This window comes from Hyla sarda, chromosome 3 (assembly GCF_029499605.1).
Source record: "Hyla sarda isolate aHylSar1 chromosome 3, aHylSar1.hap1, whole genome shotgun sequence".
Lineage (NCBI taxonomy): Eukaryota > Metazoa > Chordata > Amphibia > Anura > Hylidae > Hyla > Hyla sarda.
In genome coordinates this window covers 175,575,246-175,861,668 of record NC_079191.1, presented here as the reverse complement: position 1 = coordinate 175,861,668, position 286,423 = coordinate 175,575,246, and the positions used below count along the sequence as shown (strand labels likewise).

The 286,423-nt window shown below is 43.8% G+C and overlaps 1 protein-coding gene and 1 long non-coding RNA gene across 5 annotated transcripts; both read right to left on the bottom strand.

Moving 5' to 3' along the window:
* Positions 1–55,918: 55,918 nt before the first annotated feature.
* PTMA (prothymosin alpha) lies at positions 55,919–63,894 on the bottom strand. Of its 3 annotated transcripts, none has more exons than XM_056565543.1 (5): positions 63,569–63,894; positions 59,132–59,206; positions 58,705–58,795; positions 57,694–57,767; positions 55,919–56,941 (listed from the first exon to the last, which is right to left on the bottom strand). In XM_056565543.1, the coding sequence occupies exons 1-5, from the start codon at positions 63,707–63,709 to the stop codon at positions 56,891–56,893; spliced, it is 432 nt and encodes a 143-aa protein (XP_056421518.1). In that variant the 5' UTR covers positions 63,710–63,894; the 3' UTR covers positions 55,919–56,890. The 3 variants fall into 3 exon arrangements, with proteins under 3 accessions (XP_056421518.1, XP_056421519.1, XP_056421521.1); XM_056565544.1 differs by lacking the exon at positions 63,569–63,894 and adding an exon at positions 62,062–62,541; XM_056565546.1 differs by lacking the exon at positions 63,569–63,894 and adding an exon at positions 59,822–60,341.
* Positions 63,895–85,802: 21,908 nt separating this feature from the next.
* On the bottom strand, positions 85,803–170,845 carry LOC130361897 (uncharacterized). Of its 2 annotated transcripts, none has more exons than XR_008891194.1 (3): positions 170,758–170,845; positions 111,288–111,379; positions 85,803–85,850 (listed from the first exon to the last, which is right to left on the bottom strand). It is a non-coding gene; the product is annotated as an uncharacterized LOC130361897 (long non-coding RNA). The 2 variants fall into 2 exon arrangements; XR_008891193.1 differs by lacking the exon at positions 170,758–170,845 and adding an exon at positions 129,970–130,052.
* Positions 170,846–286,423: the final 115,578 nt, after the last annotated feature.

Here is a 286,423-nt window from a genome sequence, read left to right as displayed (position 1 = left end):
GCCCTCTGCGCGACCTTTAAAAAAGGCCTATCCAGCAACATTAAAGATGTTCTGGCCGCACGAGAAATTCCTGCTAATCTACATGAACTCATTCACCTAGCCACTCGCATTGACATGCGTTTTTCCGAAAGGCGTCAGGAGCTCCGCCAAGATATGGACTCTGTTCGCACGAGGCGTTTCTTCTCCTCGGCTCCTCTCTCCTCTGGTCCCCTGCAATCCGTTCCTGTGCCTCCCGCCGTGGAGGCTATGCAGGTCGACCGGTCTCGCCTGACACCTCAAGAGAGGACACGACGCCGCATGGAGAACCTCTGCCTGTACTGTGCTAGTACCGAACACTTCCTGAGGGATTGTCCTATCCGTCCTCCCCGCCTGGAAAGACGTACGCTGACTCCGCACAAAGGTGAGACAGTCCTTGATGTCTACTCTGCTTCTCCACGTCTTACTGTGCCTGTGCGGATGTCTGCCTCTGCCTTCTCCTTCTCTACTGTGGCCTTCTTGGACTCTGGATCTGCAGGAAATTTTATTTTGGCCTCTCTCGTCAACAGGTTCAACATCCCAGTGACCAGTCTCGCCAGACCCCTTTACATCAATTGTGTAAACAATGAAAGATTGGACTGTACCATACGTTTCCGCACGGAGCCCCTTCTAATGAGCATCGGATCTCATCACGAGAGGATTGAACTTTTGGTCCTCCCCAATTGCACTTCGGAAATTCTCCTTGGACTTCCCTGGCTTCAACTTCATTCCCCAACCCTGGATTGGTCCACTGGGGAGATCAAGAGTTGGGGGCCCTCTTGTTCCAAGGACTGTCTAAAACCGGTTCCCAGTAACCCTTGCCGTGACTCTGTGGTTCCTCCAGTAACCGGTCTCCCTAAGGCCTATATGGACTTCGCGGATGTTTTCTGCAAAAAACAAGCTGAGACTCTACCTCCTCACAGGCCTTATGATTGCCCTATCGACCTCCTCCCGGGCACTACTCCACCCCGGGGCAGAATTTATCCTCTCTCTGCCCCAGAGACTCTTGCCATGTCTGAATACGTCCAGGAAAATTTAAAAAAGGGCTTTATCCGTAAATCCTCCTCTCCTGCCGGAGCCGGATTTTTCTTTGTGTCCAAAAAAGATGGCTCCCTACGTCCTTGCATTGACTACCGCGGTCTTAATAAAATCACGGTTAAGAACCGCTACCCCCTACCCCTCATCTCTGAACTCTTTGATCGCCTCCAAGGTGCCCACATCTTTACTAAACTGGACTTAAGAGGTGCTTATAACCTCATCCGCATCAGAGAGGGGGATGAGTGGAAAACGGCATTTAACACCAGAGATGGACACTTTGAGTATCTGGTCATGCCCTTTGGCCTGTGCAACGCCCCTGCTGTCTTCCAAGACTTTGTTAATGAAATTTTTCGTGATCTTTTATACTCCTGTGTTGTTGTATATCTGGACGATATCCTAATTTTTTCTGCCAATCTAGAAGAACACCGCCAGCATGTCCGTATGGTTCTTCAGAGACTTCGTGACAATCAACTCTATGCCAAAATTGAGAAATGTCTGTTTGAATGCCAATCTCTTCCTTTTCTAGGATACTTGGTCTCTGGCCAGGGACTACAAATGGATCCAGACAAACTCTCTGCCGTCTTAGATTGGCCACGCCCCTCCGGACTCCGTGCTATCCAACGCTTTTTGGGGTTCGCCAATTATTACAGGCAATTTATTCCACATTTTTCTACCGTTGTGGCTCCTATCGTGGCTTTAACCAAAAAAAATGCCGATCCCAAGTCTTGGCCTCCTCAAGCGGAAGACGCCTTTAAACGACTCAAGTCTGCCTTTTCTTCGGCTCCCGTGCTCTCCAGACCTGACCCTTCCAAACCCTTCCTATAGGAGGTTGATGCCTCCTCAGTGGGAGCTGGAGCTGTTCTTCTACAAAAAAATTCTTCCGGGCATGCTGTCACTTGTGGTTTTTTTTCTAGGACCTTCTCTCCGGCGGAGAGGAACTACTCCATCGGGGATCGAGAGCTTCTAGCCATCAAATTAGCACTTGAGGAATGGAGGCATCTGCTGGAGGGATCAAGATTTCCAGTTATTATTTACACCGATCACAAGAACCTCTCCTACCTCCAGTCTGCCCAACGGCTGAATCCTCGCCAGGCCCGGTGGTCTCTGTTCTTTGCCCGATTTAATTTTGAAATTCACTTTCGGCCTGCCGATAAGAACATTAGGGCCGATGCTCTCTCTCGTTCCTCGGATGCCTCAGAAGTTGAACTCTCTCCGCAACACATCATTCCACCTGACTGCCTGATCTCCACTTCTCCAGCCTCCATCAGGCAAACTCCTCCAGGAAAGACCTTTGTTTCTCCACGCCAACGCCTCGGAATCCTCAAATGGGGTCACTCCTCCCATCTCGCAGGTCATGTGGGCATCAAGAAACCTGTGCAACTCATCTCCCGCTTCTATTGGTGGCCGACTCTGGAGACAGATGTTGTGGACTTTGTGCGAGCCTGCACTATCTGTGCCCGGGATAAGACTCCTCGCCAGAAGCCCGCTGGTTTTCTTCATCCCCTGCCTGTCCCCGAACAGCCTTGGTCTCTGATTGGCATGGATTTTATTACTGATTTACCCCCTTCCCGTGGCAACACTGTTATTTGGGTGGTCGTTGATCGATTCTCCAAAATGGCACATTTCATCCCTCTTCCTGGTCTTCCTTCAGCGCCTCAGTTGGCTAAACAATTTTTTGTACACATTTTTCGTCTTCACGGGTTGCCTACGCAGATCGTCTCGGATAGAGGCGTCCAATTCGTGTCTAAATTCTGGAGGGCTCTCTGTAAACAACTCAAGATTAAATTAAATTTTTCTTCTGCTTATCATCCCCAATCCAATGGACAAGTAGAAAGAATTAACCAGGTCTTGGGTGATTATATACGACATTTTGTTTCCTCCCGCCAGGATGACTGGGCAGATCTCCTTCCATGGGCCGAATTCTCGTATAACTTCAGAGTCTCTGAATCTTCCTCCAAATCCCCATTTTTCGTGGTGTACGGCCGTCACCCTCTTCCCCCCCTCCCTACCCCCTTGCCCTCTGGTCTGCCCGCTGTGGATGAAGTTTCTCGTGACCTTTCCATCATATGGAGAGAGACCCAAAATTCTCTCTTACAGGCTTCATCACGCATGAAGAAATTCGCGGATAAGAAAAGAAGAGCTCCTCCCATTTTTTCCCCTGGAGACAAGGTATGGCTCTCCGCTAAATATGTCCGCTTCCGTGTCCCTAGCTACAAATTGGGACCACGCTATCTTGGTCCTTTCAAAGTTTTGTGTCAGATTAATCCTGTCTCTTACAAACTTCTTCTTCCTCCTTCTCTTCGTATCCCTAATGCCTTTCACGTTTCTCTTCTTAAACCACTCATCATCAACCGTTTCTCTCCCAAATCTGTTCCTCCCACTCCTGTTTCCGGCTCCTCGGACATCTTCTCCGTCAAAGAGATCCTAGCTTCTAAAAAGGTCAGAGGGAAAACCTTTTTTTTAGTGGATTGGGAGGGTTGTGGTCCAGAAGAGAGATCCTGGGAACCTGAGGACAACATCCTAGACAAAAGTCTGCTCCTCAGGTTCTCAGGCTCTAAGAAGAGGGGGAGACCCAAGGGGGGGGTACTGTTACGCCGAGCGCTCCGGGTCCCCGCTCCTCCCCGGAGCGCTCGCTACACTCTCCCCACTGCAGCGCTCCGGTCAGATCCACTGACCCGGGGCGCTGCGATTCCGCTTCCAGCCGGGATGCGATTCGCGATGCGGGTAGCGTCCGCTCGCGATGCGCACCCCGGCTCCCGTACCTGACTCGCTCTCCCTCGGTCCTGTCCCGGCGCGCGCGGCCCCGCTCCCTAGGGCGCGCGCGCGCCGGGTCTTTGCGATTTAAAGGGCCACTGCGCCGCTGATTGGCGCAGTGATTCCAATTAGTGTGTTCACCTGTGCACTTCCTTTATCACCTCACTTCCCCTGCACTCCCTTGCCGGATCTTGTTGCCATCGTGCCAGTGAAAGCGTTTCCTTGTGTGTTCCTAGCCTGTGTTCCAGACCTCCTGCCGTTGCCCCTGACTACGATCCTTGCTGCCTGCCCCGACCTTCTGCTACGTCCGACCCTGCTTCTGTCTACTCCCTTGTACCGCGCCTATCTTCAGCAGCCAGAGAGGTGAGCCGTTGCTAGTGGATACGACCTGGTCACTACCGCCGCAGCAAGACCATCCCGCTTTGCGGCGGGCTCTGGTGAAAACCAGTAGTGACTTAGAACCGATCCACTAGCACGGTCCACGCCAATCCCTCCCTGGCACAGAGGATCCACTACCTGCCAGCCGGCATCGTGACACACACACACATACATATATATATATATATATATATACACACACACATACATAGCACTTGCTCACATATATAGGAATAAACATAGAGATAGAGAGACACACACACATACATATATATATATATATATATATATATATATACACACACATACATACACACATACATAGCACTTGCTCACATATATAGGCATATACATAGAGATAGACACACACACACATATATATATGTATATACATACACACACACATACATACATAGCACTTGCTCACATATATAGGCATATACATAGAGATAGAGAGACACACACATACATATATATATATATATATATATATATACATACATACACAGACATACAATCACTCACATATATTTACAGTTACTTACAGTAAGTCCCCAGCCATCCCTCTCTGCACATAGAGATAGACACACACACACACACATATATATATATACACACACACATATATACATACACACACACTGACATGCAATCAGTCACATATATACATACACACACACACACATATACACACATATATACACACACTGACATACAATCACTCACATATATTTACAGTCACTTACAGTAAGGGCTGCACAGGCTGGAGTTTGTGGCCGGGACATGCTGTGGGCAGGGCTTCTCTCTGCCTCCGCTGCTCCTGTCTCCTCCATGTGGAGAAAAGAAAAGAAATGGCAGATAATGACAGGGTGAGTGGCGCCCCCTTGCTGCAGGGAGGGCACAGCACCCTCCATTAAACCCCATACAACTCCCCATCAACGGATTCTTTTTACTTCACCTGTCACCGAGTCTGCACCTCCTTTTGTGAGGGCACTAGAGGGGCAGGTGAGGAAAAGGGCAGGGGCTCCAGCCCCCTTTCACTCCTATGTGTGCACGTCCCTGATTGCACAGGTGAAGATCCTCCACTTACTACTCATGATCCCGAAGGTGCACTCCACGAAGCGTCGTGCCCGGCTCAGCCTTGCGTTGAAAACCTTCTTTCGGGCATTCAGTCCCCTCTGTGGGTATGGCCGCAGCAGGTTAGTCATCAGAGGAAAAGCCTCATCCGATACCATGACGAAGGGGACTGGATGCGTGGTACCCGGAAGAGGTTTTGGTGGAGGCAGAGTCACCTGATCTTGCAAAACTTGCCGCCCAAATTCAGATGTCCTCAGCACCCGTGAGTCCCCAGTACTACCATAGGCGCCGACGTCGAAGGCAATGTACTTATAATTGGCATCAGCTACCGCCATCAGGACCACAGAAAAGTACCTCTTATAATTGAAGTACTGGGATCCTGATCCCGGTGGCTTCTGCACTCGTACATGCTTCCCGTCGACGGCGCCTATGCAGTTTGGGAATTGTGCTGCAGACTGAAAGCCTGCTGCTGCCTGTAGCCACGTCTCCTGGGTTGGACTGGGCATTGAAATGGGCTGCAAGTGTTGACAGATCACGTGGCATGTTGACTTCACAATTCCAGAGATGGTTGATTTACCAACCCGGAATTGGAGGTGCAACGATGCAAAACTCTCCCCTGTTGCAAGAAATCTGAAAGAGAAAAAACAAAAACATTAGTACAGTATCCATAAAAACATGGTAAAAAAATGATAATTACAGTGTTCCCTCAACATACGATGGTAATTTGATCCAAATGAACGATCGTTAGTTGAAACCATCGTATGTTGAGGGATACGTGCAATGTAAAGTATAGCACAGTGGTCTCCAACGTGCGGACCCCCAGATGTTGAATAAACTACAACTCACAGCATGCCCTGTCAAACAACTAATGGCTGTCTGGAACATCTGGAAAGCCACAGGTTGAAGAACAACCTCTAAGAGGCCATCTCACGTTTAAATTATCGTATGTCGGGGCCATCATAGGTCGGGGGTTCACTGTACAGCGTACACCAAAAGTCAAAATCAAAGGCTGTTGCAACAGTACATTTTATATGGTGCGACATGCTGGGATTTGTAGTTTTGGGTCAGCTGCAGAGGTGTAGGTTGCATCTGGGCATGCAGAGTGTTGCATGTACCAAAAATATTTGAAACAACCTATGGCTTTGCATCTGTCCCCAAACTACAACACCATGCAAGAAACATTATCCCCTTTTTGTAATATAATATACAATCATTTGAAACAGAAAAAATAAAAATAAAAACTTACCGCAACGTGATCATCAAACGTTCTCTGGGACTGATGGCTTGACGCATTCTTGTATCCTGAAGCTGGAGGTGAGGATCAAGAATGTCCAGCAATTTGTCAAAGGCCTCCATAGGCATCCTCACAAAGTTTAAGAACTTTTTGGGATACCTATAAGTACATTAAAATAAAGGAATTATGATTTCATTTAGAATAATAAAAAAAAGACTAGTGGGGTGTGTAAATTCATAGAAACTTACCTTCTAAGCTCATCATATAGTTTTCCGATGTGGCCACGGGAATCTCTGAGTATGTTGATAGGATGCATCCAGTATCTTCTGCGCCTTCTCTGAGTCTAAATACAAAACATTTGAAATATTTTTTAAAATCATTTGAAACATATAACAAAAATATAAAGGTCGGCATATTAATTAAAAATGCAAAACTTGCTTACCATACGTTGCCGGCGACGACGGATGACATTCACCATGATGGTCAATAATAGTCGCAGTTCGGGGGGGTGAAGTCTGATGCGACGTTCCTCCATTCTGCTTGGTTGGGACATTACAGGGAGATGGAAGCACAAGCTTTGTCTGTAATGTGTGCGGATACACAAAATGGCTGCCGAGTCAAAAATGGGTGGAGAAATGGGTGTTGAATGGGTGTAATTTTTTATCCAAGGGCTGGATTTGTAAAAAAATTCAGCCCGAATTTCACACTAATTACGCGTGAATTCCGCTCGCATTACGCTCGAATTCTGTGTGAATTAAGCGCGAAAATGTTGTCGGGCGGAAAAACATATTTCTATTGATTTCAATGGGATTCTGCTAGCGGATTCCGCTTGAAGAATGAACATGCTCTATCTTCACGCAGAGATGAATTCCGCCGCGGAATTCCGTGACCGGAATTTCCGCAGTGTGAATGGAAAAGCGGAAAATTCATTAAAGTCAATGCCAGATGACATGTTCAATGTGTGGAAGCGGAAGATTCAGGCGGAATTACTAGAGTAAATTCCGCGCGAATTACTCTGTGTGAACGGGGCCGTATGAGAAAGACGTCTCCTCTCCAAATATAAGGAGGAAAACGTCTATGAACCTTCCATACCACTGAATGTGCATTGCAAAAGGATTACTGGCAAAAATACATTTCTCCTTCCAGCACAAGTTAAATTAGCTAGTGTGCGAAGCGTTGTCCCCTATCGAAACTTCACTTTTTTTACAAAAAGAAAATTAAAATAAATTGTGTGACCTGAGAAACCAAGCAATTCTTCTGCATACCTTCTAACCCTCCTGGATCCTGTGGGGCACTCCCAAATTTCTGGTGGTGCCTGCTGCTAGCACCACCCTGTCACAGCAATAGATATCTAGTAAAGACTGCATGGAGTGCAGGGGCAGAGGGGATGGGTCTTGTTTCCTCTGGCTACCTCGTCTCCTTCAAATTGATATACCCTATTCTGTGCAGAGACCAGGACACTGGAAGTAAGGCAGCCTGGCAGGTACAGACCATCGGTCGCTGCAGCACGAGGAGTGCAGCCAGCCTGGTGCCTTACTGGAGGTTATTGGAAAGATTTGACAGCAGCAGTTTACATAATAGTAATATATATGCATGGAAGATTTTAACAACCATTTTGACTTGTAAAACTGCATTTCAGCCACCCAGTGGCTATAACGTGACCATGCCATAACCAAAGTTAAAGGGGTTGTGCAGCGAAATACAACTTATCTCCTATCCACAGGACCCCCTGCGATCTCCAGAGGGCCCCTTGGCTCTCTGAGAGGACGCACGCCATTCATTTTGTGCAGACGACAGGCACTCTATTTATTTCCATGGGAGTGCTGGGGATGCCGAGTGCTGTACTCCCAGTGGACAGAAACCTCCCACCACAATCAGACACTTATTTCCTATCCTGTGGCCAGCCCCTTTAAAGTGACTCCAAACTGGTGCTTTACTTGTGCAACCGGTATACAAAAACTTTAAACTTTGCAACAATCCTACACTCAGCAACAAAGATACAGTTTGTGAACTGCAAAACATGGTGTTACACCAGATAAGGACCATTTGATCCTCCCAGATGCTCAGTCTTATCTACAGTCATAGAGCTGGTCTTCATATTGAATGTTAGAAACACAGAATGTGTCGGCAGATAAGAACCATTTGGCTCATCTAGTCTGCCCAATAATCTGGATACTATCAGTAGTCCCTGGCCCTATCTTATATGAAGGATAGCCTTATGCTTATCCCATGCATGTTTAAACTCCTTCACTGTATTTGCAGCCACCACTTCTGCAGGAAGGCTATTCCATGCATCCACTACTCTCTCAGTAAAGTAATACTTCCTTTTAAACCTTTGCCCCTCTAATTTTAAACTATGTCCTCTTGTGGTAGTTTTTCTTCTTTTAAATATTCTCTCCTCCTTTACCGTGTTGATTCCCTTTATGTATTTACAAGTTTCTATCATATCCCCTCTGTCTCTTCTTTCTTCCAAGCTATACATGTTAAAGGGGTATTCTGGGCAAAAACATCTTATCCCCTATCGAAAGGATAGGGGATAAGATGTCTGATCGCGGGTGGACCGCCGCTGGGACCCCCCGCGATCTCCCTGCAGCAGCCCGCATTCTATGCATAGCTGCGTCTGAAGTTTTGGAAACCCCGGGCTTCCGAGACGGGGACGTGACGTCACGCCACGCCCCCTCCATTCATGTCTATAGCCCGGAATACCCCTTTAAGGTCCTTTAACCTTTCCTGGTAAGTTTTATCCTGCAATCCATGTACTAGTTTAGTAGCTCTTCTCTGAACTCTCTCTAGAGCAGTGGTCTTCAACCTGCGGACCTCCAGATGTTGCAAAACTACAACTCTCAGCATGCCCGGACAGCCAACGGCTGTCCGGGCATGCTGGGAGTTGTAGTTTTGCAACATCTGGAGGTCCGTAGGTTGGAGATCACTGCTCTAGAGTATCTATATCCTTCAGGAGATACGGCCTCCAGTACTGTGCACAATACTCCATGTTGACTTTCAGTCCTCTTACATTACATTAAAATCCCTAGTCAGAAAGTATTAGGCATTTGGATTTCAACATCCCAATCTTTTTGTTCTTATAGAGGCAAACCACCACTAGATCAGATATTAGCCATATATTAACCATAAATACATTCTTTTCAGTTTGCATTTGTCACACAGTGTTTATTAAAAGTTACAATATTTAGCTGAGATTGCTATAGCTGTCAACTAAATCCCAGCATGCAGTTAGTGTAGTATAGTGGCATTTTACTCAATAACTATGAGAGAAGATGCTAAATTAAAAATTCCCAACCAAATAAGAATTGTATTGCAAACTCGGATCCAAACCACATCACTATTTTTGGTGATAAATAAACCCATACTGCTATGCTAAGAATTAAATGTAATTCCTCTGATGGGCACTAGATGGGGACAATAGGTAAGTATAGATAAAAAGTGTAATTTATTGCAATAATGTAATCTACATTGATCATCATTTGAAGGATTTCTGTAAGGGGTACACCATGTCATTACAACAGTGTTTAACAAAATAACCAAAGTATATCAACATTCACACAAAAAAAAGTGAAGATCATAATCCAACAACAGTAATGACTGTAGCACAGAGAAAGATTCTAAATTTTCTGACGGTAACAACAGTCACCAATCAGTAAGAAGTGTACAGGCCTTTGCTTTGAATGACTTCAGCACATCTGCGCCCCCCACAGGACATCCCTAGTCTCACACTATTCTGGTGGGATTTTGGTCCACTCTTCTTCCAGTCTCTTCCACAGTTCTGTGACTGTTGTGGGTTTCTTGGCCATACCTTTGTCACCAATGATTTTCCAGAGGTATTCTATTGGGTTTAGATCAGGACTCTGGGCAGTCATTTCATTGTTTCAATGTTTTCAGTTTCAAGGAACTGCTTTACCCGTTTTGCTGTGTGACAGGGGGCATTGTCCTGCATGAAAATTGCTGCTGATTGAGTGATGAACGCAAGGAAGGAACCATGTGCTGTTGAAGAAGGTTCTGATATACACTTGCATTCAATCTGCCATGTAGCTGTATGAGCGGTCCAACTCCTACTGCAAAAAAACATTCCCCAAACCATGACACTTCCTCCTCCACCTTTAACTGACTTCTTTACACACTTTGGGTTCACTCTTTCCCCAGTTTGTCGACGAAGATAATGTTTCCCATCAGACCCAAATAAATTAAACTTGCTTTTATTACTAAAATGAACTCTGGACTACTTTGCCTCTGTCCACACAACATGCTCAAGAGCTAAGATGAGTCTAGTCTTTTGATTCTTTCTGCAGAGAGGTTTGGTCACTGCAGAGTGGGCTTTCAGTCCAAATGCTCTTAAACATTGAGACACTGTATGACAAGACAGATCCTTACCCTGTTCAGTGCTGAACTGGAGAGCAATTCCAGCTGCAGTGTTTAAACGATTACCATGGAGATTCTCCACATTATCCTGTCCTCTCTTGCATTTGTCTTTTGAGGGTGACCAGCCTTCTCTGGGGACTTGAATGAGTTTGTGATGTTATAGAGATGCAATATTCTAGATATCACAGACTTGGAACGACCAACTCCTCTTGCTATGGCTGATAGGGTCACCCCTTTGGCCTTCATCCGGACAACCTGCTTTCAAAGGGTTTCCGTCACTTTGGAACGGTACACCATTTTGAAAAGTCAGTGAAAACTGGAAAGTTAGGCTGCCATTTAAATAGGGTTTTTCAGTTCATTAAGAAAATTACCACCAGTTGCCAGATTAACACAAAAAAATTGCAGGTATCTGAAAGTGTTTTCTAATTTTGATCAGTGTTCTTTTTCAATGATCTCATTTACATTGTTGTTCTGAGCTTTAGAATAAATACGATTTATGAAATAAGCTTAAAATACTGCTATTTTGCTCATGTTAGGATATCTTCACATAGGACTAAACTATGACCTTGACATTTAGGAAATTGTGTGTTGTTCACTAATTTTGATCTCCAGTGTATGCGACTGTAGATATATTAGCAGCAGGGATGTGATAGCATTACCAGAATTTGCACTACTTTCAGTACCATATCACTGGTAGTTAACACTAGGGTAAGAAAAATATTATTTCATCATAAATTCATAGATAAATGGAAAAATTTACCTTAAAGTGTACAATGCAATCTGCAAATAATTGAAAAGCGATGTAAAAAAAAAAAACACAATAAGGGTACGTTCACACACGCGGATTTACAGCGTATTTTACGCTGCAGATCCGCTGGTGAAGGTCTGCTCTATGCTGGCTTTACATGTGCCTGCTCGTAGTGGCAATACGCTGCTACCAGCAGACACACTGCGATGTGAGAGTCGCAGCATACCCGCACATCGCGGGAGCTCTCTGCCTAGCCCAGAGCAGGGAGAGCGGCCGCGATGTGCGAGTACGCCACAAACATTGCTGCAGTGTGTTTGCTCGTAGTGGCGTATTGCCGCTACCAGCAGGCACATATAAAGCCAGCATAGAGCGGGGCCTTCACTAGCGGATCTGCAGCTAAATACGCAGCAAAAATCCGCCCGTGAGAACGTACCCTAAGGCTAAAACTGCCACTGCAGTTTTTGAGCTGAAGCCAGAAATGTATTTAAAAGGAATAGGACATATAAAGGAAGGACTTACACTTCTCCTCCCTTATGGATCCACTTCTGACTTTGGCTCAAAAACTGCAGTGGCAGATATCCAAAAACTGCCAGAAAAAAAGCAAGTGGAAACTTAGCCTAAATAGGGCATAATGCAGATCTAAAATCCACTGCGCACCTAGAATCATCTAAATGTTTTTTTATGTTGTTAGTTATGTCCCAAAAACTTCTGTTATATGTAAGGGTATATTAAGACTTACAACATTTTTTGGACCTTTGCTCAACAGAGTAATAAGAGATTCCAACATATTCAGGCTATCCTTCTGAAAAGTGTAGGGGCTCGGTAGCATATGCCAGTAGGGCCCTCTGAATAATGAACCCTGTCTGTGCCTTTAAGTAAGGGGTTTCTCATCCCCCCTTTCCCTGCCCTAGCAGGGCTGGTGCAAGGATTTTTGCCACCCTAGGCAAAAGCAAATTTACCCGCCCCCTTGACTCTGCTCATTGGCTACGCCTTTAACACCTTACTACTGGGGTGACACACTGTAACAAACCTCCTCCTCATGTAATCTCCTTACTGCTGGGGTGACACACTGTAACAAACCCTCTCTTCATGTAATTACCTTACTAGTGGGGTTACACACTGTAAAAAAACTAAAACATACTCATGTAATCATCTTACTGCTGGGGTGACACACTGTAACAAACCCCCTCCTCATGTAATTACTTTACCACTGGGGGTGACATAATGTAACAAACCCCCTCATTATGTAATCTCATTAGTACTGGGGTGACACACTATAACGAACGCCCTCCCAGTGTAATCTCATTACTACTGGGGTGACACACTGTAACAAATTCCCTTCTCATGTAATTACCTTTCTACTAGGGTGACACACTGTAACAAACCTCCTCCTCCTCCATAATTACTTTACTACTGGGGTGACACACTCTAACAAACCTTACTACTGTGGTGACATGTGACCTCCACTCCAGCTCAGACCCGCCTCCGCCACAGCATCATCACAGGACATTATTTCTCCTATCCTGCCCGGCTTAGCTCCGCCCCAAACATATTACTGCTCACATGATGACATCATGACAGGTCCCATACCACCAGCATCTAGAAGGCTTGTTGGGGGAGAAGGCAGAGGGAAGGGGTGAGCATAATTCCGGGGGGACCTGTGTGGAGACAGTGTGCAGCAACATTCTTGCAGTGGGTGGCGCTATAGGTGGCTACCTATCTTGCCCATAGGTGGAGCCGGCCCTGTGCCCTAGTAGAGGTCTGGTACTGGTTTCCTCCTCCACACCCGGCCAGGCCTGACAGGGTATGTCCTATCCCTGTGGGGCTAGCTGTTCCCGAACTTTTTCATGCCTCCCTCATACCTTTTTAGGCTCCCATGCAGTTTTGCGTCACCAATTCCCCCAGCAGGGTCCCAGAGGTTGTCCCATCATATTGCCAATGTTGTTCTCTGTTTTTGCATTCATTTTGTCTGTTTATTTTGCAGCGTCTGCTTCTGGTTCCAAGTCACAGTGGGCGGTCATTAAAGAATATTTTGCACAAGTGACGAGTTTAAGAGCGTATGTATGCGTATATAGAAAAAATGAGACAGAAAATAGCGCAGCTATGTGCGGTTATTCCTTATAGATGAGTTAAGTTAAGAGTTGTGCTGTAGTTATTTGGGGAAGGGGAAACCAGGAGAAAAAGGGGGTCCTATGAGGTCTTATCAGTCTGTCACCGACAAAAATATCACTTATAGCAGTATAACTGCATTGTAAGTGTCCGGCAACAATATGACAAAACCATAACAATTTCTGGTTAAAACTCATACAGTTTTACCACACAGTAGATAGCTGTATGTAACAGAACCATTATCTGTGAACATAGTCTAAGGCCATGTCTACCTGCAGTTAATCAGAATCACGACTGCTTTTTTTGATTTGTATTATTTATTTTTTATTCATTGAAAGCAATGTTGTCAATACATGTAAATGGTTATAGTCAGGTTTTATACACGTTTGTTATGTAATTGGTATAATAATGTAGCATGTTTCAATCGACCCATATTGGTGCCATATTAGACCATAGAAGTCAATATGTTGAATTTATAAATGTATTCGAAAAACAGCAAAAAAAAACTTTTAAACAAAAAGAAAGAAAAAAAATCCATATTACTCATCTGTATTTGTTCCATATTTCAATATTTTCATACAGAATTATGACGAGGCCTAAACGAATACACTACATGCTGCATATGATACAGTAGTGAACATGTGTATCATTGTCCACCAGGTGGCGATGTACAACCATTTATGAATAAGACAAAGTAGTGTAGTGAAGTAGTGAAATATAGAAGTAATTGCTATATGGCTATTGTACAGTCTTGAGAGTTTCAAGCAGATATCTAATGGAATAAAACTTATCCCTTATCCACATGATAGGGGATAAGTTTTAGATTGCAGGGGATCCGAGCACTGGAGCCCCCCACGATTTCCTGTATGGAGTCCCAGCTCTCCCTAGGGCCACTACACCCCCTCCATATAGCTCTATGGGAGAGCAGTTCAGCTATCAGGTGCTCCGGTGGGCTGGAAAAGGTGGATACAGTCCTAGGAAAGAGTCTCCTAGGACTGTATCCACCTTTTCCATCCCACGGGAGCACCTGAAACCTGAACTAATTTATGGAGGACAAGTCATCAACTGCCGAGCCGAGAAGTTCGTGACGAATCGAATTTACTGTAAATTCGCTCATCTCTATTTGTGATCACCAAGCATCTGTATCTTTAAGAGAAGCAATAAAAAGCAATTTCTTGTCTGTGCATAAATTCTGCAGCATGTATTTAAAGGGAAAATCATTTTCTGTTCCTTCCCCAATTGAGTTTTGGGAACAAGAGTTGAATAAATACCCACCACCAGAAGTGGTCATGACAAATGCTCAAATATTAGTACATTCTATGCTGTAAGGCTACATTCACATCACAATTTTGCAATACGGTTTTGTATCAGTTCCCCTCCCCCCTCCCAAAACCGAAAACAAAAAACTATCAAAACCATATGTAAAATTGGGTATTATGAAAACCGTATACTGTTTTTATAATCATGAAAAACCCATTCCACTGCCGCCTGCAGACTCCCGCAACCGAGGGGTACTACTACTCCCACCATGGAACAGATTCTGTGACATGATGGGAGTAATGGTTCCCCCAGCTGCAGGAGTCTGTAGGCTGCTGTTTAGACTCAGTTCCATGATGGGAGTAGTAGTACAGCTGCCCACAGACTCCCGCAGCCAGGGGATGTGCAGAAGCTGTCCCTCAGCACTGCAGTATTACTACTCCCATCATGGAACAGAGTTTGTCCAAAGAATCTTGTTTTGAAGTCATAAAAGCTGTGTATTTGTCCTGCATAGTACAGTCTAATAGTCATGTCTTTTGCTCTAGCTTACTGCCAAAACTCCTAGCGCTTTACAACTAACAATAGATAGGAAGACAGACATAGGCAGCCAGTTCAAGTTTTTAATTTAAGATAAGTGAACAAATCAATATTTTATCTCAATTCAAAGAGATATATTAAAGTAATTACACCCTCTCTACCTGACAATGTACCTTTTCGGGGTATACCATCTATACCTGGCATTGCCCTTTTTTTTGCTGAACCAAAACCAGCAGGTAGGTTATAGCCATCCACCAATGTCTGAAACTACAGTGGGGGATCCATATTACTCATCTGTATTTGTTCCATATTTCAATATTTTCATACAGAATTATGACGAGGCCTAAACGAATACACTACATGCTGCATATGATACAGTAGTGAACATGTGTATCATTGTCCACCAGGTGGCGATGTACAACCATTTATGAATAAGACAAAGTAGTGTAGTGAAGTAGTGAAATATAGAAGTAATTGCTATATGGCTATTGTACAGTCTTGAGAGTTTCAAGCAGATATCTAATGGAATAAAACTTATCCCTTATCCACATGATAGGGGATAAGTTTTAGATTGCAGGGGATCCGAGCACTGGAGCCCCCCACGATTTCCTGTATGGAGTCCCAGCTCTCCCTAGGGCCACTACACCCCCTCCATATAGCTCTATGGGAGAGCAGTTCAGCTATCTTCGGCTTTCCCATAGAGATATATGGATGGAGCGTGGCGGCCCTCCCCCGTGGCGGCCCTCCCCAGGCCCGTCGGGGGTCGTAGTGCGTGGCTCCAGGAGAGAGCCAGTGCTCCATACAGGAGATGGTGGGGGGCCCCAGCGCTCACACTCCAAGCAATCTAAAACTTATCCCCTATCCTATGGAGATGGTTCTCCTCCCTGTGAAAATGAGCGTTTAGACTGCTGGGCACAGCACAACTTTTGTGAACAATCTGGGTGTTTAAACCCACAAAAGGCCATATTAGACTTAGATCCTATTTTAAAGGTGAACTGTACTAAAGGGAAATCTGGCAGAACCCATTAATCCAACCAATGTATGTCGACACTGTTGAAAAGAATATTACATGTTTGCTTTGTGATTAGAGATGAGCGAATTTACAGTAAATTCGATTCGTCACAAACTTCTCGGCTTGGCAGTTGATGAGTTATCCTGCATAAATTAGTTCAGCCTTCAGGTGCTCCGGTGGGCTGGAAAAGGTGGATACAGTCCTAGGAAAGAGTCTCCTAGGACTGTATCCACCTTTTCCATCCCACGGGAGCACCTGAAACCTGAACTAATTTATGGAGGACAAGTCATCAACTGCCGAGCCGAGAAGTTCGTGACGAATCGAATTTACTGTAAATTCGCTCATCTCTATTTGTGATCACCAAGCATCTGTATCTTTAAGAGAAGCAATAAAAAGCAATTTCTTGTCTGTGCATAAATTCTGCAGCATGTATTTAAAGGGAAAATCATTTTCTGTTCCTTCCCCAATTGAGTTTTGGGAACAAGAGTTGAATAAATACCCACCACCAGAAGTGGTCATGACAAATGCTCAAATATTAGTACATTCTATGCTGTAAGGCTACATTCACATCACAATTTTGCAATACGGTTTTGTATCAGTTCCCCTCCCCCCTCCCAAAACCGAAAACAAAAAACTATCAAAACCATATGTAAAATTGGGTATTATGAAAACCGTATACTGTTTTTATAATCATGAAAAACCCATTCCACTGCCGCCTGCAGACTCCCGCAACCGAGGGGTACTACTACTCCCACCATGGAACAGATTCTGTGACATGATGGGAGTAATGGTTCCCCCAGCTGCAGGAGTCTGTAGGCTGCTGTTTAGACTCAGTTCCACGATGGGAGTAGTAGTACAGCCGCCCACAGACTCCCGCAGCCAGGGGATGTGCAGAAGCTGTCCCTCAGCACTGCAGTATTACTACTCCCATCATGGAACAGAGTTTGTCCAAAGAATCTTGTTTTGAAGTCATAAAAGCTGTGTATTTGTCCTGCATAGTACAGTCTAATAGTCATGTCTTTTGCTCTAGCTTACTGCCAAAACTCCTAGCGCTTTACAAATAACAATAGATAGGAAGACAGACATAGGCAGCCAGTTCAAGTTTTTAATTTAAGATAAGTGAACAAATCAATATTTTATCTCAATTCAAAGAGATATATTAAAGTAATTACACCCTCTCTACCTGACAATGTACCTTTTCGGGGTATACCATCTATACCTGGCATTGCCCTTTTTTTTGCTGAACCAAAACCAGCAGGTAGGTTATAGCCATCCACCAATGTCTGAAACTACAGTGGGGGATCAAAAGTTTGGGCACCCCAGGTAAAAATTTGTATTAATGTGCATAAAGAAGCCAAGGAAAGATGGAAAAATCTCCAAAAGGCATCAAATTACACAGATTAGACATTCTTATAATATGTCAACAAAAGTTAGATTTTATTTCCATCATTTACACTTTCAAAATAACAGAAAACAAAAAAAATGGTGTCTGCAAAAGTTTGGGCACCCTGCAGCAGGGCTGCCATCAGAAATTTCGGGGCCCCTCACACAGCTCAAGGCCTGGGACCCCCCCCCCGTTCCGTGTAGAGATACATGGAGGAGGTGTGCCGGCCGCAGCTTCCTGCGGGGTACAGACGTCAGCTTCCACCAAACCACCGGGGCCTATGCAGGAGATCAATCACGGGGGGGTTGGGTCCCAGACTACTCCTTTTAAAGAGGGGCCTACCCAAACTATATGGAAGCAACTATTAACTGAGGGGCCTAACCAAACTTTATAGGGGGCTCCATCTAATTTGGGTAGGCCCCTCTGTTAATAGTTGCCCCCATAGTTGTGGTAGGCCTGGGCCCCTCTCAGAGAGGCCTACAACTATATTGGGGGAAAACTATTAGCAAAGAGGGGCCTACAACAACTATATGGGCCGGGGCACAATTTGCCACTGTATAGTTGTTGTACGCCCCTTTTTGCTGTTAACCGTTGCTCCCAATGCTGTATCAATGCACAGCGGTCGTGCGCAGGGGTGTAGCTAGAAACCACAGGGCCCCAATGCAAAAAAATTACCTCGGTGCTCCCTACCCCTTCCCCCTCCCCCCTCCCCCTCCCCCCCCTGGTTCTCCAGCTGTTGGAAAGCTAAAACTCCCAGTTTTGTAACAGCTGGAGAGACACAGATTGGACACAGTTTTACCCATCATCACTGCAGAACTTACAAGTTACTACAGCTCTGATGGGACAGTCAGGAGAATACACAATGATATCAGTGACCTGAGTGACGTCTTCTAACCTGAGTGATATCTTCCCTGTTATCTTTTCTTCTTCATCTGGTCCAGAGACCAGGTCTTCCTCCAGCTCCATCTTCTCTGCAGAGTCTGACACCCAGACATCATTGGCTCCTCACTCTCAGCAGATCCTCATCCTCTGCATGAAGACAGTAATCATTATAACCTTGCCAGAAAGTGTACCCCAAATAAAATACTGCCCACACTGTACCCTAAATAAAATACTGCCCCACACTGTATCCTAAATATAATACTGCCATACAATGTACCCTGAATATAATACTTCCACACACTGTACCCACTAAATATAATCCTGCCCCACACTGTATCCTGAATATAATACTGCTAAACACTGTACCCACTAAATATAATCCTGCCACTCACTGTATCCTGAATATAATACTGCTAAACACTGTACCCACTAAATATAATCCTGCCACACACTGTACCCTGAATATAATGCTGCTCCACGCTGTATCCACTAAATATAATCCTGCCACACACTGTACCTCCTGAATATAATACTGCCACACACTGTACCCACTAAATATAATCCTGCCACACACTGCACCCTGAATATAATACTGCCACACACTGTACCCACTAAATATAATCCTGCCACACACTGTACCCCTGAATACAATACTGCCATACACTGTACCCACTAAATATAATACTGCCACACACTGTACCCTGAATATAATACTGCCACACATGCATACACATCATATATACATATACACCCCCTCTTATCCTCTGTGTCCGCATCACTCCTCATCACCCCCATAACCCCCTCTGCACCTCTCATCCTCCCCATAACCCCCTCTGCACCTCTTATCACCCCCATAACTCCCCTGCACCTCTCATCCCCCCCATAACCCCCCTGCACCTCTTATCACCCCCATAACCCCCCTGCACCTCTTATCACCCCCATAACCCCCCCCCCCCCGCACCTCTTATCACCCCCATAACCCCCCACACCTCTTATCACCCCCATAACCCCCTCGCACCTCTTATTACCCCCATAACCCCCCTGCACCTCTCAGCACCCCGCCTGCACCTCTTATCACCCCTATAACCCCCCTGCACCTCTTATCACCCCATAACCCTCTGCACCTCTTATCACCCCCCTGCACCTCTTATAACCCCCCATAACCCCCGCTGCACCTCTTATCACCCCCATAACCCCCCCTGCACCTCTCATCACACCATAACCCCCCTGCACCTCTCATCACCTCCATAACCCCCCCTGCACCTCTCCTCACCCCCCCCCTGCACCCCTCATCAACCCCATAACCCCCCCCTGCACCTCTCATCACCCCCATAACCCCCCCTGCACCTCTCATCACCCCCATAACCCCCCTGCACCTCTTATCACCCCCATAATCCCCCCTGCACCTCTCATCACCCCCCCCCTGCACCACTCATCACCTCCATAACCCCCCACCACCTCTCGTCACCCCCATAACCCCCCTTCACCTTTCATCACCTCCCCTGCACCACTCATCACCTCCATAACCCCCCCCACCACCACCTCTCATCAACCCCATAACCCCCCCTGCACTTCTCATAAACCCCCAGGACCTCTCATCAGCCCCATAACCCCCCTGCACCTCTCATCACCCCCCTGCTCCTCTTATCACCCCCCACTACCACCACTCATCACCCCCCCTGCACCACTCATCACCCCCTCCCTGCACCACTCATCACCAACCCCCTGCCCCCCCTGCACCACTCATCACTCCCCCCCCGCACCACTCATCACTCCCCCCCCGCACCACTCATCACTCCCCCCCCGCACCACTCATCACCCCCTCCGCACCACTCATCACCTCCCCCTGCACCACTCATCACCCCCCCCCCCCCCCGCACCACTCATCACCTCTTATCACTCCCATAACACCCCCCCCCCCCCCACAAGTTCACTTACCCTGCCGGGATTGGAGAATCCACATGAGGCTTCTGCTGCTCCTGGTGCTGGACGGGGAGGATGAAGGAGATCGCACAGGGACGTGGACAGGTCAGGTGATTGGGGTAGACGTGCGTGCCTGCGCGGAGCACGTGACCTCTCTACTCCAATCAGACCTTGGCCTGTCCGGCTTTGCCATCATTCTTAAGGGGCCCGCGCCCTAAAAATAAATGTGCGGGCCCGCAAGGACTATGAGGCCCGGTCATAGTCCTTGCGGGCACCCAGCGGTCAGTGAGTGACAGTCGCAGTCACTCACTGACAAGCAGGGCCACCATCAGGGGGGTGACAAGCAATAAAAAAAAAATTAAAAAAGGTCCTGGGACGTCCGGGCCCCATACAGGTGTAGGGGTTGTACCCCCCTGATGGCGGCCCTGCCCTGCAGAGTAAGTATCTTGTACTGCCCCCTTTGGCAAGTATCACAGCTTGTAAACGCTTTTTGTAGCCAGCCAAGATTCTTTCAATTCTTGTTTGAGGTATCTTTGCCCATTCTTCCTTACAAAAGTCTTCCAGTTCTTTGAGATTTCTGGGCTGTCTGTCACGCACTGCTCTTTTAAGGTCTATCCATAGATTTTTAATTATGTTGAGGTCAGGAGATTGTGAAGGCCATGGCAAAACCTTCAGTTTACTCCTCTTGATGTAATCCCCCGTGGATTTCGAGGTGTGTTTAGGATCATTATCCTTTTGTAGAAGCCATCCTCTTTAACTTCAGCTTTTTCACAGATGGCATCAAGTTAGCATCCAAAATTTGCTGAAATTTTATTGAATCCATTTTTCTTTCTACACATGAGATGTGCCACTGGCTGCAATACAACCCCAAAGCATGATTGATCCACCCCCATGCTTAACAGTTGGACAGAGGTTCTTTTCATTAAATTCTGTTCCCCTTCTTCTCCAAACGTACCTTTGCTCATTCCGGTCAAAAAGTTCAATTTTAACCTCATCGGTCCACAGAACTTGTATCCAAAATGCATCAGGCTTGTCTATATGTTCATTTGTAAAGTTCAAATGCTGATTTTTGTGGTGAGGATGTAGAAGAGGTTTTCTTCTGATGACTTCCATGAAGACCATATTTGTACAAGTATCTCTTTATAGTGGAATAGTGTACAACAACTCCAGTGTCTGACAGATCTTTCTGGAGGGATTGTGCAGTCAAACGTGGGTTTTGAATTGTTTTTCTCACAATCCTGCGAGCTGTTCTGTCTGATATTTTTCTTGGCCTTCCAGATCTTGCTTTAACTTCAACTATTCCTGATGACTGCCATTTCTTAATTACATTCCGAACAGAGGATATTGACATCTGAAAAACGTTTTGCTATCTTCTTATAGCCTTCTCCAGCTTTCTGAGCGTCAACTATTTTCAGTTTCAGATTTCTAGACAACTGCTTAGAAGAACCCATGGTGCTGATTGTTGGGGCAAGGTCACATGAGTCAGGGCATTTAAAACCTTTGAGATTGACATCCCCTGGTCTTCCCAGATGATGATTGAGAACAATCCATGACACTGGCAGGTCTCAGCTTTGCAAAGGGGGCAGTGCATGCTATAATTTCTGCAGGGTGCCCAAACTTTTGCAGACGGCATTTTTTTGTTTTCTGTTATTTTGAAAGTGTAAATGATGGAAATAAAATCTAACTTTTATAAAACTGCATAAGACAACCTCGGCACTGCAGACACACCTGAGGGCTCAAATACCACGCAGCTGATTCCTACACCGGCTGAACAGTCCGCACAGGAGCGGTGCAACACAGGTCCACAAGATAAAATCTGAATATGTTCCAAGAAGAAGAAAAGAAGACCGTGGCACTCTCCAGGATGCTTCAAACTACTTTATTCACCAGGTGACACTGCAGGGAGACAACGGATAAACGAGCAGGGGTGCTTCTGGACAACGGAACCGTTTCACATGCGTCAGAGCACGCGAAACTGTTCCGTTGTCCAGAAGCACCCCTGCTCGTTTATCCGTTGTCTCCCTGCAGTGTCACCCGGTGAATAAAGTCGTTTGAAGCATCCTGGTGAGTGCCACGGTCTTCTTTTCTTCTTCTTGGAACATATTAAAATCTAACTTTTGTTGACATATTATAAGAACGCCTAATCTGTAATTTGATGCCTTTTGGAGATTTTTCCATCTTTCCTTGGCTTTGTTATGCACATTAATACAAATTTATACCTGGGGTGCCCAAACTTTTGATCCCCACTGTAAATGTGATAGATTGTCATTTACTTCTCAATGTTTTTCATTTTAAGGTTTTCTTGCATTAAATGCACTTTTCAGAGAAACTTGATGGGATTTAGATCCAGACTTGACCATTCATGAACCCTTCTTTTATTTTACCTATTCTCTTTTGGATTTATTGCTATGATTAGGAAGGGTCACTTATAGGGTTAGGGTTTTATAACATACCAGGCTTAAATACAGAGCCTCAGCTCCATGGGGGAGATTTATCAAAACCTGTCTAGAGGAAGAGTGGTGCAGTTGCCCATAGCAACCAAACAGATCACTTCTTTCATTTTTCACAGGCCTCTTTAAAAATGAAAAAAGCTATCTGATTGGTTGCTATGGGCAACTGCACCACTCTTCCTCTCTACACAGTTTGTGTCTCCCCCATGTACGGTACTATGTTTATATGTGAAGAAGTCACCAAATAATGTCAGATACCAGATACAATGATACATCCACATAACCCCCAGAAGGGTAACTGATCTGACGGACAAATCACAGAACTCAAAACAAAGTGAAGCATCTTTATTGGTCAAAAATGATCTTTAGTAATACATAAGTGCAACCATGACATACATTTAAAATACTTTAAAACACACTCACTGCCTGTATAATAAAGGCAGGGAGTACACAGAGATACCAAGATGAAACAGACTAATGGTGGGGCTCACAATACCAAGAGGGTACTAAAAGTGCTATGTGCGAGAGGAGTGGATATCACTTCTAATTGGCTGCTACAGCCCAGATAGAGCAAGGATAATAGCAGGCAACATTGCATAAGGCCATGTTCACATGTAAGAATTTCCGTGCCGGATTCCGCATTGGAATTCGACATGTAGATTCCGCTGCAGCCAATCTATGAAATGGCGCATTCCTGTGCAGTCTTAGCATCGGCACATCATGCCGGCACTCCGCAATTTGCAGAATGTCCGCACAAAGATTTTCCATGCGAACATTCCGTCCTGTGAACGTAGCCTAATGGTTAGACCTGTGGTAACATAGCAAATAATAAAGAGGGACATTTATCAATGTTTGCTTATGTATTCCTTTTTTTAGTACTTTTTTCTTTACTTTTTTTTGCGTATGTGTGACTTATTTATCAACTGGTTTCAGCCTGTTGATAATTTTCTTTCACGTAATCATTTTTTTTCTTTTTTACTTTGGTAGTAGCTTTATCTGCTCCATGTTTGAGCTGGAGTAAATTTAGTCAATTTTTAACCTTGTTGCGACTTTTTTTTGCACAGTTGCAACTACCCGTAGTCCATTTTAAAATTATTACTACGTAGTTAAGTTTTGGAAAACTTGCTTTTCTCACTTTCCAGTCAAAATGTCGCACAAAAAATCGCATAGTCGCAGGTGCGACATGTGTGCGACATGGTAAATCATGTACAGTGTGTCTGCTCGTAGCGGCGTATTGCCACTATGAGCAGGCACATGTAAAGACAGCATAGAGCGGGCCTTCACCAGCTGATCCGCAGTGAAATACGCTGTGAAAATCCGCTTGTGTGAACGTACCCTTAGGCAGTTTTTTCACTGTCTTCAGGTACCACTCTGTGGGTCGGATGCTGAGCTCCCGGTCCACAGAGTGTAATGAGATGAGGATTGATGTATAGCATCACTACTCACCTCCCCTGGTCGTATAGTATACAGGGGTGCATAGTGTACCCATGTATACTATACAGGAGCCGGGAATCGTGTCACTATACTGACAGGACTGCTCCTATAGCCCCTTTGGGCGGTATACACTATATACAGCTATCTATAGATACCTGTATATAGTGTATACAAAAGACGAGGTCCACTTACTTCCCTCAGTCCCTGTCCCCGCTTGGTCAGTGTAGCTCCGCCCACTAGTGATACCATCATTGGGGCGGAGCTACAGATGGGAGCCAGGCTGGTAAGGGTGTGAGGCTCTGTTCACATTGTCCGTTTTGTATAATTTGAACAGATCCTTCTGGCAGTGTCTACCCAGACAGGGAGACTCCAGCTATTGCAAAACTATAACTCTCAGCATGCCCAGCATGCTGGGAGTTGTAGTTTTGAAACAATTAGAGGCTCCCTGTTTAGGAAGACATTGCATTATGGGCGCTCTCTCCAGCGGAAAGCGCCAAAAATGTCCTAACTAATTTTTTGTGTTTCTTTTTTCTTCTTGTTTCAGATCCATGTATGCAGAGGATTACAGCGGATATGGAGGACTACTGCAGATGAACTGGATTTTTTTTCCCTTTTAAAAAAAATGGTTAACGAGGGCTGTGTGGGAGTGTTTTTTAAAATAAAATAATTTTTCCAATGTGTCATCTTAGTAGTGGAAGCTGTCTAATAGACGGAATCCATTACTAAGCCGGGGCTTAGCGTTAGCCCCAAAAACAGCTAGCCTACCCCTGAGGAAGTTTCTTGCGACGGAATGCGTGGGGTTCTTTGACGCCGTCCTCTGTTGTAGCACCTGTGTCGCTGGTCTCTGTGGATTGTAGCTGTGCTATTGTGGTATTGTATAAGACAGCATTGCTCCAGAATAGTATTGTTGCATTATTGTTGTGATATAGGACTACATTGTTATCATAGGAGTGCTTGCTCTGTCTATGTATGTACCTTCATGTATATAGCCACATTGAGTCGACACGGATTGTCATTTGATTACCAGTAGGACGGGTCATTTACTCAGAGCAGGAGGTCATGGCCCTGCTCTGAGGCTGTGTTGTGGCTCTTCAGAGAGCCTTTTAATGGTTTTAAACTTGTAACTTGACTGTTTTTGTAATAAAGCTATTGCATTAGATATTATGGTGTGCATTCTATTTTCAGTGTGATCTTTTTTTCTCTTTTAAAGTATTGTTTATTACACTGAATAGCACCCATCTTTACACAATATATTATAGTGAGCCCCCCGTATGTTTCTATTGTTAATATTAAAGATATTCACATGTATACCTTTGTTTTCTTTATTATTTATGCTGATGACGTTTTCACATTCATGAAAACATCATAAAGTCCCAGTCCAAATGACAGAAGTCCCCTGATTCAAAGCAGCAGAGTGTATATAGCAATGTCACTCTACTGTTATACCCTGCTACAACTGCATTACCTATCAAGTACTAAGGGGAAACAAGCTATGTCATGTCCCTACCATACATGCTTCACATTCCTGCTAAATGATTGTACAATAGGGGAAGGTTCCTTTCAACAGGGCATTTTCGAAGTTAGATCAATAGTCAATAAATGAAATGTTCTTATATGAGGTATAATACAAAATATTAATAGTAACAACAGACACTCATGCTATTCAAATTTTTCTGACCCTAGTGCCAAGTTTGATATCCTTTCATCACTGGTGCAACCAAAAACACTGTTTTACAGAGACACTTAAATGGAGACAGAAAGACCCTTTACTTTTTTGTTCTGCACACATTAAAAGAACTCTGCGTGTTCATCTGTTCTTATATATAACAGTAAAATAATAAGACAGTAGTGGTAGTGAGTTACACCCTTCAGCACTGAGATCAATTGGCGCAGTAATGACAGTTGTCACAAAATGACCAATCACAGTATTTCATATACATTAAAAACAAACCTAGAAAACATCCACTGATTCTTATCTTAACATTACCCTTCAATGTAAAAAGAAAAATAAATAAGTGATCCTAATATATCCCCAGGCTTACTGTATGTCTATTAGAAACCAAACCAGCTTGGCTGGACTTGTTAGATCATTTGAGGAGAGGGAGTTCAAATTTAAGTTCTAAGATAGCAACATCTGAGTCATCTAAGACACACTTAGGGGTCGTCAAACTGTGGACATTTATCACTTTATCATATAATATAATATTATAAACCCTATAGACACTGAAGAGCACATGCTTCACCACCATTTTATTCTCACTGCATCATTGCACTCCTGGAGCCCCTACCTCATTCAACAATCCAGGCTCTAAACTGCTATTCCACCCTTCCCCACTCCAACCCCCCACACACACGAGGCCAACCCACACGAAGAACAATCGCAAGATCATCTGATAATATAAATAACCACACATAAGATCCAATCAGCTGACAAACAACCATTTGCTGGTTCGTTGAATAATCGCTGGCCTTTGTACACCGGCCTATCATCAGGAACAAGCATGTTTAGGAACTCTCATTTACCCGATAATCAGTTGTATAAAGGGCCTTTACAGTCTTTCTTATTGTTATTTGCTTTTGTTAAAATGTAAAAAAAATAAAAACTCATCCTCCTCCTGTCATCATGGGGTACCTTTTGCTAGTAGTAATCAGATAAGGTCTGAGCAGCAGGGCTCCCAGTCCTATACCTCAAGTTGAAATCTACATTAGCTTGGAGCTGGTACAGATTTAAGCCCAAATTTTTGCCTAATTTCAGTAAGGCTAGAATTTCACAGAGGTTTTTGCCCTGCGTTTTTTTTAATTTTTTTTAATATTTTTTTATTTTGCTTAAAAACGGCAGAAAAAACGCCCGAAAAACTGCCACTGTTTTTCCCTACGTTTTGGCGTTTTTTCTGGTGTTTTTTCCTGTGTGTGGAATTTGCCTTTTTTGGCCCCTTTGGCAGTTTTTATACAAAATTAGTTGGGTACCAAAAAAAAAAAAAAAAAAAGGATGCAGTATTAATGTAAAAATTTTTATTTAAATAAATGTTTTTTTTTATAACGAAATTTTAATAAATTTTTTTATAAAGTGTGTGTGTGTGTGTGTGTGTTTAACTTATTTAAAAAAAATTTTTTTTAGTAGTACTACTACTCCCAGCATGGAACACACTGTTCCATGATGGGAGTAGTAGTACCAGTACTAATAGAAATATTGCCCGATACGATCGTCCATAATATAGCAGAGATGCGGAGTGGCTCTATATATCACTCACATCTCCGCACTGTACTCCGGCCAGTGATGTGAATAGAAAATCACTCATTCCTATTTTCCGCCCAGAGTGGGGATGGTTGCAGCCAATCACAGCTCTCAGAGGGAAATATGAATGAGTGATGTTCTATTCACATCACTGGCCGGAGTACAGAGCAGAGATGCGAGCGCAGGAGAAAGCCGCTCCATCTCTGCAATATACAGGACAATCGCATCTGCAATAGATACCCGCTGTGATCTGTTCTTACCTACAGGTATTACTACTCCCAACATGGAGCACACTCTGCTCCATGCTGGGAGCTGTAGTACCTTCATTAATAGATAGATCGCAGCGAGTGTAATTTCTGACACCTGATGTGATCTGTCTATTAATGCAGGTACTACAGCTCCCAGCATGGAGCAGAGTGTGCTTCATGTTGGGAGTAGTAGTTCTTGTAGTTAAGAACAGATCACAGTGGGCATCACTCCTGACACCCGTTGTGACCCTCCTGTATAATGTATAGATGTGGCCGGCCGCTCTTCTATGGTCCCCTGCACTGACGTATATATACACATATTCCTATTTCCCACAGAGAGCTGTGATTGGCTTGAACCATCTGGCCATTCACAGCTCTCTGCGGGAAATATGAATAGGTGTCTATATACGTCAGTGCAGGGGACCATAGAAGAGCGGCCGGCCACATCTATACATTGTACAGGAGGATCGCAACGGGCGATCTGTCAATTTGTACAGGTACTACTACTCCCATCATGGAACAGTGTGTTCCATGCTGGGAGTAGTAGTACTACCTAAAAAATGTTGGGGGGAAAAGTGGAAAACACACACACACACACACACACTACATTTTTATTATTGTTGGCTACATTTTTAGTGCTTCACCCACCCACATAAATTGATCCCTGTTTAAAAATTAATAAAAATGTCATAATAAAAAGATAAATTTTGTTAAATACTATTTTTTCCATCACTACTGTATCTGTCTCCATCACTTTTTTGGATCGCTAAAGTCCAAAAAAGATTAAAAACCACCTGAAAAAACGCCAAACTAGGATTTGTCGGGCGTTTTGAAAAACCAGCCTCTGAGACCAAAATTGCTGAAAAACGCCAAAAGGATTAAAAAAAACTCAAACTGAAAAAAGTGGATCTGGCATTTAGCAGTTTACTATTGACTTGCAGCTAACATCTGGATGCAGCTTTTTTCCTCTGAAAAAACGCTGTGCGGGAAAATTTGAGTTTTTTACGGCGTTTTTGAAAGAAAAACCACTGTGAAATTCCAGCCTAAATCCAGAGGGGGGGGGGGGAAGCCACAGCCCCTTTTGCTAACCCCAACCTCTTAATTCTAAGCCCCACCCACTTGTTGTCAGTACTGTTTTGCTGTGAGATCTATGAAAAGTATAAATGTGAGGAAGAAAGGTTCCACTACTGTAACTTCATTCATTAAGCATCTTGAATCATACAACATTCTTGTGTCAGGGATCTCACAGCAGAAGGCTCCGCCATTACACAGTGTTCAGAAATGAAGCATCTTTTTGGAGAATGTTTATAGAGCAAAATTAAAACAACTTACCCTACAGTATTATTGGTGTAAAAATAAACTTCATTTTCTTTTCTTCTAACATAAAACTTTAAAACTTAAGATATATAGAACAACAAGATCAATAACGCATTCTGTGCATTTGAAATATTAACCCTTGTAGTATATCCAAATAAAAAATGTGGGACCACTAAAGCTTCTAGTTTGGAAACCATAGTGTTATGGTAATGCTTTCTCAGTAAATTTCTTAAGCTTTTTGCGATACATGGCAGATACATTAGATGTACAATGATAGTGAAAGTGAAAGGGATGTAAATCTAATCATCATGCAACTTAAAAGGTCAACCCATTAACTACTAACAGAAACTGAGATTAGAAAACTTTTATTTTATTTTTTTTGGTAGCAAATATGTTGAACAGAAGAGTTATTGAGTTTTGAGCTCTAGAAACCAAGGGTCTTTATCCAAATTCTTACTAGGCTGAGGATTCGTTAGGACTCTTCCCAATCACCAGGGTTTCTAATAGAGCACATAAACCTTACACTAAAGTCGAGTTCAGTAACTGTCTACTGTGTATGATGGCCTCCCACCTTTCCACCATCAGATGATGTCAGTGAAGAGAAGGGTTAGGCTTTTTGACGCCTGACCCTATTGTTCTGTCAGGGATAAGCTGATGCCAGAGCTTTCTAGCTGTGGCTTATCCTTTGCCTCTGCATACAGGAAACATAAACATTTGGCTTTGCTAAATATTCATGCGTATTGGGAAGTCTAAAGATTACTGTTGGCGAAATAAACATACACAGTTCGTAGATAGCCAGCACGGCACTACTTCCCTATTTGAGTGTAGAACAATGATGAAATGGCAGACTTGGACTAGGAATGCTGGAGGTGGTGCTCTGATTGACAATAGTGCATGAAGACATTTAAAAGAAGCAGGAAAATAATCGGCAACTCACCGCAACCAGCTGAATAAATCTTCTTTTATTTCATACTCACAAATATGTTACATGGGAAGAGGGTAGTGGGGGGACACAGGATGGCGACCAAGCTCCGTTTCGCACGGTGATCGTGCTTCCTCCTACAAGAACATGTGAGTGTAAAAAATGAAGATTGTGAATTTTCGCCTTCACTTTGCTGCTATTTCTGTGAAACCCCTAAAGGGTTAAAACGCTGACTGAATGTCATTTTGAATACTTTGGGGGTGCAGTTTTTATAATGGGGTAATTTATGGGGTATTTCTAATATGAAGACCCTTCAAATCCACTTCAAACCTGAACTTGTCCCTGAAAAAAAGTTTCAAAATTTTGTGAAAAATTGAAAAATTGCTGCTGAACTTTGAAGCCCTCTGATGTCTTCCAAAAGTAAAAACATGTCAATTTTATGATGCAAACATAAAGTAGACATATTGTATATGTGAATAAAAGAAAAATTATTTGGAATATCCATTTTCCTTACAAGCAGAGAGCTTCAAAGTTAGAAAAATGCTAAATTTTCAAATTTTTCATCAAATTTTGGGATTTTTCACCAAGAAAGGATGCAAGTTACCACAAAATTTTACCACTATGTTAAAGTAGAATATGTCACGAAAAAACAATATCGGAATCAGAATGATAACTAAAAGCATTCCAGAGTTATTAATGTTTAAAGTGACAGTGGTCAGAGTCCTTAAGGTGAAAAAGGGCTCAGTCCTTAAGGGGTTAAAAACATACTATAGAGGGAACTGTGGTCTGCATTGCAGCAGAAAATGCTGGTGCATTCAGGCGCTCTCCTCGCAAGTGTAGATCAACAGGAGATGGACTTCAAATCCTCGCCAATCCCTCTTCATGCGCCGTCCTTTCAGTTCCCGCTCTTTTCACAGCGCTTGCCTCAAGCTTGATTTCAGAAATGTGCTTTAGAATAAGCAAAAATCTAAAAGTCGCAGCATGTATAGAAAGTTTTTTACGCAAAAAAAATTATTCTACGGAGCTTGATGAATCTTCTTCTATGGGGAAGATTTATCAAAACCTGTCCAGAGGAAAAGTTGTCCAGTTGCCCATAGCAACCAATCAGATTGCTTCTTTCCTTTTTAACAAGGCCTCTGCAAAATGAAATAAGTGATCTGATTGGTTGCTATGGGCAACTCAGCAACTTATCCTCTAGACAGGTTTTGGTAAATCTCCCCCTATAAACATACCTGATTTCCTTAAAGGGGTACTCCGGCGCTAAGACATCTTATCCCCTATCCAAAGGATAGGGGATAAGATGCCTGATCGCAGGGGTCTTGCCGCTGGGGACCCCCGTGATCTTGCACGCAGCACTTCGTTACAATTAGTCCCCGGAGCATGTTCGCTCCGGGTCTGATTACTGGCGATCATGGGGCCGGAGCATTGTGATGTCATGGCCCCGCCCCCATGTGATGTCACGCTCCGCCCCCTCATTGCAAGCCTATGGGAGGCCCCAATCCCAGCTGTGCTAAAGGGCTCGTAGTTTGTTGTCATGTCTCTGACTGGGCAGGTTTAAAAATTCTTTAGTCTCAGGTACCAGGGTTCTAGTCTTAGTTTTTACCAGAGGTGGCTATACACATGCATGGCCCTAAAAAGGCATACCCCTATGAAACTGCTTTGAGCCCACTTGGGTAAATGAGCTTTAACCCCTTAAGGACTGAGCCCTTTTTCCCCTTAAGGACTCGGCCATTTTTTGCAATTCTGACCACTGTCACTTTAAACATTAATAACTCTGGAATGCTTTTAGTTATCATTCTGATTCTGAGATAGTTTTTTCGTGACATATTCTACTTTAACATAGTGGTAAAAATTTGTGGTAACTTGCATCCTTTCTTGGTGAAAAATCCCAAAATTTGATGAAAAATTTGAAAATTTGGCATTTTTCTAACTTTGAAGCTCTCTACTTGTAAGGAAAATGGATATTCCCAAAAAAAAATTTTTAATTCACATATACAATATGTCTACTTTATGTTTGCATCATAAAATTTATGAGTTTTTACTTTTGGAAGACACCAGAGGGCTTCAAAGTTCAGCAGCAATTTTCCAATTTTTCACAAAATTTTCAAACTCGCTTTTTTTCAGGGACCAGTTCAGGTTTGAAGTGGATTTGAAGGGTCTTCATATTAGAAATACCCCATAAATTACCCCATTAAAAAAACTGCACCCCCCAAAGTATTCAAAATGACATTAAGTCAGTGTTTTAACCCTTTAGGTGTTTCCCAGGAATAGCAGCAAATTGAAAGAGAAAATTCACAATCTTCATTTTTTACACTCGCATTTTCTTGTAGACTCAATTTTTAAATTTTTGCAAGGGGTAAAAAGGAGAAAAATTTTACTTGTATTTGAAACCCAATTTTTCTCGAGTAAGCACATACGTCATATGTCTATGTTTATTGTTCGGCGGGCGCAGTAGAGGGCTCAGAAGGGAAGGAGCGACAAATGGTTTTTGGGGGGCATGTCCCATTTAGGAAGCCCCTATGGTGCCAGAACAGAAAAAAAAACACATGGCATCCCCTTTTGGAAACTAGACCCCTCGGGGAACATAACAAGGGGTAAAGTGAACCTTAATACCCCACAGGTGATTCACGACTTTTGCATATGTAAAAAAAAAAAAATTTTTTTTCGCCAAAAATACTTGGTTTCCCAAAAGTTTTACATTTTTACAAAGGGTAATAGCAGAAAATACCCCCCAAAATTTAAAGCCCAATTTCTCCCAATTCAGAAAACACTCCATATGGGGGTGAAAAGTGCTCTGCTGGCGCACTACAGGTCTCAGAAGAGAAGGAGTCACATTTGGCTTTTTTGAAGGAAATTTTGCTCTGGGGGCATGCCGCATTTAGGAAGCCCCTATGGTGTCAGGAGAGCAAAAAAAAAAAACACATGGCATACCATTTTGGAAACTAGACCCCTCGGGGAATGTAACAAGGGGTAAAGTGAACCTTAATACCCCACAGGTGTTTCCCGAATTTTTTTTTTACCTAAAATGCTTCTTTTCCCAAAAATTTGACATTTTTAAAAAGGATAAAAGCAGAAAATACCCCCCCAAAATTTGTAACACAATTTCTCCCGAGTATGGCGATACCCCATATGTGACCCTAAACTGTTGCCTTGAAATACGACAGGGCTCCAAAGTGAAAGCGCCATGCGCATTTGAGGCCTAAATTAGGGATTGCATAGGGGTGGACATAGGGGTATTCTACGCCAGTGATTCCCAAACAGGGGGCCTCCAGCTGTTGTAAAACTCCCAGCATGCCTGGACAGTCAGTGGCTGTCTGGTAATACTGGGAGTAGTTGTTTTGCAACAGCTGGAGGCTCCGTTTTGGAAACCGTGGCGTACCAGACGTTTTTCATTTTTATTGGGGAGGGGAGGGGGGCTGTGTAGGGGTATGTGTATATGTAGTGTTTTTTACTTTTTATTTTTTGTTAGTGTAGTGTAGTGTTTTTAGGGTACAGTCACACAGGCGGGGGTTCACAGTAGTTTCTCGCTGGCAGTTTGAGCTGCGGCAAAAAATTTGCCGCAGCTCAAACTTGCAGCCGGATACTTACTGTAAACCTCCGCCCATATGAGTGTACCCTGTACATTCACTTTGGGGGGGGGGGGACATCCAGCTGTTGCAAAACTACAACTCCCAGCATGTACGGTCTATCAGTGCATGCTGGGAGTTGTAGTTTTGCAACAGCTGGAGACACACCTGCTTGGCCGGTGCTCTCCTTCGACGTCATCATGTCGTCGCGCACGCCGTCCCGTCATCCAATAGGAGCGGTGTGTGTAGCGACGTGATGACGGCGACGGAGAGCGTGGATCCCGGGGAATGTCCGGAGTTTCAGGGACACCACGGGGACGCGGCGACAGCGATGGAGCGACATCCAGGGCAGCGGTGACAGGTCCGGAGCGGCAGGAACACGTGAATATTACCTCCTATACCAGTGGTCTTCAACCTGCGGACCTCCAGATGTTGCAAAACTACAACTCCCAGCATGCCCGGACAGCCAACGGCTGTCCGGGCATGCTGGGAGTTGTAGTTTTGCAACATCTGGAGGTCCACAGGTTGAAGATCACTGTGGGGTTCAGAATCTTTTTTTTCTAGATTTTGCACCTTTAAAATTGGGTGCGTCTTATATGCCGGTGCGTCCTATAGGGCGAAAAATACAGTACTTATAAACAAGTCCAGTTAGAATAAAATAAAAAATCTTTCTCCTGATGGATCCACTCCATAAGAATTCTCCTATTAGATAAAGCAAATAGGCACTTATATTTTATTGTGATTCAGCATGAAACAGTCTTGTAGAAACCTTGCAAAGAACACAATGGTTAATCTCCTGCTGATCTGTTCCATTTTTGGCTGGGGATCGTCTGAGGGGACAAGGCTTAGCCAAAGGGGGCTGGCTTAACATCATTGTATCCTACTGCAGACAAGGCAGAGGGTGGAGGCTCCTGTTCCAACCAGTCATCAGGGACAGAATTATTTATATATTTCTTAGGGGGGAGATTTATCAAAACCTGTCCAGAGGAAAAGTTGCTGAGTTGTCCATAGTGATCAGATCACTTGTTTCATTTTTTTTTTTTTAAAGGCCTCTGAAAAACTGAAAAAAGCGATCTGATTGGTTGCTATGGGCAACTCAGCAACTTTTCCTCTGGACAGATTTTGATAAATCTCCCACTTAGTTTTTATTATGTGAGACATAAGATCAGAGAGAATCAGATTAATGAAAGAATTTATGGCATATGTTAGTGTTGCTTTAACCCCTTAAGGACCGGGCCATTTTACACCTTAGGACCGGAGCGTTTTTTGCAATTCTGACCACTGTCACTTTAAACATTAATAACTCTGGAATGGTTTTAGTTATCATTCTGATTCCGAGATAGTTTTTTCGTGACATATTCTAATTTAACTTAGTGGTAAAATTTTACGGTAACTTGCATCCTTTCATGGTGAAAAATCCCCAAATTTGATGAAAAAAATGAAAATTTTGCATTTTTCTAACTTTGAAGCTCTCTGCTTGTAAGGAAAATGGATATTCAAAATAAAAAAAATTTGGATCACATATACAATATGTCTACTTTATGTTTGCATCATAAAATTGATGAGTTTTTACTTTTGGAAGACACCAGAGGGCTTCAAAGTTCAGCAGCAATTTTAAAATTTTTCAAAAAATTTTCAAACACACTTTTTTTCAGTGACCAGTTCAGTTTTGAAGTGGATTTGAACGGTCTTCATATTAGAAATACCCCACAAATGACCCCATTATAAAAACTACACCCCCCAAAGTATTCAAAATGACATTCAGTAAATGTTTTAACCCTTTAGGTGTTTCACAGGAATAGCAGTAAAGTGAAGGAGAAAATTTAAAATCTTCATTTTTTACACTCGCATTTTCTTGCAGACCCAATTTTTGAATTTTTGCAAGGGGTAAAAGGAGAAAATTTTTACTGGTTTTTGTAGCCCAATTTCTCTCGAGTAAGCACATACCTCCTATGTCTATGTAAAGTGTTCGGCGGGCGCAGTAGAGGGCTCAGAAGGAAAGGAGCGACAAGGGGATTTTGGAGAGAACATTTTTCTGAAATGGTTTTTGGGGGGCATGTCACCTTTAGGAAGCCCCTAGGGTGCCAGGACAGCAAAAAAAAAAACCACATGGCATTATATTTTGGAAACTAGACCCCTTGGGGAACGTAACAAGGGGTAAAGTGAACCTTAATACCCCACAGGGGTTTCACAACTTTTGCATATGTAAAAAAAATATATATATTTTTACCTAAAATGCTTGTTTTCGCAAAAAAATTAAACATTTTTACAAAGGGTTAAAGCAGAAAATACCCCCCAAAATTTGAAGCCCAATTTCTCCTGATTCAGAAAACACCCCATATGGGGGTGAAAAGTGCTCTGCTGGCGCACTACAGGTCTCAGAAGAGGAATAGTCACATTTGGCTTTTTGGAAGCAAATTTTGCTCTGGGGGCATGCCGCATTTAGGAAGCCCCTATTGTGCCAGAAAAGCAAAAAAAAAAAACACATGGCATTATATTTTTGAAACTAGACCCCTTGTGGAACATAACAAGGGGTAAAGTGAACCTTAATACCCCACAGGGTTTTCACAACTTTTGCATATGTAAAAAAAAACTAAAGAATTTTACCTAAAATGCTTGTTTTTGCAAAAAGTTTACATTTTTACAAAGGGTTAAAGCAGAAAATACCCCCCAAAATTTGAAGCCCAATTTCTCCCGATTCAGAAAACATCCCATATGGGGGTGAAAAGTGCTCTGTTGGCACACTACAGGTCTCAGAAGAGGAGTAGTCACATTTGGCTTTTTGGAAGCAAATTTTGCTCTGGGGGCATGCCGCATTTAGGAAGCCCTATGGTGCCAGAAAAAAAACACATGGCATTATATTTTTGAAACTAGACCCCTTGGGGAACATAACAAGGGGTAAAGTGAACCTTAATACCCCACAGGGATTTCACGACTTTTGCATATATAAAAAATTTTTTTTTTTTTTCACTAAAATGTGGGTTTCCCCACAAATTTCCCATTTTTTTGGGCAATTTAGTGATTTATGGGGTAAAATTTTGGAATGTACTCTGGACTTGGTACATTGGTCAAATTATGGAAAATTAAACAGAAAAGGGAAAATTTAGGGCTCCATGGAAGTGTGATACTCCCTGAAGCGGCCTATGCAGAGGCCCGGATTATCTGGGCAAGTGTCACACTGAATGGTGGTGTCCCTCCGTCTCCCCTTCCTGTAACACACTCTGCATTTTTTCTGGGATCGTCCCTTCTTTCCACTGGGGGGGGGGGACCTCACCTGGAAAGTGTTGGCCTGGGACGATCCTGGCGCCTATAACTCCAGACCCTTGGGAAGTCCGGCCTGATCTTTCCCAGTCAGCAAAGATCAGGAACCTTAGGACTTCTTCTTGGTACTGAAGGTATGTCCCCGTGTTGCCAGCGTACTGGGATAGTACAAAAGCGTTGTACATGGCAACCTGTACAATGTAGACCACAACTTTTTTGTACCATGCCCGTGTTTTCCGCATGGCATTTTATGGCTTGAGGACTTGATCTGAGAAATCAACTCCCCCCATATACCGATTGTAGTCCAGAATACAATCGGGCTTGAGGACCGGTCCCACGGTACCTCGCACAGGGACAGGGGTGCTGCTGTTCCCATGAATAGTGGTGAGTATAAGGACATCCCTCTTATCCTTATACTTCACCAACAACAGGTTATCATGGGTGAGGGCACAGGACTCACCCTTGGGGATAGGCGTCTTGACCAAATTTAGAGGGAGGCCTCTCTGGTTTTTCCGCACGGTCCCACAAGCGGACGTCGATCTGGCGGAAAGGGATGTGAAGAGAGGGATGCTGGTATAAAAGTTGTCCACGTACACGTGGTAACCCTTATCCAGCAATGGGTACATAAGGTCGCAAACGATTTTCCCACTAACACCCAGAGTGGGGGAACAATCTGGGGGTTCAATACGGGAATCTCGTCCCTCATACACTCTAAACTTGAGAGTGTACCCGGAGGCACTCTCGCAAAGTTTATAGAGCTTCACGCCATATCGCGCCCGCATCGAGGGAATATACTGGCGGAAGATGAGTCTCCCCTTAAAACTGATGAGAGACTCATCTACCGAGAGGTCCCTGAGCGGTATATAGGCCTCCAAAAATTTGGCCCCAAAGTGATCGATGACCGGCCTCACTTTGTAAAGCCGGTCATGGGCGGGATCACCTTGGGGCGGACATGCCGCATTATCTGCATAATGCAGGCATTTCCGAATGGCCTCATACCGGTTCCGTGTCATCGCCATACTGTAAAGCAGGGTCTGGTAGAGGACGTCCCCGCTCCAGTAATGACGAGCACTTGGTTTTTTGACCAGGCCCATATGCAGCGTGAGGCCCCAAAATGTCCTAATTTCCGCTGCATCAATGGCGCGCCATTCATTGTGCCTGGTCAAAAACGAATTGGGGTGGTGGGCAATGAACTGCTGGGCGTACAAGTTTGTTTGCTCCACCATTAGATTGACCAGGCTGTCACTGAAAAAAAACTTTAAAAAGTCCAGATCAGTGAACCCAGCCGTGTCAATCCGGATTCCTGAGTCGCCAACAAACTCAGGAATCCGTGGCTGATAATCCTCTGGGGGGCTCCAGACAGGGTCATCGGAAGGGGGCTCCGATGCACTTGTCTGGGGGGCCGGACTCCTATTACGAGCGGCATTGCCACCCGTACTAGTGTCGGCCACTGGGTCACTCTCATGGGGGGTGCGTGGCCTCGCCTGGCGGCGTCTCCGCCGCCGTACAGGGGACTCATCATCACTACTAGATGATGAGGAGGGCGATGAAGAACACAAAAATGTTGGATCTTCATCGTCCTCACTGGCAGATTCGGAGTCGGAGGCTAAAAAAGCGTAAGCCTCCACTGCCGAAAATGCCCGGCGGGCCATCGCCTTTTTTGTATGGTGGTGGGGGGGGGGGGGGGAGTATGTAGTGTGTGGTGCTTGGTGAACAAAGTGTAGAAAAGTAATAGAAAGAGAAAAAAAAAGCTGTGGCCCAAAAAAAAAAAAGGGGTGGCAAACGCAGCTCCCTGAACCCCTAATAGGACCCTGGGTAACGGATCAGACCCTGATAGGACCCTGGGGGACCTATTAGGGGGTCAGGGGGGGGATTTTTTTTTTAATAAAAAAATTAAAATAAAAAAAGCTGCGCCGAAAAAAAAAAAGGCACACGCAGCTCCCTGAACCCCAATAGGACCCTATTAGGGGGTCAGGGGGGGGGTACTTTTTTTGTGACTTTTTTTGTGTTATTTAACTTTTTAACTATTTATACTCCTACCTGTCCCTAAAATGATCTCACCCTATTCTAAGGCTCCTGACGGGGCTCCGGAGCTCTGAGGGAGGATCAACGGTCCTCTTCCTGCTGCTGCACCCGCTGACTGAACCAAAACAGCGTGTCCAGCAGCGGGAAGGAGCCGTTAACCCCTCCTCTGCCGCTCTGCTATTGGCTGGACGATCGCCAGCCAATAGCAGCGTTGCTGGGGCGGTGACAGTATTGTCACTGCTCCCCAGCAATGGTAGGTGATTGGCGGTGTAATTGTACACCGCCGATCACCATTTATTTCCAGGTCATCGGGTCACAAGTGACCCGAATGACCTGAATCGCTGAAGATCGCTTGCGTGATTTCGCAAGCGATCTCCGGCGATCGCCGACATGCGGGGGTCCCGGGACCCCCCTCGGCATTTGCACGGCATGCCTGCTGAAAGATTTCAGCAGACATGCCGTTCCGATCTCTGCCCGGCGAGCGGCAGAGACCGGAAATACAACAGGACGTTCTCTAACGTCCTTGGGCATTAAAGCCCAGGTAGCGGGGACGTTAGAGAACGTCCTATGTCCTTAACAGGTTAAAGGGGTATTCCAGGAAAAACTTTTTTTTTTTTAGATCAACTGGCTGCAGAAAGTTAAACAGATTTGTAAATGACTTCTATTAAAAAATCTTAATCCTTCCAATAATTATCAGCTACTGAAGTTGAATTATTCTTATCTGTCTGGAAACAGTGCTCTCTGCTGACATCTCAGTTTGTCTCAGGAACTGCAGAGTGTAGAAGAGGTTTGCTATGAGAATTTACTTCTACTCTGGACAGTTCCCAAGACAGGTGTCATCAGAGAGCACTTAGACAAAAAAAGAAAGAAAAACTCAACTTCAGCAGCTCATAAGTACTGAAAGGATTAAGATTTTTTAATAGAAGTCATTTACAAATCTGTTTAACTTTCTGGAGCCAGTTGATATATTAAAAAAAAGTTTTTTCCTAGATAACCCCTTTAAGGAATTTGGGGCCAGTAGAAACAGCATGGGCCTCAGGTAGCTAATATTCAGTAGTAAGACTACCAGGCCAGTGACAGTAAACAGGGCTGAGCACGGCAGATACAACTGTTAAGAAGTGATCAACATAGTTCTTTTTTTGGGGGCCAAGCTAATTCATAAATGGAGCTTTCTACACATTTATGTGATTTTTCCCTTGCCACCCTGTGTGCCCTATGCAGATCTGAGGACAGATATACAGTACAGTATACTGTAATGATTGTCAGTGTTGATAAGACACTTCACTGTGTAAAGTGAGCACAGCCTTGTCACTCAAATTTAAACCCTTAGGCCAGGTTCCCACTGCGTAATCTAAAGACGGAATTTTCGCAGACTGCATTGCTGTCCCCATAGACGCAATGCATTTCTGAGTGGATCTTCCTCGGGATCTCCAGCTGAAATTCCGTCCGGAGATTCTGCAGTGTAAACCCGGCCTTACTTTCAGGGAAATGTATCAGATAATCTATTACTATTTTGTGATTATATATGCCACTACTGCTTCCCCCCTTCCAAATTATCAATAGCTTTCCCAAAACCCCAGTAGTAAACTCCCTAACTCATATACCCCCCCCCCCCCCCTCTCCACCCCCTATTGCATAACAAGGAGACCTGGACTCTATGGAAGATGTGTTTGAAGCCATGACTGATGTTTTTCGGTTTTAGATACAAATGTATTATTCTTGCAAAGCAAAACACACATAGGAGTCTTTAAGGGTATGGTCCCACGTAGCATATATGCAGCGAATTTTGCTGCGTATCTGCTGCTGCATATTTTCCTACCTATTGAGATCAATGGGAAGCAAAGTCAGCTGCAAAAAATATGCAGCAAAATATGCAGCATGTACGCTACATGGGACCGTACCCTTAATATGCAAACCGATGTTTACTTAATAGTTTGATTAAATCTATTTAAAGGTACATTGGTCTAATGATTCATATTTGTTTTTAACCAAAATGTATAGTTGTCACAACTATTTTCTATAAGTTTCAAAGCCCCTGAAATTGCGTGTAATTTCCACTAGAGGGAGCTTCCTGCATAAGCAGAGTTTAAAGGTGTACTCCACTGTAAAACATTTTTTTTTCTAGATCAACTGGTGCCAGAAAGTTAAACATATTTGTGAATTACTTCTATTAAAAAAAAATCTTAATCCTTCCAGTTCTTATCAGCTCTGTAAGATCCACAGGAAGTTCTTTTCTTTTTGAATTTCCTTTCTGTCTGACCACAGTGCTCTCTGCTGACACTCTTTTTATTCGAAAAATACAAAACTTCTCAAATACAAAACACAAAGCAAGCTTAACCAGCTATAACATAAATAAGAAATACTCTAGAACCAAAAACAAAACCCAAAAACAAAACCCTGCCTAACCGGTCAGCCAAGCTTTACTAAGATACTAAAATATTAAAATATGCCCAAAATAGCTAATCAAACACTGACACGCTTACCGAAAATGAACATTAACCCCTTAAGGACTCAGCCCATTTTGGCCTTAAGGACTCAGACAATTTAATTTTTACGTTTTCATTTTTTCCTCCTCGCCTTCTAAAAATCATAACTCTTTTATATTTTCATCCACAGACTAGTATGAGGGCTTGTTTTTTGCGCGACCAGTTGTCCTTTGTAATGACATCACTCATTATATCATAAAATGTATGGCGCAACCAAAAAACACTATTTTTGTGGGGAAATTAAAACGAAAAACGCAATTTTGCTAATTTTGGAAGGTTTCGTTTTCACGCCGTACAATTTATGGTAAAAATGACGTGTGTTCTTTATTCTGAGGGTCAATACGATTAAAATGATACCCATTATTATATACTTTTATATTATTGTTGCGCTTAAAAAAAATCACAAACTTTTTAACCAAATTAGTACGTTTATAATCCCTTTATTTTGATGACCTATAACTTTTTTATTTTTCCGTATAAGCAGCGGTATGGGGGCTCATTTTTTGCGCCATGATCTGTACTTTTTTTTGATACCACACTTGCATATAAAAAACTTTTAATACATTTTTTATAATTTTTTTTTTAATAAAATGTATTAAAAAAGTAGGAATTTTGGACTTTTAAAAATTTTTTTCGTTCACGCCGTTCACCGTACGGGATCATTAACATTTTATTTTAATAGTTCGGACATTTACGCACGCGGCGATACCAAATATGTCTATAAAAAATGTTTTTTACGCTTTTTGGGGGTAAAATAGGAAAAACGGACGTTTTACTTTTTTATTGGGGGAGGGGATTTTTCACTTTTTTTTTACTTTTACTTTTACATTTTTTTACATTTTTTTTTACACTTGAATAGTCCCCATAGGGGACTATTCATAGCAATACCATGATTGCTAATACTGATCTGTTCTATGTATAGGACATAGAACAGATCAGTATTATCGGTCATCTCCTGCTCTGGTCTGCTCGATCACAGACCAGAGCAGGAGACGCCGGGAGCCGCACGGAGGAAGGTGAGGGGACCTCCGTGCGGCGTTATGAATGATCGGATCCCCGCAGCAGCGCTGCGGGCGATCCGATCGTTCATTTTAATCGCGAACTGCCGCAGATGCCGGGATCTGTATTGATCCCGGCACCTGAGGGGTTAATGGCGGACGCCCGCGAGATCGCGGGCGTCGGCCATTGCCGGCGGGTCCCTGGCTGCGATCAGCAGCCGGGATCAGCCGCGCATGACACGGACATCGCTCCGATGCCCGCGGTTATGCTTAGGACGTAAATGTACGTCCTGGTGCGTTAAGTACCACCTCACCAGGACGTACATTTACGTCCTGCATCCTTAAGGGGTTAAACAAAAAAAAAAAAATAGCACAACTTGGGTTATCAAAATATAAACATAAAAGTTATCATTACCCGGCTATAACTCAAAACCATCCATACTTGGGAACACACAACAAGAAAACTAAACAGAAACGTAGCAAGCACACCTAAAAAAAAAAAAAAAAAATTTGTATATATATTATTTCTTTTTTTTAATCTATTTTTATATATATATTTTTTTTTTATATAATTAAAAATAATAATAATAGTAATAATAATAATCAAAATAATCATATCACACATGTATTCACTTACAAAACGACCAAATTAACTGAATCCTCTATCTGGGACTAATGAAAATACCAAAGAAAACAACAAAACAGACCAAATAACTGAAATAAACTAAATAAACCACATATCAACACAACAACTGGTCCGGCTATCATAACGCTAAAACATGAAACAATATGAAACAATATAGATATAACACAATATAGGTACAAAATCACTAAATATACTATATAAATAAAATATAATATAAACAAAATATATGCACTACAGAAAACACCTACAAAATCAATAGAAAACCCTAGGAAAAACCCTACACTAAAACTGTACCCTCACCCACACACCCCCTCCTGTACATGGGTCAGAGTCCATACCGCTCTTACACTTCACAAAGTCCAGTCCTTATCTGACCCATGTCAGGTCCCCCAAAGATGAACACCACCACCCACAAGCACACCCTCCCCACCTAGCACTCATCCCAACCAACTTATACACAAATTTATCCACACTGAACCACAACCCACTTTAGGCCCAAGTTTGGTCGCCTGTAAGCCCTTCATACCATATCAGCTTAAAAACAAAACAAAAAGCTAGCGTGCACATGCATTAGCCCACCACCAGGAAGAAGGATGGCAGACTTGATACATTCAAAATAATTTTACACTCTTTCCCTAACTCCCCCTACAATTCTCCCTAATCCTATCCCTCCATTCAAACTAACCCTGTCCTCATCCTATCTCTATCCCTATAACACTGTCCCTAACCAAAATAAAAGGTACTCTATCCAAAAGGTCTAGTACCTAGGACACATCAAAAGAAAACCCCCTCCATAGGAGAGAATCCCTACTGTTACCAAGACTGCCATACTCCAAAGACCTGATCTTCCCGAGGTCACCGGTGATATTCCTACAGACCTCCACCTCGAAGAGGATTTTCTGTTGGGTCAACACTAAACACCGTGCATTCCACGTGTAGTACATAACCACTAAACTAACTAAGAATAAAGTGCCCCGGTCTCGGCCACCCAGGGTCCTGAATGCCCCATAAGCCCACTCCGGATAGGTAAGGGCGGCAAGCTGACTCCAACCGATGGAAGCACCCACCCTATTGTAAACCCCTATATTAAAGGGACAGTGAAGCAGGAAATGGTCCATGCTTTCCAGCGTGTCCCCGCACTCTTCTCGGGGACATCTCCGGTCATCAGAGTTCCTACACTTTAAATTGTCCCTCACATATAGCTTCCCCTGAAAGCAGCGTCAAGCCAAGTCCCAAAATTTCTGGGGGATCCTTTTCATGTTTAAAAGGTACAACCCCACCCTCAGATCCCAACCTGGGCAGTCCCTGAGCGCCAGAGGCTTCTGGAAGTGGGTTAACAGAACCAGTTTGTCAAGGAACTGCCTTGACTGGGTCCTGATCTCCCAAACTCCCAGACCCCACCGACGTATCGCTTTCAGAGTCGGGGTAGCATAAGCCGGAAGATACCCATGGGGCGTACGGAGGTCCTTCACTTGCCCTCCTGTCTCCCATTCCTGGAAGAAAGGCCGAAACCATTCCCTGCAGGAGAGTACCCACGGAGAAGCCCTCTCTGACCAGAGGTTTGAGATGTTAGCTTTCAAGAAGGTGTTCGTTAAGAACACCCCAGGGTTTACCATAGATAAACTCCCTAGTCTCCTCATGCGGTACGTAACCTCCCTCTTGAATAGGTTCATCCTGTTTCCCCATAACAGTTGAAAAAACAGGCTGTAGATACTAGTGTAGTAGGCCTCTGGCAAGATATATAGGCTGCCCAGATAGATAAACAAGGGGAGCAGGTACGATTTGATCAGGTATACCCTTTCCCTGAGGGTCATAGACCAACCCTTCCACTGGTCCACCTTCTGAGCGGTATCCTGGAGCTTACTATCCCAGTTTTTGGTGGGATAATCATCCTGGCCGAATGTGATGCCCAAAACTTTTGCTGACTCTTGGGGCCCTGGAAGGGTGTCCAGGAGATCAAACGTGGGATCTCCCCCTCCCAGCCAGAGACTCTTACACTTATCCCGGTTGATCTTAGACCCGGATGCCTCCGAGTAGCGGTCCACTTCCGACATCACCACATCGACCTCCTCTCGCGAGGACACAAAAATGGTGACATCGTCAGCGTACGCCACCACTCTCTGGGCGACATCCGACTCCCGCCAACGGCCCACAATCTACCCTCTGGACGAAGGGATCGATTGCAAACACGTATAAAAGCGGGCTCAAAGGACAACCCTGACGGACTCCGGACCCCACGACAAAAGAGCTGCCAGACCAACCGTTCACCAGCGGGAAACTCTCTGCCCTTGCATACAAGATCTTAAGCCAATTAACAAAAGTAGTCGGTAAGCCATATCTCAGGAGGACGGACCAGAGGTACTCATGGTTCACCCGATCAAACGCTTTGGCCTGATGCAGGGACAGCAAGTACCCCTTCCAGAAACCCGCACTACTCCGTTCCACTACATCCCTGACACTAAGGACCGCACTTAAGGTGCTTTGGCCTGGAACAGAGCAGTGCTGAGCCCCCGAAAGGAGCCGGGGTGCAAACTTCACCAGCCGATTAAACAGTATCTTAGCCAGAAGCTTCCTGTCCATATTGAGAAGAGCTATGGGCCTCCAATTCTCAATACGGCTCGGATCTTTACCCTTTGACAGAAGAATCAGGGCTGACCTCCTCATTGAATTCGGCAGAGTGCCCGAGGAGAGACACTCATTGAATACCTCAGTCAAGAGGGGAGCTAAAGACTCCTTAAAGGTCCTGTTAAGCCATCCGGACCTGGCGACTTCCCTGATTTCTTCTGCCAAAATATCAAGAGAGGGGTCTATCCCTGGCTCAGGAATGGTTTCAGCCAGGAAAGCCGACATCTTGTCTCGATCTAGATCCTTCCTCCCCAAGAGGTGCGAGTAGAAGGATCTGATGACCTCCAAGATCCCTGATCTGGACCGATTCAGAGATCCTGTACTATCAATCAGTCCTGAAATGACTTTACTACTCACTGACATCTTACAGTTTCTGTAAGGGTCGGGCGAGCGGTACTTCCCGAAATCCCTCTCAAAAACCAAAGATGCGTGCCTATCGTACTGACACCCCATCAGCAAGGATTTCACTCTGGAGATATCCTCTCGGCTACCTCCAGTCGAGACGAGAAGCCCGAGTTTCCTCCTCAGACCCTGATACAAGCGATACCTGTTCAAGGACCTGAGGCTCGAGAGCTGGCAGAAGAACCCCGCAACCCGCTTCTTCTCCCACCACTCTGACTTACTACTACATAGGCCCAGTAAAGGTACCTGACTCTGAAGAAAATCCTCAAAGGACTGTCTTATCTCTGCTTCCTCGAGGAGGGACGAATTCAGCTTCCAATAACCTTTTCCCATCCGGGGGGTCTCTGAAACATTCAGGGAAAACAAAATCATACAGTGATCGGAGAACTCCACCTCAACCACGGACACTGCGGAAGAGACGGCTTCCTCCTTTAAATAAAACCTATCTATCCTAGACCTGTGACTACCTTGATGATAGGTGAAACCCGCGTGGCCTGAGGGGCTCCGGATGTGGGCGTCCTCTAGGCGAGCTTCTCTAGCTGTGCTAATCAGTGCCACACTATCGCAAGTCAGCGGACCATTGGAGCCTCTCCTATCTTGGGACCTCGTGACATTATTGAAGTCCCCTCCAAAGATCACTTGCCGACTCGTAAAAAGAAAGGGCTTAATCCTCATAAAGAGATCTTTACGGCCCCGCTTAGTTTGAGGGGCGTAGATGTTAATGAGCCGGAGCTCTTGTCCCTTCATGAAGACATCTAAGATGAGGCACCTCCCCATTTCTAACTCAATAACCTGTCTGCATTCAACAGGAGCGGTAAAAAGGACCGCCACCCCACTATACGGCTCAGCCGCAAGAGACCAGTGGGACGGACCACACCTCCACTCTCTCCTGGCTTTTACAAGGGAGGCTAGATCTGACAACCTGGTCTCTTGTAAAAAGAAAATGTCGGCTTCAACACAGCCCGAGAAAATCAAAGGCTGCAAATCTAGCTGTATCTGATTTTATGCTGGCACAGTTAATGGATGCCAACGTCAGTGGGGTGAGTGCCGCCATCCTGGGTGATTGAGTTAGATGGCCTCACTCCTTAAACCTTCTTCCTCTCCTTCCCTCCATCCCCATCTGAATCGGAGGAAGACCCTTTGCCTCTTTTTAAACTCAGGGATATATCCATACCAGGATCTTTACCTCCGGCATCTGGTGTTACCTCCGCCCCTGAGGAAACTACCCCAGAGGAAGGAGGCTCGGCACCTCCTGCAGTCCGCACTTCCTCCTGACCCTCGAGAAGAGGAGGGGAGATAGTATCCCCAAGGGCCTCATATCGATTTGAAAGGACGATCAGAGGGTCGGAGACTGAGTTGTTCCTTCTATGGTCTGAGGCTACAACTGAAGAGGAGGACGGCGGCGCCTTACTCTTACCCTTCCTCCTCCTCTTCTTCTTTTTCTGGCCATCATTTACTGTCTGCCCCTCCTTCTCCTCCTCATCCACAGTTTCGGATTCAGAGGCATGACTGGAGGAAGGAGCATCTTGACCTTCTTCCCTACGCAGTCTCCCTATCTCGTCATCCAGTTCAGCCCCACCCAAAACATCAGAGTTATTCTGACCTCCTTCTGAGCCAGTGTCTGGAGTGGGACCCCGAGCTACCCCTGGCACCTGGGCATTCTCAAGGGCCCTCTCCAACCTGCCCTTTCCTCTCGCCTCTGCATAGAGGGGGTTTTTATGTTTCTCCTTCACTGGCTTCGGTGCCCTCTCTCTTCCACTAGTCCCCTCCCCCGCCGGGGCAACCGTTAGGCTCTCCCCAGCTGGGGCAGTCACAGTGTTAGAGAACGAGCATGGACACCGGCTGAACGATGACCTAAGTCACCACACAAGTTACACCGAATCTGCCCACAGGTGGCCGCCAGGTGACCCACCCCATACATATCTGCTGAGTGGAGTAGGCACTAAAGTGGTTTGGGTCACCACCCCTGTGACACAGATTCGGCTGCCCCTGGTAGAAGATCTGAATCCTGTTGCGTCTTAGAAAGGCGGCCGAAGGGATGTGGGTGACCGTGTTCCCTGAACGCCTGGGACGAACGGAAAACGTCCAGGCCCCAGACCATATATTGTGCTCGTCAAAGTTCTTCCGGGGGACATCCGTCACCTCCCCGTACCTGCCCAGCCAGGTCATAATGTCATAACAAGAAAGTGACTCGTTACGGGTCAAAACGTTCACTTTCTTTACCATACTCTGGCGAGATACCGCTTTTACAGTGAAATCTCACCATCCAGGCTCGTTTTTCATCAGCTCATAATTAGACCAAAAGAGATCTAGTCCCTCCGGCCTAACAAAGCTGACATCAAACTCGGAGGAGCCGAAGGGGTGAATCAGGGCAAAGATGTCCCCAGCCCTGAAACCCATCTGGAAAAGAAGCTCCACCACCTTGCCCCTTTGGGGGCATGCATCTTTGCCTTTCCAGACCAAACAGGCCACATTCCTGCAACCTACCTACTGCCCGGGTGTCTGGAGGGACCATACAGTCTCTCCATTCCTCTCTCGGAACCCTCCCAGACCATGTCTTTCCACCCAAAAAGACAGGTCCATCTCCTTTCCCTCTACCTGGAGAGTCCTTTCTTAAGTGCCTCCAGGAGGCGCCGTTGCAACTGACCGTCACCAGATGCAGGAGGTAAAGATCCTACTGAACCCCCAGCCGCCACACTTGCATAACTCCTGGCGACCGGGGGGGCAGCCGGACCAGACACCGTCCCTACATCCCCGCCTAGGCCACCTGTACTGCCACAAAAGCCACTCTTATTCCTATCATCCACACCACTACTACTACTCTCATTCACACCACTACTCCTCCCATTTGCACCACTACCACTCCTCTCATTCACACCACTACCACCCCTCCTATTCACTCCACTATCACCACTCTTATTCACTTCACTGCCACTCCTCCCGATCACTCCACTACCACTCCTCTCATTCACTCCACTACCACTCCTCCCATTTGCACCACTACCACTCCTCCCATCTACACCACTGCCACATACACCCCTCTCATCCACAGCACTACCACTCCCATCTTTCACACACCTTGTATTAACATTGCTTTCATTGACAGTATTATTGGGATCAGCAGCTGCTTCACCCACTACCTCTGGGCTGGCCTGGACATGCTTTAGCTTGGTCTTCTTGTACATTCTCAGGTCACCGGCGGCTGCCATTGTCGGCGACGCTTACTCCTCCTCCATTCGAGATGTCACCGCCGACATCACCTCCCGAAGCTGCCCCTCCGGGCGCACCTTCACCCCTCCTCCTGCCACTGATGTGCAGGGACTCCCCTCTCTCACAGGGGAGATCCCTGCAGTGCCCGCGCCACACACTGCGCCCAACCGCACGGGCTAAGCAGCAGGTTCCTGCACCTGGATGCCCCCCCCCCCCTGCTCTTCCCTACCAGCAGGACACGTGACTGTAGCACCCGCGGCCATGTTGGATGCAGCACTGTACCCCCCGTTCTGGTCCCGTTCCACAGCAGAAGCGGGATCTGGCAGGGTGGGGGTCCCAGCAGCCTGAACCAACTTTTCAGGTGGCCCAGACTGCTGGATAGGAGAAAAAACAAACTTTATCTGCTTCTCAGCCTTTTTCTTCTTCTTCTTCCTCTCCTCAGGGCCCAGGTCCTGGCCAAAACTGAAATTTTCCAGACAGGTGGGTGACTCCTGCATCACTATGGCCCGCAGGAGCCCCCCGCCGACCGGGCCCTGTCACCGCCATCACTACTGTCACTTTCCTCAGAGGTGGCTGGTAAGGCGACTTGGGCAGGGTTGATGTTATCCGCACTCGGGGCGACAGAGGTCTTAGGGGTACACGGGGTATCACACACATCCCCCTCACTCTCATCACCCTCACTGCCGCCATTTCCCTCACCACCTTCCTCCATCTTCTTCTCCGTGACACACAAGCACTCTTCCTCCCCCTGACTATCCTCTTCCTCCTTCACAGGGGTCAGCATGGTTTTATAGCGGTCTTCATTCTTTAATTTTTCTTTAAACATGCCTGCTCCCTCTACAATCAGCATTCGGCCTCTCACCACCTCCTGCTCCTTTGCCTTCAGCTCACACACCCTGGCAGCAAACCTTGCCCTCATGGCCTTGGCAGAGTTATCCGTTTGGTAGCGGGCAAACTTCAGGTCTTCCCTTATGATTTTCAGCTTTTTTCCCAGCTGCTCATATTCTACTAGCTTTACCTGCGTGCGGGAACCGAAAGTAGCTAGCGACTCCCTGGGTCCCTTCACTCCCCATTGCTGGGATTCCATAATATCAGACACAGTCCCTGAAGACATAACCGTAAGCTTCTTACCGGACGCCTTGCGGTTTCCAGTGACGGACGGGGGAGTGGGCTCCACATTACTGCGGAGCCTGATGGATCTTCTCACCCCGTCCTGGGAATCGGCCGTAGCTCTCTCACTCCCACCCCCCGCCGGCCTAGTTCGAGGGGTGGAAGTCTGGGGCTCCATAGCAGGAGGCTCTCCCAAGGAAGCTGCCACCCTCCTGGGGAAAAGGCAGTAGAAAACACTGCTTCAATCCTCTCTCTCTCTGGAAAACTCTGGAAGTAAGACACACCCAACAGCTGCTGTGTTCCACAGGAAGTGCTCTCTGCTGACACCTCTGTCCATGTCAGGAACTGTCCAGAGAAGGAGAGGTTTGCTATGGGGAATTATTTCTACTCTGGACAGTTCCTAAAATGGACAGAGGTGTCAGCAGAGAACACTGTGGTCAGACAGAAAAGAAATTCAAAAAGAAAAGAACTTCCTGTGGACCATGTAACAGCTCATAAGTACTGAAAGGATTAAGATTTTTAAATAGAACTAAGTTATAAATATGTTTAACTTTCTGGCACCAGTTGATCCAGAAATTTTTTTTTTACAGTCGAGTACCCCATTAAGGCACACAGCTAGTTTAAGTTAAGGAAACACAATTCTGCATGTGTATTAAAGGGTATTTCAATATCAGAATATTATACTTAAAGAAATCTATTACCCAAAATATAGAACTAATATAGTGGTATCACAAAAACATGTACAGCATGTTTTTGTTTCAAATACCTGACAATTTATGTATTTTATTTTCAGTCTGGTATTGTTTTCAGCATTCTACCTCTCTTGAGGCAATAATTCATCCTCTCCTGAATCAGATGGCTTGGATGGATCTGATCAGACCACCTATAACTAGCCCCTACCTCAACATTACTTGTCATAAACACATCTTTATTGGGAAATTTTGTGAAGAATGGGGTGTGCTTAGAGCATGCTGCCTTGTGATAAATAATGCCACAGCTGGAGGAGCAGCCAAGGAATGTTTGCAGGTACAGCAGAGCAAGGCTACGGTTTACTGAAATGTTGTGCTGCAGCTATGAGCAGGGAAGTAAAGTAGCAGGAGTGCTGTGATAGGGGAGTAGGCAGGGCCGGACTGTGTTGAACAGCTGAGTGAAAGTGATGCATTCTGGAATTTGTAGTACTTGTACTTCAATCAGGAAGTAGTGAGAGGATAATATATTCTAGACATCTTTTGAAAGTGTGCTTTAAAGGAGATCTGTAGTGTGAAGGATAGGGGATAAGTTATAGATCGCGGGGGGTCTGAGCGCTGGGGCCACCCGCTATCTCCTGTGCGGGGCCACGGCAATGTACAGGAAAGGGGGCGTTCCGTCCCCGCATGACACGGCAGCCAGCACACCGCATCATGCAGGGACGGGACGGAACGCCCCCTTTCCTGTACATAAGTTCAGAGCACTAGAGATCTCCTTTAAAGTCACTTATTTTTGCTTACATGCCAAATTTTTATTACACCATTGCGGGGTGGCGGGTAGATAAATTTCACAAACGTAAGCAAAAAAAAAAAAAATCACTTCAGAAAACCATTTTGTATGGTTCCTCCTCTGTGACTTTTCTGCACCAAGAGTTGCAGATGTGCAAAATGTGTGACTTTCAGGGTACATTCCCACACGGCGTATTTGCTGCTGCGTATTTTATTTTCTCTGTTGAAGTCAATGGGTAGGAAAATACGCAGCACCAAATACGCAGCAAAATACGCCACATGGGAATGCACCCTAAGTGTGCTTTCCAAAGGTATTTTTATAAGCCAGGTCAGGTGTAGATTTGCATCGTTTTAGAGGGATTGAGTCTTTTTGTGCAACCTTCACACTTGATCAATCCATTACCACTGAAAGCTGAATTTGACTTTGAAATTGTTTGTAGCTTTTTTTTTTTTTTGCTTACTGTGTAGGTAATGAGCACAAAAGCTGAAGCCTGTGTCCAAATCGTTGGGATGCTGGACTGAAGAGATCGCAGAGGGGGGGATCCCAGCGGCCAGACCCCCCGCATTTAGACATCTTGGTCCCTTTGGATAGGGGATAAGATGCCTAAGGCAGAGTACTTCTTTTGGCTGTCAGGCAGCAGGTGGAGACTGCATGTCTAAAGTGAGTTATCCAGGAATAGGAAACTAGACCCAGTTTCATTCAAAAACAGCACCACACCCAGCATGTGGCATTACACATATCAATTTATTTAAATGGAACTAAGCTGCAATACAATACAACCTAAGGGCAGGGGTTGTACTGTTTTTTTTTATGGGAAGAAAACAGCTGTTTAATTTTGGAGAACTCATTTAATTTTTTTTTAATTTGAAATAACTAAACTAGGTTAGTGGTTATCATGTACAGCAAGTATTCTAATCTCATTCATTTTGTGTTTAGGCACAGGGCAAAAGCATGTCCTCTGCTTGACACAAAACTGTGGCCTTTCCAGAACCTATGTGGGTGAGATTCATCAAAACCCATTTGCTGTATAAATCTGTGTATGGTGGATACAGTTATAAGTCACCAGTATAGGGCCAAATCAAATGCTTGAACCAAGGAATACTGATCAAAACCTGTGCAGAGGAAAAGCGGAGCAGTTGCCCATAGCAACCAGCTAGCTATTTTTTATAAATAAGAAAAAACACACAAAAAAAAGGAATTTGCACCCCTAGTGAAGGCCATATTACGATTGAAAAAGATGGTAGATAGAAATACACTCACCAAGTAGGATTGCGCTGAGAGCACAACACCTAATGTAGCAAAATATCCTGATTAGAGATGAGTGAAGTTACAGTGATTCGATTCGTCACAAACTTCTCGCCTTGGCAGTTGCTGACTTTAGCCTGTATAAATTAGTTCAGCTTTCAGGTGCTCCGGTGGGCTGGAAAAGGTGGATACAGTCCTAGGAGAGAGTCTCCCACCGGAGCACCTGAAAGCTGAACTAATTTATGCAGGCTAAAGTCAGACACTGCCAAGCCAAGAAGTTCGTGACAAATCGAATTACTGTAACTTTGCTTATCTCTTATCCAGACCCGCAGGCAAGGTCCTCTGGTAGCAGCCTCGCTGTCCCAGTTCAAGGCAATGGAGTGAAAAATTGGCCGTTTCTAACCCAGGTGTTTCTGGATGGTGAAGGATAGGAACTCAGATATATTCCTTTAAAACTAGTTTATTCGACACACGGGCAACGCATTTCTGGTCCGTACCAGACCCTTCATCAGGCAAGGTGTATACAACAGAACAACTAAGTGAAGTTAAAATACATTCAGTACGTATGTAAAAGGTTATGTTCATTAGGATATTCTGAAGCATCAAAACTGACCAGATGGGAATTTAAGCACAGGTTAAATGCCAGTAACCAAATAAATCAGTAATATAAAAGTTTTTAAAAAAATTACCATATATATATGATAATAATAGATGAGCAATGACGGAATGCCTTATGCTTAGATGTGTGGACCAAACAGTTGTATGTATGGTGTATATAACGTCACAAGCACTAATGGAGATTAGCTTAATGTAGATACGGACTCAGCATTAAGGTGTTATTGAATCAAATATGGATGTTGTACAGTGTGATTGATAGATTGCTAGGCGGTGTGAGAGATTGATATGATGACTGGAGCAATGTTCAAAAGGGGTGGGACTTGTACACACACTATAGACTTCATAAAATCAATGAGTGCTTTGCTGGGTACTATACACACACTGAGGCAGTGTTCAAAAGGGTCGGACCTCATATCAATTGATAGAAACACAGAATGTGTCGGCAGATAAGAACCATTTGGCCCATCTAGTCTGCCCAATAATCTGAATCCTATCAATAGTCCCTGGCCCTATCTTCTATGAAGGATAGCCTTATGCCTATCCCATGCATGTTTAAACTCCACTATATTTGCAGCGACCACTTCTGCAGGAAGGCTATTCCATGCATCCACTACTCTCTCAGTAAAATAATACTTCCTGATATTACTTTTAAACCTTTGCCCCTCTAATTTAAGACTATGTCCTTTTGTGGTAGTTTTTCTTCTTTTAAATATGCTCTCCTCCTTTACCATGTTGATTCCCTTTATGTATTTAAAAGTCTATCATATCCCCTCTGTCTCTTCTTTCTTCCAAGCTATACATGTTAAGGTCCTTTAACCTTTCCTGGTAAGTTTTATCCTGCAATCCATGTACTAGTTTAGTAGCTCTTCTTTGAACTCTCTCAAGAGTATCTATATCCTTCTGGAGATACGGCCTCCAGTACTGCGCACAATACTGCAATTGAGGTCTCACCAGTGTTCTGTACAGCGGCATGAGCACTTCTCTCTTTCTACTGCTTATACCTCTCCCTATACATCCAAGCATTTTGCTAGCGTTTCCTGCTGCTCTATTACATTGTCTTCCTACCTTTAAGTCTTCTGAAATAATTACTCCTAAATCCCTTTCCTCAGATACTGAGGCCAGGACTGTGTCAAATAATCTATATTCTGTAGAGTATTGAGAAGTTGTCCAGTAGGTAAGAATGAGGCTCGGGGTTGAAATGGTGCAAACTATTTTATATCTTATAACCTGTGCTTCGATTTTCGGCTTGCCAGCTGTGTAATCATACTAGCTGCAGAAACGACGTATGATGTTTCAGAATATCCGAAAGAACGTAACCTTTTACATACGTACTGAATGTATTTTGACTTCACTTGGTTGTCCTGTTGCATACACCTTGCCAGACGAAGGGTCCGCTACGGACCAGAAATGCATTGCCTGCGTTTTAAAGGAATATATCCAAGTTCCTATCCTTCACCATCCAGAAGCACCAGCCAATTTTTCACTCTCTCTCCAATATTTTTCTAAATGCTTTTATGAAAACAATAACTGGTTGGCATGGGCAACTGCTCCACTTATGTTAAATCTCCCCAATAGAATGGAATTAATTGCTCACTGACTTTTCTATGCTTACCTGTTCCTAACGTTGTATTGATTGATCACTAAAGCTTTTTTGCCTCTTCTTCCTATATTCATTTGGCAATTATGTGTAAGAGAACTTATTACAACCTTTGACTCTCTTAAAGAACAACCTCACTGCAAGTACCTGAATATACCCAAAAATCTCTAGTGATTCTCTAAGGAAGAGAAAAAAAATAATCCGAAACCAGCCAGACCATCATTTTGCTTTGAAATATGTTGTACGTACATATAATTTTTTCTGACCTAAAATTTTGTGAACTGAAGTCTTAAATGAATAGACACAAGACTCAAACACCACACGGTTAGAACAAAAAGAAAGCCTGCAAATTAAAATTGCAGTTTTATTGACAATACTGCCGCACACATCCAGCCAGGCCAAGAAATGACAAAGTAAACAGCAACTTCAGACAGAGAAAAAAAAAAAAAAAAAAGTATCTTTGGCCATTTTACTCATCCAAACCCATCTAAAGTACAGCTAAAAATATGCTCAAAGAAAAAAAAAAAAAAAGTTACTGGAATGATCAGAATATTTTTTTCTTATATGGGAATTTTGTCTTATTTATTTAGGTTTTTTTTGTAACAACTTTTTTTTTCATTTTTTTTGTAAAGATTTCTCCATTTGCTCCCCTTGGAGAAGAAACAGCCCTGGTCTTACTCCACCCTGCCTGCCACCCCGCCCAGAAAAAGAACAAAATACATCAGGGTTGAATTGGCAGAAATCTACAGGTGCAATTTAAAAAAAAATTAAAATTACAGGTGTAATTTAAAAGCCCCACACCCTGTCAGCCGGATTCCCGGTACAGAAAAAAGGACCGCTGTATACCAATATGTACAAAAATATAAAATGTAAATAAAAAATACAAACATAGGAACCCCATACAAGGGTGTTTTAGTTTCCCCATTTCAGAATTTTAAAAAGGAAAAAGCTAAACTTTTTTGTTTTGCTGCCTCACCACCCCCACCCCCCCTTTTTCCCCCTCTCAGGACTGGAGAGGACAGCAGGTGAATGCAACCCAAACTGGCAGTGAAAGGGTTGGCCCACTCTACTTAAGAGGACCAGGGGCTGCTTTAAAAAGAATGCACCAAGGGCACATTATTGCGTCTGTGGCGCAAGTCAATGTGCAAGGACGGAAAAAAAGGGCCATGGGAGCCTGCGTGAAGGGTGGGACGGATGAATCACTTTAAGTGACCATATTCTGAGCGTGATAAGGGTGGGGAGGCGGTGGAGAAGGATAATATATAGAATTTATTTTGAGACAGGGAATAGTGCCCCTCTAGTCATCTTCATCTGTTTTCTGCTTCTTTGTGTCAACGTCATCTTCGTCCTGGAAAGAAGATACAAGAAACGTTGATAGATTAAGAAAGCTGAATATCAACACTGAATACTGCACTGACAAATAGTTCAAAGACCGCTACACCATTTGTTGGTTAAGTTTTGGGATTTTTTTTATAGAGTAGTTTACATGAGAACTACAAAATGTTTAAAATACCATTGTACTCTAAGTTGAAGATGTTTAGGGCACAGCCTTGTTTCAATGTGCCTTCTTGACTGACATCACTTCTCTGTTAACAGGTTCCCTTTAAAATAATTCCCATCAGAGCTTCAGATACACAAAATGTAATGCCCATCTTAAAGTCACAGCCTACATGTCTATTATGTTTTACTGAATGCAAACAGAGAAAACTATCCTTTACATAAACAAAAAATCCTGCAACACAAAAAGCTGTTGTCATTAGGGAAGCAACAACTAAGTTTGGCCATGCATTTCTCCTAAATCTGGACACTACTGCTACTCACTGTAAGGAACTATATCACTCCTTAATAAATAAATAAAAAATCCATATGAAATGTTTCTAATTGCTCCTTTGCCAAACACCCCCCCCCCCCCCCCCACACACACATACACGTCCTATTAGGGCATATTGACACCATAATGTGATCTCTCACATGGAAGACCCCTGTATGACCTAGCACAGAAGCAGGCAGGAAGTATTACCAGGTAAAGGTATTACACCTTGTTGCCATGGATATATGTGCACAAGTATTCTGAGATCTTTAATTTCCCCCCACACTTACATCGTCATCATCAGCTGCCCGTTTCCCAGTGGGTCCTTCTGCTTCATCCTCTTCATCATCTTCATCTCCATCTCCTAACAAGAAAAGCCTTATTTTAATACCTAACCAGTATATATTATGTAACAACATTTACCAAACAAAATTTTATGTTTTAAACTGAAGTCTTCGGTGGAATGCACCAAGTTACACATTACTACATGCCACTGTCCAACACTTTTGCCAATGTACTGCACTATTAACACAGATGGCATGTGGAACCTGGGTCATTTAAAGGGGTACTCCGCCCCTAGACATCTTATCCCCTATCCTCATCCCCTATCCTTTGTGCCGCTGCGGCACTGCGCTATCATTACAGCATAGAGCGAGTTCGCTCTGCACGTAATGACGCGCAATACAGGGGCCGGAGCATCGTTACGTCACGGCTCCGCCCCTCATGACATCACGGCCCGCCCCTTTCATTACAAGTCTTTGGGAGGGGGTGCGGCGGTCATCACGCCCCCTGCCATAGACTTGCATTAAGGGGACGGGCCGTGATGTCACAAGGGGCGGAGCCATGACGTCACGCGGCTCCATCCCCTGTATCGCCCGTCATTACGCACAGAGCGAACTCGCTCTGTGCTGTAATGATAGCGCAGTGCCGCAGCGGGGATCCCGGGGCTCCCTAGCAGCGGCACCGCAGCGATCTGACATCTTATCCCCTATCCAGCAACTCTGGTAAAGAAAAACTAGCTAGCTGTGTGTTTTCTTTCATACAGAACTTTTCTAAGAAATTGTTACTCCTCAAAAAACTTTAAAAAGTAAATTTGAAAAGAATGCTAAAACCAATTTGATCATGCCAATCTTTCTCCAAATGGTGATTTCAAGGCATCAAAGCTATACAAAATAAAGGTTAAAACTGTTATTTTGTCTTGAGAATTATTATGCTACTTCATGGTTTCTAAGTACCCAATTAGTGAAATATGTTCCCTCGCAAAATAAGCATCTTAAAGGTTTTAAATAACTCTGTAGTACCTTCTACTTCATCCTCTTCATCTTCTTCATCAACCTCTTCCTCTTCATCTCCATCATTGTCTGCTCCATCATCTCCATTCTCTTCATTCTCCTTAAATAAGGTGTTAAATTATTAATACATTAAGAAAAGCCAACAAGTCTTCAGTATTTGCTGCAAATGTGATCAATTGTAAAAGGTGCTGTATATGTCCATAAATGTACAAGTGACCAGTGTAAGGCTATGAAGCTATTGCAAGTAAATATGAAAGACATTTTTTTAAGTTGGAGGATTCTATGAAAACTTAGCTTTTAGTAATTACACCACATAAAGCTTTAAAATAATTGGAGAAAATGATGTGTAAAATACACTAAAGAGACTTCTAGAGGTGTATGAAGGCACTACAGCTACAGAGGATTACAAGAACACAGCATATTCATGAACACTTACTGCATTTCCATTGGCTGGCTTCTCCTTTCCATTTTCTGTTTCTTCGACTAGTTCCTTTTCTTTTGTCTTTAAGTCCTGTACAGAAAAACAAATAAATTAGAATTTGAACTACCAAATTCAAGGCTGCTAAAAACTGGCAAACATGTCATAAGAGGAAGCATGCTAAAGCACAATATAAATGTACTGTTTCACCGGGCTAACCGGATCCCAGATGTACTTTAGGGAATGTAGACATAAGCTATTGGTCACCAAACAGAGCAATCTTTAAGATGACCAGACAGTATGTGTAAACTCTGCATCAGGATACAGCATAGACTGTTAATCTGACATTCTCCCTGTAACTCTTTAATATGATCAATCTGTACAGAAATCTCCCCTCTGTGGGGAAGGGGGTTGTGAGGTGTAGATAAATACAAACTGGTAAACTAGAGGGACAGCTAATGTATACAGAAACAAGTAGGTTTCTGAAGATAATCTAAAGTGCACATTATAGCTTTGTGATGGGCACAAAGCAGGACATCTGCAAAATGTATCCCACACTGTAAAAACTAAATGAGTTATAAGAACCAGTCATGAGTGGCACTCTGCACAGGTACCCAGTACTAGAAGCCATACACCAGACTGGCATATATAGCTAATGTACATTACATGGACAGTCTTTGTGTTGGCAAGAATTCATGCTTTAAATACCATTTCAAATTTGGAGCGCCTAATGGCTGGCCGCTATTGGTCCGCTGAGCACTTCTGTCCCCGCCCATGTCCTTATCCTGCCTTCCGGAGCCGCTGATTGGCTTCTGCCTCCTAGGCTCGGCCCACATCGAGTGCATTGGCTCACGGGATTTGTAGAGCGTTCACGCTAGACTCTCCTTTCTCCCTTATGCGGACACGCCCGGAGAGAAAAGGCGGAGAAACTACAACTCCCAGTAGGCTGTTCAAAGCAAGTTATGGCGAGTGACGCACAGGCATCACGCTGGGGGTGAACAATGATGTAGAGAATAAACGAGGTAACATGGTAATTGACGAGCCGCACTCGCTGTAAATTATAGCCGTTCTCATGAATAAGAGGTGCTGTGCCCGATCGCCACCGTCTCCTCGTATTCACACAGCGCGTCACTACAAGGGTTAAAAAGACGACGATCCTATTTACCACTGCCCTTGTATGATACTACAGCGCGATGCCTCTCAGGTAGACAGCGTGCCGGGAGCGGAGCTGGTAATTAACCCTCCCCCACCTCTAATTAAAGGCTCTGCCTCTAAAGTCTTAATCCGGTTACCATCTGTCCCCCCCCTCCCCGTACTCCCTTTAGATTCATCGTCTCCCCCGGGACTGAGCCGGTGGACGTGGTGGAGTACTGTGCACAACACAAACAAGTGGCAGAGCCCATCCCCCCCAATCATAACTCATCCGCGCAGCTGGGACCTCATTAACCCCTGCACTGCAACAAAGGCTTTACACTGGGGAATCGCAGCGATTCCTTATTGTGCTGGATGAGATCCGAGCTGATGCGTCTCGGCGCACACTAAGGTGCTGATCGCTACCGTGCCCAGAATACACACACAAGTCCTTCTATCGGCTCCCTACAAGACTGAGCCGCCAGCAGGAGGTGGCAGGACTCGCCTGGCACAAGCGGCTACAGCTGGCAGAGCCCTCTGATCATCAAAATGACAAGAGCGCGGAGTAGACAGCGCTGTGATCCACAGTACATCACTATAGAACACCACACAGTTAACTAGGTACACTGATGACCCATGCACCGGCATACAGGGGGTGTATACACTGCCCATCACACAGGTCACCCCAATACACCCGCAATGGGGGCGCACGTCCTAGAAAGGTTATGAAAGGGCGCATCACACTGTATACCCCCGCTGTCGCGATCAGGATATATTACCACACAGCAGATCTGTCATGATATTCTACAAAATACCGGTACAAGTCTATTCTTCCATAACAACGCTTCTTCTATGGCGGGGGATGGCGGTCCACCCACCCTGTGCGTGGGCACCGGCCGGGAACACGACGCTCCTAAACAGCACAGCACACGGATAGGACGAGACATTCGAAACTTTACCCAGGAAAGTCCGGAATCCCCGCTCATGTAGGCATGTCTGATAGTGAAGACATCTGGTACCCAGCTAAGAGGCTGCTCCCCACAGATAACCCCTAACAGGTAGAGTCTTCATCTTATCTGACTGACACCTAGACGGGTAATGATTAACGGGCTCACCGCTGCCAACCCGGCTACCGATCACCCTACAGCACAGTGCCCCCCGACCACCCTGCCCCGAGGAGGGAACCCAAAAGCCTACTGATCACCCTACAGCACAGTGCCCCCCGACCACCCTGCCCCGAGGAGGGAACCCAAAAGCCTACTGATCACCCTACAGCACAGTGCCCCCCGACCACCCTGCCCCGAGGAGGGAACCCAAAAGCCTACTGATCAACCTACAGCACAGTGCCCCCCGACCACCCTGCCCCGAGGAGGCAACCCCAGCAGCCTACTGATCACCCTACAGCACAGTGCCCCCCAGGCTGCTGATCACCCTGAACCCACCACCAATCATCTTGCCCTCTAACACCGTACTCCTCCAGCTGCTTCTCATCCTGCCCTAAAGCACGGTGCCCACCAGGATACCATCATCCAACACCATATAATCCATCGATCGTCCTGTCTAGACCACGGTGCCTACCGGGCTACTGATTCCCCAACAGCACTGTGCCCACCATCCAGCACGGTGACTGCCAGGGTAGCGATCATAATATCATTCTGCACGATGCCCACCACAAGCCCAAAGTTCTCGCCAGCCCCGCGTAGACTATTCGTAGGCAGGTGCAGCGCCCGGCTGTGTACATCAACAATAGGGACGGCGCCGCCGGACACCCCATCCTACACAAAGCTAACACTGTGCAGCCCCAAAAGCCCGCTTACCTTGGTTGTCTTCTCTACACTGGCGTCCACTGCTGTGTCTGACATGGTTAATGGAATAAAATATAATCTAGCCTATAGATGGAGAAAATAAAAAAGTGCAGGTAGATCCCGTGGACTTGGAGGAGCGGGGAGGCTGGTGCGGGAACAATGCAAAAATTGCTTTTTTATTTTTTATAGTAACTGCCAGTGAAGGACTCACGCGGCGCCAGGGACTTTAATATAGATTAGTGGGAGGAGCAACGCACCGGCTCCTCGCCATCCTATTGGCTACTGACCACAGCGAGGGGGGGTTGAGACAGATCCGACCACTGATTGGTTCGAGCCAAAACAATGGGGGAGGGTGGCTTTTAGCCTTTCCTCTCTACACTGCAGTACCGACAGTGACCGCTACACCTCCCTACCCCTTCCACGGCGCATGCGCATGCTTAGCATCAGCAGCTCTTAGCTTTGGCAATCCAATGCAAATTAACATTATTTTTTTTCCTTCTTCTGGAGGGAGGAGGGGGAGCGGCGTGTGCAAAATTACACACACAAAAAAAAAAAAATAAATAAACCGAGCGCCTAGGATAAGAGCAACCCCTTTACATTGTGAAACATGCCCCCAGGGCATTTACTTGCCCTCTGCGCAGACTGCTGTGTATTGTCGTAGTGTGGATGAAAGGCGGGAACAATATCGACATTTATTCATGTTGTACATTACACTAGTAGCGATACCATGCTGTACAATTAACATTCTCCAGTATGGGGCACTACATCGTACGATCAAGTCGCACAGTGCGGTGGTAACAAAAGGGCAATTTGTATCAATGCGATTTCTGCTGGGAGCTGTGTGAGGGGACCGCAGGGAAGAAGCATCCACCTCACTATCGGTTCCTCAGGAGGGCATTGTATTACCCCGCCGTGTGTGGTATCCGTCACGTATCGTACCCCCCGATCGGGCACATAACCTTGCCGCACGAGGCTCCGTTTTGCGAGGGAATTTTTTTTTTTCTCTTTTAACTCTTTAAGTGAAGGGCAGACGGAGTGGAAAATTTCCATTCGCCATTAACCCTCCCCCTCAAACTGTCATCTCTCCGGACCACACCGCCCTCCCTTTCTCTGTCAAGCGCTGCAGTACCGCGCTCCGCCGCCAGGATCGCCCGATACTCGTCACGATCTCACAGATGAGCCTATGGACATATTCGCCGATGCTCGACGTTTTTTTAATCGATCTAGCGAAATGCCGACCGCTGCGGGGACCAGAAGTACACCATTCGGTGTATATATCTTTAAAGCATTATTGTAATTGTTCTTGGAATAAGACTGAGAATATGATATGAGCTACTACACACGTACACCTCACCCCTCCCTTTGTTGTCCATTAGATATTGGCTCTGAGCGGGAAAATCCTCGGTACCATAGATGGTGTCAGTATATGCAGCCAAGGAGTTTTTTTTTTTTTTATAGTCACTACATCGGTGTTTAAACGCGTTAAATGCTTTCAGTGAGAACAGTCTCTAGCAGTCACCTGCACGGATTTATATAGGGCTCTCCGCTGACATGTATCACTATTATTAACCGAGCCGCTGAGGTAAATAACATAGCCCCTCCCTTCATACTGCCGAATCACGAACCCGCCAAAATAATGAAACATACTTATATTACTCATAGCGGTTAACGCATACTTCCCTATCTAACAATGCCAAATAGTACGAGCGCGAAAATCATCCATATTATTATAATGTTCACGAAGAGAAGAGGGACCCGTTTGTGGGTAAAAAAAAAAAAAAAAGGTTGCCACAACCAATATGGCGCCTCATCAGCCAGTGTCACACATTTCTTAAAATAAGCAACAAACTTCCAGCTAGAAGTACCGCTTTTTACCCACAATGCCTTTAAAAGGCCCAGTCAAAACGAAAGCCGCAGAGAAACCAGCCCCAATAGATTTCGGTCTGGTAAAAACGTCGACGAATGCTTCTGAAAAACACCGACGTTTGTGCCACGCACAATATGGCGCTCAAAATATGTCGAGAAGCGTGAGGCGCCAAGGTTCTGCCCAGTGATTGGCGGCTGTAGAGGCGCTTGTGGATAACCACGCCCACGTGCTCCACGATTGGTTAGAGTATTACAACGAACACAAAACTGACGCTTTGCGACTGTTTATTGGTGCTTAGAAGTGTCTGTCATATGTCATGTCTGGTGTGTGGCGAACGGAAAACCCGGAGCGCGGATGAGGAGCGCGGAGCTCAGCTAATGTGAGTCAGGAAACTGCTAGGAAAGTATTAGGTCAGGGCGAGGATTTGTCTACCTGCTGGATTAGTAATGTGCCGGGCTGTGGTCACTATGCACAACTGAGGAAAATATTACTCCACCATAGTAACTAGTCTACCTGCAAGCAAGTGACTTCTGTGGCCCTAGACGGATTCTGTGGTTCTATCCATAGGGTTGGTTCTATAACAGCTGGACAAAATCCAGGTCCTAGAACAGTGTTTCCCAACCAGGGTGCCTCCAGATGTTGCAAAACTACAACTCCCAGCATGCCTGGACAGCCGAAGGCTGTCCAGGCATGCTGGGAGTTGTAGTTTTGCAACATCTGGAGGCACCCTGGTTGGGAAACACTAAAAATGCAATGAAGCAAAAGAAAAGTTTCCAATATTACAGCTGTTTTTAAATCCTACGGCAAAACAGCAACATGTGAACCAACAATATTATGTGCCCATCTGTGCAAAATTTGTTTGTTACCACAGTCAAAATGCACAAAGAATTTCCTTCAAAAACCTGCAGTTACCAACTTTCATTGATTTCAATAGGGAAGGTTAAAAACAAACGTGGTTGCTTAAAATCAGCCCTCGCAAAAAAAGGTGAAGCTGCTTTTTTGTCTGTTTCCGTTACAGTTCATTTAATTTTACTGTACAGTGGTCCCTCAAGTTACAATATTAATCGGTTCCAGGACGACCATTGTATGTTGAAACCATTGTATGTTGAGACCAGAACTCTATGGAAATCTGGTAATTGGTTCTGAAGCCCCAAAATGTCATCCAAAAATAGGAAAAGGTGAGGATTAAAGAAAAATAAATAACTAATATAGATAAAGCAAATCCTTACATACAAAAGTAATAAAAATCTGCTGGGAGCTGTAAATCACTGTCAGTGTTTCCCAACCAGAGTGCCTCCAGCTGTTGCAAAGCTACAACTCCCAGTATGCCCGACAGCCAACGGCTGTCCGGGCATGCTGGGAGTTGTAGTTTTGCAACAGCTGGAGGCACCCTGGTTTGGAAACAATGGTTTATGTAGAGGACAGAAGCTTCTTCAGGGTCGTATACAGTACACAGTGTCCCAAATGGAGCCGCCCTTACTTGGTGTCCAAAGGAGCAGCTAACCCTGGCACAGGTAAGGCGTATTACAGAACTTTTAGTTCCTCCCTGTACTGTAGGGGGCGCTACCAGACACCAGTCAGTGTATACACTTCAGTAATACAGGTAAAGAGTAGTAGAGAACATGTAATACCTCCCTGTACTGTAGGGGGAGCTACCTGACACCAGTCAGTGCATACACTTCAGTAATACAGGTGATTTACTAGTAAAATGGCTAATTCTGATTGGTCAGTTCCTCCAGTTGTGACAAGTTTTACAGATCTGGACTGTCTGTAGTATTGTATGTTGAGTCTGGTTTCAAGTTACAATGGTCCGGAAAAGACCATTGTATGTTGAAACTATTGTATGTTGAGGCCATTGAAAGTTGAGGGATCACTGTATATAGAAACATAGTCAACTACAATTTTGTGTTTTTAGAATTTGCTAACTTTTATGTTTATTTCTCTTTAATTGTATAAAATATAGTGTGAACCTAGCCTGATGTGACCTGAAAAGTTATTTGGAAAAAAAAAAAAAAAAAAACACCTAAAAAAAAAAAAGTGCTGAAATGAGAAGTGTGTTTTTTTTTTCTTTATGTACTTTTGTGGGTGAATTTTAGGAGCATGTTCACATGGACATAACGTGCTTGGTTTTTGGCATAGAAACTTGAGCCATTTAGGGTGCGTTCACACTGATCAAATCAAGAGGAATTGACGCTGAAAAATTTACGTGCCGAAAAAAGAATTTTCTTTTCGCACGGAAATGGGGGAGAAAGAAGTGAAGGGTTTTTCAGCCATTTTCGCGCAAATTCCGTGCAAAAATGATGTCGGGCAGAATAGTTTTTTTACCATTGACTTTTATTGATTTCTGCTAGCGGATTCCGCTTGAAGAATGAACATGTTCTTTCTTCAAGCGGAACGGAATTCAGCGTCGGAATTCTGCTAGCAGAATTTCCGCAGTGTGAACAGGACAGCAGAAAAAACATTAAAGTCAATGGGCAGAGGAGATGTGCATTAATTTGGAGCAGAGAATTCAAGAGGAATTACTTGAGTAAATTCCTCTTGAATTACTCAGTGTGAACGCACCCTTATGCTCCAATGCCCATAAGGTGTCAGCTTGAAAAACCCTACTTTAAATTCAATAGGAGATAAGGAATCATGCGGAAAATGAGGGACATGTCACTTATTTTCTGCTTGGTAATGCACTGAAGGTCCCACTGAATAAGTAAAATGCTCAGGACTGCCCCCTCTTATGCTGTCCACAGTTTATGCCCATGTACACATTACATAAGAAGCTTCCCTTTACCATGTGAACATACCCTAACAGGGTTCACATGTCTTTTGGTCAGTATGTTCTAGTGCTGGGCGGTACGGTATGGACGGTATTTTTTTTTTATTATCGTGGTATCACGGTATTACTGCCTGTCCCCTCTCCACTAGCCCACTAGAGGTGTCAAATGTGCCCCCCGCGAGCGCTACTATCACCGCTAGCGGGGTCCCTGTGCGCACTAGTGGTGTCACAAAAATGCAGAGCGCGGCTCTGTTCCCCGTCCCTGTCAGCTCTCAGGGTACGGGAACAGATTTAAAAGCCTCGCGCGCAGCTAACGTAGTACAGCGCATGCGCAGTACTACGCAAATAGCGTAGGGCTAACGCTAGGCTCCTAGCGATGCTTACGTTAGCCCTACGCTATTTGCGTAGTGCTGCGTGTGAGGCTTTTAAATCTGTTCCCGTACCCTGAGAGCTGACAGGGACGGGGAACAGAGCCGCGCTCGGCATTCTTGTGATACCGCTAGTTGGCACAGGGACCCCACTAGCGGTGATGGTAGCGAACGCGCTCGTGGGAGGCATTCTTGTGACCCCGCTAGTGGGCACATGGATCCCACTAGCAGTGGGGATTGATCGTGCTCGCGGGGACACTGGCTGACAGGTGCAGCGGGGGGACACAGTAAATGGATTAGCTTCAAGTGAGGGCGCAGCGCTGGGTTCTACAATTCATCCGGAGGGTGGGGGAGGGGCCCAACCGGTATAGCGGTATGGGCAGAAATCCATACCGTGGAAGAAAGAAAAAAAACGGTATCCGGTTCATACCGGTATACCGCCCAGCACTAGTATGTTCTGGAATAAGGGTAGACTCACACTATGTCAGAGCCATCGGCATCCTGCACAAAGGCCAAAAGAAGAGTCAGAACAAGACCACCTCCCATTCATGCAGGTGACCTGTCAACACACTACGCCAGAGGTCCGGTTTTCCAAAAGCAGGCTTCAACTTTTATTTGCAAAGTGAAGTGAACATTTGCACTGTTTCAGCAAAGTGCTTGAGAAAGGCACTTTGCCAAAAACGTTGAACATGTTCACGTTGTGGTGCAAATAAAAGTTGAAGTCTGCCTCTGGAAAACCGAACCTCTGGCGTTTTGCTGTGACCACATACACTTTGTGACATCCTGCACAAAACGCTGCTGCTAACAGGAAAAGCAGACCTTAGTGATTTCTGTGGCTGAACAGTCATCTAGTGACTCTGTTCAGGATATACTGACAGTGACCCCCCGACCTACGATGGCCCCAACATACGATCATTTCAAGACACGATGGCCTCTCAGAGGCCATCGAATGTTGAAGGCAGCATCAACATACGATGCATTTATATGTCGGGGCCATCGCATAAACGGCTATCAGGCGGCGCAGACTGCTTCAGCTGCCACCGTATAGCCGTTTAAGGTGCCCCGTGTGGTCTTCTGAAGATCACTTACCTGTCCTCAGGGCTCCGGCGCATCGTCTTTGGGATTCTCTGCATCGTCGGCACTCTCCATCGTCGTCATCACGTCGCTGCGCACGCCGTCCCGTCATCCAATAAGAGCGACGTGATGGCGGCGACGGAGAGCGAGGATGCCGGGGAAGCAGAGGCCTTGCCGGAGTGTCGGGGACAACCCGGGGACGCGGCGACATCCAGGGCAGCGGTGACGAGCGGTGACGGTCCGGAGCAGCGGGGACACGTGAGTACAACCTTTAATACCAGTGGTCTTCAACCTGCAGACCTCCAGATGTTGCAAAACTACAACTCCCAGCATGCCCGGACAGCCGTTGGCTGTCCGGGCATGCTGGGTGTTGTAGTTTTGCAACATCTGGAGGTGCGCAGGTTGTAGACCACTGTCCTATACTTTACATTGCACAGATCCCTCAACATACGATGGTTTCAACAAATAATGGTCCATTTGGAACGGATTACCATCGTATGTTGAGGGACCACTGTAATGTTTTTTATGGATTTCGTATGCCAAAAGAAAATAATGGTGTCTGCTGCTCCTGTTTACAGAATCGGTCCATTTTCGGCAGGATTCCAACGGATACGACTAACGGAAGCAGTAACACAGTTTGAACCTAACCTACTTGAGGACCACATGGAAGGAGATTTATCAAGGGATTTAGAGAGGGGTTTTTTTGCTTACAAAAGTCACACAAAAAGTTGTATGTGCGCGTAAGCAACTTTTTGTGCGACTTTTGTGGGTAAGCAAAAAATACCGTTCAGCTCTACCTAAGCAATTTTCAGTTTTCACTTTGCAGTGGTCGGGAAGTTATCAAGTGCGAAAGACGCACATAAGCAAAAAAAATTGCAAACCCCCTTTAAAAAGTCGCAAGTGTAAGCCAGGTCAGACCTGGCATTTGACAGCATTATGAAAAAGTCCCACAAACAGTTCTAGGTGCAATTTTTTGTGCAACTTTTTGCACCAGGGAGCGGAGCACAAGCTGCCTGCTTTCCTGGCTTCCTTGTCACCTGCCTGTGCCGCACTACTACAACTCCCAGCATGCCCTTACAGGAAGGACATGCTGCGAGTTGTAGTGGTGCAGGGCAGGCAGAAGATGTTCAGGCGGGTGACAAGCTTGTCACCCGCCCGCATATCTCCCGCCCGCCCACGCTGCACCACTACAACTCCCAGCATATCCTTATTGTAAGGGCATGCTGGTAGTTGTAGTCCTGTGGTGCAAGCAGGTGACAAGCTTGTCACCCGCCTGCACATCTTCCGCCTGCCAGCGCTGCACCACTACAACTCCCAGCATGTCCTTACTGTAATGGCATGCTGGGAGTTGTAGTAGTGCGGCGTGTGGGCAGGTGATAAGCACATCTCCTGCCCGTGCAACACGACTACAACTTCCAGCATGCCCTTACAGTAAGGACATGCTGAGAGTTGTAGTCATGCGGCAGGGTGGGTGACAAGCACATCGCTCACCTGCCTGTGTCACGAGACTACAGCTCCCAGCATGTCCTTACTGCAAGGGCATGCTTGGAGTTGTAGTCGTGTGGCACGAGATGTGCGAGCGGGTGACAAGCTTCCCTGACTTGCTTGTCACCCGCCTGCACATCTCCCACCAGCCTACCGTCTTTTGACTACAACTCCCAGCTTGCCCTTACAGTGAGGACATGCTGGAAGTTGTAGTCGTGCGGCCCGGGCGGGTGACTATTAATGGCTAACCTATTTTCCGTGGTTTTTTTCTTCAAATTTCAGATCCGTATATCCTGTGGACTACTTCGAATTCGGTGGACTACTACGATGACCAGCGTTTTTATTTTTTTTTCCGTTTAACCCGTTAATGACCATGGACGTCTATGCTCGTCCATGTGCCGATAACGGGTATGACGCGGGCTCCCGACTCGAGCCCTCGTTATACCGGCCAGCCCCCAGCTGATTCTTGTAGCTGGGGGCCGGCGTTAATAGCTGAAATGCGGCGATCGCCACGGCCAGCTATTAACCCTTTAGATTGCCGCTGTCAAAGCTGACAGCAGAGTCTAAAGTTGCCTTTATCCCATCCCTGGTGGTCCAGTGGGGTGGATCGCCCCCCCGCAGGGCGATCGCGGGGGGGGGGGGGACGGGTCGATTCACTGCTGAGGTAGCCTCAGGGCTTAACTCTCCTGTAGTGCCTGCTCCTGCGCTCAGACTGATAAAGCCTGGCAGTACCAGACTTTATCAATCGAGCGCAGAGCACACAGATCAATGTGGTTCTATGGAACCACATTGATCTGTATGAGGAAAGTGTAAAAAAACAAAACACACACATTAACCCCTTCCTTATTAAAAGTTTAAACCACCCCCCTTTTCCAAAATTCCATATAAAAAATGTATAAATATAATAAAAGTAATTAAACCAACACGGTAAATGGCATACGCGCCAAAAATTCCGTATTTTTGGTCACTTTTTATACCATAAATAAAGGAATAAAAAGTGATCAAAAAGTCCGATCAAAACAAAAATCGTACCAATTAAAACTTCAGATCACGGTGCAAAAACTGAGCCCTCATACCACCCCGTACATGGAAAAATAAAAAAGTTATAGGGGTCAGAAGAGGACAATTTTAAATGTATAAATTTTCGTGCATGTAGTTATGATTTTTTCCAAAAGTACGGAAAAAGGAAATTTCTATAAGTAGGGTATCATTTTAACCATATGGACCTACAGAATAAAGAGAATGTGTCATTTTTACCAAAAATGTACAGCGTAGAACGGAAGCCCCCAAAATTTACAAAATTGTGTTTTTTCTTCAATTTTGGCGCACAATGATTTTTTTTTTTCCCGTTTCGCCGTAAATGTTTGGGTAAAATGACTGATGTCATTACAAAGTAGAATTGGTGGTGCAAAAAATAAGCCATCATATGGATTTTAAGTGCAAAATTAAAAGGGTTATGATTTTTAAAAGGTAAGGAGGAAAAAACGAAAGTGCAAAAACAGAAAAACGCTTGGTCTTTAAGGGGTTAATGTTAATAAAGTGGTTAACAAGGGCTTGTTGGGGAATGTTTTTACTTTAAAATATAAGTTGTTTTAAACGTGTTGTGTTTTTGTTTTTTTTTTAGCCCCAAAAACAGCTAGCGCTAACCCCCAGTTATTTACCACGGTACCCACCACCACAGGGGTACGGGGAAGAGCTGGTATCAACAGGCCTGGAGCATAAAAAATTGCGCTCTTGTGCCTATGTGGTAACAGGCTGGCGTTATTTAGACTGGGGAGGGCCAGCAACAATGGTCCTTGCCCACCCTGGTAACGTCAGGCTGTTGCTGCTTTGTTGGTATCTGTCTGAGAATGAAAATAGGGGGAACCCCACACATTTTTCATAAATAAATATAAACAGAAAAAAAAAACGCATAGGATACCAACCAAGCAGCAAGAGCCTGACGTTACCAGGGTGGGCGAGGACCATTGTTACTGGCCCTCCCCAGCATAAATAACGCCATCCTGTTACCGCCTAAGCACAGAAGCGCCATTTTTGACACTCCAACCCTGTTGGTACCGTTGCCCCTGTGGCGGTGGGTAATAATTGGGGGTTAGAGCTAGTTGTTAGAGCTAGTTCCACTACTAAACCTGTAAAGTAAATAAAATAAAACACAACACGTTTATAAAACTGTTATTTTAACCACATAGGGACCCAGGGCATACATGTATGCCTTTGGTCCTTGGTACTTAAGGACCCAGGGCGTACCTGTACTCCCATGGGAATTTCGGGCGGGACCGGAGTGACTGCCACAGTTTGGAGATCACTGTGCAGTGGTCTCTAAACTGTAGCGCTCCACATGTTGCAAAATTGCAAATCCCAGCATGCTGGGAGTTGTAGTTGCGTACCTCCAGCTATTGCATAACTACATCTCCCAGCATGCCCTTCGGCGATCAGTACATGCTGGGAATTGTAGTTTTGCAACAGCTGGAGGCACACTGGTTGAAAAATACTGGGTTAGGTAACAAAACCTAACTGAAGGTTGTGCAACCAGTGTGCCTCCAGCTGTTGCAAAAGTACAACTCCCAGCATGCACGGTCTGTCAGTGCATGCTAGGAGTTGTAGTTTTGAAACAACTGGAGGTTTGCCCCCCCCCCCCATTCACCCGGGCGAGTTTACAGTGAGTTTTCTGCTTTAAGTTTGGGCTGCGGCAAATTTTTCGCCGCAGCGCAAGCTCCTAGCGAGAAACTCACCGTAAACGCCCGCCAGTGCGAATGTACCCTAAAAAAAACTACACTACACTAACACATAATAAAGGGTAAAACACCACATATACACCCCCTTACACTGTCCCGCCCAATGAAAATAAAAAACGTATCGTACGGCAGTGTTTCCAAAACGGAGCCTCCAGCTGTTGCAAAACAACAACTCCCAGACAGCCACTGACTGTCCAGGCATGCTGGGAGTTTAGCAACAGCTGGAGGCACCCTGTTTGGGAATCACTGGCGTATAATACCCCTATGCAATCTCTATGTAGTCCTCAAATACGCAGGGCGCTCTCTCACTTCGGAGCCCTGTCGTATTTCAAGGAAACAGTTTAGGGCCACATATGGGGTATTTCCGTACTCGGGAGAAATTGTACTACAAATTTTGGGGGGCTTTTTCTTTTTTTACCCCTTATGAAAAGGAAAAGTTGGGGGTTACACCAGCCTGTTAGTGTAAAAAAAAATTAAATTTTTTACACTAACATGCTGGTGTTGCCCCATACTTTTTATTTTCAAAAGCAGTAAAAGCAAAAAAAGACCCAAATTTTGTAACGCAATTTCTCTTGAGTACGGAAATATCCATATGTGGACGTAAAATATTCTGCGGACGCACAACAAGGCTCAGGAGTGAGAGCGCACTATGTCCCACATTTATCATTGTCTTTAGACTGTTTTTTGTGTCTAAAAAAGGCGCAAGCAGGGTTTTTTGCGCCCTTTTTTTCCCCTTTTTGTTTACACATTTCTGCTGATTTTGAGTTGCAATCCACTGATTTTGGCAATACACATGATATAGAAGGGATTTATCATTGCGCCTTTTTGTAAAAAGGAGCAAAAAAAGGCGCAAAGCCACTGAAAAGTCTCTAAAACTACACAAGCCCAGACATGGTGTAGCTTTTTGGTGTATTTGTAGACAGAGATTTCAGAAAATGTGACCTGCACAAAATTTATCAAAGCTCTTTTACCTTTTAATAAATTTGGTGCTCTTACACATTACCAGCGCACAAAAAAAAAGGTGTAAAAAAATGCTTCACTTGCACTGCAATGATAAATGTGGGCCAATGTACATTTGAGGCCTAAATTGGTGATTTGCACAGGGGTGGCGGATTTTACAGCGGTTCTGACATAAACCCAAAAAAATAAATACCCACATGTGACCCCACAGGAAATTCTATCGCCCGACGCCCGGGACAAGTAGTTTTGGGCGCGGGGCAGGTGAATTGTTTATAGATTTAGCCCTGTATCGGGCAGGGACAGACAGACTTCCCCCTTATTTTTCTTTACTGCCGGTGTGAGGCGCAGGAGCCGATGGAAGTCTACACCTCACACCGGCGCTCAGAGTGTATGGAGGGGGCGGCGGCCTCCAGCTGACCGTAGAGTCCCCTTATCTCCCCTCCCGGAGGACGCAGCTCAGAAGACACAGCAGGGTGAGAGAAAGGATGTAGACAGCTCCATCCCCCGCACTCAGCTCTATCACTCCCCCTGCTCTGTCTCCCCCGGACCTAATCCACTACGGGGAGGTTGCTAGTTTGCACAGGGAAAACACAGAGGAGGGGGGTGAGGGGGAGGACGGAAATCTCACCTCACATGGGCCGGGACTACAGCTCTGATGTCCACTCATGGCGGCTCAGGTGAGGAGGCCGAGAATGCAAACGGCGGCAGGAAGGGTGGTTGTATATGAATAGTGTGAGTGTATGTGATGTATGATGGGGGGGGGGGGCAGCGGCAGGTATATGTATGATGTGTGCATATGTATGGTGTATTTCAGTGTTTCCCAACCAGGGTGCCTCCAGCTGTTGCAAAACTACAACTCCCAGCATGCCCTGAATGTTTTGTATGTGTGATGTGTGTATAATGTCTGCCTGTGTGTGATGTGTATTTAATGTATGATGTGTGTATGATGTCTCTCTGTGTGTGATTTGTATGTAATGTATGTGTGTATGATGTCTGTCTATGTGTGATGTGTATGTAATGTATAATCTGTGTATGATGTCTGCCTGTGTGTGATGTGTATGTAATGTGTGATGTGTGTATGTATGTGATGTATGATGTGTGGGGGGGCAGCGGTGGGTGTATGTATGATGTGTGCATATGTATGGTGTATATGTATGGTGTGAGTGTATGTGTATATGTAATGTATGATGTGGGGGGGCAGTAGCGGGTGTGTGTGTATGTATGATATGGGGGCAGTGGCCAGTGTATGTATGATATGTGTATGCATGAATGTTTTGTATAGGAGCGGACTGTCACGTCGGGCATTAGGGCAGTTGTGCCATCTAATTTTATTTATTTTTAGTGGCACCCGCACTAAATTGCACTGCCAGAATCCCACCCCCCTCATACTCACCCACCAACCTAGAGCCCCTCATATGCACACAAACACGCCCGAACCAAAACTACAACTCCCAGCATGTTGCACCATAACTTAAACTGTAGAACTATAAAGTGTAACATGCTGGGAGTTGTAGTTTTGGTTCGGGTCAGCTGCAGAGCTATAGGCTGCATCAGGGCATGCTGGGTGTTGTAGTTACTAACTGCAATTCCCTGTATTCCTTGACACATCCTATGGCTCTTCAGCTGACACAAACCAAAACTACAACTCCCAGCATGTTACACAATAACCTTAACTGTACTACTACACAGTGCAACATACTGCAACACCCACACAACCATAGGCTGTATCAGGGCATGCTGGGAGTTGTAGTTATCTAGTAACTAAATGCAACTTCCAGCATTTTCTGACACAAAATGCAGCACATAAACTGGAGAAGCAGAACCCCCCCCGAGTAACATATAAGTCCCTATTGAGACGGAAAAATTGTGATTAAAATATTTTAAAAAGTGCCTATATGTGAATAAGCCCCTTTCCTAATAAAAGTTTCCAATTTTCTTTAACCCCTTCCCGCTATTGGACGTATGCATACGTCCAGGCGAATTACACGTTCGCGCAAATGGACGTATGCATACGTCCAAGCGATCTCCTGCTCGGCCGCGGGCAGCGCAGGAGATCGCGGGTGGGACTCAGCTGTCAATCACAGCCGGAGTCCCACCGCAGCTGCCGGGGCCGCGATCGCGCCGGTCCTGGCAGCATTAACCCCATAGATGCCGTGATCAGTTCTGATCACGGCATCTACGGTGTTTGCAGGGGGAGCGCTCTCCCCCTGCCCATCAACGGCGGCGCCGCAATAAAATAAGGGGGCTCGGGGGTGTCCAAGACACCCTCGATCCCCCTTGAAGAGATAGGAGTGAGGTGGCAGGGTTGCCACCCCTCCTATCCCTGCTATTGATCGGCGGAGCGGCCGACCAATAGCAGACTGGGGGCGGGGGGGTTAAAGTTCGGTTCCCCCCGCTATGCCCACCCATCGGTGTCCGGGCACAGCGGGGGGAACCGTGTAGTAGCGGAGGCAGCGGCGGTCACTTACCCGGCGGCGGCTGTGATCATGGCGGCGGTGGAGGAGAGTATGACGCGGCGTGTCCAGGAGTCTGTTGCCTAGCAACATCTGCAGGGCGACAGTTTAGAGAGTGGTCTCTAAACTGTCGCCCTCCAGATGTTGCAAAACTACAACTCCCACCATGCCTTGACAGCTGTTTGCTGTGTTGGCATGCTGGGAGTTGTAGTTTTGCAAGATTTAGAGGGGTTCAGGCTGGAGATCACTGACAGTGGTCTCTAAACTGTAGCCCTCCAGATATTACAAAACTACAACTCCCAGCATGCCCAGACAGCAGTTTGCTGTCTTAGCATGCTGAGATTTGTAGTTTTGCAACATCTGGAGGGCCACAGTTTAGAGACCACTGTCAGTGATCTCCAGCCTGAACCCCTCTAAATCTTGCAAAACTACAACTCCCAGCATTCAGGAACAGCAAATGGCTGTCTCGGCATGCTGGGAGTTGTACTTGCGTGCCTCCAGGTTTGCATAACTACATCTCCCAGCATTCCCTTTGGCAATCAGTACATGCTGAGAGTTGTAGTTCTGCAACAGCTGGAGGCACACTGGTTGGGAAATACCGAGTTAGGTAATAGGTTCTATTACCTAACTCAGTATTTTCCAACCAGTGTGCCTCCAGCTGTTGCAAAACTACAACTCCCAGCATGCACGTTCTGTCAGTGCATGCTGGGAGTTGTAGTTTCCCCCCCCCCCCCTCCCATGTGAATGTACAGGTTACATTCACACTGGCGACGGATTACAGTGAGTTCCCTGCTTCAAGTTTGAGCTGCAGCCGCAGCTCAAACTCCTAGCGGGAGACTCAGTGTAATCCGCCGTCAGTGTGAATGTAACCTAAAAACACTACACTAACATAAAATAAAGAGTAAAACACTACATATACACACGTACACTGCCCCCCCCCTTCCCCCCCCCCCCCAATAAAAATGAAAAACGTATCCTACAGCAGTGTCTCCAAAACGGAGCCTCCAGCTGTTGCAAAACAAAAACTCCCAGCATTTCCGGACAGCCATTGACTGTCCAAGCATGCTGGGAGTTTAGCAACAGCTGGAGGCACCCTGTTTGAGAATCACTGGTGTAGAATACCCCTATGTCCACCCCTATGCAAATCCCTAATTTGGGCCTCAAATGCGCATGGCGCTCTCACTTTGGAGCCCTGTCGTATTTTAAGGCAACAGTTTAGGGCCACATATGGGGTATCGCCGTACTCGGGAGAAATTGCCTAACAAATTTTGGGGGGCTTTTTCTCCTTTTACCCCTTATGAAAAGGTAAAGTTGGGGTCTACACCAGCATGTTAGTGTAAAAAAAAAAACATTTTTGTACACTAACATACTGGTGTTGCCCCAATACTTTAAAATTGCACAAGCGGTAAAAGAAAAAAAGCCTCCAAAATTTGTAACGCAATTTCTCCTGAGGACGGAGATACCCCATATGTGGGCGCAAAGTGTTCTGGGGACGCACAACAAGGCTCAGAAGGGAGAGTGCACCATGTAAATTTGAGGTCTAAATTGGTGATTTGCACAGGGGTGGCTGATTTTACAGCGGTTCTGACATAAGTGCAAAACAATAAATACCCACATGTGACCCCATTTTGGAAACTACACCCCTCACGGAATGTAACAAGGGGTACAGTGAGCATTTACACCCCACAGGTGTCTGACAGATCTTTGAAACAGGGGTCTGTGAAAATGAAAAATAACATTTTTAATTTGCACAGCCCACTGTTCCAAAGATCCGTCAAATGCCAGTGGGGTGTAAATTCTCCCTGCACCCCTTATTACCTTCCGTGAGGGGTGTAGTTTTAAAAATGGGGTCACATGTGGGGGGGTCCACTGTTCTGGCACCACGGGGGGGCTTTGGAAATGCACATGGCCAAATTCTCTCTCCAAAAGCTCAATGATGCTCCTTCTCTTCTGAGCATTGTAGTTCGCCCCCAGTGCACTTCACGTCCACTTATTGGGTATTTCCATACTCAGAAGAGATGGTGTTACAAATTTTGGGGGGTATTTTCTGCTATTATCCTTTGTAAAAATGTAAAATTTGGGGGAAAACAAGCATTTTAGTGTAAAAAAAATTTTTTTTTTTTACATATGCAAAAGTCGTGAAACACCTGTGGAGTATTAAGGTTCACTTTACCCCTTGTTACGTTCCCCAAGGGGTCTAGTTTCCAAAATGGTATGCCATGTGTTTTTTTTTTTCTTTCTGTCCTGGCACCATAGGTGCTTCCTAAATGCAGCATGCCCCCAGAACAAAATTTGCTTCCAAAAAGCCAAATGTGACTCCTTCTCTTCTGAGACCTGTAGTGCGCCAGCAGAGCACTTTTCATCCCCATACTGGGTGTTTTCTGAATCGGGAGAAATTGGGCTTCAAATTTAGGGGGGATTTTCTGCTATTACCTTTTTTAAAAATGTAAAATTTTTGCTAAACCAAGCATTTTTGGTAAAAAAAAATATATTTTTTTACATATGCAAAAGTCGTGAAACACATGTGGGGTATTAAGGTTCACTTTATCCCTTGTTACGTTCCTCAAGGAGTCTAGTTTCCAAAATGGTATGCCATGTCGTTTTTTTTTTGCTGTCCTGGCACCATAGGGGCTTCCTAAATGCGACATGCTCCCCGAGCAAAATTTGCTCTCAAAAAGCCAAATATGACTCCTTCTCTTCTGAGCATTGTAGTTCGCCCGTAATGCACTTCAGGTCAACTTATGGGGTACCTCCATACTCAGAAGAGATGGGGTTACAAATTTTGGGGGGTATTTTCTGCTATTAACCCTTGCAAAAATGTGAAATTTGGGGGGAAACACACATTTTAGTGACATTTTTTTTTTTTACATATGCAAAAGTCATGAAACACCTGTGGGGTATTAAGGCTCACTTAATTCCTTGTTACGTTCCTCAAGGAGTCTAGTTTCCAAAATGGTATGCCATGTTTTTTTTTTTCTTTGCTGTTTTGGCACCATAGGGGCTTCCTAAATGCAACATGCCCCCAAAAAACCATTTCAGAAAAACGTACTCTCCAAAATCCCCTTGTCGCTCCTTCGCTTCTGAGCCCTCTACTGCGCCCGCCGAACACTTTACATAGACATATGAGGTATGTGCTTACTCGAGAGAAATTGGGCTACAAATTCAAGTATAAATTTTATCCTTTTACCCCTTGTAAAAATTCAAAAATTGGGTCTACAAGAACATGCAAGTGTAAAAAATGAAGATTTTGAATTTTCTCCTTCACTTTGCTGCTTTTCCTGTGAAACACCTAAAAGGTTAAAACACTTACTGAATGTCATTTTGAATACTTTGGGGGGTGCAGTTTTTGTAATGGGGTCATTTATGGGGTATTTCTAATATGAAGACCCTTCAAATCCACTTCAAACCTGAACTGGTCCATGAAAAATAGCGAGTTTGAAAATTTTGTGAAAAATTGTAAAATTGCTGCTGAACTTTGAAGCCCTCTGGTGTCTTCCAAAAGTAAAAACTCATAAATTTTATGATGAAAATATAAAGTAGACATATTGTATATGTGAATCCAAAAAAAAAATATTTGGAATATCCATTTTCCTTACAAACAGAGAGCTTCAAAGTTAGAAAAATGCAAAATTTTCAATTTTTTCATCAAATTTTGGGATTTTTCACCAAGAAAGGATGCAAGTTAACACAAAAATTTACCACTATGTTAAAGTAGAATATGTCACGAAAAAACAATCTCAGAATCAGAATGATAACTAAAAGCATTCCAGAGTTATTAATGTTTAAAGTGACAGTGGTCAGATGTGCAAAAAAGGGCTGCGTCCTAGAGGTGAAAATGGGCTGTGTCCTTAAGGGGTTAAATAAAAATAATGTACAAAAATAAACATAAGTGGTATCGCTACATGTGGAAATGTCCAGACTATTAAAATATAATGTTAATTAAACCGTACGGTGAACGGTGTAAATGTAAAAAATAGTCCAGAATTGTTGATTTTTGGTCACTTCTAGGGATCGACCGATATCGTTTTTTTAGGGCCGATACCGATAATCGGTGCAGGTTAGGGCCGATAGCCGATAACTTATACCGCTATTCCGGTTTAATTATCGGCTATTTAACCCCCTGCGACACCGCTGCAGATCATTGATTTAAAGCGGGCGCTTTACATCAATGATCTGCAGTGGCTTTTGCGGGGCCATAGGCCGCCGCCGCCACCACCCGCTTCTCTCCCCTTACCTGTCAGGGTGGTCCGGGCCATCCATCCATCGTTCCTGTAGTGTCCGAGGGCGTTCCGGATGGAGGGTGGTCCGGTCCGGGCTGTCCTTCTTCTCCGGCGGTCATCTTCTTCACTCCGGGCAGGCTCCGGCCTAGTACGCTGCATAGACGCCGCTGCGCAGTGACGCCCTTGCGCAGCGACGCACCTGACGTCACGGCGTCTATGCAGCGTACTAGGCCGGAGCCTGCCCAGAGTGGAGAAGAAGACCGTGGGAGAAGGACAGCCCGGACCGGACCACCCTCCACCCGGAACGCCCCTGGACGCTACAGGAACGATGGATGGCCGGACCACCCCCATTACGGGTAAGTTTAATTTTTTTATTGACTGGGAGGGTGGGGGAGGGGCCCGACCGGTATAGCGGTAGCATCACGGTGGGGGGTGCGACGCGGTGCGGTGGGTGGGCGGTGCGGCGGGTCGAGGGGGTGGCGCTCTTGGTGCAGGGGGCGGGGCATTATCGGCAAGATAATTGCCGATACCGATAATGCCCAAAATCGTGATTATCGGCCATACCGATAATCGGTCGATCCCTAGTCACTTCATATGAGAAATTTTTTATAAGGTGATCAAAAAGTTACATCTAGACTTTTCTGGGCTTGGCTCAGGCGTAAGAGGAGCTACAGCTCTCCCGCCGCTAATAGCCCGGCATGCTGCGATCACCTATTAAACCATTAGATCACCGCTGTCAGCAGTGTCTAAAGGAATCATATCCATCCCTGGTGGTCTAGTGGGGGGATCAGACTATTTTGGTTGAAATTATTTAATCTACCAGGACAAGTGGATTTTCTTGAGGGACAAGTAGATTGTGTTCAGCTCTAGTCCCTTGGACAAGTAGTTTTTTTTTTTAATTTCCACACCCCTGCCCCATTTTGGAAACTACACCCCTCACAGAATGTAACAAGGGGTATAGTGAGCCTTAACACCCCACAGGTGTTTGACGAATTTTTTTGGATCTGAAAAAAAAATAATAATAATTTCACTAAAATGCTGGTGTTGAAAATTGGAAAAAAAAAGCCCCCCAAAATCTGTAACCCCATTTCTTCTGAGTAAGAAAGTACCCCATATGTGTATGTAAATTGCTCCACGGGCAAAACTACAATGCTCAGAAGAGAAGGAGCACCATTGGGATTTTGAAGAGACAATTGGTGTTCTAAAGTCATTTATTGTTTTTTTTTGTTTTTTGCTTATGTGTGCCAAATGTATCAACCCCCTGTGATAGTTTCATAAATATGTCACACATAAGCAAAACCAAAGCAAGAAAAATATGCCTTCAGAACTCGATTACCAAAGCAACAATGGTGAATTTTCTTCATGGTAATTAAAATTCTACATACGAACCCATCCTATAATTTTTTGCAACAGTGGAAAGATTTTTCTACAGCAACCAATAACAGCTCTTTTACCAAAGCTTGTTAACCCCTTGGGGACTGAGCCCATTTTGACCATAAGGACCAGAGCATTTTTTGCAATTCTGACCACTGTCGCTTTAAGCATAAATAACTCTGGTATGCTTGTACTTATGAATTTGATTCCGAAATTGTTTTTCGTGATATATTCTACTTTATGAAAACTGCACCCCTCAACATATTCAAAATGACATTCAGATAGTTTGTTAACCCTTTAGGTGTTTCACAAGAATATCAGCAAAGAGGAAGCGAAAATTCAAAAATCTTAATTTTTTTTACACTAACATTTTCTTGTAGACCCATATTTTTTATTTTTTACAAGGGGTAAAAGGAGAAAAAGCCCCCGAAAATATGTAACCCAATTTCTCTTGAGTAATGTAATACCTCATATGTGGATGTAAAATGCTTTGTTGGGCGCACTAGAGTGCTCAGAAGGGAAGGAGCGACAATTGGATTTTGGACAGCGAATTTTGCTGAAATGGTTTTTGGGGGGCATGTTGCATTTAGGAAGCCCCTATGGTGCCAGAACAGCGAAAAACACCCCACATGCTATACTATTTGGGAAACTACACCCCTTATGGAACGTAACAAGTGGTACAGTGAGCCTTAACAGCCCACAGGTGTTTGACAAATTTTCAATAAAGTTGGATGTGAAAATGAAAAAATTTATTTTTTTCAATAAAATGCTGATGTTAGCCCAAATTTTTCATTTTCACAAGGGGCAAAAGGTGAAAATATCCCCCAAAATTTGAAACACCATTTCTCTCAAGTAAGGAAATACCTCATATGTGGATGTAAAGTGATTTGCGGGTGCACTAGAGGGCTCAAAAGGGAGGGTGCGACATTGGGCTTTTGGAAAGCGAATTTTGCTGAAATTGTTTTTGCGGGGCATGTCTCATTTAGGAAGCCCTCGTTGTGCCAGAAAAGCGAAAAACACCCCACATGGCACACTATTTGGGAAACTACACCCCTCAAGGAACGTAACAAGGGGTACAGTGAGCATTTACACCCCACTGGCGTTTGACAGATCTTTGTAATAGTGGGCTGTGCAAATGAAAAATTACATTTTTCATTTTCACGGATTACTGTTCCAAAAATCTGTCAGTCACCTGTGGGGTGTTAAGGCTCACTATACCCCTTGTTACGTTCCGTGAGGGGTGTAGTTCCCAAAATGGGGTCACATGTGGGTATTTATTTTTTTGCGTTTATGTCAGAACTAGGGATCGACCGATATCGATTTTTTTAGGGTCGATACCGATAATCAGTGGCCTTTCAGGCCAATAACCGATAACTTATACCGATATTCCGGTATAAGTTATAGGCTATGATTTAAAGCGGGCGCTTTAAATCAATGAACTGCAGCGGCTTTTGCGGGGCCAGAGACCGCAGCCCCCGCCACCCGCTTCTCTCCCCCTTCCTGTCCTGGGGTCCCCCTGAGTACAATATATGAATAAAACTGGGGATGGGGGAGGCAAAGGGGCAGCGGCGGTCTCTGGTCCAGGGGGGGGGGCGGGCGGGGCATTATCGGATTATCGGCAAGGTAATTGCCCATACCGATAACGTCCAAAATCGTGAATATCGGCCAAACCGATAATCGGTCGATCCCTAGTCAGATCCGCTGTAAAATCACCAATTTAGGCCTCAAACGTACATAGTGCGCTCTCACTCTTGAGTCTTGTTGTACTCATGCAGAGCACAATGCGTCCACATGTGGGTTATTTCCGTACTCAGGAAAAATTGTGTTACAAATTTATTTTAATTTTTTTCCTTTTACCGCTTGTGAAAATTAAAAGTATGTGGCAACAGCAGCATGTTAGTGTAAAAAATAAAAGAAAAATTACACTAACATGCTGGTGTAGACCCCAACTTTACCTTTTCATAAGGGGTAAAAGAAGAAAAAGCCCCCCAAAATGTATAGCGCAATTTATCCCTAAACTGTTGCCTTGAAATACGACATGGCTCTGAAGTGAGAGAGTGCCATGCACATTTGAGGTCTAAATTAGGGATTTTCATAGGGGTTTATCCGGATGCAAGCGTTTCACTTGCCTCCTCCACCAAAAATACTGTATGTTAGTTTTCCCCAAACAGAGTGTCTCCAGCTGTTGCAAAACTCCCAACATGCCTGGACAGTCAATGGCAATACTGGGAGATGTTATTTTGCAACAGCTGGAGGCTCTGTTTTTGAGGGGGGGTGACAGTGTCAGGGTGTAGTGTATATGTAGTGTTTTACTCTTTATTTAGGGTTAGTGTAGTGTTTTTAGGGTACGTTCACACGGGATTTACAGTGAGTTTCCCGCTGCAGTGGAAAATATGCCGCATCAAACTTGAAGCAGGAAACTTGCTGTAAACCCCCACCCATGTGAATGTACCCTGTACATTCACGTGTGTGTGTGTGGGGGGGGGGGGGGGGCGTGGCAAAACTACAACTCCCAGCATGCACTGACACACCGTGCATGCTGGGAGTTGTAGTTATGCAACAGCTAGAGGCACACTGGCTGGGATTGGGAAACACTGAGTTAGGTAGGTAACAGACTACCGCAGTTTTTCCACTGTCTGTTTCCTAACTCAGTGTTTCCCAACCCATGTTCCTCCAGCTGTTGCAAAACTACAACTCCCAACATGCATGGTCTGTCAGTGAATGCTGGGAGTTATAGTTCTGCAACAGCAATAGGACCACAGGTTGGTAGACACTGAGTTAGGTAACCAGTGTGCCTCCAGTTGTTAAAATACTACAACTCCCAGCATACCCAGACTGCCCAGGCAACATCTGAAGGGCCAGATGTTGCTGAACTACAGCTCCCAGCATTCCTGGACAGTCTCGGCATGCTTTGAATTGACATCTGGAGCGCTACAGCTTGGACACCATTGTATAGTGGTCCCCAAACAATGCCCTTCCAGATGTTTAAAAAATACAACTCCCAGCATGCTGAGACGGTCCAGGCATGCTGGGAGTTGTAGTTCTGCAACATCTGAAGGGCCAGATGTTACAGAACTACATCTACCAGCATGTCCTTCCAGTTTTTGCAACATCCGGAAGGACAGTGGTCTCCAAACTGTGGCCCTCCTGATGTTGCAAAACTACAACTCCCAGCATGCCCAGACAGCCAAAGGCTGTCTGGGCATGCTGGGAGTTGTAGTTTTGAAACCCCTAGAAGCAGCAGTGAAGATCACTTTACAGCAATCTTCACTGCTGCTTCTGGGACACCGCTGCCGCTCCCTCCACTTGCCTGCCTCCTCCTGTCAGCTGCAGGTCCCTGATCCCTGGTCGCCGCGTGAACACAGGTAACTGGCGCCGCTGGTCCCCGCCGCATCCACGGCCCCCCGCACATTGCCGCCATCTTTCCCCCCCACTCTGCCCGACATCCAGGGGTGGGCAGAGCGGGGAAAATGAACGTTCCCCCCCCCCTCCCTGCGATTCACCAATCAGTCCTGATCGGCCAATCGCAGGGGATAGGAGGAGGTGGTAATTCTGCCACCTCGCTCCCATCCTTTAGGATAATCGGTGCTGAATTGATCGTCGATATGGGGGTGGGTCTCAGGACCCCCCCAGGCATTTGCACGGGATGCCTGCTGAATGATTTCAGCAGGCATCCCATTCTGATCCCTGTCCGGCTAGTGACGGGGATCGAAATTCCCACGGGCGTACGTACTTCTGCCACCTCGCTCCCATCCTTTAGGATAATCGGGGCTGAATTGATCGGCGATTTGGGGTGATCGTCAACATGGGGGTGGGTCTGAGGACCCCCCAGGCATTTGCACGGGATGCCTGCTGAATGATTTCTAGCCTGCTGAACCGGCTAGTGACGGGGATCGAAATTCCCACGGGCGTACAGGTATGCCCTTGGTCCTTATGTACCAGGATGCAAGGGCGTATCCATACGCCCGTGGTCCCCAACAGGTTAAGATAGGACAGCTGAGTTGTGATTATATGCTAACTACAACTACATTGGACCTCCATAGCCCCCATTTTCAGCTTTGAAAATTCAGGTACTTCCTGGTTTGCACAGGGAGCTGACCGCTGCAGAAAACTACACAGACCATCACCCCCTGAACTTGTTTCCTGTGTGAGCTGCCAGGAGGAGATTCCTTCAGAGAGATGAGCAGGTCACATGGTTAGAGAAGTGAATATAGATGAGGGAGGTGTGTGCTGCCTCAACCAATCACAGCCTATTACACACTGAAGCACTCTGAGAGATGAGGAGAAGGGAATGTGACTTTGCAAAGATTACACTTGCTAGTACCCTCTAAAACATAACATTTATTAGCTATCCATTAAAAACCAAGAGTAACCAGCAAGGGATAGCATACCATGAGGCATGTGACATACACAGAAAAAAAGGGGTGAGTGCAATTTAGATATAAACTCACGTTTTTGAAGGAGTGACGGACATGTGTCTTCCTTTTGATGTATGGAGCTGAAGTGGGGATAAATAGATTATAACATCATGTGATATTGATTCTATCCCTAGTATTAACTCCTACAGGCAAGCCTATCCCTGCCTAACAGTGGAGGAGACGCCCCCCACTTCAAGACGACGGCTGTCCACTCCCTGAACTCTTATAACCCTAAACCGGTATATACATAGAACCCCTATGATGATACATCATCACACCTCATTACTAATATTGTATGCATATACCAGATAGCAAACATTAGAATGAATCACCACTGTGAGACAAGAAATTCAATATATAGTCCTATAGCCTCATGTTAGGAATATACATTATACACATGAGGTTCACAAAATCTCCAATCTCATCCGTGGGTGCATACATATACAGTAGATAACAAAACATGAATAATCATTAAAATAACAAGAGATGCATAGTCTCATAACCTCATACAATGAATATGAGGTTCACAAAACCTCTAACCTCTACGCATTTCCCCCCAGATTTGAATGGTTAACCGGGTTCCTCAGTAGGTTTTGTGAAGTCATAGCCGATAGGAACAAGCCATATGGAGGTGGACATCAAACGTTACATGATACACCTAGTTGTTCCACAATTCCCATATGTAGGGGTACATGTGTATCAAATGCATGAAATTTTCATGGACCACTGTTCCATTGTAGTTCGCCAGCAGAGCACTTTACATCCATATATGGGGTATGTTCTTACTAAGAAGAAATGGGATTACAAATTTTGGGGGCTTTTTTTCCTATTTTCCCTTGTGAAAATGAAAAATTTAGGGTAACACCAGCATTTTAGTAATTTTTTTTTTTTTTTCATTTTCCCATTCAACTTTAACGAAAATTTGTCAAACACCTGTGGGGTGTTAAGGCTCACTGTACCCCTTGTTACGTTCCGTGAGGGGTGTAGTTTCCAAAATCACATGTGGGTATTTATTTTATTGCGTATATGTCAGAACCGCTGTAAAATCATCCACCCCTGTGCAAATCACCAATTTAGGCCTCAAATGTACATGGTGTGCTCTCACTCCTGATCCTTGTGCGTCCGCAGAGCATTTTACACCAACATATGGGGTATTTCTGTACCATGAGCTGCCAGGAGGAGTTTCATTCAGAGGGATGAGCAGGTTACATGGTTAGAGAAGAAGTGAATATAAAAGAGGGAGGTATGTGCGACCTCAACCAATCACAGCCCATTACACACTAAAGCACTCAGTGAGATGAGAAGGGAGTGTGAGGGTGCATGCACACCATGTTTTTGCTATACAGTTCCTGTATACAGCTTCAACTTAACATTGTAAACCGTATGTGAAACGCATCATCCGGTTTAGTCCGTTTTGCGTCTTATACGGTTTTGTCCGTACCCAAAACCATAGTCTACCAAGTTTTTTGGTCTGGGTGAAAAACCGTATTAAACCTTATACGTTTTTTGTTTTTTTAACATGGGAGTCAATGGGAATGGTTCATACGGTTCCATACAGTTTTCACCAATGGTTTTTGACTTTGCACAGTTTTTTTTTTTCTTGGAATTTCAATCAAACAAGTGAAACTTTATTCAAAATGGAGTGAAAAGTTAAAAACGTATGTTTTCTTCTTAAAAAACGGATGCAACCGGACATCATTTTTCAAACCGTATAACCATATACGGGTTGAAACTTTTGATACATGTTTTGATACAGTTAAGTCAGGTTTTGAGGAATCCGTTTTTCATCAAAAACCTGATATGGGAACTGTATTGCAAAAACGTGGCGTGCATGCACCCTGACTTTGCAAAGATTACACTTGTACATTACAAAATTATTTAACTTTAGCATTTGCAGCTATATAAAGGTAATTTCATTTGGCTGGTGTTCTCCTTTAATATCCTGTGGCTGGGGGCAGGCACACTGAGTCCTTAACCCCTTCAGGACGAAGCCCATTTTGGCCTTAAGGACCAGAGCGTTTTTTGCATATCTGACCACTGTCACTTTAAACATTAATAACTCTGGAATGCTTTTAGTTATCATTCTGATTCCGAGATTGTTTTTTCGTGACATATTCTACTTTAACATGGTGGTAAATTTTTGTGGTAACTTGCATCCTTTCCTTGTGAAAATCCTAAAATTTGATGAAAAATGTGAAAATTTTGCATTTTTCTAACTTTGAAGCTCTCTGCTTGTAAGGAAAATGTATATTACAAATAAAAAAATGTTTTATTCACATTTACAATATGTCTACTTTATGTTTGCATCATAAAAGTGACGAGTTTTTACTTTTGGAAGACACCAGAGGGCTTCAAAGTTCAGCAGCAATTTTCCAATTTTTCACAAAATTTTCAAACTCACTCAACCAGTTCAGGTTTGAAGTGGATTTGAAGGGTCTTCATATTAGAAATACCCCACAAAAGACCCCATTATAAAAACTGCACCCCCCAAAGTATTCAAAATGACATTCAGTCAGCATTTTAACCCTTTAGGTGTTTCACAGGAATAGAAGCAAAGTGAAGGAGAAAATTCACAATCTTCATTTTTTACACTCACATGTTCTTGTAGACCCAATTTTTGAATTTTTACAAGGGGTAAAAGGAGAAAATGCATACTTATATTTGTAGCCCAATTTCTCTTGAGTAAGCACATACCTCATATGTCTATGTAAATTGTTCGGCGGGCTCAGTAGAGGGCTCAGAAGGGAAAGAACGACAAGGGGATTTTGGAGATTACGTTTTTCTGAAATGGTTTTTGGGGGGCATGTTGCATTTAAGAAGCCCCTATGGTGCCAGAACAGCAAAAAACCCTCACATGGCATACCATTTTGGAAACTAGACCCCTTGAGGAACGTAACAAGGAATAAAGTGAGCCTTAATACCCCACAGGTGTTTCACGACTTTTGCATATGTAAAAAAAAAAATTATTATTTTTTCACTAAAATGTGTGTTTCCCCCCAAATTTCAAATTTTTGCAAGGGTTAATAGCAGAAAATACCCCCCAAAATTTGTAACCCCATATCTTCTGAGTATGGAGGTACCCCATAAGTTGACCTGAAGTGCACTATGGGCGAACTACAATGCTCAGAAGAGAAGGAGTCATATTTGGCTTTTTCAGAGCAAATTTTGCTCGGGGGGCATGTCGCATTTAGGAAGCCCCTAAGGTGCCAGAACAGCAAAAAAAAAAAAACACATGGCATACTATTTTGGAAACTAGACCCCTTGAGGAATGTAACAAGGGGTACAGTGAGCATTTGCCCCCGACTGGTGTCTGACAGATCTTTGGAACAGTGGGCTGTACAAGTTTTCATTTTCACGGATCACTGTTCCAAAGATCCGTCATACACCTGTGGGGGGGTAAATTCTCACTGCACCCCTCATTACATTACATTTAGTTTCCTAAATGGGGTCACATGTGTTTTTTTTTTTTTTTTTGCGTTTGTCAAAACCGCTGTAACAATCAGCCACCCCTGTGCAAATCACCTCAAATGTACATGGTGCACTCTCCCTTCTTGGCCTTGTTGTGCGCCCCCAGAGCACTTTGCGTCCACATAAGGGGTATCTCCGTAGTCGGGAGAAATTGCGTTACAAATTTTGGGGGGCTTTTTTCCCTTTTACCTCTTATGAAAATGTAAAGTATAGGGCAACATCAGCATGTTAGTGTAAAAAATTAAATTTTTTTACACTAACATTCTGGTGTAGACCCCAACATTTCCTTTTCATGAAGGGTTAAAGAAGAAAAAGCCCCCCAAACCTTGTAACGCAATTTCTCCCGAGTACGGCGATACCCCATATGTGGCCCTAAACTGTTGTCCTGAAATACGACAGGGCTCCAAAGTGAGAGCGCTATGTGCATTTGAGGCCTAAATTAGGGATTTGCATAGGGGTGGACATAGGGGTATTCTACGCCAGTGATTCCCAAACAGGGTGCCTCCAGCTGTTGCAAAACTCCCAGCATGCGTGGACAGTCAACGGCTGTCCGGCAATACTGGGAGTTGTTGTTTTTCAACAGCTGGAGGCTCTGCTTTGGAAACAGTGGTGTACCGGACGTTCTTATTGGGGGAGGGGAGGGGGGCTGTGTAGGGGTATGTGTATATGTAGTGTTTTTAACTTTTTATTTTATTTTGTGTTAGTGTAGTGTAGTGTAGTGTTTTTAGGGTACAGTCACACGGGCGGGGGATTACAACGAGTTTCCCAGTGCAAAATTTGCTGCATCTCAAACTTGCAGCGAGAAACCCACTGTAAAACCCTCGCCCATGTGAATGTACCCTGTACATTCACAGGGGGGGCACACCAGCTGTTGCAAAACCACAACTCCCAGCATGCATAGTCTGTTAGTGCATGCTGGGAGTTATAGTTTTGCAACAGCTGGAGGCACACAGGTTAGGAAACACTGAGTTAGAAACAGACAATGTTTCCCAACCAGTGTGTCTCCAGTTGTTGCAAAACTACAACTCCCAGCATGCCCAGACAGCTGAAGGGCATGCTGGGAGTTGTAGTTCAGCAACATCTGAAGGGCCAGATGTTGCTGAACTAAAACTCCCAGCATGCCTGGACAGTCAGTGCATGCTGGGAGTTGTAGTTTTGCAACAGCTGGAAGAGCACAGATTGGAGACCATTATACAATGGTCTCCAAACTGGGGCCCTCCAGATGTTGCAAAACTACAACTCCCAGCATGCATGGTCTGTTAGTGCATGCTGGGAGTTATAGTTTTGCAACAGCTGGAGGCACACAGGTTAGGAAACACTGAGTTAGAAACAGACAATGTTTCCCAACCAGTGTGTCTCCAGTTGTTGCAAAAATACAACTCCCAGCATGCCCAGACAGCTGAAGGGCATGCTGGGAGTTGTAGTTCGGAAACATCTGAAGGGCCAGATGTTGCTGAACTAAAACTCCCAGCATGCCTGGACAGTCAGTGCATGCTGGGAGTTGTAGTTTTGCAACAGCTGGAAGAGCACAGATTGGAGACCATTGTGGCCCTCCAGATGTTGCTAAACTACAACTCCCAGCATGCCTAGACAGCCAAAGGCTGTCTAGGCATGCTGGGAGTTGTAGTTTTCAGACTCCTAGAAGCAGCAGTGAAGATCTTCACTGCTGCCTCTGAGGACCATAAACTTACCTGCCGGTCCCGTCGCTGCTCGTCCACGTGGCCGGTCCTGCGCTGCTCCTCGGTCCCGCCGCTGGTTCGGGTAAGGCCGCCGGTCCCTGCGTGTTCCTCTCCTATGCTGCAGGTCCCCGCGAGCCCCCGCAGCCATCGTCCCCCGTTTTGCCCGACTTCCAGGGGCGAGCAGTGCGGGGGATCTGAACTTTCACCCCAGGTCACTGTGATTGGTCCACAGGGACCAATCACAGTGATCGCTGACCAGGACAATCAATGGATGGTCCTGGGGGGTGAAGCAGAAGTTGTCCCCTGCTGGAAACAGCGGGACTTCTGCCAGTTAACCCGTGCGATGCTGCGCATCGCCGGGTTAACTGAATGTCATTTATAAACGTCGGGATGCGCGAACGCACTGCACAACCCGGCGTTTATATATGACATTCTGTGGGAAGGGGTTAAAGGGGTAGTCCAGTTTTGAAAAAAGTATCCCCTATCCTAAGCATAGGGGATAAGTTTGAGATCGTGGGGGGTCCGACCGCTGGGGCCCCCTGCGATCTCTCTGTACGGGGGCCCGGCTCTCCGGCCAGATAGCGGGTGTCAACCTCCGCACGAAGCGGCGGCCGACACGCCCCCTCAATACATCTCTATGGCAGAGCCGGAGATTGCCGAAGGCAGCGCTTCGGCTCTGCCATAGAGTTGTATTGAGGGGGCGTGTCAGCCGCCGCTTCGTGCGGAGGTCGACACGCCCCCTTCCTGCGGGCTGTCGGGGCTCCGTACAGGAGATCGCAGGGGGCCCCAGCGGTCGGACCCCCCGCGATCTCAAACTTATCCCCTATCCTTAGGATAGGGGATAAGTTGTTCACCACTGGGTCACCACTGGACTACTCCTTTAACCCCTTACAGACCCAGCCAATTTTCACCTTAGGACCCAGGCATTTTTTGCACATCTGACCACTGTTAATTTAAAGGAGTTCTCTAAGCTAAAACTTTTAACCCCTGCTGTGCCCGGACTGTAAAACTATGCATAATAACCTTTCACTTACCTGCCTACGATCCCCCGTTGTTCCGATATCGCCGTCCCAGTCTCTTCCACTTCCTGGGGGTTGGTGACTTCACTCTGCGCTCAGCCTATCAGCGGCCGCAGCAATGTACCGTCGCGGCCGCTGATAGGCTGAGCGCAGAGTGAAATCACCGACCCGCAGGAAGTGGAAGAGACCGGGACCGGAGAATGGGACGGCGATATCTGAACAACGGGGGATCGTAGGCAGGTAAGTGAAAGGTTATTATGTATAGTTTTACAGCCCGGGCACAGCAGGGGATAAAAGATTTCAGTTTGAGAACTCCTTTAACCCCTTAAGGATTGAGCGATTTAACGTTTTTGCATTTTCGTTTTTCCTCCTTGCCTTTTAAAAAATCATAACCTTTTCAATTTTGCACATAAAAATCTGTATTATGTCTTATTTTTTGCACCACCAATTCTACTTTTACAGTGACATTAGTCATTTTACCGAAAAATCCACGGCGAATCGGAAAAAAAATTCATTGTGCGACAAACTTGAAGAAAAAAATGCCATTTTGTAAATGTTGGGGGCTTCCGTTTCTACGCAGTACATTTCTTGGTAAAAATTACACCTTATCTTTATTCTATAGGTCCATACGGTAGGGGTGTGAATCGCCAAGAATTTGGCGATTCGATTCGAATCGCGATACCAGTGTGGCGATTCGATATATCGCGATATATCGCGATACCGTCTAGGTGACGATACATCGCGATATATCGCCCACCTGGGAGCATTCATAGATCCCAATAGACGCCGCTGTCAGCTTCTTCACGCTCACTTAACGTGTTCGTTTTGCGGTTACGTGAGGCACTGCATGCATTGGTCTTTATTCTTACAGTAGAGAAGTCATTAAAGGAGTACTCCGGTGCACACTTTTTTCATTTTATCCCGTCCGGGCTGCAAAATAAAATAAAACGCACTTTATCTTACCTGCCAACGAGCCCGCGGAGCTCCGGTACAGGTGTTCGGTCCCCGGGCTGTATTCTTCTTACTTCCTGTTAGTCCGGCACGTCACATGGAGCTTCAGCCTATCACCAGCGGAGGCGGGACATCGCTGTGGCCAGTGATAGGCTGAAGCTCCATGTGACATGCCGGACTAACAGGAAGTAAGAAGAATACAGCCCGGGGACCGAACACCTGTACCGGAGCTCCGCGGGCTCGTTGGCAGGTAAGATAAAGTGCGTTTTATTAAAAATTCCACATCCCTAAAAGAATCGATTCAAAAATATTTTGAATCGATTCTGTATCGGCAAATGAAAAATCGCGATTATCGCGAGAATCGATTTTTTCTTACATCCCTACCATACGGTTAAAATGATACCCTACTTATATAGGTTTGATTTTGTATTACTTCCGAAAAAAATCATAAATACATGCAGGAAAATGTATTCGTTTAAAATTGTCATGTTCTGAGCCCTATAACTTTTTTATTTTTCTGTGTTCAGAGAGCTATGAGGGCTCATTTTTTGCACCGTGATCTGAAGTTTTTAGTGGTACTTTTTGATCACTTTTTATTCACTTTTTTGTGGTATACAAAGTGATCAAAAATGCGCTATTTTGGACTTTGTAATTTTTTGCGTGTATGCCATTGAACGTGCGGTTTTAAAAGTGGTATATTTTTATAATTCGGACATTTTCGTACACGGTGGTTTTATTTTGTTACTAGGAAATGCGGGGTGATTTAAACTTTTAATTCAGAAGGGAATACCTGAAAGGGTTAACTTTTTTTTTTACACTTTTTTTTTTGTGAGCTCATAGCTCCTATAGGGACCTATGAGCTTGCAATGGCTGATTGCATACACAGATTGTTGCCTTGCCGTTGCATGGCAACAAGCTGTGTAATCGGCGGTTGATTGCTCCAGCCTGTAACTCAGGCATGGAGCAATCAATCAGAGCTGGGACGCCGACGGAAGAAGGTAGGGACCTTCTTCTCTCCGGGTAGCTGATCGGGGCATCGCAATTTTATTGCGATGACCCCGATCAGCCCGACTGAGCAGCCAGGAAGCATTTACTTCCACTTTCAAAGCTGAGCGCCGCATCGGAAGGGTTAATAGCGCGTGGCCGAACAATCGCAGCCGCGCACTATTAGACACGGGTCCCGGCTGTGAATAGGCTCCGAAGTGAGAGAGCACCATGCGCATTTGAGGGCTTAATTAGGAGTTGCATAGGGGTGGACATTGGGGCATTCTACGCTAGTGATTCCCAAACAGGGTGCCTCCAGCTGTTGCTAAACTCCCAGCATGCCTGGACAATCAGTGGCTGTCCAGAAATGCTGGGAGTTGTTGCTTTGCAACAGCTGGAGGCTCCGTTTTGGAAACACTGCCGTACGATACGTTTTCATTTTTATTGGGGGGGACAGTGTAAGGGGGTGTATATGTAGTGTTTTTACCCTTTATTATGTCTTAGTGTAGTGTAGTGTTTTAAGGGTACATTCGCACTGGCGGACGGTTACAGTGAAAATTTGCCGCAGCTCAAACCTGAAGTAGGAAACTCACTGTAAACCTGTCCATGTGAATGTACCCTGTATATTCACATTGGGGGGCAAACCTCCAGCTGTTGCAAAACTACAACTCCCAGCATGCACTGACAGACCGTGCATGCTGTGAGTTGTACTTTTGCAACAGCTGGAGGCACACTGGTTGGAAAACCTTCAGTTAGGTTCTGTTACCTAACTCCGTATTTTCCAACCAGTGTGCCTCCAGTTGTTGCAAAACTACAACACCCAGCATGTGCTGATCACCGAAGGGCATGCTGGGAGATGTAGTTATGCAACAGCTGGAGGTACGCAACTACAACTCCCAGCATGGTGAGAAAGCCGTTTTCTGTTTGTGCGTGCTGGCAGTTGTAGTTTTGCAAGATTTAGGGCCACAGTTTAGAGACCACTGCACTGTAATCTCCAAAGGTAGCCCTCCAGCTGTTGCAAAACTACAAATCGCAGCATTCCCACACAGCAAACAGCTGTCTGGGCATGCTGGGAGTTGTATTTTTGCAACATCTGGAGGGCTACAGTTTAGAGACCAGTGTACAGAGGTCTCCAAACTGTAGCCCTCCAGATGTTGCTAGGCAACAACTCACTGGCTTCCGTAGTTAGCAGAATTACCGCATGCGGCACTAGGGAGAGGATCGCAGCCGGTAAGGGACCTCCACCGCTGTCACCGTGGCTTTGTATGCATCCCATTGAACTAAGGGGTCAGGATGAGAAGCATTATTCTCCCAATACTCAGCATGGGCAATCCCCAGGGCCTCCACAACTGCCTCACCCTGCAGCCAGCCAGGGTGCATGCGCCAGATACGGGAAAGGGAACTAGGACCTAAGTGTAGGACTACCAGTACAGCAGAGTGGTCTGAGATCCCCCTACTGGTGTAGGAAATATCTCTTACCGCCTCAAGGAGGTCCTCGGAAACCAGAGCAAGATCAATTCGAAAGAATGACCTATGGGCCACAGAATAAAAGGAAGAAGAAGTTGGGTACTTCCACCTCCAGAGGTCGTTCAGGCCCAACACCAAGCGCCAGGTATTAAACGAGGAGGAGCCAGGGTCAGCCGCAGTGGTGCTGTGGAGCATCGGATCAGGAGCCACATTGAAATCATCTATGAAGAGGACGTGATCAGTGTGAAAAGATAACACTCCGTTAGTAATGAGCTCCTGCAAAGGAGGCGGCACATAGAGACAAGAGCAAAGGAAAAAGAACCCAGAGAACAATGTAAAATTACAAATCTCCCAAAGTGGTCACAGGCTGCCTGTGAAACCACTAACGGCAGGGACTTGGTGATTAACGCAGATTAACGCAGGGCAAGAACTTTCTGGCCTGTGATATGAGTCTCCTGTAGACAAATAATGGGAGGAGACTGGCGATTCACAAAATCTAGACATAAGGCCCTTTTAAACTTAGAATTAAGCCCCCAAACATTACAACTAACCACCTTCAGGGTCCCCATCATGAAAGATAACACTGCGTAGGACAGAGGGGGGCAGAGCACCGGGACCACACATACCACACACAACCAACATAAAGACAAACGGCACAGACAAAACATATATACGAAGGCATCAAAGCAGAACCAAAACATTCCCAAAAACACCCTGTCTAAAACGGGACAAAGTAAACATCTAGTCCTTAATGCAGTGTAGACCTTGACCTTAAATACAACTGCTCTGGGGTGTTAAAAGAACACCAGGTAAGTCTAAACTACTAGTGCATCCACCCGGTGTAGAGCGTCAGGCGGAGAAGTAAAGAACTTATTAGAGGCCCCATCCACCACTCTCAGGATACAACGATGAGTAGCAGTAGCCCTTGGCACACCACTTCGCCCAGACCTCCGTGAATTGCACCTGCTGCTTGCGTAGCTCCAAAAAGAAATAAGGATAAAAGGGCACTCTACTTCCATCACAAACTACCTCGTCCTTGATCCGCACTGCCCGTAGAATAGCATCTCTGTCCCTGAAGTGGAGAAGTTTGGCCAGGAAGTGATGTGGAGGGCCACCAGGAGGAGGAGGCCGAGCTGGAACTTGGTGGGCCCGCTCTACGGAGAAATAAGGAGAGAATGTGTCCGCAAGAAGAATCTCCTTCAGCCATGTTTCCAGGAACAGCACAGGGTCATTCCCTTCCACCTTCTCAGGGAGGCCCACTAAGTGTATGTTGTTGCTCCCTAGGCGGTTCTCCCATGTCATCCATGCGACTAAGAACTCCCGTAACCTGACACTGCAGGGAATCAACCCGCTCTGGCAGAGGGTGTAAAGTATCTTCTACAGCAGAGACCCTAAGCTCCACTTCCTCAGTTTGCTCACATATCTTTTGGGTCTCATGTCGCAAAATAACAAATTCCTGATGCAGTTCATCAACTTTAGTCACCATAACAGATTGACAGGAGGTAAAGGCAGCCAAGAGTTCCGAGAACCGATGGTCCATAGCTGTAGCGTCATAGACAGGCCTTTCAGGGGACTGTTGCTGCTGGGGAGTTGGAGACCCTTCAAACAGTGACAGAGGCGGATCAGGAGAATCACCCCCAGGACGGTCCTGAGGTCTGGAGAACTGGTTCAGCGCCTTCGCCTTCTGCTCGGATACTTTGGTAGCAAACGGGGGCTGAGCACCAGGATCTCGATGAGAAGGGCCACATGAATGGGTGGACCTGTCATCAGAGGAAGCTTCCTCATCAGAGTTCGGCCGCAAGACTTCATCATATTGTTTGGACATCTTACTCCTGTGACTACCATGGGGGCCACCCATGATTGACAGGGCCACACACAGAGCAGGCAGAAAGGCACCAGAAACACAGTCCAATGAGTGCAGGTCACCGCTATAAAGATGTCAGGCTGGAAGCACCACAAGTCCCAGCAGTCCAGGGCAAGACAGAGAGCAGGTAGAAAGGCACTAGATAGATAGATCAGGCTGGAGGGGGACCCCAGCGAATGAGGCAGTCCACAGAAGGCAGCGGAAGCACCACAAGTCCCAGCAAACACGGGCCACACAGAGAGCAGGCAGAGAGGCACTAGGTTGATATTGCAGGCAAGAGCTGGCATTCCAGCAGAAGAGGCAGTCCACAGGAGATTGCAGAAGCACTGCAAGTCCCAGCAGGCCAGGGCCTCATAAAAAGCAGGCAGAGAGGCTCTAGGTGTATATGGCCAACAGGGGCTCAACAGAGGACCAGGCAGTCCACATAAATCAGAAAGAGAACCACAAGTCTCAGTAAACCAGGGCCCACAGAGAGCAGGTAGAAAGTCACTAGGCGATATTGCAGGCAATGAAGGGTATTGTAGGGAGTAGGCAGACCCCATAGGCCAGTGCAGGCACCACAAGTCCCAGAAAGCACTCAGCCAGGGCCCAGATGTACTCACTCAGCAACAAATAGCAACCAGGAGCAGAGAAGTGAATCAGGCTCTAGCCCGGTCTCACAGCGTGACGTCAGCAGCTGCACTTTCCCTCCGGCAGGAGCTGCTATGGCCAGCAGGAAAGAAGGCTGAAGATGGCGCCCTGTCTTCAGGATGGCCGACGGTCCAGAAGGGTAAAAGATCCAGGGGAGCCCCCCACAGCTCAACACCCGGCCACAGAGGATCACCCACTCCAGCCGGCTCCGGACCTCCGCCTCACTCCTCCATCCAGCACCGTAGGCCACAGTCACTGGAAGCCACCGGAGCCGGATCATCATCAGCACCCTGTGCTCCTGCACCTGAAGGAACTAAAGGCAAGAAGATCGACAGGGAAAGATGTCAGGGGTATATAATAACAGGGCAGCGTGAGCTCCTAGAGCGCACGTCCGCTCACTCCAGCATCCAGGCCACGCCTCTCCCATTTTTTGCGCCTTTATGTGTACTTTTTATTGATACTACATTTCCATATATGAAACTTTTAAATCCCTTTTTTATAAATTTTTTGGGGAATAAAATGTGACAAAAAAGCTGAAATTTTGGACTTTATTTTTTATGTTCACGCCGTTCACCATATGGGATCATTAACATTATATTTTGATAGTTTGGACATTTACGCATGCGGCAATACCATATATGTTTAGAAAATAAAACATTTTACGCTATTTGGGGGTAAAATGGGAAAAGGGACAATTTTTATTGGGGATTTTTTTTAACTTTTTATTTTTACATTTTTTCACTTTTGTTTTACAATTTTTATGTCCCCATAGGGGACTATTTAAAGCAATCACTTGATTGCTAATACTGTTCAGTGCTATGCATAGGGCATAGCACTGATCAGTGTTATCGGCTATCTTCTCCTCTGGTCTGCTCGATCTCAATGCCGCGGGCTATCCAATCATCTATTTAAATGTGCGCCTTGCCGCAGATCTAGATTGAGGGGTTAATGGCGGACATCAGCGTGATCGCTGATTATCGGCGGGGACCTGCAGTGCATGACGCGAGCACTGCTCCGATGCTCAAGGTCATGTGCAGGACGTAAATGTACGTCCTGGTACCTCCGCACCAGGACGTACATTTACGTCTGTGGTTGTTAAGGGGTTAATGTACCACGTTTGAACTCAGTGGGGAGATTTATTAACCCATTAAGGACGCAGGGTTTTTCAGTTTTTTGCATTTTCATTTTTTCCTCATCACCTTCTAAAAATCATAACGCTTTAAATTTTGCACATAAAATTCCATATGATGGCTTATTTTTTGCGCCACCAATTCTACTTTGTAGTTTTTTTTTACAAGAAAAATCCACGGCGAAAAGGAAAAAAAAATTCATTGTGCGACAAAATTGTAAGAAAAAATTTCATTTTGTAAATTTGGGGGCTTCCGTTTCTACGCAGTACATTTTTCGGTAAAAATTACACCTTATCTTTATTCTGTAGGTTCATGCGGTTAAAATGATACCCTACTTATATAGGTTGGATTTTGTCGTACTTCTGAAAAAAATCATACCGTATATACTCGAGTATAAGCCTCGGCTTATACTCGGGTGAACTCTCCACCCGCAGTGGTCTTCAACCTGCGGACCTCCAGAGGTTTCAAAACTACAACTCCCAGCAAGCCCGGGCAGCCATCGGCTGTCCGGGCTTGCTGGGAGTTGTAGTTTTGAAACCTCCGGAGGTCCGCAGGTTGAAGACCACTGCGGCCTTCGACATCATCCAGCCCCCTCTCACCCCCCTTTAGTTCTGTACAGTACTCACCTCCGCTCGGCACTGGTCCGGTGCTGCAGGGCTGTCCGGTGAGGAGGTCGTCCGGTGGGATAGTGGTTCCGGGCTGCTATCTTCACCGGGGAGGCCTCTTCTAAGCGCTTCAGGCCCGGCCCCAGAATAGTCACGTTGCCTTGACAACGACGCAGAGGTACGTTCATTGCCAACGTACTTCTGCGTCATTGTCAAGGCAACGCCTCTATTCCGGGCCGGAAGCGCGGAGAAGAGGTGCCCCCGGTGAAGATGGCAGCCCGGAACCACTATCCCACCGGACCACCTCCTCTCCGGACAGCCCTGCAGCACCGGACCAGCGCCGGGGGGAGGTGAGTACTGTACAGAACTAAAGGGGAGCGAGAGGGGGCTGGATGATGTCGAAGGCCGCAGTGGTCTTCAACCTGCGGACCTCCGGAGGTTTCAAAACTACAACTCCCAGCAAGCCCGGACAGCCGATGGCTGCCCGGGCTTGCTGGGAGTTGTAGTTTTGAAACCTCTGGAGGTCCGCAGGTTGAAGACCACTGAGGGCGGATGATGAGAAGAGGATGATGAAGGGGGGGGGTGGGATGATGACAAGAGGATGATGAAGGGGGGTGGGGATGATGACAAGGGGATGATGAAGGAGGGGGTGTGGGATGATGACAAGGGGATGATGACAAGGGGATGATGAAGGGGGGTGGGGATGATGACAAGGGGATGATGAAGGGGGGATGTGTGGGATGATAACAAGGGGATGATGATGAGGGTCTGGATGATGACAGGCGGTGATGATGATGAGGATGTTAATGACGGGTCTGGATGATGACAGGGGGGGATGATGTATTTCCCACCCTAGGCTTATACTCGAGTCAATAACTCTTCCTGGGATTTTGGGTTGAAATTAGGGGTCTCGGCTTATACTCTGGTCGGCTTATACTCGAGTATATACGGTAACTACATGCAGGAAAATTTATACGTAAAAAATTCTCATCTTCTAACCCCTATAACTTTTTTATTTTTCCACGTACTGGCCGGTAGGAGGGCTCATTTTTTGCGACGTGTTCTGAAGTTTTTATCGGTTCCATTTTTGTATTGTTTGGACTTTTTGATCGCCTTTTCATGATATAAAAAGTGACCAAAAATACGCTATGTTGGACTTTGGAATTTTTTTGCGCGTACGCAATTGACCGTGCGGTTTAATTAACGATATATATTTTTATAGTTCAGACATTTCCGCACGCGGCGATACCACATATATTTATTTTCTTTTTATTTACACAGGTTTTTTTTTTTTATGGGAAAAGGGGGGTGATTCAAACTTTTATTAGGGAAGGGGTTAAATGACCTTTGTTAACTTTTTTTTTCAACTTTTTTTTTTTGCAGTGCTATAGCTCCCATAGGGACCTATAACACTGCACACACTGATATTTTACCCTGATCCCTGCAAAGCCATAGCTTTGCATGGATCAGCGAGATAGGGGCTCGATTGCTCAAGCCTGTAGCTCAGGCTTGGGGCAATAAAACGCCGATCGGAAGCGACGGAGCAAGGTAAGAGGGTCTCCGCTCGCGTCCTAGCTGATCGGGACATTGCGATTTTATCGCGATGTCCCGATCAGCCCGACTGAGCTGCCGGGAAGCGTTTACTTTCACTTTCAGATGCGGAAGTCAACTTTGATCGCAGCATCTGAAGGGTTAATAGCGCGGCACAACTATCGGTGCCGCGCGCTATTAACCCAGGGTCCCGTCTAATATTAGCAGCTGGGACCGACCCGGTGTGATGCGGGGTCATGGTGTGACCCGGTTTTAAACACCGGGCGTAGGGCGTACAGGTACGCCCTACGTCCTTAACAGGTTAAAACCTGTGTAGCGAAGAATGGTACATTTGCCTATAGCAGCCTATCAGATTGCTTTCATGTTTCAGAGGTGTGTGTTTTTTGTTTTTTTTTTATTAAAAAGCAATCTAGTTGGTTGCTATTGGCAATTGCACCACTCTCCTCTACACAGGTTTTGATAAATCTCCCCCCCCATTACACTCTGTAGAATTACCCATTCTTTCACAGATGTTTGTAAAGGCAAACTGCAATGGTAGATTCTGGATTTTATATGCTTGTGGCAACGGGACTGAATCAGATATTTATATTCAGTGATTAAGAGCCATGTCCCAAAACACTTGCCTATATAGTTTATGTTTGTTTCTGGAACCAGTTAACCAGTTGCCCATAGCAACCAACAGATTGCTTATTTTATTTTTCAGAGGCCTTTTTTAAATTAAACAGGCAATCTGTTTGGTTGCCGTGTGTAACTGGTCAACATTTCCTCTGCACATGTTTTGATAAATTTTCCACAATGACTCCTCAATTAGAGTTAGTGCTATCCTTTCTCAGCAGACAATAAAAAAATTTTTTTGTCCCCCTTTGTTTCTTCTCTAGAAACATTTTCTGTACCTGAGAAAAAAATACTCAATTTGTGATTGTGATTATGTCTTCTTGGTCGTCAAGTTCTCCTATGAAATATAAGGCTAGGTTCAGACTATGAAATTTCCGACCAAATATCCGCTTAGGAGTTACAATTGAAAATTCATGTGCAGCAAAATCCTATTGCTTGCAATGGGATCCCACTGCACAGTGCACACTATGGAATTTCAGTGGCGGATGTTAATTCTTTAGACGGAATTTGCTCAGTCGGTGCTGGCCACACTCGGAAGCACTGGGCGGAATTTTTCCATTCGGAGCTTCTTAACGGCTCGTTCACACAGACGGATCCACAGCATTTTTTATGCTGCGGATCTGCTGACGACAGACCCCTAAAGTGTGCCTCAGGATGTGCCTGCTCGGAGCGGCAATCCACCGCTATGAGTAGACACACTGCTGCAATATGCGTGTCGCTACATGCATGCATGGTGTACTCGCACACATTGCGGCCGCTCTCCCTACTCCCTGAGCTAGGCAGAGAGCAGCAGAGATGTGGGCGAGTATACTGCGCATGCGTGTGGCAACTCACACATCGCAGTGTGTCTGCTCGTAGCCGCTCAATTGCTGCTCCGAGCAGGCACATCTGAGGCACATTGTCTGAGTCCATTGTCGGCGGATCCAAAGCATAAAATCCACCCATGTAAATGAGCCCTTAGAGTGAACCTAGCCTAACAACATCTTTTAGATGGCTAAGCTCCCTGTGGCCATTTACACCTACCATTGAAATATCATCTACCCCTTAAATTATCTCCTCCAGCATCTCAAATTCATTTTGTGGAGCAGCCCTGAAAAGGGGGTACTGTAAGGACCGCACGGAAATGTGCCATCTCATAGATGACATGACTATTCTTTCTGTGGATGCCGGAAACTGAATTTCTGTGCCAGAAACATGCCATGTGAACAGTTCTGCCATGTGAACAGTGCAGCAGAATTCCATTGAAATCAATGGGACTCTGCTGCTGCGAAATGTCCATACGGAATTTCGCATGGAAATTCCATTGTGTGAACATAGCCTATCTCTCCCAGTTTAAAGGGATTATCAAGGAATAGAAAGACAGAGCTACCTTCTTTTTAGAAAACCCTCCCCGTCTGTCTCTAGGTTGGTAGTGGTTCTGCAGCTCAGTTACATTGAAATGAATAAAACAAAGTTGTAAAACCACATCCAACTTGGAGACAGATGTGGAGCTGTTTTTGAAAGAAATTAGCTATGTTTTTCTATTCCTGGATAACCCCTTTAAGCACTGTATCCCAGCAAGCAGCTGTGGCTCCTGACGATGTCTGCATCTAGTTGCTTGGTAGTTTGTGAAATTGATACTGATCCTAACCTTGCCCTTGATTCTTACTGTACTCCTGTGTTTAAAGGGGTACTCCGGTGAAAACCTTTTTTCTTTTAAATTAACTGGTGGCAGAAAGTTAAACATATTTGTAAATTACTTCTATTAAAAAATCTTGATCCTTCCAGTACTTATTAGCTGCTGAATGCTACAGAGGAAATTCCTTTCTTTTTGGAACACTGATGACATCACGAGCACAGTGCTCTCTGCTGACATCTCTGACCATTTTAGCAACCATGCATAGCAGATGTATGCTAAGGGCAGCATGGTGGCTCAGTGGTTAGCACTGCTGCCTTGCAGTGCTGAGGACTTGGGTTCAAATCCCACTAAGGACAACAATAAATAAAACATTATTATTATAATAACGTCAGCAGAGAGAACTGTGCTCGTGATGTCATCAGAGAGCATTCCAAAAAGAAAAGAATTTCCTCTGTAGTATTCAGCAGCTAATAAGTACAGGAAGGATTAAGATTTTTTAATAGAAGTAATTTACAAATATGTTTAACTTTCTGCCACCAGTTGATTAAAAAGAAAAAAGGTTTTCACCGGAGTACCCCTTTAACCCCTTAACCCCTTAAGGACCGAGCCATTTTATACCTTAAGGACCGGAGCGTTTTTTGCAATTCTGACCACTGTCACTTTAAACATTAATAACTCTGGGATGGTTTTAGTTATCATTCTGATTCCGAGATTGTTTTTTCGTGACATATTCTACTTTAACTTAGTGGTAAAATTTTATGGTAACTTGCATCCTTTCTTGGTGAAAAATCCCAAAATTTGATGAAAAAAATGAAAATTTTGCATTTTTCTAACTTTGAAGCTCTCTGCTTGTAAGGAAAATGGATATTCAAAATATATTTTTTTTGGGTTCACATATACAATATGTCTACTTTATGTTTGCATCATAAAATTCATGAGTTTTTACTTTTGGAAGACACCAGAGGGCTTCAAAGTTCAGCAGCAATTTTGAAATTTTTCACAAAATTTTCAAACTCACTATTTTTCAGGGACCAGTTCAGTTTTGAAGTGGATTTGAAGGGTCTTCATATTAGAAATACCCCATAAATGACCCCATTATAAAAACTACACCCCCTAAAGTATTCAAAAAAACATTCAGTAAGTGTATTAACCCTTTAGGTGTTTCACAGGAATAGTAGCAAAGTGAAGGAGAAAATTCAAAATCTTCATTTTTTACACTCGCATGTTCTTGTAGACCCAATTTTTGAATTTTTGCAAGGGATAAAAAGGAGAAAATTTTTACTTGTATTTGAAACCCAATTTCTCTCGAGTAAGCACATACCTCATATGTCTATGTAAAGTGTTCGGCGGGCGCAGTAGAGGGCTCAGAAGGGAAGGAGCGACAAATGGTTTTTGGGGGGCATGCCGCATTTAGGAAGCCCCTATGGTGCCAGGACAGCAAAAAAAAACACATGGCATACCATTTTGGAAACTAGACCCCTCAGGGAACGTAACAAGGGGTAAAGTGAACCTTAATACCCTACAGGTGATTCACGACTTTTGCATATGTAAAAAAAATATATATTTTTTTTACCTAAAATGCTTGGTTTCCCAAAAATTTTACATTTTTAAAAAGGGTAATAGCAGAAAATACCCCCCAAAATTTGAAGCCCAATTTCTCCCGATACAGAAAACACCTTGCATGGGGGTGAAAAGTTCTCTGCTGGCGCACTACAGGTCTCAGAAGAGAAGGAGTCACATTTGGCTTTTTGAAAGCAAATTTTGCTCTGGGGGCATGCCGCATTTAGGAAGCCCCTATGGTGCCAGAACAGCAAAAAAAAAACACATGGCATACCATTTTGGAAACTAGACCCCTCGGGGAACGTAACAAGGGGTAACATGAACCTTAATGCCCTACAGGTGTTTCACAACTTTTGCATATGTAAAAAAAAAAAATTTTTTTTTACCTAAAATGCTTGTTTTCCCAAAATGTTTACATTTTTAAAAAGGGTAATAGCGGAAAATACCCCCCAAAATTTGAAGCCCAATTTCTCCCGATTCAGAAAACACCCCATATGGGGGTGAAAAGTGCTCTGCTGGCGCACTACAGGTCTCAGAAGAGAAGGAGTAACATTTGGCTTTTTGAAAGCAAATTTTGCTCTGGGGGCATGCCGCATTTAGGAAGCCCCTATGGTGCCAGGACAGCAAAAAAAAAACACATGGCGTACCATTTTGGAAACTAGACCCCTCGGGGAACGTAACAAGGGGTAATGTGAACCTTAATACCCTACAGGTGTTTCACGACTTTTGCATATGTAAAAAAATATATATTTTTTTTACCTAAAATGCTTGGTTTCCCAAAATTTTTACAATTTTAAAAAGGGTAATAGCAGAAAATACCCCCCAAAATTTGAAGCCCAATTTCTCCCGATTCAGAAAACACCCCATATGGGTGTGAAAAGTGCTCTGCTGGCGCACTACATGTCTCAGAAGAGAAGGAGTCACATTTGGCTTTTTGAAAGCGAATTTTGCTCTGGGGGCATGCCGCATTTAGGAAGCCCCTATGGTGCCAGGACAGCAAAAAAAAAAACACATGGCATACCATTTTAGAAACTAGACCCCTCGGGGAACGTAACAAGGGGTAATTTGAACCTTAATACCCTACAGGTGTTTCACGACTTTTGCATATGTAAAAAAAATATTTTTTTTTTACCTAAAATGCTTGTTTTCCCAAAAATTTTACATTTTTTAAAAGGGTAATAGCAGAAAATACCCCCCAAAATTTGAAGCCCAATTTCTCCCGAGTACGGCGATACCCCATATGTGGCCCTAAACTGTTGCCTTGAAATACGACAGGGCTCCAAAGTGAGAGCGCCATGCGCATTTGAGGCCTAAATTAGGGACTTGCATAGGGGTGGACATAGGGGTATTCTACGCCAGTGATTCCCAAACAGGGTGCCTCCAGCTGTTGTAAAACTCCCAGCATGCCTGGACAGTCAACGGCTATCTGGCAATACTGGGAGTAGTTGTTTTGCAACAGCTGGAGGCTCCGTTTTGGAAACAGTGGCGTACCAGACGTTTTTCATTTTTATTGGGGAGGGGGGTTGTATAGGGGTATGTGTATATGTAGTGTTTTTTACTTTTTATTTTATTTTGTGGTAGTGTAGTGTAGTGTTTTTAGGGTACAGTCACACGGGCGGGGGGTTCACAGTAGTTTCTCGCTGGCAGTTTGAGCTACGGCAGAAAATTTGACGCAGCTCAAACTTGCAGCCGGATACTTACTGTAATCCTCCGCCCATGTGAGTGTACCCTGTACGTTCACATTGGGGGGGGGGGGGGAACATCCAGCTGTTGCAAAACTACAACTCCCAGCATGTACGGTCTATCAGTGCATGCTGGGAGTTGTAGTTTTGCAACCGCTGGAGGCTCCGTTTTGGAAACAGTGGCGTACCAGACGTTTTTCATTTTTATTGGGGAGGGGGGCTGTGTAGGGGTATGTGTATATGTAGTGTTTTTTACTTTTTATTTTATTGTGTGTTAGTGTAGTGTAGTGTTTTTAGGGTACAGTCACACGGGCGGGGGGTTCACAGTAGTTTCTCGCTGGCAGTTTGAGCTGCGGCAGAAATTTTGCCGCACCTCAAACTTGCAGCCGGATACTTACTGTAATCCTCCGCCCATGTGAGTGTACCCTGTACATTCACATTGGGGGGGGGGGGGACATCCAGCTGTTGCAAAACTACAACTCCCAGCATGTACGGTCTATCAGTGCATGCTGGGAGTTGTAGTTTTGCAACAGCTGGAGGCACACTGGTTGTGAAACACCGAGTTTGGTAACAAACTCAGTGTTTTGCAACCAGTGTGCCTTCAGCTGTTGCAAAAGCTACAACCCCCAGCATGTACGGACAGCGGAAGGGCATGCTGGGTGTTGTAGTTATGCAACAGCTGGAGGCATACTACTTTGGCTGGGGATTGTAGTTATGCAACAGCTGGAGACACACTGGTTTGCTACTTAACTCAGTGTGCCTTCAGCTGTTGCAAAACTACAACTCTCAGCAGTCACCGACAGCCAACGGGCATGCTGGGAGTTGTAGTTATGCAACCACCAGATGCACCACTACAACTCCCAGCATGCACTTTAGCTGATTGTGCAAGCTGGGAGTTGTAGTTACACAACAGCTGAAGGTACACTTTTCCATAGAAAGAATGTGCCTCCAGCTGTTGCAAAACTACAAGTCCCAGCATGCCCATAAGGGCATGCTGGGAGTTGTGGTGGTCTGCCTCCTGCTGTTGCATAACTACAGCTCCCAGCATGCCCTTTTTGCATGCTGGGAGCTGTTGCTAAGCAACAGCAGGAGGCTGTCACTCACCTCCAACGTTCCAGCCGCATCAGGTCAGTCCCTCGTCGTCTCCGCCGCCGCCGCTGCTCCTGGGGCCCCGATCCCAACAGGGGCGCCGGGGATCGGGGTCCCCAGCACCCGGGGTGCACGTCCCGCACCCGCTCACGTCCTCCGGAAGAGGGGCGGAGCGGGTTGCGGGAGTGACACCCGCAGCAGGCGCCCCGATTGGTCGGCCGGTAATCCGGCCGACGAATCAGGGCGATCGTGAGGTGGCACCAGTGCCACCTCACCCCTGCTGGCTCTGGCTGATCGGGGCCGTCTCTGACGGCCCCGATCAGCCAATAATTCCGGGTCACTGGAGACCCGATTGACCCGGAATCCGCCGCAGATCGCTGGACTGAATTGTCCAGCGATCTGCGGCCATCGCCGACATGGGGGGTCATAATGACCCCCCTGGGCGATATGCCCCGATGCCTGCTGAACGATTTCAGCAGGCATCGGGGACCGGCTCCGCTCCAGATGGTTGCGGGGGGCCGGTAAAACACATGACGTTCTCATACGTCATGTGTCCTTAAGGACTCGGAAATGGAGACGTATGAGAACGTCATGTGTCCTTAAGGGGTTAAGGACGCAGGACGTAAATGTACGTCCTGGTGAGGTGGTACTTAACGCACCAGGACGTACATTTACGTCCTAAGCATAACCGCGGGCATCGGAGCGATGCCCGTGTCATGCGCGGCTGATCCCGGCTGCTGATAGCAGCCAGGGACCCGCCGGCAATGGCCGACGCCCGCGATCTCGCGGGCGTCCGCCATTAACCCCTCAGGTGCCGGGATCAATACAGATCCCGGCATCTGCGGCAGTTCGCGATTTAAATGAACGATCGGATCGCCCGCAGCGCTGCTGCGGGGATCCGATCATTCATAACGCCGCACGGAGGTCCCCTCTCCTTCCTCTGTGCGGCTCCCGGCGTCTTCTGCTCTGGTCTGTGATCGAGCAGACCAGAGCAGAAGATCACCGAAAACACTGATCTGTTCTATGTCCTATACATAGAACAGATCAGTATTAGCAATCATGGTATTGCTATGAATAGTCCCCTATGGGGACTATTCAAGTGTAAAAAAAAATGTAAAAGTAAAAGTAAAAAAAAAGTGAAAAATCCCCTCCCCCAATAAAAAAGTAAAACGTCCGTTTTTTCCTATTTTACCCCCAAAAAGCGTAAAAAACATTTTTTATAGACATATTTGGTATCGCCGCGTGCGTAAATGTCCGAACTATTAAAATAAAATGTTAATGATCCCGTACGGTGAACGGCGTGAACGAAAAAAAATAAAAAATGTCCAAAATTCCTACTTTTTTAATACATTTTATTAAAAAAAAAATTATAAAAAATATATTAAAAGTTTTTTATATGCAAATGTGGTATCAAAAAAAAGTACAGATCATGGCGCAAAAAATGAGCCCTCATACCGCCACTTATACGGAAAAATAAAAAAGTTAGAGGTCATCAAAATAAAGGGATTATAAACGTACTAATTTGGTTAAAAAGTTTGTGATTTTTTTTAAGCGCAACAATAATATAAAAGTATATAATAATGGGTATCATTTTAATCGTATTGACCCTCAGAATAAAGAACACACGTCATTTTTACCATAAATTGTATGGCGTGAAAACAAAACCTTCCAAAATTAGCAAAATTGCGTTTTTCGTTTTAATTTCCCCACAAAAATAGTGTTTTTTGGTTGCGCCATACATTTTATGATATAATGAGGGTTGTCATTACAAAGGACAACTGGTCGCGCAAAAAACAAGCCCTCATACTAGTCTGTGGATGAAAATATAAAAGAGTTATGATTTTTAGAAGGCGAGGAGGAAAAAATGAAAACGTAAAAATTAAATTGTCTGAGTCCTTAAGGCCAAAATGGTCTGAGTCCTTAAGGGGTTAAAGAAGTACTACGGCAATAGTTATTTTTATTTTTTATTATTTTTTTAATCGCTATTTGTCCAGGCTGTCACAAAAAAAAACAAAAGAAACTCTTCCCTAGTGACGGTGATATCACTCTCCTGTCCTGCAGCCCCAGTCTTCTTCCTGCTTCTGGGGCCCTACATGTTACACTGTACTCAGCTAATCGGAGTTCACTCCGTGGTGCCGCGCCAGTGATCGAGGGGGGCCCAGTGGCCGGACCCCCGCAATCGGACATCTTATCCTTTGTCTTTGAATAGGGGGATAATAAGTCTAGGGGTGCAGTACCCCTTTAACATTAGTTAAGAACTATAGGAATACCAAAACTTAAAAAGCGCAAACTAATAATATAAATATGTTACTGAGGAAGTTGTGTAGTTTTTTCCAGTCTGACCACAGTGCTCTCTGCTGACACCTCTGTCTGTGTCAGGAACTGTCCAGAGCAGGAGCAAATCCCCATAGCATACCTCTTCTGCTCTATACAGTTCATGACACAGACAGAGGTGTCAGTAAATAGCACAGTTGTCAGACTGGAAAGAACTAAACACATTCCTCTGGAGCATTCAGCAGTTACTGGAAGGCTTAAAGGGGTACTCCGGTGGAAAACTTTATTTTTATTTTTAAATCAACTGGTGCCAGAAAGTTAAGCAGATTTGTAAATTTGTAATATAGTGATCCGCCCAGCGGATAAAGGTGGAAGTGTAGTGATATTAAATTACGATATGTACCATCAAGAATGTAAACGCCTTTTGGGCGACACACAGACATATCAAGAACTAAAGAGTGACCCAACCACTAAATACCAGAAAGAACTCATATTACTATTAGATAGGGGAACACAAATGGGCATTATTACTAAAGAAGAAAAGGATTTTATAAACACTAAAGACCCCAGGATCCCCATATTGTATCAAATCCCGAAGGTCCACAAGAATCTAGACAATCCACCGGGGAGACCTATTATTTCAGGTATAGGTTGTCTTACGTCTAACCTGTCAAGATATATAGATACCCACCTCCAACCATGTGTCACACAACTACCAGCCTATCTGAAAGATACAGCGCATATTTTGCAATTACTTAAAGATGTCACATGGAAAGAGGAGTATATTATAGGAACTCTGGACATCACATCCCTGTATACGGTGATAGAAAACAAACAAGGCCAGTATGCAGCGGAATATTTTTTAAACAAACAACAAAATATGCCATTGACCCAAACTAATTTTATTGGTGAATGTATTAATTTTATACTCACCCATAATTATTTTAAATATGAAAATAAGTTTTTTAATCAGAAGTGGGGAACCGCTATGGGGACAAGGTTTGCGCCAAGTTACTCAAATCTGTACGTTGGACTCTGGGAGGAAGAAACCATCTACCCAGGAGGAGTCTTGTGCGCAAACCTCGTCCTCTGGTGTAGATTTATTGATGACATTTTATTCATTTGGAAAGGGGGGCCTGATAGTCTGGCTTCATTTTTAATAGATATTAATAAAAATCCGTACTTTTTAAATTTTACTGCGTCTTTTAGCCAGACTTCAGTGCATTTTTTAGATCTCACTATAAATATTCTTAACAACCAGGTAACAACGAACACATATTCTAAACCAACCAACAGCAATTCTTTTATCCAGAGAGAAAGTTGCCACTTACCAATTTGGCTGAAGAACATCCCTAGAAGTCAATTTCTTAGGCTAAGAAGAAACTGCACAGAGGCAGCAAAATACAGTCAGGAATCTGAGGACCTAAAGAAAAAATTTATCAGTAAGGGATACAAAGAGGAAGATTTAAATCTAATCCAACAACAGGTATTTGAAGCGGACAGAGATAAACTACTAATACCAAAAGATAAAACAACTGGAAAGAATGAGGACACAAATTGTAATACAAAAATCCCAATAATAATTCAATACAATAAACATAGTCTGCTATTTCAAAAAATAATGAAGAAACATTGGGACATTCTACTGGAAGACAAAATCTTGGGGGGCACTATACCAAAAGTACCGACTTTTGTCTATAAGAAGGCCCAAAACATCGGAACCTTCATAGGACCCTCAATACAGAATAAAACAACAAAAAATAAGAATAAAGAAGACACCAGTAATAATTTCTTGCCCCTAAAAAATGGCTTCTATCCTTGCAAAATGTGTAATGCATGCAAAGCTATGGATAATAAACATCTTACAACAATTGTGAAAAACAGCAAAGAACAAACAGAATATAAAATTAGAAGCCACATACATTGTAAGACACAGGGAGTCTTATATGCAATTAGATGTCCCTGTGATAAAATATATGTGGGCAGAACCAAGAGGCAATTAGGTGTGCGTATTAAAGAACATGTGTATAATATACAACGGGGTTTTGAGGGTCACCCGTTATCTGAACACTATAAAACTATGCACAAACAATCAGTTAGAATGTCCCAATTTTTTGGATTGGAAAAAATTACCCCCCACTGGAGGGGAGGTAATTTTATTGCACAACTATCCAGAAGCGAAACCAAATGGATATTTAATCTCAATTCTTTAGCCCCTCACGGTTTAAATGCTGAATTAGAACTGTTTGCATATATGTAACCATTAGTAACGACAAACTGATAATCCGGTTTGTAAGGGGTTAACATCGGAGACACGCCGCTTTAAGAATGGACCATCAAACCACCAGCTCTATCCAGACGAAGGAAGCTGATAGTCTTCCGAAACACGTCGATAGGTTTGTGGACCACAGAGGATACCGCAGTGACATCACTCAGATCCAAATCACCTCCACCTTAATCATCTAACAGCGAGCGTGCAGGTAGGTTGAGGCGCCACCGGCCGGGGCGCATTCCCACTGCCGCCAAACGCTCCTTTCAACCAACCGGATTACAAACAACCATTCCCGGACAGAACTTCAATTCCACACCCGTTTACCAATCCAGGAGCACCCCCATTGAGGGCCCGTAATAGCGCTAATCGCGCAACAGACACCAGCGGCAGCCACTCAGATACGCCATGCTATAATAGCAAACAGCTATTTATGAAAATACGTATATGCTTTGCGGACATTACTCAGCTGTGACAACATTATTATTACTAATTATACAGAGTTGAACTGTAGAAAGGGACTTTTCTCGCACTTTCAACCTCTGGAGCACCCTCAGGGAGAGCCCATGCAGGCATACAGCATCAAGCATTCTCCTCTATAATACCCATACGGATTCAGCAATACAGCTCTTTAACAGGTATTAATAGGAACGACTCTGACGAAATTATTTATCACTCCTTTCATTATAACCAGATTGTTTAACCCATTTTATACCACAGGAACATCATCCTCTCAGCTTACCACACCAACCGTTCGAACTTCCATCGCTCGCACCAGCGCGACTGATCTTTTAAAGGTAGACCACGCTATATAGACAGAGTTCAAATCTATTGACACGCATATCATTTTACATAATTAAGTCACTGTGTATTCATTTTTAGTCATCAGGAGAGCCCTCCCTCACACCACTCACAGTTCCATCCATATCACCAGGATCTCTCCCTCCTTCTACAGCATTTACAGGTTAGTTCTTACTACATAGTTTTAGATCGATATGTGTCTGATTCAGCGCTTGCCAATTCAATAAGATTTGTAAATTACTTCTATTAAAAAATCTTAATCCTTCCAGTACTTATTAGCTTCTGAATACTACAGAAGACATTATTTTCTTTTTGGAACACACAGCTCTCTGCTGACATCACGAGCACAGTGCTCTCTGCTGACATCTCTGTCCATTTTAGGAACTGACCAGAGCAGCATGTTTGCTATGGGGATTTTCTCCTACTCTGGACAGTTCCTAAAATGGACAGAGATGTCAGCAGAGAGCACTGTGCTCGTGATTCAGCAGAGAGCTCTGTGTTCCAAAAAGAAAATAATTTCTTCTGTAGTATTCAGCAGCTAATAAGTACTGGAAGGATTAAGATTTTTTAATAGAAGTAATTTACAAATCTGTTTAGTTTTCTTTCACCATTTGATTAAAAAAAAAAAAAAAGTTTTCCACCGGAGTACCCCTTAGGTTTTTAACCCCTTCAGGACCAAGCCCATTTTGGCCTTAAGGACCAGAGCGTTTTTTGCACATCTGACCACTGTCACTTTAAACATTAATAACTCTGGAATGCTTTTAGTTATCATTCTGATTCAGAGATTGTTTTTTCGTGACATATTCTACTTTACATAGTGGTAAAATTTTATGGTAACTTTCATCCTTTCTTGGTGAAAAATCCGTAAATTTGATGAAAAATTTGAAAATTTTGCATTTTTCTAACTTTGAAGCTTTCTGCTTGTAAGGAAAATGTATATTACGAATAAAAAAAAATTTTCATTCACATATACAATATGTCTTCTTTATGTTTGCATCATAAAATTGACAAGTTTTTACTTTTGGAAGACACCAGAGGGCTTCAAAGTTCAGCAGCAATTTTCCAATTTTTCACAAAATTTTCAAACTCGATATTTTTCAGGGACCAGTTCAGTTTTGAAGTGGATTTGAAGGGTCTTCATATTAGAAATACCCCATAAATGACCCCATTGTAAAAACTACACCCCCAAAGTATTCAAAATGACATTCAGTAAGTGTTTTAACCCTTTAGGTGTTTCACAGGAATATCAGCAAAGTGAAGGAGAAAATTCAAAATCTTCATTTTTTACACTCACATGTTTTTGTAGACCCAATTTTTGAATTTTTGCAAGTGGTAAAAGGAGAAAATGTTTACTTGTATTTGTAGCCCAATTTCTCTCGAGTAAGCACATACCTCATATGTCTATGTAAAGAGTCGGCGGGGCAGTAGAGGGCTCAGAAGGGAAGGAGCGACAAGGGGATTTTGGAGAGTACGTTTTTCTGAAATGATTTTTGGGGGGCATGTTGCATTTAGGAAGCCCCTATGGTGCCAGAACAGCAAAAAAAAAAAAACACATGGCATACCATTTTGGAAACTAGACCCCTCGGGGAACGTAACATGGGATAAAGTGAGCCTTAATACCCCACAGGTGTTTCATGACTTTTGCAAATGTAAAAAAAAAAAAAAAAAAATTTTACCTAAAATGCTTGTTTTCCCAAAAATTTAACATTTTTAAAAAAGGTAATAGCAGAAAATACCCCTCAAAATTTGAAGCCCAATTTCTCCCGATTCAGAAAACACCCCATATGGGGGTGAAAAGTGCTCTGCTGGCGCACTACAGGTCTCAGAAGAGGAGTAGTCACATTTGGCTTTTTGGAAGCAAATTTTGCTCTGGGGGCATCCCGCATTTTGGAAGCCCCTATGGTGCCAGGACAGCAAAAAAAAAAAAACATGGCATGCCATTTTGGAAACTAGACCCCTCGGGGAATGTAACAAGGGGTTAAGTGAACCTTTATACCCCACAGGTGCTTCACGACTTTTGCATATGTAAAAAATAAAAAAAAAATTTTACCTAAAATGCTTGTTTTCCCAAAAATTTTACATTTTTAAAAAGGGTAAAAGCAGAAAATACCCGCCAAAATTTGTAAGGCAATTTCTCCCGAGTACGGCGATACCCCATATGTGACCCTAAACTGTTGCCTTGAAATACGACAGGGCTCCAAAGTGAGAGCGCCATGCACATTTGAGGCCTAAATTAGAGACTTGCATAGGGGTGGACATAGGGGAATTCTACGCCAGTGATTCCCAAACGGGGTGCTTCCAGCTGTTGCAAAACTCCCAGCATGCCTGTACAGTCAACGGCTGTCCGACAATACTGGGAGTTGTTGTTTTGCAACAGCTGGAGGCTCCGTTTTGGAAACAGTGGCGTACCAGACGTTTGTCATTTTTATTGGGGAGGGGGGCTGTGTAGGGGTATGTGTATATGTAGTGTTTTTTACTTTTTATTTTATTTTGTGTTAGTGTAGTGTAGTGTTTTTAGGGTACAGTCACACGGGCGGGGGTTCACAGTAGTTTCTCGCTGGCAGTTTGAGCTGCGGCAGAAAATTTGCCGCAGCTCAAACTTGCAGCCGGATACTTACTGTAAACCTCCGCCCATGCGAATGTACCCTGTACGTTCACATTGGGGGGGGGGGGACATCCAGCTGTTGCAAAACTACAACTCCTAGCATGTGCTGACAGACTGTACATGCTGAGAGTTGTAGTTTTGCAACAGCTGTAGGCACACTAGTTATGTATCACTGAGTTTGTAAACTAACTCAGTGTTTCACAACCATTGTGCCTTCAGCTGTTGCAAAACTACAACTCTCAGCAGTCACCGACAGCCAACGGGCATGTTGGGAGTTGTAGTTATGCAACCAGCAGATGCACCACTACAACTCCCAGCATGCTTTAGCTGTTTGTGCAAGCTGGGAGTTGTAGTTATACAACAGCTGAAGGTACACTTTTCCATAGAAAAATGTGCCTCCAGCTGTTGCAAAACTACAAGTCCCAGCATACCCATAAGGGAATGCTGGGAGTTGTGGTTGTCTGCCTCCTGCTGTTGCTTAACTACAGCTCCCAGCATGCCCTTTTTGCATGCTGGGAGCTGTTGCTAAGCAACAGCAGGAGGCTGTCACTCACCCAACTCCTGATCCACGCTGCAGGTCAGTCCCTCGCCGCTGCCGCCGCTGCTCCTAGGGCCCCGATCCCAACATTGACGCCGGGTCCCCAGCTCCCGGGGTCCACGAACCGCACCCGCTCACGTCCTCCGGAAGATGGGCGGAGCGGGTTGCGGGAGTGACACCCGCAGCAGGTGCCCTGATTGGTCGGCCGGTAAACCGGCCGACGAATCAGAGCGATCGTGAGGTGGCACCAGTGCCACCTCACCCCTGCTGGCTATGGCTGTTCGGGGCCGTCAGAGACGGCCCGATCAGCCAGTAATTTCGGGTCACCGGGTCACTGGAGACCCGATTGACCTGGAATCCGCCGCAGATCGCTGGACTGAATTGTCCAGCGGTCTGCGCCCATCGCCGACATGGGGGGTCATCATGACCCCCCCCCCCTGGGCGATATGCCCCGATGCTTGCTGAACGATTTCAGCAGGCATCGGGCACCGGCTCCGCTCCAGATGGCTGCGGGGGGCCGGAAAAGCACATGACGTTCTCATACGTCATGTGTCCTTAAGTACTCGGAAATGGAGACGTATGAGAACGTCATGTGTCCTTAAGGGGTTAAATATATGCAAGTTACAAATCTGTATAACTTTCTGGCACCAGTTGATTTGAAAAATGTGTCTTCCACCAGAGTACCCCTTTAACCCCTTAATGACCCAGCTAGTTTTGGCCTTTATGACCCAGTCCATTTTTTTCAAATCTGACATGTGTCTCTTTAACCCCTTAAGGACCCAGCCAATTTTCACTGTAGGACCCGGCCATTTTTTGAACATCTGACCACTTTCACTTTAAGCATTAATAACTCTGGGATGCTTTTACCTTTCATTCTGATTCCGAGAATGTTTTTTCGTGACATATTCTACTTTATGTTAGTGGTAAAATTTTGTCGATACTTGCATCGTTTCTTGGTGAAAAATTCCAAAATTTGATGAAAACATTTAAAATGTTGCATTTTTTTACTTTGAAGCTCTCTGCTTATAAGGAAAATGAATATTCCAAATAAATTATATATTGATTCACATAAACAACATGTCTACTTTATGATTGCATCATAAAGTTGACATGTTTTTTTACTTTTGGAAGACATCAGAGGGCTTCAAAGTATAGCAGCAATTTTCCAATTTTTCACAAAATTTTCAAAAGCAAAATTTTTCAGGGACCAGTTCTGTTTTGAAGTGGATTTGAAGGGTCTTCATATTAGAAATACCCCACAAATGACCCCATTATAAAAACTGTACCCCTCAAAGTATTCAAAACGACATTCAAAAGGTTTGTTAACCATTTAGGTGTTTCACAGGAATAGCAGCAAATTGATAAGTGATATTGCAGACCCAGTTTTTGAATTTTTACAAGGGGTAAAAGGAGAGAAATCTTCCTAAAATGTGTAACCCAATTTCTCTTGAGTAAGGAAATACCTCATATGTGTATGTCAAGTGTTCGGCGGGTGCACTAGAGGGCTCAGAAGGAAAGGAGCGACAGTGGGATTTTGGAGAGTGAGTTTTTCTGAAATGGTTTTTGTGGGGCATGTCACATTTAGGAAGCCCCTATGGTGGCAGAACAGCAAAAAAAAAAAAAACCTCACATTGCATACTATTTTGGAAACTACACCCCTCAAGACACGTTACAAGGGGTCCAGTGAGCCTTAACACCCCACAGGTGTTTCACAACTTTTCATTAAAGTTGGATATGTAAATGATTATTTTTTTTTCAATAAAATGCTAGTTTTCCCCAAAATTTTTAATTTTTACAAGGGATAATAGGACAAAATGCCCACCAAAATTTGTAACCCCATCTCTTCTGAGCATGGAAATACCCCATGTGTGGACGTCAAGTGCTCTGCTGGCGCACTACAATGCTCAGAAGAGAAGGAGTCACATTTGGCTTTTGAAAAGCAAATTTTGCTGAAATGGTTTTTGGAGGGCATGTCGCATTTAGGAAGCCCCTATGCTGCCAGAACAGCAAAAAAAAAAACACATGGCATACTATTTTGGAAACTAAACCCCTCAAGGAACGCAACAAGGGGTACAGTGAGCCATAACACCTCACAGGTGTTTGACGACTTTTTGATAAAGTCTGATGTGTAAATGAAAAAAAAAAAATTTTTCACTAAAATGCTGGTTTTCCCCCAAATTTTAAATTTTTACAAGGGATAATAGGAGAAAATGACCCCCAAAATTTGTAACCCCATTTCTTCTGAGTATGGAAATACCCAATGTGTGGATGTCAAGTGCTCTGCTGGCGCACTACAATGCTCAGAAGAGGAGGAGCGCCATTGAGCTTTTGGAGACAGAATTTGGTTGTAATAGAAGTCGGGGGCCATGTGCGTTTACAAAGCCCCAGTTGTGCCAGAACAGTGGACCCCCCCCCCACATGTGACCCCATTTTGGTAACTACACCCCTCACAGAATTTAATAAGGGGTGGAGTGAGTATTTACACCCCACTGGCGTTTTTCATTTTCACGGACCACTGTTCCAAAAATCTGTCAGACACCTGTGGGGCATAAATGCTCACTGTACCCCTTATTACATTACATAAGGGGTGTAGTTTCCAAAATGGGGTCACATGTTGGGGAGGTCCATTGTTCTGGCACTATGGGGGCTTTGTAAACACACGTGGCCTTCAATTCCGGACACATTTTCTCTTCAAAATCCCAATGGCGCTCCTTCTCTTCTGAGCATTGTAGTGCGCCAGCAGAGCACTTTACATGCGCATATGGGGTATGTTCTTACTCAGAAGAAATGGGGTTACAAATTTTGTGGGGCTTTTTTCCTATTTTCCTTGTGAAAATGAAAAATTTTGGGTAACAGCATTTTAGTGATTTTTTTTTTTTCATTTTTCCATCCAACTTTGAAGAATTTTCATTAAACACCTGTGGGGTGTTCAGGCTCACTATACCCCTTGTTACGTTCCGTGAGGGGTGTAGTTTCCAAAATAGAGTCACATGTGGGTATTTCTTTTTTTTGCGTTTATGGCAGAACCGCTGTAAAATCAGCCACCCCTGTGCAAATCACCAATTTAGTCTTCAAATGTACATAGTGCGCTCTCACTCCTGAGCCTTGTTGTGCGCCCACAGAGCATTTTACGCCCACATCTGGGGTATTTCCGTACTCAGGAGAAATTGCGTTTTTCCTTTTAACACTTGTGAAAATAAAAAGTATAGGGCAACACCAGCATGTCAGTAAATATTTTAATTTTTTTACACTAACAGCCTGGTGTAGCCCCCAACTTTTCCTTTTCATAAGGGGTAAAAGGAGAAAAAGCCCCCCAAAATGTGTAGTGCAATTTCTCCAGAGTACGGAAATACCCCATATGTGGCCCTAAACTGTTTCCTTGAAATACGACAGGGCTCCGAAGTGAGAGAGCGCCATGCGCATTTGAGGACTAAATTAGGGATTGCATGGGGTGGACATAGGGGTATTCTATGCCAGTGATTCCCATACAGGGTGTCTCCAGCTGTTTATAAACTCCCAGCATGCCTGGATAGTCAGTGGCTGTCCGGAAATGCTGGGAGTTGTTGTTTTGCAACTGCTGGAGGCTCCGTTTTGGAAACACTGCCGTACAATAAGCATCCCGGCATATCGCCCAGGGGGGTCATTATGTCCCCCCATGACGTCGATTGCCGCAGATCGCTGGACAATTCAGTCCAGCGATCTGCGGCGGATTCCGGGTCAATCGGGTCTCCAGTGACCCGGAATTACTGGCTGATCGGGCATTGCCATTGCACAGCCATTGCCAGCAGGGGTGAGGTGGCACTGGTGCCACCTCACGATCGCCATGATTCGTCGACTGGTTTCCCGGCCGACCAATCAGGGCGCCTGCTGCGGGTGCCACTCCCGCAACCCGCTCCGCCCCTCTTCCGGAGAACGTGAGCGGGTGCGGGACGTGCACCCCGGGTGCTGGGGACCCCGATACCCGGCGTCCCTGTTGGGATCGGGGCCCCAGGAGCGACGGCGGCGGGACTGACCTGCGCGGCGGCGGCGGCGTGGAGCAGCAGCGGGAGGTGAGTGATAGCCTCCTGCTGTTGCTTAGCAACAGCTCCCAGCATGCAAAAAGGGCATGCTGGGAGCTGTAGTTATGCAACAGCAGGAGGCAGACCACCACAACTCCCATCATTCCCTTATGGGCATGCTGGGACTTGTAGTTTTGCAACAGCTGGAGGCACATTTTTCTATGGAAAAGTGTACCTTCAGCTGTTGTATAACTACAACTCCCAGCTTGCACAATCAGCTAAAGTGCATGCTGGTAGTTGTAGTGGTGCATCTGGTGGTTGCATAACTACAACTCCCAGCATGCCCGTTGGCTGTCGGTGACTGCTGAGAGTTGTAGTTTTGCAACAGCTGAAGGCACACTGAGTTAAGTAGCAAACCAGTGTGTCTCCAGCTGTTGCATAACTACAAGACCCAGCATGCCCTTCCGCTGTCCGTACATGCTGGGGGTTGTAGCTTTTGCAACAGCTGAAGGCACACTGGTTGCAAAACACTGAGTTTGTTACCAAACTCGTGTTTCACAACCAGTGTGCCTCCAGCTGTTGCAAAACTACAACGCCCAGCATGCACTGATAGACCGTACATGCTGGGAGTTGTAGATTTGCAACAGCTGGATGTCCCCCCCCCCCAATGTGAATGTACAGGGTACACTCACATGGGCGGAGGATTACAGTAAGTATCCGGCTGCAAGTTTGAGCTGCGGCAAATTTTCTGCCAAAATGCCAGCGAGAAACTACTGTGAACCCCCGTCCGTGCGACTGTACCCTAAAAACACTACACTAACAAAAAATGTAATAAAAAGTAAAAAACACTGCATATACACATACCCCTACACAGCCCCCCTCCCCAATAAAAATGAAAAACGTCTGGTACGCCACTGCTTCCAAAACGGACCCTCCAGCTGTTGCAAAACAACTACTCCCAGTATTGCCAGATAGCCACTGACTGTCCAGGCATGCTGGGAGTTTTACAACAGCTGGAGGTACCCTGTTTGGGAATCACTGGCGTAGAATACCCCTATGTCCACCCCTATGCAAGTCCCTAATTTAGGCCTCAAATGCGCATGGCGCTCTCACTTTGGAGCCCTGTCGTATTTCAAGGCAACAGTTAAGGGTCACATATGGGGTATCGCCGTACTCGGGAGAAATTGTGTTACAAATTTTGGGGGGTATTTTCTGCTATTACCCTTATTAAAAATGTAAATTTTTTGGGAAAACAAGTATATTTTTTTTTTACATATACAAAAGTCATGAAACACCTGTGGGGTATTAAGGTTCACTTTACCCCTTGTTACGTTCCCTGAGGGGTCTAGTTTCCAAAATGTTATGCCATGTGTTATTTTTTTGCTGTCCTGGCACCATAGGGGCTTCCTAAAGGTGACATGCCCCCCAAAAACCATTTGTCGCTCCTTCCCTTCTGAGCCCTCTACTGCGCCTGCCGAACAATTAACATAGACATATGAGGTATGTGCTTACTCGAGAGAAATTGGGTTTCAAATACAAGTAAAAATTTTCTCCTTTTTACCCCTTGCAAAAATTAAAAAATTGGGTCTACAAAAACATGCGAGTGTAAAAAATGAAGATTGTGAATTTTCTCCTTCACTTTGCTGCTGTTCCTGTGAAACACCTAAAGGGTTAATACACTTACTGAATGTAATTTTGAATACTTTGGGGGTGTAGTTTTTATAATGGGGTCTTTTATGGGGTATTTATAATATGAAGACCCTTCAAATCCACTTCAAAACTGAACTGGTCCCTGAAAAATAGTGAGTTTGAATATTTTGTGAAAAATTTCAAAATTGCTGCTGAACTTTGAAGCCCTCTGGTGTCTTCCAAAGGTAAAAACTCATAAATTTTATGATGCAAACATAAAGTAGACATATTGTATATGTGAACTCAAAAAAAATTTTTTTTGAATATCCATTTTCCTTACAAGCAGTGAGCTTCAAAGTTAGAAAAAAGCTAAATTTTCTTTTTTTTTCATCAAATTTGGGGATTTTTCACCAAGAAAGGATGCAAGATACCACAAAATTTTACCACTTATTTAAAAGTAGAATATGTCACGAAAAAACAATCTCGGAATCAGAATGATAAGTAAAGCATTCCAGAGTTATAAATGTTTAAAGTGACAGTGGTCAGATTTGCAAAAAACGCTCTGGTCCTTAAGGTGTAAAATGGCCTGGTCCTTAAGGGGTTAAGTATCATCATACTGTGCTTTTTAAAACAACCACACAGTCTTTTTCCAGAGCAGCCTGTACTTGTCTACCTGATTATGGCTTTGTATCAAGAGGTCCCTGAATGTTCCGCTTCTTAAAGGGGTACTCCGGTGGAAAACCTTTTTCTTAAATCAACTGTTACCAGAAAGTTAAACAGATTTGTAAATTATGAAGCAAAGAGGAATGGTAGAAAAAGTCGGCAAACTCACCAAAGACTTCTTTTCCAGGGTAATTTCTTTATTTCATACTCATATATAAAAGGTAGATACAAAAGGTGGGAGAGGGATCACAGTGGGGGGCATTCACTGTCTGGCGAGCGAAACAGAGCGAAACAGAGTCTGTCGCCAGACAGTGAATGCCCCCCACTGTGATCCCTCTCCCACCTTTTGTATCTACCTTTTATATGTGAGTATGAAATAAAGAAATTACCCTGGAAAAGAAGTCTTTGGTGAGTTTGCCAACTTTTTCTACCATTCCTCTTTGCTTCAAGATTTGTGATTCACTACTCATAGTCAGAGCACCACCAATACTTCGGGGAACACTCCTACACGTCCCATAGTCCAGTAACGTGAGAATATCAGCAGCAGTGCCGGACATTACACTCTTCGTTTGAAGATTTGTAAATTACTTCTATTAAAAAGTCCTAATCCTTCCAGTACTTATTAGCTGCTGAATACTACAGAGGAAATTCTTTTCTTTTTGGAACACACAGCACTGAATCATTAGCACAGGAGAAATCCCCATACAAATCATATGCTGCTCTGGACAGTTCCTAAAATGGACAGAGATGTCAGCAGAGAGCACTGTGCTCGTGATGTCAGCAGAGAGCTCTGTGTTCCAAAAAGAAAAGAATTTCCTCTGTAGTATTCAGCAGCTAATAAGTACTAGAAGGATTAAGATTTTTTAATAGAAGTCATTTACAAATCTTTTTAACTTTCTGGTGCCAGTTGATTTAAAAAAAAAAGTTTTTCACCGGATTGAACAGCACACATTTGTTAAGCTTTGGATATCTCTATAACATTCCATCCCAAAATATCCAATTACCTTGTTACTAAGCAGGTCTTTTGACAGTTCTTTTCTGCTCCTCATGGCTCAGTATTCTTCCTGCTGAGTGCATCCATGTGAGAGCTAACAAACTTATTGACTAATGTACCAAAGTATTTTTGGTACAGTAGTCCAAAAATGGACTCGTGTACCAAAAATACTTTGGAACCTATTTTAACACCAGCTTAGCTGGTGTAGATTAGCTTATTTAGTTTTTGCACGTTTTGGTTTATTATCACTGGTGGTGTCTGGATAGCTGCGAATCGCTGAGCATACTGTCTATCCTTATCTGCATTGTTTTTTTTTTTTATCCCTCACTTATCTAAGTTAGGGAACGTCACCGTGGTTGAGGCCACCCTGTTAAGGAGGTGGGTCCCTCAAAAGGCAGGGACAGAGGGAGGGGCTACTTAGCCTAGTGTGCACTTACCCTTTATTTCCATCGGTTGCTGAGTATATAGCCACTACATCTAATAGTGACTATTGGATATCTATCTTCAACCTTATGGGGCACCACATCTAACCTTATACCTCCCTATTCTCTCCCCATTAACCATTCATCTATCCTATATGCTCTGCGATCCGTGACTACTACCAGACATCCACGCACATTGTATATATCATTTTTGTAGAAGAATTAGGACTTATTTTTAAGTGTAGACATTAAAGTTTATATTTACAAAAGAGGTATGTGTCTGTAACAAGGCCAACTATTAAAGGGTATGTAAGGTGCCTTAAATACACACTTTCAGATTCAAAAACTTTTTATGTGTTGTACATCTTGACAAAACATTAACCTTTGTATGAAAATTCTATTTCCTTTTTTTTATTTATTTTTATTTTTTTATAGATATCATAGCTTATTAAAAAAAAAAATAAAAATAAATAAACACCACTAGGGGTCCTCATACCACCCAAAACACAATCCTGTCCAGCTGCAGCATCTTTGTCAAGATGGGAAAGACATTGAGCAGCTGTAATATACTATTTTTTGTAAAATATGGGTGATAGAGACATAAAAATTATATGTACATGATCAGGATGAGGTACTGAGTAACAACAGTTTTTTTTTTGTTTGTTTTCTTGTGGGATCTGACAGGTACGCTTAGTCACACAATTCTTTATGCGGCAATACCAAATATGTTTTACTTTTTTATTGGAAAAAAGGAGTGATTCGATTTTTTCATGAGGTAGGGACTTATTTATATTTTAATTTACATTTTTTTAACACTTAAGTCCCTCTAGCTGAATGTTTTAACTCCTTGTGGACAGAGCCCATTATAACCCTAAGGACGGGAGCATTTTTTGCAATTCTGACCACTGTCACTTTAAGCATTAATAACTCCGGGATGCTTTTATTTTTCATTCTGATTCCGAGATTGTTTTTTCGTGACATATTCTACTTTGTTAGTGGTAAATTTTTGTCGAACCTTGCATAATTTCTTGGTGAAAAATTCCAAAATTTTATGAAAAAATAGAAAATTTTGCATTTTTCTAACATTGAAGCTCTCTGCTTGTAAGGAAAACAGACATTCCAAATAAATTATATATTGATTTACAAATACAATATGTCTACTTTATGTTTGCATCATAAAGTTGACATGTTTTTACTTTTGGAAGACACCAGAGGGCTTAAAAGTTCAGAAGCAATTTTCCAATTTTTCACAAAATTTTCAAAATCGGAATTTTTCAGGGGCCAGTTCAGTTTTGAAGTGGATTTGAAGGGCCTTCATATTAGAAATACCCCATAAATGACCCCATTATAAAAACTGCACCCCTCAAAGTATTCAAAATGACATTCAGTAAGTTTGTTAACCCTTTAGGTGTTTCACAGGAATAGCAGCAAAGTGAAGGAGAAAATTCAAAATCTTCATTTTTTACACTCGCATGTTCTTGTAGACCCAGTTTTTGAAATTTTACAAGGGGTAATAGGAAAAAAAGCCCCCCAAAATTTGTAACCCAATTTCTCTCGAGCATGGAAATACCTCATATGTGTATGTCAAGTGTTCGGCAGGCGCAGTAGAGGGCTCAGAAGGGAAGGAGCGACAATGGGATTTTGGAGAGTGAATTTTGCTGAAATGGTTTTTGGGGGTATGTCACATTTAGGAAGCCTCTATGGTGCCAGAACAGCAAAAAAAACAAACACATGGCATACTATTTTGGAAACTACACCCCTCAAGGCACGTAACAAGGGGTCCGGTGAGCCTTAACACCCCACAGGTGTTTGACGACTTTTCGTTAAATTCGGATGTGTAAATTAAAAAAAAAAAAAAATTTCACTAAAGTGCAGGTTTTTTCCCCCAAATTTACCATTTCTACAAAGGGTAATGGGAGAAAAATCCCCCCAAAATTTGTAACGCAATTTCTCCCGAGTACGGAGATACCCCATATGTGGCCCTAAACTGTTGCCTTGAAATACGACAAGACTCTGAAGTAAGAGAGCTCCATGCGCATTTGAGGCCTGAATAAGAAATTTGCAATAGTGGTGGACCCGGTTACAAGGATGGGGCTTGTCTCCACCAAAACCCTACAGCAGTGTTTCCCAAACAGGGTGCCTCCAGCTGTTGCAAGACTCCCAGCCTGCCAGGACAGTCTATGGCTGTCCGGCAACACTGGGAGTTGTGGTTTTGCAACAGCTGGAGGCGCCATTTAGGAAACACTGCCGTATGAGATGTTTTTCATTTTTATTGGGGGACGGGCGATGTGTAACTTTCTATTATTTGTTAGTGTAGTGTTTTTAGGGTACATTCACACAGGCAGGGGTTCACAGTAAGTTTCCTTGAAGGAAACCCACTGTAAACCTGCCCGTGTGAATGTACCCTGTACATTCACATGGGGGGGGGGGGGGGCGCCCCAAACCTTCAGCTGTGGCAAAATGACAACTCCCAGAATTCACTGAAAGACCGTACATGCTGGGAGTTGTAGTTTTACAACAGCTGTAGGCACACTGGTGGGGAACCACTGAGTTAGAAAACAGACTCTAGCTCAGTGATTCCAACCCATGTGCCTCCAGCTGTTGCAAGACTACAACTCCAAGCATGTACGGTCTGTCAGTGCACTCTGGGAGTTGTAGTTTTGCAACAGCTGGAGGCACACGGGTTGGAATCACTGAGTTAGGAAACAGACTCTAGCTCAGTGTTTCCCAACCAGTGTGCCTACAGCTGTTGCAAAACTACAATTCCCAGCACGGCCAGACAGTCAGGGATGCTGGGCGTGTAGTTCTGCAATATCTGGCCCTTCAGATGTTGCAGAACTACAACTCCTAGCATGCCTGTACAGTCTGGGCATGCTAGGAGTTGTAGTTATGCAACAACTGGGGAAGAACAGTGGCCTCCAAACTATAGCCCTCCAGATGTTGCAAAACTACAACTCCAAGCATGCCCAGACTGTCCAGGCATGCTGGGAGTTGTAGTTCTGCAACATCTGAAGGGCCAGATATTTAAGAACTACACGCCCAGCATCCCTGACTGTCTGGGCATGCTGGGAGTTGTAGTTTTGCAACATCTGGAGGGCTACAGTTTGGAGACCACCATATAGTGGTCTCCAAACTGTGCCACTTCAGATGTTGCAAAACTACAACTCCCAGCATGCCCAGACAGTCAGTGCATGCTGAAAGTTGTAATTTTGCAACATCTGAAGGACCACAGTTTAGAGACCAATATACAGTGGTCTCCAAACTGTGACCCTCCAGATGTTGCAAAACTACAACTCCCAGCATGCCCAGACAGTCAGTGCATGCTGAAAGTTGTAATTTTGCAACATCTGAAGGACCACAGTTTAGAGACCAATATACAGTGGTCTCCAAACTGTGACCCTCCAGATGTTGCAAAACTACAACTCCCAGCATGCCCAGACAGCCTTTGGCTGTCTGGGCATGCTGGGAGTTGTAGTTTTGCAGCTTTTAGAAGGCCACAGTGAAGATCACTTATCGCGATCTTCACTGCAGCCTTCTCAGCCGCACTTTCTGGGCGCCGCTCCTCCTGCTTGCGCCGCTGCTCCGGGATGCCGCCTCCGCCGCCTCTAAAGGTCCGGGTAAGCCGGGCCATGCTCCCCCCTCTCCGCCTGTGTTCCCCCGCTCTGTACCAACTTCCGATCGGTGGCCAGAGCGGGGGAAATGAACTCTAACCCCCCCCCCCCGCACCCTCCTGCCATTGGTGGTCAGCCTGACCGACCAATGGCAGGGGATAGGAGGGGATGGCAACACTGCCACCTCGCTCCTATCCTTTAGGCTGGTCGGAGCTCTGACAGCTCCGATCAGTCTTATCTTCCTGGAGATCGGGTCACCAGACCTGCAATTTGCTGCGATCGCCGATATGGGGGGGGTCTCATGACCCCCTAGGCATTGCCACGGGATGCCTGCTGATAGATATCAGCAGTCATCCCGGTCCGATCACCGCCCGGCGAGCGGCAGTGATCGGAAATCTCAAGGGCGTATGGATACGCCCTCCGTCCTTAAGTGATGGGACGCGAGAGCGTATGCATACGCCTTTCGTCCCCAAGTAGTTAAGCAATGCTTGGATTGCTTATTCTGATCTTCTGATCAATGCTATTGCATTGATTATTTAGAGCTGCACTCTACTAGTGGAGACTGCTGGAAGCAGACTCTGTTAGTAGAATGCACTGGGGCAGGCAGGTTTGTGCTGTCATAGAAACCGATCGACGCCCCGTATATCGTGGAGGTGCTGATCAACAGTATCTGCAGCTGTCATTTACTCATTTAAATGCCACACTCGCTAATGATTGCAGCTCAATGCTATTGTGCATGATCTACATGTAAGACATGGTGTGTTAACCCCTTAAAGCACAATTGCCACCAGTGTTTTACCCCCCCAGACAACCTACATGAGCTTGCTGTTGTGAACACATGTAATGCAGCCATACCTTTGGCTGCGCTTCTTGTTGTTTTATCCGGGCGAAAATCATGTTTGGATGCCAGTCAGCAACAGTCGGATAGGCGTTGCTGGACTATCCTCCCTACGTCCCTGCTTGGACCACTGCAGTGAGACAGAGGTCTCCTCAGCACATGCGCCCTGGATGTGCTGGACGTGCGCGTTGCCCGGCGTGACTTACCAGAGCAAGCGCTGGCTCCTGTCGGTTGAAACCTCTGTGCACCTGTGCTATGCTAGAGGCAGAGAGCTGGCTCGCTCCCTTCCTCTAGCACAGCGCAGGCGCATGGAGGTTTCCGCTGGCAGGAGCCAGCGCTCACTTTGGTAAGTCACACCAGGCCACACGCGTGTCCAGGACGTCAGGGGCGCATGTGCTGAGGAGACCTCTGTCTCTCTGGCAGTGGTCCAACCGGTGACAGAGGGAGGATCAGTGGGGGGGGGGGGGGGGGGGGCATTGCGAAGCCCAGTCACGCCTATCCGTCTGTTGCTGACCGGCATCCAAACCGGATTTTCGCCCAGATAAAGCAGCCAGAAGTGCAGCCAAAGGTATGGCTGCATTACATGTGTTCACAACAGTAAGCTCATGGTGGTAGTTTGGGGAGTAAAACACTGGTGACATTTGCGCTTTAAGGACATCTGTTTTATTTTATTTTTTTGCACTTTCGTTTTTTCCGTCCTCGTCTTCTAAAAGCCATAACACTTTTTCAATTTTCGACCTACAGACCCATATGAGGGCTTATTTTTGTACCACCATTTTACCACCAAATTGTTTGCAAAAAAAATAAATTTTAAAAACGTGGAGCAAAATTGAAATTTTTTTTAAACTTATTTTTCTACGCAGTGCACTGTTCGGTAAAAATCACATGTGATATAAATTCTGTGGGTCCATACAATTAAAATGATACCCATTTTATATAGATAGGCGCTTCATACAATGGGAGCTGGAGTAATTCATAGAGGTACACCCGATGTCCTTAAGAGGTTAAAGGAGATCTGTAGTGCTCTGAAGTTTTAGATCGCGCGGGGTCCAAGCACTGGGGCCCCCGCGATCTCCTGTACGGGGGCCGTGGCAATGTACAGGAAAGGGGGCGTTCCGTCCCCGCATGACGCTGCAGCCGGCACGCCCCTCCATGTATCTCTGTGGGATCGGAACGCCCCCTTTCCTGAACATTGCTGCGGCCCCGTACAGGAGATCGCGATCTAAAACTTATCCCCTATCCGATAAAGTTCAGAGCACTACAGATCCCCTTTAAGTACCAGGTGGCCATGCCATACATGTACATCCAGTGTCGTCAAGCAGCTAAAAAGGAGCCAAACGACTACAGTATGTGATAACTAGTTTCATATGACACTTAAATAAAAAGATAGTGATTATATTTTCTGAATAAATGCTAAAATTTCACAATTTCTGCCAAGGTATTCAAACTTTTAAGCACCACTGTACATCTGTTATTCCACTTTTTGTCAACAAGACCTTAAAAGCAGCCATAGATATTGGTAAATACAGAACAGTCCATGTCCATATTTATCTCACTTTTCAGCTGTTTCCAAAAGGGGTTCTCCATTTAAATGTAAAATAAACTAGGGCCTGCTAGGGATGTGAAATAGTAAATTAGAGCATACTCATCATGAGTACAGCTCTGGTGCTTCTGTCCACACTGATGTCTCCGTTTACTTCCCCTTATGACGACTCTGCTGGCTGTCTAATGATGATATGATTACATTGAAGCCTTAGGCTGAAAAACCTGAAAATTGGCCGTTAAACAGCCGTTACGAAATCCCATACGGCCGTTAGAAAATCCCATTATAGTCTATGGGATTTTTACATTATCTGTTTTAACCCGTTATAGCCCATTATTCATAACTGACTTATTTTGTGACAGGAGAAAGAACGGAAGAAATAGTGTTAACCTCTTAAGGACCCATGACGTACCGATACATCATGAGTCCGCTCCCGATCTATAACGCGGGGCCGCGCCGCGTCTAAAGTGAAAGTAAAACCATGCCGGTTAGCTCAGGGAGCTGTTTGGGGTTGCCGCAGCGAAATTGCGGCATCCCGAACAGCTTACATGACAGCCGGAGGGTTCCTACCTGCCTCCATGCTGTCCGATCACCGAATGACTGCTCAGTGCCTGAGATCCAGACATGAGCAGTCAAGCAGCAGAATCATCGATTAGTGGTTTCTTATGAGAAACCACTGATCAATGTAAAAGATCAGTGTGTGCAGTGTTATAGCTCCCTATGGGAGCTATAACATTGCAAAAAAAAAAGGGGAAAAAATAAATAAGTGAATAAAGATCATTTAACACCTTCCCTAATAAAAGTTTGAATCACCCCTCTTTTCCCATAAAAAAAAAAACTGTGTAAACTAAAATAAACGTGGTCTTGGCTTTCTTCTCTCCCCTAATTCCTCTCTCTCTCTTTCTTCGTTGTGCATGTGTATTGTCTTTGTTTCTGTTGTTCATAACTCTCAGACCCTCCTTCTCGTTTCTCCTTGGCCCCATTGTTATCCATGTTCCCTTTATGATTTTTTTTTTTTTTTTGCTCCTCTGTATTGTTCAGTTCACCCATTTCCCTCCCTCTTTCCTTTAGCTCATTTGTTCTTTTTATTTGTATTTTCTCCCTTCAAATTTGATTCCATTACGTTGTATGCTTATTACGTTTGAGCAATTTTCTGTTCTTTGGACCTACAAGGTCGATTTGTTCTAACCAAATACTTTGCATAACATGCTCTGAGTTCTTATTGCCTGTTAAAACTTCAATAAAGCTTTGTTGAATTAGAAAAAAAATTAATAAACATGTGGTATCGCAGCGTGCGGAAATGCCCGAATTAGAAAAATTTATAGTTAATTAAAAAGCACGGTCAATGGCGTACGATCAATAAGTCCTATCAATGCAAAAATTGGACCGCTAAAAACTTCAGATCACGGTGCAAAAAATTAGCCCTCATACCGCCCCATACGTGGAAAAATAAAAAGTTATAGGGGTCAGAAGATGACATTTAAGATGACATTTAAGATTTTAAACGCATACATTTTCCTGCATGTATTTATGATTTTTTCCAGAAGTACGACAAAATCAAGCCTACATAAGTAGGGTTTCATTTTAATCGTATGGACCTACAGAATAAAGAGATGGTGTCATTTTTACCAAAAAATGTACTGTGTAGAAACGGAATCCCCCAAAATTACAAAATGGCGTTTTTTTTTCAATTTTGTTTCACAATGATTTTTTTTCCCTTTTGCCATAGATTTTGGGTAAAATGACTGACATCATTACAAAGTAGAATTGGTGGCGCAAAATACAAGCCATCATATGGATTTTTAGGTGCAAAATTGAAAGAGTTATGATTTTTTAAAGGTAAGGAGGAAAAACCCCGGGTCCTTATATATGCTCCTCTGGACAGTTCCTAAAATTAACAGAGGTGTCAGCAGAGGGCACTGTGGTCGTGACAGAAAAGAAATTCAAAAAGAAAAGAATTTCCTATATGTAGTATACAGCCACTAAGAAGTAGTGTAAGGATTAAGATTTTTTTTTTATAGAAGTTATTTACAAATCTGTTTAACTTTCTGGCATCAGTTGATTTAAAAAGAAAAAGTTTTCCACCGGAGTACCCCTTTAAGTGCAAGCGTAAACAACAGCAAAAAACTAAGCATTAACCCTGTATAAGGGGCGGTATGAGAACTCATTTTTTGCACCGTGATCTGAAGTTTTGATCGGTACCATTTTTGTTTTGATTGAACTTTGGAATTTTTTTTTTGCATGTACGCCATTGGCCATGCGGTTTAATTAACAATATATTTTTATAGTTTGGACATTTACGCACGCGGCGATACCACATGTGTTTATTTTTATTTACAGGGTTTTTTTTTAAATGGGAAAAGGGGGGTGATTCAAACTTTTATTAGGAAAGGGGTTAAATAATTTATTATCCCTTTATTTTCATTTTTTGCAATGTTATAGCCCCCATAGGGGACTATAACATTGCACACACTGATTTCCTACACTGATCACTGCCATGCAATAGCATGGCATTGATCAGTGTTATTGCCACTCCCATGCTCCTGCCTGGATCTTGGGCACGGAGAAGTCATTCGGCGATCGGACAGCGAGGAGGCAGGTAGGGATCCTTCTCTGGTCCTACAAGCTGTTCGGGACACCGCGATTCCACCGTGGCAGTCCCGAACAGCACCATTGAGCTAACCGTCAATGTTTACTTAAGTTTTATACGCGGCGATGTCCGGCATTAGCCATTGGTCCTGGTTGCCTATAGCAACCGGGATCCACCGGGTATGATGCGTGCTCACCTGCTGAGCGCACGTCATAATTCGGGAGCCCCAGATGGGCGTTAATGAAAGTCCATTTGTGGCAAGGGGTTAAAGGGTTGGTTATCATGGTATCTGGGTTTACAGCCCGGTCCTTTAGATAGGTAGATAGATGTTAAGGGATGGAGTATCCTTTTAAGTCTATGCAGAGATTCTGCTGGCCAGTCACGGAGTCGAGTACAATACTACCCGCTCCCTTGGCTTATAACTAGCGATTGCATTGGGTCTCAGGAGTAAGGCCCAGTGCAATAAAAACTATAAACATGTATGAGCAACATGTCAGGAGTTTTTTTTTTTTTTTTTAATGATAGTAACTCTTTAATTGGATCAACAGACCCCCTATATAACCTCTCTACAATTAAAGGCTGGGTTCTTTACAACTCTACCATCCCCTGGAGTCTGAGTCCTTTAGGATTAGCCAAGTCTTCTCTTAACTGCGCTCGAAATAGCATTTTATGTTTCAATAGGAGGGCGATTTTGGACTTACAATGGCCCTACCTAGAATGTAGAACCGCTGTGAGATGTTAAAGGGGCACTCCGCCCCTGGCATCTTAACCCCCATCCAAAGGATAGGGGATAAGATGTTAGATCGCCGCGGTCCCACTGTTGGGGACCCCGGGGATCGCCACTGCAGCACCCTGCCATCATTACTGCACAGAGCGAGTTCGCTCTGTGCGTAATGACGGGCGATACAGGGGCCGGAGCACGTGACGTCATGGCTCCGCCCCTCATGACATCACGGCCCGTCCCCTTAATGCAAGTCTATGGCAGGGGGCGTGACGACCACCACGCCCCCTCCCATAGACTTGTATTGACGGGGGCGGGCCGTGACATCACGAGGGGTGGAGCCGTGATGTAAAGATGCTCCGGCCCCTGTATTGCCCGTCATTACGTGCAGAGCGATCTCGCTCTGCGCAGTAATGATAGCGGGATGCTGCAGGAGCGATCCCCGGGGTCCCCAGCAGCGGGACCCCGGCGATCTGACATCTTATCCCCTATCCTTTGGATAGGGGATAAGATGTCTAGGGGCAGAGTACCCCTTTAAAAAAGGGGAGTTGGCAGGACTACCTTATGGAGACATCTTTGAAGGTATTGCACAGAGCGTATTATGTTCCATCCCGACTAAACAATATGTTTCCCTCCTCCTATCCTTATTGTTTTTGGGGCTGCTCCTAAATAGGAAATATGCACCATGGTGGAGCTGCCCAATAGTTCACGGTTTTTGGAACAGGGTTGTAGAGCTCATACAGGAGCTCAACGTCTTCTCCTGCCCTTTCATCTCATCTTTCTGTCTCTTAAGTGATAAGCCCTCTCAAATGCCTTTTAGATTGTTTAAACTTTCTAAGTATGTGCTGTTGGTGGCCTGTATTTACATAGGCCCTGATTTATCAACTTGCGTGAGAGAAAAAAAATAGTGATTTTCCCACAACAACCAATCACATCTTAGATAGTGAGCTCTGGTAAAGTGAAAGATGAGCTGTGATTGGTTGCTGTGGGTTGCTGCTCTTTCACACAGTTTGATAAATCTGTGCCATGGTGTCTAAATGGAAACAGTCTGACCTTTCCTTTTGAGGCCTTAAAGGGGTACTCCGGCGCTAAGACATCTTATCCCCTATCCAAAAGATAGGGAATAAGATGCCTGATCCCGGGGGTCCCGCCTCTGCATTGAGGGGGCGGAGCGTGACATCACTATGCTCCGTCTTCGTGGTCGAGATGGACTCAGCCTGAGGACCTCCAGCGTTACCGTAAGCCGCTAAAGGTGGGTGCTGCATGGTAGATCCCGGGGGTCACCAGCGGTGGGACCCCCGCAATCTGACATCTTCTCCCCTATCCTTTGGATAGAGGATAAGATGTCTAGGGGCGGAGTACCCCTTAAAAACCCTGTTTCCCCGAAAATAAGACATACCCATAAAATAAGCCATAGCAGAATTTCTAAGCATTGGCGTAATATAAGCCATACCCCGAAAATAAGACATAGTGGTAGGCGTGGCTAAGCGTACCGGCGCAGAGCAGTAAAGAAGACGGGCAGCCCTTCTCATCTGCCCCATCGTGACAGCTGCTCGTTCTCGGAGGTGACTGGGGAGGTGCCGGCAGCCCCGTCAACACGGTCGGCTCCTCCTGTCAGATCCCGGTCCTTCTGTTTGTGCTGCCAGCCACGGCATAGAGGGAGACAGAAAGTGAAAGTAGAAGTCTCCTCAGTGAAGTGAGGAGCAGTAAGTTCTGCTTTGTGGGTCCTCAGGGCGAAGAATAAAGCTGTGGCTGCCATTTTTCTCTGCACTTTGGGTCTCTCTCACCCAGCAGTGGGTCTCTGTATTGTTGTACCTTACTTAACCCCTTAAGGACCAAAACAATTAGGTCTTTACACCCTAAAAGACCAGGCCTGCTTTTTCAAATCTGGATGTCTGACTTTATTAGAGTATAACTCTGGTAACGTTTTGCCAATCACGATAATTCTGACATTGTTTTTTTGTCACAAGTTGTCCTTTATGTACATAGTAAAAGTAAGCCAATATCATTTGTAGTTTTTTTTTTACAATGCAAAAAATCATGAAATTTGAAGAAAAATATTTTTTTTTGCTATAGGTTGCATATATTTGTACTTTCTGACCAAATAGTTTATGAAACTTATACTTTCAGATGTCTACTTTTTTTTTAAGTGTTTTTTTTATTTTTTATTAACATTGTAAATGAAATAGAAGCCTAACAATTGCACTTGAAATTTTCAGTATTTTAAAAATTTGAAAAGAACATCTTTTTTTATGTGCTATGCAAGGTTTGCAGAAATTCAAAGGTGGTAGAACATAGGACCCCCCCCCCCTAAATGACCCCATTTTAAAAACTTGACCCCTCAAGGTATTCACTAGGGGATACAGTGAGTATTTTAATGCCATAGTTTTTTGGCAGGAATTATTACAAAGTCAGTGCTAAAAATTCGAAATTTGCTTTTTTCCACAAATGCATCATTTGTGGGACATATTTTCTGATATTGAAAAAAAGCACCCTATATTTTATTAAGCTGCCCCTCCCGTGTTCAGAAATACCCCCGCTTAGGACATATTTGGTTCCTTGGCTGCGTGGTGGGACCCAGAAGGAGAGGAGTGCCATTTGGCTTTCAGGGCATAATTTTAGGCCGAATGGCTTATAGGCTGTACTTCATGCCTGCAAAGGGTTTTAGCTGCCAGAACCATACAGAACCCCCACAAGTGACCCCATTTTGGAAACTACACCCCCTATAGTATTCCTATAGACCAAAAGGGTCAGACAGAGCGCATCCGCAGAGTATTTCACACCGCGGATGCGAGATCACTGCTGCAGCTGGGTAGCTCAGTATGTCCGCTTGTGACTGCTGGCGGGAAATCCGCCGCAATGAGTGGACGCACAAAGCTACCTAGCCGCAGCAGGGAGCTCATTGTTGTGATCCTACACAAAAATGCATAATATGTAGGATCATACAGCGGACAACTGCAGCATATTACATGCTGCGGATGTCTGCTGTGTGATCCCACACACAACGCATTTTTTTAAATTATATTTATTTAATAAACATGTTTTTTATTTTATTTTTTTACACTTTTTTCCTTTTTTTTTTACACTTTAAAAAAAATGTTTTACTTTTTTTATTTTATTTTTACCCATTTTTTTTAACACTTTTTTATTAATTAATTAATTTATTTATTTATTTTTACACTTTTTTTTTTTTTTAATGCTTTGGAATGGGGAAGTTAACAAACAAAACCACCGCTATTGGTCTGACACTAACCCACATTGGATAGATCCCTCCAAGACTGTTGGAACACAAAATTTATGGTATGGGGTGGTATATGGGGTACAAAGATAGTGGGGCCATTCTTCATCAATGGAAACCTCAAAGCCACTGGAAATGCAAAATTGCTACATGATGATGTGTTTCCCTCTTTATGCACTGAAGCTGGCACATTCCCTGAGTTTTTCCAGCAAGATGGTGCACCACCACATTATGGGTGTCGGGTCCAAGCATTCCTAGATAAACAGTTTCCTGGAAAGTGGAATGGTCATCGTGGGCCAGTTTAATGGCCCCCAAGATCTCCCGATCTGACCCCCTTAAACTTTTATCTTTGGGGTCATCTGAAGGCAATTGTCTATGCTGTGAAGATACGAGATGTGCAGCACCTGAAACTATGGATACTGGAAGCCTGTGCTAGCATTTCTCCTGCGGTGTTGCTATCAGTGTGTGAAGAGTGGGAGAAGAGGGTTGCATTGACAATCCAACACAATTGGCAGCACATTGAACACATTTTATAAGTGGTCAGAAACTTGTAAATAACTCATGAAAGAATAAAGTTACGTTAAAACCAAGCACATCATTGTTTTTTCCTTGTGAAATTCCGAATAAGTTTGATGTGTCACATGACCCTGTTCCTATTGAAAAAACAAAAGTTGGATTCAAAATGGCCACCATGGTCACCACCCATCTTGAAAAGTTTCCCCCCCCTCACATATACGAATGTGCCACAAACAGGAAGTTAATATCACAAACCATTCCCATTTTATTAAGGTGTATCCATATAAATGGCCCACCCTGTAGTTACATACTCACAGGGCCGTCTTTTCTGATCAGAGTCGTTCACTTTCTTCTCCATCTGTCCTGGGTCATCATGAAGATTTCTCTCGATCACAATTCGTCTTTACGAATTCTGACTGATTGACTGACTGTATGTAGTCAGTTAATCAGTCAGCACAGTGTACAGTGGCGGGCCCCCAGCGGTCAGTGAGTGACAGACACAGTCACCCAATGACAAGCTTAAAATAAAAGAAAAAGACAGGGCCGGCCGGGACCTCCTGAAACTCCGGGCCCCTTACAGATGTATGGGTTATACCCCCCTGATGGCGGACTTGTACCCCTTTAACCCCTTAAGGACCACGGTCATATGGGTACGCCCTTGCTCGCTGGTACTCAAGGGCGTACCTCTACGCCCGTGGGAATTTTGGTTCCCCCCACGCGTCGGGCGATATCTATCAGCAGACACCCCGTGCAAAGGGCCAGGGGGGTCCTGAGACCCCCCCCATGTCGGCGATTTGTGGCGATTCTGGATCATACGGGTCTCCGTGACCCAGAAAATAAGGGGGATCGGGGATGTCCAAGACATGCACAATCCCCGTGAAGGGATAGGAGTGAGGTGGCAAGGGTGCCACCCCTCCTATCCCTGCTATAGCAGATAGGGGGCAGGGGGGGGGTTAACGTTCGGTTCTCCCGCTCTGCCCACCCACTCTAGTCCGGACAGAGCGGGGGAACCGACAGTGACCGGAGCTGAAGGTCCACTTACCATTGGTGGTGGCGGCAGCAGAGGACGGCGATGCGGCTCCCTGGATCCTACGGAAGCCGGTGAGTTGCCTAGAAACATCTGGAGGGCTACAGTTTGGAGACCACTATACAGTGGTCTCTAAACTGTAGCCCTCCAGATGTTGCAAAACTACAACTCCCAGCATGCCCAGACAGCTGTTTGCTGTGTGGACATGCTGGGATTTGCAGTTTTGATACAGCTGGAGGGCTACAGTTTGGAGATCACTGTGCAGTGATCTCTAAATTGTGGCCCTCTAGATCTTGCAAAACTACAACTCCTAGCATGCCCACACAGCAGTTTGCTGTCTGGGCATGCTGGGATTTGTAGTTTTGCAACATCTGGAGGGCCACAGTTTGGAGATCACGGTGCGGTGGTACAGCAAACAGCTTCCTCGGCATGCTGGGAGTTGTAGTTGCGTACCTCCAGCTGTTGCATAACTACACCTTCCAACATGCCCTTCGGCAATCAGTACATACTGGGAATTGTAGTTTTGCAACAGCTGGAGGCACACTGGTTGGAAAATACTGAGTTAGGTAACAGAACATAACTAAAGGTTTTCCAACCAGTGTGCCTCCAGCTGTTGCAAAAGTACAACTCCCAGCATGCACGGTTTGTCAGTACGTGCTGGGAGTTGTAGTTTTGAAACAGCTGGAGCTTTGCCCCCCCCCCCCCCATGTGAATGTACAGGGGCGGGTTTACAGTGAGTTTCCTGCTTCAAGTTTGAGCTGCAGCAAAATTTTTGCGCAGCGCAAACTCCAAGCGGGAAACTCATCATAAACCCCCACCAGTGCGAATGTACCCTAAAAACACTACACTAACACATAATAAAGAGTAAAACACTACATATACACCCCCTTACACTGTCTCCCCCCCCCCCCCCCAATAAAAATGAAAAATGTATCGTGCGGCAGTGTTTCCAAAACGGAGCCTCCAGCTGTTGCAAAACAACAACTCCCAGCATTTCCGGACAGCCACTGACTGTCCAGGCATGCTGGGAGTTTAGCAACAGCTGGAGGCACCCTGTTTATATATTGATTCACATATACAATATGCCTACTTTATATTTGCATCATGTTTTTACTTTTGGAAGACATCAGAGGACTTCAAAGTTCAGCAGCAATTTTTCACAAAATGTTCAAAATCAGAATTTTTTCAGGGACCAGTTCAGTTTTGAAGTTGATTTGAAGGGTCTTCATGTTAGAAATACCCCATAAATGACCCTATTATAAAAACTGCACCCCCCCCCCAGCAAGGGGAAAGAGAAAATTAGAAATCTTCATTTTTTACACTCGCATGTTCTTGTAGACCCAGTTTTTGATATTTTACAAGGGGTAAAAGGAGAAAAAGCCCCCAAAATTTGTAACCCAATTTCTCTCGAGTAAGGAAATTCCTCATATGTGGATGTCAAGTGCTCAGTGGATGCACTACAAGGCTCAGAAGGGAAGGAGCGACAATGGGATTTTGGAGAGTGAGTTTTTCTGAAATGGTTTTTGGGGGGCATGTCCCTTTTAGGAAGCCCCTATGGTGCCAGAACAGCAAAAAAAAAAAAAAACAACATGGCATACTATTTTGGAAACGACACCCCTCAAGGCACGTAACAAGGGGTCCAGTGAGCCTTAACACCCCACAGGTGTTTGACGACTTTTTGTTAAAGTCGGATGTGTAAATTAATTTTTTTTTTCACTAAAATGCTAGTTTTCCCCCAAATTTTGAATTTTTACAAGGGGTTATAGGAGAAAATGCCCCCCAAAATTTGTAACCCCATCTCTTCTGAGTATGGAAATACCCCATGTGTGGACATCAAGGGCACTGAGGGTGCACTACAATGCTCAGAAAAGCACATTTGGCTTTTGGAATGCAAATTTTGCTGAAATGGTTTTTGGGGCGCATGTCGCATTTAGGAAGCCCCTATGGTGCCAGAACAGCAAAAAAAAAAAAAAAATCATGTGGCATGCTATATTGGAAACTACAGCCCCATTCACCCTTTTTTCTGGGTGACCAGAAACCCGATTGACCTGGACCTCAGGACCCCCCTGGGCGATATGCCGGGATGCCTGCTGAACGATATCAGCAGGCATCCCGGTCCGGTCTCTGCCCAGCGAGTGGCAGGGGCCAGAAGAACTCAGGGCGTACCCATACGCCCTGAGTCCTTAAGGTCTTGGAAACGGGGGCATATAGATATGCCCTGCCTCCTTAAGGGTTTAAAGGGGTACTCCGGTGGAAAAACCTTTTTTTTTTTTTTTTTTATCAACTGGTGCCAGAAAGATATACAGATTTGTAAATTTCTTAATCCTTCCAGTAGTTATCAGCTGCTGTATACTCCAGAGGAAGTTATATAGTTCTTTTCTGTCTGACCACAGTGCTCTCTAGGAAATCCCCATAGCAAACCTTTCTTACTACGGACAATTCCTGATACAGACAGGTGTCAGCAGAGAGCACTGTGGTCAGGCAGAAAATAACTATACAACTTCCTGTGGAGCAGTCAACAAAGTACTGGAAGGGTTAAGATTTTTAAATAGAAGTAATTTACAAATCTGTTAAACTTTTTGACACCAAAATGTTTTTTCCACCAGAGTACCCCTTTAATAACATTACTATGAAACAACTATGCATTGCACACAAAAAAAAAAATATCTGGTTGTTGCTTGTCAGACATTGCAAACCTAAATGAGAAAACAAGTAGAATATTCAGTTTTAAAACCAGTCTTCTCAGTGATTCAATGGCTTATGATCCTCCAACTCCTACTATTTCATAACCAAACCACTGAAAGTAGTTAAACTAGACAAACCAACCTTGGGGAAATAGAGTTGTTTTGTACACAGACATTCTGGCAAGAAAGCAAGCACTAAAATTAAAGTAACAGCAATCCACGCCTAGTCAGATTTTTTTTTTTATCTGACTCAACTGAAAGGTAGAAGAAGGTGAGGCTATGTTCACTCTTCCTTAGGCTTTTATTGACCTAGCATGCGCCAAAAGAGTGTTCCTTTGAAGAAAGTCTGACCAGTATGCTTTCACATACTTGTATAAGAAAGCATAGTTGACTGAGCTTTTCAATCCAAAGGAATCCCACAAAGGTTAAAATTGAAACATGAAATCTAAAAACATTGAAAGCAGATCAGGATACTGAACAGTAGTATTACATGAGGCTCATACAAATTAGGTTATTCTAAACCTAGCCATAGGCCTGGATATACAAAGCATTCAGAAAGCCTTCAGCCCTTTTCACTTTTTCACATATTGGTGTGTTGTGGCAAGATAAAAAATTAAATACAGTAATCTATTATTCTACATTCAATACCCCATAATGACAAAGGAAAAGTAAAACTTTGGAAATTGTAGCAAATTTATTAAAAATGAAAATATAATATTTCTTTTGATCATCTTTTAGATTTTTCTACACTTTGATTGGAGTTACCTGTGGTAAATTCTGTTAATTCTATGAAAAACATAGCCCTGTTTAAATAAGGTCTCACAGCTGCCAATGCATATCAGAGCAAAAAAACAAACCAAGCAATGAGGAGGAAAGAGCTGCCTGTAGAGATAAGACAGATTTTTCAAATATTTAACATGAACATTATACAGAGTGTACAGACAATTTGGGGGGGGGGGACTTCCATTTTTTTTGATAATCTTTACGATGTTTCTACACCTTGATTTCAGGCACCTGTGGTAAATGAAATTGATTGGACATTATTTAATAAAAAAAAACACCCCTGTCTGTGTAAGGTCTGTGAGAAGGTGAAGGGAATAATAGTGGACGGTCGATATGTGTCACCAATGCTCCTGGCTGTGGTGAAGTAAGAGCTGGTATTTATTCAGTATCTATGCTGTGATGCAGATTGACACTGTGGATGTAGTATGGCTGGAAGGCCAATCCGGGACGGCTCTTACTGGGAATGGTCAAGTGTACACTTGACCCCATAATACAGGCTGCCTTTTGTTGGCCTTAAAGGCAGCTTGCTTCAGCAGCTGGGGGGGGGGGGTGGATTTGCTAGTTGCAGCTCACACTGCCAGAGAGAGCTGAGTGTATAGATCTTCCCTGAGAGTTTGGAAGCTGGTGAGCAGACCGCCTGGAGGCTTGGAAAAGACTTGCTTGATGCCCCACGGCATGGACACTTATGGAATACAGGTGGACTGTTGTTACTTTTTCCTTTGTTCTGCATTTAAAGACTGTTTGCCAAGTGTGAATAAAACACGTAACTTTTATTTGAAAAGTCCTGTTTCCGTGCCTCTATACTGCAACCGCACCTGTCTGCAAGAGCGAGTCATCATATTTGGTGGAGGTTGCTGGCAACACAGTGAGCTTAGCAATTGAGTTGCAGCACACTGTTGGTAAGAACCAAGCCTGTGATAACCCCTCGGAGTTGTTGCTAGGGGCAATTTTCCTGCCGACAAGTGACTTTCAGTATGGCGGGAGTGTTTTCTCCAGTGAGTCAAGGGAAAGAAGTGTCCCAGTGACCTCAGTGTTGTCGAAATGGAGGCTGTTATAAAATCGCTCATGGAGGCCAACTTGCAACAGCGGGAGACCAACAGGCTCCAGCAGGAGTCCACCAAGCAACAGCAGGAGACTAACCAGCTACTGCTGCAGCAAATAATGGCGCTACAAGCCGCAGTGATGACCCGGACCACCCCTGATGCACTGAAAGCAGTTCGGATGGCGATGCCCAAGATGACCCCCTCGGATGATGTCGAGACCTACCTGGCGGTCTTTGAAAAAGTGGCCGTGAGGGAGAAGTTACCCTGGGACCAGTGGGCTGAGGTCATTGCCCCGTTCCTGTCGTCTGGATCCCAGCAGGTGTACTTTGAGTTATCTGACAACCAGGCTTATCCGATGACGACATTGTCAAGGGTGAGGTCCTGGCCAGACAGTGGGTAGATATGTGGGTCCGGGCCCAGCGGGTACGGCAGTGGGAGAATAAGCCGGCTGAGCCTGCCAGGCCGCAAGACTACAACCTGTTGCGACGCCTACAAAAATGTCTGCAGCCAGAGGTGTTGAGTCCCACTGCCATGCTGGACCGTCTCCCGGCTGACATGTTCTGGAGGGCTCTGCCTTACTCCCTCCAGAGCTGGGTTGGCCAGGCGTCCCCTAGCAACCATACTACGGCTTATCCGTAGTAGCAGTTTTTACTGGCCCAGTGTGTATAATGAGGTTGAAAGGTATTGGGAATCTTGCCCAACATACCAAATAATGAGCCCCCAGCCACATTTTCATATTCCCCTGGTCCCCCTCATGATTATCGAGGCCCCGTTTAAACGGGTCGCTATGTATCTTGTGGGCCCATTGCTGAAATCCGCTAGGGGGCACCAACACATCCTGGTAGTCCTGGACTATGCGACTCAGTATCCCCAGGCGCTACCTCTGCAACATACCTCGGCCAAACTCAAAGGAGCTAATGGAGATGTTTTCCCGAATTGGCTTACCTAAAGAGGTGTTGACTGACCAGGGCACCCCGTTTATGTCAAAGGTAATTAAAGAGCTCAGTAAGTTACTGCAGGTAAAACAGCTATGGACCTCCGTGTACCACCCACAGACGGACGGCGTGGTAAAAAGTTGTTAAAGTGGGTGGTGGCTAGAGATGGGAAGAATTGAGATCTTTTGCTGCCCTATCTCATGTTTGCAGTGCGAGAAGTGCCCCTGGCCACTACTGGGTTCTTGCCATTTGAACTGCTGTACAGCAGACATCCAAGTGGTCTGTTAGACATACCCAAGGAGGCGTGGGAACAACAGCCCACGCCGCACAAAAGTGTAGTTAAGTATGTCACTCAGTTGCAAGAACGGATGAAAACAGTGTTGCCTTTGGTTAGGGAACATATGGAGGCAGCTCAGCAAGCCCAGAGTAGAGTCTATAATTTCCAGGCTCGGGTACGGAATTTTAACCCGGGAGATCGGGTTCTGGTACCAATGATTGACAGTAAGTTTCTGGCTAGGTGGCAAGGTCCCTACGAAGTGATCGAAAAAGTACGGGAGCTGACGTACAGGGTAGGAAGCCAAAGCAAGTGTACCATGTAAACTTGAAACCCTGGAGAGATAGGGAGACTAGTGTGGATAACAGCCCCCAGCCAGGTTTGTTAGGGGTAGAGTTTCCCGTCCCTCAGTCTGGGCTGAGGGAAGCAGTTGCCACAGTGAAGATTGCTGACAGCCTTTCCTCTGCACAGACTCAGGAGGCCAGGGAGTTCATCAGTAGGAACACCGATGTGTTCTCAGACCTTCCTGGGCGTGCTTCTGTCATCCGCCATGATATTGTCACTGAACTCGAGGTGAAAATACGGTTGAAACATTACCGGGTACCTGAGTCGCAGCGACAAACCATTTCATAAGAAGTGCAACAGATGTTAAAACTGGATGTCATCGAAGAATCAAAAAGTGAGTGGGCCAGTCCGATAGTTTTAATACCCAAACCAGATGGTACATTACGGTTCTGTAATGATTTCCGGAAACATAATGAGGTTTCCAAGTTCGATGCATATCCAATGGCCCGAATTGATGCGCTTATTGAGAAGCTAGGACAAGCTCGGTACTTTTATGTTTTGGACCTCACAAAAGGGTACTGGCAGTTACCTTTGACAGAGGCTGCCAAAGAGAAAACCGTATTCGTCACACCAGAAGGCTTGTTTCAATACAAGGTGTTATCCTTTGGTCTACATGGCGCTAATGGACATTGTGCTCCGGCCACATCGTCAGTATGCTTCAGCCTATCTAGACGATATCATCAGTGCAGACTGGGAAAGTCACTTACCAAAAGTGCAGGCTGTTGTAGACTCCATCAGGAAGGCTGGTTTAACTGCTAACCCCCAAAAAATGTGCAATTGGGTTAGAAGAGACCAAATACCTGGTGTATGTTATTGGGCATGAAATTGTCAAACCCCAGATAAAAAAAAGTAGAGGCCATTTGAAATTGGCCACTACCCGACAGGTGAGGTCGTTCCTAGGGATGGTGGGTTACTATATGAGGTTTATCCCCTACTCTGCTACAGTAGCTGCACCCTTAACAGACCTCTTGAAGGGATGCGAGTCTGTAATGGTGCGTTGGAACGAGCAGGCTTTCTCCGCTTTGAAGTCGGTCCTATGTGGGTCTCCGATTTTGGTGACACCCGACTTCAAAAAGGAGTTCGTAGTACAGTCGAATGCCTCTGAGGTAGGTCTTGTTGCTGTACTCTGACAGGAAGTCAACGGGAAGGAACATCCCATTGTCTTTCTCAGCCGCAAACTTACCCGGGCCGAGACCGGTATAGTATAGTGGAGAGAGAGTGCCTGGCCATTAAGTGAGCACTCGAGTCTCTCTGCTATTATTATTTAGGGAGGAAGTTTCGTCTCGTGACGGATCATTCCCCCCTCATATGGATGTGCCAGGCTAAGGACAAAAATGCCAGGGTCACCCGATGGTTTTTGTCCTTACAAAACTTTAAGTTCACGATTGAACACAGGGCTGGTCGGTTGCTAGGCAACGCCAATGCCCTGTCACGGGTCCACTGTTGCACATGTGTCCACCCCCTCAGGGTTGAACAAAGGGGGGGGGGTATGTGAGAAGGTGAAGGGGATAATAGTGGACAGTCGATGTGTCACCAAGGCTCCCGGCTTTGGTGAAGTAAGAGCCAGGATTTATTCAGTGTCTGTGCTGCGATGCAGATTGACACTGTGGTCGTAGTATGGCTGGAAGGCCAATCTGGGACGGCTCTTACTGGGAATGGTCAAGTGTAGAGTGGGGGCCATTCCCCACAATCCAGGCCACCTTTTGTTGGCCTTAAAGGCAGCTTGATGCGATGTAGATCGCGTGTGTGTTTTACTTTCATTTTCAAATACCCCGCCGGGAGCCTTCAATGGCCCCTTGGTGCCGGCCATTCAGGGCTCCCAGCGGGGTATTTCAAAAATGAAAGTAAAACACACACACACACGATCTACATCGCAGGGTTGTGGAGCATGCCGCTCGCTCCCCTGTTTAATAACTTCTGATCACATCGGGTCTCAGAAGTGAGACTCTGTGCAATCAATCCCTCAGCCCCTGTACTACTACCCCCAACATGTAACAGACTTTGTTCCATGATGGGGTAGAAGTACAAGCACTAATCTAGCCACCTGCAGACTCCCGCAGCCAGGGAACTACTACCCCCATCATGAAAATAATTCTGTTCCATAATGGGAGTAGTAGTAGTCCCAGCTGCAGGAGTCTGTACACAGCTGATACTAACGGATGAAAAACTGATGCAAACGGATGCCACTAAATAGCATCCGTTTGGACACGATAATAGAATGTTCCGTTTAGGAGGCAATAACGGATAAAATCTAGACGGGGGACAGCGGCTGTGTGAACGTAGCCTAAGGATTCCCCACCATTGTGCCTCCACCTGTTGCAAAACTACAACTCCCAGTATGTACATTGTGTAAGTGCATGCTGGGATGTGTCGTTTTGCAATGGCTGGAGGTTTGCGCCCCGAAACCGCTACACCCGAGCCCCCCCCCCCCCCCCCCCAAAAAAAAAAAAAAGAAAACTACAGGTTACATGTACATGGTCAGGTTTACAGTGAGTTTCCCTCCCGCTGCGAGTATCAGCTACGGCAAATCTTCTGCCGAAGCTCAAGCTCCTAGCAGGAAACTCACTATAAACCCGACCGTGTGCATGTACTCTAAAAACACTACACTTCACTACACAAAATAAAGAGTAAAACACTACATATACACAAACCCTTACACTGTTACCCTTGTTTTATGTTTGATAAAAATTAAAAACTGATTGTACGGCACTGTTTCCTAAACAGAGCCTCCGGCTGTTGCAGAACAACAACTCACAGCATTGCCAGACAGCCATTGACTCTCCAGGCATGCTGGCAGTTTTGCAACAGGCACCCTGTTTGGAAAACACTACCGTAGGGTATTTTGTTAGCAGAGGCAAGTGCAATACTTGCATCCAGGTCTGCCCCTATGCAAATGCCTAATTTAGGCCTCAATGCAAGTCTATGTGAGGGGGCGTGATGGCCGTCGTGCTCCCTTACCATAGACTTTTATTGAGGGGACAGGCCGTGACGTCACGAGGGGGCTGGCGTGAACACGGAAGCCCGCACACAGCGTTCGGAACTCAATGTTCCGGACGCTGGGGAGCGGAGTAACCCTTTAAATATGTTTCAAGGTCATTGAAGTATTGAGAAAAGACATGAGAGGTGGCAATTTTGACCAACAATTATTACAGATGGAGGCAAGATGGATACATCGCCTCATACTGAATGTCCTATAGGCCTAAATTAATCCCTGTCCTTTGCATCATTTATTTAGGCTCTCCAACTAGTATTTCATCACCATTGTTTTTGATCATTAGTGTCTCAACTGTATCTTATAGTTTCTAGCCTTTTTATCATTATTGGTACTGGCTTGGTGGGTGGCCCTCCTTATAAATCATTAATATCTGTTTGGTGTAATTGGTGAGTGTCCCCCCTAAAATAAGAGCAGAGAGAAAGAAAAAACGTGAAAGAAAGGAATTTAAATTTTATATTCCACTTTATTTTCCATGTCTTTTTGCTTTATAAAGATCAAGGTCCTTATAAATTGCCATTTTCCCTTGTCCATATGGCATTAGTTCTCTCTTTGCAGCTTGGATCAACAGTCCATAAATTCACTATTGCTAAGAACACATCTAATGTGGATTGAATGCTCCTATGCGCTATGTTCCTTTGTTCATTGCTCCCTGCTATAATCACAACTGGAGCGCATATGCGTTCCATTCCGCTGGATATGATTAGCTGCATTATGTATCTTCGGACTGCATATGCGTTCCACTTGACGTATCTTACGCACTGCTTTCTCTCTTCATCTCTCTTTCTCTCCATCCTTCATGCGTGTTCCCCCGTGGATCGCATGTTCTTTCCATAGATCGGTTGTGACATACACTGAAGTCACTTTCGGTCTGGTGCATCGTGCGCGCTTCCATTTACTAGCGTTTTCAACACGGAAGAACAGTACTTGTGCACCATTGTTGCCAACGTCTGGAGTTCCATCTATGTATGCCATGCCTTATCTTGGAACTCTCTGACTGCCTATGAGGGCTTTACCTCGCTAGTACCTATAGCATCTTTAATATTAGGATATATCAGTCTGGTCGGTGGCCTCTGTATGAAACTCTTGCTACATTTAAACAGGACATGGTTGCATTTACGTAGGACATACTGCTAGGGCACTATTGGCTATAATCTATCTTACACATGGACCTATCTGGGCGAGGTGTTTTTTACATCATAAAGCATTTCATCAAGCTCCTGGACTTATTCTATGCCTTAATTTACGCCTGAATCTATGCCTTAATTTATGCCTGAATTTGCATACATAGGTTATGATGCGTAACATTGTGGTTTTGTAGGTAGTGGCCCTCATTTACTTAGAAAATCGGGTTGTAAGTCTATCTTGCTTTCTTACCCGACTGCTTTTTTCCCCTGGTATTTATAATTATGTTGCACCCTGTTTGTCGCATGTGGGTTTTGTTGGTTTTGGTTTCCAACTCCTCTGAGTTGTCGGGAAAAAATCCACAACAATTCAACAAATTCGGGTTGGAAACCTTTATAAATATGTGGGAAAGCTCAGAAATGTCGGGTTACGCCCCTTTTTCGGGTTTGGGAGAATCCACATCGGGTCCGTCGGGAAAAAATGTTGCATAGTGTCGCAGACTGGCGCAGGATGTCTGCGACATGGCAATAGTAAATGAGGGCCAGAGTGGTCATAGCATAGGACCACCTGTTATTTAATGCAACCATTGTTATTTAATGTAACCATTTGCCTTTCTCTGCTCATTATCCTCATGGGCATCGACTTAATGTGGGTCACGGACTTATTCTGACTGCATCCCTTTATCCTGACTAATTTTTTCCTTGATTGGGTTGACGGTTACTAAACCACTAACTACTATCCACTGTACTAGTATATCTTAATTATCTGCTTTATATAGGACATATCGAGTATCATACATTATGTATTGCCTTTTTTTTAACCCCTTAAGGACTCAGCCCTTTTTCACCTTAAGGACTGAGCCCTTTTTTGCAATTCTGACCACTGTTACTTTATGCATTAATAACTCTGGAATGCTTTTATCGATCATTCTGATTCCAAGATTGTTTTTTCGTGACATACTCTACTTTAACACAGTGGTAAATTTTCATCATTACTTGCATCCTTTCTTAGTGAAAAATCCCCAAATTTCATGAAAATTATGCATTTTTCTGACTTTGAAACTCTCTGCTTGTAAGGAAATTGGATATTCCAAATAAATTCTGTATTGATTCACATATACAATATGTCTACTTTATATTTGCATCATAAAGTTGACATGTTTTTACTTTTGGAAGACATCAGAGGGCTTCAAAGTTCAGCAGCAATTTTCCACAAAATTTTTCAGGGACCAGTTCAGTTTTGAAGTGGATTTGAGGGGTCTTCTTATTAGTACCTAATAAATGACCCCATTATAAAAACTTCACCCCCCAAAGTATTCAAAATTACATTCAGAAAGTGTGTTAACCCTTTAGGTGTTTCACAGGAATAGCAGCAAGGTAAAGGAGAAAATTCAAAATCTTTATTTTTTACACTCGCATGTTCTTGTAGACCCAGTTTTTGAAATTTTACAAGAGGTAAAAGGAGAAAAAAATGTATAACCCAATTTCTCTCGAGTAAGAAAATACCTCATATGTGGATGTCAAGTGCTCTGTGGGTGCACTACAAGGCTCAGAAGGGAAGGAGTCACATTTGGCTTTTGGAGAGTGAGTTTTTCTGAAATGGCTTTTGGGGGGCATGTCACATTTAGGAAGCCCCTATGGTGCCAGAACAGCAAAAAAAACAAACATGGCATACTATTCTGGAAACTACACCCCTCAAGGAACGTAACAAGGGGTCCACTGAGCCTTAACACCCTACAGGTGTTTGATGGCTTTTCGTTAAAGTTGGATGTGTAAATGAAATTTATTTCACTAAAATGCTGGTTTTCCCCCAAATTTTTAATTTTACAAGGGGTTATAGGAGACAATGCCCCCCAAAATTTGTAACCCCATCTCTTCTGAGTATGGAAATACCCCATGTGTGGACGTCAAGTGCTCTGCTGGCGACTACAATGCTCAGAAGAGAAAAAGTCACATTTGGCTTTTGGAAAGCAAATTTTGCTGAAATGGTTTTTGGGGGGCATGTCGCATTTAGGAAACCCCTATGGTGCTAGAACAGCAAAAAAAGGAACGTAACAAGGGGTACAGTGAGCCTTAACACCCCACAGGTGCTTGACAAATTTCTGCTAAAGTTGAACGTGAAAATGAAATTTTTTTTCACTAAAATGCTGGTGTTACCCCAAATTGGAGAAATAGCCTCCCAAACTTTGTATCCCATTTGTTCTGAGTATGGAAATACCCCATATGTGGATGTAAAGTGTTCTGCGGGCGAACTACAATGCTCAGAAGAGAAGGAGCGCCATTGAGCTTTTGGTGAGAGAATTTGGTTGGAATAGAAGTGGGAGGCCATGTGTGTTTACAAAGCCCCCCGTGGTGCCCATTTCTTCAAAGTAAGAACATACCCCATATGTGGATGTAAAGTGCTCTGCAGGCGAACTACAATGCTCAGAAGAGAAGGAGCGTCATTGGGCTTTTGGCTAGAGAAGGTGTCTGAAATTGAAGGCCATGTGTGTTTACAAAGCCCCCATAGTGCCAGAACAGTGGACCCCCCCACATATGACCCCATTATGGAAACTTCACCCCTAAAGGGGTACAGTGAGCATTTACACCCCACTGGCGTTTGACAGATCTTTGAAACAGTAGGCTGTGCAAATGAAAAATACATTTTTTCATTTTCACGGACCACTGTTCCAAGAATCTGTCAGCCACCTGTGGGACGTAAATGCTCACTTTACCCCTTATTACATTACGTGAGGGGTGTAGTTTCCAAAATGGGGTCACATCTAGGGGGGGTCCACTGTTCTGGCACTGTGGGGGCTATGTAAACACACATGGCCTTCAATTTCAGACAGCTTCTTTTGCCAAAAGCCCAATGGCGCTCCTTCTCTTTTGAGCATTGTAGTTCGCCTGCAGAGCACTTTACATCCACATATGGGGTATGTTCTTACTCAGAAGAAATGGGGTTACAAATTTTGGGGGGCTTTTTTCCTATTCTCCCTTGTGAAAAGGAAAAATGTAGGGTAACACCAGCATTTTAGTGAAAATTTTTTTTTTCATTTTCACATCCAACTTTAACAAATTTGTCAAACACCTGTGGGGTGTTTGATACATTCCATGAGGGGTGTAGTTTCCAAAATGGGGTCACATGTGGGTATTTATTGTTTTGCGTTTATGAGAGAACCGCTGTAAAATCAGCCACCCCTGTGCAAATCACCAATTTAGACCTCAAATGTACATGGCACACTCTCAGTTCTGAGCCATGTTGTGCGCCCGCAGAGCACTTCAAGCCCACATATGGGGTAGTTCTGTACTCAGGAGAAATTGCGTTACACATTTTGGGGGTCATTTTTTCCCTTTTAACGCTTGTGAAAATTAACCTGTTCAGGACACAGGGCGTATGCATAAGCCCTGCATCCCGAGTCCTTAAGGACTGAGGGCGTATGGATACGCCCGTGGGAATTCCGGTCCCCGCTGCTAGCCGGTTGAGGACCGGATCGGGATGCCTGCTGAAATCATTCAGCAGGCATCCCGGCACATCGCCCAGGGCCCCCCCCCCCATGTCGGTGATCGGAGAAAATCGCATGTCAATTCAGACATGCGATTTTCTCCAATTCCAGGCTGATCGGGTCTCTGGTGACCCGATCACCCGGAAAATAGGGCTGATCAGAGTTGTCAGCAACAGCCCCGATCAGCCTAAGGGATAGGAGTGAGGTCGCAGAGCTGCGATCTCCTCCTATCCCCTGCCATTAGCAGAACAGAGTTCTGACCAATGGCAGCGGAGGACAGGGGGTTGCCATGGCTACCCCCCGTTCTGCCCGCCCCTGGATGTCGAAGGGATCGTGGGAAGAAGATGGAGGCCGTACCTGCAGGAAAACATGCCTGGGGACCCAGGATCTTCGCTGGAGACTGCTGGATCCTGGCTCAGGTAGGGAATCGTCGGTGGGGGGGGGTGTAATTGAAAGTGAAAGTAAAACAATCTTTACTGTGGCAACCACTAGGAAGGCCAAACTGCAACTCCCAGCATGCCCAGACAGCCAAAGGCTGTCTGGGCATGCTGGGAGTTGTAGTTTTGCAACATCTGGAGGGTCACAGTTTGGAGACCACTGTTACAGTGGTGCCCAAATAGTAGCCTTCCAGATGTTGCTAAACTACAACTCTCAGCATGCTTGAACTGCCCAGGCATGCTGGGAGTTGTAGTTCTGTAACATCTGTCCCTTCAGTTTTAGCAATTTTCATGAATTTTTTGAAAATTGCTGCTCTACTTTGAAGCCCTCTAATTTTTTCAAAAAGCAAAAATATGTCCATTTTATGATGCCAACATAAAGTAGACATATTGTATTTGTGAATAAAAATAAAATTTATAGTGAATATCTATTTTCCTTACAAGTAGAGAGCTTCAAAGTTAGAAAAATGCTAAATTTTCCAAATTTTCATGAAATTTTGGGATTTTTCACCAAAAAAGGATGCAAGTAGCGCCAAAAATTTACCACCAAAATAAAGTAGAATATGTCATGAAAAAACTATCTCAGAATATTTGGTAAAAGCGTTTTCGCGGTATTAATTCATAAAGCGACGGTGGTCAGAATTGTGAAAAAAGGGCTCAGTCCTTAAGGGGTTAAAAGTATGGGGCAACACCAACATGTTAGTGTAAAAATTATTATTTTTTACACTAACATGCTCATGTAGACCCCAATTTTACCTTTTCATAAGGGATAAAGGAGACACAGCCCACCAAATTTGTAACGCAATTTCTCCCGAGTACGGAGATACCCCATATGTGGCCCTAAACTGTTTCCTTGAAATAAGACAAGGCTCCGAAGCAAGAGAGCACCATGCGCATTTAAAGGCTTTGAAAAGGGGATTTGAATCTGCCACAAAAATACCCTACGGCAGTGTTTTCCAAACAGGGTGTCTCCAGCTGTTGCAAAACTCCCAGCATGCCTTGACAGTCAGTGACTGTCCGGCAATACTGTGAGTTGTTGTTTTTCAACAGCTGGAGGCTCTGTTTTGGAAACAGTGCCATACAAGAAGTTTTTTTTTATTATTTGGGGGGGGGCGGGGACTGTGTAGGGGTATGTAGTGTTTTACTTTTTATTTTGTGTAGTGTAGTGTTTTTAGGGTACATTCACATGGGCGGAGGTTTACAGTGAGTTTCTCACTGGGAGTTTGAGCTGCGGCAGAAAATTTGCTGCATCTCAAACTTGCAGCAGAACTCGCTGTATCTATATTGTTTTCCACCGGAGTACATCTTTATGGTCAAAATGGGCTTCATCCTCAAGGGATTAAACATTGCATATTTTTGCACAATGTGACAGAAGTACACTTTAAATTCAACAGGGAAATTCAAGCTGTTGTTGCTGTGATCGGCACTGAAAGCCTAGTTAAACACTGACTTACCTAAATTACCTTAATGGGTTTACTTTAAAGAGTACCTATCACTAAATAAACTTTTCTAACCTACAGTAACTAAGGCTATGTTCCCTAACTACTCCTAACACTCCTACCATCCTTAGAAAAAAATTCTTACCTTTATTCTTGCTCACAAAGTGAAATCTTCCAGCAGAAGGAAGAAGCAGTTTCACAGCTGGCATGATGTCACTGAAGCCTGCTGGGGGACAACTTCTGTCCTCACACCGTTGCTGCGCTGTAATGAATAGAAGACCTCAAGCTCTGTGCAGCAGCTTTCAGTCTGTCTATTATTCAGTGAGGCTCTGTTTAGCTTTTAGTCTGTGCAGCTTAGTCTGCGCAGCTGCTGTCAGTGAGGCTCTTTGCAGCTGTCAATCAAGTTCAGTGCAGAGAAACACTTCCTGAGTTTGGTTTCCTGCCATTAGAAGCAGGAGACCAAAATTTGAGATTTTGATCAGACGGAATATGTTTTCGCCAAGAAGGGAGACCCCTAGTGGGCAGAAGTATACAACAGAAAGTGCCACAGCGATCCCCAGCATAAAAATGCATACAATGGAGGATGCCTGCAGCGGACTACAAGTGCCACAATAGAATCCTACACCAGATAGACGGTGTGGATGTGTAACAATTAGAATAATACAATACAGGAATATGGGTGCACTACTGTGTTAGATGTATAAAATATTATTCTAATTGTTACACATCCACACTGTCTATCTGGTGTAGGATTCTATTGTGGCACTTGTAGTCCGCTGCAGGCATCCTCCATTGTATGCATTTTTATGCTGGGGATCGCCCCTAGCAATGGACTACAAGGGCAGGATCTGCTCCCCCAGTATAAATGCACAACCTCATTTGGGGTTGAGCACCTCCAGCCATTTGAGACCACGTTTTTTATTGTTTGTTTAAAATTTATACTTGGAGGTGTGTAAACTCCATAGTTAAAGGGGTACTCCGCCCCTAAACATCTTATCCCCTATCCAAAGGATAGGGGATAAGATGTCAGATGGAAGATATTCAAGGCGCATTAAAGGGGTACTCCGCCCCTGGCATCTTATCCCCTATCCAAAGGATAGGGGATAAGATGTTAGATCGCCGCGGTCCCGCTGCTGGGGACCCCGGGGATCGCTGCTGCAGCACCCCGCTATCATTACTGCGCAGAGCGAGATCGCTCTGCACGTAATGACTAGCAATACAGGGGCCGGAGCATCGTTACGTCACGGCTCCGCCCCTCGTGACGTCATGGCCCGCCCCCGTCAATACAAGTCTATGGGAGGGGGCGTGGCGGTCATCACCCCCCCTGCCATAGACTTGCTTTAAGGGGATGGGCTGTGATGTCATGAGGGGCGGAGCCATGACGTCACGCTGCTCCGGCCCCTGTATCGCCCGTCATTACGTACAGAGCGAACTCGCTCTGTGCAGTAATGATGCCGGGGTGCCGCAGCGGCGATCCCTGGGATCCCCAACAGCGGGACCGCGGCGATCTAACATCTTATCCCCTATCCTTTGGATAGGGGATAAGATGCCAGGGGCGGAGTACCCCTTTAATGCGCCTTGAATATTTTCCAGGCAGCATTACGATAGCACCTGTTAGGCCATGCACCTATATTAGCCAACTCAGGTGGGGCTTGCAGCTTGCCTCCCCCCTCCCATTGTATGTGTGCTCAGTCACACTGGAGGGTACTTGGGAGGAGGCTCGACCGAATGCTGCCGTAATTGCCCACTGGCCCCTGTTTTGCTTATCACGCACAGGCAGGATTAGCGTTAGGTCCCGCGCCATTTTGAGAAACCTTGGCATTGGTGTGCGGGCTCTGGTATGTCCTTCATATGAGGATATACTGGTGAATGTTTCAATTTTAACATCAGTGTTGAGGGATAGCTAATGTCATTGTATACATCTACCACAGTAGTGCACCCATATTCCTGTATTGTAAAGAACTTCAGAAATTTCTCTTTAGTATGCAGCAGCAATAGAATGGTTAAGATTTTTAAATAGAAGTGATTTACAAATCTGTTTAACTTTCTTGCATCAGTTGATTTGAAAAACTTTTTACCCACCGGAGTTCCCCTTTAACACCTATGACCTCATAGGTGATATGTCTCATCTCTGGAGGCCAAAACAAAAAATCCCCCAGGAAAGCTCAAGAACCCAAATCTATGAATACTCAAAAAAAAAAAAAAAACGGGGCATAAAAGGATAGAGAATGTTCCTTCCTATCTACGTGGGGGATTCCCTACCTATCTACCTGAAATATTCTCTAACTACCTACTGGGGTCAACTACCAAACTGGGACGGGGCGGTGGCAACACCTTTGCCTTTGTAGACGAAAATCCTTGCACTTCATTCTCTCTTTTATAAGCAGGGTCTTGCTATAAGATGTTTTTATCACTATACTATGTATTTGTATTTTTCCAATTTTTATTATTTTATTGATGTTTTTATCGTGTTTCCTGATATCTCAATAAAGCTTACTAAATATCTGCAAATTTTTGGGTGAAGATTTAAAAAAACTAAAACAAACAGTTCTTTGACATCCTGTATATATATAAATGTAGATATGAAAGGGGAGATTTATCAAAACGTAAAGAGGAAAACTGGATCAGTTGCCCATAGCAACCAATCACCTTGCTTCTTTAATTTTTAAAAAGGCCTCTAAAAAAAAGTGGGCAACTGATCCACTTTTCCTTTGCACAGGTTTTGATAAATCTCACCTGAACGGTTTACCTTTTCTGGTATGTGCATTGGACCTGAACCCCTTAAAGGGAATGTGTCACTATTGTTTTTTTAAATAAATAAAATCAGGATATTAAGTTAATACAATTCATTTTAAGGGTAATGTATTATCAGTTTTATTTATAATGTATGCCATTATCTAGAGCATCTGTGATGACATCACTTCACAACATCTACACAGATGCTCTACAGCACTCACAAAGCACAGGAAATTGAAGACAGGAGCCGACTCATAGAAATACATTACAGATGATAATATAGTTTTTTTGCGAATGCACAATGTCATGCGCAGAACACAGCCCTTGTCAGACAAAATGGGAGCCATATTCCATTTTATTAAAGTCCTGAAGCTGCTGGATGCTGTTGCTCTCACTGTTGCCTCTTACACATCTCCAGACCTGCCACTCTTGCTCTCTTCTGCTTCTGACTGAATCAAGACATGCGTACAGTGAAGGCTTCAGATAGTACACATGTATTTATTTAGTCAGGAGCTTCAGATCTGAAAGTGTGTATGAAGAGGCAGCTACTGGTTACCGGGCAGGCTACCGGGACCGTCCCCATATTTCAGCTGATACACCCCATAGCACACACCGTACCCAAGAACGGCACACCATTCTGTCAGGATCCATGGCTCGCTGCTCTAATGGCCTTGCTGTGACTGTCCAGGCTGTCTCAGTAATGGAGACCAGCTGACATGCCCGGCCTAGGAGAGCGGTGAGTGAGGAGGAAGTGGATGGACTTGCTGGATGTACACTGCTCAAAAAAATAAAGGGAACACTTAAGCAACACAATGTAACTCCAAGTCAATCACACTTCTGTGAAATCACACTGTCCACTCAGGAAGCAACACTGATTGACCATCAATTTCACATGCTGTTGTGCAAATGGAACAGACAACAGGTGGAAATTATAGGCAATTAGCAAGACACCCCTAATAAAGCAGCGGTTCTGCAGGTGGTGACCACAGATCATTTCTCAGGTCCTATGCTTCCTGGCTGATGTTTTGGTCACTTTTTAATGCTGGAGGTACTTTCACTCTAGTGGTAGCATTAGACGAAGTCTACAACCCACACAAGTGGCTCAGGTAGTGCAGCTCATCCAGGATGGCACATCAATGCGAGCTGTGCCAAGAAGGTTTGCTGTGTCTGTCAGCGTAGTGTCCAGGGCGACGTGGAGGAGGCCATAGCAGGGCAACAACCCAGTAGCAGGACCGCTACCTCTGCCTTTGTGCAAGGAGGAGCACTGCCAGAGCCCTGCAAAATGACCTCCAGCAGGCCACAAATGTGCATGTGTCCACTCAAACGGTCAGAAACAGACTCCATGAGTGTGGTATGAGGGCCCGACTTCCACAGGTGAGGGTTGTGCTTACAGCCCAAAACCGTGCAGGATGTTTGGCATTTGCCAGAGAACGCCAAGATTGGCAAATTTGCCACTGGTGCTCTTCACAGATGAAAGCAGGTTCAAACTGAGCAGATGTGACAGAGTCTGGAGATGCCGTGGAGAATGTTCTGCTGCCTGCAACATCCTCCAGCATGACTGGTTTGGTGGTGGGTCAGTAATGGTGTGGGGTGGCATTTCTTTGGGGGGGGGGGGGCAGCACAGCCCTCCATGTGCTTGCCAGAAGTAGCCTGACTGCCATTAGGTACCGAGATGAGATCCTCAGGCCCCTTGTGAGACCATATGCTGGTGCGGTTGGCCTTGGGTTCCTCCTAATGCAACACAATGCTAGACCTCATGTGGCTGAAGTGTGTCAGCAGTTCCTGCAAGAGGAAAGCATTGATGCTATGGACTGGCCCGCCCGTTCCCCAGACCTGAATCTGATTGAGCACATCTGGGACATCATGTCTCGCTCCATCCACTAACGCCACGTTGCACCACAGACTGTCCAAGATTTTTCGGATGCTTTAGTCCAGGTCTGGGAGGACATCCCTCAGGAGACATCCACCACCTCATCAGGAGCATGTCCAGGCATTATAAGGAGGTCATACAGGCACGTGGAGGCCACACACACTACTGAGCCTCATTTTGACTTGTTTTAAGGACATTACATCAAAGTTGGATCAGCCTGTAGTGTGGTTTTCCACTTTGATTTTGAGTATGACTCCATATCCAGACCTCCATCGGTTGATAAATTTGATTTCCATTGATCATTTTTGTGTGATTTTGTTGTCAGCACATTCAACTATGTAAAGACAAAAGTATTTCATACGATTAGTTCATTCATTCAGATCAAGAATGTGTTATCTCAGTGTTCCCTTTATTTTTTTGAGCAGTGTATATGGTTCCCCCGATTTGCTCACATTAGACTTGGTGCCCCAGTTTCTGGGACTGCAGAACACCGCTTTCAGCTTTATGCACGTCCTTCTGCACGTGTAGCTGAAATATATGGCAGAACAATCAGTCTGATTGCCCAGTCTTTATACTTCGAGTTACTTAAAGGAAGCCAGGAACCAAGCAGGATGTCAGCATCCCGGCCTAGTCATGTGCAATGATATCACTTATTGCTTGCACCACCGTCAAAACAGAGCATGCGGAAGTCCCTGCTGTGAGCCAAATATGCAAGTCGTATACAATGTGGTCAAACATGGGGGTTACTTACTACCTAATGAGGGTACCGGCATACCTATCTGATTACCTAATGGGGAGTTGTACCTGAGGGGGGGGGGGGCATATCTATCTGGGACTCTATTTACCTACTGGGGAGCCCTACATAATGGGGAGACATACCTTTCAGGGGCCCTATCTGCCTACTGGGGGAGCCCTCCCTACTTGCCTACCTGATGGGGGAGTCCTACCTCTCATTGGCCCTATCTAGCCCTACCTACTCGGGGTAATAACAACCAGAGGCACTATCTATTGCGCCCTTTCTACCTGATTGGGGGGGGGGGCATACCTCTCAATGGCCCTATTTACCTACTGGAGGGAATATACCTACAAGGGGCCTTATTTACCTATTGGGAGAGCCCTACCTGATAGGGACATACCCACCAGGGCCCATATCTACCCACTTGGAAAGCCCTACCTGCCTATCAACTGGAGGGATATACCTCCCAGGGGCCTTATCTACCTACTGGGGGAGTCTTACCTGTGTACCTATTGTAGGGACGTACCTACCCGATAAGGGGATGTTCCTACCAGGGGCTCTATCTACTGGGGTGTATAGATACCAGGGGTCCAGTCTACCTACTGACCCTTACATGCCTACCTTAATGGGGAGACATACCTACCAGGGATCCTATCTACCTACTGAGGGTGCCCTATCTGCTTACCTACTGGGGAGAAACATATCTACCTGATGAAGGAATATACCTAACTGAAGGGGGACTACCTACTTATTGAGGAATCAACCTACTGGAGAAGCCCTCTATCTTGGGCCATATCTAAATACTGAGTGAACACTATCTGACAGGGGCACATACCTCTCAGGGCCCTACATACTTAATGGGAACACTTATCAGGGGCCCTATCCACCTTATGGAGGGCCATACCTACTTAAAGGGGTTATCCAGGAAAAAAATTTATATATATCAATTGGCTCCAGAAAGTTAAACAGATTTGTAAATGACTTCTATTAAAAAATCTTAATCCTTTCAGTATTTATGAGCTGCTGAAGTTGAGTTGTTCTTTTCTAAGTGCTCTCTGATTACACCTGTCTCGGGAACTGTCCTGAGTAGAAGCAAATCCCCATAGCAAACCTCTTCTACTCTGTGCAGTTCCCAAGACAAGCAGAGATGTCAGCAGAGAGCACTGATGCCAGACAGAAAAGAACAACTCAACTTCAATAGCTTATAATTATTGGAAAGATTAAGATGTTTTAATAGAAGTCATTTTCAAATCTGTTTAACTTTCTGGAGCCAGTTGATATAAAAAAAAGTTTTTTCCTGGAATACCCCTTTAACCCCTTAAGGACGCAGGACGTAAATGTACGTCCTGGTGCGGTGGTACTTAACGCACCAGGACGTACATTTACGTCATAAGCATAACCGCGGGCATCGGAGCGATGCCCGTGTCATGCGCGGCTGATCCCGGCTGCTGATCGCAGCCAGGGACCCGCCGGCAATGATCTCGCGGGTGTCCGCCATTAACCCCTCAGGTGCCGGGATCAATACAGATCCCGGCATCTGCGGCAGTGTGAATCTGCGATTTGAATGAATGATCGGATCGCCCGCAGCGCTGCTGCGGGGATCCGATCATTCATAACGCCGCACGGAGGTCCCCTCTCCTTCCTCCGTGCGGCTCCCGGCATCTCCTGCTCTGGTCTGTGATCGAGCAGACCAGAGCAGAAGATGACCGATAATACTGATCTGTTCTATGTCCTATACATAGAACAGATCAGTATTAGCAATCATGGTATTGCTATGAATAGTCCCCTATGGGGACTATTCAAGTGTAGAAAAAAATGTAAAAGTAAAAGTAAAAAAAAAGTGAAAAATCCCCTCCCCCAATAAAAAAGTAAAACGTCCGTTTTTTCCTATTTTACCCCCAAAAAGCGTAAAAAATATTTTTTATAGACATATTTGGTATCGCCGCGTGCGTAAATGTCCGAACTATTAAAATAAAATGTTAATGATCCCGTACGGTTCACGGCGTGAAAAAAAAAAAAAAAGTCCAAAATTCCTACTTTTTTAATACATTTTATTTAAAAAAAATTATAAAAAATGTATTAAAAGTTTTTTATATGCAAATGTGGTATAAAAAAAAGTACAGATCATGGCGCAAAAAATGAGCCCCCATACCGCCGCTTATACGGAAAAATAAAAAAGTTATAGGTCATCAAAATAAAGGGATTATAAACGTACTAATTTGGTTAAAAAGTTTGTGATTTTTTTTAAGCGCAACAATAATAGAAAAGTGTGTAATAATGGGTATCATTTTAATCATATTGACCCTCAGAATAAAGAACACACGTCATTTTTACCATAAATTGTACGGCGTGAAAACGAAACCTTCCAAAATTAGCAAAATTGCGTTTTTCGTTTTAATTTCCCCACAAAAATAGTGTTTTTTGGTTGCGCCATACATTTTATGATATAATGAGTGATGTCATTACAAAGGACAACTGGTCGCGCAAAAAACAAGCCCTCATACTAGTCTGTGGATGAAAATATAAAAGAGTTATGATTTTTAGAAGGCGAGGAGGAAAAAATGAAAACGTAAAAATTAAATTGTCTGAGTCCTTAAGGCCAAAATGGGCTGAGTCCTTAAGGGGTTAATGAGAGAGACCTACTTAATTGCTACCATTATTCAGGGTGGCATAGAAACATAAGCCATACTTACACTCTCAATCCTCGCTCATAACCGCTACTAATGTGTGGAGCTGTATGCTTAGCCAGTCACTGCTCACAGTAGTGTCTTGCTTGTGTCAGTGCCACAGCTGCCTGGATAACCTCTTTAATGGGGAGGACCTACCAACATACTTAATGGGGACCTTCCTACCTACTTAATAGGGGACAACCTACCTATTTAATGACGGAATCTACCTACACACTGAGTCGGGTACAAAAGAGGATGCTATACTGTATGTGACATCACAGGGGACATTATTACAATTTTCTGCTTTAAGCATGGAAAATGTGTGCAGGTTGACGAAGGTAGTGCAGGTTAGTGCAGAGCCTAAAATGTTTGTTTGCAGATTCTGCAAAAACGAGTTGTGTTTGGAAGAAGTCATGGTGGTCTAGGCCAGATGGTGAAGACAAAGGAAAGTAAATGACTCTGATCAGAGAAGACATCACCTGTGAGTCACTACATGTAACTGTATATAATAAATGATATGGTATTACAGATCCTGTGTTGAGCTGGTATATACAACTATATGGTCACTGTATGGGGCTATTGTTTAGTTAGGTATAATGGTTATATTAATTAACAGCATAATGGGTATTAGTCACTGTTGGTAATGGTAGTGTTTGTGGTGTGACGGTATTATTTGGGCCTTTTATAATGGAAATATGTGTAATGTTAGTCGTTGTATAACTACTGCCATAGCATATAATATGTGACTGTGTTGTTGTAACATATTTTAGCAATTAGAGCCCAACTAAAAATTTTGCCCAGGGTGACTCAGTCTAAAAGCCCTGTCTGTGGGATGTGTGATCTGGAATGTGGGGACAGAGCTGGTATCCTGCCCAGTAACAGATGGGTGTGAGGAGAGGAGGGCACACAGGTGAAGTGGAACAGTAGTGTACTGTGTGTACAGGTTTCTAAAGAAGCCGCAGGCAGTGGCCACAAAGTACAGTGACACCGTGACCCTGGTGTCTGTCACTTCAGCATCCGCAGCTTTCCCGCAGCGCATGCTTACCCACAGAATCAATAAATAGTCAAGTGCTCTGTTACTGACTAGACAATAATTACTTGTTATCACCTGGTGGACCAGCCGGCGCTTTATATCAATAAAGGGCCGAGGGTTAATATGTGGCTTGAATGTCACTGTGATGTGACGGTAGGTAGATGGAGTGCAGTGGCACTGCACTGAGGCATTGATGTCCCTTACGGCACTGATCAGGATAGAAGGACCTGTGATAAAGCTAGAGTGGAGCAGCCGGAGCAAAGAGAGCCAGGAAGCAAGCCTGGTGAGAGATCATCCTGTATTATACTCCCAGGGCTGCAGTCACTACTTTCCTGGGGTGGAGTCGCTGTGTATATACATTACAATTTAATCCCTTGTATAGCATAGTGTGCAGCTCTGGAGTATACCAGATGTTACTCCTGAGTTCCATCCAATATTAAATAGGATCAGGAGCAGCATCTCGTACACTTCAGAGCTAAACCACAAGTGTTAAGCTGGGTATCCACTTGGCAGGTTTTCTTTTTTTTTTATATTTTTTTTGTTTTCTTCAAACTGCTACTGCAGTTTTTGAGCCAAAGCCAGAAGTGGATCTAGCAGGAAGGAGAAATATAAATCCTAAGTTTTTATTTCCCATTTCCTTTGAATCTACATCTTCTACTATACATTGCCCAATCACTGTCATTTTTACATTAGGCACATGTTGCTTTTCTATATACCCAATGGGCTATGTGACTTGATACATCATACCTCTTAAAATTAAACTAAACAGACTACTAATGTCAATTGGCTTAAAGGGGTACTCCATTGGTCAACGTGTTTTTCCTTTTTGACTTACCCTATTTGTTTTGTTTCATTTCTATTGTTGTTGTTTAGGCTACTCTATTTCCGTTCTTTGTTGTCTTTTTATCCCCCACTTTGTTTTCCTATCTTTGCTTCTATTTCCTGTTTCTTGCTGTGCTGAAAACTACAAATCCCAGCATGCCATATGCTTTGCTCGTTTGGGGCGGCTCCTTTTTTTTGTTTGTTTGTATCGCCCCTTTACCCATCCTACTATTTTCCCGGGTCAGCCCCTTTACACACAGCACACTAATATAATCAGCCCTGGTTGGGATACACTGGCATACACACACAAAAGGGACTACAACTCCCAGCATGTGTCATTCAGGAGTCTTCAGTCTGTGGTATAGCACCAGCATGCTGCCTCTGTAGTCTCCTGGGGGTTGTAATTCACTCCACCTCTGTAGGGCATACACCAGTGTTTCCCAACCAGGGTGCCTCCAGGTGTTGCAAAACTACTACTACCAGCATGCCCAGACAGCAAAAAGCTGTCCGGGCATGCTGGGAGGTGTAGTTTTGATACAGCTGAAGACACCCTGGTTGGGAAACAATGCACTTTGTTTGTAATATACTGAATAGGCTAGTGTGCCTCCAGCTGTTTCAAGACTACAACTCCCAGCATGCCCAAAGACTGTCAGGGAATGCTGGGAGTTGTAGTTTTACAACAGCTGGAGGCACACTGGTTTGGAAACACTGGTGTAACATGATGTGTATGCTGAATAGGCTAGGACAGTGTTTCCCAACCAGTGTGCCTCCAGTTGTTGCAAAACTACGACTCCCAGCATGCCCAAAGTCTGTCCAGGCATGCAGGGAGTTGTAGTTTTGCAACAGCTGGAGGCACACTGGTTTGTAAACACTAGCATACACACACATAACAGGGACTACAACACCCAGCATGTGTCATTCAGGAGCCCCCCCCCCCCCCCCCCTTCACACATAGAAATCATCCCCAGTCTGAGATTTATTCCCCTGCAAAAAATAAGCCATCATATAGAATTTTAGGTGAAAATTTTAGAGTTATGATTTTTTAAAGTTAAGGAGGAAAAACGGAAAATGAAAAAACGGAAAAAGCCCGGGTCCTTAAGGGGTTAAAAGGTAAGGAGGAAAATCGAAAGTGCAAAAATGGAAAAACGCTTGGTCCTTAAGAGGTTAATAGGTACATTTAGATTACTGCTTAAATAACAAATTGTAGATATTTGAATATTTCAAAATCACAAAGTAATGTTTACTAGCTATGCCCTGTTATCATATGGAGTCTCCTCTATTACATGCTACCAAACTTAAAATGGGCCTATAAAACTAGGTACAACGGAGAAACTGCTATTTTGTAATCAGTAAAGAGCTCCATCTATAGTAAGGTAAGTGGAAGTACAGCACAGATTGAATTCTGATTTGTTATACTACGGACTCAACTATTTCATTCACCTATTACTCTTTCACAATGAGAACTGTGAACTTATGGAACAGTCTACCTCAGGAACTGGTCATAGCAGGAAAAATTAACAGCTTTAAAACAGGATTAGATACATTCCTGGAACAAAATAACATTAATGCTTATGAAGAAATATAAAATCCCATCCCTTCCCCAATATCGCGCCACACCCCTACCCTTCAATTCCCTGGTTGAACTTGATGGACGTATGTCTTTTTTCAACCGTACTAACTACTATGTAACAAGAAAGCTAGAAGTCTTGCAGAGAAGATGCAGGACAGTTTTGGAGGAAAAGCTATAGCATGTTTTTTGCCTATAACTTTATTCCTCTGCACCATCAGTAATCTTCTTGGTTTATGTTATTCTACTATAGTATGTTGAACTATATGCTGACAGTGGCTGCATTTATATATGCAAACTAAATTTTAAATTCTGAAATCTCTTCTGCATATTAACAGATTTGTAATTTACTTCTGTATAAAAATCTTAATCCTTCCAGTACTAATCAGCAGCTGTATACTGAAGAGGAAGTTATATTGTTCTTTTTATTCTGACCACATTGCTCTCTGCTGACACCTCTGTCAGTGTCAGGAACTGTCCAGAGCAGGAAAGGTTTGCTGTGGAGTTTTACTCTGTACAGTTCCAGACATGGACAGAGGTGTCAGTAGAGGCAGAAAAGAACTATACAACTTCCCCTGTAGTATACAGCAGCTGATAAGTACTGGAAGAATTAAGATTTTTTAACTGTTTATGTATAAGATTTTTTTTTATAACAATAAACAAAAATACAAACAATGCACTTAAAGGAAATGCATGTATACAAAGCAGTACAAACAATACGAACAATAAAAAAAAAAGAAATAAAATGAGAGAAAGTAAAAATAAAATAAAAAGTTGGAGATAAGAAGTAGGGAAAAGAGAAAGATAAATATAGAGAAAACAGCGAGAGATAAAAATGGAAAAATTATGAGTCACGACAATAATTAGCATGTTTTGAAGTATTAAACTCGCAACATATTGCCGCCCAGATAAGACAAAAATCATAACTTTTGAACATATAAGTTGCATGCATCCTCTCTTTGTGTAATTCCAGCATCATATAGTGCAACAGAGATTTAGCAATGTAGGAATCTATGGATTCGAGGTAAAGTGGCCATGTTACCATTATAATAAAGACACCATTTTCATAGAAAAAAGTGAAACAAGGAAGAAGGAATAGGAAAGGGAATAGAAGCAGCAAGGTCCGCACGGCCCTCTCCACAGTCCTCGGCCCAGAGTCAAAACCAAAAAGATTTTGAAATAAAAGCAATTTACAAATCTGTTTAACATTTTGGCACCAGTTGATTTAAAAAAAAAAAAGTGTTTTCTACTGAAGTACCCCTTTAGATGGGTTGCCTTTGAAGATAAGCCCTTTATACTCGTTCTGTGCAACTAATGCTTGAACACTACAAGAAAAAAGCGTATAGATCAAATAGCAAAATTATTTTATTAGGACGTGAATGCTCAAAAAAACGCATACATTTAAAAGCATATAAAAAATACATATAACAGAGGAGAGTACAGCTGGTAGAAACTGAAATAAAATGGAGGCTGGCAATAGGATGTAACCACAATGTAAAATGCCCGGGAAGAAGCCTTGGAGCGAAACGTCGGGTGGTGGAGGCTGGTTCATACCTGAGTCCACTGGGTGATGATTGTCTCTATACCTTGCTGCTATCATCTGGGTCAATTCCCTGCCTTGGAGCACTTTATGTTATTTCCTGCATCATGCACTTTGCATTTACTGCTGTTATTCAGCTTTCTTGATAATGATTGCTGGTAAAGTAGTATACCCCTGATATAGCTATTTCCATTGTGGTTACATCCTATTGCCAGCCTCCATTTTAGTTCTGTTTCTACCAGCTGTACTCTCCTCTGTTATATGTATTTTTTATATGCTTTTAAATGTATGGTTTTTTTTGAGCATTCATTTCCTAATAAAATAATTTTGCTATTTGATCTATACACTTTTTTTCTTGTTGTGTTTAATTTGGATCTGGCGTGGATCTGTCACGCATGGGGGAATTTTGTATTATTAATGCTTGAACAGTGTATACATTTACAACTTTTCTATTCTCTCTTAAAGGGGTACTCTGCTGAAAAACAATTTTGTCTAAATCAACTGGTGCCAGAACGTTAAACAGATTTGTAAATGACTTCCATTTAAAAATATTAATCCTTCCAGTGCTTATCAGCTGCTGTATGCTCCACAGGAAGTTCTTTTTAAATTTATTTTCTGTCTGACCACAGTGCTCTCTGCTGACACCTCTGTCTGTCTCATGAACTGTAAAGAGTAGGAGCAAATCCCTATAGCAAACCTATCCAGCTCCAGACAGTTCCTGAGACAGACAGAGGTGTCAGTAGAGAGCACCGTGGTCAGACAGAAAAGAAATTCAAAAAGAAAAGAACTTCATCTGGAGCATACAGCGGCTGATAAGTACTCGAAGGGTTAAGATTTATTAATAGAAGTCATTTACAAATCTGTTTAACACTCTGGCACCAGTTGATTTAAAAATAAAATAAAAAATAAAGTGTTTTCACCGGAGTACCCCTTTAACATTTCAGATGTGGCTTCTGTTTATTATTTAAGCCAAATGAGGACTCTCCCAGATCCATTGCATGACAGATAGCAGCAGTGCAACAGCTTATACTGGGGTCTGTCCTTTTCTGCCTTAAAAATAACAAAACAATGAAAAATGTAATACTCAACTTTAAAGGAAAACATTTTATTTATTTTTTTAAATCGGCTGGTGGCAGAAAGTTAAACAGATTTGTAAATTACTTCTATTTTAAAATATTAATCCTTCCAGTACTTATCAGCTGCTGTATGCTCCACAGGAAGTTCCTTTCTTTTTGAATTTCCTTTCTGTCTGACCACAGTGCTCTCTGCTGACACCTCTGTTCATTTTGGAAACTATAGAAAAAGGATGTATAACAAGTGTATACAAGAACCAGTCCTCTAGAGCCAGTAGAAATAAGAAATGAGAAAATAGGAAAGAAAATAGAAAAGAGATGAAAATGAATGAAATAAAAGATTCTAAAAATGATAAAAATAATACTGTAGTGACTTAAAAGATGAAAATTAGATATATATTTCTTAATTGTCCCGAATAAAAGTTGGAAACATGAAAAAGATATAACACATTTATTCATAATGTAATATACATCAGTGCAGGGCCCTTGCACGAGATGTATTACAACTGTTAAAAAACATATACTAATAAAAAATATATAAAATGATGATATGCAAAATTATATATCCCGATCAGCTACCTTTAAATGAATGTCAATTTGCTAGAGAAATAGTCTATGATAAAGTGATGTCCGTGCAGCAGGTAATGATATATAGAGTGCCAGACTTGTTCACAATGTTTTAAAGGAGTTTCAGAAAACGCTGTACATACAGTGTGGTACCTGTAGTCCGCAACGGGATGTAGTTCACGCTGTCCTGCGGTAGTGATGATGCTCGGAACTGGCACAGAGCTGCCTCTGGCCCAGAGGTGGTTGCTCCAGCGGTCCCGGCGGGGTACAGGTGGGCACGGGTCTGCGTCCGGCCGTAGCGTTTGCTGGATGGTATAAACAGGTAAGTGAGCTGGCGTCTTCTTGCTGGATCGCGCGCGTGATCCCAATAGTAGTCCAAGATGAGGGTACTGCAGCGCTGCAGAGGGCTGTGTCGTGGGTATCAGATAATGATAAAGGTACTGATAGAAGTAGATAAGGATGGCAAACAGGGCTATACGCGTTTCAAGACAAAGGTCTCATTCTTCAGTAGCCAGAATTGCATTGCAACTGTGTGATGTATTATCCAAGACATGGGTGAGAGGTCATTCAGACGATGTATCATTTGTTTTTGTGTATTGCATTTTATTGGAGGTCTGGCTGTTTGGTATCTCCTTTGAAGTCTGCACTCTGGTCCCATCATATAATCAAACAGATAAGGGGTCAGGAAGAGAGAAGACCCCCTGGTGGGATCAGAGGGGAGGGGGGAATGGAGTCTACCTCCCAAGAAAGCAGATATGATATATTTAAACAATGCTAGGCTAAAAGTTGGTTGTTGAAGGCTGTGCAACAAGCTGACAAGACCATCCTAAGAATAGCTGGAACTCACTGAACGATTGCTATTTCATCATGCTGTAAGAACTTCATCTTTTGTTTTCTGAACTTGCCTTTCTAAACTCTTTCATACATTTTTGTAACTGTATGTCATTTGTTTCTGTATTTTTATATAGTCAGCACTGTGATACCTTTTATCAGATTAAATGTTTAATTAATCAGCTCTGGTCTTTGATCTCTAAATATATGAGCTCACCTTTCTGAAGGAGGCTCTGGTAAAACACATTTATCTAAGGGTTAATTTGGTGACTTGCTGGGACTTGTAGTGGATACCCAGAGGTCTGGCAGCTTTAACCCTTTCACCATCCCACTCTCTCTAGCATCTTAGCTGGACTGATAGGGTGTGATCGTGGCAGGGGGTTTCTAGTTTAGGGCACCCCTTTTGGGGGGTTTCCCCTAAAGTTGTTGTTTAATGCCAAGCATCGGCTCGATCAGCTATTTCCAGCATTAACCCTCAATCCTGGCTGCTGATAGCAGTCAGGACCCACCGGTTATGAACCGTGCTCAGCTTGTGAGCATGCTTGAAACCACGGTAACGGGACCTAAGCGTACAAATATGCCCTGCATCCTTAAGTACCAGAACGCAAAGGCGTACCCATATGCCCTGCATCCTTAACAGGTTAAGTTCAAGTGCCTAGGACAACATGAGCTGTTAATACAGCATTGAGTGTGTCCTGTGAGATGCAGCCAAAGGCCATGTTTACACAGCAGAATTTCCGTGCAGAATTCCACAGAAGAATGTGTCCCAAATTTAAAGACCTGTGTTTAACTTTTAGGAATAACGCAGTGGAATCCCATTGAAGTCAAGGGGGCTTTAAATTTCAGCAGATTTCTGTGTTTTGCGGAATTCCCAAATTACCTTAAACTGCTCCTCTGTGTTTAAAAGCTAAGGAGAGACAGGATAATGCTGCACACATATGGGACTATAGTGTGAGTTTTGGGACAGAAATTCTATGTCACTGATCTATCATTTGCTGTACTTAGGGTACAGAGCTAGTGCACTGATTGGACTTCGCTGCCTCTGCAAAACCAAAGGAATCTTGGGAAATGTGGACAGCATTAGGGGAAAAAGGAATTAAGAAAGCGGACAACCCATGCAAGCAGCCTCTACATTATTCTCTTATAATATGCTAAACTATATAAGCAAAAAATAAATCCTTCTGGACTGCTTCTTTAAAGCGTTACTGTCCTTAGTAAGAAAATAAAATGCTTAAATCAGTGTAGTAATGTGCCCTAAAACCTGTATGCATAATAACATGCATGTGTTAATATGTAAAATACCTTTTGATATATATATATTCCTGTAATGAATCTTTCTGATTTCCTCTCTGAAGCTGGGGGCTTTTCCCCCTGCAGTATGATGAGCTCCCTTCCCTCTCCCGTCAGGAGGTCTGCACAAACATTTTTACACTTGTACAGGTTTCTGTCCTAGGGTACGTTCACACTGCGGAATTCCGTGAGTAGAATTCCACACAGTGAACAGTACCATCAGTGTGAAAGGGTCTTCCGCTAGACCCATTCACACTGCGGAATTTCAGCGGCAGACAATTCCGACGCTGAAATTGTGCCAGGCAAAGAAAGAACGTTCATTCTTTGTGCAGAATACTGTAAGTACTACATAGCCATCAATGGTGATGGCGCAGTGCCCCGCGGTCCTACCGCCAAAGTATTTTTGGCAGAGTCCGCCTGATGGAATTCCGCTCGCGGAGATTTCACAGTGTCAACATACCCTAAGTGCATGGTCTATATAACTATAATGCAGCCATGCATGCTCTATATAACAGTTTAGCACCTTGAATTTCTTGTCACTGTGCATGTGAATGCTTCTCCTGAAGAGGCTGCAAGCTGTCTGCATCTTGTCTGGATCTCACAGGTGTTCTCCTCACACAGTTGAAAGCTGCACTGATACACTGTACTCAGTGAGCAGAGGAGAGAGAAAACCACACCCCCACTCCCCCTCCCTTCAGAATTTCGTCCCTTTCTTCGTTGTCAGGACCAAAGAGCCCTAGATACCAGGGTTAGTTTTTAAGGAAGTAATAAATGGAAAAAAGTTGTTTCTAACGACAGTAGCGCTTTAAGTACATTGTCCCTTCCCCACTAAATGTAAAACACTGCATATGGAATATATATATATATATATATATATATATATATATATATATATCAGTGTGTGTGTATGTTCCAGCATCCCGTCCAAACAGCTAAAGATATTAAAATGAAACTTGGCACACATGTAACTTATATGTCAACAACAAACACAGGATAGGTAATTTAACCCTTACTCACCCCCATTTGCCAGGGTCAGGGTTTTTGTTTAAAGTCCCAAACAAGTCTAAAGTCAAATATATGTTACTGCATAACTTCCAAACGGCTGGAGATATTTCGATAATACTTGGTCACATGTTACTTATATGTCCACATAAAATATAGGATAGTTAAGTTAACCCTTAACTACCGCCATTTGTGAGGGTCAGGGTTCTTGTTTAAAGTCCCATGCAAATCAATGGGAAATGTATGTTCCCACATAACTTCTATACGGCTGGAGATATTTCAATACCTGATACACATATTACGGGTCAGGATAGGAGGACGGGATAGGAGGTAGGGATAGAAGGTCGAGAGATGAGTACGGGAAAGGAGGAGGGGATAGGAGGTTGGGATAGGAGGATGGGATATGAGGTCAAGATAGGTGGTTGAGATAGGAGGACGGGATAGGAGGTCGGGATAGGAGGTCGAGATAGGTCGGGATAGGAGGACAGGATAGGAGGTCAAGATAGGAGGACGGGATAGGAGGTCGGGATAGGAGGACAGGATAGGAGGTCAAGATAGGAGGACGGGATAGGAGATCGGGATAGGAGGTCGAGATAGGAGGACGGGATAGGAGGTCGGGATATGCGGTCGAGATATGAGGACGGGATATGACAACAATATATGAGGACAGGATATGAAGTCAAAAGCTTCCTCTGTTGATTTTCCTCCACAACAAGGATTAGGAAGGAAAAACCGGGCAACGCCGGGTACTAGTATATATACCTTCACATATATACACGTACCAAAAATATAAAAGTCAAACAGCATGGTTCTGGGACGACCATTGTATGTTGAAACCATTGTATGTTGAGAGAATAACCCTGCGATCTCCTGGACAGTGCTCTGGCTCTTCTCCCGTACAGAGCCGGGGTAGGTACGCATCCTCCATTCATCTCTATAGGAGAGCAGGAGATACACGAGTAAAGCACTCCCAAACTCTCAAATGGTTTCAAAGAAACAAAATAAAGCTTCTAGAATGGCCCAGCTAATCACGTGACCTAAATCCTATTAGAAATCTATTGAAAAAAACTGAAGATTATGATCCATGGAAGAGGCCCATAGAACCTATACCCCTTAAAGGGATACTCCCCTGGAAAACATTTTTTTTAAACCAACCAGAAAGTTAAACAGATTTGTAAATTACTTCTATTAAAAAATCTTAATCCTTCCAGTACTTATCAGCTTCTGTATGCTCCACAGGAAGCTCTTTTCTTTTTGAATTTCCTTTCTGTCTGACCACAGTGCTCCCTGCTGACACCTCAAGGATGAGGCAGATGTCAGAGGTAATGAAAAAAATCTTCAGCAGGACATTTTATAAAAAAAACAAAAAACAAATGGGCAGGATTACGTGTTTCAGGAGGATCCCTCCCTTCCTCAGATCAGGGTGAGGTAGTGACAACGATAGCTGGTTTATATAGCCCAGAAAATGGGCGCCAAAACAAAGGGGAGGGGTGTACAGTAAAGGGTTAAAATCAGGAACAATGTAAAAGAAACTGTAAAGTTACACTATACTTATTATGCATATACATAAATAAACATATTCATGAAATCAGGTTAAACTTATTCTACACAGATGTAATTCTCAGCCGCTGTAGAACCGCAGTGGGCCGGAAGTGACCCGCCGCGGTGTGTGATTGGTGTAAACAAACGCTCCATGTGTGCAAGCTGTTTTGACAGATAGCAATATCTGTGCAGTGCATTTAATTGAATGAATCGTCGGCAAGACAGGGGTACAGATAGGATGATTTAAAGACATAATACAACTAGCAATGTAAGTGTTGGATACTGTTTATCGGCGGTCCAGCGATAGTGTGATTCGAACAGTGTGCCAATCTCACATAGGAGAATGGAGCCACAGATCATTTAAATAGGTATTGGTAGTACCATGTTATAATATATATAGAGAAGAGCCATCTGATAGGGGGAACCCAGTCACCCAGGATCCAGTAGAGTGTGTACTATCGGAATATGTATAAACTTTATAGGGGCATATGTTTTAGAGCCATTTAGTTGGGAAACCCAGGATCAGGTAGAGAGTGTAGAATCAAGATATTTATACAATATAGGGGGTAAACTATATTAAACAAATAATATGGGATATTTGACATAAGTATGTACAAATTATTATTAAAGGAGATGTCCGGTGCTCACTTTTCTTATTTTATCCGTTCCGGGCTGAAAAATAAAAGAAAACAAATTTTCTCTTACCTGCCTAGGCTCCCCCGGTGCTTCGGTACAGGTGTTCGGTCCCCGGGCTGTACTCTTCTTACTTCCTGTTAGCCCGGCACGTCACACGGAGCTTCAGCCTATCACCAGCCGCAGCGATGTCCTGTCTCGGCCAGTGATAGGCTGAAGCTCCGTGTGACGTGCCGGGCTAACAGGAAGTAAGAAGAATACAGCCCGGGGACCTAACGCCTGTACCGGAGCACCGGGGGATCGTAGGCAGGCAAGAGAAAGCTTATTTTCTTTCTTTTTGCAGCCCGGAACGGATACAATAAGAAAAGTGAGCACCGCACATGTCCTTTAAAGAACGATATGAATATAATGCCGAACACACAACATAGCCTGTCATAGGGATATAGGGGGTGGGTATATGGCAGCTGGAATTTAGTGGCATGAACCACTAGCATAAGTATGGGTAGCAAAGATAATATATACATGTATAGTGCCAGTATGATACGGTCACAGATTGCTCTGGTAACATATGTAGAGGTGTATCAAAAATTACTTTGGTACACAGGAATCAGGATAAATAGTATAAGAGTTATGAAAAAGATTGTTTAAATAAAAATAAAAAAATAAATATATATATATATATACATAATGATAATAAATTGGTATCTAGGAAACTAGATAAAATGTATAATATGTATAAATATAATACTGTATAAAAGATAAAACCACATGGGCCAGAGGAATGACTACAGGGAACATTCAATCATTCATTGACACCTGAGGGAACTAGGGTTTGAAGCTTGTATATCCAATAGTTCTCTCTCTCTTCCGGAGGGTATTAGACCTATGAAGATTGTCTTTGGATATACTTTCTATAGGGGTAATGGAAATCACGTTGAAGTTTTGGTTGTGATGTTGAGTTATGTGTCTGGAGACACTATGAAGGAGAAAACCATTGGTGGTGTTGTTTCTGTGTTTCGTGATTCTCTCCCGTAGGCACCTAATGGTTCTCCCCACATATTGTACACCACATTGGCATTCGAGAAGGTAAATGACATATTGAGAGGAACAGCTTAGTAGTGTTTTAATTGGAAAGGTTTCTCCCGTGGTTTTGGATGAGAAGGTTCTAGCACAGTGTTTTAAATTGGAACAACACTTGCAGCAGGCATGCCCACATCTATAAGAACCTGTGGTCGATAGGAAGCTCACGGGTTGAGGAATATGAGTCTTAAAGAGTACCTGTCATCATCTAAACTTTCCCTGATCCCCCTTCCCATCTGTCCCCTTCTCTAACTATGCATATCCCTGTGTTTATTGAGGTTTAAAACGCTGTGGAAATACCTTTTTTTATCCCTCTTCATTAGCTCAGGAGCACTGTTTCTGAGGGGTGGAAGGAGGCGGGTCCCAGCAGGCATGATGTCACATGAAGCCTGGCTGGGGCTCTGCTTCTGCCAGTCTTCCTGTATGCTGCTCTCCCTCTGCAGCAGTGTTTCCCAACCAGGGCACCTCCAGCTGTTGCAAAACTACAACTCCCAGCATGCCCAGACAGCCAACAGCTGTCCAGACATGCTGGGAGTTGTAGTTTTGCAACAGCTGGAGGCACCCTGGTTGGGAAACACTGCTCTGCAGTGTGCATACAGACTAAGTACAGGTGAGGGACAGCAGCCTGTCTCTCTCTCTCCTGTGTCTCTCTGCACTAAAAAGTCAATGCTGGGAACCAGGGGCAGTGGGAGCAATTACAGAGGCAGTGATTAAGATGAATGTGGGGGGGGGGGGGGTCACAGAGCAGGGAGTGCAGTGAGATAATACAATGTATAAGATAACGTGTGGTGAGGGGCAGGGAGAACACAGAGCAGGGGGGAGGGGGAGGTGACTGGCTGTTATATGAGAGGCATGTGTAGGCTTGTAGCTCACAGGCTGGGAGCAAGTCCTGAGCTGAGATTACTGAACTTCCGGTGGAAGGACCAGAGCCCTTCAGCATTAGTCCTAAAAGCTGTACACTTACTATGAAAAGCATAGGATGTTGCTTGCAGACCAGGCATAGAAGAGTGACCCCTAGTGGCCAAAAGTATAAAATGAAAAAACTGGTATAAATATTAGTATTTTTTAATGAAGATATATTACAATATCTCTTCATTAATGATTATGAACAACATATTAAAAGTTTTTGTTGATGACAGGTACTCTTTAAGTCTACTGGGAGCTGTATAATAATATTATTATTATACATTTCATCTAGTTTCCTAGATACCAATTTATTATCATTATTAATATATATATATATATATATATATATATATAGTTAACAATCTTTTTCATAGCTCTTATGTGTATATTATGTTGGCTACCCATACCTATGCCAGTGGTTCACGCCACTCGCTAGATTCCAGCTGCCATATACCCACTCCCTATGACAGGCTATATAGGACCACGTTGTGTATTCAGCATTTTATTCATATCATTCTTTAATAATAATTTGTACATACTTCTGTCACATATCCCATATTATTTGTTTAATATAGTTTACCCCCTATATTGTATAAATATCTTGATTCTACACTCTCTACCTGATCCTGGGTTTCCCTACTAAATGGCTCTAAAACATATGCCCCTGTAAAGTTTATGCATATTCCTATAGTACACACTCTACTGGATCCTGGGTGACTGGGTTCCCCCTATCAGACGGCTCTACTCTATATATATATATATTATAACGGGGTACTACCAATACCTATTTAAACGATCAGTGGCTTCATTCTCCTATGTGAGATTGGCACACTGTTCCAATCACACTATCGCTGGACCGCTGATAAACAGTATACAACACTTACATTGCTAGTTGTATTATGTCTTTAAATCATCCTATCTGTACCCGTCTTGCAGTCGATTCATTCAATTAAATGCTCTGCACAGATATCGCTATCTTTTTGACTTTTTTTAAGTTTACACTGTTCACTTTACAGGAAGGGAGGGGAGGGGCTTTTTCACTTTTTTTTAAAACTTTTTTTAAACATTTATTTGACACGTTTTATGTCCTCATAGGGGACTATCTATGTTAATCTTTAGATTGGTAATACTGTTTAATGCCATGCATAGGTATAGCACTGATTAGTATTATCGGCGATCTGCTTAAAGGCAGACCAGAGAAGAAGACCATGGAAGAAAGGCAGAAGCAGGTAAGGGGACCTCTGTCCGCCATCTTGGCTAATCAGATCTCTGCGACCGTGCCGTGGGTGATCAGATCAGCTGCACTGCCACAGATGCCATGATCTGTATTAACCCCTTAATTTTTTCCTCCTTGCCCTTAAAAAATAATAATTCTTTCAATTTTGCACCAAAAAATCCATATGATGGCTTATTTTTTGCACCACCAATTCTGCTTTGTAATGACATCAGTCATTTTACCCAAAAATCGACGGCGAAACAGAAAAAAGATCACTGTGCAACAAAATTGAAGAAAAAACGCCATTTTGTTACTTTTGGGGGCTTTTGTTTCTACGCAGTACATTTTTCGGTAATAATGACACCTTATCTTTATTCTGTAGGTCCATACGATTAAAATGATACCCTACTTATATAGGTTTGATTTTGTATTACTTCTGGAAAAAATCATAACTACATGCAGGAAAATTAATATGTTTAAAATTGTCATCTTCTGACCCCTATAACTTTTTTATTTTTCTGCTAATTTTTTGCGCATTGATCTGAAGTTTTTAGCGGGACCATTTTTGTATTGATCGGACTTTTTGATCGCTTTTTATAAATTTTTTTATTATATAAAAAGTGACCAAAAATACGCAATTTTGGACTTTGGAATTTTTGAGCGTTCGCCATTAACCTTGCGGTTTAATTAACAATATATTTTTATAATTCTGTCATTTCTGCACGCGGCAATACCACATTTGTTTATTTTTATTTACAGTTTTTTTTTAAATGGGAAAAGGGGAGTGATTCAAACTTTTATTAGGGAAGGGGTTAAATGGTCTTTATTAACTTTTTTTTTCACTTTTCTTTTTTGCAATGTTATAGCTCCCATAGGGGCTATAACATTGCACACACTAATCTTTTACATTGATCATTGTTATCCCACAGAATAACATTGATCAATGATTCTGCCACTTGCCTGCTCATGCCTGGATCTGAGGCATTGAGCAGTCATTCTGCGATCGGACACACAGGAGGAAGGTAGGGGCCCTCCTTGTGTGTTCCAGCTGTTCGCGACGCAGCGGCAGTCCCGAACAGCCAACTGAGCTACCCGGGAGTAGATTACTTTCACTTTAGACGCGGCAATCAACTTTGAACGCCGCATCTAAAGGGATCGTCTAACTGCGATCAGTGCTGTGCGCTATTAACCATGGGTCCGGACCCGCTATGACGCGGGGCCATGCTGTGGCCCTGCATTATAGAAAGGGAGCAGACTTAAGTGGTTAAATAGTAGTGCATTAAAATACAACTTATCCCCTATCCAAAAGATCCAGGAGATCCTGAACAGGGCCCCGGCAGTCTGCCGAAAGTGGCCGTTCTATGGAATACATGGAGGGGGCGTGTTTGCTGCCAATCCGTGCGGGGGTTGGCACGCCCCCTTTCAGCAGACTGCCAGGGCCCTGTTCAGGAGATCATGGGAGCCCCAATGCTCGGAACCCCCGCGATCTATAACTTATCCACTATCTTTTGGATGGGGTATAAGTTATATTTCACTACAGAACTGCACGGCATCTGAAGGGTTAATGCATGTTCGCTGATGTCTGCCATTACCGCTGAGTCTCTTGCTGCTGACAGCAGCTGGACCTGCCGTTCATGAAGCAAGTACCGCTTTGGTGCCGGTTTCATGTACAGGACATGAATGTACGTTCTGGTGCACTAATTCCCAGAGCATCAGGACGTAAATTTACGTCAATTGTCATCAAGGGGTTAAAGATTTGAAGATTGTTTGTGTGGAAAAATGGGCCAAAATCACAAAATCCTGCGCGTTCATGAGCTGGACATCAAAGTTAAGGGTGTGGCTTGTGCTATTGGCTCTAGTCCCTGGTCTATTGGAGACCTAGCAACACCTCTGATGTATAGATTAATGGGTTGTTAACAACATCTGGTGAAAATTTGATGTCAATAGCACCTTTGGAAATATATTTTGTGAGAAAATTGGGGACGTGTTCAATACTTATTTTACCCACTGTTTAGAAACATAGATTGTGTCGACAGATAAGAACCATTTGGCCCATCTAGTCTGCCCAATACTCTAAATGCTTACAATAGTCCTTGTTTTATATGAAGGATAGCCTTATGCTTATCCCATGCATGTTTAAAGGGGTACTCCGGCGCTTAGACATCTTATCCCCTATCCAAAGGATAGGGGATAAGATGCCTGATCGCGGGGGTCCCGCCGCTGGGGACCCCCGTGATCTTGCACGCCGCACCCCATTAAAATCAGTCTTCGGAGCGTGTTCACGGCTCCGCCTCTCAATGCAAACCTACGGGAGGGGGCGTGACAGCTGTTACGCCCCCTCCCATAGGCTTGCATTGAGGGGGCGGAGCGTGACATCACCCGGGGGCAGAGCCGTGACATCACAACGCTCCGTCCCCGTGATCGACAGTAATCAGACCCGGAGCGAATGCGCTCCGGGGACTGATTTTAATGGCGTGCGGGACCCCCGAGATCAGGCATCTTATCCCCTATCCTTTGGATAGGGGATAAGATGTCTAAGCACTGGAGTACCCCTTTAAACTCCTTCACTGTATTTGCAACGACCACTTCTGCAGGAAGGCTATTCCATGCATCCACTACTCTCTAGTAATGTAATATTCCTCATATTACTGCAGAAACTTTTGCCCCTCTAATTTAAAACTATGTCGCGGGGGCCCGATGGCTGGCATCCCCCCCCCTCCCTGCGATCTCCTGTACGGGGCCCCGTCAGCCCGCGGGATGGGAGCGTGTTGACCACCGCACGAGGCGGCAGCTGACACGCCTCCTCAATGGAATTCTATGGCAGAGCCGGAGCGCTACTTTCGGCACTCTCCGGCTCTGCCATAGCGCTGTATTGAGGGGGCGTGTCGGCCGGCGCTTCATGTGGTGGTCGACATGCGCTCTCTGGCCAGCAAGCCGGGGCCCCGTACAGGAGATCATGGGGGGCCCCAGCGGTCGGACCCCCCGCAATCTGAAACTTATCCCCAACCCTAGAATAGGGGATACGTTTTTCAGGACAGAAGTACTCCTTTAAGTTATCTCTTGGATATTTACATTTCTACATTGCATTGTTTCTATAAGGATGATAAATCCATATTATATGACGCAAAGAGATTTAACAATGGAAGAAGCTTATGTTACCGTGCATACTATTATACTGTGGCCTGCCACTTTCCAAATCGTCTGGATTCATGTGATAAACGATTGAAAAAAGCAAATCCCATTCTGCTGTCTACTACTACTCTCTGCTGTTAGCTGCTGGAATTGCAGTGTGGATCACATGCCGGCTGTCAGTGAGTCTCTTCCTTTGGCCACTGCAGTTAATGTACTGGCTTTAGACAAGTTTATTCAGCTGTGTATTTGTGCTGTTTATATACTGCCCACATACTCCGCAGCACTGAACAACAGGGTTGGCATACATCTGTCATTTCCTGGACAGTCTTTTAATAGTAGGAGCTTTTTTTTCCAGTGTCTGCAGACAAAATGGAAGCATCTGTGAATGTTTGATTTTATAAACATTTGTGAAAAATTTTCTGATTGTAATTCTAGACTTTCTTCCTGAAAAAGTGCCAATCTTGTCCTCCATTTTTTGGTGTTGTATTGTAGCTCAGTGCCATTGACATGAATGGAGCCGATTGTAATACCACATCCAACCTGATGACAGGTGTGGGGCTGTTTTTGGAAGAAAGCCATTATTTTTCATAGTAATGTCCACATAAATGCTTGGACTCAAGGTTTCTCAGCAGAACATTGTGCCAAGCAGTACACTGCCTCTGTCAGCCATAGAGCATCCTGGTGTTTTTTTTTTACGTCAGGTTGGGGATAATCCAAATGTGTACTGAAAAAGAGAACAAACATATATACACTATTTGGGAGATTTATTAAATCAGTGCAGAGGAAAAGCTGACCAGTTGCCCATAGCAACCAATCAGGCCTTTTTTTAAATTGAAAGAAGCGATCTGATTGGTTGCTATGGGCAACTGGGCAACTTTTCCTTTGCACAGGTTGTGATAAATCTCCCCATATATGTTTGTTAGAGCAGTAGTATAATGCTCACCTTTAGGTGTTGTGCTAAGGGCCAACACCAGTATGCATTTTTCAATATGTAAAGATGCGATAGCTGCCTGCATCCAAACGCAATGTAGGAATGCAGCGCAATGTAGGAGAGATATAACCATCAAAGAAGCAGAGATGATCCAAAAGAATCAAGGAAAAGAAGTTGCTGAAGGGCAATTACTGGCAGATATGGATTGACTATTTATGGACACAGAAGTTAAAATAACAAATAGCATTTTATTATAGATTTAGAAGTTAACACATTTTGTAAGTATGCTACTCTCTTCGTCAGGTCCTTACAGGTTAGGGATGCACTTTGCTCTTCTGTTCACATGATGTAAAAGAAAACATGATTGTTAGCACCAGGCCACCTACTTTCAGTGCTTTATTGTCCAGTTCCCATACTTTATAGGTGCTTTTAGTTGTGGGCAGTGTGTTTTATGCGGAGCAAGCCTTGTTGCACTGTGTTGTCTGACACCTTTTATAGCCAGCATTAAATGGGTACTCCAGCATTTCACAATTTATGCCATATCAACATGATAAGGGATAAGTGTCGGATAGTGAGGGGGGGGGGGGGTATTGTGAGGGGAAGTAAGGGTTTATGGGAGTCAACCTAGTTGCCTAGTCATATCTTTCCCAATTCAAACACAAAAGGTAACTATTCACCTGCAGCCTGTATACTCCACTCCTAAACAGTTCCCATCGTAACAAGATAATAAGGCAAGCATCCCTTTCAACTGTGTAAGCATTTTTTAGGATGAATGCTCAAACTGCAGGTCACAGGTTGCTTTAGGAATGCCACCTACAAGTGATCATAGCAGCTGAGGTTATGTGGATGGCAAAAAGGAGGGTAGTTGTGGTATGTGGAAAAGAAGTGGCTAATGATTGTGTAGAGTCTAAACAGGGCACTATTACTGTGCGGGGCATCATTTCTATTTGCGGTAATATAGATGAGGATTTTGTATAGACGCGGGGAGGATGCTGGAAGAGGGATGAGCCTAGGATGTTTTGTCAATCAAGTTGTACAGGCGAATTATGGTTGGAAAAAGTCTTCATGGTGGTAAAGGGAAAGTGAACGAACTTAATCTGAAAAGACATCATATGTGATTCAGGCTAGGCAAAGTTCACATGGCCACTGCGAGGTCACTCTGAGCGGTTTGGAGCACAATGGCAGTGTGAACCTGCTGACAATGGAAGCAATAAGGGTGTATTTTTTTACACATTGTTTCTGCATTTTAACCTACATTTTTTTAAACAAATAATGATGCAAAGTAATTTGTCATGTTTTATTGTTCTTAGAGGTAGTATTTAACTAATTTCAAGACCTTCTTTTTACTCTTATGTCCTGATGCATCATTATAGTTTTTTTTATGTGTTTATGTGTTTTATATGTGTTTTTATATGTTTTTGTGTAGTGTATTTCCTGCGGTGTCCTAGTTTAAGTAGTGCAGGGAGCTAAAGGGCAATATTCTGTAGGTGTTCCATCTTTATTGGTACCCCATCCTCTTTTACACATCACTATTAAAATATACCTAAAATACTGTGCAGCTTTTAAAAGACTGTTTTATTCATCATGCTCTGCACTATTGTACTGCACTGTGGGTGGAATTTATCATTGTATGCAGACTATATTTGACAGTTACTTTTTTGTGACTTTTCAAGTGGGCTATTTTCTCATGATTGTGTAGGTATGTTAAAATGTTTAATTGCAGTGGTCATGAATTTATCATGTCCTAGGAAAGGTACACAGAAGGAACAATACAAGTGGTACACTGAAGTTTAATAAAAAAAAAACATTTAATAAATTTGGCGCACATACGCTGCCACCACATAAATTAAAGGTGTTAACCTACACCATTCTTGATAAATCCCCCCCCCATAGTTTTCTTGCCCATTCATATCATAGGTAAAACGATAAAATGCTGCTTCCCCTCTCTGTTATTGTGAACTACGAACTGAGCTCTAAGTGTGTGTATATTTCATTTCAGAACTATGTTTGGTGTATATCTCCAATTAAGGGTAGGGTCACACGTAACGGATCCACAGCATATTTTACGCTGCAGATCCGCTGGTGACCTGACCCATTTTGTGCCTCCAGCTGTTGCCACCCCTGTTCCCCCACCTCGCTCTGCCCCTGGCCTGCTCGCAGCAGCAATCTGCCGCTATGAGCACCCACACAGAGGGCCTGCGAGTCGGCGGATGCACTCTGACATTGCGGAGCAGCTGCAATGTCTGAGTACACTGCACATTACTTTGTAATGATATGTACACTGCACATGGCCTCAACTCGGACATCGTGGAGCAGTCGCAATGTCTGAGTACACTCGCCGACTCGCAGGCCCCCTGTGTGGCTGTTCGTAGTGGCGGATTGCCGCTGCAAGCAGGCCAGGGGCAGAGCGAAGCGGGGGAAATGCGGGTGGCAACCACTGGAACCACAAAATGGGTCGGGTCATAAAGCGGATCTGCAGTGTAAAATACGCTGTGGCTCCGTTACGTGTGACCCTACTTTAAAGGTTCAAGCACAACGTGAACAGAACCTCTTATCTGACCTCCCACAATGCACACCTCTTCTGTAACAAAAATCCTGCAGAATAATGAATTGAAGGTGTAGCTTTCACTTTCCAGAATACCGTATGCTTCCATATGTATATATACAAGGAGTAGCTCTATTTAAAATATATATATATATATATATATATATGTTATTTATGAATTTTTTCAAAAACAATTTTTCCAGATAGAAAATAAAAAAAACAAAGCAAATAAATGTACATGAAGCACAATGAATGTAGAGCAACCACAATTCCCATAATAATAATAAAGCCTACAATAGAAGAAAGGGAGAATTCCCGATAGATCCAAGGAGAGACCTGTATAAAGTATGTCCCAAGAGGAAGCTCTATTTCTTGACATTATATAACTTAGATATGGCATCATTCAACAGTTTTACCACTCTTCAGGCTTTATCCCTAAGTGTCAGATTTTGAGTTCAGTGGGTGGAGGTGATCCAACACCTAGAACTAGGTGAACTAACAGAACTAACAACACAGGCAGGGACACTGCACTAAAATGTTACTGCACTAAAAAGTCCTCCATGATATTGCTACTCCTGAGGGTTTGCAACAAAGAGGTATGCAAGTAGGATCTCCTGTTGTTTGTTTGTCCTGTCTATGGAAAAGATCTTAGTGGATCACCTCCACCCACTGAACTCAAAATCTGATGCTTAGGGATAAAGCCTGCAGAGTGGTAAAACTGTTGAACAATGCCATATCTAAGTTATATAATGTCAAGAAATAGAGCTACCTCTTGGGACATACTTTATACAGGTCTCTCCTTGGATCTATCGGGAATTCTCCCTTTCTTCTATTGTATGCTTTATTATTATTATGGGAATTGTGGTTGCTCTATATTCATTGTGCTTCACGTACATTTATTTGCTTTGGTTTTCTTTCTTTTCTATCTGGAAATTATTATTTTTTTAATAGAGCTACTCCTTGTATATTCACATATGGAAGCATATTCTGGAAAGTTACCTGAAATAACAGCTACACCTTCAATTCCTTATTCTGCAGGATTTTTGTTACAGAAGAGCTGGGCATTGTGGGAGGTCAGATAAGAGGTTCTGTTCACGTTGTGCTTGAACCTTTAAGGTAGGGTCACACGTAACGGATCCACAGTGTGTTTTACACTGCAGATCCGCTTTAATGACCCGACCCATTTTGTGCCTCAAGGGCTTCAAACACCAGAAATGTAATCTGATGATCATTTCCATGCTGGTCACTTCAGGTTTCCATCACAAAACTAAAAATTCCAGCACTTTGGGCAATGCTGCTGTAATTACTTATCATGCTGCAACAAAGGCAGTAACTATACGGGTGTCTGGTTTGTGTAATGCTCCACTACTTCCAGTAGGGGGAAATGTTACCATTTATTCTTATTGTGGTAGAAGCTAAAACTATTTTGTAATAGAAACAAAACAAACCTACATAGTTAATCATAGGAAAAAAAAAACTTTATTAAACGCCCAAAGCATTCACTGTTTGGCTAATTATAGACGGAAAGTTGGCAAGCAAAGTATCTCCCTGCATATATCTTAGCATTGTTTATTCACTGCATTACACTTTTGGCTTCAGGTTAGTTATATTTAGACGTACAGTAAAGTTCAGTGTTACAGACATTTTGAAAAAGTGGGCATCTGGGTTTAGCAGAATGCTGTCAAATAATCTGTAGGCTGAGTGGAGTAAACCAATTACAGGATAATTATCAACCAGTCTAATATTAGCAGTTTTATAATCAGAATAACTGCCAGGCTCAGGGAAAGGAGTTTGCTGGGTGGGTTGGCTCTGCTCAGATTAGATTGTATAATAAGTTTCTCACTTTACAAAAATGGAGAATGCCTGTCAATCAAAAGGCGGAGAGGAGCCGTTCAGTGGATACTTGTCTCCAAGCCTGGCCTTCAAGACCAGCCATGTTCCAATGTTAAAACTATGATTTCTTTAACGGCAGGATCGCTTTAGTATAATGCAGCATCTGTCGCTATATCATGCTGCACGTGGTCAGGGCAGCATGAACTAGTTGACATGTTATCATTAAAAAGGTTGGCAGATTTCTTGGGCTCTTTTAAGTTTACAGATCTTCTAATGTAAAGAATACTTGCTTCTGTTAAAGGGCAGCTCAAGCAAAAAGATACATTTCTACAATTTTTTGGGGTGTCCTGTGATAATTCTTTTGGATGTTCATCAGATTCCCTTAAAAAATATTTTTTTCATTATTTATTTCACTTTGCCTGTTTTATGGGACATTGGGTCATGGCCTGCAGGATATCACCCACAGTGCATCAGGGGGTATAAGCAAAGGCACAAATCTTATTCTGACAGTTTTCTTCTTACGACTATTATCAGTGGATGAAATGCTTTGTCAGTGCTCCTTTTCAATGGACAGCTGCAGACCTCTAGATTAGAGAGCTGTGCTGGTCGAGGCTGTAGTCTCTAGCTAAACTCAACTATAACCACATTGTTTCATGTAAACAACTGATAATTGACAGACAAAGTATCAGCATTTTTCATCTATATGTGTGCTTATGCATGGCTGTAAATTTTAGTAGTTTTAACAGCCAAAAGTATAGTAATGCATCTGTGCAGGTATTGTAAATCTAAAGGTGGCCACACACCTTCAATTCTCTGTCAAATGTTTGTTCAGCCAACAGCTTTCACTCCTTACATATACTTGAATGTAATCCCTCGGATCCCTCCAAATACCTGATTGTTCAGCTCAGCAGTATGTTCATGTATTCTCAGTAAAGAAAGGAGAGGTAAGCCACTGCCAGACTCCTCTGACGGCAGCATATCTCTCTGAGATCTCTCACAACGACTCTCGGACGACTTTTCACTAATTTGTGTGGCCATCTTAAAAGGAGTTGTCTGGGGGCATGTAAAAAAAAGAAAATAAGTCATACTCATCTACCCTGATCCCCCGCCTCGAATTGTCTCAGCAGGGACAATCAGCTTAACTAATTACTTAAGTAGTTATCAGACAGCAGAAGAAGGCTTCAAGGCCGAAATGCAAGAATATGCAATAAAACTACTCGTTCCTGGAATATATGGTGAGTGCTGGGATTACTTTGTTTATCATGGTCTGGATTTGATCTGTCCACGTGCACCACCAACTCCTACCCGTTTCTAACTAATTATTGACTGAGACAGGACACTGCTGTAGCAAGTGATTGGCTGAGCTGGCAGTATCTGCTAAGGTGAGTTGTCACAAAAATGAAGAAGTGGCAAGGAAGAGGGACCAGAAGGTGGCGGAACAGTAGCTGCAGAGATCAGACATTTTATACCCTATCTTTTGCATAGGGGATAAGATGTCAAGGGGCGGAGTACCCCTTTAATATGGAGAAGGCAAGCAGCCTGTAACTGGCCTTGTCCCTCTACCTGCTGGTGATCTCACACCTACCTTCCTCTATTGTCTAGAGGGGGGGGGGAGTGCTTGCAATCACTGTGCAGTGCCATTTTGTTGATGTCTACAAATTGGTAAAGTAAAGATGGAGATTTATCAAAATCTATGCAGAAGAAAAGCTGACCAAGCTGACAAATTTTGACAATTAGTGGTGCAATAATTTTCATTCTCCGAAAAGACTGAGAGCATGTGTCAGTACGATTCCAACTATACCAAATTTGTATACTTTTTGTGTTTTATAAAAAAAAAAAAAAACTTAAATGAATCTGTGCCTCACCATAACGTTTTTGTTCTTTGCCTACAGAGCTGTGAAATGGCACATTATTGTGATGTTATCTGTCGTTTTTATCTGTGCCACTTTTGCATTGAAAAACTATTTGTTTAGTTTTTTTCTGATTTGCAATGTGACCAGAAATTGGCTTTTTAAAAATCTTTTATACAGTTGATTGTGCAGGATTGATATCATTATCTTTACTCCAGACACTGGCTTGCACTGCTACTGCTTTTTACTAAAGCCTCTTCTGTCAGGACTCTTTTAAAGGGGTACTCCGGTGGAAAACTTTTTTTTTTTTTAAATCAACTGGTGCCAGAAAGTTAAACAGATTTGTAAATTACTTCTATTTAAAAAATCTTCATCCTTCCAGTACTTATTAGCTGTTGAATACTACAGAGGAAATTCTTTTCTTTTTGGAACACAGAGCTCTCTGCTGAACCACGAGCACAGTGCTCTCTGCTGACATCTCTGTCCATTTTAGGAACAGTCAAGAGTAGGAGAAAATCCCCATAGCAAACATATGCTGCTCTGGACAGTTCCTAAAATGGACAGAGATGTCAGCAGAGAGCACTGTGCTCATGATGTCAGCAGAGAGCTCTGTGTTCCAAAAAGAAAATAATTTCCTCTGTAGTATTCAACAGCTAATAAGTACTGGAAGGATGAAGATTTTTTTAATAGAAGTAATTTACAAATCTGTTTAACTTTCTGGCACCAGTTGATTTAAAAAAAAAAGTTTTCCACCGGAGTACCCCTTTAAAGCACAGTCACTTTAGTGGTGGGAAGCAACAGGTGGGGTCCACATTCTATGAAAGCATAGGACTTTAAACTTTACCATATGCTAAACATTTGTCGCTCCATCTAGTAAATGCACCTGCATGTACCCATGTACATCTTTGGTGATGGTGGAGTTAAAGCATATTCATTTAAAACGTGGTGCTGTCTGCTTTCTGAACCTTATATATGGTGAAGATTGATATCATTATATTTTAATAGTTTAGACAATTACACACACAGTGATACCAAACATGTTAACTATTTGACACGCTGCGATTACATGGCTCAGAACAGTGTACAGTCAATGGCACAAATACGCTCTATACACTTAGTACAGTCAGAGACACACACACGTATTCTTAGTACACACAGCTTTTATTTTTCTTCTTTAGTTTACATTTTACTTTATTTTCTTTATTATGGCAACACAGGTTAGCAGAGAACACATTTTCTATATGTTTTCTGATTTACTCATATTAGATTCACTGATAACAATGATCCAATAGTAACATCCTATTAGATCACTGCTACTAGGTATCTGTATAGCCAGGCATTAATAGAAGATGTAATCAATTTGTCTCTGCTGGGGAAACCCTTTGACATTATTAAAGGGGTATTCTGGGATTTTTTTTTATTTGACTATGCTACAGGAGCTGTAAAGTTAGTATAGTTCATAATATAGTGTCTGTACCTGTGTTTGATGGCTGATCTCGCAATTCTTATGTGATCATTGCCCCAATGTTTATTTTCAGCAGCATACAAAATGAGTGTCGGCTCAGGTTTTCCCAGGTTGCAGTGCCACCAGAGTAATTACATCACTAGTCAGGTGTTGAAAAGAGCCTGTCTGCTTTCATGGGAGAAGTGATCGCTGGTTGGGGGGAAGGGGAGGTGATCATTCTCCACAGTGCTGCAGAGAATTGTCCCAGGTGTATTTCGATGGGTGGAGTAGCTGATGTGTGAGAGAGAGAAAAGTGACCTCACACTTACAAACAAGGGATTCTGAAACTGTATAAGAAAAAATTGAGTGATTTTCCCACAGCAACCAATCACAGCTCAGGTTTCACTTTACCAGAGCTCATTAGCTGAGCTGTGATTGGTTGCTGTGGGAAAATCACTCCATTTTTTCTCTCACACAGTTTGATAAATCTGGGCCAATGGGTTTTTGCATTTGGGTACATAGCTTTTGTAGTGACAGGATGATCATGGAAATAGTACTGTTTGTGGAAGTGGGAAATCCTATCAAACAGAATCAGATCCTCAGTGATGTGCTCTCCTACCAAGTCCTAGGTGCAACCATGGCAGGGGTTTTCAGGCTCCAGAGTCATGGCGCCGACTCCCTCTACTTCTACAGGATATCGCTGAATTACACATGTCGCCATAGTGGGGTTACAGCATGGGTCGGGAGCCATACATTGTCTCCTATGCACTGTGTGCCATTATTAATAATAAATAAGTACATAAAAAAAAAGAAAAAAACATTGACCACCAAAATGTATTTACACTTGTATTAACATTTCCTTTAATCATGCAGGACTGGGAGGGGTGGGGGAGGGAGGAGACATGCATGCTGCTGCTAAGTCATCTATGACTCTATAGAGTTTATGGGGGGAAAAAAGTAAAATTGTAAAACAGGTGTCACTTGTATTATCTCCCTGCTATCTGCCCATGTCTGTAGCTCTGAGCATGTTATAGAGCTGAGATACTCTTTGGGGTACTTAACATGTACAGTATTTGCTGCATATTTTCTGCAGCTGATTTTAATACCCAGCAAAATCCGCTGCAGAAAATATTCAACAAAATATGTAGCAGATTATACTGTATGTGAGAATGTACCCTGTACACCCCAATATATATGTAAGTTTAAAATTCTGTGCTGTTCTGGTTCTTTTTTTTTTTGTCATCTCATCTGTACAAATATGTCAGCAGCTTGCAAGGTGTTTCCTGAAATATCACAGGTGAAACATGATACGGGCACCCAGGTGTTATCGTACCTACATTAGTGTTCCTATAGGTGTGTCTTCATTGTTATGTATGTTTACAGTAGTTACTATGTAAGTAAGAGAAGGGAATAAGGAAACAAAGGAGAACAGTATATTTATTTAAAAAGAACATCATAACCAAAGTTTAACTGCAAATCTATCAAATATTCCATATAAATCTATATTTTTCCTACAACCTTAAGTTAATATCACATCTTCTGCAAAATGATTAATTCCTGCACTGAGCTTTGGTTGCATCATGTGTTTACAGTATGATTTGAACATACAGTATATACTTCATATTTCCGTAATACGTCTCTTGACAGCTGTGTATGAGGCTGCAGTTACCAGATCATACCTCAGCTGTATCTCTCCCTTCACCTGCCGTCCATATAGGAAATCTTATGATGTCATTTTCATGTCATGGGTTTTCATGGTAACCCATAGATGCGGATGACAGAAAACGGATTACTTTTGTTTTACCTGTCACTGATACCATATCGCCTCATGGGAAGCCTGTTGTTACCGTGCCAGCAATTTTCCTGGAGTAGTGTGTAAATCCAGTCCTGACTAAAAGAACAAGATTCACAATCATATGTCAGCAATCTTTATATGTGTGACAGGGTGTGAGAGGTGTGTTGTGGCTTGCAAGTGGTTACATGTGCAGCATTCATTAATAAATGTAAAATATAGCACATACCCTGTACACTCCCCTAAAACTAGGAGTGTAGGAGTGATCCTTCACTTCAGGCCATTGTAAAATGTATGTGATGTACACAGGCACAGACTGTCAAATACTTAAAATCCACATACCAGCAGTAACAGTGGCCAATTTTAGGTCAGACTTTTGTAGGCAGAGATTAGCATAGTCTCACTTTATCCCATTAAACAGAAGCACAGTACAACATCAGACAGAAAGGCTTTTTAGTCAGAGAATGACTTCAACGCAATGCAATGCAAATTCTGTAGACCTATTGTTTGGGAGTAACATGAAATGGAATACATTTTGAATTGTTTTTTTTTGTTTTTTTTGCAGTGCTATCTCTCTACTTATTGAGCAAAGGCTCATAGACACAAACATAAAATACATACACAGGTGATGTCATGACACCTTAAAGGGGTAGTCCAGTGGGGAAAAACTTATCCCCTATCCTAAGGATAGGGGATAAGTTTGAGATCGTGGGGGGTCCGACTGCTGGGGCCCCCTGCGATCTCTCTGTACTGGGGCCAGGCTCTCCGGCCAGATAGCGGGTGTCGACCACCGCACGAAGCGGTGGCCGACACGCCCCTCAATACATCGCTATGGCAGAGCCGGAGATTGCCGAAGGCAGCGCTCCGGCTCTGCAATAGAGTTGTATTGAGGGGGCGTGTCAGCCGCCACTCCGTGCGGTGGTCGACACGCCCCCTTCCCATGGGCTGTTGGGGCCCCGTACAGGAGATTGGGGCCCCCGTGATCTACAACTTATCCCCTATCCTTAGGATAGGGGATAAGTTGTTCACCACTGGACTACTCCTTTAAGGCTAAATGTTAAATCTGTTCCAGAGCCTCCTCAACCCACTTAAAGGGGTACTCCACTGCCCCAGTGTCCAGAACATTTTGTTCCGAATGCTGGGTGAGGGCTGCGGGGGTCGTGACATCATGGGCATGCCCCTTGTGATGTCACGCAACGCCCCCTCAGTGCAAGTCTATGGGAGGGGGTGTGGCGACTGCCACACCCCCTCCCATAGACTTGCACTGAGGGGGCGTTGCGTGACATCACGAGGGGCATGCCCATGATGTCACGACCCCCGCAGCCCGCACTCAGCGTTCGGAACAAAACGTTCCGGATGCTGGGGCAGTGGAGTACCCCTTTAATACTGCTGTCTTGATATGAAGGAGGTTCTTTTAGACACCAGGGCTCAGGTAGCATTGCTATGAACAACCAGGACAGCCTTTATTTCATTTCCTGGCATGTCTTCTAGCAGCACTGGGAACTACTAGCGTGTACTGACCTGTCTCATGGTAAAAGAGTTGTAAAAAGGCAGGGCAAGAAGCAAGACTTATAATGGCCTGCACAGGTACTGCCAGAGGAGGCGAATAAGCCCAATTAAAGAATACAGCACACTCATAGGTCTGACTTTTTTCATGGGGAGAGTGTTCCCTCCTTGATGGATGGCTCTACTGTATATCCATGTATATCGACCACATAGGTGGTGGGAGTACGCTCCCCTTATGAATACAGCTGACTTACAGCTAGAAGTCTGCTGAATTCTTCTTATCATTCCTCTTAACAGCACAGAGGTCTGCATTTTAAGAATAATATATTGTTTCAGTGTGTAAATAGCATCTTTTCACTATGACTTTGATAATTGCATAAACCTCTAGTGAAATAAGTACATGAAAGTAAACACAACATATAGGGGGGATTTATCGAAACCTTTGCAGATAAACAGTGGAGCTATTGCCAATAGCAACCTGACCAGATTGCTTCTTTTTTTTTATTTTTTTTTATTTTTTTTTTAGTCTCTGAAAAATATAAACTGGACTCTAACTGGTTGCTATCGGCAACTGCTCCACTATTCATTCGTCTGCACAAGTTTTGATAACTCTCCCCCTTAATTCTGTCATTTACAGTATAGTCTTAAATGTGTATATATATATATATATATATATATATATATATATATACCACAGTGCCTATACAATTCAGCTATTAATTCATTTTTGTAATCTAACAAGCTCTTTGCTATGAAACAACAGTTCCACTGGGCTTATACATTGTAGAAAAATACAAAATACTTGTGGCAATGTTTTTTTTTTATTACCTAGATAACACTGCCACCTGGTGGCAGCAGAAAAGAATACAGTCACCCACTTTCTGAGTAAAATTTGAATATTTGCAGATGACAATACGTACTGCGTAAGGTTAACACCACAGATGAGAATAACACAATGACCCTGAGTTACTAAGAGTGTTGTGTAGGTTTCTTTGTGGGTTTTAATTCCCTACAATTTATTTTCCACGGTATTTACTAAGGTTTCCCTACACTTTGCTTTTTTTTACACATGTTCTGATCTGTAGGGTTTTCCTCAGCTGAAATCCACCACATTTTCTGTGAAAACCTTAGTAAATTTGTTGTTTTTTTGTGAAAATGTCGGGGACATGCTCCTTTTCCCGGTGGTCACGTCCCCTTTTCGGGTTTTCTCAGTAAAATGGAGAATTGGTCAGTTTTTATCAATTCTGGCGCAAACAGAATTTATGGCGCAATGTGCCAGAATCTGGAGCACAACCCAACAAAGCATCGGGTTTACAATAGTAAATCACGGCCAATATTACAGAGGAATCCGGGGAAGCTGGAGGCTTGGGCACAGACATGGCAAATGGAATTTAATGTGGATAAATTTAAGGTTTTGCACTTGGGACATTAGGTAAAACAACTACTACTGAAAAGAACTTGGGAGGTACTGTTGGACAGGAAGCTAAACTTTAGTGATCAGTGCCAGGCAGCTCCTGCCAAATATAACAAAGTAATGGGATGTATCAAGAGCGGGATAGGGGTTTGGGACAGGGACATAGTTTTGCCTCTGTATAAATCAATAGTCAGACCACATATTGAGTATTGTGTCTAATTTTGGGCACCTGTATATAAGAAGGACATGGCAGGGGAGGGCAACAAAGGTAATTTATAGTATTGATGGATTACAGGACCAAGGCAGGTTATCAAGCTTGGGATTATTTAGTTTAGAGAAAAGACGTCTTAGTGACGATCCGATCACTATGTACAAATATATGAATGGACAGTACAGAGACTTTTCTAGTGATCTTTTCATACCGAGGCCGGTAACCAAGACAAGGAGGCATCCTCTACGTCTAGAGGAAAGGTTTCAGCTCACAGAAATGTGTCTAGACTGTGCCATAGACACACTAGGACCTAGCATAGGGCTGGGCGGTATGACCAAATATGTGTATTTTTTTAACTTACGGCGGTTCCACGGTATATAACGGTGGCTGTCCGGGCATGCTGAGAGTTGTAGTTTTGCAACAGCTGGAGGTCCGCAGGTTGGAGACCACTGGCGTACCGTGAGTCCCAGCACCCGGCGGCCCCTAACAAGGAGGAGGAGGGCAGTGCTTGACATCTGTGAGTAGTACCCCGCTGGGCTGATCATTAATTGGAGGGGAGCAGAACAGCGCTGGCGGGTAACATAGGGTTAGTTCCCCGATGTGGGGACAGCCCTGCGCTAGGCTGATAATACATTCCCGAGGGGGAGGGGACCAACCGGTATTGCGGTATGGGGGAAAATTCATATCGTGCAGCCCAAAAAATTTGGTATGAACCGGTATACCGCCCAGCCCTAACCTAGCAACAACAACTTAAAAGAAAAACACAGAATTTGCTAAAATATAACTTTTACTAGAATTATTTAAAATAATTGATACAGACAATTATCATCCCCAAAAGCAGGAACAGTACTCCTACAGAGATATATATATATAGATCAGTATATTGCACCACCTTGATATGTGCACAGATATTCCAAAAACAAAAATTAATAAATAGTCTATCCAATGTGCAGACCCTAATGGATTTACGGGTATGTATGCAAACACAATTTCATCTCTCTTGTCTCAACGCGTTTCCCCAGGAGTGATCCCAGCTTCCTCAGGAAACCATAAACAGACAATATATGACAACACTTGTATAGATGACCAATAGTCCAATGAAAAACACATGAATGGACCAGGTTAGGTATGTGGTACCATATGGGGACTGCAGCTATGGTTAGGAAAAGCTCAACAGATCAATATGCTAATAAATAATGCTGCCAGGATATATCAATAAGACAAGATAGCACAATAAAATATAGCATAAATAGAATAAGTAGTTTGAGCATAAAGTGTCAATCAAATACAAGGTTAGGTAACACAGAACTGTGTGGCATAAATTTAAGCAACCACCTCCCCTAATGGTGCTAGTAATAGTGCCCCACCAGCACCTGGATCTATACACCCAGGGTTCCGTAAGTGATCCTTAGGGATCATTAGGCACCTTTATCTAGTATTGACTTCTGCAATTTGGGTGTTATGAGTTAGGGATAGGGGGACATAATTGGTAGCACCATTAGGGGAGGTGGTGGCTTGAATTAATGCCACACGGTTCTGTGTTATCTAACCTTGCATTTGATTCACATTTTATGCTCAAACTACTTATTCTATATATGCTATATTTTATTGTGCTATCTTGTCTTGATGATATATCCCGGTAGCATTATTTATTAGCATATTGATCTGTTGAGCCTTCCCTAACCATAGCTGAGGTCCCCATATGGTACAACATACCTAACCTGGTCCATTTCATTGGACTATTGGTCATCTATACAAGTGTTGTCATATATTGTCTGTTGTTGAGACAGAGCGTGTTGTGCATACAGATCCGTATATCCATTCGGGTCAGCACATTGGATAGACAATTTATTATTATTATTTTTTAATATCTGTGCACGTAGCAGGGTGGTGCAATATATTTATTTATCTCCCTGTAGGAGTACTGTTCCCCCTTTTTGGGATAACTGTATGTATTTTTATTTTTCATTCAACTTTTATTTGGTTTTCTTTAGTAACACAAGCATAGAAACGATTTCTACAAAGATGTGTAAACAACTTGAAACATATCAATAAAGGGTCACATAGTCTGGTAGTGTGACCAGTAACCGAGGCATAGAGTTACAATATATGCCAATACTGAGGAATCACACTGGTTCTAGCAAAACCCCAAAACTGATGTGACGGGGGGGGAGGGAGAGTAAGACTGGAGAGAGGGCGGGGGTGGGGGGGGGGGTGAAGAGAGGTAGGGACAGGTCGGAGAGGCAAAGACAGGGAAGTGGAGGGTGCATGGGGGAGGGGGTAAGATAGGAAGCACGTTTAGGGTCAAAAATCCAGAAGAGAGAGAAGAAAATAGAAAGAGAAGAAGGGAAGGACATGTAATAAGAACCCGGAACAAGGAAAGAGTCCTCGCATTTGTCGCTCACACTGGAGGATCAGCCTCCGCAGGACCAGGAGAGACAGGGGGTGATGGCGGCTGGGGGATTTTGGCAGTATAATAAGGAGAGTTGCGCCAAGGCGGCCAAGTTCTCAGGAATGTATCATGAGATCTGTTTACCCAGCTAATCAATTCTTCAAAACAGCAAATCTGATTGATTTTGTTTCTCCACTCCTCTATAGAGGGGGAGCAGGGTTGTTTCCAGTAGAGAGGTATTAGTGCTTTTGCCGCGGCAAGAAGGTGTGTGGCCAGGTCTCTTTTAGAGGGTGAATAGTCTTTAGTGGGCAGGTTTAAGGCCAGCAATTGTATGGAAAGCGTGATATTGGCCGAGGTGACCTCCCGCACGACCTCCTCAACTCTCTCCCAGAATGCGGAGATTAGAGGGCATGACCACCAAATATGGGTATAGGAGCCCGGGTGGGCCTCACACCTCCAGCATAAATTTGTGGGGGATAGTTTGTACGTGAAGAGCCACTCAGGTGTCTTATACCATCTGGAGGTTAATTTGTAGGCATTCTCTTGGAGCCGAACACATCTAGAAAAACCATGACTGTTACGTAATACCATTGAGGACTCTGACTCGGATAGGGAGACACCCAGCTCTCTCTCCCAGGCCAGGAGGAAAGACGGTTTAAGAAGCTCTTGAGGTTCCTTTATGAGGGGATACAGGGCAGAAACTTTTAGCCTACGTGTGGTGGGTTTGGTGAGGAGAGATTCAAGAGGGGTGAGTGTCTGTCGGAAGGTATTTTCAGTACGAGCTCTCTCACAGCATACCCGCACATGGGCCTGATGAAGGAACAATCCAGACTGGGAGCATAAAACCTGAACTACTTGAGAGGTGTCAACAAGGCCCCGTGTGTCAAGTAAGGAAGACATAATTGTATGTATTTTAGTGTATCATTTATTTTAAATAATTCTAGTAAACATTATATTTTAGCAACTTCGTTTTTTTTCTTTTAAGAAGGTTTCACCATCATCCTAGATGGGGATTCTTCTACTGTAAGAGCAGTGAGACTATGGAACTCTCTGCCACATGATGTTGTGATGTCTGACTCAATAAACAAGTTCAAGAGGGGGCCTGGATGTTTTTCTGGAAAAATATATTACAGGTTATGGATACTAGATTTATGTGGCTAGAACATTGCTCCAGGGATTTATTCTTGGGTCGCAAAGGAATGTTTCCTCTGTCATGGGGCAATTGGCATCAGCCTCAAGGTTTTTTTTTCCCTTCCTCTGGATCACCACAGTAAGGTTTTAGGTTGAACTCGATGGACTCTTTTCAACCTTACAAACTATGTCACCGTTTTTGTTCTAAACTCTGAAAATATGAAGCATGACACTTGAACTAACAATACTACAGTATAGGGTTTTTTGTATACAGTATAAATACTATTTAACCCCAGCACAATGTGGTGTAAATGAAACAGTTCAACATATTAATGCCTGTTAATCAAAAGCTAATTTATGCTGCATTTTTTAAGTTATTGAGGTCTTTGAGTCTAAAATATACAGACAGCTAAACACCACAACTAGAGAATGCAGCAGAAAATTGCTTTATTTTGTTTTTAACTGTAATGATAGCAAACACATGTTAAAGGGAACCAATCATCAGATTTTACCCTATATAATGCTTGGCAAAGCATTATATAGGGTAAAATCTTTATTTTCGCCATTCCCGGGGGATGCTCCTGCCCCCAGGGATGGTGAAGATATGAAGTTATAAACTAGTCACCGCCGCCGCCGTAAGTAGTCACCTGGGCGGGGAGCTCTTCTCCCCTACTCCCGTTCTTCGTCCGGGAGCGACGCCCCCTCCGCTTGATTGATGGGCCGTGTCATCGTTCCGCTCACTGAACAGACGGAGCAGAGTGATGAAGCAGCCCATCAATCAAGCGGAGGGGGCGTCGCTCCCGGCCAAAGAACGGGAGTAGGGGAGAAGAGCTCCCGCCCAGGTGACTACTTATGGCAGCGGCGGTGACTAGTTTATAACTTCATATCTTCACCGTGCCTGGGGGCAGCAGCATCCCCCGGGAATGGCGAAAAAAAAGATTTTACCCTATATAACGCTTTACCAAGCGTTATATAAGGTAAAATCTGATGATTGGTTCCCTTTAAGTATATTTTATACTCTTAGGCTATGTGCCGCAATAATAGAGTGACATTGTAATTACAGGTTATCACAAAGTTCAGCTGTTTTGAGTTTTCAATACTTAGTATATGTGTGTCAGAAAATATAGGAACAATTTGTGTTGATGTTAACAAATGTGGCCCAATATTTTTTCAGTTTTGATTTCTTTCCTCGCATTCATAGTGGCTCAGAAATTTATATATTTTTCTTTTCATTTTGCTGAATTCTGCGTTTTTCTCTGCATCTGTGGAATTTGCATGGAATCCATGCAGAATTTTCTTAAGAATTCTGCAGGATTCTACACCTATAAAGCTGGAAACATAATGTTGCCAACATGCAAATTCTTTGCTAATTCCACATGAATTCTGCAGAAATTCAAGCTCCATTGACTTCAATGGAATTACTCTGCGGAAATCCACAAATTTATAAGACAAGGCTTAAATTTTTGCAGAATACATAATTTCCACAACGGAAATTATGCTGCAGAAATTCTTCTGTGTGAATGGGACATTGGAATTCCATTAAAGTGAATGGGCAATTAATTTCTGCAGAATTGTCATGCAGAATTCCACTCTGAAATTCTGCCATGTGAACACACCCTTAAAGAACTGGCCACTAATCAGGTTTGTAGGTCTCCTTGCTTACATACTTTCAGGTTTCATTATGGCCACTTCACTTCCTTCACTTTGCTGTTCTTTAGCCATTTTTGTAACAACTTTGGAATTATACTTGGGGTTATTGTTCATATCTTGAGATGCTGCTTAAATATCTTCACATAATTTTCCTTAATTTTATTTCCATTTATTTTGGCACTTATTAACGCTGTAATTTCATTTTCATGCTGTCATTTGCCGTAACGCCCCTTCCCATAGACTTGCATTGAGGGGGCATGGCCGTGAAGTCACCAGCAGGACGTGACCGTGACATCATGAGCCATTGCCCTGCATCGCCAGTTTTACTTTGTAATGACATCAGTCATTTCACCACAAAATCTATGGCGAAACAAAAAAAAAATTATTTGTGGGACAAAAAAAACACCATTTTGTAATTTTTAGCCACTTCCGTTTCTACGCAGTGCACTTTTCGGTAAAATTGACATTTTATCTTCTGTAGGTCCATATGGTTACAGGGATACCCAATTCATGTAGGTTTTATTTTATTTTACTACTTAAAAAAATTATAACTACGTGCACCAAAATTAGTATGTGTAAAATTGTCATCTTCTGACCCCTATAACTTTTTTATTTTTCTACATGCGAGGCTATAAGAGGGCTCATTTTTTGCGACGTGGTCTGTAGTTTATATCGGTATCATTTTTGTTTTGATGGGACTTTTTGACCATGCTGTTTTAATAAAAGTTATATTTTATAGATCGGACATTTACGCACACGGCAATACCACATATGTTTATTTTTATTATGTTTACATTAGGGATTCACCGAAAGGGAAATTTTGGGCCGAAACAGAAAATGCATTGCACCGCCCCTTTTTTTTATATAGTTTTTGTTACATTTTATAACTTTTTTGAGATATGATTAAAATCAGCAGTTTTTGCTTTTACATCTTTCACACGACAGGATCAAAAACAAAATATTTTAACAGTTGGGACATTTACGCACGTGGTGATACCAAATATGTTTATTTTTATTATTTTTTCATATATTTTTATATGGAAAATGGGAAAAGGAGGGTGATTTAAACTTTTATGGAAGGGGTTAGTGGATGTTTTTTTTAAACTTTTATTTACCTAGATTCCTCATACAGATCAATTGAGTTCCATAATTGAACCCAATTGATCTGTGTACTCTGTGCTCATTTGGTTGAGCTTAGCCAGGCTCAACCAAATGAAGAGCCACGGACAGCTATGATGCAGAGGTAAGCCCTCCGGCTACCTCCACAGTGGATCGCTCCCCCCTCCTCCTGCAATAGCACTGCGGGGGGGGGGGGGGGGGGGAGCGACCCACCCCACTGGACCACCAGTGAGTGTTTAAGGCACCCTATAGACACCGCTGTCAGCGGCTATCTAAAGGATTAATAGCCGGCCATGGCAATCACGTGACGGCTATTAGCTGCGGTCCCCTGCTACAAGAATCAGCAGGGGGCTGTCAGGTATGGCGAGTCAGGAGCTTGCGCCATACAATGTGGCAACCAGTTAAATGATGGACATCTGAGCAATTGCCGATGTCCGTCATTACAGGCAGATGTCAGCTGCTGATAGCATCTCCCGGTTATGACGTGGACTCAACCCACGGCCTGCGTCATGTCCTCACCCGATCCATGACATACATGTATGTCATGGGTCAGAAGAGGGCTGAGTCACGCCCACCCAAATTATCAGCGGAAAATTCACTCAGCTGAAAATGCTGATAATTTTCGGCAGACAAAATTTCGGTGCATAGGTTACATATTTTTTATATGGAATTTGGGGAAAGGGGGGGTGATTTAAACTTTTAGTATGGAAAGGGGTTAATTCACATTTATTAACTTTTTTTTTTTTGCACAATTTTTAGTCCCCATAGGGGACAATTACAAGCAATCTGATTGCATACACTGTTCAATGCTATGCCATAGCATAACATTGATCAATGTTATCTGCGCTCGATTACTGGTGAGCCAGGCTGGAGCATCGCAGAGAAGATCGGACAGCGAGGAGGCAGGTAGCGACCCTCCCGTCGACCTGTAAGCTGATCTTCACACTGTGGTTTCACTGCGGTGATCCTGATCAGCCCGACTGAGCTGCCAGGAATGCTTTTTTTTTTTTTATTTTAGACGCGGCAATCAATATTGATCCCTGTGTCTAAGGGGTTAATGCTAGGCATCACTGCGATCGGTAATGTCTGGCATTATGCACATATGCATCATAGTGGAGGAGCAGGCCCAGGGCATTCCTGCCCTGAAGAGGTTAATGCGGTTGTATCACGCACAAGTTTCCCACTGTGTCGTGTGTTCTGTTGTGGATTTTCGGCGGCAGCTTACATTGACCACAATAGGCTCAAACCCACAGCAAGAAACTTGTAGGTAATCTGCCGGTGTAAACATACCCTTATTCTGTGTATTAGAGTAATTGATAAAAACATTGACACAAACTTCACATATTAACATATTAAAGTCTACCGTTGTTCTTTGTAAGAGTTATATAATGCAAAGGTAGTAATTCTGTTTGAAGTTGTCTATATTTTGGAGTACTATGTATATATAAGACGTGTTACCGTTCACATACAGTATCCCACATAAGTGAGTATGACACTCTGCTACAATGTAAAGTAGTGAGTGCACAGCCTGTACAGCAGTGCTAATGTAGCTGCCTCCTACATTAGCTAATGTAGCTGCCTCCTACATTTTGGACCAGACCTAAAACCGTAGTTAACTACGGTTTTAGGTCCGGTCAGGAAACCGAGTCAAAACTGAGTGAGCTGACCGGAGTCACCGTTTGACTCCGGTCGGGTCATTAAAGTAAATGGAGTCACGGGCTGATCCAGCCGTGGTACGGGAGCGCCCAGTTTGCCCCTCCCCCTGCCGGCACCCGTATGTACAAAACGGGGTGTTAATGCACCCTTACAAGATCTTATGTGTGAATGGGAAGCAGGTGTCTTAAATTTGGTGTTATCACTCTTACATTCTCTAATACTGGTCTGAACACGGTACCTCATGACAAAAAACTCTCTGAGAATCTGAAAAAAAAAGGGTTTGTTACTCTATATAAAGATGGTCTAGGCTATAAGAATATTGCCATGACCCTGAAACTGAGCTGCAGCATAGTGGGCAAGACCATACAGTGGCTTCATCGGACAGGTTCCTTCTGGACTGGCCTCGCCATTGTTGGTCAAGTAATTGAGTGCACGTCCTCAGCATTATATTCAGAGGTTGTTTTTGGGAATTAGACTTATGAGTGCTGTCTGCATTGCTGCAGAGGATGGGGAGGGGGGTCAGTTTGTCAGTGCCCACACTGAATCAGATTGGTCTGCATGGCTGTCATACCAGAAGAAATCCTCTTCTAATGATGAATCAAAAAAGCCTACAGTTTGCTGAAGACAAGCAGACTATGGACACAGATTGCTGGAACCGTGTCCTTTGGTCCGATAAGACCAAGATAAGCTTATTTGGCTTAAATGGCCTGCATGAGTGCTGCTGGCACTGGAGAGCTACTATTCATTGTGGATACCATGAATGCCAATGTACTGTAATATACTAAAGCAGAGCATAATCCAGGGCAGTGTAACAACATGATAATGACCCCAAACACACCTCCAAGATGACCACCGCCTTACTAAAGAAGCTAAGGGTAAAGGGTAGAGGTAATGAACTGGCCAAGCACGTCTCCAGACCAAAACATTTTTGAATATCTGTGGGGCATCCTCAAATGGAAGGTGAGGTAGCACAACATCCACCTGCTGTGTGAGGCTTAAAGGGGTACTCCGGTGGAAAAACAATTTTTTTTTCTTTTTTAAATCAACTGGTGCCAGAAAGTTAAACATTTTTGTAAATTACTTCTATTAAAAAATCTTAATCCTTCCAGTACTTATTAGCTGCTGAATGAGGAAATTCCTTTCTTTTTGGAACACTGATGACATCACGACTACAGTGCTCTCTGCTGACATCTCTGTCCATTTTAGCAACCGTGCATAGCAGATGTATGCTAAGGGCAGCATGGTGGCTTAGTGGTTAGCACTGCTGCCTTGCAGTGCTGGGGCCTTGGGTTCAAATCCCACTAAGGACAACAATAAATAAAGACTTATTATTATAATAACGTCAGAGCAGTGTGTTCGTGATGTCATCAGAGAGCATTCCAAAAAGAAAAGAATTTCCTCTGTAGTATTCAGCAGCTAATAAATACAGGAAGGATTAAGATTTTTTAATAGAAGTAATTTACAAATATGTTTAACTTTCTGGCACCAGTTGATTTAAAAAAGAAAAAAAAAATAGTTTTTCCATCGGAGTACCCCTTTAACCCCTTAAGGACCACGGACGTATGAGTACATCCCTGCGCCCTGGGTCTTAAGGACCAGGGACGTACTCATACGTCCCAGTGAATTTCGCATCCCGCCGCGCACCGGGCGGGTTGCGAAACCGGACACCTGCTGAAATCATTCAGCAGGCGTCCCAGGCAAATGCCGAAGGGGGTCCCGGGACCCCCACATGTTGACGATCGCCGCAGATCGTCCGCTAAATCACGCGGGCGATCTGCGGTGATTCCGGTCATTCGGGTCAGTGATGACCCTGGAAATAAATGGTGATCGGCAGTACAATACACTGCCAATCACCTACCGTTGCCGGGGAGCGGTGACAATACACCGGCGATCGTCCAGCCAATAGCAGAGCAGCAGAGAAGGGGTTAACGGCTCCTTCCAGCTGCTGTACCCGCTCTCTGCGTTCAGTCAGCGGGTGCCGCAGTGAGGAGAAGCCGTGGATCCCCCCTTGGAGCCGGAGCACCCTCAGGAGCCGTTACAATAGGGAGAGCAGTGTATAGGGACAGGTAGGAGTAATAAAGTTACAAAAGTTAAAAAAAAGAAGAAAAAAAAAGTACCCTCCCAGACCCCCTAATAGGTCCCCAAGGGTCCTATTAGGGTCTGATCCCTGACCCCGGGTCCTATTAGGGGTTCAGGGAGCTGCGTGCGCCACCCTTTTTTTTTTTGGCCACAGCGGGTTTTTTTAAACACCCCCCCCCCCCCTCTGACCTCCTAATAGGTCCCCCAGGGTCCTATTAGGTTCTGATCCCTTACCACGGGTCCTATTAGGGGTTCATGGAGCTGCGTGTGCCACCCTTTTTTTTTTTGGCCACAGCGTTTCCCCCCCCCCCCCCCCAATTATAACACACCGTTATATAAAGTAGTACACCAAGCACCACATACACACTTCCCCGCCAGCAGCGGAGGCTTACGCTTTTTTAGCCTCCAACTCCGAATCTGCCAGTGAGGACGATGAAGATCCTACATTTTTGTGTTCTTCAACGCCCTCCTCATCATCTAGCAGTGATGATGAGTCCCCTGTACGGCGGCGGAGGCACCGCCAGGCGAGGCCGCGCACCCCCCCATGAGAGTGACCCAGTGGCTGACATTAGTACGAGTGGCAATGCCGCTCGTAATAGGAGTCCGGCCCCCCAGACAAGTGCACCGGAGCCCCCCAGAGGATTATCAGCCACGGATTCCTGAGTTTGTTGGCGACTCAGGAATCCGGATTGACCATGCTGGCTTCACTGATCTGGACTTTTTAAAGTTTTTTTTCAGTGACAGCCTGGTCAATCTAATGGTGGAGCAAACGAACTTGTATGCCCAGCAGTTCATTGCCCACCACCCAGATTCCTGGCCAGGCCCAATGAATGGCACGCCATTGATGCAGCGGAAATTAGGACATTTTGGGGCCTCTCGCTGCATATGGGCCTGGTCAAAAAACCAAGTGCTCGTCATTACTGGAGCGGGGACGTCCTCTGCCAGACCCCGCTTTACAGTATGGCGATGACATGGAGGCGGTTCAAGGCTATTCGGAAATGCCTGCATTATGCAGATAATGCGGCATGTCCGCCCCGAGGTGATCCCGCCCATGACCGGCTTTACAAAGTGAGGCCGGTCATCGATCACTTTGGGGCCAAATTTTTGAAGGCCTACGTACCGCTCAGGGACCTCTCGGTAGATGAGTCTCTCATAAGTTTTAAGGGGAGACTCATCTTCCGTCAGTATATTCCCTCAAAGTGGGCGCGGTATGGCGTGAAGCTCTATAAACTCTGCGAGAGTACCTCTGGGTACACTTGCAAGTTTAGAGTATATGAGGGACGAGATTCCCGTATTGAAGCCCCAGAATGTCCCCCCACTCTGGGTGTTAGCGGGAAACTCGTTTGCGACCTTGTGCACCCATTGCTGGATAAGGGTTTCCACGTATACGTGGATATTTTATACCAGCATCCCTCTGTTCAAATCCCTTTCCGTCAGATCCACGTCCGCTTGTGGGACCGTGCAGAAAAACCAGAGAGGCCTCCCTCTAAATTTGGTCAAGACGCCTATTCCCAAGGGTGAGTCCCGTGCCCTGACCCATGATAACCTGTTGTTGGTCAGGTATAAGGATAAGAGGGATGTTCTTATACTCACCACTATTCCTGGGAATGGCAGCACCCCTGTCCCTGTGCGAGGTACCGTGGGACCGGTCCTCAAACCCGATTGTATTCTGAACTACAATCGGTATATGGGGGGAGTTGATCTCTCAGATCAAATCCTCAAGCCATACAACGCCATGTGGAAAACACGGGCATGGTACAAAAAAGTTGCGGTCTACATGGTACAGGTTGCCATGTACAACGCTTTTGTACTATCCCAGTACGCTGGCAACACAGGGACATTCCTCCAGTACCAAGAAGAAGTCCTAAGGTTCCTGATCTTTGGTGACCGGGAAAGATCAGGCCGGACTTCCCAAGGGTCTGGAGTTATAGGCGCCAAGATCGTTCCCGGACAGCACTTTCCAGGTTTGATCCCCCCCCCCCCCACTGGAAAGAAGGGACGAACCCAGAAAAAATGCAGTGTGTGTTTCAGGAAGGGGATGCGCAAGGACACCACATATCAATGCGACACTTGCCCAGATAATCCGGGCCTCTGCATAGGCTGCTTCAGGGAGTATCACACTTGGAGCACTAAATTTTCCCTTTTCATTTGAATTTTCCATAATTTGACCAATGTACCAAGTCCAGAGTACATTCCAAAATTTAACCCCCATAAAATCACAAAATTGCCCAAAAAAACCTGAAAAACAAAACAAAACCTGATAAGACCTCTGGGGGTGTTTTTTTCAAAAATGGGTCATAGGTCACTGAGTCACTATCATCGGGGACTTTTTATGTTGCCTCAAAAGCGCAGCGCTCTCTCTCCACCTGAGCGGGTGCGCATTTGAGGCAACAGGTTAGGGACGGCCACACACATCACATTCCCAGAATGATGACTCCGAGCATAGGATTTGGGGCGGGCATATTTTTTTTAGTTTTGGCTATGCTCTGGGTCATCATTCTGGGAACATATCCTGTTTTATTATGTTTTTATAATTTTCTGGCCCACTGTACCCCATATTACGGGCCTCTGTACCCCACCTGTCTACCTCAGTTACGACCCGTTGTCCCCCATAGTGTTCCCCTATTTTAGGGCTCAGTGCTCCCCCCATTAGCGCTCCTTGAGGGGGGGGTCCCACATCCTGGCTCCATATCAAGCTCAAGGTCCCTGACTGCGCTCTGACTCAAGCAAGGCCTGCTGTGCACCCGCCAAGCCTAAATCATCAAAAAATAAGGTATGTCCTTACTACAAAGAAATGTATTTTCTGCTATTTACCCTTGTAAAATTTGGGGGGGAAACACACACTTTAGTGAAAAAAAAATTTTTTTTTTTACATATACAAAAGTGGTGAAACCCCTGTGGTGTATTAAGGCTTACTTTACCCCTTGTTACATTCCTCAAGGGGTCTAGTTTCCAAAATGGTATGGCATGTGGGGGGTATTTTGCTGTCCTGGCACCATAGGGGCTTCCTAAATGCGACATGTCCCCCCCCATTTCAGCAAAGTTTGCAAATGTGACTCCTTCTCTTCTGAGCATTGTGGCGCTCCTGCAGTGCACTTGACGTCCACACATGGGGTATTTCCATAGTCAGAAGAGATGGGGTTACAAATTTTGGGGGTCTTTTCTACTATTAACCCTTGCAAAAATGTGAAATTTGTGGGGAATTTTTGTGAAAAAAAAATATTTTTTTTTACATATGCAAAAGTTGTGAAATCCCTGTGGGGTATTAAGGTTCACTTTACCCCTTGTTACGTTCCCCAAGGGGTCTAGTTTCCAAAATATAATGCCATGTGTTTTTTTTTTTTGCTGTCTTGGCACCATAGGGGCATGCCCCCAGAGCAAAATTTGCTTTCAAAAAGCCAAATGTGACTACTCCTCTTCTGAGACCTGTAGTGCGCCAGCAGAGCACTTTTCACCCCCATATGGGGTGTTTTCTGAATCGGGATAAATTGGGCTTCAAATTTTGGGGGGTATTTTCTGCTTTAACCCTTCGTAAAAATGTAAAATTTTTGGGAAAACAAGCCTTTTTGGGGAATTATTATTATTTTTTTTTTTTACATATGCAAAAGTCGTGAAACCCCTGTGGGGTATTAAGGTTCACTTTACCCCTTGTTATGTTCCCCAAGGGGTCTAGTTTCCAAAATGTGATGCCATGTGTTTTTTTTTTTTTGCTGTCCTGGCACCATAGGGGCTTCCTAAATGCGGCATGCCCCCAGAGCAAAATTTGCTTCCAAAAAGCCAAATGTGACTACTCCTCTTCTGAGACCTGTAGTGCACCAGCAGAGCACTTTTCACCCCCATATGGAGTGTTTTCTGAATCGGGAGAAATTGGGCTTCAAATTTTGGGGGGTGTTTTCTGCTTTAACCCTTTGTAAAAATGTTACATTTTTGGGAAACCAAGCATTTTATGTAAAACATTTTTTTTTTTTTACATTTGCAAAAGTCATGAAACACCTCTGGGGTATTAAGGCTCACTTAATCCCTTGTTATGTTCCCCGAGGGGTCTAGTTTCCAAAATGGTATGCCATGTGTTTTATTTTTTTTGTTTTGGCACCCTATGGGCTTCCTAAAGGTGACATGCCCCCCAAAAACCATTTCAGAAAAATGTTCTCTCCAAAACCCCTTGTCGCTCCTTCCCTTCTGAGCCCTCTACTGCACCCGCTGAACAATTTACATAGACATATGAGGTATGTGCTTACTCGAGAGAAATTGAGCTACAAATACCAGTAAAAATTTTCTCCTTTTACCCCTTGCAAAAATTCAAAAATTGGGTCTACAAGAACATGCGAGTGTAAAAAAAATTAAGATTTTGAATTTTCTCCTTCACTCTGCTGCTATTCCTGTGAAACACCTAAAGGGTTAAAAAACTTACTGAATGTCATTTTGAATACTTTGGGGGGTGTAGTTTTTATAATGGGGTCATTTATGGGGTATTTCTAATATGAAGACCATTCAAATCCACTGGTCACTGAAAAATAGTGAGTTTGAAAATTTTGTGAAAAATTTGAAAAATGCTGCTGAACTTTGAAGCCCTCTGGTGTCTTCCAAAAGTAAAAACTCATACATTTTATGATGCAAACATAAAGTAGACATATTGTATATGTGATCCAAATTTTTTTTTATTTTGAATATCCATTTTCCTTACAAGCAGAGATCTTCAAAGTTAGAAAAATGCAAAATTTTAATTTTTTTCATCAAATTTTGGGATTTTTCACCATGAAAGGATGCAAGTTGTCACAAAATGTTACCACTATGTTAAAGTAGAATATGTCACGAAAAAACAATCTCTGAATCAGAATGATAACTAAAAGCATTCCAGAGTTATTAGTGTTTAAAGTGACAGTGGTCAGATGTGCAAAAAACGCTTTGGTCCTAAGGTGTAAAATGGCCTGGTCCTTAAAGCATACCTCTCAGATCCGACAAAAAATAAATATATGAAAACTGTTATATGTTACTCAGTACCTAATCTTGATCATGTCTCTATCACCCGTATTTTACAAAAAAAAAATAGCATATTACAGCTGTTCAATGTCTTTTTCATCTTCCCAAAGTGAAGGGGGAGTGTCCCTCTCTTGCCTGTACTGTGATAACTCCTCCCCATCCCTCACTCTGCTGACTCACTGATCTTTGGAGCCTGGCAGCCCTGCTCTGTACCCTGCTCTGTAACCCTTTCCTCTCTGGTTTACGCTGTACACACACAATGAGTATTGGAGATTGCCTGTACTTTACGACCACAGACAATATGGTGAGTGTATAAATTACATCTTCCTAAATTAGTGCAAAGCTTTAGTCCTAAAAGTATAGTGATATGCATACATTTTCTATATGTTCCTATTTCATTCATGTGTATCATCCTTTGCTAGTCCTGTAATGCTGGTACTTGTAGTTTTGGAATAGTTGGAGGTACAGTGTTTGGATTACTCTTTTTTTTTTTTGCAGCAGTGTTGCCTTCAGCTGTGTGCCTACAGCTTTTGCAAAACTACAACTCCCAGCATGCCCAGACATCCTTTGACTTTCCAGGCATGGTTGGAGTTGGAGTTTTGCAACAGCTGGAGGTACATGTTTGGTAAAACTCTGTGTTGCTGCAAGCTGTGTTCCTCCTGCAGCCTTGTCAATCAGCCATCTCGTGTCCATGACCCTTGGACACCCTCATGCTGCTGTGGGACTCAGTGTCCCAGGAGGTATGGGGACCCCTAGTGGTGGGATTTTCAACGGTAGTTTTCTTTAATAAAAGAAAATCTTTTTTTAAAGTATATTAAAAAAACTATTGTTTTGCCAAGATGTACAACATAGATAAATGGCTGTGTGTTGAGTTATTTTGAGTGAGCACAACATTAAAAACTGTTATCCAGGCTTTGCACTCACTACTTCACATTTTAGCAAAGTGTCATCACTTCAGTGTTGTCAAATGAAAAGATAGAATAAAATATTAACAAACATTTGAGGGATATACTAACTTTGTTGAAAAACTGTAGATGTACTTTTTCCTTCTGAATTTAACAAGGCAGTTTGTTGTTGTTCTTGGATTGATTTGTATTTTTTGCACCATGTGTATTTTTCACATCAATCTCTAGGAGACAGAATGTGTCTCCTTCATGGGTAGGATGGCTGTGTGACCCCATGGTATTTCATTTTTCATATTACTTTTTGAGCAGACGATTGGGCATCCTAAAGCATTTGGAAATTGCTCAAATGATGCATCAAACTAGTAGATATCCACAATTCCTATTCTTATCATTTTTTCCATGATTGTAATTTCACAATGATGGAATTTTGATGTCGTAAATTATACATGAAATTAACTGTTTGTAAACATTTGTTAGAAAATGTTCTTGTGTCATGTGCAAAATAGATATCTGACATAACTCACTAACCTGAAATCTGTGAAAGGAATACATTTTTTTTTCAATTACTGCAACCTCGGAATATGTACATTTATGACCAACAATGTATTGTAGAAGTTTAGTTCCGCAGAAAAAGCAAAATATTAAAAACATTAAACAGCAGTCAGTGACACAGTTCATGCAGGGCTTCTCTTGCTCTTTGTTTGCAAAAAAACGCAACATATGGCTGTATTCACAGAGACAACATTAAAACAAATCCTGCTTGTCTAAGCACACCTTTTAGGTTTTAGGTCAACCACGGTTTTAGGTCCGGTTGTAAAAGCGCATACGGCGCAAAAATGAGCCGACCGGACCGAACGTTTCACTCCGGTCGGCTCATTGAAATGAATGACATACGGGAGCGCATACGGTGACATACGGGAGCGCGAGCTTTTAGCTCCCCCCTGCCGTATGCGCTCCCGTATGGGAGAAAACGTAATGTGAACCCAGCCTAATTCACATGCACATAATTAACATGCAATGTCCCATACATACTAGCAGACCTCTCTTTTGTAGCCACCAATGAGCTGGGCTCTAGCACACAAACTGGCCATTACCAATTTACCAGACATTCCTTATAATCCAGGCTCATAAGCAGGACCTATCAAAGTCTCGAGTAACCTATCATGGATTTTGCATTGTGACAATATGGAAAAACAGGACAGTAGAGAAAATTTTGTAGCAAAACGTAGATCCACTGTAGCACTCATACAGATCAAGTATCAACATTCAGTTTCATTGTCCACCATCCAGACACAGGTGACATCTTCTTTACACACTTCTGTCTCTGCCTGAACCATTTCCAGGCACATAGTAATAGGAAATTTGGTGTCATTGCACCTATTACATGTCTTGCCATTGACAACCATCTACACAATTGTTTACAGTAGTGTTGCGAACGAGAAACCTGGACTGCTATGGGTTGAAACTCTATCGTCTTTAGTGATAAATTCAAGTTTTGTTTAGGATCTGAAGACAGTGCCGCTCAGTTAGGAAGGTCTCAAGGTGAGTGCTTTAAAGGAAATCTGTCACCAGTATCACCTGCACTAACCTGTCGGTACCGACAGGTAGTGCAGGTGACACTGATGACAAAGGTACTTACCTTGTCCCGGTCTGTGCAGTCATTCTTCGGTAATCTTCTCCGATTTCTTCAGCTCTGGGCTTGGCTTTCAGCATAGGCGGAGCTTAGTGACGTCACCACTGCTGCTCTCTGCTGGGTCCCGCTCCTAGAGAACAGCAGCGGTGACGTCACTTAGCTCCGTCCATGCCCCAAGCCGGGCCCCTGGAACGGAAGAAGCCGGAAAATATTACCAAAGAATGACTGCATGGATCGGGACAAGGTAAGTACCGCTGTCATCAGTGTCACCTGCACTACCTCGGTACAGACAGGTTAGTGCAGGTGACACTGGAGACAGATTTCCTTTAATCCTGCTTTTACTCAACACACTACCCCAACTGTTATTGTGATGATCTGTGGAGCCATCACATACAACATTTCTATGTAATCACATACCGGTAATTACTTCCAACAATTCCTTCTTTGTGCTTTATATTTTTTTTTCTGTCAATGAATATAAATATTTGTGTATATACATGTAGTAAATTTGAGTAGCTGTATTAGTCCAGTGATGCAGATGCACATGAAAAAAGTTTACCCAAATAGGCCACTCCATACATGACCTTACAATCAAGATACTGAGAGGGAGTTTAAAGAACACAAGAGAGAAAGACATTTGAAGCTAAAATGATACTGTTTTTTCATTCCAAAAACAGGGGACTTAATGTGGATTTTGTGGAGATTTTTATCTAATTATCAAAATTTCTTATAACCTGTACTATACTGGATTCTCTTTTGCATCTCACTTTGTCCTGCTTAATTATCAGTCTCTCCCCTGCTCCCCCCTCCCTCCCTCCTTTTTCTCATCCTTATCTATTTAGTCTATGTTCCTATAGCAGGACAATTTATGGCCCATCTTAGTGTGAATTCTCCACATCTATTGTCTTAACCCCTGCATGTTTGTGAGATGTAACCTGTGTCTTCTACTTGTGAGCTTAGATTTGCTTGGAACTTGATAAAGGGAGGAATCCCGAAAGCTTGTCTCTACAAAATTCTGTATTACAAGATACTGCAACATTTTTTGATTTGCATCTGCATATACATGTGAATATATATTGCAGGAGATTAGCACAGTAGAGCAAGGCAAATAATGGCAAAACAGCAGTCAAAGGCTGTGACACAGAAGTATACTTTAAACAGGGCTTTTTCTGTCCTTATTTTTTTTTTAGCACAAAACAAAATATAGCCTTTTCCTTTAAAACATTAAAAATACAAAGTAAATCCTGTTTGTCAAAACACTTAGAGTATTCCCTAACTTAACAGATGCACCCAACCAAAAAGAATTTAAACTCCCAGCAGATCTCAAGTTTCCTCAATGCCTCTAGGTGCAGAGTTTTTTGTAAACCCTTAATAAATCGGCCTCAGAACCTGTGCTGACTTGAGCCAATCTGAAAACCTGGACTGGCCAGGAAATGAATGACAGACCCCACTACCAACCTGCCTTTATTCCATAAAAATCCAGGCCCATAAACAGAATTTATGAAATGTCAATTTTGATTTTACACTATTCCTGGATTCCTCACATGTCACACCACTTTCCTTGGATGAGATGTGAACTTTATTCACATCACTGTGAGTTTTATAGACACAAAGGAAATATCTTGCAGAATATAGTGATTCCAGACCTCCATTTTTTTGGGATATGTGGTGCACACTGGAAATCAGCAGATGTTATATAGGGGCCAACTGGTAGATACATTTCTTGTGGCCTAAACAACCTTTGCCACTGGGGGGTCTGCACTTTTGGGAATAGTCTATAACTTTGGTGCACTCCTGTAGGTATATAGTGACTGGGTGCAGAATGCATGTGATGGGGTGCAAATAATAGTAGCCAGACACTTGTAAACATTAACAATAACAATGGCTTTACTAAGGTAGTTCTCCATGTAATAGGCAACAGTATGCAGTTTTTTGTAAGACACAGGAAAAGGTACCGTAGTTCACAAACGTCCCTTTTGCATATTAGAAGGCCCCCAACGATCAATACTAGTTAATTTTTTTCCCTTAATTTCTTATATTATAATAATAATAAAATACTGAGGGCATATATACAGGCAAAGTCATACGTTACAGAAATACACACTTATTAAAAAATTAAACGAGAAGAGCGAGGGTCCTGCTCTCAAAAAAGCTTCCAATCTATGAGGAAATAGGGATGTGACTACAGACAAATAGTGCAGTTGTGTAATGGGGTGGAAAAAAGGGTTGATCAGCCTGAAACTGTGTAGAGACAGGTTAAAACTGGGTTTATACACAACTCTACTGCCTGAACCTGACCCACATCCTCTGATGTTCATGATGGCTCCAGACCAGATAGACATTGTTGGCTCTTTTGCTCCCGGCGGAGTTGAGGGAGCTGTCACCTCCTTCACAGCAAGCTTCTTTTCTGCATCGGTGACCAGGGTTGATACTCCCAGGCTGTGCCCCTTGTCTGATGGGCACTGCCACTTTCCTACAGTGCTGCTTGGTGGCTCCTCCCATCCACAGCCTGTCTCTTATGTGGTGCTGAGGGATGGGGCTGCAGCTACCACGTGATGCGCTGTGTTGGAGGGTTGCAACCCCCCCCGCTCCCTCCCTCAGAGATGATTGGCAGCTCCTCACCACCCATTCTCTCATCTGCAGCAGATCCTGGTCTGCATGCTTTACAAGATGGCAGACAAAGCCACACAAACTCTGCAGCTCATCTCTGGCAGAGGTAGGGCGCATGAACCCAGTGCCCTCAGCCCCTGCTGCCTCCTCTATTGTGCCAACGGCGACATTTGAGCCTGTAGAGTTGGGAAACCTCCCCTGGACCATCCTCCCTGCAACATAACATTCAACCATACTTTTAAGCTAGGTTCACACTACAGAATTTCCACCTGCAATTCCGCTTTGAAATTGCAGGCAGAAATTCTGTTTACTAAAATGTATAGTATAGTGAATGGGTTTCTGTTCACAAATTCACACTTCGAAATTTGTGAAGCTGAATTTGTGAATGGAAAATCCGCTTGAAAATTTCTGCCTGAAGAATGGTGTTGCTCATTCTTCAGGTGGAACTACTTGCAGAACACATTGCAGTCTATTGGAGACTGCAGTGTCCACACAGTCCTAGCACCACCTGATTCAGTCGGCGCTGCCCGCACTCAGTCTCCGGGCGAAAATTTTCTGCCCGAAGATTCCGCAGTGTGAACCTAGCCTTAGAGGGATGGCCTACATCTTCCGCCTACTACCATACAAGTCCCTTGTGTGGAGGATGTAATTGGCAATCCTGCAGCTACCACCCAGGGACTTCTATCTTCTGCTACTACATGAGGCCCTGTTCTCCAGTCGCAGAGCACTTCCACCAGTGTGGCATTTTATGCTGTGTCCTCTACTCACCAAGGCCACCAGTTAGCACTTTCTCCCCCACCCCTCCCCACACTTGTCCTCTGGCTAATCTTGGGACTCCACTCACACACCCGTACCTCTCCACCGCTGGGTTGCATGGCGTTTCTTTCGTCCCAGCACCACCTAGCTCTGGATCTCCCTCCTGCACTTCCATCCACACGGTAGCAGGGGATTGCATCCTTTGATGCGAAGGGGCTAAACAAACGCAGATTCTACATCATTTTCACTGATGAAAGGTACAAATGGTGTGTTTTAAGGAAACTAATTTTAAGGACGGCCACTCAACTACACTTAAAAATAAATACTACCCTGTTTGGCCTTGTGCCATTAAACCCACATCCCGTTCTAGGGGAGTAGCAGTGGCTATTCATGAATCCCTTGCCCACCAGTGTTACCACTGATGTCGATGCTAGGTATCATATTCTGCCAGTCTATTAGTGGTTGGGGCATTCACACTTCTTAATGCCTATGCCCCTTACCAAGGTCAGTCTGACTTTGTTGTTAACCTGGTTGACCATGCCCTCCCTGTGGTCCAAGGGACTGTGGTACTTTGTGGGGATTTGAATTTGACACTGGATAATTCTACTTTGTCTTATGTGGCCATCAAAACAGATGAGACACTCTGTACAATTCCTGGAGAATGTTGCAACTCTCTGATTGGGAACCCAGCTTTTTCTGTTCCCTGCATGGCTCCCACAGTCACCTGGACTATGTTCTGGTTCAGCATTGCACCCTTCCTTGGATGGAAACATCCTGTGGTCCGATCACAAGCTTGTGTTTTGCTCCCTTTATTGATCTGGTCTGACTGGTCATGAAGGCAGAATGAATCTTTGCTCTAGATACTGCATACACAGCTGATTTATCATAGGATTTTGCCAATATTGTAGGCGTCCTCTGGGGGTATTGATTAGCCAAGGAGTCAGGATTAAAAAGGAAAAAAAAAACACTCCCTGCAGAAAGCCCTTCTCAAGGTTTCTTCACTCGAACCAGATAACAAGCAATCCTTTTCTCAACAGTTCCTCTGGGACCTATAATTTACTAGAGGATGTAAAACGCCACTTGGAAGCTTCCTGGGGCAACATCCTTAATATGGGCCAGAGTAAATTTTATAAATATAGTAACAAAATTGGTTACATGCTTACTAGGGTGTTTTGAAGTACACTTGCCCAATCCCATATCCCCTGCCTCACATCCCCCAACAGACTCGACAGTTCATGCTCCCGACGATATTACCTTGGTCTTCCATTCATTTTTACAGATCGATATAATCTACCACCTGCCACTGCTCCTTCTGCTTAGCTCTCTCAGGATTCCATCAAGGCATTGGAAAGTCCTTTTTCAACTGAGGAATTATTCAGAGTGAATAAGCCCCTTCCCAGGGGGAAAGATCCCTGGCCCAAATAGTTACGTAGACAGATTTTACCATTTTAGACTCCTTGTCCCCTTTCATGTTATTTAGCTTCAATTCTCCAACACAGCTTTCCCATTTGCTTCTATCCTTACTCATGTAGACCTGCAATCCTATGGTAGTAACCATCCCATATATCTGTTTAATATGGATTTTAACATCTACTCTAAATGGTTGCCCACTTTTAACACTGCCCTCATCTCCCTTGTACACCCGGACCAGGCCTGAAAGAGAAGCCAGACATAATACTTTTAAGACTTTAGACCTCCTGCACCATGCCTAATGCATCATGAAAGAAAATTTCTTTGAAGATACTTTTCTTACATGGTGAAAAGGCTTTTGAGCGAATCTCCTGGTCCTCCCTAGCACAAACGCTACACAACATTGTTCTAGGCCTGCTCCTTTCTGACAAGATATTAGCACTTTATTAGTCTTCTGCTCCCAGTTTACAACTCAATAGCTTCTCGTCAGATCCCTTATCTATCAATAATGGCACTAAGCAAGGTTGCCCTCTATCTCCTCTCCCGTATGTGCTGATAAAGGAGCATTTACTAGCTACTATACAACTGGACCCAATATCCGAGTAGTGGAAATTGGTGGTCATGAGTGTAAGTGTTCTGCCTTTGCAGATGATCTCTTGGTATATATTACTAATTCAATGATCTCTCTACCTTCTCTGATGGCCAAGTTGTCTGAATTTGGTAGGGCGCCCAACTTTAAAATGAATCTCTCTAAATCTGAAGCATTAAATGTTTCTTTGCCCGGACATATAGGGACTTCACTTCAACTTCTCGTTCCCATTCCCATTCAAACTGATCTCTCCAAATTGTTCCATTTAAATTTCTCCCCATCATCAATATACTTAAAATGACGCTGATGCTGCGATTATTGTATTTGTTTAAATTCATATTCCATTCATATCCCTTCTATGTTTTAGCGCCAACTACAACGGTGCTTTGGAACATTTGTTTTGTATTCTGCTCACCCTAGAATGAATAGGAACACTATGTCCAGACACAAACTCTCAGGCGGGGCTTGGTTACCGGATGGCAGCGTGTGTTATTTGGCCTGTGCTCATGCCTCTGTACTTGACTTGTTTCATAATGCTAAATCTAAATGATAAGTTTGTCTGCCACAGGACCTTTGCCCTAGATCCTTGTCCACTCTCCCCTGGACCCCTTCTGTCTGTAATACCCTTTCCACACATCATACTTTGGCTTCCTTATATCGATCTGGTAGTGGGGGTTCCCTGATTGGCAGTCCTTCACTCTCAATCACAAATTATTCGGAGTTTGTCCCAGGCATGTATTTTGGGGGTGGTATTTTTGGATCCTCTCTCGCCTGCCCTTTAGGGTATGTTCACACTGCGGAATACCGGAGTGGAATTCCGCACAGTTAACATTACCATCAGTGTGAATGGGTCATCCATGAGACCGTTCACACTGCGGAATTTCAGCAGCGGACAATTCCGCCGAAATTGTTCCACGCAAAGAAAGAACATGTTCATTCTTTGCGCGGAAGTCCGCGAGCACTGCTTAGCCGTCAATGTTGTGCTTTTAAGCTCCTCAAAGCTTTACTTGGTGATTTTTGAATATCCCCAGTTATAAAACATATTTATTCTTCTGTGTTGGGGCAGGCGGACTTTCATCATCCACTTATGCCCCTTTAAACACCTTTGTTTGGCCTCCTCGTACCGTTGGCACTCCATATCATTCATTTATGGATTGCTGATCTGTCAGATCACAAACCCTTCCTTTTTAGGGTGGGTTCACACTACGGTATGAAGCGAGCTGAGATTTAGCCTGGCAGCCGCCGCCAGTCGAAGGACCCCGTGGCACTGCGCCATCACCATTGACGGCTATGCAGTGCTCGGGGAATTCCACACAAAGAATGAACATGTTCATTCTCTGTGCAGAACAATTTCAGCGGCAGAATTTTCCGCTGCTGAAATTACTCAGTGTGAACTGGTCTCGTGGAAACCCATTCACACTGGTGTAAATTACGCAGGAATGACTTGCCGCTCCAAAGTTAAATACTAATAGTAATTATGTAAATTGTGTATCAGCGCTATTATAGGTAAGTGTTTTAAATAGAACTTACTTGATTATTGTAGAACAATTCATATGCGGCACGCTCTAAGTGGTGTTCACTAGAAGGAAAACATATGGCGTGATTGATCTTAATACTGATGAGTTACTCCTGAGCAACAACCATCCAAGTAACCATCACACAAGTACAAGTTATGCATACATTATACACAACAGTTATATCCAATGTACGTTATGGTGTATAATCAATTTTTATCCGTCCATATATTTCTCATAGTCATATGTCAGTCCTGAGTTCAGTACAGCTGTTGTTATTATGATAGTCCAAACACGTGACTGCACGTTGCCCCCCCGTATCTCCACAACAATAATGACGCAACAACCAGACGCTTCCACTTTAGTACCTTTAGTTGTTATTGTGTTATACTCCGTTCTTCCCTCATCCCTCCGGGGGTAAGTTTTTAGTCCTGTGGTTGGTAAGATCCTAGATGGCGACCAGGAGCCGAACGCCAGGAGAGCTACTCCGGCCGGAAGTGTCTCACTGGCTGGCTACCGTGGTCTGACGATTCTGAGCCGAGGCCCGTGGTTTGCTTAGTGACGTCACTTACTGCAAAGGCCTAGGGCCAAAAAGGTGTCTGGGATCTGACGCGTTTTGGAAAGTCCGCTTTTCTTTCTCAAAGATCGTCTTTGAGAAAGGAAAGCGGACTTTCCGAAACGCGTAGTGTAAACGTACCGGCCGGCCGGAGTAGCTCTCCTGGCGTTCAGCTCCTGGTAGCCATCTAGGATCTTACCAACCACAGGACTACAAACTTAACCCCGGAGGGACGAGGGAAGAACGGAGTATAACACAATAACAACTAAAGGTACTAAAGTGGAAGCGTCTGTTTGTTGCGTCATTATTGTTGCGGAGATACGGGTTGGCAACGTGCAGTCACCTGTTTGGACTATCATAATAATAATAGCTGTACTGAACTCAGGACTGACATATGACTATGAGAAATATATGGACGGATAAAAATTGATTATACACCATAACGTACATTGGATAAAACTGTTGTGTATAATGTACTCATAACTTGTACTTGTGTGATGGTTACTTGGATGGTTGTTGCTCAGGACTAACTCATCAGTATTAAGATCAATCACGGCATATGTTTTCCTTCTAGTGAACACCACTTAGAGCGTGCCGCATATGAATTGTTCTACAATAATCAAGTAAGTTCTATTTAAAACACTTACCTATAATAGCGCTGATACACAATTTACATAATTGTTTTGTGAAGCTGTTCTCAAAATTTCAGCTGATGTCTGATTGTTTATTCCTAGTGAACCTAAGGTGGTCCTCCTTTACATGTTTCCCATGGCCCAATCCAAATATCAAAAGTCCCTGACCAGACATCACCTTTAAAGCGTACCTGTCATAGTACAAAAAAAAGAAAAAAAGTGATATGTTACTCAGGACCCAATCCTGATCATGTGCATATCATTTTTATATGTCTCGGACCTATATATCCAGAGATATAAGCATTTATCTGCTGGTGAGTTACTTTTTCATTGTGCAGGCTGGAGGGGGCGTGTCAGTCTGTCTCCCTCACAGGAGCAAGCCTGGGCAGCCAGCCAATCAGTACGCTCTACTCTGTAACCCTTTATGCTGTGTCATGATCCTTGGAGCTTGCCTGCAGTAATCAGAAGACATTGGCCCTCATTTACTATTCTAAACCTGACTTGTTTTGCCGGGTTTTTTTGGCGCATCTTTGTCTGCGACATGTCGCAGACATCGTGCGCCAGTCTGCGACACGATGCAACATTTTTTCCCGACGGACCCGATGTGGATTCTCCCAAACCCGAAAAAGGGGCGTAACCCGACATTTCTGAGCTTTCCCACATATTTATAAAGGTTTCCAACCCGAATTTGTTGAATTGTTGTGGATTTTTTCCCGACAACTCAGAGGAGTTTGAAACCAAAACCTACAAAACCCACGTGCAACAAACAGGATGCGACATAATAATAAATACCAGGGGAAAAAAGCAGTCGGGTAAGAAAGCAAGATAGACTTACAACCCGATTTTCTAAGTAAATGAGGGCCATTATGGTGAATTCATAACAGGATAAAATGTATAAATATAAGAATAGATCTTTATAAAATTAGTGCAAGGATTTTTTTGATAAAAGTACAGCATTTTTATGAATACATGTTCTGTAGTAAAGCTGGATGCTAATCAGCATAGCTGTCACTATGTGTGTCATTCATCTTTCACAGACTCCTGAATGTCCGATCAACTTCTTTGTCATTCAGGAGTCCGAGAAAGCTTTGACGATTTCAGCATGCTGGGAGTTGTAGTTTAGTAACAACTGAAGCTGCAATGTTTGTAAATAGAGCAGTTTTAAAACTACAGCTCCCAGCATGTCCACACATCCTTTATCTGTAGTTTTGCATACATAATAGAAATCTCCTATACTGGATACCGGTATGCTTTACGGCCGGTATCCAGTATGCTGTAAAATCTAGACTAGTCTGTTTGGCTAAAAGACAGGCGACCCCTAGTGGTGGCTATTTTGAGCTTGAATTTCAGGTGAAAATGTAAAATGTTTTTAACAGGTGTATATTGTGAAATGTCATATTGTAATGAGTCCTGCAATATATGAAAAGTTTTTAACAATGAAAGTGCCTCTTTAAGCTACTAAAATTGTTATTCCCAGACAATGGCATTCTTCTGACTCTCCTACTTTGGAGGAATGATCTGCTGAGGTCATGCACGTTCAACAAATGGAAGATCTCTAGTCAGTCATTACTAAAGATGTAGTCTGTTACAGTGCTACCTGGCAGCCTTGGCTGGAATTTTGTTCCTCCTAACATTACTGCACAGGTACATCATTTGCCTGTGTCTCAGTTGGGGGTGGTTCATCACTCCTTTACAGTTCTGCAGCCTGCCCTCAGCCACCTGTTGCCTACTTTCTGTGTCCCCCCCCCCCCCCCCACACCTTTTTTTCTCTAGCTTTTTTTAACTGTTTACATAGTAAACTTTTACACCATATTTTTTTAATAAAAGGAGGAAACAGAACATACAAACAAAGAAAAAAGAAGCTTTCTTCCTCTTATACTTTGTGGCAAAACTTTTTTCATTTCTGATTAGTTGCTCGCCTGAGTTAATGAATAAGTTAATGTGTGCCATTACCAGACATATTAAAAATCACTGGATAGCATTGATCATTGCAGGTGTAAGTGAAGCATTTTTCTAGACCTTTTTTTTGTATGCAGTAATGTGTAGGAGCAACATATTTATTAAATGGTCACAGAGCATTTGATAAATTTTGTGCAGGTCACATTTTCTGAAATTTCTCTCTTCACATACACAAAAAAGCTAAGCTAAGTCTGGGCTGGTGTAGTTTTAGAGACTTTTCAGTAGCTTTGTGCCTTTTTTGCGCCTTTTCACTAAAAGGCGCAGTTCATAAAACCCTTCCATATCATGTGTATTGCCAAAATCAGTGGATTGCAACTCAAAATCAGCAGAAATTGTGTAAATCAAAAGGCTCAAAGGCACAAATAAAGCCTGCTTGCGCCTTTTTTTTGCGCCTTTTGTAGACACAAAAAACTGTCTTAAAGACAATGATAAATGTCGGCCACTGTATTTTAGTCTTTTAGTCATTGGCAGCCTATTTTATTCCTCGTTCTCTAATGGTTTTGCTTTTATCTTCCATGCCATTTACCTATCCTGATATTGCTTATTTGCTGTTTATTTATGCAAGCCCTGTTACACTGCCTTACCTGTGTGTAATGACTGACAAGGTCCTTGTGTAACTATATCTTATCTTGTTTATTGTAGTGTTATACTTGTTTTTCTAAATAAACATTTTTTTTGTTTGAAAAAAAAAAAAAAGCCATTTAGGCGGACACTGCTGAACAAAAGTGAGGGTGGAGGGTACTGAGACAAAAGGCGACCAATTAGGAAGTGTAATAGGCATGGCTAGATGGATGTTAATTAGTCTGATTGTTCAGGGCATTGCATTCCACATAAACGATGCAGCAAGAGCAAAGTCTTGGCGATGAGTGCAAGGTTCAGATCATGTAGAATGTTAGCCTTAGACTATTAGAAGAAAGTAGAGCATGGTTATGGTGATGAAGATGTTTAGAGGTTCAGCACCGTGGAGAAGTTTGTGGGCCGGCTTGTAGATTTAACCCCTTAAGAACTCAGGGTTTTTCAGTTTTTGCACTTTCGTTTTTTCCTCCTTACATTTTAAAAATCATAACCCTTTCAATTTTCCACCTAAAAATCCATATTATGGCTTATTTTTTGCGTCACCAATTCTACTTTGCAGTGACATTTGTCATTTTACCCAAAAATGCACTGCGAAATGGAAAAAAAATCATTGTGCGACAAAATCGAAGAAAAAATGCCATTTTGCAACTTTTGGGGGCTTCCGTTTCTACGCAGTGCAAAAATTACACCGGTAAAAATTACACCTTATCATTATTCTGTAGGTCCATACGGTTAAAATGATACCCTACTTATATAGGTTTGATTTTGTCGCACTTCTGGAAAAAATCATAACTACATGCAGGAAAATGTATACGTTTAAAAATGTCATCTTTTGACCCCTATAACTTATTTATTTTTATACGTACGGGGCGGTATGAGGACTCATTTTTTGCGCCTAGATCTGAAGTTTTTATCGGTATGATTTTTGTTTTCATCGGACTCTTTGATCACTTTTTATTCATTTTTTAATGGTATAAAAAGTGACCAAAAATGCGCTTTTTTTGACTTTGGAATTTTTTTGCGCATACGCCATTGACCGTGCGGCTTAATTAATGATATATTTTTATAGTTCGGACATTTATGCACGCGGCGATACCACATATGTTTATTTATTTTATTTTTTTTACACTGTTTTATTTTTTTTATGGGAAAAGGGGGGTGATTCAAACTTTGATTAGGGAAGGGGTTAAATGACCTTTATTAACACTTTTATTTTTTACTTTTTTTTTGCATTGTTATAGGTCCCATAGGGACCTATAACACTGCACATACTGATCTCTCATCCTGATCACAGGCGTGTATTAACACGCCTGTGATCAGTGTTATCGGCGTTTGACTGCTCCTGCCTGGATCTCAGGCACGGAGCAGTCATTCGCCGATCGGACACTGAGGAGGCAGGTGAGGGCCCTCCCGGTGTCCTGCAAGCTGTTCGGGACGCCGCGATTTCACCGCGGCGGTCCCGAACAGCCCGACTGAGCAGCCGGGTCACTTTCACTTTAGAAGTGGCAGTCAGCTTTGACCGCCGCTTCTAAAGGGTTAATACCACACATCGCCGCGATCGGCGGGACCGACGCGATATGATGTGGGATCGCGGCACGATTCCGCTTCATATCGTGGGAGCCGGCGCAGGACGTAAATATACGTCCTGCGTCGTTAAGGGGTTAAAGGGGTACTTCGCCCCTAGACATCTTATCCCCTATCCAAAGGACAGGGGATAAGATGTCTGATTGCGGGGATCCCGTCGCTGATTACCCCCGCGATCTCGGCTGCGGCACCCTGCTGTCATCAATGCACAGAGCAAACTCACTCTGTGTTATGATGGGCGATACAGGGGACGGAGCATTATGAAGTCATGGCCCGCCCCTCAATACAAGTCTATGAGAGGGGGTGTGGCATTCATCACGCCCCCTCCTATGTCGGCCATTACCTGCGGGTCCCTGGCTGCGATCAGCAGCCGGGACCTGCCGCGCATGATCTGAGCATCGCTCCGATGCTCGCAGTCATGTACAGGACGTAAATATACGTCCTAGTGGGCTAGGTACCGCAGCACCAGGACATATATTTACGTCCTTGATATTTAAGGGGTTAAAAGAAGGTAGCCACAATGCGATTTGGCAAATACCTATGTCTAGAGTCCTTCTATTGCAATAGAGACCTCCATCTGATTTGCTCCTTCTGATGCTGCATTCAGCTGGGAGAAGCTTCCCCGGCTGGTGGTGTTCTCAACCAGTGTATCTGCACTGAGAATGGAAAAGTCTGTAAGCAAGAGTGACGTCACTACAGGTGCTTGGTCAAACCAACAAGCTCTGCTCCAAAACGCTTAGGAAGGGGCAACGCCTTCCTTCGTCAAAGGTATTTCCCCTTCCGAAACGCATTGGAGCAGAGCCGGGGAATAGTGTTGGCCCCAGAAAAAGCTAGCACTAAACCCTATTATTATACCGGTATCCACCACCACAGAAGAGCCAGGTACTGTCAGACCCAGAACAACAAATATAGCACTCCTGGATGGTAGCAGGCTGGCATTATTTAGGCTGAGGAGAGCCAAAAATGCCCCTTGTCCACCCTGGTAACATCAGGTTGCTGCTTGTTTTGTATGTGGCTAATAATGAAAAAAAACAAACCGTGGGGCCCTCCCCTATTTTCATTAGCAGCTGCTGAAGCCTGACATTACCATTTTTTTATGGCCCTCCCCAGCCGAAATAATGCCAGCCTGCTACTGCCCAGACTCTGGAGCTCCATTTTTAACACTCCAGCCTTGGTGGTATCCAGCTCAGCTCTTGGCGTTACACCCCTGTGGCAGTGGATAATACCTTGGTTAGCTGTTTTGGAGGCTAACACCTTAATGGGCACTGTCAGATATAAAAACTTTTGATATGTTGTAAAGCATGCAAAACCAATAGGTTTTGCAATTGCTTTCATTTAAAACAAATTCTGTATTTCATACTGAAAGCCAGTGAAAACACTGCCTCCTGGGATACATGCCAGCCTGGCTGTATCCACTTGTCATCACCTACGTCATGGACCCACTTCATGATTGACAGGTCTGCAGATAATAATAATAATTTTGTTTATATAGCGCCTACAGATTCCGCAGCGCTTACAATTATGGGGTACAAACAAAGACAAGTATCAGACAAAATATTACACAATAACTATTCAAACAAGAGGTGTGGGGATATGTTGAGGATATGTTGAGGCCAATTAAAGAATGTTATAGGCCTGTCTGAAGAGATGTGTTTTCAGGCCACGTTTGAAACTATGGATGTTGTTGTTGAGTCTGAGGGATTGAGGTATAGCATTTCAGAGAATGCAGCACGAATGAAGTCTTGGAGATGGGAGTGAGAAGTTCGGATTATAGAAGATGTTAGTGTGAGATCATTAGCAGATCGGAGAGAACGTGTAGGATGGTAGACAGAGATGAGAGAGGAGATGTAGGGAGGTGCAGCATTGTGGAGAGCTTTGTGTGTGAGACTGAGGATTTTGTACTGTATTCTGGACTGAATTGGTAACCAGTGTAGTGACTGGCACAGGGAGGAGGCGTCGGTGGAGCGGCTGGTGAGGAAGATGAGTCTGGCTGCGGAATTTAGGATGGACTGGAGAGGAGAGAGTTTGGAGAAAGGAAGGCCTATTAGTAAAGAGTCACAGTAGTCGAGGCATGAGTGAATCAAAGCAATAATGAGAGTTTTAGCAGTTTCAGTAGTGAGAAACGGGCGGATTCTGGAAATGTTTTTGAGATGCAGGTGACAAGAACGTGAAAGGGACTGAATATGGGGAGTGAAAGACAGATCAGAGTCAAGTATAACTCCAAGACAGCGAGCCTGCTGCCCGGGAGTTATGGTAGTACCACATACCGAGAGGGAAATGTCAGGGTTAGGTACAGTATAAGTTGATGGAGAAAAAACAAGAAGTTCTGTTTTCGAAAGATTTAGTTTAAGATATAAAGAGGACATGATGTCTGAGACAGCAGAGAGACAGTCACTGGTATTCTGTAGGAGTGCAGGGGTGATGTTGGAGGAAGAGGTATAGAGTTGGGTGTCATCAGCATAGAGGTGGTACTGGAAACCAAATCTACTGATTGTTTTTCAAATGGGGGATGTGTAGAGTTAAAAGAGTAAAGGACACAGGACCGATCCCTGGGGAACCCCGACAGCAAGGGTAAGAGGAGGAGTAGAGCCAGAAAACGAGACGCTAAAGGAGCGGCCAGAGAGATAGGAGGAAAACAAGATGAGAGCAGAGTCCTTGAGACCGATGGAGCGGAGACTACTGAGGAGGAGTTGGTGATCCACAGTGTCCAAAGCCGCAGACAGCTCCAAGAGAATCAGTAAAGAGAAATTGCCATTTGATTTGGCCGTCAGAAGATCGTTAGTGACTTTGGTTAGGGCCGTTTCTGTGGAGTGAAGGGAGCGGAAACCAGACTGTAAGGGGTCAAGGAGAGAGTTCTCGGAGAGATAGCGGATAAGGCGGAAGTAGACCAAGCGTTCCAGGAGTTTGGAGATAAAGGGGAGATTTGACACAGGTCGATAGTTGGCTGCACAGGATGGGTCCAGAGATGGTTTTTTCAATAGTGGGGTTATGATGGAGTGTTTGAAAGAGGAGGGAAAGACCGCAGAAGAGATGGAGAGGTTAAAGATTTTAGTTAGGTGACAGCTGATAGCAGGAGAGAGAGACTGGATGAGGTGTGAAGGCATGGGGTCACTAGAGCAGGTAGTGGGGCGGGCGGAGGAGAGGAGCCTGGAAACCTCATCCTCCGTTACAGGAGACGTGGCTGGGAATTGGATCAGAACTTTTAGGGGACTGGGAGAGGATTTCATCACGTATGTCATCGATTTTAGTTTTGAAGTATTTGGCCAGGTCTTTAGCACAGAGATCAGTGATTGGGGTCTGTACTTTAGGCCGAAGGAGAGAGTTGAACGTGTCAAAAAGGCGTTTTTGGGTTGTTAGACAGAGAGGAGATGAGGGAAGTAAAATATGTTTGTTTGGCGAGATGAAGAGCGGAGTAATAGGATTTAAGCATGAATTTATAGTGCAGATAGTCTGAAGACGTCTTAGTTTTCCTCCACAGACGTTCAGCACACCTAGAGCATCGCCTGAGAAAGCGGGTTGTTAGCGTGTGCCAGGGTTGCTGCCGTCTGTGTCGGGAGGTTCGTGTTTTAGGGGGTGCCATTTGATCCAGGGTAGACTTTAGGGTGTCATGGTAATGTTTGGCTGCTTGATTAGGGCAGGAGAGAGAAGAGATTGGTAATAGTGAAGATTGTAGAATGTCTATCAATTGACTGGTGTTTATGGCACGCAGGTTTCTGTAAGTGTACAAGGTTGGAGTGTCCGGAAGAGGATAGGAGTTACTGATAGAGAAAGAGAGAAGGTTGTGGTCAGAGAGCTCAAAAGGAGAATTAGTGAATTTAGAGACAGAGCAAAGTCTAGAGAAGATTGAGTCCAGTGTATTCCCATCCTTGTGTGTGGGAGAGTAAGAAAGCTGTAAAAGGGCAAAGGAGGAGGTTAGAGACAGAAGCCGAGAGGCAGAAGAGGAGATTGGGGTATCAATGGGAATATTAAAATCACCCATGATGAGTGTAGGTGTTTCTGAGGAAAGAAAGTGATGGAGCCAGGTGGCAAAATGATCCAGGAACATTTGGGGAGAACCAGGAGGACGATAGATGACTGCCACTCTGAGAGACAATGGGCGGAAGAGCCTGAGGGTGTGGACCTCAAAAAAGGGAAACGTGAGTGAAGGTAATGGGGGAATGACTTGAAAAGTGCATTGTGGGGCTAGAAGCACCCCAACTCCTCCACCATGCCTGGTGTCAGATCTGGGGGTATGGGAAAAGTGAAGGTCACCATAAGATAAAGCAGCGAGAGAAGCAGTGTCAGAAGGTTGTATCCATGTTTCTGTGAGAGCCAGCAGATTAAGAGAATTAGGGAGAAATAAGTAATGAATCTGGGTGAGCTTGTTGCACACAGATCGAGAGTTTAGGAGAGCGAAGTTAAAGTTTGTAGTGGTTCCGCAAGAGGCAGGTAGTGTAGAGCAAATATTCGTGAAAGGTGGGTCAGCGTTAGGAGCAATGTCCCCAGCAGCTAAAAGCAGAAAAAAGAAAAGGGAGAGCAGATGGCTGCTTGAAGTGATGGAGCGACTTCTGTGCTGTACCATGGAATGAGGTGACTTTGGGTGGTTTATGATGGTGAGCAGTGCATGCGAGCAAGACATAGGTGAGGGAAGGAGGCATGGACAGATGTATATAGAGTCCACCGGAGAAATCGGTGGGGGATATAAGAGAAAATGTATTGCAATGATGTAAGTAATAAGTGTGTGCATGTTTGGTTTTTGTTTTTTCTGAAAAGAGTGACTTACTTTTGTAGTTATAATGTTGAGTTAGTTCCCTTTTGTTCCCTTCTGGTTCAATTCTGGTATAATTCTTGATATCACACTTAAGAGCACTTTAGATGGAAGTTTAAGATGGCATATTTGAATGTCTCCAGACCTAAGGTCTAACCGACCTATTGTCTCAAATATATAGTACTAGGCTAAGCCAGCAAATTGCCAGAGGATTGCTATCAATTGTGAAAAAGGGTGGGGGAGCTATAGCATTTGGAGGAGAAAGTTAAGAAAAAAAAAACAGTTTGGGATCACTCAGGGGAAATAAATTGTGATCAAACAAAATAGAAACACTTGCCAAATAACAGTAATAAGTATAATGACAATGCAATGATGGTGGTAGTTGTTAAAGGGATGAATGATGACATACCAGATTGATTATTTAAATACAGCTAAACATATATGCAGCGGTGAGAAGAAATGATGGTGGTAGTTGTTCAAGGGATGAATGATGACATACCTGTAAATGAAGAATAGGCTGGTGAGAAGATGAAGTGAATGAATTCTGGTATAATTCTTGATATCACACTTAAGAGCACTTTAGATGGCAGTTTCAGATGGCATATTTGAATGTCTCCAGACCTAAAGCTGCTGTGATCGGCTCCCTCACTGTCTGTGTTTACTTTACAGTCTCCTGTGTGAGGAGAAGGGGGCAGGGGCGGGAGTACACTGCTGCCTGTGAGCAGATGATGAAAGAAGCTGGTGACTGAAGATGGGGACTGAATGGAGGATTTTTTGTTTAAAAAGTAAGTGTCCCTGCATGTATATGTGTGTGTGTGGATATATATGTGTGTGTGTGGATATATATGTATGTGTGTAAATCTGTGTTGTCTATAGAGGTGCACCGAAATGGAAATTTCATAACCGAAACTAAAAAAAATGTCTGTCCGAAACCGATACCGAAAATGACTTCTCCCCGTCTTCTGGTAAAATGCAGCCAGGGCTGGTGCAAGGATTTTTGCCGCCCTAGGCAAAAGCTCATTTTGCCGCCCCTTGACTCCGCCCATTGGCTCCGCCCCTTGTCACGCCTTATCCTACTACTGGGGTGACACACTGTAACAAACCTCCTCCTCATATAATATCCTTACTACTGGGGTGACACACTGTAACAAACCTCCTCCTCATGTAATCTCCTTAATACTGGGGTGACATACTGTAACAAACCTCCTCCTCATATAATATCCTTACTACTGGGGTGACACACTGTAACAAACCTCCTCCTCATGTAATCTCCATACTACTGGGGTGACACACTGTAACAAACATCCTACTCATGTAATCTCCTTACTACTGGGGTGACACACTGTAACAAACCTTCAGAGTGCCTCTAGTTGTTGCAAAACTACAACTCCCAGCATGTCAGGGCATGCTGGGAGTTGTAGTTTTGCAACAGCTGGAGGTACTCTGTTTGGCAAACACCACAATAGCCCCTTATAAAAGCCCAAGTGTACCTGTCCCTTTAATAAATTAAATTACAACAAGAGTCAGACACAGGCTTACAATCAATGGCTGATGGACTACTATACCCAGCCTGCCCTGAAAATCTGCAGCAGAGATAGTGCCAAGTGCAGTGCACATGCTGCAGCCCCATGTGAGGCCACTAACCCTACCCCTCCTTCACCATGCCGGTACCTGCTATGCTCCAACTTCCAGGGATACATGGCTGCATGGTGCCCGGGGTTTCTTGGCCCCAGGCGGTCGGTCCCAGGACGTACCATCTACAGCCCTGTAGGCCTTGGGGCTTTTACTAAGGAACCAGAGGTTGGCGGGCAGTATGGACCTGGCTGATCACCAGGCAACCAGGGTGCGGAGGCTGTCTATGGGTTGCGCCGGCCCTGATTGAAAACAATAACAAACCTGCTATTGGCTATTTCAAAATGCAATAGCCAATCGCAGGTTGGCTATTGGACCCGCCCACTATCTGCAGAGGAGCGGACCTGAAGAAGAACTTACTCCTTCAGTAGGCAGAGGGCAGGTCCAAAAGCCAACCTGCGATTGGCTATTGCATTTTGAAATAGCCAATAGCAGGTTTTTCTATTTGGTAAATGGTATACGGGAAGCGGAGCTTGCAGAGGCCCCGGAGCGGATCGGCCAGCGGGAGATGGTGAGTTGGGATGGTCTTGGGGGGAGGTGGGTCATTATCGGCAATTTCCCGAAAATAGCTATTTTCGGCCGATATGTTTCGGCCGCCGATATATCGGTGCATCCCTAGTTGTCTAGGTAATGTGCATGTGTATGAATAAATTAAGTCAGGGGGACAACAATCATATGCCTCCAGCTGTTGCAAAACTACAACTCCCAGCATGCCTGCACAGCCAAATGATGTGTGGGCATGCTGGGAGTTGTAGGTTTGCAACAGTAGGAGGAACACAGCCTGCAGCAATACTGCTGTAAATCTGAGTTTTACCAATCGTATGCCTCCAGCTGTTGCAAAACTACAACTCAAAAGAAGTGTGGACATGCTGGGAGCTGTAGTTTTGAAAAAGCTGTAAGCACACAGTGTGTGTGTGTGTATAGCATAAAACCAGGAAGGAAAGGGTTACAGATGCTCACTCCCGAGACCAGTGACTGAGGAGGGGGAGTGGTTATCACCTGAGGAGAAGAAAGGGAACCTCCCCCCTGCTTCTAACATTAAGGTAATTCAGAAATAAAGCTAATTCTGAGAGAAATATAGGTCATAGACATGTACATGATCAGGATGAGATACTGAGTAACATATAACAATTTTTTTTTTTTTTTTTGGGGTGATCAGACACGTACGCTTTAAGCCCAGTTTTAATAATGGGCCTGCACTACTAAGCCTTTAGAGTAAGTTTTAAAAAAATAAAAAAACTCAGTAAAGGCTTAGTAATAGACACAATCTTTGAGAAGGCTTCCACTACTAGGTCTTTAAAGTAAGTTAACCACAGCCCTCATTAGCCATAAAATAAATAAATAAATGCTGGCTATCTCTGCAGTCCATTAAATCCATAGTAGTCCTCTTCATTCACGTATCTGGAATGAGAAAAAAAAAAAAGCACCAAAAAAATCCCTGCCCATGCTCATTTGCCCTATTAGGGCATTGAAACATCATAGAGGTGTGTTTCCGGAACAGGTTCCTCTCTTGTCCTTTTATTTCATGGATTGGCTTATTAATTAGAAAAGCTGCTATGTAATATGACATTATCCTGATTAGCCATAACTTTCTCCAGGAAAATTAAAGGGGTACTCCGTTGCAAACAAGTTATCCCTATCCAAAGTATAATGGATAAGATGTTAGATGGTGGGGGTCCCAAAGCTGGGGACCCCCGCGATGTCCAGGGCGGAGCGGTGGCGTCCGGAACACGGAAGCTTGTTGCAGCTTCCGCGTTTGTGACGTCATGCCATGCCCCATCCATTCATGTCTATGGGAGGGGGTGTGACGGCTAGTACATGGCCGTCACGCCTCCTCCCCTAGACGTGAATGGAGGGGGTGTGGCGGCTTGCATCGCCAGTCATCGGGCACGGAGTGGAGTAGGGGATAAGATGTTTTCAGCGAAGTACCCCTTTAATGTCAGGGGTGCCTTCATATTTTTTCAGGTTTGGTAAACATTATTTCTTTAATTTTTCAATCCACAGACCCAAATGAGGGGTTGTTTTTACGCAACCAAGTGTACTTTGTAATGACACCTTTCATTTTACTATATAAAGTACGAAGAAACCTAGAAGAATTAACCCCTTAAGGACTCAGGGTTTTTCCGTTTTTTGCACTTTCGTTTTTTCCTCCTTACCTTTAAAAAATCATAACCCTTTCAATTTTCCACCTAAAAATCCATATTATGGCTTATTTTTTGCGTCACCAATTCTACTTTGCAGTGACATTAGTCATTTTACCCAAAAATGCACGGCGAAACGGAAAAAAAAAATCATTGTGCGACAAAATCGAAAAAAAAACGCCATTTTGTAACTTTTGGGGGCTTCCGTTTCTACGCAGTGCATATTTCGGTAAAAATTACACCTTATCATTATTCTGTAGGTCCATACGGTTAAAATGATACTCTACTTATATAGGTTTGATTTTGTCGCACTTCTGGAAAAAATCATAACTACATGCAGGAAAATTTATACGTTTAAAAATGTCATCTTCTGACCCCTATAACTTTTTTATTTTTCCACGTACGGGGCGGTATGAGGACTCATTTTTTGCGCCGTGATCTGAAGTTTTTATTGGTATGATTTTTGTTTTGATCTGACTTTTTGATCACTTTTTATTAATTTTTTAATGTTATAAAAAGTTACCAAAATACGCTTTTTTGGACTTTGGAATTTTTTTGCGCGTACGCCATTGACCGTACGGCTTAATTAATGATATATTTTTATAGTTCGGACACTTACGCACGCGGCGATACCACATATGTTTATTATTTTTTTTTTTTACACTGTTTTATTTTTCTTATGGGAAAAGGGGGGTGATTCAAACTTTTATTAGGGAAGGGGTTAAATGACCTTTATTAACACTTTTTTTTTACTTTTTTTTTGCAGTGTTATAGGTCCCATAGGGACCTATAACACTGCACACACTGATCTCTCATGCTGATCACTGGCGTGTATTAACACGCCTGTGATCAGCATTATCGGCGCTTGACTGCTCCTGCCTGGATCTCAGGCACGGAGCAGTCATTCGTCGATCGGACACCAGGGAGGCAGGTAAGAGCCCTCCCGGTGTCCGATCAGCTGTTCGGGACGCCGCGATTTCACCGCGGCGGTCCCGAACAGCCCGACTGAGCAGCCGGGATACTTTCAGTTTCACTTTGGAAGCGGCGGTCAGCTTTGACCGCCGCTTCTAAAGGGTTAATACCGCACATCGCCGCGATCGGCGATGTGTGGTATTAGCCGCGGGTCCCGGCCGTTGATTAGCGCCGGGACCCACGCGATATGATGCGGGATCGCGGCGCGATCCCGCTTCATATCGCGGGAGCCGGCGCAGGACGTAAATATACGTCCTGCGTCGTTAAGGGGTTAAAGGGGTACTCCGGTGGAAAACTTTTTTTTTTTTTAAATCAACTGATGCCTGAAAGTTAAACAGATTTTGAAATTACTTCTATTAAAAAATCTTAATCATTTCAGTACTTATTAGCTGCTGAATACTAAAGAGGAAATTCTTTTCTTTTTGGAACACAGAGTTCTCTGCTGACATCATGACCACAGTGCTCTCTGCTGACATCTCTGTCCATTTTAAGAACTGTTCAGAGTAGGAGAAAATCCCCATAGAAAACATATGCTGCTCTGGACAGTTCTTAAAATGGACAGAGATGTCAGCAGAGAGCACTGTGCTCGTGATGTCAGCAGAAAGCACTGTGTTCCAAAAAGAAAATAATTTCCTCTGTAGTATTCAGAAGCTAATAAGTACTGAAATGATTAAGATTTTTTTAATAGAAGTAATTTAAAAATCTGTTTAACTTTCAGGCACCAGTTGATTTAAAAAAAAAAAAAAAAAAGTTTTCCACCGGAGTACCCCTTTAACTTTCTAATTTTTCCGTATAGAGGGCTGTATGAGGGCAAATTTTTTGCTAAATATTCAGCAATTTTTATTGCTTCCACTTTTGGCATGTGGCGTGACCCAAAGGCAGCAATTTGGGACTTTTTTTTTTTAGGGTTATGCTGTTCACCGTACGAGATCATTAACGTTATATTTTAATAGTTTGGACATGTATACCAAATATGTTTATTTTTGCGCTTTACAATGGGAAAAGGGGGGTTTTAATTTTTTATTGCATGGGCTTATTCACATAGAAAAATTATTTAAACTATTAAAAATGTATTTTAAAAAAAACTTTACATTTTTTGATATCTCTATAGAGGACTATTTATAGCAATCAATAGATTGCTATTACTGTTCAGTAGTAGAAAAAAGGGGAGGCTCACTTAATCAATATCAAGAGGGGGTGCGCTCCAGTGAAAAAATATACATGAACCAACCACTAAACCAGCGTTTCACTGAAGAATTAAGGGCGCACACCACCGATTAAAATCAAAATACAAAAAATTATTTTATTTTGTTAAATACACCAACACAGTATTACATATACACGGACATTTAAAACCAATTAAAACAGCTCAGAAAGAGCCTAGCACAACCCTGGGGAAGGGCCATGACCCCCCTCCCACAGGTAAATGACCCCGTCCAAAATAACACAATATATTATATATGCAATGTATCACAACCACCTAAACTGACCCTCAATAGCAGAAATATCGCAATGAGGACTAATAATAAAAAATACTTAGGCAAGGACAGAGGTGGATATCCAGCATTTACCTGTGGGAGGGGGGTCATGGCCCTTCCCCCAGGGTTGTGCTAGGCTCTTTCTGAGCTGTTTTAATTGGTTTTAAATGTCTGTGTATATGTAATACTGTGTTGATGCATTTAACAAAATAAAATAATTTTTTGTATTTTGATTATAATCGGTGGTGTGCGCCCTTAATTCTTCAGTGAAACACTGGTTTAGTGGTTGGTTCATGCTATTACTGTTCAGCGCTAAGCAAATGCAAAGCAGTGATCAGTAATATCAGCGATCTACCTCTCTGGTCTGCTTGAAGGCAGACCAGAGGAGAAGATCTCCGGAGCTGGCCAGGAGGAAGGTGAGGGGACCTCAGTTGGCCATTTTGACTGATCGGACACCTATCAGTTTTCACTAATGAAAACTGATGAATTTCACAAAGAATTGAGGGTGAGTTGCTTTTCCACCAACCTGACTTGTCCACAAAAAGGGGATGGCCTCAGGCATGAAAACATTTTCTAGAGTACATTTCACAGTCTTTTTCAGTGATTCTAATGTCAAGAAAACTGTTCCCAAAAATTCACAGCCTAAGTGAATACATAAGCTTCTAATAACTTTTTTTGAAAATGTGATTTTTATTTATTAGTGAACAGTAAAAACTAAAATTCATTCCGTCTTTACAATTTACTTTTTTATTTATACCCCACCCCCATTTTTGTTTCTTTGTCATTTTTATATAACCTATTTTATAATCCAAATGAGACAAGAACAGATAAAATGCTCAGTTTTTGTTCCAGAAAAACCTTTGCTGCTGGCTTAAAAGCAAAGAGAAGGAGAAGCATTTTAAAGTTTGTGTGATAGCCAACAACTTGTAATCTGAACTGGGAATCCCCTTCCATGTTTGTAGACTGATTTCATGGTTCATTATTCAGACTGGAAAATATCAGTCTGTTGGCCTGTGGCCAATGCATGTCAGCAGAAGATCACACAATCCTGTTTTTTCAGTGTTACTATTTTTTCAACATATAAAATTTACACACGCTACAAACAGTGGGGCTAGAGTTTGGTCTTGTGGAGGAATTGAATTCACATGATGCCTTATGTCTAAGCTGTTCCTTGCCATGTCTGCCGGAAACAGCTGTTCCTCATACAATAGAATGTACATGGGAGGGGGAATTCCTGCATCCTATAATAGGACCAAACCTCAGCCTTCAACCAGCTCATCATTTCTCCCCCATAATCTTTTTTAGCTTCTTTGTTTAAATTAAATAAGAGCAATTGTTTGTGTGGCAGGCTGGACATTATTGTGGCACTTTCGGAGAAAAAAAAGCACAATATCAAGCTTTCAATAATAAATTAAAAATTTTTTTTTTTACAAAGCTAAAGTACTTTCCCCTTAAATATATTTAAAAATATCATTAACATAGCATGCTGAAGTAGACTACATGGTTATTTCAGTCTACTCATGGTTATATACTCTGACCCTTCATCTTGAGAGTTTCAACTGCAGAGAAAACACTAGGGGAAATTAAGCACCATTGCACTTTACCTTTAGGAGGTCCAAAATGGTGTAGTCACACATGCATACTTTAGTTGAATTGTCTGGACCTGTAACTGCAATATAAAGTTCTGAGAAGATGCAAACAGTACTTAAAAGGAGTTATCCAGGAATAGAAAAACAGAGCTAATTTCTTTCAAAAACCACTCCCAGTCTGTCTCCAGTTTGGGTGTGGTTTTACAGCTCAGTTCCATTGAAGCGAATGGAGCACAGTTGTAATACCACACACAACCTGGAGACAGACATGGAGCTGTTTTTGATAGAAATTAGCTCTGTTTTTCTATTCCTGATTAACCCCTTAAAAGCACAACTCCATTGATATATCGGGGGGTAGTATATGTGTTTAAATTTTCATGCCACTGCCCGAACCTTTGCATTGGACTTCTGCAAAATCTATATATTGACTCCATAGTCTCAAGCAATGCCCTTTAGCTTCTTTAACCCCACCAGGACCAAGGGCGTACAGGTACACCCTCGCATCCTGGGACTTAAGGACCAAGGGTGTACCTGTATGCCCTGGTCTCACAAGCGGAGAGCGGGTTAAATCCGGTGGGTCCTGGTTGCAATGGGCAGCCAGGACCCATGGGTAATGTCGAGCAACGCCGATCGGGCCCAGTTGATTACGGCGTCTAAAATGCAGGGTTTACAGTGGAGCTGATCTAGATATCCAGGACGAGTGACCAGCGGGAGGGTCGTCGCCTGCCTTCTCGCCATCAGATCGGTCATCAGCTGCTCCAAGCCTGGTATGCAGGCTAAAGCAGCAGAGCACCAATAACACTGATCAATGCTGTGCTATGGCATAGCATTGGTCAGTATATGCAATCAGAAGATTGCATGGTATAGCCCCCTTATGGCATGCATAGTATAACCCCTTCCCTCTTTAAGTTTAAATCACCTCCCTCTTCCCATTTTTTAAATAGAATAATGTAATAAAAAAGAAAAATAATCATATGTGGTACCGCCGCGTGCGTAAATGTCCGAACTATTAAAATATAAGATTAGCTAAACCGCACGGTCGAAAGTAAAATCCCAAAGTCCAAAATTTAGCATTTTTGGTCACTTCATATACCATAAAAACTAATAAAAAGCGATCAAAAAAAATGTGTTTTATTTTTTTTATTTTTTTTTATCAGCTGGTGCCAGAAAGTTAAACAGATTTGTAGATTACTTCTATTAAAAAACCTTAATCCTTCCAGTACTTATTAGCTGCTAAATACTACAGAGGAAATTCTATTCTTTTTGGAACACAGTGCTCTCTGCTGACATCTCTGTTCATTGTGAGAACTGTCCAGAGTAGGAGGAATGTCACGATGCCGGCTGGCAGGTAGTGGATCCTCTGTGCCAGAGAGGGATGGCGAGGACCGCGCTAGTGGACCGGTTCTAAGCCACTACAGGTTTTCACCAGAGCCCGCCGCAAAGCGGGATGGTCTTGCTGCGGCGGTAGTGACCAGGTCGTATCCACTAGCAACGGCTCACCTCTCTGACTGCTGAAGATAGGCGAGGTACAAGGGAGTAGGCAGAAGCAAAGTCGGACGTAGCAGAAGGTCGGGGGCAGGCGGCAAGGTTCGTAGTCAGGGGAGATAGCAGAAGTTCTGGTACACAGGCTTTAAACACACAAAACGCTTTCACTAGGCACAAGGGCAACAAGATCCGGCAAGGAAGTGCATGGGAGGAGGTTAGATATAGTCAGGGACCAGGTTGAAGCCAATTAAGCTAATTGGGCCAGGCACCAATCATTGGTGCACTGGCCCTTTAAGTCTCAGGGAGCTGGCGCGCGCGCGCGCGCCCTAGAGAGCGGAGCCGCGCGCGCCAGCACATGACAGCAGGGGACGGGAACGGGTAAATGACCTGGGATGCGATTCGCGAGCGGGCGCGTCCCGCTGTGCGAATCGCATCCCCAACGGCCATGACAGAGCAGCGCTCCCGGTCAGCGGGACTGACCGGGGAGCTGCAGGGAGAAAGACGCCGTGAGCGCTCCGGGGAGGAGCGGGGGCCCGGAGCGCTAGGCGTAACAGTACCCCCCCCCCTTAGGTCTCCCCTTCTCTTTGTCCGGTAACTGCCTCCCCTGGGATGAGGACACCGGGAAAGGATGGAGGGATTCCTCAACGGCAGGCAGAACAGCAGGAGTAGGAATGGGGAGAGAGGGCAGAGGGCGAGACCTGGCACGGGGCAGTGTGACACCAGGACGAGGGCCATGAGGGGACACAGAGGCTTGCCTGATGGGACTGGGAGGGGGGGAGAGGCATTTCCTGTGGCAGGCAGAGTCCTTAATGACCTTAGGGGGACCGGATACAGGAGGAACCACAGGGTCACGGCAGGGAGTACTGGGAACCGGTTGAAGGCAGTCCTTGGAACAAGAGGGACCCCAACTCTTGATCTCCCCAGTGGACCAATCCAGGGTTGGGGAATGGTGTTGAAGCCAGGGTAGTCCAAGGAGAACTTCAGAAGTGCAATTAGGAAGGACAAAAAATACAATTTCCTCGTGATGAGGTCCGATGCACATTAGGAGGGGCTCCGTGCGGTAACGCACGGTGCAATCCAACCTGGCTCCGTTGACCGCGGAAATGTGGAGTGGCTTGACAAGACGGGTCACCGGAATGCGGAATTTATTCACTAAGGACTCCCGAATAAAATTCCCAGAAGCTCCAGAGTCCAGGCAGGCCACGGCTGAGAGGGGAGAGCTGGCTGAAGTAGAAATCCGAACAGGCATCGTGAGACGTGGAGAAGCCGACTTAGCATCAAGAGACGCCACACCCACGAGAGCTGGGTGCGAGCGTGCGTTTCCCAGACGTGGAGGACGGATTGGGCAATCCACCAAAAAATGTTCAGTACTGGCACAGTACAGACAAAGATTCTCTTCCTTACGGCGATTCCTCTCTTCCAGGGTCAGGCGAGACCGATCCACTTGCATGGCCTCCTCGGCGGGAGGCCTAGGCGCAGATTGCAGTGGAGACTGTGGGAGAGGTGTCCAGAGATCTAAGTCTTTTTCCTGGCGGAGCTCTTGATGCCTCTCAGAAAAACGCATGTCAATGCGAGTGGCTAGATGAATGAGTTCATGCAGGTTAGCAGGAGTCTCTCGTGCGGCCAGAACATCTTTAATGTTGCTGGATAGGCCTTTTTTAAAGGTCGCGCAGAGAGCCTCATTATTCCAGGATAGTTCAGAAGCAAGAGTACGGAATTGTATGGCGTACTCGCCAACGGAGGAATTACCCTGGACCAGGTTCAGCAGGGCAGTCTCAGCAGAAGAGGCTCGGGCAGGTTCCTCAAAGACACTTCGAATTTCCGAGAAGAAGGAGTGTACAGAGGCAGTGACGGGGTCATTGCGGTCCCAGAGCGGTGTGGCCCATGACAGGGCTTTTCCAGACAGAAGGCTGACTACGAAAGCCACCTTAGACCTTTCAGTGGGAAACTGGTCCGACATCATCTCCAAGTGCAGGGAACATTGCGAAAGAAAGCCACGGCAAAACTTAGAGTCCCCATTAAATTTGTCCGGCAAGGACAGGCGGAGGCTAGGAGTGGCCACTCGCTGCGGAAGGGGTGCAGGAGCTGGCGGAGGAGATGGTTGTTGCTGCTGTAGCTGTGACTGTACTTGCTGTAGTTGTGACTGGAGTTGCTGTGTCATGGTGGTCAAGTACGACAGCTGGTGATCTTGTTGGGCGATCTGACGAGCTTGCTGGGCGACCAGCGTAGGGAGGTCAGCGACAACTGGCAGAGGAACTTCAGCGGGATCCATGGCCGGATCTACTGTCACGATGCCGGCTGGCAGGTAGTGGATCCTCTGTGCCAGAGAGGGATGGCGAGGACCGCGCTAGTGGACCGGTTCTAAGCCACTACAGGTTTTCACCAGAGCCCGCCGCAAAGCGGGATGGTCTTGCTGCGGCGGTAGTGACCAGGTCGTATCCACTAGCAACGGCTCACCTCTCTGACTGCTGAAGATAGGCGAGGTACAAGGGAGTAGGCAGAAGCAAAGTCGGACGTAGCAGAAGGTCGGGGGCAGGCGGCAAGGTTCGTAGTCAGGGGAGATAGCAGAAGTTCTGGTACACAGGCTTTAAACACACAAAACGCTTTCACTAGGCACAAGGGCAACAAGATCCGGCAAGGAAGTGCATGGGAGGAGGTTAGATATAGTCAGGGACCAGGTTGAAGCCAATTAAGCTAATTGGGCCAGGCACCAATCATTGGTGCACTGGCCCTTTAAGTCTCAGGGAGCTGGCGCGCGCGCGCGCCCTAGAGAGCGGAGCCGCGCGCGCCAGCACATGACAGCAGGGGACGGGAACGGGTAAATGACCTGGGATGCGATTCGCGAGCGGCCGCGTCCCGCTGTGCGAATCGCATCCCCAACGGCCATGACAGAGCAGCGCTCCCGGTCAGCGGGACTGACCGGGGAGCTGCAGGGAGAAAGACGCCGTGAGCGCTCCGGGGAGGAGCGGGGGCCCGGAGCGCTAGGCGTAACAAGGAAATCCCCATAGAAAACATATGCTGCTCTGGACAGTTCCTAAAATGGACAGAGATGTCAGCAGAGAGCACTGTGGTCATGATGTCAGCAGAGCGCTCGGTGTTCCAAAAAGAAAATAATTTCCTCTGTAGTATTCAGCAGCTAATAAGTATTGGAAGGATTAAGATTTTTTAATAGAAGTAATTTACAAATCTGTTTAACTTTCTGGCACCAGTTGATTTAGCAAATTTTGGAAGGTTTTGTTTTCACTCTGAACACAGTAAAAATGACATGTTTTCTTTATTCTGTGGGTCAATATGATTAAAATGATACCCATGTTATACGCTTTTCTATAATTGTACCGCTTAAAAAAAAATTCAAACCATTTTAACAAAATTAGTATGTTTGAAATTGCCCTATTTTGACCACGTATAACTTTCAAATTTTTCCGTATATGGGGCGGTATGAGGGCTAATTTTTTGCGCCATGATCTATAGTTTTTATCAGTACCACTTTTGCTTAGGTTTAACTTTTTATGAATTTTTAATGAATTTTTTTGGGAATAAAATGTGCCAAAAAAGCATATATTTTTTCCTTTTTTTTTTTCACGTTTACGCCGTTCACCGTACAGGATAATTAACAATATATTTTAATAGTTCAGACTTTTACGCACACAGCGATACCAAATATGTGTATTAAATATTTTTTTACGCTTTTTTAGGGGTAAAATGGGAAATACTGATGCTTTACTTTTTTATTGGGGGAGGGGATTTTTCAAATTTTTTTTTAACTTTTTTATTTTATATTTTCTTACTTTTTTTTTTATACACTTTAATAGTCCCCATAGGGCAGAAGACCCCGGGAGACAGCCGGAGCCAGGTGAGGGGACCTCCGGCTGCTATGCTAGATGATCGGATCCCCGCGGTGATCCGATCATCCATTCAAAGTACCGCACTGCCACAGATGCTGTGATCTGTATTGTCACGGCATCTGAGGGGTTTATGGTGGACATCCGCGCGATCGCGGATGTCCGACATTACCAGCGGGTCCCTGGCTGCTGATCCGGCATCCGGTGCTCGCCATCATGGTGGCGCGTAAATGTACGTCATGGTGCGTTGAGTACCATTTCACCATGATGTACATTTACATCCATTGTCATTAAGGGGTTAAGGTCAAAATGGGCTTGGTTCTTAAGGGGTTAAGAGGACCTCTGGTCACAAAAAAAAAAGAAAGGAAGAATCCCCGCCAGGTCCCCATAGACAGCAATGTATTCTTTGCGATATTCCACCAAAAGAATCAACATGGTCATTGTTGACAGCTGAAATTCCATAGTGTGCACTTTGCAGTAGAATCCCATTGACAGCATCTCCACTTGGACATTTCGTAGTGTGAACCCAGCCTGTCTTACTACACCCAGGAATAGTCAAATGGGCATGAACTTTATTGTAAAGTGTTTCTTGAACGCTACACTAAGGGGGAGTGAATATGAGGCTGAGGAATGAAACACGAATCATGTTTAGGGGTGTGCTATTATGAAGCTCCTAATCACGCCCTGTTAACCCAGCATTCTCACCCGATTTTGCAATGAAGTCCCCCCTCACCCATCTGACTATTTAGTAAAAAAGACAAATTGTCAACCAAATTGTAAAAAGTCTATATTTTGAGAACAGCTGAGTGTCTCAAAAAGGTGAAAACATTGGATTTAGGTCACCCATAACTATAAAGTATTCTTTAAATAAATATTTTGGACTGACCACAGGTCCTCTTGAGTTGTTATATATATATATATATATATTTTTTTTATAAAAAAAAAAACCTCAACATTCTTTGCTTCATCCAGACATATTTTCCCTTGTCCTTTTCCTGGCATGCATGCCACTACAGGGTGGGCCATTTATATGGATACACCTTAATAAAATGGGAATGGTTGGTGATATTAACTTCCTGTTTGTGGCACATTAGTATATGTGAGGGGGGAAACTTTTCAAGATGGGTGGTGACCATGGCAGTCATTTTGAAGTCGGCCATTTTGAATCCAATTTTTGTTTTTTCAATAGGAAGAGGGTCATGTGACACATAAAAATTATTGGGAATTTCACAAGAAAAACAATGATGTGCTTGGTTTTAACGTAACTTTATTCTTTCATGAGTTATTTACAAGTTTCTGACCACTTATAAAATGTGTTCAATGTGCTGCCCATTGTGTTGGATTGTCAATGCAACCCTCTTCTCCCACTCTTCACACACTGATAGCAACACCGCAGGAGAAATGCTAGCACAGGCTTACAGTATCCGTACTTTCAGGTGCTGCACATATCGTATCTTCACAGCATAGACAATTGCCTTCAGATGACCCCAAAGATAAAAGTCTAAGGGGGTCAGATCGGGAGACCTTGGGGGCTATTCAACTGGCCCACGACGACCAATTCACTTTCCAGGAAACTGTTCATCTAAGAATGCTCGGACCTGACACCCATAATGTGGTGGTGCACCATCTTGCTGGAAAAACTCAGGGAATGTGCCAGGTCCGAGCATTCCTAGATGAACAGTTTCCTGGAAAGGGGATTGGTCGTCGTGGGCCAGTTGAATGGTCCCCAAGGTCTCCCGATCTGACCCCCTTAGACTTTTATCTTTGGGGTCATCTGAAGGCAATTGTCTATGCTGTGAAGATACTGGAAGCCTGTGCTAGCATTTCTCCTGCGTTGTTGCTATCAGTGTGTGAAGAGGGTTGCATTGACAATCCAACACAATGGGCAGCACATTAAACACATTTTAAGTGGTCAGAAACTTGTAAATAACTCATGAAAGAATAAAGTTATGTTAAAACCAAGCACATCATTGTTTTTCTTGTGATATTCCCAATAAGTTTTATGTGTCACATGACCCTCTTCCTATTGAAAAAACAAAAGTTGGATTCAAAATGGTCAACTTCAAAATGGCCGCCATGGTCACCACCCATCTTGAAAAGTTTCACCCCTCACATATACTAATGTGCCACAAGCAGGAAGTTAATATCACCAGCAATTCTATTAAGGTGTTTCCAAATGGCCCACCCTGTATAATAAATGAGTGGGGAAATGTGACTGTTTTCTTAATTTGAAGAACAACATCTCTAGTATCATGTCTGGTGAGTTATCACTAATCTCATTTTCTTCCAATCCTCCACATTCCATGACTGCTTCTCTTTAGCACATTGTAACCTGTTTAGATGTTAAAGGGGTACTCCACTGGGGAAAAAAATGTTTTAAATCAACTGATGCCAGAAAGTTAAACATATTTGTAAATTACTACTATTTAAAAATCTTAATCCTTCCAGTACTTATCAGCTAATGTATGTTCCAGAGGAAATTCTTTTCTTTTTGAATTTCTCTTCTGACCCCAGTGCTCTCTGCTAACACCTCTGTCCATTTTAGAAACTGTCCAGAGAAGGAGCAATTCCCATAGAAAACCTCTCCTGCTCTGGACATTGGTTTAATATGAGAACAGTGAAGGAGTCACACCACACAAAAACAAAAGTTTTAGATTTTAGAAAAACAGACTTTTCAAAAATGAGATTAGTCATAAATGAGTCCGTATCATACAGGAACAAATTACATGGAGTTCAGGAGAAATGGAACTACTTAAAAGACGCTTTGTTGAAGGCAGATTTCCGGAAGATTGGAAATTAGCAAATGTTGTGCCCATTCACAAGAAAGGTAGTAGGGAAGAATCAAGCAACTATAGGCCAGTAAGTCTGACATCAATAGTTGGGAAATTAATGGAAACCCTACTAAAGTATAGGATTGTGGAACATCTAAAATCCCATGGATTGCAAGATGAAAAACATGGGTTTACTTCAGGGAGATCATGTCAAACAAATCTTATTGATTTTTTGACTGGGTGACAAAAGTAATAGATGGCGGAGGGGCCGTAGACATCACATATCTAGATTTTAGTAAGGCTTTTGACACTGTCCCACATAGAAGACTTATCAATAAACTACAGTCATTGAGATTGGACTCCAATATTGTTGAGTGGATTAGGCAGTGGCTGAGTAACAGACAACAAAGGGTTGTAGTCAATGGAGAATATTCAGAGCAAGGTCTTGTCACCAGTGTGGTACCTCAGGGATCTGTACTGGGACCAATATTGTTTAATATCTTCATTAGTGATATTACAGAAGGTCTCGATGGTAAGGTATGTCTTTTTGCTGATGACACAAAGATATGTAACAGGGTTGATGTTCCTGGAGGAATACTCCAAATGGAAAAGGATTTAGGCAAACTAGAAGAATGGTCAGAACTCTGGCAACTGAAATTTCATGTGGATAAGTGCAAGATAATGCACCTGGGGCGTAAAAACCCTCAGGCAGAATATAAATTATTTGACACAGCCCTGACCTCAGTATCTGAGGAAAGGGATTTAGGAGTAATTATTTCAGAAGACTTAAAGGTAGGAAGACAATGTAATAGAGCAGCAGGAAACGCTAGCAGAATGCTTGGATGTATAGGGAGAGGTATAAGCAGTAGAAAGAGAGAAGTGCTCATGCCGCTGTACAGAACACTGGTGAGACTTCATTTGGAGTATTGTGCGCAGTACTGGAGGCCGTATCTCCAGAAGGATATAGATACTCTAGAGAGAGTTCAAAGAAGAGCTACTAAACTAGTACATGGATTGCAGGATAAAACTTACCAGGAAAGGTTAAAGGACCTTAACATGTACAGCTTGGAAGAAAGAAGAGACAGAGGGGATATTATAGAGACTTTTGAATACATAAAGGGAATCAACACGGTAAAGGAGGAGAGCATATTTAAAAGAAGACAAACTACCACAAGAGGACATTGTTTTAAATTATAGGGGCAAAGGTTTAAAAGTAATATCAGGAAGTATTACTTTACTGAGAGAGTAGTGGATGCATGGAATATGGAGTTTAAACATGCATGGGATAAGCATAAGGCTATCCTTCATATAAGATAGGGCCAGAGACTATTGATAGGATTCAGATTATTGGGCAGACTAGATGGGCCAAATGGTTCTTATCTGCTGACACATTCTATGTTTCTATGTTTCCTAAAATGGACAGAGGTGTCAGGAGAGAGCAATCAGGCTTATCTACAGCGTATTTTACCATGCAGATCCACCGATGATGGACTCCAACAGTGTGTCTCAGATGTGCCTGCTCGGAGCGGCAATCCTACAAGCAGACTCGTCGCGCGCATACACAGTATACTTGCACACATTGTTGCTGTTCTCGGCCTAGCTCAGGGAGCAGGGGGAGCGGCCACAATGTGTGCGAGTACACCACGCCTGCGTGCAACGACTCGCACATCGCAGCAGTGTGTCTGCTTGTAGCGGCAAATTGCCGCTCCGAGCAGGGACATTTGGGACACACTGTAGGGGTCTATCTTTGGCAGATCCGCAGCATAAAATACATTGTGGCTCCACCAGTGTGAACAAGCCCTAATGCTGGTTTTTGTTTAGCTTTTCTATCTATAAATTCCATTTCATTCAGCTGTTTTCTTAGGGCCCATGCACACTATAAAATTCAGCAAGGAATTTCCTCATCATTTCTCGGAATTAGTGTTTGTTTCACACTGAATTATATCAAACAAATAAGCATCAGAAATATCAAGGGATTCTGAAAAAAAATTAACATGTTAATTATTTTGGCAGAATCCGGATCCACTTTTAAAAGTTCCACTATGGAACTAATGTAGTGTGCACTTGAGATCAATAGTATTTTGCTGCAAGCGTGTTCCGTTCAGACTTAATTCAAGCAGAATATCCATAGTTTGCATTGACCCTTACAGTTCTGTCATAAACAATTCCTCCGCCCATATGTTTTAAGCATTTTCTTTTTTAAAAGGGTTGTCCAGTATTAGTGTATGTTCAGATGGGTGGATCCGCTGCCGATGGACCCCTATAGGGTGACTTAGATGTGCCTGCTCGGGCTGCAATACGCCGCTCCGAGCAGACACACTGCTGCGATAAGCGAGCCGCTGCGTATGCGCAGTGTACTTGCACACATAGTAGCCGCTACCCCTGCTCCCTGAGCTAGGCTGAGGAGCCGCGATGTGAGAGTATACTGTGCCTGTGTGTAGCGACTCGCACATCACAGTGTGTCTGCTCGTACCGGCGTATTGCCGCTCCGAGCAGGCACATCTGAGGCACCCTATAGGGGTCCACCGGCAGCGGATCCGCAGCGTAAAATACGCTTGTGATCCGCCTGTCTGAACGTACGTTTAGAAAAAACTTTCTTAATTTTTTTGCAAAAACTGCACCACGCCTGTCCACAGGTTGTGTATGGTATGGCAGTTAAAGGGGTACTCCGCCCCTAGACATCTTATCCCCTATCGAAAGGATAGGGGATAATATGTCAGATTGCGGGGGTCCCGCCGATGGGGACCCTCGGGATCTTGGCTGCAGGACCCACCTGTTGCGGCTCCGGCAGCGCTGGAGGACCTCGTCCTAACGCCTCACAGCCGAGATCCCGGGATTCCCCAGCGGCGGGACCCCCGCGATCTGACATCTTATCCCCTATCCTTTCGATAGGGGATAAGATGTCTAGGGGCGGAGTACCCCTTTAAGCTCCCTTGATTGGGAATGAGCTGCAGTACTACACACAACCTGTGTACATGAGTAATGATGTTTTTGCAACAAAAAAAGCAGCATGTTTTTCTAATACTGGACAACCCCTATAATGTCTTTCTTGACGTCTATCCCATATTTGCCCTAATTATACTTTTGTTAAATTTTGCACATAATTAACAGAAAATAACCAACATTTCTTTGCTACACTGTGCCGGATTGCCATCTTGAAGGAGACTTATAATCCTTTCATTGGTTCATTCAATAACTTTCTTAGGCTGGGTTCACATTACGTTTTTACCAATACAGGACCATATACGGCTGGGGGGAGCTAAAACCGGTCTACCACAGTTTTAGGTCCGGTGGGAAAACCGCATACGGGCCAAAGATGAGCCGACCAGAATCAGCGTTTCACTCCAGTTGGCTAATGGAAATACATTACATACGGGCCGCATACGGTCCAATATTGGTAAAAACGTAATGTGAACCCAGCCTTATTGAGTCATGTTTCCTTTCAATCAGCCAAGTCCAACAGCTCACTAAGATCTGTAAGCACTTTTCCTTCTACCTGCAGGCTAATTTGCATTTTGAAATTTGTGCTGGTATTTGTTTTAAAAATGCAAATTACAAGGTAATTCTATAAATTTTAGCTCAACATTGATTCCAGTTTATTTTCTCTACTTGATATGGAAAAACAAGCCATTCATGAAAAGGAAAAAACATAATTTGCTTGAGGTGAGTATAATGAAGCCAGAATGTTGCTATTAACCCCTTGAGGGCACAAATAATTTTTGCATTTTTTCTCCTTTTAAAACCCATGGGGGAAATTTATCATTTAATTTAGAGCTTTTTAGCTTACAAAGGGCGCATGAAGTGTTGCACTTGCACCTAAGCATTTTTGTTTAAGAGTTTTCACAGTATGCAAAAAAGAAACCGCCCAGTTTAGAAGCAAATCCCCATAGCAAACCTCTTCTAAACTGGGCGGTTCCCGAGACACGTGTCATCAGAGAGCACATAGACAAAAAAGAACAACCTTAACTTCAGAAGCTCATAAGTACTGAAAGGATTAATATTTTTTTTTAATAGAAGTAATTTACAAATCTGTTTAACTTTCTGGAGCCAGTTGATATATAAAAAAAAGTTTTTTCCTGGATAACCCCTTTAAATAAATTTAACGTGCAGAGAGATGGCTACTGCTGGGGAAGCGGCAATTCACTCTGCTCCCTGGCCTGCTCACAGGAATATAAAATCACAGTACCGTAATTACATATTCCTCGCCGGAGGCCGTGATTTGCTAGTCGGTCTCAACCAATCACAGCTTCTGGTGGAGAATACTAAGTTACAGTGCCATAATTTTAAATTCCTGTCAGCAGGACGGGGAGCTCTGCTGCCAGCTTCCCCTGGTTAAAGCATGATCACAGTTGGTCTCTGGAGTGAGACCCACTGCGATCAATAACTTTTGACATGTCTCATCAGGATGTTAGTTGTAGTTTTCCAACAGCGTGACTCCAGCTGTTGCTAAACTGGAGGCTAGCTGTGCTAAACTACAACTCCCATCATTCACAGACAGCCTTCGGCTGTCAGGGAGCCTACAGCTCCCTATTTGGAGAGTGCCCTAAATGAACTTACCTATTTTTTGTGCTTTTTTTTCCTTCTCATTTCAGATCCATGTATGCAGAAGACTACTTCTAAATTGTTGAACTACATTGATGACAATTGTTTTTCTTTCTTTTAATAAAAAAAAAAAATACTATTAAAAATCACCAGCTGACCAATCCAGTTTAAGGAAGGAACGGATTCCCACTACTAAGCCTGTAGAGTAAATAAATAAAAAAAAATAAAAAAAAACACAACGTTAAAAAAAACTTTTTTCCAAAAAACACTCTCCCACAAGAACTGGTTAACCATTTTATTGAAATTATTTATAAAAAAAAAAAAACCTCTGGTCATCGACATAAACCACCGAATTCAAAGTAGTCCTCTCCATACACAGACCTGGAAAAAAAAAATCGGTTAGTAAATAGATAATATATATATAGTCATACATTTTTTTCACAACTGCAACTTTAGGGCAGAAATATCACAAAGGAGAGGAGATGGTTTTACAAAGTGATGTTCTTCAAAACTCACTTTTCAAAGACAACAATGATAAATCTCCCCTGTGACCTTTGTATTGAATTGCAAGGCTGATTGGAAGAGAATTGGCGGCCTAGTACTCAGTGATTAGGCCACCATCCACCTCAGTGGGAAGGTCAATCACCACAACATTAGAATTTAGGGCTGAAAAAAAGTGCCCTTAGGCTGGAATTTCACTGAGGTTTTTTTTGCAAAAATGCTGTAAAAAAACACCAATTTTCCCTCACAGCGTTTTTTCAGCAAAAAACCACCGCATTCAGACATTAGCTGCAAGTCAATAGTAAACTGCAAAATGCCAGATCCACTTGGCATTTTTCAGTTTGGCATTTTTTTAATCCTTTTGGCATTTTTCAGCAATTTTGGGCTCAGATACTGGTTTTTCAAAACGCCCAACAAAACCTAGTTTGGCGTTTTTTGCATAGAAATCGTGGCGTTTTCTTCCCATAGAAGTCTATGGGAGAGCAAATGGTTTTAACTTTGGCATTTTTGCCAGCGGTTTTTATTCTTTTTTTGGACTTTAGCAATCCAAAAAAATGATGGAGATACCTTTTTTATTAAAATTTGGTAGGGTATCATTAAAAAAATTATTAAAAAAAAGATACAGTAGTGATGGAAAAAAAAAGCATTTAACTAAATTTATGTTTTTTATTACAACATTTTTATTAATTTTTAAACAGGGATCAATTTATGTGGGCGGGTAAAGCACTAAAAATGTAGCCGACAAAAATAAAAATGTAGTGTGTGTGTTTTTCACTTTTTTTTCAACATTATTTAGGTAGTACTACTACTCCCAGCATGGAACACACTATTCCATGATGGGAGTAGTAGTACCTGTACTAACAGACAGATCTCCCGTTGCGATCCTCCTGTATAATTTATAGATGCGGACAGCCACTCTTCTATGGGCCCCTGCACTGACGTATATATATATATATATATATATATACACCTATTCATATTTCCCGCAGAGAGCTGTGATTGGCCAGATGGCTCCAGCCAATCACAGCTCTCTGTGAAAAATATGAATATGTGTATATATACGTCAGTGCAGGGGACCATAGAAGAGCGGCCGACCGCATCTATACATCATACAGGAGGATCACAGTGGGTGTCAGTAGTGATACCCGCTGTGATCTGTTTTTAACTTAACTCTGCTCCACGCTGGGAGCTGTAGTACCTGCATTAATAGACAGATCGCAACAGGTGTCAGAAGTTACACTCGCTGCGATCTATCTATTAATGCAGGAACTACAGCTCACAACATGGAGCAGAGTGTGCTCCATGTTGGGAGTAGTAGTACTTGCAGTTAAGGACACATCACAGAAGATGTCACTATTGACACCCGATGCAATCATCCTATCTATTGCAGAGATGGAGTGGCTTTCTCCTGCGCTCGCATCTCTGCACTATAATCCGGCTGGCCACTCACTCATTCATATTTCCCACTGAGAGCTGTGATTGGCTGCAACCATCCGGCCAATCCCCACGCTGGGGGGAAAATATGAATGAGTGATGTTCTATTCACATCACTGGCCGGCCCGGAGTATAGTGCAGAGATGTGAGCGCTGTATAGAGCCGCTCTGCATCTCTGCTATATTATGGATGATCGCATCGGGTGTCACAACTGACACCCGGGGCGATATGTCTTTTAGTACAGGTACTACTACTCCCATCATGGAAGTTAGAGATGAGCAAACTTACAGTAAATTCGATTCGTCACGAACTTCTTGGCTCGGCGGTTGCTGACTTTTCCTGCATAAATTAGTTCAGCTTTCTGGTGCTCCGGTGGGCTGGAAAAGGTGGATACAGTCCTAGGAAAGAGTCTCCTAGGACTGTATCCACCTTTTCCAGCCCACGGGAGCACCTGAAAGCTGAACTAATCTATGCAGGAAAAGTCATCAACTGCTGAGCCGAGAAGTTCGTGACGAATCGAATTTACTGTAAGTTCGCTCATCTCTAATGGAAGTAGTAGTACTACCTAAAAATGTAAAAAAAAAAAAAAAAAGGAAAAAAAAGTTAAACACACACACACTTTATAAAAAAATGTATAAAAATGTTGTTATAAAAAAAACATTTAGTTAAATACATTTTTTTTACATCCCTACTGCGTCCCTTTTTTCCCCCTGTGTCACTGAACACTTCTAAATGGATATGTTAAAAGAATGGCTTATGACACAGATAGAGTAGGCTCTGCCAAATGTAGCCCATCAGCAAGATGGCGCACCTCTACCTTTTCATTTGAATGTTTGCTGATACCAGAATGAAACTCTACCAGAACATTGTTGTGCTGGCCTCCATTTTTAGTGTATAGATAATAGTTGGATAGACAGTATTCCTTCAGGTCAATAAATGTGTTCTGTTCTCATTAGGCTATATCAAGGCTATAATGCTGCTTCATCCCGAATATATTATTATATTTTGTTAAAGGGGCTAAATGGGTTGTTCAGGGATCAAACAGAGCTAATTTCTTCCACAAACAGCACAACCCCATTCTCATGTTGTGTGTGATATTACAATTTGGCTCCACTCACCTCAATGGAACTGAGCTGCAATACCACACACAACCTGAGGACAGAGGTGTTGCTGTTTTTAGAAAAAAATTGCTCTGTTTCTATCCATGAACCTTTTAAGATTAAGGGTATGGTTTGCTAAGATTTAGTGTATTAGAGGTACCGTAAGCATTTTTGCCAGTAGTGTCTGGTATATACTGTTTATATATTGCTCCTATAGGCTATTTTATGCAACATGTATGCATTATTTCCCCATAAGAACAAGTTAAAAGGAAATAATACTGCTAATATCAGATATTTTAATAGGGGGAGATTGATCAAAAACCTGTCCAGAGACAGTGTCGCCCATGACAACCAATCAGATCGATTCTTTCATTTTTTCAGAGGCCCTTTTCATAAATCTCCCTGTATAGAACGAAAGCAATATAGCAAACCTGGCACTATATGAGGCTACGCATGACATCCCTAATCACTTCCTGTACAAACTTCATTTTCACATCAGAGCTAAGACATGATCAGTCATGTATTCTGTAGGACAACTGATTGTGTTGTTACTTCATAGATGTGCTAGCTATCCTGAGGCATGTGTGTCAGATTGCTCTCTGGTCTTTTTTTTTACGTGGCTCACCAGCTGTTGGCTGGATACCATTGTGAGCTTTAACACCAGAAATCACAGAGTTTATGTATTTCAGCCATACTCATTGCCAACAGCCTCATACAGTCATGACCGTAAATGTTGGCACCCCTGAAATTTTTCTAGAAAATGAGGTATTTCTCACAGAAAAGAATCGCAGTAACACGTTTTGCTATACACATGTTTATTACCTTTGTGTGTATTGGAACTAAACCAAAAAAGGGAGGAAAAAAAACAAATTGGACATAATGTCACACCAAACTCCAAAAACGGGCTGGACAAAATTATTGGCACCTTTTCAAAATTGTGGAAAAATAAGATTGTTTCACGCATGTGATGCTCCTTTAAACTCACCTGGGGCAAGTAACAGGTGTGGGCAATATAAAAACCACACCTGAAAGCAGATAAAAAGGACAGAAGTTAACTTAGTCTTTGCATTGTGTGTCTGTGTGTGCCAGACTAAGTATGGACAACAGAAAGAGGAGAAGAGTACTGTCTGTGGACTTGAGAACCAAAATTGTGGAAAAATATCAACAATCTCAAAGTTACAAGTCCATCTTCAGAGATCTAGATTTGCCTTTGTCCACAGTGCGCAACATTATCAGGATGTTTGCAACCCATGGCACTGTAGCTAATCTCCCTAAGCGTGGACGGAAGAGAAAAATTGATGAAAGGTGTCAACGCAGGATAGTCCAGATGGTGGATAAGCAGCCCCAAACAAGTTCCAAAGATACTAGTATAGGAGAAATAATACGCTGCACTCACCAGACTTCCAACAAAAGTGTCTTCTTTATTCATATAAGATAAAACACGCCAGCAGGTACAGCGGGAGAGCGAGCAAACAGGCAAGCACTTCCTCAGGCCATACGTCATTCTGTCAGAAGGTGTGTTCTTATACCTGCCAGCGCAGGTATCACCATAGTGACCATAACAACAAACATGCTAAAATCACATATAAAGTGCAAAATACATTAAAACCAACATCCTAATGACGCTGTGAGTCTCACCTACTTTCTACGACAATTAGGTGGCTAAAAATGCCCCCATTTCGCATTTATCATTTAGACCTAACTGACCCAATGCTTCTGTCCGGAGGATCCATTTAGATTCCCTTCTTAGGAGTTCCTGATTCCTATCTCTACCTTTTCCTGCATATTCCACTTTTTCTATTGTGCTAAACTTAAAGGGGACGGGCTCTCCTTCGTGGCACTTATTAATGTGGGCTATAAACCTGGTAGCTCCTACTCCTGTACTCAGTGACCCAACGTGCTCATGGATCCTGTGAAATAATGGCCTAATGGTTTTGCCAATGTAAAAGACACATGTAAAACCTGCCACATGTGCAAATTAGGGTATACACGACGTAACTGGTTCTACAAGTAAAAAACTGTTTTATCTGTACGTCGTGTCCCCCTAAAACAACACATTTGGCTTTTGCATTATATTTACAGTAGGAGCATGTTGAGCAAGTAAAGTTCCCCAATGGGCGACTATCCGTCAGCCAATTGGTTTTATGTTTTTTCTCTCTTTTGTATTTTTTTATGTGGTCATGCACCGTTCTATTCTTTTTAAATGTAATAATTGGTGGATTTTCAACAGTGTTTTTCAGATCTATATCTTGCTGGAGCATATACCAATGCGTGTTTATCGCTTTTTTAATTAACAGATTCATAGGAGTATTTCTAAAGAAGAAAAACGATCTCTCACTCTTCTGTTTCATTTTAGTTGTAAGGAGCTCCTCTCTAGGAATTTTGTCAATCCTCTCTTTTGCTACTTTAAGTACTTTTAGGGGATACCCTCTTCTGAGTAGACGACGTTCTAATTCTTCTGCCTGTTTCTCGAACAATATGGGATCGTTATTAATTCTTTTCAGACGTGTTAGTTGGCTGAAGGGAATTGCATTTTTTGTGTGTGCTGGATGTGAGGACCCATAATGCAGGATGGAGTTCTTGGATGTAGATTTTCTATGACCTGTTATTACTATATTATTATCTACAATTTCAATTCTGACATCCAAGAACTCCAAACTGTCCCCTCCAAACACACTGGTAAACATCATATTAACCTGATTGACCTCATTTAGATACCGTACGAAACCTTCAAAATCCTCTTAATGTGACCTACAAAGGGGTTTGACCTTGTGAAGATGTATCTCCTCTCAAAGATGGCCAGGAACAGGTTAGCGAACGAGCACGACACCGGAGTGCCCATAGCCGTGCCCGTTCGCTGCCTGTACCACTGGCCATCATACTGGAACGCATTATTGTGCAAAATTAGCTCAAGGGATTCGGCCACAAATTCTATTAAAGCTGGGGACTTCTCTGTGCATTCCAAAAATTCCCGAACTGCCCATATACCCGCGTCCTGAGGGATTCAGGTATATAGGCTTTCTACGTCAATAGACGCCAGCTTATATCCATCTTGCCACCAAAAATCTTTTAAGGAAGATATAAGATCACCCGTGTTCCAAAGATATTCAAGCAGTCCTGCAGGCTCAGGGAGCATCAGTGTCAGTGCAAACTATCTGTCGACATTTAAATGAAATGAAACACTATGGCAGGAGACCCAGGAGGACCAAACTGCTGACGCAGAGACATAAAAAAGCAAGACTACATTTTGCCAAAATGAACTTGAATAAGCCAAAATCCTTCTGAGAAAACATCTTATGGACAGATGAGCCCAAGATAGAGCTTTTTGGTAAAGCACATCATTCTACCAAAAATGGAATGAGGCCTACAAAGAAAAGAACACAGTACCTACAGTGAAATATGGTGGAGGTTCAATGATGTTTTGGGGTTGTTTTGCTGCCTCTGGCACTGGGTGCCTTGAATGTTTACAATGCATCATGAAATCTGAGGATTACCAATGGATTTCGAATTGCACTGTACAGTCCAGTATCAGAAAGCTGAGTTTGCATCTGAGATCTTGGGTCTTCCAGCAGGACAATTATCCCAAACATACATCAAAAAGCACCCAGAAATGGGTGGCAACAAAGCGCTGGAGAGTTCTGAAGTGGCAAGCAATGAGTCCAGATCTAAATTCCATTGAACACCTGTGGAGAGATCTTAAAATTGCTGTTGGGAAAAGGCGCCCTTCCAATAAGAGAGACCTGGAGCAGTTTGCAAAGGAAGAGTGGTACAACATTCCGGCTGAGAGGTGTAAGAAGCTTATTGATGCTTATAGGAAGCGACTGATTTCAGTTATTTTTTCCAAAGGGTGTGCAACCAAATATTAAGTTAAGGGTGCCAATAATTTGTCCAGACCATTTTTGGAGTTTGGTGTGACATTATGTCCAATTTGCTTTTTTCCACCCTTTTTTTGGTTTAGTTCCAATACACACAAAAGGAATAAACATGTTTATAGCAAAACGTGTTACTGCAATCCTTTTCTGTGAGAAATACTTCATTTTCTAGAAAAATTTCAGGGGTGCCAACATTTATGGCCATGACTGTAATATGAAGCACACAGCCATATATCCACAGGCAAACAGTATTATTGGACAATATTGTCCTGTGTAATAGGGCCAAAGATCAGCTGTCCTATGATCAGGTTGTTTTGACTTGCCAAATAATCATCTACCTACGACTGAAAGCAGCGATCGTTAGTGCGGCGCTCACTGCCCAATGTTCAAGCTGTGTTATAACCTCTGTAAACAAGCGCCAAGATCAGAGCTTTTACTGGGTGAGCGCGCTGCACTGCAATCTTTGGTTCTCACGCTAAAAGTTGTGTTCCTTTCCTAATGTCATACTATCCTAACCATACCAACTCTATCAATACATCTACAAACCTTGCTCTCAAAGTCAATCGCCAGTCAACTCCTTGCCCACTGCCCTTTCTATCTAGCCTCTGTCATACTCCACCTAAACCATCAGTCGTAAATAAGCACATGGCTAGATAGGACTAGTCCACAAAATTCCACGCATACTTTAAATCTCTAAGCCATTTTTTATTATATAAATGATGATGCCTAGGGGGGCATTCCCCAGCATGGCAAAAGCCCAGGTAAGTCCAGCCCATGTCATCTTTAGCTAGTGGCGTAGGCAGATGCATGTAGGCGATAAGAATATAGGACAGGGCTTATCTGGGCTCTTGTCATGCTGTGAAACACCCTACTGGGTGTTTGAGCCTCATCAATAGAATATTGGGTGCTAATACACTGCGACAAAAAGACTGATTTTTGGAACTAAATCTGCCAAATTTTGGGTGAGAACTTCAGAAGTTGATGTAAAGAACCTGATGTCAGGATGCATTCACACAACATTTGCGAGATCCGGCTGGGATACAGCAGCGGATGGTTTAGAATTTTCCCAGTGCCAAATCTTATTTATTAAAAAATGTGCCAAACGGAGTAAGTTAGAGATTTTCCATACGGATCCAGCAGCCAGATCTCGCAAACATGGTGTGATTGCACCCTAAGGAACATTTCAGTTTTTGTTTTACTGCCTGCTGCAAGCCAAACTTATTGCTGTATGTGAACTACTACAATAAACCCAGAACTACTGAACTGTGAACCTGCCTGTTTGGTTTTATTTGCTTTGTGGAAAGACTGTTTGAGTTTATGTTCACGTGCGTATTTTTGCTGCAGATTTGCTTCAACCCATTGACTATTGACTTCAAGGGGTAGCAAAATCTGCTGAAGCAGATCTGCAGGAGCAAATACGCACGTATGACCGTACCCTAAATGGTTCCGTTTTACAGTACTCTCAGCATTGTAAAGTGGTGGAATATATGTTGTTTCTATATAAAGAAATATTTTTTTTATTATAATCATTTTTATATTTATAAGAAGGAACGCCCAGAATCCAGTAACTAGTCACCTGCTTATTTACACACATTTTCTGCAGACTAGTCCATTTTAATGATACAAGGATATACACCTAAATAAGACTGCAACAATTAATCAATGTTATCAATAAAACTTGAGAATGCAAATCACTGTTAATGATTTGCATTATCGATTCATCGGCTCCGATAAGTTGATAAGTAAAATAGTAAAATTAATAACACTTACTCTTTTTTTACACTGCATATACTATTTTTCTACTAGACTAAGGGGGAGGTTTATCAAAACCTGTCTAGAGGAAAAGTTGCTGAGATGCCCATAGCAACCAATCAGATTGCTGCTTTCATTTTTCAGATGCCTGATGAAGCAGATAATCTGTGAAACGCGTTGCATGATGGGTGATTAAAGTGGATTTTACCCTCTGAGTGTGTCCAGCGCCTCTTGATGTCCGCCACCTCCTTGGAGGCTCCTTGTTTCTTTGTTCATTTTTCAGAGGCCTTTTATAAGATTGGTTGCTATGGGCAACTTGACAACTTTTCCTCTGGACAGGTTTTGATAAATATCCACCTAAGTTCTTCAACATAAATTAAACAAGTTTTAAATGTCTTCACTTTCTCCACACATTCAAATATGTATTTTGTACAGTAATCAGGAGAATGATAGTTGTAGTAGTAGTAGTACTTTACATATGGTGGTTGAATGTACAATAAATAGGCCCTGTATGTATTCACTCCTCATAGTTACAGTACAGTAATCATAAAGTATATATCCTCCTGATTCAGGATATATACTTGCCTGCTTACTATACTATGAGGAGGACTGCAGACATATTTGCCCAGATTTATCAAACTGTGTGAGAATAAAATTGGAGTGATTTTCCCACAGCACCCAATTCATTCATGTCTATGAGAGGGGGCATGATGGTAAGTACATAGCCGTCACGCCTCCTCCCATATACCTGAATGAGGGGGCGTGATGGCTGTGGTTGCCCGTCATCTGGCACGTAGTGGAGTTCTCTCTGTGCACCAGATGACTGGGTGCAGCACCGGAGACCAAAGGGGTGGGGGGTCCCAGCGGGACCCAGCACTGGACCCCCCGCGATCAGACATCTTATCCTCTATCCTTTGGATAGGGTATAAAATGTCTAGGGGCCGCATACCCCTTTAAGGACCAAGCCCATTTTGGCCTTAAAGGGGTACTCCACTGAAAACATCTTATCCCCTTTCCCCTAGCCGCTGGAGACCCCCACAATCTCTGGGCTGACAAGCTGCAAGCGTGACATTACGCCACGCCCCCTTCATTCATGTCTATGGGAGGCGACACGGCTCGTACATAGCAGTCAAGCTTCCTCCCATAGACGTGAATAGAGGGGACGTGGCGGCTGGCATCGCTAGTCATCGGGCACGGAGCAGAGTTCGTTCTCTGCATTGAATGACGAGTGCTGCAGCGAACATCATGGGAGTCCCCAGCGGCGGGACCCCCGTAATCTAACATCTTCTACCCTACCCTTTGGATAGGGGATAAGAGGTTTTCAACAGAGTACCCCTTTAAGGACCAGGCCAATATTAGTTTTTGCACTTTCGTTTTTTCCTTCTCCCCCTCCTAAAAATCATAACGCTTTCAATTTTGCACCTACAAACCCATATAAGGGCTTGTTTTTTGCGTTACTAATTGTACTTTGTAATGACATTACTTACTTCATAACAATCTTTGGCGAAACAAAAAAAAATGTGTGGGGTAAAAAAAAACGCCATTTTGTAACTTTTGGGGGCTTCTGTTTCTATGCAGCGCACTATTCTGTAAAAATTACACCTAATTTTTTTTTCCTGTAGCTCCATGCGATTATAAGGATACCTAATTTATATAGGTTTTATTAAATTACTTTAAAAAAAATTTAAACTACATGCACCAAAATTTGTATGCTTAAAATTGTCCTCTTCAGACCCCTATAACTGTTATTTTTCCGCATACAGCTCATTCTTTGCGCAGTGATCTATAGTTTTCATCAGTACCATTTTTGTGTCAGATAGGACTTTTACACTTTTAACTTTTTTTTAGTCACCATAGGGGGCTATACCATGCAATCTTGTGATTTGATACACTGTTTAATGCTGAGCTTTGGCTCAGCATTGATCAGTGTTATCGGTGCCCTGCTGCCCTAGCCTGCCATGGCTGGCTGGGGACATCAGAGCACTGATCGAAGGCGAGGAGGTAGGTAGGAGACCTCTCGCCATCCACTCAGATGATTAGGACCAGTGATTTTGCGCGGATGTCTCAATGAGCTCTGCTGAGCCACCGGCAGTGTTGGAGCCCGCATTTAGACGCTTAAATCAACTTTGATTGCAGCATCTAAAGGGTTAATACTGGGCATCAGCCTGATTGGCAATGCTCAGCATTAAACGTGCGTCCTGGCTGCTGATAGCAGTCTGGACCCAGCGGGTAGGAAGCGCTCTTAGCTCGTGAGCGAGCTTCAAACTGTGGTACCAGGACCGGTACAGGTACACCCTTGGTCATTTAATAGGCACTGTCAGATACAAAAACTTTTGATATGTTGTAAAGCATGCAAAACCAATAGGTTTTTCAATTGCTTTAATTAGAAAATATGTGTCCCGCTACGGTCAGTGAGGACAAGCTGGGAGTTGTAGTTTTGCTAATGCTAGGGGAGATGTGAGCAGACAGCATATTGAGGGAGGGGGCGGAGACCTGCACAGTGAGGCCACTCCCCCTCCATTTGAGAATAATTCAGACTAGTGAGCTAAATTAAAAGTGTAATAAAAAATAAATAAAGGTGCTAGACACATAAAATTAGATGTACGTGGTTAGGATTAGGTACTGAGTGATATATTTAAAAAAAAAAATTTTTGTTGGATCTGATGGGTACGCTTTAAGTACCAGGACACAAAGGCATACCTGTACGCCCTTATTCCTTAACAGGTTAAGGTGAGGTGGATACACAATAGTGGCCTAGTGCAGTTACCCCAGGTTAGACAAGTAGAGAAGTACCTGGAAAACTTGCTTATCTGGGTGTGTTGAGCTAAGAGCCAAACACCTTAGATCGCCTTGTAACAATTTCGGAGGCTGCCACCGACCTAAACACGTCCCAACAGAACGGGTATAGAAGTGCAGAAATAGTCCGATCATCTGAGCTCATCCAGATCAAGAAAAAAAGGGTCTTTGGCGCGCACCGAGGTGGAACATATAAATCGCGGACACCCGGCAGCAGAGTTGGTCTACGGTGGGCTGCGGAGTCAGCGGGTTGCGGCCGGTGAGTGATCCGGCTGTGCAGTGGTCTCCAAAGTGTGGCCTTCCAGATGTTGTAAAACTACACCTCTCAGCATGCCTGGACTGTCTGGGCATGCTAGTTGTAATTTTGCAACAGCTGGAGGGCCACAGTTTGAAGTCCGCTTTACAGTGATCTCCAAACTGTGCCCCTCTAGCTGTTGCATAACTACAACTCCCAACATGCACTTCGGCTGTCATTGCATGCTGGGAGTTGCAGTTTTGCAACAGATGGAGGTACACTAGTGGGAAAACACTGAGTTATGATCTGTTACCTAACTCAGTGGTTCCCAACCCGTGTGCCTTCATCATGCATGGTCAGGGTAGGGTATGCTGGGAGTTGTAGTTTTGCAACAGCTGGAGATTTGCTCTCTACCCCCCCCCCCCCCCCCAATGTGAACGTAAAGTCATGGCCGTAAATGTTGGCACCCTGAAATTTTTCTAGAAAATTAAGTATTTCTCACAGAAAAACACATGAAATTTGACACAAAAGAATACATGTTTTGCTATACAGATGTTTATTCCCTTTGTGTGTTTTGAAACTAAACTAAATAAGGGAGGAAAAAAAGCAAATTGGACATAATGTCACACCAAACTCCAAAAATGGTCTGGACAAAATTATTGGCACCCTTTCAAAATTGTGGAAAAATAAGATTGTTTCAAGCATGTGATTCTTTTTTAAACTCACCTGGGGCAAGAAATAGGTGTGGGCAATATAAAAATCACACCTGAAAGCAGAAAAGGAGAGAAGTTCACTTAGTCTTTGCATTGTGTGTCTGTGTGTGCCACACTAAGCATGGACAACAGAAAGAGAAGAAGAGAACTGTCTGAGGACTTGAGAACCAAAATTGTAGAAAAATATCAACAATCTCAAGGTTACAAGTCCACTTCAGAGATCTAGATTTGCCTTTGTCCACAGTGCGTAACATTATCAAGAAGTTTGCAACCCATGGCCCATACAAAAAATATGGAGAAAAACTGTTCCAGGTTAAACCCCCCCAAAGGACGAGGGGGCACTCCCTCCGTCTGGAGAAGGAAAAGTTTAGTCTCAAGGGGCGACACGCCTTCTTTACCGTGAGGACTGTGAATTTATGGAACGGTCTACCTCAGGAACTGGTCACAGCAGGAACAATTAACAGCTTTAAAACAGGATTAGATACATTCATGGAACAAAATAACATTAATGCTTATGAAGAAATATAAAATCCCATCCCTTCCCCAATATCGCGCCACACCCCTACCCCTTAATTCCCTGGTTGAACTTGATGGACACATGTCTTTTTTTCGACCGTACTAACTATGTAACTATGTAACTATGTAACCCATGGCACTGTAGCTAATCTCCCTGAGCGTGGATGGAAGAGAAAAATTGATGAAAGGTGTCCATGCAGGATAGTCCGGATGGTGGATAAGCAGCCACAAACAAGTTCCAAAGATATTCAAGCTGTCCTGCACGCTCAGGGAGCATCAGTGTCAGTGTGAACTTTCCTTCGACATTTAAATGAAACGTTATGGATACAGAGACATAAAAAAGCAAGACTACATTTTGCCAAAATGAACTTGAGTAAGCCAAAATCCTTATGGGAAAACTTCTTGTGGACAGATGAGACCAAGATAGAGCTTTTTGGTGAAGCACATCATTCTATTGTTTACAGAAAACCGAATGAGGCCTACAAAGAAAAGAACACAGTACCTACTGTGAAATATGGTGGCGATTCAATGATGTTTTAGGGTCATTTTGCTGCCTCTGGCACTGGGTGCCTTTAATGTGTGCAAGGCATCATGAAATCCCATTGAACACCTGTGGAGAGATTCTAAAATTGCTGTTGGGAAAAGGTGCCCTTCTAATAAGAGAGACCTGGAGCAGTTTGCAAAGGAAGAGTGGTCCAACATTCTGGCTGAGAGGTGTAAGAAGCTTATTGATGGTTATAGGAAGCCACTGATTTCAGTAATTTTTTCCAAAGGGTGTGCAACCAAATATTAAGTTAAGGGGGACAATAATTTTGTCTAGGCCATTCTTGGAGTTTGGTGTGACATTATGTCCAATTAGCTTTTTTGCTTCCCTTTTTTGGTTTGCTTCCAATACACACAAAGGGAATAAACATGTGTATAGCAAAACATGTGTTACAGCAATCCTTTTCTGTGAGAAATTTTCATTTTCTAGAAAAATTTTGGGGATGCTAATATTTACAACCATGACTGTACATTCAGGGTACATTCACATGGGCGGGTTTACAGGGCAAGTTTGAGATGCTGCAAATTTTACGCCGCAGCTCAAACTCCCAGCAAAAAAACTTGCTGTAAACCCCTGCCCATGTGAATGTACCATTAAAACACTAAATCACACAAAATATAGGGTAAAACACTACATATACACACCCTTACACAGTGACCCCCCCCCCTAATAAAAATGAAAAATGTCACGCATGGCACAGTTTCCAAAACAGAGCCTCCAGCTGTTGCTGAATAATTCCCTGTATTGACGGACACCCATTGACTGTTCAGGCATGCTAGGAGTTTGCAACAACTGGAGGCACTCTGTTTGGGAAACACTGCCATAGGGTATCTTAGGTGGAGGAGGCAAGTGTAATGCTTGCATCCAGGTCCGTCCCTATGCAAATCCCTAATTTAAGCCTCAAATGCACATGGCGCTCTCTCACTTCTGAGCCCTGTCGTATTTCAAGGCAACAGTTTAGGGTCACATATGTAATATTTCAGGTTACCCCTTACTTTTCATTCTCACAAGAGGTTAAAGGAGAAAAATCCCACCAAAATTTGTAACCTCATTTCCTCTAAATATTTTAATACCCCATACGTGGATGGAAAATGCTCTGCAGGTGCACTACAATGCTCAGAAGGAAGGAGCAAAATATTATTTTTTTTAGAGAACTTGGCTGGAATTGAAGGCCATGTGCGTTTACAAAGCTCCCATGCTGCCAGGACAGTGAACAGCCCCCCCCCCCCCGCCACATTTGACCCAATTTCAGAAACTACACCCCTCACGAAATGTAATAAGAGGTGCAGTGAGCATTTACACCCCACAGGTGTCTGACAGATTTTTTTGAACAGTCGTCCATAAGAATGATAAATGTTACCGATAAAAACTACAAATCACAGCGCAAAAGAAAAAAATGCCCTCATACAGCCCCATATAGAGAAAAATAAGTATATGGCAATTCTATTGTAAAAAAAAATAGTACAATAATAGAAAAGTAAGTAAACATGGGTATCATTTTAACTGTATTGAATAAACATAACATGTTAGTTTTACTGTAAAGTGCACTGTGTAAAAACAACCACCCCCAAAAGTTGCAAAGTTGCTGTTTTCTTCTCAACTTCCCAAACATTTTATTGGTTGTGCTGTACATTTTATGGTAAAATGAAAGGTATCATTACAAAGTACAATTGGTCACACAAAAACAAGCTCTCATATGGCTCTGTGGGTAGAATAATAAAAGAGTTAGGGGTCTTAGAAGGCAAGGGGGAAAAAACAGAAAAATGAAAATTTCCTGTGTCCTCAAGGCCAAAATGGGTTGTGTCCTTAAGGGGTTGATAACCTATGATGTAAATTTTTTTCAAAGTTGTCTGTGCCTTGACGCAGATAAATGTCATGCAGTTATAAGGCAAGCACACAAGCTAAGCTTGTTTCATAGACAGTGAGTGATGGCTGCTATCAGCAGCCGGCACTTTCTGTTAGGGTGCTTTCACACTACGATTGTAGTGTACGGTTGCTGGATCCAGTTGGGAGGGGCGAAAACCGGCCGCTCCCGTATGCCTGCCGGATCTGGCCCGAACCCCATTCATTTCAATGAGCTGACAGGAGTCAAACGCTGACTCGGTTTGTCTCATTTTTCCCCAAATACGGTTTTCTGACCGGACCTAGAACCGTGGTATACCACGGTTTAAGGTCCAGTCAGAAAACTGTATATGGGGCAAAAATGAGACAACCCGAGTCAGCGTTTGACTTCGGTCGGCTCATTGAAATGAATGGGGTTCGGGCCAGATCCGGCAGGCATACGGGAGCGGCCGGTTTTCGCCCCTCCCAACCGGATTCAGCAACAATCGTAGTGTGAAAGCACCCTTAGTGACCTATATCAGCAATCAAGCTGATGATTTCTGTTGTGTTTTTTTTTTATTATGTGTTTTTTTTTTTTATGGCATTTACTGTGCGGTAAAAATGATGTTATCTTTATTCTGTTGGTCGGTATGATTATGGCAATACCCAATGTATATAGCTTTTTATGTTCCTTTTCTTTTTCACAACTTTTTTTTGTGTTGCCTATTTCCGACAGCCATTACTTATATTTTTCGTCTGACCGCATTGTTTGATAGATTTTTTTTTTGCAGGACTATCTGTTTTCATTGGTACCATTTCTGCTATACATGCTACCTTCGATAATTTTTATTCCACATTTTGGACCTAAATTAGCAAAAAAAATGTTTACAATGTTTACCGTGCAGGATAAATAACATTTATTATATTGTAGAAGTAATTACTAACGTGGCAATAACTTGTATATGTTTGTGGATTTTTTTTTTTGTGATGATACAGGGATTTATTGGGAAAAGGGAATTTACTTATTTTTTTACACTTTATTTCTTAATAAACCTTTTATTTTTTAGCATTTTACCTGTTATACAGTACTATGCTGCAGGACATTTATACAGCAGCACAGGTGTCATTATTACACTGACACTCAGCCGGTGAGATACAGCCTATGGCCAATCTAATCGCTGGGTCGCCGATGGGGGACAGGGGAAGCCCTTTCCCCTGTCAATCCCACAGAAACCGTGGTAAGTACTAACCATGGCATCTATGGGGTTAATGCTGTGGAGACCAATGCAATCTTGGTCACGGCAGCTGAGGCAGGATCCTGGTTGTGATTGACACCAATTTGCATAATGGAGAGAAGGAAGTATACATACGTCTTATTGCACTAACCTGTCAAATGATAGGACATATGCATAAATCCTAGAACCAGAAGGGGTTAAAGGAATAGAACAGCTAGTTTATTCCACAAACAGCACCACACTTGTCCTCAGGTTGTGTGTGGTATTACAACTTTCACTAGCATTTACTTAAATGTAACTGAGCTGCAATACCACACAGAACCTGAGGACAGGTGTGGTTCTGGTTTGTTCCCCCCCCCCACCTCAAGAAATAAACTGTTTTACTAATCATGGAGAACCCCTTTAATTCCTTCTCTCTCTGGTCATTTTTTATTTTTGCACTTTTGTTTTTTCCTCCTCACCTTCTAAAAATCATAAAACTTTAAATTTTCCACCTACAGACCCATTAGGGGTTGTTTTTTGCTCCACCAATTTTACTTTGTAATACCATTAATCATTTCACCGCAAAATCTATGGCGAAACCAGAAAAAAAAAAATTTTTTTTTAAACATGCCATTTTGTACATTTTGGGGGCTTCAGATTTTGCGCAGTGCACTTTTCCCTACAAATGACACGATATCTTTATTCTGTAGGTCCATACAGTTACAAGGATACCTAATTCATATAGGTTTTATTTTACTACTTTAACCTGTTGGGGACAGAGGGCATACCTGTACGCCCTTCGCCCACTCCCTTTATATAACGCGTGGCCACGCCTCATAGTGGGTCCGGCCCGGCCTCTGACAACGGTCAGGACCAGTGGCTAATAGCCCGCAGCACTGATCGCGGTGCCGTGCTCTATTAACCCTTTAGACGCAGCGTTTAAAGTTGAACGCCGTGCCTAAAGTGAAAGTTAATGAATAGCGGTTAGCTCAGGGGGCTGTTTGGGATCGCAGCTGTGAAATCGCGACATCCCGAACAGCTGTGGGACAGTAGGAGGGTCCCCTACCTTTCACCCCACTGTCCGATTGCCAAATGACTGCTCAGTGCTTGAGATCCAGGCATGAGCAGTCAAGCGGCAGAATCATTGCCAATGGTTTCCTATGGGAAACCATTGATCAATGTAAAAGATCAGTGTGTGCAGTGTTATAGCCCCCTATGGGAGCTATAACATTGCAAAAAAAAAAGTGAAAAAAAAGTGAATAAAGATCATTTAACCCCCTCCCTAATAAACATTTGAATCACCCCCTTTTCCCATTAAAAAAAAACCTGTATAAATAATAATAAACTTGTGTGATATCGCCGCATGCGGAATTGTCCAAATTATAAAAAATATATAGTTAATTAAACCACACGGTTAATGGCGTATTCCAAAGTCCAAAAGTTTTTGGTCACTTTTTATATAATGAAAAAATTTATAAAAAGTGATCAAAAAGTCCCATCAATACAAAAATGGTACCGCTAAAAAAATAAGCCCTCATACCGCCCCGTACACAAAAAAATAATAAAGTTATAGGGTTCAGAAAATTACAATTTTAAACATATAAGTTTTCCTGCAAGTAGTTATGATTTTTCCCAGAAGTACGACAAAATCAAACGTATATAAGTAGGGTATGATTTTAATCGTATGAACCTACAGAATAAAGAGAAGGTGTCATTTTTACCAAAAAATTTACTAAGTAGAAATGGAAGCCCCCAAACGTTACAAAATGGCGTTTTTTCTTAAATGTTGTCGCACAAAGATTTTTTTCCAGGATTATAATGTAAGGAGGAAAAAACGGAATTGCTTTTTATAATTTTTTATTAGGGTATGACCAAAAAATACGCAATTTTGGACTTTGTCATTTTTTTTTTACGTGTACACCATTGACCGCACGGTTTAATTAACAATATATTTTTATAGTTCAGACAATTACGCACGCGGTGATACCACATGTTTATTTTTATTTACATTTTTTTTAAATGGGAAAAGGCGGGTGATTCAAACTTTTATTCAAAAATGGGGTAAAATCACATTTATTCACTATTTATTTTTAACTTTTTTTTTTGCCCCCATAGGGGAATATTACATGTAATCCTTTGACTGCATACACTGAACAATGCTATGCCATAGAATAGCATTGATCAGTGTCTCTGCTCCATTGCTCCAGCCTGGATCTCAGGCTTGGAGCAATCAAACATCGATCGGACAGCAAGGAGCAAGGTAAGGTGCCTCCCGCTGTCCTCTCAGCTGTTCGGGATGCCGTGGTTTCACTGCGGCGGTCCCGAATAGCCCACTGAGCTAACCTGCAACGGCAATCTCCCATTTTAGACGCTGCAATCAACTTTGATTGCGGCGCCTAAAGGGTTAATACCGGACACCAGCCCGATCATCGATGTCCGGTATTAGCCGCGGGTCCTGGTTGATGATAGCAAGTAGACATAAATATACATCCATTAGCGGGAAAGGGTTAACGACCAAGCCAATATTATCATTAAAAAACGTAATTGATTCCTTATGGTTAACGGCATAAAAAGGATGAAATAAAAAGGCCAGATTTGCACTTTTTTAAATCACATTTATCTGGAAAAAAAGGATCAAAGACTATCTAAACCATCGCCTGAGGGGTACCCACGGACAAAAGTCGTGTACTTACCTTTATACTAATGCGATACTTAATCCCCTTGTGCCATTATTCCCCCCTCCATCTTTATTCCCTTGTGCCATTATTCCCCCCTCCATCTTAATCCCCTTGTGCCATTATTATCCGATATGGCAAAATGGAATCAGAGAGGGGGGGGGGGGGAATAATAGCTAAAAGGGGATTAACCCCTTAAGGACACAGCTCATTTTCACCTTAAGGACGAAGACCTTTTTTTCAAATCTGACCACTGTCACTTTAAAGGGGTACTCCGGGAATAAGATGCCTGATCGTGGGGGTCCCGCTGCTGGGGACTCCCGTGATCTTCCACACCGCACCCCGTGGAATCAGTCCCCTGAGCGTGTTCGCTTCGGGCCTGATTACTGGCGATCACGGGGACGGAGCATAGTGACGTCACGCTCTGCACCCTCAATGCAAGCCTATGGGAGGGGGCGTGACAGCTGTCACGCCCCTCCAATAGACTTGCATTGAGGGGGCGGACTGTGACATCACACGGGGGGGCGGAGCTGTGACGTCACTATGCTCCGTCCTCGTGGTCGACATCTTATCTCCTATCCTTTGGATAGGAGATAAGATGTCTTAGTGCCATAGTACTTTTCATTCTGATTCCGAGATTGTTTTTTGGTGACATATTCTACTTCATGTTAGTGGTAAATTTGCGTCGACCCTTGCATCATTTCTTGGTAAAAAAAAATCCAAAATTTTATGAAAAATTGGAAATTTAGCATTTTTTTTATTTGGAAACTCTAAAATTGTAATTTATAAAAACTGCACCCCTCAAAGTATTCAAAATGACATTCAGTAAGTGTGTTAACCCTTTAGATGTTTCACAGGAATAGCAGCAAAGTGAAGTAGAAAATTGAATCTTCATTTTTTTACACTTGCATATTCTTGTAGACCCAGTTTTTGAATTTTTGCAAAGGGTAAAAGGAGAGAAATATTCCTAAAATGTGTAACCCAATTTCTCTCGAGTAAGGAAATATCTCATATGTGTATGTCAAGTGTTCGGAGGGCGCAGTAGAGGGCTCAGAAGGGAAGGAGCGACAGTGGGATTTTGGAGAGTGAGTTTTTCTGAAATGGTTTTTGGGGGTATGTCACAATTAGGAAGCCCCTATGGTGCCAGAACAGCAAAAGAAAAAAACACATGGCATACTAGTGTGGAAATACCCCATGTGTGGACATCAAGTGCTCTGCTGGCGCACTACAATGCTCAGAAGAGGAGGAGCGCCATTGAGCTTTTGGAAAGAAAATTTTTTGGAATGGAAGTCAGGGGCCATGTGTGTTTACAAATCCCCCCGTGGTGCCAAAACAGTGGACCCCCCCACGTGACCCCATTTTGGAAACAACACCCCTCATAGAATTGAATAAGGGGTGTAATGAGCATTTACACCCCACTGGCATTTGACAGATCTATGGAACAGTGGGCTGAGCAAATGAAAAATTTAATTTTTCATTGTAACAGACCACTGTTCCAAAAATCCCTCAAACACCTGTGGGGCATAAATGCTCACTGTACCCCTTATTGTTAGGGGTGTAGTTTCCAAAATGTTGTCACATGTGGGGGGGGGTCCATTGTTCTGGCACTATTGGCGCTTTGTTAACACACGTGGCCTTCAATTCTGGACAAATTTTCTCTCTAAAAGCCCAATGGGGCTCCTTCTCTTGTGAGCATTGTAGTGCACCTGCAGAGCACTTTACATCCACATATGGGGTATGTCCTTACTCAGAAGAAATGGGGTTACAAATTTGGGGGGGGCTTTTTTTCCTATTTTACATTGTGAAAATGAAAATTTTAGGTTAATACCAGCATTTTAGTTAAAAAAAAAAGTTTTTTTCATTTTCCCATCCAACTTTAACGATAATTCGTCAAACACTTGTGGGGTGTTAAAGGAGAACTCCGGAATATAAAAATTGTCGTCCATACTGCCAGCAGTAAAAAAAATAAAGATGTACATACCTTCCTCCGCTCCCCCGGGGCCTCCGGTAACCGGCTCCGGTCTCCGCCGTGATCCATTTCCTGGTTGCCAGTGGTCGGATGAATCATACTGCGCTCAGCCAATCACCAGCCATCAGACTTGGCCGGTGATAAGGCTGAGGGGCAGTGTAAAAACGCTTCAGGACACAAAATCCTTCACTACACCGGCACCTGCTGCCGAGGCCGAAAACGTCACACTGCCGCTCAGCCAATCGCCGGCCAAGTCGGGACTTCACTGCACCCGGTGATTGGCTGAGCGCAGTAAGACTCTCCGACCACCAGCAACCAGGAAGTGGATCACGGCGGAGACCGGAGACGGTTACCGAAGACCGAGGGAGCGGAGGAAGGTATGCCGGCAGTATGGGCGACAATTTTTATGTTCTGGAGTTCTCCTTTAAGGCTCACTATACCCCTTGTTACATTAGTTTCCAAAATGAGGTCATATGTGGGTATTTCTTTTTTTGCGTTTGTGTCAGAACCGCTGTAAAATCAGCCACCAATGTGCAAATCATGAATTTAGGCCTCAAATGTACATGGTGCACTCTCCCTCCTGAGCTTTGTTGTGCGTCCGCAGAGCATTGTACGTCCACATATGGGGTATTTCCATACCCAGGAGAAATTGTGTTACAAATTTTGGGGGTCTTTTTTTTCCTTTTACCTCTTGTGAAAATAAAAAGTATGGGGCAACACCAGCATGTTAGTGTAAAAATGTTTTTTTTTTACACTAACAGGCTGGTGTAGACCCCAACTTTTCCTTTTCATAAGGAGTAAAAGGAGAAAAAGCCCCCCAAAATTTGTAACCCAATTACTCCCAAGTACGGAAATACCCCATATTTGGCCTTAAACTGTTTCCTTGAAATACGACAGAGCTTCGAAGTGAGAGCGCCATGCGCATTTGAGGACTATATTAGGGATTACATAGGGGTGGACATGGGGTATTCTCCAGCTGTTGCAAAACTACAAATCTCAACATGCACTGACAGACTGTGCATGCTGGGAGTTGTTCTGTGCATGCTTCAGTTAGGTTCTGTTACCTAACTCAGTATGTTCCAACCAGTGTGCCTACAGCTGTTGCAAAACTACAACTCCCAGCATGTACTGATCGCCAAAGGGCATGTTGGGAGATGTAGTTATACAACAGCTGGAGGTATGCAACTCAACTCCCAGCATGGCGAGACAGACATTTGCTGTTCGTGCATGCTGGTAGTTTTAGTTAAGCAAGATTTAGAGTGCCACAGTTTAGAGACCACTGCACAGTGATCTCAAAACTGTGGCCCTCCAGATGTTGCAAAACTACAAATCCCAGCATAACCAGACATAAGCAAACTGCTGTATGTTCATGCTGGGATTTGTAGCTTTGCAACATCTGGAGGACTACAGTTATATAGTGGTCTCCAAACTGTAGCCCTCCAGATGTTGCTAGGCAACTCACTGGCTTCCGTAGGATTGCTGCACTCCGCACCAGGGGGGGAAAGAGGATAGATCGCAGGTAAGGGTCCTCCACCGCCGCCGGTCACAGGGCAGTTCCCCTGTTCTGCCCGGATTACCGTTGGTGGGCAGAACGGGGAGCTGAACTTTAAACAACCCCCAATCTGCTATTGTTAGGTCGTGGAAGTGAGAGAGAAGCCTAAGAGGAAGGAACAAAAACACAAAAATGAACTGCAATCACAAGGCACAAACAGGCTGGGTCATTAAGGGGTTAATATTTTGTTCTTAGCACTGGCTGCATTGAAGATTCCTTTTCACTAACACCACCTCTAGGAGTGCGGTTGTATTACAGCAGTTCTGTCCTATCACTAAATGGGTCTGGGCTGCAGGCACAGCTGCCATATGGACGGGCTGCGCTGCTCCTTGTCTTCCAGTTCTATCCTGGAGATTGGTCTAGTGCAGTGTACAGAGTTGCGCAGTAATCGTTACCCTCTAATACAGTCCGCCATTACGCACTGCATAGCGAGTACAGTACACACAATGGCGCGCATTACAGTACACACACCCGCCCCCTGGTGTGCCTCGGGCAGACATAAGCATTTACCGCGCTCCTGAACTTTATTCATCATCTCTTTCCTGTCAGTAATGGAGTCTATGAGAAGCCACGCCTCCTTCATAAACCTACGTGTGTTACAATAAAGCGCCAACGAAAGATAAGCCTTTTCAATGAATCAGTGTATGAGGTAATACGAGTGTATTACACAGTTGGTGGTGCACTATCCGGCAGTTTATGGGTGTCGTGTGGTAATTCATCTATATGTTGAAGCTCTATGTAAGATTCGTCCGAACTATGCATGCTTCCTGTAGCGCACGCACACAATGGCCGCCGTCTCCTCGGTCCTACTCGTTGTAACGTCTCGTAGGACACTTACACGCGGTACCAAATTTCTTATAACATCCACTTCTATTTGGTCCTATACACATACGGGGAATAGAACGCCTTCGCGCTCTTAAAGCAACTGTGCGTTTAAATTTTTTAAACACCCCCCGAGTGTGAGAAATGGAATAACCCCACTAAGGCGACTGTGAAGAAATTCTCCCAATATGGTAAAGACACGCAGACCGTCCCACTGAAATGTTTTCTTACGGGGGTGTAACTTGCATTCGGCACATGGTAAATCCTGGAAGTGGAGCACGAAACTGTACCTCGTGTCCAGGGGCTCGGAGGAGCGGGTGTTCTTTGTTGTATCGCTGGCAACAATATCCTGGATGGTGGAGGCCAGTCTGTTGGTTTTATTCAGCCACCTTTATTTCTTATTAAGGATTTATTTCTAGCCCAATAGGATATGAACTATCTCAGTATGAATACATCTGTGTATAAGCAAATGCCATTGTCAGCAACCAATACATAAATATACGGGGTTACATAGAGAACATTGTATTTACATCACATCACTGTCCTTTAGAGTAAATCCTCCACAAATCACTTGTGAATACAATGTTCTCTATGTAACCCCGTATATTTATGTATTGGTTGCTGACAATGGCATTTGCTTTTACACACATGTATTCAATTTTTGTTTTTCTCAAATATAAACATCCACAAAAGCAAATGTTTTGCAGGTTTAAGGCTGGGTTTACACTATATTTTGTGTCCACATTTCACTGTATCAATTTTATTACATTGATTTTGATGTATACAAAATAGTGAGAAGCTATTGATACGGAAAAAAGTATACTCTGCTCCCTCACAAAGGATGTCTTCTCTGATCAGAGTAGTTTCCCTTCCCTTTTCTTCTCCATCCGGCCACAACCCTCTCTACTGTACCAGGCTAGGTTCATGCTGGGTTTTCGCAGTCCATCAGTGGTATCAGTTGGCATCCTGCTGAAAACAGGATGCCAGCATATGCTGCAGCTGAAAGCAGTTTTGCACCATTCCTTTCAATGGTCCAAGTCACCAAGTTCAGGATGGGCTATTTTAAGCAGACTTGACAATGCAGTAGACAGTGCTTTTGAGTTAACTATAAATAGCACATAAGTCCCAAAAGGAGTCACTAAGGTTCACTAAGTGAATGGCGCCAGCTGCTCTCCATTAGTGTCATCCCAACCAATACCTCTGACGAACTGCTAAACTGCAGTATAAACCTAGCCTTTGGCTCCTTGCTTTTTTAGCACCCTTATCTTTTCCTATCTATAATGTCCCAGACATTAATAAGGTAATAAGGTCCACGATGGTGTCCCACGGTTGGGGAGAATTAGTTACAGTGGGGGAGATTTATGAAAACCTGTGTAGAGGAAGAGTGGTGCAGTTGCCTATAGCAACCAATCAGATTGCTTCTTTCATTATTTAGAAGCCTTTTAAAAAATATATAGAAACAATCTAGTTGCTATGGACAACTGCACCACTCTTTCTCTACGCAGATTTTCATAAATCTCCCTCAGTATGTTCACCCGACTAAATAAGTAGGTCACATGCAGTTGTTCATTTCCTGCGCACACCATTCAGAATTTGGTCCACACCAAATTTGGCTGGAGTCCCCACCCTGGGCATATAGCAGCCTTTATTTTTGAGCATCTGTTAATGCAAACCATATTTTCCGGCGTATAAGGTGACTTTTTAACCCAGGAAAATGTTTTCAAAAGTCGGGGTTCGTCTTATACGCCAGGTGTTGTCTTATAGGGAGGGTGCTGCAGTTGGCCGAGACACCCGTGGTATGGATTATCCATACCCCGGGCATCCCGGCCAAGATTAATTCCCCCCAACACATTCGGGATATCCCTGTGTCCTGAAAGATCTTTTCTGGATACAAGGATGTCCCATTTTACTTTCTGCGGCCCCGCGCTAACTTTAAAAAATGAAGGGCCACCGGGAGGTAGCACACGCAGGGATGTCACTGATGTCCCATGCATGCACCCATAGAAACAGAGCGGAGCAGCTAGGAGGAGGGCACGCACATGGTAAGTTTCCAGCGGCACATCATCTTCGGTGCTCCGACCACCGCTCCTTTGGTCCCGGGACCTACTGCTATGGCCTATAGGCAATAGCAGTAGATCATGACCCCTGACCGGAGGAGCGGTGGTCAGAGCACTGAAGTGGGGCAGTACACAGGCATACAGCCTTAAGCCATACACTGTATATGGCTGAAGGCTTTATGTCTGTGGGGGCCACTGCCTACCTAATGTGGGGAGCTACAACCTAATATGGGGGGGGGGGAACTATACTGCCAACCTAATGTGGGGGAACTATACTGCCAACCTAATGTGGGGGAACTATACTGCCAACCTAATGAGGGGGGAACTATGCTGCCAACCTAATGTGGGGGGAACTATGCTGCCAACCTAATGTGGGGGAACTATGCTGCCAACCTAATGTGGGGAAACTATGCTGCCAACCTAATGTGGGGGAAACTATACTGCCAACCTCATGTGGGGGAACTATGCTGCCAACCTAATGTGGGGGAAACTATACTGCCAACCTAGTGTGGGGGAACTATGCTGTCAATCTAAAGTGGGGAAACTATGCTGCCAACCTAATGTGGGGGAAACTATACTGCCAACCTAATGTGTGGGGGGGGGGGGGGACCATACTGCCAACCTAATGTGGGGGAACTATGCTGACAACCTAATATGGGTGGAACTATGCTGCCAACCTAATGTGGGTGGAACTATGCTGCCAACCTAATGTGGGGGAACTATGCTGACAACCTAATGTGGGAAGGGGGGGGGGAACTATGCTGAAAACCTAATGTGGGGGGGAACAATACTGCCAACCTAATGTAATACTGCCAACCTAATGTGGGGGGGGGGGCAATACTGCCAACCTAATGAGGGGGGGACAATACTGCCAACCTAATGTGGGGGAAACTATATTGCCAACCTAATGTGGGGGAACTATGCTGCCAACCTAATGTGGGGTGGGGAACAATACTGCCAACTTATTGGGGGGGGGAACAATACTGCCAACCTATTGTGGGGGGAACAATACTGCCAACCTAATGTGGGGGAACTATGCTGCCAACCTAATGTTGGGGAACTATGCTGCCAACCTAATGTGGGGGGAACTATGCTGACATCCTAATGTGGGGGGAACTATACTGCCAACCTAATGTGGGGGGAACTACAACCTAATATGGGGGAACTATACTGCCAACCTAACGTGGGGGAAACTACAACCTAATGTGGGGGAACTATACTGCCAGCCTAATGTGGGGGATCTATAATGCCAACCTAATGTGGGGGAACTATACTGCCAACCTAATGTGGGGGGGAACTGTGCTGACAACTTAATGTGGGGGGAACTGTGCTGACAACCTAATGTGGGGGGGGGGAACTATGCTGCTAACCGAATGTGGGGGGAACTATGCTGCCAACCTAAGGTGGGGGAAACTATACTGCCAACCTAATGTGGGGGGGGGAACAATACTGCCAACCTAATGTGGGGGGGAACAATACTGCCAACCTAATGTGGGGGGAACAATACTGCCAACCTAATGTGGGGGGGAAACAATACTGCCAACCTAATGTGGGGGGAACAATACTGCAAACCTAATGTGGGGGGAACTATGCTGCCAACCTAATGTTGGGGAACTATGCTGCCAACCTAATGTTGGGGAACTATGCTGACAACCTAATATGGGGGGAACAATACTGCCAACCTAATGTGGGGGGAACTATGCTGCCAACCTAATGTGGGGGGAACTATGCTGACAACCTAATGTGGGGGGAACTATGCTGACAACCTAATGTGGGGGGAACTATGCTGACAACCTAATGTGGGGGGAACTATGCTGACATCCTAATGTGGGGGGAACTATACTGCCAACCTAATGTGGGGGGAACTACAACCTAATGTGGGGGAACTATACTGCCAGCCTAATGTGGGGGATCTATAATGCCAAACTAATGTGGGGGAACTATACTGCCAACCTAATGTGGGGGGAACTATACTGCCAACTTAATGTGGGGGAAACTATGCTGACGGCCTAGTGTGGGGGAAACTATGCTGACAACCTAATGTGAGGGGAACTATGCTGCCTACCTAGTGTAGGGGAACTATGCTGCCTACCTAGTGTGGGGGAACTATGCTTCCTACCTAGTGTGGGGGAACAATGCTGGGCACTTAAAAGGGTACTCCACTGCCCCAGCATTCGGAACATTTTGTTCTGAACTCTGGGTGTGGGCTGCGGGGGTTGTGACATCACAGCCTTGCCCCTTGTGATGTTACGCCCCCTCAATGCAAGTCTATGGGAGGGGGTGTGTCGACCATTGCACAATACTCTGATAGTGCCCCTCCCGAGGCTAGACTCTGGATCCGCCCCTGTATGGATAGAGAGAGCGGGGATCCCGGAAAAACATGCATCTTTCACCCATCCGACCCGCCCTTGTATGTATCCTATTACCGTACCTCCTTCTCTGCCTCTCATATCTCACTCCTGAGGACTGCAGTGAAGCGGCGCATGAGCGGGATCTGAGGCGGCACAGGCGTGAATGTACAAGATCTGAGAGGCGGCGCATGTGCGAAATTTGACAGACAGAGCTGGTGCGCATTGGCGAGATCAGAGAGGCAGAGAAGGAGGTACGGTAATAGGATACAAGGGCGGGCCAGACGGGTGAAAGAGGCATGTACCGCTCTGATAGTCTTGGGAGACAGGGAGGGCTGGGCAGGCAGGGAGAGCTGACCAATCCAAGCAGGCTTTGTATACAACAACCAGCCAATTACTGGTAAGGTACCATACATCGCAGTAGAGGGGTAGTCTTATATGGCGAGTATATCCCAAACTCTATATTTTAACTGCAAAGTTTGGGAGTCGTCTTATACGGCCAGTCGTCTTATACATGGGAAAATACGGTAAATTTTTATCCTCTGAGTATGGACATAAACATATTCACACAGTCTATTTTGTGCCTCACAAAAAGCTAATTACAAGCAAAATGAGTCTCAAAATTTTTTGGCAACTTTTTCTTGCGTAAGGTAAAAACAAAACAAAAAAATGTTGCAGATGCATATAGCATTGCTTACCTGTCTGCCCCAGTTCTTAAAAGGGTACTCCGGAGCTACACATCTTACTATCAAAAGGATAGGGGATAAGATGTTAGATTGTGGGGATCCCGCCACTGGAGACCCCCGTGATCTCTCCTGCAGCACCCCCATTTTGTGCAGTTGCAGAGAGCGAGGATCAGCTGCACAAAACAGGGGTGCTGCAGGAGAGATCGCGGGGGTCTCCAGTGGCGGGATCCCCACAATCTAACATCTTATCCCCTATCCTTTTCATAGGGGATAAGATGTTTAGCGCCGGAGTACCCCTTTAACACCTTAAGGACATTGCTTGTTTTAGCTCTGAGGACACAGGAAATTTTCACTTCAGCGATAACACTTTAATTTTTCCATCTGCAAACCCATATGAAGGATTGTTTTTTGCACGACCAATTGTTATTTGGAATTACACCTTTTATTATACTATAAAATCTATGGCACAACCAAAAAAATATTATTTATGGAGGGACATTGATAAGAAACTTTCAATTTTGCGGGTTTTGTTTTTACACAGTGTATTTTATGGTAAAACTGACATGTTTTCTTTATACTGTGGGTCAATACTACTAGAATGATAACCATTTTTACTCACTATTATTGTACTACTTCAAACAAAATTAGTATGTTTAAAATTGCCATATTCTGACCCCCTAGAACTTTATTTCTCCGTATACAGGGCTGTATGAGGGCTAATTTTTTGCGCCATGATCGGTAGTTTTCATTAGTACCACTTAAGCATATATTTGACTTTTTGTTTTCTTCTTTATTATTGATTATCTTTTTTCCAGAATGTAATAAAAAAATCTGCCATTTTGGACTTTGGCATTTTTTTTTTAAGTTTATGCTCTTCACTGTACGGAATCATTAACATAATATTTTAATAGATCGGACATTTCCACAGTCGGCGATACCAAGTATGTTGATTGATTTATTTTTTGAACTTTTTATTTTTTTTTACTGAGAAAAGAGGGGTATTTAATTTTTTTATTGGGGGATGGCTTATTCACTTTCATTAACCCTTTTTTTTTTTTTTCATTTACACTTTTTTAGTACCCACAGGGGACTATTTATTGGCATAGTACTAATCAGTGTTACCTGAGATCTACTTCTCTGCTTGAAGAGACCAGAGAAAAAGACCCCATGATGACGGCAGGAAGACGGCATCTTGGCTTATCTGATCTCCATGGGCAATCAGATTAGCCATTGGAATTGCCACAAATGCTGTGATTAATATTGATCATGACGGCTGAGGAGTTAATGGCGGACATCAGCACAATCGCTGATGTCCGCCATTACCAGCTGGGTAATGCAAGCAGGGATCCTGCCCTCACTTCATAGCCACGATGGGACTCAGGATATCCAATCACCGGCTGAAAAAACTGTAGAGGATAATGTGTTGTTTCAGTAGACAGGTAGGAGCCAGGAAGATAGAAACAATACCACATTGACAATAAGAGGACTATACAACTTCCTATCAAGGGTAAATCAAGCAAAAACATGCTAAATTCAGTACAAATTGTTATATCACTATCTAAGTAATTTGTAGGTCTTGTGGTCATTTTGTGATACCTGCTCACCCTTTAAAAGAACCTGTCAGGTCCCTGGGGCCTTACATACAGCCTGAAAACTGCCAGGGTGCACCCCATTCAGAGCTCTTTTTGTTATTCTTTTAAAGAGTCATCAAGTTGTGTTAATATTAATATCACAGTATACTGTCCCCCCCCCCCCCCCCTTCATTACACCCTCCCCCAGCTTTTTTTTTTTTTTTTTTTTTTTATTCAGCTTACTGGAGGTCTTTTTCTTCAGCTCACTCTCAGTGAGAATTGGAGAGCTGTAGGGGGTGTTCCCTGGCAGGCGCAACATCACATGAAGCCCTGTTGGAGAACACTACCAACCTACCTGTTCAATGCTGTGCTTGAATGCCGGAGCAAGCATAGAACACGGAGCCAATTGTGTCAGGCTGCCTCTGAATCCCCTCCTCTCTCTTTTGCACAGCATATGAAACACAAAGTACATAAAGTAGGGTGATCAGAGCTGCGGACTTGCGTGCACAGCACTTGCTCTTGCCTGCTTGATTGACATGCAGAGAGTGAGTGCTGCTTAGCCCCGGAGATTCCAGACTTTTGTCTCCTCCAGGCCGCTGGGGGTGACAAAAGCATGAAGGGGAACCCTGTTGGCCAGTAACATAGGACACCAGGGTTCCCCATATTTAGAAAATAATTTTTTAAAGAAGTACACTAGAAAGTTTATTCATATTAGACGGTCTATGAATCAAAAGTAAGTATAAATGACAGTGCCCATTTAAGCTCTATGTGGCATCACATAGAGCAGAGATAAATTGCATCAGAATGTTGCTCCCCTCACCTGCCAAATTCTGGGACCGGAGTGTGAGGCCCCTGGGACCTGAGAGGTGCCACTTGTTTCTTAAATGTAAAACCACCTACCATTGATTTCAATGGGAGTCTTGTGGTTTTCCATGTTTTTTTCCTGCTTTAAAAATGAGTGATATGTTGGTTCTTTTGACAAGGCTGTTATGTTATGCATGATGGGGTGGTTTTTGATGTGGCCCACCGTAAAAAAAACGAAACTATCCAAAACCACATCCTATTTAGACCCCGTTTGGCTTTGTAGTTAAAGACTGCTACAAAATGCCTGAAAAAAAATGCTCCAAAATAAAAATGCCTGAAAACTGTTTTTTAAAGAATTTTTGGGGGATTTTTTTGTACATATTTAGTGAGATTTATCAAAACACATGTAGTGTAAAAGTGGTGCAGTTGCCCATATCAACCAATTAGATTGTTTCAAAAAAATAAAACAAGCTGGTTGCTATGGGCAAATTTTCCTCTACACGTTTTGATAAATCTCCCCATTTTATTAATTTTTTTGTCTGTGAAAAAAGGGAATCTGATTCCATAATATGAATGAGCCCTAGGTCCTTCTTTTATATTTTCTATTAATTTTGAATACCCTCTGGCTTTGGCTCAAAAACTGCATTGCCAGTTTTCCCCCAAAAATGCCAAGTGGCAGCCTTGGGACAGCATTTATCCGGTCCCATTTTCAATCTTACTGCTTGTATAATTAGTCAAAAAATACAAGTAAACTGACAGACTTTTTCCCATTTAATTCAGTGGGTAAAAACTGTCATTTTTGATATGTATATTTTATGCCTTAAAATGAAGTCCAACAAATGTGTGAACATAACCTCAATGCAAGCCTACGGGAGGGGGCGTGATAGCTGTCACGCCCCCTCCCGTAGGCTTGCATTGAGGGGCGGAGCGTGACGTCACATGGGGGCGGAGGCGTGACGTCACACGCCGCCGGCCCGGTGGTCGCCTGTAATCAGTCCCGGAGCGAACACGCTCCGGGGACTGATTACAAACGGGGTGCCGTGTGCATGATCCCAGGGGTCTCCAGCGGCGGGACTCCCGTGATCAGGCATCTTATCCCCTATCCTTTGGATAGGGGAAAAGATGTGTAAGCACCGGAGAACCCCTTTAACCCCTTAAGGACTCAGCGTTTTTCCACTTTCGTCTTTTCCTCCTTACCTTCTAAAAATCATAACCCTTTCAATTTTGCACCTAAAAATCCATATGATGGCTTATTTTTTGCGCCACCAATTCTACTTTTCAATGACTTTAGTAATTTTACCAAAAAATCCACAGCGAAACAGAAAAAAAAATCATTGTGCGACAAAATTTAAGAAAAAATGTCATTTTGTAGCTTTTGGGGGCCTCCGTTTCTACGCTGTGCATTTTTTGGTCAAAATTACACCTTATCTTTATTCTGTAGGTCCATACGGTTAAAATGATACCCTACTTATATAGGTTTGATTTTGTCGCACTTCTGAAAAAGATCATAACTACATGCAGGAAAATGTATACGTTTTAAATTGTCATCTTCTGACCCCTGTAACTTTTTTATTTTTCCGCATATGGGCTCGTATGGGGGGCTCATTTTTTTGCGCCGTCTTCTGAAGTTTTTATCGGTACCTTTTTTGTGTTGATCGGACTTTTTGATCGCTTTTTATTCATTTTTTTTATGATATAAAAAGTGACCAAAAATACGCTATTTGGGACTTTGGAATTTTTTTGCGCATACGCCATTGATCGTGCAGTTTAATTAATGATATAATTTTATAGTTCGGACATTTACGCATGCGGCGATACCACATATGTTAAAGGGTAGCTCCCACCATCCTATTTTTTTTTTCTGTCCCTGCCTATTGCCAATCTATCCCTAACCCCCTCCCTGCTTTTAATTTTTCTTTTTACTATATTAAAAATAACTTTTTGTCTGCCCGGTAGTGTGCTCTTAACCAGGAAGACTTCCCCAGCAGGCACCACGTCACTGATGCCTGCTGGGGCCGACACTTCCACCCTTTGTTCATCTACACAGGGTGCCTCCAGCTGTTTCACCACTACAACTCCAAGCTTGCCCTGACATCTACTGGCTGTCGGGGCATGCTGGGAGTTGTAGTATTGAAACAGCTGGAGGCACCCTGTGTAGATAAACTATTAGTTACATGCGGCGCTACAGCGCTAGCCCGTTCCCTCCGTTCCCCCCCCGCGCCATACCCCGTTCCCTCCATCAGAAACCCCCCTCCCGCATACCCCGTTCTCTCATTACACTTACTGCAGAGTCCGGCAGCGGGCGTGCAGGGACAGCGGTGGCGACGAGGCGGCGGTGGCGATGTGTGGGAGGAGTGGCCTCCCAGCCAGTGGCCGGGGAGCCAATGCGCTCGCTCCCTGCCTGTCTGATGGACAGGCAGTGAGCGAGTGCAGCCTAACTGAAAAAGGACTGATTGCCAGGCCAAAATCAGTCCTTTTTCAGGCGTGACGTCACGCCAGGCTGCAGCCGGCCACTAGGAGGGAGACCCCTAGTGGCCGGTTTTCAAATGTAAATTAAACCATTTTAATAAAAAATTAAATAAAATAAAAGTATATTAGAGATATGTTGTAGTACATAAGTACTACAACATATCAAAAAATAAAGTTGGTGACAGTGCCCATTTAATTTTTATTTTTATTTACACAGTTTATTTTTATTTTTATGGGAAAAGGGGGGTGATTCAAACTTTTATTAGGGAAGGGGTTAAATGACCTTTGTTAACTTTTTTTTTCACTTTTTTTTTGCAGTGCCATAGCTCCCATAGGGGGCTATAACACTGCACACACTGATCTCCTATGCTGATCCCTGCAAAGCCATAGCTTTGCACGGATCAGCGAGATAGGGGCTCGATTGCTCAAGCCTGTAGCTTGGAGCAATCAAACCCCGATCGGACGCCGTGGAGAGAGGTAAGGAGAACTCTGCCTGCGTCCCAGCTGATCGGAACATCGCGATTTTATCGCGATGTCCTGATCAGCCCGACTGAGCTGCCGGGAAGCGTTTACTTTAGATTTCAGACGCGCCGATCAACTTTGATCGCCGCGTCTGAAGGGTTAACAGCGCGCGGCACAACGATTGGTGCCGCACGCTGTTAGCCCAGGGTCCCAGCTATCGTTAGCAGCCGGGACCGACCCGGCGTGACCCCGTTTTTCACATCGGGACCGGGCTCAGGGGGTACAGGTACGCCCTGAGTCCTTAAGAGGTTAATTGATCACTACATTTCTGTGGCACTATAGCGGTTATCTGTCAAAGTCTCTTTTTGTTTTTTTAATATGCCCAGTCTGCCTAATTAGGCTAGATTCACATGGCCCTTATCTCCCGTTCTGCTATTCTCCCATTATTGCTGCTAAACAGACCATACTTACAAACTGATACATACTGATGCAATTGGATGCCATTTAAGTTTTTCATTAGTTTGTATCCTATATTATCTGTTTTATTTTTGTCTGGCTACTTCCTGGTTGCTCACACCTCTTCTGAGTATGCTCAGAAGTAATAACCGATCAAAAATGGATTGGAAAAAAAGGATGCAAACAGATGACATTAAAGGCTCATTCATTTACCATTGACTTCAATGTTTTTTTGACAGGGGAAAAAATAGTGCATGCGTCTTTTTTCCTGTCAAACAAACAGAATAGAGACCAAATGGGTGACAAAGGATTGTAAAACATCCTTGGAATCCATTTACAACCGTATGCAAAAGGCTTGAACGGATTTAAAGGGGTACCCCACTGGAAAACATTTTTTTAACCCCTTAAGGAAGCAGGACGTAAATGTACGTCCTGGTGAGGTGGTACTTAACGCACCAGGACGTACATTTACGTCCTAAGCATAACCGCGGGCATCGGAGCGATGCCCGTGTCATGCGCGGCTGATCCCGGCTGCTGATCGCAGCCAGGGACCCGCCGGCAATGGCCGACGCCCGCGATCTCGCGGGCGTCCGCCATTAACCCCTCAGGTGCCGGGATCAATACAGATCCCGGCATCTGCGGCAGTTCGCGATTTAAATGAACGATCGGATCGCCTGCAGCGCTGCTGCGGGGATCCGATCATTCAGAACGCCGGACGGAGGTCCCCTCTCCTTCCTCCGTCCGGCTCCTGGCGTCTCCTGCTCTGGTCTGTGATCGAGCAGACCAGAGCAGGAGATGACCGATAATACTGATCTGTTCTATGTCCTATACATAGAACAGATCAGTATTAGCAATCATGGTATTGCTATGAATAGTCCCCTATGGGGACTATTCAAGTGTAAAAAAAAATGTAAAAGTAAAAGTAAAAAAAAAGTGAAAAATCCCCTCCCCCAATAAAAAAGTAAAACGTCCGTTTTTTCCTATTTTACCCCCAAAAAGCGTAAAAAACATTTTTTATAGACATATTTGGTATCGCCGCGTGCGTAAATGTCTGAACTATTAAAATAAAATGTTAATGATCCCGTACGGTGAACGGCGTGAACGAAAAAAAAAAAAAAGTCCCAAATTCCTACTTTTTTAATACATTTTATTAAATTTTTTTTTATAAAAAATGTATTAAGTTTTTTATATGCAAATGTGGTATCAAAAAAAAGTACAGATCATGGCGCAAAAAATGAGCCCCCATACCGCCACTTATACGGAAAAATCAAAAAGTTAGAGGTCATCAAAATAAAGGGATTATAAACGTACTAATTTGGTTAAAAAGTTTGTGATTTTTTTTAAGCGCAACAATAATATAAAAGTATATAATAATGGGTATCATTTTAATCGTATTGACCCTCAGAATAAAGAACATGTCATTTTTACCATAAATTGTACGGCGTGAAAATAAAAGCTTCCAAAATTAGCAAAATTGCGTTTTTCGTTTTAATTTCCCCACAAAAATAGTGTTTTTTGGTTGCGCCATACATTTTATGATATAATGAGTGATGTCATTACAAAGGACAACTGGTCGCGCAAAAAAAAAGCCCTCATACTAGTCTGTGGATGAAAATATAAAAGAGTTATGATTTTTAGAAGGCGAGGAGGAAAAAATGAAAACGTAAAAATTAAATTGTTTGAGTCCTTAAGGCCAAAATGGGCTGAGTCCTTAAGGGGTTAAATCAACTAATGCCAGAAAGTTAAACAGATTTGTAAATTACTTCTATTTCAAAATTGTAATCCTTCCAGTACTTATCAGCTGCTGTATACTACAGAGGAAGTTCTTTTCTTTCTGAATTTATTTTCTGTCTGAACACAGTGCTCTCTGCTGACACCACTGTCCATGTCAGCAACTCTCCAGAGCAGGTTAGGTTTGCTATGGTGATTTGCTCGTACTCTGGACGGACAGTTCCTAAAATGGACAGAGGTGTCAGCAGATAGCACTGTGGTCAGACAGAAAGGAAATTCAAAAAGAAAAGAACTTCCTCTGTAGTATACAGCAGCTGATAAATAGTGGAAGGATTAAGATTTTTAAATAGAAGTAATTTACAAATGAAATAATGGAGACAGACGGCCATGTGAATGAGCCCTAAATTAAACAAACAAAAAAAAAGCTGTAAAAAACTTACCTACCAAGGTGAAGGGAAGGGTTACAGGCTGATGAATGAGAGGGGCTGGGATTCTATATTCCTGTATATTCATTAATGTTAGATTTGTTCTAAGAATATATCTAAATATCTTTTGAAGACCTCAACGATCCTTGCTGTGACCAGCTCCTCAGGTAGACTGTTCCATAAATTCACAGTTCATATGGTAAAGAAGGCTTATTGCCCCTGGAGTCTAAACCTTTTTTTCTCTTTTGGAGGGAGTGCCTCCTTGTCTTTTGAGCACGTTTTACCTTTAACAGTTTCTTTTCATTTTTCCTCATAGCGAAGATGTTTTATGCCCCTTATTAGTTTAGTTGCGCATCTCTGTACTCTTTCCAGCTCCTAATTGTCCCTTGTGAACCAGTGCCCAAAACTAAACAGCATATTCCAGGTGAGGCAGCACCAATGCTTTAAAAAGTGGTAGTATTATGCTCCTGTCCTGCAATTTCATACCTCTTTTGATACATGATAATATCTTGCTGGCCTTAGAAACAGCTGCTTGACATTGTATGCTGTTCTGTAGTCTATAATCTACAAGAACACCTAAATCAACTTCTACCAGTGACTCTCCCAGTTTTGCTTCTCCTAGGACATATGATGCATGCAGATTTTCTGTACCCAGATCTATAACATTAAATTCGTCCACGTTGAACCTCATTTTCCAAGTGGATGCCCAAACACTCCGTGTCCAAGTCTGCTTGTAACTTATTCTCGTCTTCCACAGACTGTATCCTGCTACAAAGCTTGGTGTCATCTGCAACTATATAAACAAAGCTGTTAATCCTATCCTCTACAGGTTCTTCTAAAAAAATTAGCATATTGTGATAAAGTTCATTATTTTCCATAATGTAATGATAAAAATTAAACTTTCATATATTTTAGATTCATTGCACACCAATTGAAAGATTTCAGGTCTTTTATTGTTTTAATACTGATGATTTTGGCATACAGCTCATGAAAACCCAACATTCCTATCTCAAAAAATTTGCATATTTCATCCGACCAATAAAAAGAAAAGTGTTTTTAATACAAAAAAAAGTCAACCTTCAAATATTTATGTTCAGTTATGCACTCAATACTTGGTCAGGAATCCTTTTGCAGAAATGACTGCTTCAATGTGGCGTGGCATGGAGGCAATCAGCCTGTGGCACTGCTGAGGTGTTATGTAGGCCCCGGATTCTTCTTCGATAGCGGCCTTAACCCCTTAAGGACCGAGCCCTTTTTCACCTTAAGGACCGGAGCATTTTTTGCAATTCTGACCACTGTCACTTTAAACATTAATAACTCTGGAATGCTTTTAGTTATCATTCTGATTCCGAGATTGTTTTTTCGTGACATATTCTACTTTAACTTAGTGGTAAAATTTTATGGTAACTTGCATCCTTTCTTTGTGAAAAATCACCAAATTTGATGAAAAAAATGAAAATTTTGCATTTTTCTAACTTTGAAGCTCTCTGCTTGTAAGGAAAATGGATATTCAAAATATTTTTTTTTTTGGGTTCACATATACAATATGTCTACTTTATGTTTGCATCATAAAATTTATTAGTTTTAACTTTTGGAAGACACCAGAGGGCTTCAAAGTTCAGCAGCAATTTTGAAATTTTTCACAAAATTTTCAAACTCGCTATTTTTCATGGACCAGTTCACGTTTGAAGTGG

Coding starts and splice junctions, on each gene's coding strand:
- PTMA (XM_056565543.1), bottom strand. CDS start 63,709: ATGAGTAATATAAGTATGTTTCATTATTTTGGCGGGTTCGTGATTCGG. Junction 59,207..63,568: donor CCCTATATAAATCCGTGCAG/GTGACTGCTAGA, acceptor TTTTCTGTACAG/GACTTAAAGACAAAAGAAAA. Junction 57,768..58,704: donor TGAAGAGGATGAAGTAGAAG/GTACTACAGAGT, acceptor TTTTCTTGTTAG/GAGATGGAGATGAAGATGAT.